The sequence below is a fragment of the Carettochelys insculpta genome, chromosome 13, assembly GCF_033958435.1.
Source record: "Carettochelys insculpta isolate YL-2023 chromosome 13, ASM3395843v1, whole genome shotgun sequence".
NCBI lineage: Eukaryota > Metazoa > Chordata > Testudines > Carettochelyidae > Carettochelys > Carettochelys insculpta.
In genome coordinates, this window is record NC_134149.1 from 44,714,452 (window position 1) to 44,999,478 (window position 285,027).

General features: G+C 53.1%; 1 protein-coding gene across 1 annotated transcript; it reads right to left on the minus strand.

Annotated features, from left to right (window-relative positions):
• Positions 1-11,988: 11,988 nt before the first annotated feature.
• MID2 (midline 2) lies at positions 11,989-217,692 on the minus strand. Its single transcript, XM_075007991.1, has 10 exons — positions 217,557-217,692; positions 187,239-187,954; positions 91,794-91,889; positions 73,266-73,373; positions 66,779-66,927; positions 65,685-65,812; positions 63,505-63,648; positions 55,431-55,592; positions 24,126-24,333; positions 11,989-16,633 (listed from the first exon to the last, which is right to left on the minus strand). Exons 2-10 carry the CDS (start codon positions 187,896-187,898, stop codon positions 16,231-16,233), a joined length of 2,058 nt encoding a protein of 685 aa, XP_074864092.1. The 5' UTR covers positions 187,899-187,954; positions 217,557-217,692; the 3' UTR covers positions 11,989-16,230.
• Positions 217,693-285,027: the final 67,335 nt, after the last annotated feature.

The window sequence follows — 285,027 nt, forward strand, 5'->3', positions numbered from 1 at the left end:
GCCCTCGCCTCCCACAGTGGGCTTTGGCGGTTCTCCTCTGACCTGGCTTTTAGGCAGGAGGCCCCGTTTTTCTTTGTGCCCTTTGCCCAGACGGGAGGTAGGGGGTCTCTGCTCTGCAACCAGAGCTCAGCTTTCCCTGTGGCACAGCTGCTCAGATGGGCTCAAGCCCCTGCAGCTTTCCCTGGCCGTTTTACGGCCAGCATGAACTTGCTCTGTAACAGACCTGTGCAAATAATCTTGAAGAAAGAGCGGGTCAGACATCTCTGGCCAGGCTGCAAACAGGCTAAACCCTGTAAGCCGCAGGCCTGCCTGGTTTCCAGTCCAGCCGCCTGCTCTCTGTCACTCCCGGGAGGAATCCTGTAACAGACAGTGTCCCAGAACTTCAAAGGTATTTACAACCCCCTGACTCACTCGGAGCCGGGTACCTAAATGCCATTGGGAATCTGTGTCACTCCCCTTTCACGTGCCTGTCAGTAACCACCTCCTCAGAGCAACTGCGCAACGCGCACTGGAGATGAATGTAACTAAAACAAAACAAGCCATTCTGAATGTTTCACGTCCAGATCCAAATGCCCAGAGCTGCTGGATAACCACCTCTGCACAAGTGCCTGTTCCCACAGGGTCCTTCTAAAGAATTACCCCACGGAACGATTGCTGGTCTCCATTCATGCCCTGTACACATGCCAGTCAATCACACCTGGCCCAGACCAGGGCTTCAAAACTTCTTACACGCTGCTTTGCTGTGTCTAGGGCTCAGGCCCTGCTGGTTATAGCAGCTTTACTTCACTATAGAATTAAAAATCCCAATAATAGTTCTAAGGAGGGATCAATACAGCCTGACTCAGAGCATAAAGCATCCGACAGAGCCCACCTAGCCCAGGCTCTGGATTGTAATTCTGTCCTCTGCTCTGGCTGTTTGTTGGGTTTTACCGGGGGCAAATTCACCAATTAAAGTAGTGTTCGTTTCCAGAGAAGGAAATTATACTACAGTGTACTGCTGGGTGAGATTATCCCAAAGCCTGTCTGGGAGCCTCATTGCTAATGGGTGGCTACAAATGGGATTATTTTTAAATAGTTTGTCACTGTCATTAAGGCAGCTTTCCTATTAATTCTGGCTCTGCTGCTGGTTCTGTACACTGACTTCGGGAGGGGCGGAGTGGAACCGGGTGAATTTATTTGGAGGACTAGTTGCTGCAGTTTTAAGCCAGCTGGGGCAGTCTGTGAACGTGATATGAATGTGCAGAATAATTTGAGACAAAAAAAAAAAAAAAGGGTCAGGCCTGAGTCCCAAAACAATGGACAACTGCCGGGACCCCCTTATGCCCAACAGCCTAGTGGTTAGTGTGACAACCTGGGCTGTGGGACTCCCCCAGGTTTGACTCCCTGCTTTAGAGCAGGGACTTGCCACAGCTTGTGCAGAGAAGAAAGCGAGCCAGCTCCTCCCCAGACTCTTGCCTGGTGTCCAGGACATGCTGGAGCACAGATTTGAATGTCAGCCTGGTTGCCACTTATGAGTTATGCTGACATAACTACGTGTGTGAGGACAGTGAAAACCAGCATGTCCCAAAGCCTCAGAGGGGCTGAGTTACCCCCAGTGTCGGCACCTCTAGGGCAAGGAGAGAATTTACCCATTGACCTAACTGCTGCCTCTCAGACCACTGAGCAAACCATGTCAACAAAAAGCCCCTTCTGCCGACGCTCTGGTGCCATATGGCTGCAGCCCCGCAGGTGTCCCATTGCAGCGTGGACATGCCTGCCCCCCCCCGCCCAGCCACCTTCCCTTCCAGGTGGGTGTCTTAACCCCTGGGCTCCCGGCCTTAAGGCACGCACTCTCCTTGCTGCTCGGGGCCACTCACCTGCATTTCCTTTGCTGTTATTCAAACTAAGGTTTAAAAGGTCCAGAAAAGACACGTTTTGTCTGACCCCAAATGAAATTTTTGTCAACTTCTTTTGACTCCAGAAAAATTCAGTTCCGGTTTGGCTCCAGCTGACTTGGGAGGGGCAGGGGGATGTGGCAGCCAACGGCCAAAGCAACGTTTTGCCCAGTTCTCATTCGGCTCCCTCTGCAGCCGCACTGGGCAGCTTTGGCAGCTCTGGCCATCAGTTTACAGTCACCTTTCGGGGGATTTAAAATAGACTTTTTTTGCTGCATTTAAACAGCCGATTCTGTACATTTCAGCCTCACGCTGGGTGCACATTCATAAATAAGAGGTTTTAATCTGCTCTGCATCCTGGATTCAACTGCTGCTGAGTTTAATACCCTGAATCTGTCAGCTGCTGTCACAAGACAGGAGTGGGATTGTATGACCATGTTGAGCTGCAGGGTGCCACTCAGGTAATCGCAGGCCTGCAATTACAGTGACCCCCACCCCCCCCCAGTACGCCGGGCCTGCAGTGGCCAACATTAGGGTGATGGCCAGTGTCTGGGCAGGACAGTCCTGGAACGCACACTTCAAGTCCCAGTCTGGGGCTGAATGACTAGGGGACAGAATTCGTCCTGGATCTCCTGCAAAGCTGCTCCACGCCTGCCCGAGGTGCACCGCTAGTGCCAGCTTCTTCCTCTGGGGAGTGGGAGGTCTTAGTACCGCCTTGCCAAAAGGCCCCACCCCCTAGCTCCGCCTCTTTCCCCCAGGCCAGGAAAGAAGCAGTAGTAGGAGCAACCCAGTGAGCCCAGGCTGCTGTGGGGAGTCCTGGAGTCCCTGGCCTTCTGCCTGGCCTGAGCAGCACACCCCCAGAGGCAGGGACACATGCCAGGTGCTGCTGTGAGGCACCAGAGGCCTCCCCATCCTGCTCAGGTGGAGGGTTGGGACTCCCCACAGGGTGGCCCAGGCTCCTAGGGTGGCTTTTACCACTGCCTGGTTCTGGCCTCCGGCATGGGTTGGGGAGAGAGCTGGGCTTCAGGGAGGAGGAGGAGGAGGAGGAGGAGCAACAGATGGGGCACAGAGGGATGGGCTTGGCCCAGTTTTGCATTTTGAAAAGATGATCAGCCTCCCCAGCCTGTGCCTCACCCTGCACTCCGGGCAGAGGGGTGCAGGACAGGACACAGCCGTGCACGCAGAGCAGACTTTCTCTGAGCGCTTCGAAGCATGTTAGTCAATTAACCCCCACAAATCCCCTCAGAGTGCGCAACGCTGTCCCCATTTCACAGGCTAAGAAGCTGAGGCAGTGAGAGGGAAACCGGCTGGCCCCGGCAGCTGCAGTATGCTGGGAATGCCGGCCCCAAAGGCCAGCCCTGCAGAGAAACTTCTCTTCCAGGCTCTGGCTGGGGCTGGCCACGTTCCCTCGGGCAAGGCCCTTCGGTGCTGAAATGGGGATAATGGATGGGATCGGCTTTGCTCCTTTGGCGCACACTGCAAAGTGCCCTGTTCATGCCGCCTGCAGCAGAGGCTGCGGGGAGGGCCTGAAGCTAGAGAGGAGCTCGGGGGGCGGGGGAGTCAGTTCTGCCGGCTGGGGACAAACTGCTGCTTCATTCAGTGTTGTGCCCCAGCTGCCTGACATGCTGCTGGGGGCTGTACTGGGAACACGGGGGGCTCCTGGGATGCAGGATGGGACCCTGCTTTGCGCAAAGCGCTTCCAGCCCTTTCTGGGAAAGCTGTCAGAGGAGCCAACATGCAGGCGCGCAGGGAAGGCTGATGGCTCCCGGCGCTGTGCTGGCCCCTGCGTGTTAATGCACGTACAGGGCTCCTGGCCCGGTTCGGCCCCTGAGCAGGTCCCAGCCCGCGTTCTGTCACTCCGCCAGCTGACGCTGTTAAACCAGTTCCCAGAAATGGTCCCTCCGAGCTGTGCTGGGTGTCTGGACGCCGCCCGCTGACAGTGTTGTGGGGGGACACTCGTGCCGTAGCTCTCCCACCCGCCCTCTCTGCTGCATGCAGGGCCCATGCACCCATGGGAGGAGGGGGTGTTTAAAAGCGTGACTGTCGGTACTAGCGAGCGTTCTTCCAAGCTAGGCCCAGCAGCCAGCTCCTCTGTTCGTGGGCCACGCTGTTCTGGGCGGCTGGATCTCTGTTAGCAAGCACGGTTCAAAGGCAGCGTTAGGCTAATGTCTCCCTCCCCGCTGGCTCCAGAGCAGCAGTTTCCAGTTCATTGGGTGCTCCTGTGACATTCTGCCTGGGATGTTTCCTGCGCTGTTGCTGCTCTCCAGAATTCAAGTTCCGTTTTCGCCTTTGCTCCGTAAAGTGCCTGCACTTTCCTATAGCAGCTTGTGAAGCGTGTGCACATTCTATCGAACAGCGATTGACTTTCCCGTGTGACTGTCAAACAATGGCTGATGTGCCCTGGAAACTGGAGCTGGGAGTTATTAGAGGAAAGCGCCAAATAACCAAGAGGAGAAAGATGCAAAGAAACCTAACTTGCCTGTCTGGGTAAATTTGGGAACGTGACAGACACCGAACAAACCCGACGACCAGCAATGCTCCAGCATCTTGGAGTGGTTCTTTTACATTGGCAGGCACTGAAGAAATGTAGCACTTGTCTGTGCTGAGTCTGGTGTGGGCACGTAGGAAGGGCAGGGGAGTGGAAGGAGTATTCTCATGCTGGGACTGGGTAGCAGGCTGAGATTGCCTGCAGAGTTATTAGCTCCCCAAAGCCAGAGGAAAGTGATGGTTAAAGGTGGGGCTACAGCTCTACTCTCTCCTTGCCAGCCAGGGAGTGGCCTTGTGCCTGCCTCAGCGAATGCCCTTCCAACTGAGTGCTCCGTCATATAGCAGGATGGTGCGTATTACACAGCTGCTGTGCTGGTGGGCCTTTGAGGGTGGCCATCCAAAGGTGCATGGCCAGAGATTCAGAATTAAGGCATCAGGGGGAAAGGAGATGAAAGCCTGAATCTGTGACTTTTCCCCAGCATTCACACAAGCAAAAGAGCCCCTGGCAGCTCCCTTTAGGCCTGAATAGTTGAAGGTGTCACATGATGGACTCATGGAATAATCAAATGCATCAACTTTGTGGCCAAGTCGTTTGTTCTTATGGCTACGGACTGGGTACCTATATCAGCGGGGGAGTTACAGGTAGGAGCAGTGGGGGTAACTGTTGCTGGTCCCTAGGCAGGTACTAAGCCTGGGAAATGGTCACCCCTCTGGGGTGGGACTGGCCCTGCACTCACTGGAAGCAGCACAGGGCTTCCAAAGGAAGAGGTGGGTGGGCAGACATGGGGAAGGGGCAGCGCAGGGGCAGATGGATGGTGCCCCCCCCGGAAAGTCCCCTCAACAGTTGCCACTGTGTGGGGGTTTGACCCAGAAACAGCACGCGTTTCGAACTCGAGCGACACCGACACACCTATAACTCCCCCTACGAAGGTGATGCAAACATACAAACAAGATCAGCTCACTTGGCAAATCGTGACGTTTTCGCAGACGCTGCACGCGGCCCAGCTGGCTGGGTGCCTTGCTGTTGCATAAGGAGTCCCCTGTATTCCGTGCACCGTCACAGAGGGGACGGGGCCAATAGGTTCTCAAAGTCTCCCAGGGACGCGACGCTAGCTGGTTCGGAGAGGGAAGAAATGGCCATTTCTCTGGGGAGGAAGCACAATGCACAAAGCCGCAGACGACTCAGCCCGAGCTTGTTGAGCAAAGCGTCTGAAACATTTATAAAGTGGAAAACATATGGTGCAAAGCAAGGCTGTAAAATTAAATATTTCTTACCTTTTTCCTTTGCTCGGGGCCTTTTCCCATTAAACATTAAAAGCCAGTACTTGGCGATGGGCCTCCAGACTGTGCAGCTGCATTTGTTATTGGGACAAATCTACCACGAGTGCAATAGCTCAAACCGCGGTTGCTGGTTCATGAGGGAGTTGATACATGCAACTGCAAAGATCATTTGCTGGGGCGCTACTAACGGCTCGTCAACGTTGCTACGCCCTAGCGAGGCCCAGTCGCTGCTGTTGCAGCATCTTACTGACCTGGGGCCGCACCGTTACCGACAGTCAAACGCTAGAGAGGCCAGGGCCACTTTTCCAAAGGAGCGTGTGACCTCAGGCAGCTGCGGGTTGAGGGTCCTGCTTTCCCAGCTCATTTTCAGACATGCCCAGAGCCCACAAAAGCAGCTGTGACAGCTGTAAGGGGGTGGGGGGTGCTTGAGCCTGTATAACACAGGCTTGCCCAAGCCCGTCCCCAGTGGAGAGCGGTAACCCATGAGGGGGTGGCGCAGCTGGAGAGGTCCCACTGCAGCGCAGATGAGGAGAGGCGGAGAAGGAGAAGGAGAAAAGTGTCAAAAACGGCCTCAGGCCCTCCACCAGCTACCACCACCTGCCCTGTCTGGGGCTGGGTCTGCAGCTCCAGAACTGGGCTGAGCAGTCGTCAATGGCCTCACCAATAGGAGAGTGAGATGAAGATGTCCTACTCGTTAGCGAGTGACCGGCAAGATCACACAGGAGGGCTGACTGCACGGTGACACTGGGCCTTTTCGGGCTGCTCTGAGCCATTCTCCCACCTGTTACCTGCCACCCAGCCTGCAGGTGGGGGCTTTCTGGGGCAGAGACGGTCTTTATGCAAAGCACCGTAGGCACACGCTGCACCATCAGGGTCCCTAGACAGCCCAGCCCACGCCACCTCCACACCAGGTCCAGCACGTTCGGTGCGGAGTACCGCGCGCCTGCAGCGAGGCCAGCGGGGACTCTGGGACCGGGTATGTCGTTCAGCCTCACGGACAAGTAACCAGACAAGCTGGGACCAGACCACCCCACCCGCCTCTCCCCCGAGGAGCCAGAGAGCGTGCGCCAGCCGGCGGGGGCCAAGGACCACTGTGGCGTGTGCGTGAGACAGCAGACGCTCTCCCACAGCCACTTGCGAAGGGCATGAAGCTTCTGGGTGCGTTGTGCCTGACCGTCCTGGGGAGGGGCTGTGCTTTGCGCCCGCACCCGCCCGGATTACAGCCAGCCAACAGCACACAGCCACCTCTCACGGCGGAGAGCCCCAGGGCCCTGTGGGAGACTCACCCCTGCCCCGTGGGACAGGAGAGGCTCGTGTGGCAGGGCCAGAGAGGACTACAGCCAGACCGCAGGGGCTCAAGTCCCAGTGCCCAGATTTCCGCACCAGCTGCCCCGAGCGTGCCTACGCAGACTGCAGCACATCAGAGCCCGTGCCAGGGGCTAGCCGGCAGCCACAGCAAGCAGGGCATTGGCCCTCGGGGCAGCAGAACATGGTCCCGTGTTACCCGGTGGTTTGGTTCAGCCTTTCCTCTCAGGAGGGCTTGTGAAGGCGAAGGCTGCCTGGGTCGGGACACAAGCGAGCTGGGCCAATTCACTGAAACGTGGGGCAGGCCGCGGAGGGCGGAGCTGTGGTGTTCACTGCTTCTAGGGACAGCCCCAGCCGCCCTCCCAGCCCCGATACCAGGCTGAGAACCTGCTCACCAGACAATGGTGCGGAGGTGCTCTCTCGCCTCAGACCCGGGGGTGGGCAGGGGAGGGCTGCTTGCTGCAGCTTTGCAGGTAGGGAGAGGCACTCACCCCCCCTCAGACCCAGCGGGGTTTCCTCTTCCTTGTGCACTACAGTAGAACAGTTCTGCATTAAAGATTCAGGCCGTGCAATCTGCTCAGGCGTTGCACGGGGACAGGAGTACTTGCACGCGCTGCCTCCGTGCCATCGTGGAGAGCTTAGACGAGTGATCAGCAGCTGTTGCACTGCCGAGGGGGCAGCTGGCCTCTGGTGGGCCTCTCCCATGGAGTCACACCAACCGAGCTGGCTTATGTCTTCCATCCAGACAGGAGCTTCAGAATCCGGCTGAGCCAGTTCTAGGTCAGACTCAAGCACGGCAACAAGCCGCCTACAGCAAAGTACCATTACGTGCTGGGCAGGGGCAGGAAGATGAGGAAGGGAAAATGAGGCTACTTACCTTGTGCAGTAACCGACCTTCTTCTGGGCATCTGTCGTGAGGGGCTCTCCACTTCATATCCGCACAGCCAGGAAAGAGCGAGGAAACAGCCTCATGCTGAAGACAAAGCTGCAGCAGCTAATCTAGATGCATGGACCAAAGCACCGTGGTTGGAGAGATTATGTAGCGAAAGTCCAGCCCTCAGCGCTGCAAACTTCAGCACCTGCAGCTTCTTGCGTCAGGCCCTGGAAGCAGACTGGGACCTCGTCAACGGGCTCAGTGCTCTAGTATGAAGTTTAATGTTGGCAGCACCAGAACCCCTTGAAATCTACCCTGTAAGCCTCTCAGTGGCAACCGTTTCCCTCGCAAACACACCCAAAGGTGCCACCAACTGTCTGGGAGGACTGCTGACGAGTTTGGGTCCATACCAACAGAAGGGGGATGCCCTTCAGACACCCCAGCTAGCACAGACCGCTTCCTGCCCAGGCTGAGGTGGTTTTGGGAAAGAAGTCTGGAGGCGCCTCGTGTGGCCTCTGCCTGAAGTGCAAGGTGGTGGTTGTGCTGGAGAAAAAAAAACGCTTGGCTTTGAGGGACAAGCGGCAGTGGTAATAAGGAGAGGAGCTGAGGAAGAATCCAAAACAGTGAGGTTTAGGACACACCTATGCATCAGGTTCAAGGAAGAAAGGAGCTGGCTCCAAAGAATTGGTGGGAGAGGAGCTCAGAGATGAGGCCTGGCAGTTCGTTGCTCCCAGGGGTTGCAGCTGGGCAGGCTGTGACCACTAACAGACCAAGGGGAACACCCTGGTCCTCTGCGTGGAAACTGTGGCAGGTACCTCTCAAGATCGAGCAGGTTCAAGGCAACAGAGAGGTGTACGGGCATGTGGGCGGATGGCAGTTCAGCCCAGCCCAGCCTATGGGACAGTCAAGCTTACCTGCGAGGAGTTTGCCAGCCATCCCACAAAGGCCTGGTTGGCGCTTTGCACCCGTCCCCGGAGCAGCACGAGTTAGGACGTTCAAGCTGCTCCGGGGCTGTGCAGCTCCAGGGCAGAAGCAGGCCCACCCTGCGCTCTTGAAGGGTCCCCAGCTGTAGAGTGACCCCTGGGCAGAAGCCAGGGGATGCACCTCGTGGCGTGGCAGGGCAGGGCAGCCGGGGGCACGCTGCTGGGCACAGAACTCTACAGCTTTTCATGCCACGTGCTGCCAAGCAAGGGTTTGGGTCGCAGGACGTACAAGCCGCACGGCAGAAGGACGCTAAAGGGCAGCTGCACCGTTTCCCCTTGGCCTTCAATCCTGCGCCGCCCCTCTGGCGCTGAGTTCCCTCAAAGCTGCACAGCCCCGTGGCTGCACAGCTGCCTGGTAAGCCCCCCTCAGTGGCTCATGCAGGGCTGCAGCGGGGAGAGAAGCCTGGCCCGGGAGCCGCACCCGTGAAATTGGCCTTCCTCAGCGGCACTCAGCCTGCTTCAGGCTGGCGTGGTTAAGGGCTCAGCTAGCGACGGACCCAGCCGGGAGAGTTGGCGATTTCAAAGGTATTCAGGCCAGACTTGTTTGCGGGGGGTAGGGGATGAGCAGGTGCACTCGGGCCCCAGGGAGGTGCCTGATGTCGTGTGTGGCACACGTAACATAGGCCTGGATTATGTGTGAGTCAATGTAGCTGGGAGAGGGGCCCTGCCCCATCCCTTCCAGCTCGAAACCAACTGGGTCTTACGGTCTCCTGGGGCGATGGCTTCTGTGAACCAATGCACCAAAGGCGGACCCAGGCCCCACTCCCAGGCCGACTTGTCTGGTGCTGCACTATTTCAGTTTCAGCCACAGCCCATCTGACCCCCCCCGCCCCGCCCGCTAACACAAGCCCGGGGGAGCACCAGGTGCGTTGTGCCCTGCCAGTTACCTGCACCGCCCAGCTGGTAGTTAGGCTCTCTCTTGCATGCTGAGCTCCAGGATCAGGTCACCTGGGCAGGGAGCTCTTGGCACAGGAGCTAAGTATGGTGGGCGTGTGGAGCTAGGCCCCTGCCTGGGTATAAGGGCTCAGCTTTGCTGGCTGTCAGAAGGCGTGGGCATGGCGATCCCCATGCGCCGGCTCTGCCCACGAGAGGCGGTGGCTGCAGCCCCGGTGGCCTGGCTGCACGCCAGTCTGGAGTTGAAACGCCACCATCTCGCTGTGCCTCACAGTTGGAGCCGGGGGGGGGGGGGCGGGGGGGCAGGGGCGGACAAACACCCCTGTGCTGCCCAGCTGTGCAGAGCCATCTGTGCATTCACTGGCTCCAGTCTGCCCTGGTCCATCCACATCACCCTGCTGGCTGCGGTGCAGGCGCAGGGCTGGAATTTGGGCTCTCTGCCCAGCTCACTGGGAGCCTTTGGGGCAAGGGGGCGCAGCCCTTTTCCTGACATGGCTGCAGAGGCACGATGGGGCTGTTTCCTGGAGCCCCCCCCACCGCCACCATCCCCTGGGTGTTCACAGCTGGGGTCTCCGGCCGGCACACAGCCCACACAGGTACATAACACCTGCACACATTTGAGTGTGACTGAACAGCTGGGCGAGTGAGCCAGCCTCGTGTGACCAGCCATCGCTCAACAGCCCCCGTCCCCCACAGCGGACCACCCGTCACAGCGTGAGACGCACTGCCTTAGGCTGGACGCGTTAGTTACCTACTCGTCTAGGTGTCTGTGCTCCTGTGTGCACACCCCCCCCCCCCCCCCCCCCGCGACACCCTAGGGGCCTCTCCCAGATGGTGGCACGGACTATTCCTCTGGAAAACTAATCACTCACTGCTCATTAATAGGCGTGGGTGGTGCATGTATAATTAGTCTGCTGACAGTGTTTACTCACCTGGAAACAGGTGAGTAAAATGTCAGGGGACTCTGAGAAACAGGTTTTCTTTAGGTGACCGTGACAGACCAACCCCTCAAACCGCTTGTGGCCACGTTCCGGGGGCTGGCCACGGAGGCTGGCTTGCAGGGTGCGACCACTTGCACTGCAAAAATCACCAGCCGGGTGTCTCCACCAGCCCACGTGACGTCCATCTGCAGCAAGCGAAAGTCGCTTTTGCCCTCCAGAATACACGTGTGAGGGTTTCCAGGCTCTATGGGGAGGGGGAGCCAGCACATACTTATCTGTCCCCTGAGAACAAAGAAACCAGCACGTTGGCTTGGACAGGGTGGACTCCAGCCATTCTCCCTGGAGACATTGCTGCAAGGAACTGCTCTTGAACAAGAACTGGAGCCGGGGGATGGGGGTGTTAAGGTTTGGTCTCCGAAGCGTTTTACTTTTGTTTGTAACCATTTTTATCTTTAGCCTTTCACTTAACCCACCACCCTTCGGGTAAGAGACTTCTCTGACTTTTATCGTAAGCCCGCTCGGCGCTGGTCGAGGGGTCACCAGCTCCTGTTAACAGGCAGCTATGTGCAGTCTGCTGCCAGGAGCAGCGAATCTGACACGGTTTGGTCCAGAGGCGGCAGAGTGCTGCAGAGATGCCTCCGAGGAACTGGGGTTTGCTGCTTGTTACCAGTGAGGGGAGGGCTGGCTGTCCGTCTGTCCATCCTGACATCGGCTGGCAAGCCAAGGAGCAGACCCCTGGTTTGGTAGCAGCACCATGCCCTCTGCCTGGGGCCGAGAGGGGTCACCCAGGGTCTCTTAGTTCTGGACACTCCAGCAGCTTGCCACACAGTTTGCAGGGGCACGGGTAGGTCTAACAAACAGCTCTCCTCCAAGAGCAGCTCACCCGCTTCCATTCAGCCCAGTCCACTCTCAGGGGCTGCAGATTGTAACGGGGCAGTGACACCGCTGTCACTCTTGCCCCCAGGAACAGGTCCTGGGAAAGGCACCTGGATGTTCATGAAGGATTGTAACAGGCCACCCCGGTCTCCCCTTGTCACACGATAGCTGTCCCCCCCCCGGCCCCAGAATCTCAGCTGTTTGCCCCATGCCCACTTCTGCGACTTTCTAATTTGCTGCCCTGATTTTGTCTGGCTCACTGCCACGAGGGACCTCTTTGGGACAGGGGCTTTGCACTGGAGAAGGCTGTTTGTTCACATCTCAGCACAACAGAATGCCCTGCTCCCCCCACGCCCTTCAACATGACACAGCCGGCCGTGGGGCTTGGGATTTCCACCAGATTTTGAGTCGAGAGCGCGAAGAGGAGTTTAAAGGACGGTGAAACCCACGAGGTGCGGAGCCCAGCTCTGGGAGCAAGCGGTGGCCTTTGGTTTTAATGATTGATTTCTGTGTCTTTGGCTCAAGTGCGAGGTTTCATACAATGTCCAACAATGAGATGACCAGAGTGAGTCCAATGTCAGGTGTGGTACGAGCTCCTCCATATGCAGACACAGCCAGTACATAGATATATATATATATATTATATTATATTTTTATATATATATATACACACATTAACAAAGAAGTTGCAAAAATAACCCAAAACAAACGGAGCCAAACCTAGTTATGTTACAGATGGAGAGGGAGTGTGACAGGTTGCACTGTAACCAGATTTTCACCATGTCCCAAGTCAGATACAATGGGTTTACAACGAGAAAAGCAGCCAGCAGCGGAGCCCTGCCAGAGGCAGGGATACAGATGACAAATGAACTTCCTGCGGTGACATGAACTGGCCCCTCTGACCCTGCCACCAACCTCCTGCAGGATGGCGGAAACAGGCAGAAAGTCAATTCCCACCATGGCCAGCAGGGGCTGTGTGGTCTCGGATTGGCTGGAACCGTTGCGGCGTCATACGACATCGGGTAGCGTCACCAATGGGGTGGCTCGCCAACGGGTAGGCGAGAGAGGCCACGAAGCAGCAGGGGAGCTTTGAAGATCTCTTGTGATCTGCAGGGCCCAGCTGGTGCCAGATCTGGACTGAGTTCAGCCAGGCAGGAGCCAGGCACGGCTCCTGGCCCTACTCAGCACAGGCCAGTGACCCCCCGCGCCCCACGGAGAGCAGAGCAGGTCACGTGTTTAAACAGCAGCGGAGAGGAACGCAGGTGACTAAGCCCAGGCTGTCGGCTCACGGCACTGAACGCCCCACGTGGTCTTGCCCCGATAAGGTCTCTGCTGTGCCCTCCTGCCCTGCGCTGGCAGGTTCTTCTGAACCTGAATTAGTGCAATTTCATCTGGTGCAACGGCCCACGAACGGCGCACGTGCTCCAAGCTAACGGATGCGGCAGACACCTCCCGCATCGACCCATCTAAACAGGACCAGGGCCCCTGGGTGTCCACATGCTACAATCCAGCCCCCGAGCGCAGGCACCTGTTTGAGGCAGATTCTGCCACAGGCAGGGCTCCCTCCAATTCTTTCCATGCACGGATGGAATAAACGTTGTTATATGCACCGAGGCACACGCAGCCATGCTCCACACGCTGCGGGAGCTCTGCTAACCGGCTGGGCAGCCACCCACGCCCTCAGCTTGCAGGGAACACGGGTGACAAATCACCCCCATTGCAAACGCTGCCTCAGCGCACCAGGGACGGCACTGAGCAGGAACCCCGTGTGGCTCTGACAAATGTCCACCTCAAAAGGGCAATTTATCTGCCTAAGACGCTTCTGGGGTTAGCTGCAGGGCCAGGCAGGACCGGGGCTGACACTCCCCCACACCACCAGCAGCGGCTCAGGCCTGCGGAAACAAAGAGAACCCTTTCCTTGGCTCTGAACTAACGTGCCACATGCTGCAGGGGAGCAGAAAGCAGCACTGGGGCAGGGAAAGCTGCCTACACCAGAGCCAGGGACCCAACACGCCTTTTGACTCCCAGCCTAGCTCAGTCACACACACCCTGCGTCTGCCAGAGGCGATCAGTCTGCCGCTGCTCCCGGTGGCTCTTGGGTGCTAATGAAGTTTCCCGTGGCACAGCTCGTCCAAGGCTCCGAGGCCACAGCTAACCTCTTCTCATTGGCCCGCCACGGCTCTCACCTGACAGCTTCAGGGGCCGCTTTCTGCCCTGACTCATCCCCAGCGTGACGGGATTCGGCAGAGTATCTGTGAGCTGGGGAGGCTGCTGCACGAACTACAGAGAAGAAAGGTGCCGGAGAGTTAACGGACAGGAGCGTGTCCGCTCGAGTGGGGCCCCTCGGCTTGCTGGGGGACGGTGGCATGATGCGAGGGTCACAAAGGGAAATCCTAGGAGGTTTGCAGAAAGGCTGGGGCTGGGTTTGGTCCACAGGCTGCCTAGCTCCAAAGCAGCATCCTCCAAGCTGGCAGCCTACCGTACAGTCATGCACCCTCATGCTTCCCCCTAAGTGCCCCTGCTGCCACTCCGCCCTCGTGCAGAGGGGCCACCTGCGAAGAATACCCCAGGGCCAGTCAATCCACCTGCTCCTGGGAGCCTGGGCTACGAGGTAGGTTTCCATCAGCAAGGTCCAGGGCACTCTCAGGTGGAAAGCCAGCCAAGTTCAGCAGAGTCTTAAACCACACAAGGCCCGTGCAACAAAACGGGGGTGGGACTCTCAGAAGGGATATGCCACAGAACACCTGGAACCAGGCGCGTGGATGGGAACTCACCGATGCTGCTGGCCTGGAACACGGTGCCGGTCACAGCAAGGAGCGAGGTGCTGGTACAGGACCAGCTCCAGGTGGGGGTGGCTGCAAACCCCCAGGCTGGACCCGCCCGCACCCGCCGGAGCAGCTGGAAGTGGGACACCGGAGGTCCCACTTGCTGGCGACGGCATTCGCTTTGCACCCAGGAAAGTCAAGACACTGTCTAGCCTCTGGGTGCGATCAGCAGTGCCCACCACTGCCACGGGCCCTGGGAACAGGATAGCAGGGGGCCTGGCTCTGTGCCCTGCAATGAGCGGGGCAAGAGCAGTCAGGACTCAGCACTGCCTGGACCCCTGTGCTGGCCAGCCCCCACTCCCTTACAGCTGTGGGCAGCCAGAGCAGCGCTGCTGTGGTGTTTCAGAGGGGCCAGGAGCTCGGGCTGCCCTGGCTATCAAAGTAGCAGTGGTGGCTGCTGAAGCTCCGGGCCCCTTGAAAACGCTGGGTCCCAGGGCAGCTGTCCCCTTTTCCCCCCTCCGTCAGCAGGCCTGAGTGTGATTAAAAACCCTCCCAAAGCAACGGAAGGCCCCAGGAGGCAGCTTTTGGTGTGCTCTGCTCCGGGCAGCGTCTCCCTCCCATGCATGCGGGTGCATTACCCCCCGTCCCTGCACTCCTGCTGTTATTCTCACCCACCCAGCGCACTCCCCTACCCGCCGTGAGAAGAACCTGCCCTAGCTCAGCCCTGGTTTCAGCAATGACAGGAGGTGCTCAGCCAGGCAGGGTCAGACCAGGTGGGACACACAGACATGGGGCAAAGCTCTGCATGGGAGGGGGCAGCTACCCATCCACAAGACAATCTCCGCCCCATGGGGGAAGGACGGGCTCCCATGTGGACCCCCCAGGGAAGGGGTGCAGAAGCGACCCCAGCCCCCAGCCAGCATGGGACAGAGAATGCTCCAGCCAGACTTTGCCAGGCCACGCTGTCTGGGCTCTGTGCAGCCTCCTGGTTTCCCAGTCCACCTCCCACCCCCACAGCGCCCGGAGGAGAAAGTGCATTCTGAGCAGAGCTGTGCGCTCATAAGCAACAGAGAATCCTTGTGCACAACAGCGGTCATGTAACTCCCCCCGGCTCCTGCCGGGCCAGGCTCCACTGCCCCCATGACATGGGGCTCTTCCCCACTCCCAGAAAACACACAGGGGTGGCCTGCGTCGAACCAGCCACATCACCACCATGGAGCACGACAGCTCAGTGTTAAGCAGCAGCGTTACATACGGGGCTGGGGGATTGTGGTCTCCCCTGGACAGACACCTCAGCTTGCTCCGTTTCACACTGATCTGCCACAGCCAGGCTTGCCCGGGGCCTCCCAAGGAAGACCGTTATAACGGCAGAAAAGAGAGCGCTGGGGAGAGTTGCTTGCAGGTCTGAGCTGCCCCCTGAGCGGGAGGAATCGAATGCCCCTCTTAGCAAAATGGACCAGGATGCACCTGAGCCCCACCTGGCTGTGGCTGGAGGGTGCACCCAAACCCCTGCAGGTTACGGGACAGATCTTTCCTGAGACGCAGCATGGCACAGCCCCGCCTCTGAATAGAGCCAGCTGGGGCTCAGGCTGGCTCTGCTCCCCTACCAGGCTGCACCTTGCCCCGCCTAGGAATCCTCCCCCCCACATTCCCAGGGGCTCTGGACCTAGCATAGCCCACTCCCCCACTCGCGGGCCAGTCCAGCCAGAGGAACGCCACTGCCACGAGCGTTTCACAAGCCCCATTCCCACACCCCCAGCACTCCGCCAGAGTTCGTTTCAATCACTTCTAGAGTTTCCTTTTCCTTTCCAAGAGGAGTTCCCTGTGGGAGGGTGGCGGGTTGCAGTGTGCTGTTTCTTGGTGGCAGGGCCTGCTCTCCAATCCGGCTGTTCAGCAGCCTCTCTGCCTTCCCAGGCTCTGCCAGGGAGCACGAGTGGGGCTGGCTGCCGCTCAGTGGCTGGCTTTCATCCCTGATACGTATGGGGACTCCTGCGGCCGGCAGTTACACTCCTGCTGCTCCGGGAAATCGATGAAGTCTGGGGCGGGCAGGCCCGAGAGGATCATCAGCGATTTGTTCCAGATGGTAAAGGTGGGACACACGGGCAGGACGAAGGAGACGTTGAAGGTGTGGAGGTGGAGGGAGTTGGCCGGGTCGTAGAAGGACAGGGCATTGTTGTCGTAATCCAGGAGGACGCCCAGGCGTTTCATCTGTGGGTGAACGTCCACCAGCAGCTCCTTGTTGTTGTGCCTCACCACAAAGTTGCTGTTGCAGCGGGAGAAGACCCAGGACGAGGAGTTCTTGCCAATCCACTCGTTCTTTGGGGCTGATTTATAGGCGATGCCGATGGCGTACCTAGAGGAGAGAGCAGCAGACTCGCGTTACTGTCTCAGACCCTGCTCAGTGCACAAACCACAGCCCGGCGGCAAGGGCTCAGCCAGCCACCCATTTAAAAGTTCTCCTAAAAGCTACATGGTTACCCCATGCCCCTTCAAACGGATGTGTCTTGTGGTGGGCCGCAGAGCTCGGTCACTCTCCCGAATCGGAGGACAGCTGGCTACAGATTCCCCGGGAAACAGCCCTTGGAAAACCTCCCCGATTGCTCAAAGTGCAGCGATCCAGGCTCGTTGTGCTCAAACAGGGCTCTGCTCTTTGCAGCAGGGTCCGAAGTGCTCGAGGACGCAGCGGCTGGCACCACTGCACTCACCTGGAGTGCACCGAGCACGTACGGCGCGAGAGGCTCCCCATCTCTGGCAAACCAGAACGACCTGGGCAGGCAGCTCCGAGGGCATTTTGGGCGTTCAGTCTGAGCCCCGCCCCAGGCTGACAGTTCAATACAACCCAGAGCACGGGGAAGGGAAGGGAGGCACGTTGCTCCTGTTTCTGATTCGGGGACCTGGAGTCGGAGCACAGCAGGAAGGTGCTGGGGCTATTGTTTGAGAAGTCTGCACACAACTCCTCAGCTGGGGAGAGGCAGGACAGTAGGTGGCGGGGGCGGGGGGCGGGGGAAGGAGGTTTAGGTTTGCAGCAAGGGACCGGATGCATTTCTTACAGGGAGGGGTGAATGGGTGAAGGGAGTGGACGTGGTTGCAGGGTTCAGATAAGTGGGGGAGGGATTGGGGGAGTGGGAGAGAAAAAGGCGGCGTTGGCAAATATGAGGGTAGCAGAGGAATATGAGGCTTTAGGATGGCACACATCAGCCCCTGATTCTCTCCTTGCCTGTGTGCTAGGCTCTCGGGGAGCCCGACCCCTGGGCAGGAGGACTGAGCCCCCGAGCTCTTATATGTTCTGGAATTTGGGGGACCCTGTTCCCCTGGGGATGGCCGGGCCCCTCTCCCTGCCCGGCCATGAGAGCTGCAATGCAGGGGTCGAGGGTAACAGCTTTCGGCACCTGCCACCCAGAAAATGATCAGGGAAGATACCACCCTGGTATCCAGCTGGGATGAAGGGATAACTCAGTGGTTTGAGCACTGGCCTGCTAAACCTGGGGCTGTGAGCTCACTCCTTGCGGGGTCGTTTAGGGATCGGGGATGGTGCTAGGTGCTGCCACGAGGGTGGGGACTGGACTTGCTGACCTCTCAAGGTCCCTTCCAGCTCTATGAGACAGGACAGCAATACAAAGGTTTCCATCTTCTCCGCTATCCCCTTCCTCACGGTTTGCGATTCGGTTTGCTTTTTTGCCTGCTGCTGCACGGTGAGCGCATGTTTTTGGAGAACTAACCCCAAGGACTCCGAGATCTGTGTCTTGAGTGGGACCCACAAATGTGGAGCTCATCCTTTTGTACGTCCAGTTGAGATTACGCTTTCCAGCGCGCACGACCCAACGCTGAATCTCATCTCTCATTTTGCTGCCCAGAAACCTGGATTGTGAGATCCGTTGGCAACTCCCTGCAGCCCCTTTGGATTTAATGATCTCGAGTAATTTTGTACCAGCTGCCAATTTGGTCACTTCACCGTTCCAGACCATTTCTGACTGTGCTGTGCAGGACTGCTCCCAGTACAGACCCGAAGGGTTCACCTCCTTCCTCCCTCCAGAAAACTGACCATTTATTCCTATCCTGTTTCCTGGCTCCTCACCGTAACTGACTCAGGACGAGACCTTCTCTCTGCCCCCTGGAGAATTCCCAGTGTTTTCAGGAAAGAAATCGTTAGGTTTGCGCTCTGCAGGCTACACAGACCCGCCGGCTGTTTCCCACTACTCTGCTGCTGCTGGCACACTGAATAGGCTGCTGCAGCCTTGCATGTGACAGAGTCTCAGGGCTCATTGTAGGAGCCGCACCAATCCAGCTCGACTCTTTAGAAAATGAATCCGCTGGAGCGCTGCGAAGAGCAGTATTGTTCCGTCCCTGTGCCATCTCCCCCTGCCAGGAAGGGAGCGAGCTGGCAGTGACACAGCCAGCCAGGCTCTTTCAGCAGGTGCCTTCCATTTCGGGCTCACTCAGACACAACAGCTTTAACAAATGGGTCAGCCCAAGGATGTTTCTGCTGTGGCTCACGGCGAACTCGTGCCGTGCAGGGGGATGCTGGGACACAGAGCAATCCGGGGCTTCCTTAGAGCTTAGCCTGTCCCGATTTTCCATAGCCACGCGCAGCACGGAGGGGCTCCCTGAGGAAACGGCGCTTTCTTCGTAACTCTGGGGAGCTTTGAGGGAGACCTCATCGCCGAGAAACACGTGACAGCAGCTTGGGGCCCTCACGCATCTGACGAAGTGGGTCTGTGCCCACGAAAGCTTATGCTCATACATTTCTGTTAGTCTATGAGGTGCCACAGGACCCCTCGTTGCTTTTGCAGATCCAGACTAACACGGCTACCCTTCTGATAGAGGAAAGGTGGCATCAGGGCACGGCAGGACTGGGCAAAATACAGCCCACCGGCTGGATCTGGCCCTCCAAGTCGCCAGATCTGGCCCGTGGCCCCAGGGGAGCCTCACCCAGGCTCCTTGCCTGCCCCGCTGCTGCACGCCGCCCAGAGCATTCTCTGAACGCTGCAGGTCTGCGAGTGGGCGGCTTCGTATAGCGCGCCGCCTTCAGCACAGTCCTGCAGCAAGCCCTGGCCACCTCCCAGCGCAGCGCACAAAGCACCCTGCTCTGAGCAGTGGGATGGGGGTGGGCAGGGAACGTGGAAGGCAGGGAGCCCCCTGGGGCGGCTGCTGGCCAGGAGCCCCCTAGGTAAGTGCCTCCTGGCCACAGCTGCCTCTGGCCCCCAGCCCCTCCACCCCCTCCCCCAGACCTTGCCCCTCCCCCACACCCCCCTTCCAGCTCAGAATTCTCTCCTGCTCCCAACCCCTCTCCCGGACTCTGCCCCAGGTCACAACCAAAGCCCCTGTCCCAGGTTACCCCCTCCCTCCAGACCTGGCACTCTCTTATGCCCCTCCAGGTCTCCTGCCCTAGGCCACAACTGCCTCCTTCATCCAAACCCCCTCCCAGCACCCCAACCCCTTACTCCAAGCTCCCTTCTGCGCCCAACCCCCAGCCCAGACCCTGCACCTCCTCCACCAATACCATGGGAGAACGTGGCTTTCTGGCTCACCCAATTCACCCTCAGACGTGGTTGCCCACCCCGGTTCAGGACCAAGGCGTTAGCCTGGGACTTGGCAGACCTGGGTCAGTTCCCTGCTCTGCCTCAGACGATCTGTGGGGTCCTGGGCAAGACCTCGGGCGCCTCTGTGCCTCAGTTCTCCGACCGTAAATCGGAGGGCGGCGGGGAGCGGTGACGGGCAGCAGCCTCCAGCAGTGCCAGTGGCTGACCGGCTGCGGCGCTGGAGACCAGAGAAGCACTTCGGAGGACAGTCCTTTGAGGGTTCAAGGCTTCTGTCACATCGCGATTAGGTTCTCTTCGATGCAACCCAACGCTGAGTCCATTACATGAGCTACTCTGCAGCGGAGGAGGCCGGGCAGGGGCAGGGGGTGGAGGAATAGGACGCAAGGGAAGCGAGACCAGCCAGATGCCCCCTCCTCAGGCTGGATCAGCTGGCAGCCGCTGCTCAAGAGGGCAGGTGTATTTCTCCACTGGCTGCAGGAGGCATTCGAGAGGGATGCGAGGCTGGCTCTGGCTATTCATGCACCCACCAAATCCCCCAAAGAGTGAGACGGGCACCCGAGCTGGGTGCTACTCCCCTCCCTGAAGGGGCACTTCTGTCTCCACTCCTCTCAGGGCAGAAGCAGCAGCAGCAGCACTTGGTTATTCTGGCCCCTCAGGAGGGCCTTGACCCTGAGGCACTCAAACAGCTGTTGGCTTCCTCATTACCGTCCCGCCGGGGAGTTCGCAGCTGGGCTGTACCAACCAGGAGCTTTGTCCAAGAAATGGCGCTGGAGCGAGCCCTGCGCCAGGGACATCACAGGCCGCGGGCATTTCACCCAGGCCGCCATTAGTGAACCCGCCAGTTGGCCCCCAAAGAGCCATTTCATTTCCTGCTCTTGCTCTTTGATTTACGCCTGTCGGTGCCTCGCGGATAGCGTGAGCCGCGTTCAGCCCTGCGCTGGGAGGGAGCTGGAGGAAGCTCTGCAAATCAGCTGGACTCATTTGCACCCCGTCTGTGCCTGCCCTTGGTGGCAATGAAGTGATGGGACAAGGGGACATACTTGCTGGGGGGAGGGCATCTGACTGGGTGTGTGGGTGGGGGGCTAGGTGGAGGGGCCTGGAGCATTTGCTGAAGGCTGCAGAAGCTGCAGGCCCGGCCTTTGATCAAGGCGCATTTCCCGTAAGCTTCTAGGAGACTCCAGACGCACTCTGAGCCACAGCCGCAGGCCACCCCACTCGGCTGCTTTCTCCTCCTTGCAGCATGCGGCTGCCTTTCGCGTACCTGCCTGCGCCTCCATCCACGGCCTGCGGACCTGCTGCACATTTGAAGTGAATTTCTTCGGCTCCAGGGACCGAGCAGCTCAGTTGCTGACAAACTAGGTCGTAGCAGAGGTACGTGTCCAAGGCAGGGCCCTAACCAGCCCCAGCTTCCCATGAAATAATGTCCACGCCAAAATGCCGAGCCTCCGTCCCATGCTGCGCTAGGGGCACCTCAGCCTCCGCTTCTCCCAAGAGAGGCTAAAAAGCGTGTTGGGGGCGCGGGGGCAGCACTGCCTTCTGCCTGCTGCGGTGCTGGTCTTCGGCCCCGACCTGGCTTTGTGGGTAGGTGCTGCGGCTGGTGTGTTCGAAGAATGGACTCAGTGCTAAAGCTGTTCCGTAGGGGGGGTTTATCGCCCTTAACCAGCTCTGCGCCAGCTGGGGGCTGGACTCAATGACCCAGCGAGGTCCCTTCCGGTCCTGCAGAGCGCTGGCGGGGGTAGTAATGTGAGTCCCGCCTGCTGGTGATAGGTGAATGGGGCAGGCCTCCCCCCAGCGCGGGTAAGGGGAGGCAGGGTAGCACCACACACCACATGGACAGGGTGCGACCAGCTGCGCAGCTCCCCAGCCAGCAGAGCGTGAGCTCGGGCAGCCCGGGGCAGCAGCAGAGTGGCCTGCCTTGCGCCAGCAGGAGCCCAAAGGGCACTGCTCTCAGAAAGGGAACAGCGCAAAGGCTGGGTACGACGGCTCCTGGGGGGCGAAGGAACCTCCAGGAGAAGCTGCCCAGAAGGAGCAGCTCCAAGCAGCTGGCACAGAGGATGAGGTCTCCGGGGGGCCTGCTTGACATTTCTTCCAAGGGTCCCATTTCACAGCCTGTACTGGAAGAGCCCTCAGAGACCAGCTCCAAGGCCATGGCCCAGTCGTTCCCAACCTGGCAGCCCTTTCTGGCCATGGACAGGGAGTGCGAGGCTGCTGTGCCTCAGAACAGCAGCTTTTTAAAACAGGCGTAAATGACTCCACAGGCTGCAGGGCAAAACAGAACCGATTCATGTGCCAACCCAGGCGTGAACACACCAAGCTCCGCCTCGGCCTCCAGCCTGCTCCCAGCCCTGCACAACACGGTGGGAGTTGCAACTGACTTAGGGAGCAGGGGGCACCTTGGTGCGGCTGGGCTACCCAGACGAGACCTCACTCCAAGTCCTGGGCAGAGCAAGCCGGGCTTCTGAGGCTAGTTCCCTGCACACTCAGGGCAGCAAGTGTCCTGTCCTGCTTAGCACCGCCCAGCCAGCTGCAGATCCTGGGAAGCCAAGCAAAGCAAGCACCCTTTTGCTGGGCTGCATGCATGTACGCGTCAGACCAAAGAACCTCCGGCAATTACCGCCTCCCGCTGTGCATCCCATGTTCTGAGCTTGGCCTTGGGATGCAGGGCTAGACCCTGGTCTCACCCTGCTGTGGCCACCGCGACTCAGTAGAGCAGCTGCTGCTTTCCCACAAAAGGGTGCTCTCGGATTCCTGCACTGAATGCACTTGGTGAGCTCCTGCAGCTCCATCAGGGCGGCTTTATGTCAGCCATGGCGGGATGCTCCTGCAGCAGGCAGGACCCTGCACGGGGGTTGGCTGGGTCATACGCTCTGGGGGGAAGCCAGTCTCCCCTCTCGCCCTGAACTGCTTCAGTGCAGGCAAGCAGCTCTCACGCTGGGCTCTCTGCCTTTACTCCAGCTGTTCTAACTGCACAGAGCCGTCAGCCTGTCCCAGGGCCGATCGACGGGGAAAAAAGACTCACTAACAGGATGATGCTGTCTAATTCTGCTCCCTGAAGCCTGCTGCTTGTCACAGTCATAGAGGCTTCTCCCAAAGCAGCGAAGAAGCATCCCTGCAGCATGTCCTTGTGGGCAATGCACCCCTAAAGAGAACCAGTGCCTGGGAGCGGGCCCCAGTTGTTAACCCCTTCAGTGCTGGCTTGCCAGCATCGGCAGCACTTTTGGAAGAAGGGCAGTGCGAAAGCCTGGGCGTGCACGGCTAGGTAGAAGCCCTCTGCCTGCAGCCCCATGCAGCACGCACGGTTACCAGCATGTATCACTCTGTCCAGCATACCCAGGGCAGGAGCAGAAGCAGAACGCCGTCATCCACGCTGCCCATCTTTTCTCCTGGAGGCTATATTTATACTGCAGAGCTATTTCGGGATACTGCGAGATCCCAGAACAGTAACTGCGTGTCCAGGAAATGCACCCAGTATTTCAAAGGATTGTCTGAAATACCAGGCGCACTATTTCGGCATCGCTCCACCCCTCGTAAATCTGTAGGAATGTTCCCTGGGAATTTACATGCACATAAGGACGTGCCAGAGCCAGCAAAATTTTCTGAGAGCCCCTGGAGACAGAGACAGGGCAGATGGCATGGCTGGGCTTGCCCTCACGTGGGGCTGCTCAAATGAGGAGCAAGGAGACATCAGTCCTCCAGGGGTCACACAGAGCGCTCAGCTCCTGTTACGGAACCCGTGAAAGGAAAAATCCATTGGCCGGACAAGTCGCGGCATGTCCCTGTTGACCTGAGCCAACACTGGCCACAGGTCCGTGGCTGGCCCAGCAGCTGAGCAGAGCCACAGGCTCCAGTAAGACTCAGGAGCCTCAGCCTGCGAGCCCCAAGGAGTCCGTGGCTGTGGCCCAGGAAGCTGGAGTCCAGCCTCATGCATCTTCTGTGCAATGGCCAGCGGAGATCTTATGGGAGGACCTCTGCAACGAGGGCTGCCGTCAGGCAGGACACACCACGCTGGGGTTCACAGCACCAGCCGTTTCTACGCTGCACAGGGAACCTGAGCAGATTGGACCTGGGAGTCCATGGGAGGCGGAGACCTATCGCCTGCATGGGGGTACTGCACCCCTCCATTTCACCCTCAGCCTGAGCAGTGAGAAAGCAGGAAGGCAAAGCAGCAGCACCAGCCCCCACCCGCCAGCCGTGACACAACCCTGCAAAGGGAGGGTATGTTCCTTGCACAGAAGACAGCACTGTCTCCCTGTCCATCTCAGGGCGGTGCAGAGACTCAGGCCCCATCCTGGAAGATCTACTCACCAGGTGGAGGATCCCACCATCACCTCCCAGTAATGGCACCCGCTGTCGATGAATATGTTGCCCACTGCGCCATAGCACCCGGTCCCGCTGAACCTCTCGGGCGTGTGGCTCTTCTTCAATGAGCTCTCATCCTTTTCCATCTGCAGCCCGTCATTGGAGAGCTTCAGCTTCTTGTGGGCCATCTTGGGATCCAACTTAAAGGGCTGACCTGGAGGGAGGGCGGAAACGCCAAGGGTTAGCTTCCTCCTTCCTTGCCGTGCAGGCGGAACCCTACCCTGCCTCTCTTTGGCCTGGAACACTGCGAGTCCGAGCGTCAGCCAGGTCCCTGCTCTTCCCAACCCCAACCTAAGCACTCAGAGCTCCTGCACATTCTTGGCACCCTCCAAACTGTGCCCTCCTGGCAGACACGGCTCCCCCAGATGGCTCACGAATCTATTGACTGGAGCAGATTCCAGTGCAAAGGGCCCCTCTGATGCAGAGGTTCTCAAGCTGCAGTCCGTGAACCACCTGTCATCCAGAAGCTCCATTCAGGTGGCCCACCAACAGCTACAAGGTGCACACCTGGCTGGCCACACACAAGAGGATGAAGGGCCATCACCTAAGCAGCGGCTTGCTGGGTGGGCTCCACTAATTAAATGCCTGGACCCTCACGTGTAAGGCGGGGAGGAACAGAAGGTACAGAGGTGGGTGAGAAGATGGGTGGGGAAAATATGGAATGTGCAGGCCTGTGGTGGCCAGAGAGAGAGGCGACTTTCCCCTGCTGTGGCGCTGCAGCTGCCGAGAAGAGACGGACCTCCTCCCCTGGCTCCACAATGTGACAACTGTGCTGGGGGAACGAGGAGGAATCCTCCTGATGTTAAAATATCATTTGCGTGCTTTGATGGGTAGAACAAAACTACTGCTCTAACGCTAACACAGCTCATGTGTCGCGTAAGCCCCAGGTAAATCCCCCCAACGGGCTGCAGGCAGGAGCTGGGGGGACCGCTGGCCTTGTGAATTTATTTCACCTTCGTCAGGCTAAGGCAGATATAGGAGGGTTAGCTCGGTGCTGAAATCAGAAAGGTTTGATGACTCTGTGCTAGAGAGAAATAATCTAATTACAGTTAGAACAAATGCAGTAATTAAAGAGAGCGAAAGCTCGGCCACAGAGCAGTGGAGTCAAACGTTACTCCAAACGACTGGTCTGGAGTGGAGGTGGGGAGGAGCATTTTGACATTTTCCTTAATGTCCGTAAATAGCTTCTCCTTAGCTGGGACAGGACATGGGACTGGGCCTGAAGAGAGCTAGGCCATAGCTCTGCTACCGGCTTCTTGTGTGACCTTGGACTCTCACTTAACTGTCCCATGCCTCAGTTTCCCCATCTATAAAAGGTAGGGAAGGATGCTGCCCCTCCTTTGTCACATACCCAGGAAGGGTGCTGGCAGCTGTTGTGCGCCATGATATTTTATAATCCTCCCAGCTGGGATGTTCACATAGGAAACTCAGTCCTGGGGCATGCCACCCCTCTACCTTAAAAGTAATAGGGAGCTGCTTCCAGATAAAGGCAGTGGGCCATAAGTCGGTGGTAACCAAATCTAAAGGTTTAGTCTGACTTCATTGAAGGGCCTGGTCCCCTCTTCAGGGTTTTCAACCTTTTTTCTCATTTGAGGACCCCTAAATTGTTCCAGTGGAGGTGTAGCTCCCCTGAAAAACAGACACAGTCGGTGGACCCCCAGGGGTCTGCAGACCACTGGCTGAAGACCACTACTCTATTAGCGTGAGTGGAAGTTGTACACATGTACTGTAAGGTGAACAGACCCTTGAGTTGGGGGAGAACAACGTGACTGAACCCCAGAAGGTGTACTCTGCCCATCTCCACACTCCCGCCTCCAGCCTGTGCTGTTCACATCCCTCCATCTATGTTCTGTTATTCAACACTGCGGGAAACGTACCCTTAGTTTCTTCTTACTTTTTCCATTGCCAGCAGAAAGTCAAAGCTCGGTGGGTTCTACTCACGGGCAGCGCCCAACACCCAGCTCGAGTCAGAGAAGCAAACCAGGGGCACACACTGTCATTTTGGGTTTGCACGGGCTGTGCTCAAAGCTTGATATATCCCTAACCCAGTAGCATCAACGAGCAGGTGCTGTGGCACAAGCCCTGGCAGACTAAGTACAGGCTCCAGCCCTTCATTCTCAATTAACAGATTTTTGAAGGACCCTCTGCAGCTCTTTTAATGCTGGCTTGAAACAGGGCTGAAATGCCTTTGTAACGTTACCGGCTGTCAAATGCTGAACGACTTCGTAACTGACATGCACTCGCCTGCCTGCTTGCATCGATAAAACCTTCTAAGGATTCATTAAAGCTAGGGAACATCTGGCCTTGTACTGCCGATAAACACATGGCCGTCCACAATTGTCTCTTCTGGGAACCAGCTAAAGCACAGATACAGCAACAAGGGCGAATGATTTTCTGAAAGCCACTGTTCTTTGACAGGCTGGTAAAGGCACGCTGCTCTGGCGATAAACCACTGGGATGGGATTCTGCCCCAGAGAAGAAAAGGAGTGACTCATCTGACTCTGCATTTCCTCGTGGCACGGCAAACTCTCCCCCCCGACAGCTCTGGAGCCCGGCTTTCATCTGTGCAGGAGGCAGGTGTCTTAGAAAGCACGTGCCCTTGACTCTGGTGGGCTGGGAAATTCTGTGCTATCAACCTTTGCAGCAGCTTCCCAAGGACATGACAGCTGCACAAGACTGCATAGGAAACCCCCCAAGAACAGCACGAATGAGTCCCTCACAGCCCTGGCTTGAGTCGGGTCTGGTGTGGGCAGATGCCCCATGCTTCCCCAGCAGGAGGCCCAGTGCAGCGTAGGAAGGCTCTGTGCCACCCACCAGGCCAGCATACCCCACCACAGACCTTCAGCATCTCCTGCTGTTCTAATCTGGCTCCCCACTTCCAATGCACAGAGACAGTGTGGCCAGAGCTGCCCTGGCCTGACCTGCAGCCCCCCAATTGGGCTACACATCCCCCCCTTGCCTGTCATGGTGCCCTCAGTCTCTCCCCCCCCCGCCCCGGTTCCAGCCTAGGTTGACATACGGCATTTCCAGGTCACTTGAGTCCGGCTTGTTAAGTCCTGAGGAGAGGCCTCCAGAGCAGAGGCCTCTGTGTTTCACAGAGCTGCGCGAGTCTGACTTTGCTCCTCAGCAAGTCACGAGACCCTTGGAAGCTCAGGTGGGTTCTCCGGATGCATTCGTCCCCTCCCATGTTTCCCTCCAGCTAGTCTGATTTTTGCTGTGCATTCTCCCTTTTATCTAACAGCTTGGCCCAGCCCTGGGACACTGTAGCAGGGGTGCCAGAATGGGGCGGGTGGGCCGGGGGGCTATGCCTACCCCCCCTGTGACAGCGAGTGAATGGGAGGGGCAGTCTTATGAAAAGGGGAGGTGCAGAAGCGGGGCCTTGGAGACAGAAAGCATGGTGGGGGGGGGGAGCCTTAAGAGACGGGGCTGGGCCAGGGGTGGGGCCACCGTTTGGGTGTTAGTGGCCCTCTCGTGCTCCGGTAGAGTAGCAATACTGCAGCATCTGGACTGCGATTGGCGGTGACATGCAAACCAAGATGCCACTAGATAGGGAGCGTGATTACCGCATGGCACTGGGACTGGCTCTGCCCCCGTTTGCTAGACAAGTTCTACGGCTGGGGACACTGAGGCACAGAGGGGAGAAGTGAGTGGCCCAGGCTTGCTCCACGTGACCAAGGAGGCAAGGGCAAATCAGTCGCCTGCAGGGTGTTCAGGTCCTGGCTGGCGGCTGCTGCGGGAGGCCAGGATTGCAAGGACAAGGGCGGCTTTCGGAGTCACAGAGAAATTGTTCCGAGGGACCGAGCGAAGGGTGTGCTGCCAGGGAGGCTGCAGAGTTTCATCGACACCCAGAATGGGGCTGAAAGAGGCAGAGGAGCTGGAGATCGACCCACAGGCTCGCTAATGAGTCTCATCACTGTTTAGGATGCAGCCTTGGCTGTGCTCTTGTGCTTCAAGCTTGAGCACAGATGACGAGGACAGAAGCTGGAGAAGGCACTAGCGAGAGCAGTGCAGGGCTGCGACAGCAGCAGAGAGATAGTTATTGTGCTTGCGAGGAACCGTACAGGCAGAAACACGAGCAGCTGATAAGGAGCCCTCCTTTCCCAGGACATAACCCAGTGCCACGAATCTCCTCTGCACAAACCACAGCAGGGAGGAGGCGCTGCAGCCTACCTGGCCATTCTGGACTGGGGCGTGCAGTGCACACCGCAAACAGCTGGCATCCCTTTGGGCCTGGCTCATGCTCCATCGCCTGAACATCTGTACTGCAATGAGGGAGCCCCGCAAGCCTGAGTCAGCAGGCACAGGCCAACCCCGGGTGTCTGACTGCCAGACAACCATTCCCAAAGGGAGCATCGCCCCTGCAGGAGACACATGAGCGCCGAACGCTGCCCTGTAGCTGGGGGTAGCTCAGGCAGTGGCCTGGACCAGGGGGCTGCGTCTGAATTCAGGGGGCCAGGCAAGTTAGTACGCAGATGGCTTTCCCAAGCTGCTGCCTGGGTACGCTGCTATTTCAGCACATGAGTTCAAGCAGAGCTAGCAAGTGTGTGTCTGTCTGTCCCAGCTGCACTGCAGACAACCCCAATGCCTGGTTAACCACACCCTAAATCGTGACAACTGTCAGGAATAGAGCTGACCCGGTGTTCCACCTCAGGGCAAATTCCATTGTTTCCATGTTTCCTTGTGTCCGGAATGGGGATGAAAAGCTGAAGTACCAAAACCTCGCGTGGTGCACAAAGTTCTGAAAATGCCGGAGCGCTTCAGAGGAGAGCGACAGTAATGTCAGTGGCCATGGCGGCTGTTGGCAGGCGTGGCTCCATGGGTTATGATCCCCGGCTGAACTACACTCCGAAAATGCATTGCAGTCACGGGTATGAATACCATCCATGCTGCTGCCAAACCAAGGGAGAAGAATGTGAACTTCTGAAATATTCTTGGCCCATCATAAACCATATAAACCTGTGGGAGAGAGGATTACCTGCATGAAAACATACGTTCCTCACACCGAGAGCTGAGAACCACGTCCCATTTGCAGAAGTAACCATCCCAGACTTTGATTTTTGGATGACGATGTTGAGCTGCTGAGGGACTAGAATGGGCCTCCACTCATCTTCTTTGGTGGAGACTCTGAAATTCCAGGAATAGAACTCTCCCCGGCTTGACACCAAGATGAGACATGCTCTACTGATCCTTGCTGTGGGAGGGAGTTTGCCTCTTGTTGAAGAAGCACCTCAGAAGAGTGGTTCCTCAAGGGAGACCGGGAAGGGGGCTTCTGCTGGGGAGGGAGAGAAACTCTGTGGCGTGTCCTCGATGGATAATTTCTGAGATCCAATGGTCTGTCGTGAGCAGTTCTCAATTGTGGCGATGAGTGTGAGACGGCCCTGGAAAATAAGGGGGGAAGAGATGGAGGGCACCCAGGGTGCTTGCTGGGTCCTAGCTGTGACATCAAAAGAAACCTTTTGCAGGTGACTGGAAGGCACAGTGATAGAAGGATCCAAGGCTTGTGGCAGACCACGAGAGGAGGACGGGGCCTTGGTTTATAGGTTTGTCTTTAGTGTTTCCTCCACGAGGATGGAACGTAGGGTCCAGGGAGCACAAAGTCAATCTCGAGTCCTGTGGTGAGTGTACAGCCTTGCCTGTCTTCTTGTTTAACAGATTTGACTCTTCAGTGGATGGTCCTGACTGGTGTCCTGGATCTCCTCAGAGAAACTTGATGATTCTAACTTAGAATCTTTCCTTGCAAATAGAGCAGCGGCCAGCACTCTGGTGGCGGTATTTGCTGCCTCTACTGCAGTTGGAAGTGACGTTCCTCTGCAGGCAATTCCATGTCGCTAACTATCAGGCCCTGTTAGCAAAATATGACTTGAAGAATTATTCCAGGCTGTCAAAACAAAAAGCAGTCAAGTAGCGCTTTAAAGACTAGCAAAATAGTTTATTAGGTGAGCTTTCGTGGGACAGACCCACTTCCCACAAAAGCTCACCTAATAAACTATTTTGCTAGTCTTTAAAGCGCTACTTGACTGCTTTTTGTTTTGATAGTGTATAGACTAGCATGGCTTCCTCTCTGTTACTATTCCAGGCCGGTGGACTTTGAGGACAAGCTGTCTCCCAGGGCCCCAGAGGACAGAGCCCAGATCCAGCCCTTCATAGAGGAGGGCCAGTTAGTGCTGAAAACAGACCTTTCTCCCCAGGAGCGCCAGTTTTTTTGAGCCCGTGTCTGTCAGGGTGGCCTTTGATGGTGTGACCATCAAAGCTTCTCCGTAGCTGCCTCTGCCTCCAGAGAGCTGGGAGATGGGTTGAGAGAACACAAGTTCAGCTCCCTTGGCGGGGACAGCATAGCATCTTTTGGCTCCCTTGAGCATGGGGGTACAGGATGCTGATATGAAAACATGCTGATCTAGCTGGTTCCATGACAGCACCGTGAATAGGTAGCACCGCTTTACTTCACCCTCTGGCTGCAAAATATCAAGGATCCACTGTTGTGGTTACTTGATTACTTAAGAATCCCTTATTACTTGGAGGACTGACAGGTTCTTGTCCCAAGATCAGACCCAGTATTATTTAAACTATTGCCAAGCTGGGAACCTCGCTGTGCACAGCTGCAAAATTCACACGATGGGAACTCTTCTCATATTCACAAATACAGGTTTCAAATACATTTAGCACAGTCACAAACACCCCAGCTCAGTGAGGCAGAGAGAGATACTACCGAAGGCCCATCTGAACAACCAGCTATTTACATCGTCTCTTGCAGAACAAGCCGAGGCGTTAGCCTTCATCTTCTTTATCACCAGTGTCCATTGGTCTGGCACCTCCCAAGGACTACATCTCCTAATGCTGGAGTTTCTTTTCTCTATAGGTTACTAGACCAATGATCTCAACTTATTATTATATACTCATTATCATGGCCCTCTTGCGCTTTGGTAGCACATTTCTTATTCCTGTCCTAACAATTTATTTTGGTTCTTTCCAAACTCCAAGTTGTGGTGTATCTGTTGAGCTTAAAAGGGTAGGAACTTGGGAAGTTCCTTATGCCAACCTCTGTGTTAAAGGTCACAGCCATTTATCAATCTTGTACTTAGCTCATCCTCATCTAACTAGGTGAAAGATCAAAAAGACTCAAAGAATCCCAGGGCTGGAAGAGACCTCAGGAGGTCATTTAGTCCAACCACCTGCCTAAAGCAGGACCAACCCCAAATAAATCATCCCAGCCAGGACTATGTCAAGCTGGAACTTACAAACCTCTAGGGATGGAGATTCCACCACCTCTCGGTAATGCATTCCAGTGCTTCACTACCTCCTGGGAAAATAGTTTTTCCTAATAGCCAACTTACTCCTCTCCTTCTGTAACTTCCGACCATTGCTCCTTGTTCTGCCGTCTGTCACCATTGAGAACAACCTCTCTCCATCCTCTTTAGAGCCTCCTCTTCAGGAACTTGAAGGTTGCTGTCAAATCGCCCCTCACTCCTCTCTTCTACAAACTAAATAAGCGCAAATCCCTCAGCCTCTCCTCATAGGTCATGTGCTCCAGCCCCCTACTCATTTTCGTTGCCCTCAGCTGGACATGCTCCAATGCACCTACATCCTTTCTATGCTGGGGGACCCAGAACTGGACACAATACTTCAGATGTACCCTCACCAGTGCTGAGTAGAGGGGAATAACAACTTCTCTAGGTCTGCTGGAAATGCTTCTCCTAATGCACCCCAATATGCCATTAGCTTTCTGGACTACTAGGGCACGCTGCTGACTCATATCCAGCCTCTCATCCACTGTAATCCCCAGGTCCTTTTCTGCTGCACCGCTACTTGGCCATTTGGTCCCCAGCCTGTAACAGTGCTTGGGATTCTTCCGTCCCAAGTGCAGGACTTTGCATTTCTCCTTGTTGAACCTTGTCAGATTTCTTTTGGCCCAATCCTCCAATTTGTGTAGGTCACTCTGGACCCTATCCCTACCCTCTAATATATCTACCTGTCCCTCCAGCTCAGTGTCATCCACTTTCCTGATTACCCCCTGGCATTCTCCAGCCATAGATTTATACTGCTCTTTCGTCATCTGTCCAAGGTCCCATACATATGCATCCAAACTATGCCCAACATACAGGATGTGGCTTGTAGATGCTTGTGTTACATCCAAAATAGACTAATACAAACCTATAATTAAACCCATAAGGAAATAAAAAACTTATAAGACAAGATATAGAGGCAAGAGAGAACACTAGCCTTAGCTGTATCTGATGCATGCATTATGTACATCAGTTCATTGTCAAGACACTTCTGTGGTTGATCATGTAAGAGTGGCCAGAACTTCTCCTCAAACTCATTTTTCATCACCTCAGATACCTGAGTTTTTGGTTAGGCCATTTATCTGTGCAAAGAACACAGGCCTCAACCCTCATACTAACGTGCAGAAGCAAATGTCTTACAAGGTGCAGATCTGTAGGATTCTTGCACTACTGCGAAATGCAATGTAAAGCAGAATACAATGCAAAGCAGGGAACGTGAGAAAGGCAGCTAGAGCGCTGGGCTACAGGGCAGGAGCCTGTGGCGATGTACTGCACGCAAGGGCCAATGGGTGCTACCTGTTAGAATTTCTGGACCAGGGTGCATGGCATGCCTTTGCACCCCGTGTGTGGCATACAGACAGGGCCCAGCACTCGGAGAACCCCAGGTTCTCTCTTTTACCATCATATGCCAGTAATGTCCCTGTGGATCCTCTCTGTGCCAAAGGATGGATGGATGTAAATTCAACACCAGGAATTGGCACACACATAACCCTATGGGGGGAGGGCGCGCTTTAACCTCCCTGGACTGTCAAAAAGGAATTGAAAAGGAGCCATTCTGCTACCAAAGGCGTTTTACTACAAGATTACAGAGCGAGACATTGGAAATGGAATTCAGTTGCAAATCTGACATTTAAATTAGGTCTTCACCAGGATCACAATTATCTGACGCCCTACAAGGGCAATTTCCCCACCTGTGATGTTCGCAACAACGGCACGCATCCCACTAATTTGCTTCTTCAACTAGTCCTATTTTTGATAGCTAACTCCCTGTTTTCTCCTCCCCGCTCCCCACCCCCCCCAACAATATACGCCCTGGATTCTAATTGTCTATTCCATATCTGAGGAAGTGGGTCTTACCCACGCAAGCTCATTGCCTAGTAAATAAATGGGGTAGACAAGAGAACACACACCTGAGGGGCGTGGGTGTGTACTTGAGGGGTAGCTACACACTGCTGTGCCAAAGTAACTTGCTTTTCACCAGGGCAGGTTGCAACATATTCCCTGCATGCCACTGCCAGGAGTGTGTAGTGTGGAGGTAGCCTTAGCTCACTCAAGTACACTCCCTCATTCTGTGGCCTGGTCCCATTCCTGACCACAGCAAAGTGTAATCATGCTGTGAGTCTCACTGCGTCACTTTGCGAACATGGGTGTTGCTGTCCTAGTCTTCAGAGGGGGAAACTGAGGCTCAAAGAGGCGACATGACCTGGGCCAGGGATGCTCAGCAAGTCAGTTGCAGAGCCAGGAAGAGGGAGCACTGGAGATACTGGGGTAGCATTAGCGAAGGACCACTCTGGAAAGCTAAGTGTGCCCTATGTAACGAAAGCCTGTGCGATCGGGTGCCACTGAGTGTTTACGTTTCACAGTGCCCCATTTGCAAGATAACTGAGGTGAGAGGCCCGGAAATAAAGTGCTAATTGGGAAAGGCCTAGCCTCAGCTTCCCACCTCTGGTTATTTGACTATTTCTGTGCTTGTCTCTTTCCTGCAGTAATGGAAAGAGACAGGCTCTTTGCAAGTTAGAGCTGAAATTCTTCACTCTGTCAGGAAAGAGACAGGCGCTTTTGTCCTGGTGGTAAAGATGACCCAAGTGGGAGGTGAGCGCAAACAAATGGTGCCAAACCTTGGCTTCAGATTTGCCAGCGTGCCTCTTCCCCCCCAGGCTCCGAGCACCAGCCACACAACAAGGTGTGACACTGCAGATCCCAGTGACTGAACAGAGAGCCTGGGATTGTAAGGGTATTTCAAAGGGAACTGCAGGGCAGCTGAGCTCCAAAACGTGACCTACTTTAAAAAAAAAAATACCTCCCCGGCGCTAGAACATTAAGCAAATGAACAGGCTGTCAGTCGCCTGCCACCTCACATCCACTGCCCTGTGACCACTCCCAGCATTCACCCAGCTTACAGCGGTTGCTGCGGCACACTACGCCCTTTAACAGGGGAGGGGCAACAGGCGATTGCTATGGCAGGCTTTGGAGAATAAAACAAGGACAGGAACATCCCGAGATTTCGCCCTGCTTAGGAGAATCAAGGTTTGGCGACTGGGGGTTTGGCTGATGATGTTTGCCTGGCACCTCTCCAGAGATCTCCAATGATCTCATACCAACAAGGAAGTAAATACCCAGAGCCATCGGAGTCTGACACGTCTCTGAAACAGCCTTGTCCCTGTCTCCGCGGGGGCACAGAGTAGCCGGCAGAGAGAAAAGATGAGACATCAGCCACTTCAAAAGGGCAGCTACAAAGCCAGGGACTAAAACCATCAGTGCCAAAGGGCTGCAGAAATCGGGAACGGGATAAGATTACTGAGTATTGTGAAAAATGGTTGGAAGCCGTCAGTCACTCCCCCAGGGCAAAGGGCAGGACTGGTTTCTGTAGCGCTCTCTAGCATGGGCTTTTCCCTGCACAAAGGAGAATACAGGCAGAGCAGAATCTCTGTTCCAAAGCCTCCAACGCCTCCCCCGCTGCTCCTAAGTTAGCGCACAGTGCCTCATTCCTGATGACATCTCTTCAGAGCAGCACTGCCTGTCGGGAAGCTGGGAGTTATGACAGCTTCTGCTGTCAGATTTGATTAACATCTGTTCCAGTCCTGTCAGTCAGGTAGCTTTGATCTCACAAATTCGTTTCATCTGACTATTCCCCTTAGCCCTTAAGTTCTTCTTTCACCCACCGCTCCTGCGCCCGGGCTTACAGCTACGCAGGAGGCCAGCCAAGTCCAAGGGCAGACACTACCAGGATGCACCCTCGGGGCTGTTTATTGTTTTAATTTTCCCTTCTTTCCCTGGAGAGTTTCAGGAATTGCAGAAATGCAGCTGAAGTCAGAGGAGGAAATCCTGGCTGGGTTTATGGGTGTGCTGGCTTACAGAGGAAAGAGGGAGCCTGTTTTTTTCCTAAAGAGTTGCTGGTGCCTCAAGGAAAACTTTGAAAGTTAATGGGAGGGTCAACAACACAGAAACACTGACGGATGTGGAGGGCAGAGGAGAGTTTGGTGTCTATGCCAGGGCAGATGGAGGATTCCTGCGCATGGGTAACTGCATGACCATTGATAGCAATGGTAGCTATGCCTCGTAAAACAATGATAGAGGTAGCAAAGGGGTGTGTGTGCAGATTTCTCCTCCCTCTGAAACTTCCAGTATTGTCATCTGCTGGCACACAGGCTACCTGGCTCAAATGGTACAGCTGGTGTTTCAAAAATTTACATCGACTTGATAACAGCTGTGAAACTTCCCAATGCAGAAGAAGAATGTCTCTCTCCCCCGGTTCTTTGGGCAGTTTATGGTTAGTACAGCCCTGTGCTGTATTCTTCGTTTGTTTGGGCTCTGCTGCTGCCAGATTAGGTACTTCTGGTTCCAGTTGTGGTGGGTGGCTAACTGGTCAACGTGCAACCTTGGGGTTTGCGACTCCAAGCAGCTACTGTCCCACAACCCTGGGCCATGTAACTGGAGGAATGTTGAGTATTGGAAGATGTCTCAGCGGTGTGACCACTGATGGACTCTGTGTTGCGTTTGGGTGCCCACGACTCAGGAAGGACATTGATGAATGGGAAAGGCTTCAGAGGAGAGGCACAAGAAGGGTTAGAAGATGAGAAAACCGGTCTCCGTGACTGACTCAGGGGCCCATCTAGCTTAAGAAAGAGAAGGTTAAGGGATGACTTGATTTCTTCAACCAACATCCACCAGGAGAACAAATACCAGGCTCCACAGTCTCGCAGAGAAAGACCTAACACAGGCCAATGGCTGGAAGTTGGAGCTAGACAAATTCAGGCTCAAAACGAGGTGCTCATTTAGAACCCTGAGCACCACTGGACCAGCTCAGCAAGGGCTGCGGTGGAGTCGCCGTCAGATGGATGGAGTTTCTAAAAGCTCTGCCCTGTGCATTAGTGGGGGGCAGGGCTCTGGGCCATACTGCTCGGAAAGGCCAAGTAAGGAGCACAATGGCCCCTTCTGGGCATGGAATTGAGGAAGCGAATCCTCACTCACACCGGCGTGTGCGGCACTGAGTGCTCACCCTTGAGAACCAGAGACACTTTACAAACGTTCCCACGCGGAGGTGGAAAGCCCGGGGCTGCGTTCCCTCTGGGGCCGACCTCTTGCCCAGGCTGAAGCTGGGCCTCTTCCTGAGGACAAGAGAGGCCCTGTGGATCATTCATTCTGCTCCCAGTCGCAGCTACGCCCCCCCAAAGCCTGAGCATCAAAGGTCGCTCACCGCCGGGGCTGTCCCTATGGAATCTCTCCGGCTCCGAGAGCTACTCCAACCCCTCATATATCTAGACTGTATCTGACTTTAGCGTGTCCTGGAGGCCGAGCGCTCAGGCAGCTGCCCGGGAGAGATTCAGGTGCTGCCCAGCTGATTAGCAGCGTGCCCACAGCCGGCAGCCTGTGTCTCTATGGGTGGTGCACCTCCACACATGCTGCGGTGCATATAACAAAAGGCATTCCCTGAGCGAATGGAAGAAATTAGTGGGAACCCTGCTACACGTCCCTGACTTCACCTTAGGCTGGTCTTAGAACTACCCTCTGCATCCCAACATTGAGCTTGCGAGCTCTGCATCTCAACAGAAGAGCCCCGTGTCCCTAGGCGTGGGCTGTGACTACCCCGTGCTAACGCAGGAGAGTGCTCCCTCCACACCTGCAATGCTTTGGCGATGCTGGGGGTAGAAGCCGTAGGCAGGATAGTTTTAAGGCCTCTCTCCCAGCACCTAAAAGGGTCTTTGTTTCTGCACACGTCCGGCTACAGCAGCCTGCCCTGTCACTTCCCGGTCTCACCCGTCACGCGGGCAGATGGCCGTCACTTGTCAAGCTAACCCGGTGTCTCAGAGAGCACAAGGCTGCGGCAGTGCAGGGCTCACCGATTACTGGGCCAGCACTTTGCCGAGACTGAGTGCAGTGCTCTACGGCTGCAAGCACAGAAGGGCTGGAGCAAATTCCCTTCAAACCCCCTGCTCGTTCCCCGGGGGACAGTGCTGCACACACCAGCCGGGGTTTTCATTTGTTCTCGCAGCCACAACTGGAAAGATTTCCCTGCTCAGCTTGCCTTCGGCTCGGCTGGTTTTTCCTTCCCCTTTGAGTCCATTTCTAACCTGTCTCTTTCACTGGACATCTCAACTGGAAAGCTCTGGGCTTTGTCGCTAGCAATTTCCCTGAGATGTGCCCTTGGTTCGAGTCTCTGCCACTCCCACGCACTGGCCCCTTCACATTCCATGTCACTACCTCCATCGAAAACACCTTGGAAGTACGACAGTTTGAAACGGCTTTTGAGTTTTGCAGAAGTATTTCTTTGTCAGTGTCTCCAGGTAATTTCTCACTCTGCTTCACCCCCCTGCAGTTTAATGGCAAGTGTATCAGTCCCCCTGACGCTAGACCTCAGTATTTTCAACCAGGAGAGGTATTTTCCCATTTACCTAAACAGTACTTTGTCTGCGAGAGACAGAGCGAAGGGGCCAAACAGTGCTGCAGGTTGTCCTTGTCTTCTCTGCCAGGGGAGTAATTTATAAGGCTGCTCAGCTGGATCTGCTCACTCAATTGTCAGGCTAGCAGAGCTGAGCCCTGACGCCACCCACCTCCTGGGCTGTACGATCAACACTGCATCATGCCAACGTGCCATAGGCACACACTCCGCAGGGTGCTGGAGCTCAGGTTACCCAAGATGTTTAGCTATGCCCCGCCATCCACGTTAACAGGGACTGCACGCTGTCTCTGTCAGGGCTGCCTCCCCACTCTGACACTTTGCAGAAAGTGGGGACCCACCAAACCTTAAAAATATCTGGCCTGGAAAAGACTTTGCTTAAAAAGGTCTTCAAGGGCACAGATTCCCTGACCCTGGGGGGTAGTGGCCGCCGCCACCCAAGTGAAAAAAAAAAATCCCAACCTTTAACCCAGGAAGACACACTTGGGATGTCTCCTCATGGGGGTAGCCCAAGCTCTTAAGAGCTTACAAATAAAGAGCTGTAATCTGATAGCTGACTTTTCAGTCTAAGGCATGAATATACACAGACTCTTCTCAGGACACAGGAATCAGATCATTTGCTTAAAAAAAAAAAAAAAAGTAATTTATTCACAAAGCAAGAGAAAATACCCACCATACTGGTTGCAGCACAGAGAATTACTCTCTGGGATTCAGCTTAAAAAAGTTACAATGTCCAGGGGAAAGAATCACGTCATTAACCAGAGCAACTGAAAAAAACGGTCCACACCAATTTCAAAATAACCTTAACGTGATCACGTCTAACTACACATTTCCCTTTACTTACATATCTATGGCTGATTTTGAGATGGCCAGGGGATTTACTGGATTCATTCCAGCTGCTTAGGAGCAATCATTTTTCTCTGTCACCTCTGCATGAGCCACACAGACAAAGACCCCTCTGACAGTAATTGTTCTTAGTTGAAAAGAGTTTCTCTTTCTCCCATTGGCTTACCTGATCGACCCCAGCTGAGAGCCCTGTTAACTCTTTACAGCCTCTCTAGGCCAACTTGTAGCAGGTTGTTAACCCTTTCCTACTTCCAGAAATGTATACTACTTCATCTCTAGCAGGAATCTCTCTTATGCATCAGTTCTTTGTACAAAGACTATCATGATTCCAACAGCAAAGGAGTGAATGGCGACTCTCTTCATTAAGCCTCTGCCATCTTATTGGGAAGAGGCATTGCGTCAGGGTTTATGGCTCCGTCACTCTCCTCCCTAGCTATCCGCACAGAAACAAAGCTGGAATCGCTCTGAAGGCACAGAGCTGCAGTGAGCAGAATTTGGGACTGGGACAGAAACCCTCCTGAGGTCACCTGGCTTTATGTCTTGGGGATGGTGAGAAACACAATCCCTGATCTGGCCTTGGCTTTCAGTACGTCGCCTGAGGGGGATCTGTGACTCCCACACCTGGGAAGGATGCAATCTCTGGCTGGAGGACACACCCTTTGCGGTCTGCCTGGTGGAAGTGCAAACCACGCAAATAATCCCCGGCAACACGCCACAAGCTGTGTGCACCTAAGGCCTTTCTTTGCTTTTTCTCGCCTGCTCCAGCTGGAGAGCAGACTCAGCCATGCTCTAGGCCTGGCCAGCCAGCTAGCTAAGCTTTGCGACCGGGTGCTGGCAAACAGGGTGTGTGCTAACAGGAGGGAGTTTGGAGAGGCTCTCCTGGAGGAGGAGAAGGAAGGAGCAAACTAAAGCACCTTGGGGTAAGTGGCTGCTTATATTTGGAGGTTTTGGGCTTGTGTGTTTGTTTGGAGTTTGGAGTTTGTTTGTTTGGAGTGCTGAGCTGAGTGTGTGTGTTTGTTTGTTTGAAAGGCTGTGTGCTCAGGCAGGCAGGCAGGCAGTTGGAAGCTGATTAGGTTTGAATTGAAACACCGTGTGCTGATTGGCTGAGCTGTAGGCAGAGGGAGGAGCTATCAGGGAGGCCGAGCACTTAAACCCTGCTAGTAAGCGACCAGGGAGCTTTGCGACCGGGTGCTGGCAAACAGGGTGTGTGCTAACAGGAGGGAGTTTGGAGAGGCTCTCCTGGAGGAGGAGAAGGAAGGAGCAAACTAAAGCACCTTGGGGTAAGTGGCTGCTTATATTTGGAGGTTTTGGGCTTGTGTGTTTGTTTGGAGTTTGGAGTTTGTTTGTTTGGAGTGCTGAGCTGAGTGTGTGTGTTTGTTTGTTTGAAAGGCCGTGTGCTCAGGCAGGCAGGCAGGCAGGCAGTTGGAAGCTGATTAGGTTTGAATTGAAACACCGTGTGCTGATTGGCTGAGCTGTAGGCAGAGGGAGGAGCTATCAGGGAGGCCGAGCACTTAAACCCTGCTAGTAAGCGACCAGGGAGCTTTGCGACCGGGTGCTGGCAAACAGGGTGCGTGCTAACAGGAGGGAGTTTGGAGAGGGGAGTTTGGAGGGAGCCAGTGACTTCTGTTGCCCTTAAACTAAATCCTTTATAACAACCTCTATCTGAAACATTTAATTAACCCTCATATATAACTAGAGTAGGAAATGGAGGCAGAAGCCCAGCAGCAGAGTGGGGGCTATCCTGTTTATTGTGTCGAGTGCAGTATGTATGACTACCTACCCTGTGGGCGGGTGGCGTATGTGTGCGCTCGATGCAAGGAGCTCCTGGCCCTCAGAGACCGAGTGCGTGCTTTGGAGGCCAGGGTGGCTGAACTGGAGGAGCTAAGGAAGGCAGAGGTGTTTGTGGATGAGACTTTCCGGGACATAGTAGGGCTGTCCCACCTCCAATCTGACAGTCCTGAGGCTGTTACGGAGGATGAAAGGCTCAGGGAAGGAGAGCAGTCAAGGGGAGCAGAGGGAAACCATCCCGTAGTTGGGACCCTCCTTCCAGAGGGTGATGTTGTATCCTCTCGTGCCGAGGATACTTCTCCGGGGGAGGGAGCGCCAGCTGTTAGGAAGAAGCAGGTTTTAGTAGTGGGGGATTCGATCATTAGAAATATAGATAGTTGGGTTTGTGATGACCGGGAGAACCGTATGGTGACTTGCCTGCCTGGTGCGAAGGTTGCGGATCTCTCGAGGCATCTAGACAGACTTATGGGCAGTGCTGGGGAGGAGCCGGTCGTCGTGGTACATGTTGGTACCAATGACATAGGGAAGGGTAGAAGAGATGTTCTGGAGGCCAAATTTAGGTTACTAGGAAAGAGACTGAAATCCAGAACATCTTTGGTGGCATTCTCTGAAATGCTTCCAGTTCCACGCGCAGGGCCAGATAGACAGGCAGAACTTCAGAGTCTCAATGCGTGGATGAGACGATGGTGTAGGGAGGAGGGGTTTAGATTTATTAGGAACTGGGGACACTTTTGGGGTAGGGGGAGCCTATACAGGAAGGATGGGCTCCACCTAAATCAAGGTGGATCCAGACTGCTGGCATTAAACATTAAAAAGGACATAGAGCAGTTTTTAAACTAAGAGGTGGGGGAAAGCCGATTGGTGCGGGGGAGCACCTGGATCGGACGGAGACTTCTCTTACACGAGGCTCCATAGACAGGGATTCCCTAGAAGTTAGTCAGATAGGGAACGTGGGAAATAATATATGGGCAAGATCAGATGTAAAACAATCATGCATAAAAAAATCCACCGTGTCTGTGAAAGGCGGACATATAAATAGTGGTAGTTTTCTAACATGCTTTTACACTAATGCTAGGAGTCTGTCTAATAAGATGGGTGAACTGGAGTACCTCATATCAAAGGAGGAAGTTGACATAATAGGCATCTCAGAAACATGGTGGAATGAGGACAATCAGTGGGACACTATCATACCGGGATATAAATTATATCGGAAAGACAGAACAGGTCGTGCGGGTGGCGGAGTGGTACTATATGTGAAGGATAATATAGAATCAAATGAAGTAAAAATCCTAAAGGAATCAAAATGTTCCATAGAATCATTATGGATAACAATTCATTTCTCTAATATGAATATGGCATTAGGAATATATTACCGACCACCTAACCAGGACAGTGATAGTGATGCTGAAATGTTAAGGGAGATTAGAGAGGCTATCAAAATAAAAAACACAGTAATAATAGGAGATTTCAATTATCCCCATATTGATTGGGTGCATGTCACCTCAGGACGGGATTCAGAGATTAAATTTCTTGATGCCTTAAATGACTGCTTCTTGGAGCAGCTAGTACAGGAACCCACAAGGGGAGAGTCGGTTCTCGATCTAGTCTTAACTGGAACGCAGGATCTGGTCCAAGAGGTAACTGTTACTGGACCGCTTGGAAATAGTGACCACAATATAATAACTTTTAATATTCCTGTGTTGGGAAGAACACCGCAGCGGTCAAACACTCTGGCATTTAATTTCAAAAAGGGGAATTACACTAAAATGAGGAAGCTAGTTAAACAGAAACTAAAAGGTAGAGTAATTAAACTAAAATCCCTGGAAGCTGCATGGAAACTGTTTAAAGACACCATACTAGAGGCCCAACTTAAATGTATACCCCAAATAAAAAAACACAGTAAGAGACCTAACAAAGAACCACCATGGCTAAACAGCCATGTTAAAAAGGCAGTGAGAGAGAAAAGGGCAGCTTTTAAAAAGTGGAAGTCAAATCCTAGTGAGGAAAATAGAAAGGAACATAAACACTCCCAAATTAACTGTCATAATGTAGTAAGAAAAGCCAAAAAAGAGTTTGAGGAACAGCTAGCCAAAAATTCAAAAAACAATAGTAAAATGTTTTTTAAATACATTAGAAGCAGGAAGCCTGCTAAAAAAGCAGTGGGGCCCTTGGATGATAAAGATATAAAAGGAGCGATCAAGGAAGACAGTGCCATTGCGGAGCGATTAAATGATTTCTTTGCTTCAGTCTTCACGGCTGAAGATGTTACAGAGGTTCCTAAATCTGAGCCAGCCTTTTTAGGCGACAAATCTGAGGAACTCACTCAGATTGAAGTGACATTAGAGGAGGTTTTGGAATTAATTGATAAGCTGAATAGTAACAAGTCTCCAGGACCAGATGGCATTCACCCAAGGGTTCTGAAAGAACTCAAATGTGAAATTGCGGAGTTATTAACAGTGGTTTGTAACCTATCCTTTAAATCCACTTTGGTACCAAATGACTGGAAGACGGCCAATATAACACCAATATTTAAAAAAGGCTCTAGAGGAGATCCTGGCAATTATAGACCGATAAGTTTAACATCAGTACCAGGTAAATTAGTAGAAACACTAGTAAAGAGTAAAATTGCAAGGCACATAGAAGAGCACGAATTGTTGGGCAAAAGTCAGCATGGTTTCTGCAGAGGGAAGTCGTGTCTGTCTAATCTATTAGAATTCTTTGAAGGGGTTAATAAACATGCGGACAAGGGGCACCCAGTGGACATAATATACCTAGATTTCCAGAAAGCCTTTGACACGGTCCCACACCAAAGGCTTTTATGTAAATTAGGTGGTCATGGGATAGGAGGAAAGGTCCTTTCATGGATCGGAAATTGGTTAAAAGACAGAAAACAAAGGGTTGGAATAAATGGTAAATTTTCACAATGGAGGGGGGTAACTAGTGGTGTTCCCCAGGGCTCAGTCCTGGGACCGATCCTGTTCAACTTGTTCATCAATGATCTAGAAAATGAGGTAAGCAGTGAGGTGGCAAAGTTTGCAGATGACACCAAGTTGTTCAGGACAGTCAAAAGCAAAAGGGATTGTGAAGAACTACAAGGAGATCTCAGCAAACTGAGTGATTGGGCAGCAAAATGGCAAATGAAATTTAATGTGGGTAAGTGTAAGGTAATGCATGTTGGAAAAAATAACCCAAATTACACGTACTACATGATGGGGTCAAATTTAGCTACGACAGATCAGGAAAGGGATCTTGGAGTTATAGTGGATAGTTCTCTGAAGACATCCACGCAGTGTGCAGCGGCAGTTAGTAAGGCAAATAGGATGTTAGGAATTATTAAAAAAGGGATCGATAATAAGACAAAAGATATCATACTTCCCCTATATAAAACTATGGTACGCCCACATCTCGAGTACTGCGTGCAGATGTGGTCTCCTCACCTCAAAAAAGATATATTGGCATTAGAAAAGGTTCAGAAAAGGGCGACTAAGATGATTAGGGGCTTGGAAAGGGTCCCATATGGGGAGAGGCTAGAGAGACTGGGACTTTTCAGTTTGGAAAAGAGGCGATTGAGGGGCGATATGATAGAGGTATATAAAATCATGAATGGTGTGGAGAAAGTGAATATAGAAAAATTATTTACCTTTTCCCATAATACAAGAACTAGGGGACACCAAATGAAATTGATGGGTAGTAGGTTCAAAACTAATAAAAGGAAATTTTTCTTCACACAGCGCACAGTCAACCTGTGGAACTCCTTGCCCGAGGAGGCTGTGAAGGCCAGGACTCTATTAGGGTTTAAAAAAGAGCTTGATAAATTTTTGCAGGTCAGGTCCATAAATGGCTATTAGCCAGGGATAAAGTATGGTGCCCTAGCCTTCATAACAAGGGCAGGAGATGGATGGCAGGAGATAAATCACTTGTCTTCTGTTCTCCTTCTCTGGGGCACCTCGCATTGGCCACCGTCGGCAGATGGGATGCTGGGCTTGATGGACCTTTGGTCTGACCCAGTATGGCCATTCTTATGTTCTTATGTTCTTATGACATCAACGATTCTGATCACACCGAAGTAACCAGGACACCAAGGCAGACTGGTAATGCCTCTGTCAACTTATGGCCTCAGGCCAGGCCTACACTAGGCATTAAAGTTGCCTGTAGACATGCAATTCTAGCTACAGAAATTATGTAGCTAATATCAACTTATCTGCAATCAACTTACCTGGCTGTCTTCAGAGAGAGAGAGAGAGAGGTCAATGGAAGAAACTCTCCCATTGAGCTCTCTCACGCCTCACGATACTGAGGAGTGCAGCGGTTCACTGCCAACCCCCAAGAGTTCGATTCTGCACGTTCCCACTAGGTGTGCAGAATCGAACCCCAGAAGATCGACTGCGTAGTGAAGACACATCCTTACACCTGGCCCAGAGAAAGATGCTAAATCTCCTGGCATGACACTCAGAGCCCTGAACAGATCAGCAGAAGACCAAAAGCAACAGGTTGAACCTCTCTAGTCCAGCACCCTGAGGACCTGCCCAGCGCTGAACCAGCGAATGTGCCAAACCAAGGGAGGTCTATATTGTCTAGTCCAGGGGCCTGCAACCGAAATCACGAGAAGAGCCATTTTTTCAAATTCCATTACAAAATCAATCCTGCAAGAGCTGCAATGCACGTGACTAGGAGACGGTCCTTAATAAATAACGTCAAGCCATGCATTCTATCACCCCTATTTTAGCAGCAACGCAGGTGCACCCTCAATTATTTGCACCAGTTTAGAAAGGAAAGTTACCCCCATTTCCAGGCTTTACCTGCCTCAGCCCCCAAATCTGCCCCCAAGCCCCAGGCTTTACCCCATCCCACAAACCCCACCCCCACACTTAGCCCCTCTGAGCCCCAACCTCCTCCTCTGCTCCCAGGATTAACTCACCTCAGTGCATAGTTCCACCGCAGCCTCCCCGCTGCTGCTCCCTGCCACCGCCGTCACCTCCTCCTCGGCGGGCTGCAAGGCTGCATGGCTCTGGCAGGGGCAGGTTTAGCCACCAGCTCTCCTGCCAGCTGACTGCCGCCCACATGGGGCAGCCACCCGCCCGGCCAGCTTTCACTTTTGGGCTCCCTGCCCGGCCGCCCCTGACTGCTCCACAGCTCTCACTGCTTAAGCGGAATTTTATTTTTAAATAAACTAACTCCGTTTAAGCGGCGTCCGCTTCCAGAGCTGCAAGAGGAGCCAGCGGCAGCGGCTCTTGGAGCTGCAAGTAGCTCCTTAAAGAGCCACATGCGGCTCTGGAGCTGCAGGTTGCCGACCCCCGGTCTAGCAGCATTACCTACGCTCCCACTGCCTACTGGGCTTTTAGAAGACACTTAGGGGCAAACTAGAGCTAAATAACAGCACAGAACACTGCAAGCCAGGGCTGGTGGCTGGAAACAAACTTTCAGGGACCGTGGGAAACGTACTCAGCTGTCCACTCATCATGGGGGTGCCAGACTGGAGAGGTTCAAGAGGGAGTTGAAAAGCTTGGGTGCCCTACGGCTCTGAGGGCGCAGGAGGAGAAAGCAAGGAAGATCAGCTCTGCCAGCATGGTATGCAAGCCCCCAGCTGTCTGCTGTACAGTCAGAAAACAAACCACTCCACGAATACTGCAAAGCAGACAACAGGCTTAGAGTGGGCATGGAACTTGCCATTACCTTCCTCTTCTCGTCAACTGTCTTGAAGGAGGAAAAAGCAACTAGGTTGCATTGGAGCCACTGAATAACAAAAACACAATAAACCGATCAAAACAGGCAAATCTCCAGACTCCCTGTGGCTTTGCTTGTTTAGGGACTGCTTGGTACACAGCATCCGGCTCCTCAGAACATATTTGGGTTAACACGTGACTGGTGTTACCAGAAAGCTCTCAGACAGCCGGTGCTCACCCAGCAGAGCCGCAGACACCACGGCAAACCCGCTCCCCCCGGAGGAGGAGATCAAACCGCCAGATGTTCCCAGCTTCAATTTCAAACCGGTTTTAAAAACGATTGAATAATACACGACAGCAGCCACGTGGCTGTTACAGCAACGATCAGCCGGTTTGCCGAGAGTACGGTGGCTGGAGAAAGGTGGCACTAATGGTGGGTTGGGTGACTAGATACAGCCTTGGTGTGTATTGCATGTCCGTGTGTAGAGAGAAATCCTCACGGAAGATCCAGGGGCCCTGTCTTAGCATTTTGCTCATGTTTTATTGTTAAGTTAGAATCACTTCTTGGAGGCTGAAAACTGGAGCAGCCAATGCCCTGATTCCAAGTCCTGTTACATCCCAGCCAGACATTAACGTTAATGTTACATTAACGTTAACATCAGAGGTTAATGTGAATCCACCCCCACAGCCTGGCCAGATACTCAGACTAGCCCCTTTCTGATCCGCCGCCAATATAAACCCCAAGTGGAGCCGCTGTCGCAGACGGTGTGCAGGGTATACAGTTCCAGCTGCTCCTCGAGTCAGCAGGTAACCGGAGGGGCCCACATGCCAAATGTACCAATGACCTTAGAATCACCTGGCATTTCTTTTCCGGAGTGAGGCATGTCTCTGCGTGCGCCATCCTGATGAGGCACTACAGGACAAAAACAATGGAAACAGGCTCTCTTTCGTTCAGCTCCTAGTCAGAGGTCAGCCTCCGTACTCGGTTACACCAGTGTAGACTCAGAACACTGCTGTCAAAGAGGTTAGGGCTTGTCCACCCAGGGATGTTGACTGCAATAGTTATTCTTTGACAGCTCCTTGCGTGGACACGCTTATTCTGCCAAAGCAACACAGGCTGAACCTCTCTGGTCCAGCATCCACAGGAGCTGAGCGGTACTGAACCAAAGAATTTGCCAGACCACGGGGAGGTCAATATTGTCTAGTACTTTACCAACACTTCCACTGCTTACTGGGCTCTGAGAAGACACTTAGGGTTAAATTGCAGCTAAATAACAGCACAGAACACTGAGAGCCAGGACTGGTGGCCGTAAAACTTTCTGGGACTGCAGGAAACTTGGCCATATCCAAGACAAGTGGTTGCCCAGCTAACTAAAATCATGCCAGATTACAGATTTTGCTTGACCAGACTGTGCTGGACTAGAGAGGTTCAACCTGGAGGAATTTAAATTTATAATTTGTCTTATTCAGGAATCACCCTCCCCAGCAAGACCAATCCTTAATCTGGACTAAGAGCAGAATCTGGGGTCTTACTGGCTCTACTCTTCATTTCCATTTGCCTAATGATGTTCTGATAATTTCCACTTCTTACGTCTGACAGGAAACCAGCCCATGGGGCCCATGTTACCATGGCCAGAGATGATCAGACGTTACCAAGCGATGCACAAATGTCAACACATGAAAACATATCATCGGCCTGGCCCAGAGGGCCGAGCTTTTAAAGCACTGGACAAAGCTCCGCCAGTAAAAGCCATCTTCCCTCTATTTCCTTCAGGAGAGGAGCCAAAGTTTTCTCTGCATTCTGTGAGAAGCCCAGTGCACTTCAGGGCATGGAACGAGGCCCAGGGGGATCATCAGTTTTCCATCCTGACTTAAAACCGAAGTATATCTTCCAAGCAGTGTTTGTGCTAAGTTTTTCCACCACGCGTGGAATAAATTTTGTTCTGTGCACCAAGGCATAAGCAGATGCGTACCATCCATAGAAACACAGGTTGATGGCTGTGGATAGCGGTGGGTGTGCTGCTAATCAGCTGGGCAGCATCTGAGTCTCTCCAGGATGGCTGCCCAAGCACACAGCTTGCAGAGAACACCATCCGCAAGCTAGTTTATTTCACATTCTGACCCGTTAAGCAACATGGACTCAAAGGGAGCCCTGAGACTGATGCATTCCGGGAGTTAATATCTGTCTTGCCGCAGATCTGCACTCCACGGTGGAATGTCTCCAAACACCACCTTGGAAGCAGTGAGCAGAATCTGAAATAGGTAAACTCATGTTTCTCTTTTCCGGCTGCTGACGTTCTCCAAAGTGACATCACTGGTGAGGTATGTGCTCTCTTATAAATTGCTGCACGTGGGGTTTTACACTGACAAATACAGGAAAGAGAAACGGCCGAGAGTGAGCGACTACAAACCCAACATAAAGTGGCAGGATCCTCCCACACGACAAACAATACCGTACATTTGTTTGCAGAATGCAGCAAATAGGCTTATTCATACACCCAGGAGAACGTTAGAGAGACACGTTCCTTCTTGGGCGTTGCTCAAGAAACAGTAGTCATGCTGCAACACAGCGAAATGTACTTGAGTTGATTTATCTATAACTACGTACTGGACTATAAAAATAGAGACGCAGACAAACACTGTTAAAAGATTGCAAAGTCACTGAGTGAAAACTTGGGAAACGCCAGTTAAGGATGCCTGTACCAGCTTAATTCAGCCCCTTGTGTTTGTGCATTTTAACTGTCCTACGTGATCACGTGCTGCTTGTCCCACAAGACTCTTGCTTCATTCACCTAATGAGCGGCTTTTCAGCATTTTGTTTTCTCCCCATCATTCAGCCCTATCTACTGCACGGTATTCAAACCCCGTTCTGAGGGCAGAATCAGTTAATTTCCTCATGGGCTGCAGTGTGCATCGTGACACTGAGTGCTTCGCCGACATTGATTTACTTTCCTAGCAGCCCTGTAAAATCCCAGGTTACACATGAGGGATTGAGGCAGAACGCTGAACGCACTCATTCTGGGGAGCCAACTGGAGATATCTCGGCGCCGACCTTCCCTTCGCATGTAAAATGGGGTATGTTCAAAGCACGGCTCCCCTTGAGTTCCGCCCCAGCGGTGAGCACTCAGCCCTAGCACAGTCAGATGCCAGGGTTGAGTTCCCAGCACTTTAAAAACAGAGACCAGCGTAAGTGACTCACCCAGCACCACACAGGAGCTCGGTGCCACAGGCCAGGATAAAATCCCATTCTCCACGGCTACATTCAGTTGATTTAACCATGAGGCCAGAGCATCAACCTCCTCCCGCCCCTGTACTCAGCCTCCAAACCCAGTCACAGTCTCTCCTCCCCATGCCTTCAGTTCCAATTCCATCAGACCCCCTCGCCCCAAACTCCCCCTTTCTCTGCCCTCATCCAGCTTCTGCCTTATCCACTGGGCACTCGCTTCCAGTTGTTTCCTGCTGGCCTCCAATAGGATGGCCCCCGGCAGCACAGGAGAGAGGCTCCCACCTCTTTAGTTCCAGTCCAGCTGCACCCTGGCCCCAGGCAGCTGAGAGCAGCTATGCCAGGGAAGGTCCAGCATTGCTCCTGTAGCCCGGGGCTGCAACATGGGCATGGCGTAGGTGCACTCTGGCCAGCCCTGGAACCTGCGAGGGGCCCTGACGTGCCCAGCGTGGATGCAATCTTTGGAGATTTTACCTCCTAAAACTGAAGAGATCTCTACTGAGCAGGTACGGACGGGGATTTTTCTAAGGCTTAAAGTGTGGTCACGTTTGGGTGGGTCTTCACAGCGAACACCAAAAAGCACAGCCCTGCCACAAAAGCCACCCTGGTAAAAGGGTGAGTCGCTGCTCCAATGCCTGGGGCACCAGGGCATCTCCCGGAAAAGGCTGCCAGAATAGTTTCATATGGGGCAAAGCAACTTATTTCCCTCCAGCCTCTGTCTTGAAAACCCTGGGCTTTTGGTGAACTATTTCATCCAAGGAAAAACTAATTCAGCCTGAGCCAGACGCACGGCCTGAGAAAATTTCAGCCCACGGGGTCAAAGCAGCTGAAGAGAGGGTCTGACCATGAGAGGTGTTGAGCAACCTCTATGACAGGTCGTGCTCCCAGCCCTGCTTAATGTTCCCCTTGGTTTGCAAGGCTCCTCCTCAGCCTTGGTGGGGCTCAGAGCAGGCCTGGGATTAGCCACTTTCTCTAGGGCACAGCTCGCTGTGTTGAGCTACTCTCATCACAGGCCAGCCTGGGGAAAAGAGGGGACACCAAATCCTTGGGGCTCTGTGGCCCCTCCAAGTGGTACAGGCCAGGACAGACGCCTTTGTCTGTCACCAAGCCAAGTCTCCATTCCACCCAGGCCTGAAATATGCTCCTTTGCCAAGACCCCCTCCGCTTGCCCATTCACAGGAGCTGTCAGCATCCTAACTTCCCGTAGGCAGCTTCTAGCGGCAGTGGCCAGCTTGTCGTCCGTGCACGGCATGCATCCCATTCGGGGTTCTACATACGGCCAGCACACCCCCCTCTGCCCACTCCTCCCCGACGCTCCCTTGTACTTCTAGAGGGCTAATTCGCACCCTCTCCCCACTCCTCCCCTTGTCCTCCCAGAGCTTGGATGCTGCAAATCAACTGATTCCCAGCGCTCCAGAAATGCTGGGAGGGAGAGATGGGGGGAGAAGGGGCAGGACATGCTTGGGAAGGAGGCTGGGAAGGGTTTGAGGGGAGGGGTGGAGCAGGACCGGGGCCTGTGGCACAGGAGAGGGTTGAGCAGCCCCTGGCAAAATAAGAAGTGACCAACCTTTAAAGCAAGGCCAGGTGTGAGGTGCATGCTGATGGCACACAACATTGTGAGAGCAGCGTGCTCCTGCTCCTCTTTCTGACTGTTGCCAGCAGTGTAATTTGCTCCAATGACGGATCACTCTGGGTTGGAAAGGTGGGATACAGACAGAGAACCAAGTGCAACGTACGCAATGCTATTCTGGGGGTCACGGTCAGCGCACGTGGCCAATTTCAAGCTTGCAGCCCACTGAGATGGAGGAGGCCATGTGCGCGGCCCACTCGCTAGCCTGGGTGGCCCTTTGCCGATCTCGAGGGTTTACGCTCTCGGCTCCCCTTTCTGCCAAGGACTTACAGGGCGAGTCCTGAGCTGGAGGCTGCGACTACCAGGTTCACATTAACCAGCAGCCTCCCTGCAGCTGTTTCGCCCACCTGAGCCTTAGAAGGAGCTGTGGGATCTCAGGAGGTGCAAACCCTTGCCTGGCACGCGTGGCTGCAAGTCACGTTCTGCCCGGGGCAGCCTGGCACTCGCACGAGGAGGCCAGTGCCTACTGTCGTCCTGCTCTCGAGGTGCTGAGTACGTGGGGGGGAGGGTGGTGCACAGACTGCCTGAGACGACAGTGCGGTCCACACTGCGCTAAAGAGAGGCTTAGCTCCTTGCGCCTCTCTTGCCTCTGGCTCACAAGCATCAGCGCTTTCTTTAACATCGCTGTCCTGCACTTACTCACAATGGGCAGCAGACGCCGTGTGCTCAAACGTCCCTGCAGTCTGGGCTGACAGATCGTGTTCCCACTAACTTTTCCATCTGTGGACAGAATACATTTTGTGCTTGTCCTGTGCACCCCAGGCATGTGTGGATCTGCACCACCAATAGAAACACAGGCTGCCCACTGCCATTAACAGCTGAGAGGCATCTGCGTCTGTCCTGGGTCACTGCCCCGCAGCTCAGCTTACAGGGAACACAGCTGACGGACACCACACACAGAGCACTTTCAGCCAACGGGAGATGTTCGAGCTTTGAACATGTAGAACCAGGTAGTTACTGTAGACATCTCAAGGTGACCCTGATGATGAGGTTGGCTCCAGACAGATATTGTAACAGCAGATGCAAAAAAATGTGTTGATGTTAATTTAGTGGTTCTCTTATCCTTCCGCTGGGCTGGGGAAGCTGCGACCATTTAGATCAGGCGTGTCCAACCCATGGACCCGCGGGCCACATGAGGCCCTGGACAGCTAGTAATGCGGCCCCACAAGATCGTAAACTTTTAACATTATTATGTGATTTATATACATTAACTATATTATGTATTTTATATGTGGCCCAAGACAATTCCTCTTCACTCAATGCGGCCCAGGCAAGCCAAAAGGTTGGACACCCATGGTTTAGATGGTCCTGCCAGCGTTAGAGGTTCACTTTGTAATATGCATGACAGTAACGCTGAGCTCTTCTTATTGCTCTGTGTGCAATTCCTGCTTTGCAGTTTGACAAATGCAGAAAGCTGCTACAGACAGCAAACAAAAAATAAAAAATTGATCCTGTATATATTACAGTAAATCAGGTTTGTCTTGAAAGCAACGTGCTAATATCCCTGATAACTGACACTGAAAAAATAACGAGCGCGCAGCCTCGTCAGGAAGCGATGGAAATTAACCTGTTTTCCTTTCTTCTGAGGAGGTTTGTCATATCAGCTCTTGGCCTGCCAAGTCACCAATTCCTTATTTCCACCCTGAGCATATTTAAAAGCTGGGAGCTGGCTTTCCACAGCTCTGGAGGGAGGGAATCATTTTTAATAAACAAAAGGGAATCAGATTGGATTTTATTTTTCGTCAGCTTCCATCCATCCTCTCCAAAGCATGCACTTCATTTAATTCCACTGGATGGAAAGCTGCCATGAAATGACTGAGACGGCAGAAGCAATAAATCATTTCAAAAGCCTCCTCAAGCGCAGGACGCAGACAGGATGGGAACATCAAGGCAAGGGAACACAAAGACCTCTGGGCACATTGGGGCCAGACACAGGACTTTAAAAATCATCAACCTGAGGTGGCCACGGACCAGGCAGCGCTGGACAAAAGCCAAGTGACAAGCCACGTGCAACTAACCTGGAGACTGACCGCTCACTCTGATATTTGTGCCTTTTCTTTTGGATAGTACAAATCATCCTTAGGAGGGAAATCATCATCCCAAGGTTTCAACTCTCCCCCTCTTAAGTTCCACTCTGGCCAGAGTGGGTCCAATCCTGTTTGCCTAGAGGCTGATCCTGCTCCCTTTAACCCTTTCCCTCCCTTCTGAGGGAAGTCCGGTTGGAAGACCCAGAGCCTGAACTGACTTTTCATTTGCGTTGGTTTGCAGAGCCCAGGGCATTGTCCACAGAGAGGCTTTTCAGGCGTCTTTTCCTAATAACCCTATGACAACAAATCAACACACACCATACAGTTCTCCCAAAACCCCCCACCAGTGAGCAGGCTCGTCCACACGCACGACCCTCTCTTAACAAACCAGCAGGCACCTGGCTCAGGGCTTGGAAGTCCCAAGAGGCCAACTGCAGAAGATCTGACCTTATTCCATACCAAAAATATGCGGTGCTCGCCCGCTCACGAAGAACAAGTTGTGCAACCCGATTTCTTACCTACATGCCTCCACCTTCCATCCAGGCGCTGAGAGACAACGGCATTTGCTCCAATCCCTCAGACAGACACAAACACCTACAAGACCTTCACCAAGCTTTCCTGAAACAATGATACCCAAACAAGGAAGAGAAGAAACAGATTGACAGAGCCAGACCTGGACCCAGAAGCCACCTGCTACAAGACAGGTGCAACAAAGAAAAACAACAGAACACCACTGGCCATCACATACAGCCCCCTCATCGCCCCCCCAAAAAACCAACCAACCAAACAAACAAAAAAGAAACCTCTCCAGCGCATCATCAGGGATCTACAACCCATCCTGGACAACAAACCTTCACTCTCACAGACCTTGGGAGACAGGCCAGCCCTCACCTACAGACAGCCCCAACCTGAAACAAATCGTCACCAGCTATTCTACACCACGCCACATTAACTAACTCAGGAACCACTCCCTGCAACAAACCTCGGTGCCAACTCTGCTCACATATCTACACCAGTGACACCATCCCAGAGGACCTAACCACATCAACCACACCATCAGGGGCTCATTCACCTGCACATCTGCTAATGTAATGTACGCCATCATGTGCCAGCAAAGCCCCACTGCCACATACATTGGCCAAACTGGACAGTCTCTACGTAAAAGAATAAATGGACACAAATCAGATATCAGGAACAGTAATGTACAAAAACCCGCAGGAGAACGCTTCCATCTCCCTGGACACTCAGTGACAGATTTAACAGTAGCCATCCTGCAACAAAACACTTCAAAACAGACTCCAAAGAGGAACCGCAGAGCTGCAATTCATTTGCAAATTTGACACCATCAACCAAGGATTGAACAGAGACTGGGAGTGGCTGGCCAGCTACAAAACCAGTTTCTCCTCTCAGTGTTCACATCAACTGCTGGAAGTTGGACACATCCTAACTGAACTGACCTTGTCAGCTCTGGCCCTCCTCTTGATTGAGACTCCCTCCTTTTCATGAGTCTGTATAGTTAGACCTGCCTCTGGTATTTCCATTACATGCATCTGACGAAGCGGGTCTTCGCCCACGCAAGCTCATACTCCACAATATCTATTATTCTACAAGGTGCCACAGGACTTCTGGCTGCTTTTGCAGATACAGACTAACTCGGCTCCCCCTCTGAGACCAGATTTCTGCTCCTTTCGCTCCTTGGCCAAGCCAGGATGCTGGATAGATTGTGGAGATGTGGCAACGAACCGACCTGAATGCTTGCCCAAACGAGCCAAGGATTTAGACAATGTGCAACAGCCAGGCCCAATGGGGGTGAGTGGGCAAAGGGGGCAGCTGCCCCAGGGCCTGCCATTTCAAAGGGGCCCAGAGCGCCGGCTGCCCCACTGCTACTTCAGCAGTGGTGGCAGCACAACCTTCAGGCCCCTTTGAAATGCCACAGCAGCGGGGCTGTGCTGCTCTGCACGGTGCTGAAGAAATGGGGGCTGGTGCCAAGATCCAAGTGGCACAAACGGCTGTTGGCCCCACCGGCAACACCTGAATGGAGGGGAAGGGACCGGGAAAGAGCAGAGGCAGACAGGTTTGCATAAACATAACCCCACAATAACAAATCCTACCCAACAAGCAACATGAACACAGCTTAGCATTCCGGGGCAACCTGGGAGACCCCAGCTAGCTTGCACTTGTCTGGCCTCCTGTGCAATCTGGCCTCGGTGCTCGTGCACAGGATAGGAGGAAAAAGCAAGTCCAGCGAGGAAACAACCAACAACCCTTCCAAGTTCCCAAAGGGTGGTCCTAAGCCACGGTGATTAAAGAGTTAACAAAAATCTCAGCAACTCCCGGTTTAATCAGGCGGCTTCTCTGCTCCCTACCCACCCTGCCCGAAGGAGCCCTGGCACCTACTGTTTGTCTTGAGCCTGGCAGGTTCGCTGTTCCGGCTGCCAGCCTGATTTATGGCCTTCACCAGGAAGATGTATCTGGTGCCGCTCTGGAGCCCATGCACGGTGTAATGGTTCTGTTTGATGTTGGGGACAATCATCCAGCTGTCCATGGAGTTGTACAGACCTGCAGCACAGGAGCAAGGCGGGGAGAGGAGATAAATTACTGAGGAATGGAATCAGAGGACAAGATTCAATGCAAAGACAACACTGGCTGGGGAAGTGGAGCTCATGGGCCACGCCTCCATCAGACTGATCTGCTGTCTGCCCAGGAGTTAACAATAGCAACTTGCCAAGGAGGCTGAAGCAAAATGTCTATAAACGATAGCAAACGGTTGCTGGGGGAATCCTTTTTATCATCACATAAAAGCACAGTGTGGGGAGTCAGTGCTGGCCAGGCCAGGGAGGGGACGCAGGCTTGCCGTCAGCCTGGCATGTTAACTGGGGAACGGACGGGGCGAGGGCCAGAGGAAGCTTTGAAGAGATTCATCCAGGCACAGGCCAGCTGGGAGATAAAACAGCCAGCAAAGGACACCTGCAAGAAGACCAGGTAAGCCAAATTCCAGGAGCTGCTGCTGAGACCTCAGTGTGTGGGTAGCTCCATCGCTGGCTCGTCTCTGGGTAACGACTCGCATTCATTAGAGCTGCAGGAAAGAGCTGCTAATGAGCTCCAGGTGTAAGTGCTCCAATTAATTGTGCGAGAGCTGCACTAGCGGCCACCCTGGGAGGAGACTGCAGCTGTGGCCCTGGCCTTGCCAACTGGGCTCAGTGACCAGCTAGCTCTTGCAATTTGCATCTTAAGGCAGAGAGATTTGCAGGTCAGACGAAACATCTCTGCCTGAGCTGGTTTCTATGAACCAGCATCTATTAACTAAGCCCACCCTCGCTCTCTCTGTCTGGAGCCAACAGGGCCCCAGCAATGCTGCGAGTCAGCTGCAGGCTCACCCAGTCCCTTGTTCCAGGTGCCATATAAAGTACATTTAAAGTGCTGGTGAGCTCAGATCACAGGCAGGTGAGGACGGGCTCCACGTGGCCAAACACACTTTGTGGGAAATGTTTGTTTAAAGCACTGGAGGGTCAGGGCATCATTATTTTAAGCGCCAGGAGAAATAGCTCCGGTAAAGTGACACGAACCCCACTACACTCTCGTAGTCCCTCTTTCCCACGGAGGAACTCTGGCTGCTCTTGCACGCACTTGCTCCCGTCCGACTGCACCCTTTGAGCAACGCAGCGTCTGGGAACTCAGGCTGCGGTTGTACCGGAGCCACACAACTCCTCTCGAACACCTCTCTCCCGCATGACAGGGAGCAGCTCCTCTGCCTTTGGGCTGACATTGCTCCTTGTCAACTCTCCAGACGAGCCATCGTCTCTCTCAGTCTTTCCCATGTGCCCTCTCTACCACAAACCATTCCAATGTTTTCCAGTTCTCTTCATGGGAGAACTTTTCCAGACCTCTGACACTCGCCATTGGGCTCTGAAGAGGTTACTCCGGGGAAGGGAGAATATTGATTCTGTGTCTGAAATTTTCATTGACCTGCTGTTTACTCCCTTTTCTGAAGCGTAAAAGAAACGAGTCTTAATGTTAATGTCTCTGGTGCCCATTAGGTACCTTCTGTCACCCTGCTCTTGTCTGCACCGGCCTTCACAGCTTCTTACCCACATGTCAATGCTCACATAGGATCAGAGAACCCTAGAAGTGGACGGGACCTCGGGAGGTCATTGAGTCCAGTCCCCTGACCTCATGGCAGGACCAAGCACCGTCTAGATCATCCCCGACAGATGCATATCCAACCAGCTCTTCAATATCTCCAGCGATGGAGATTCCACAACTTCCCCAGGCAATTTATTCCAGTGTTTAACCACCCTGACAGTTAGGAAGTTTTTCCTAATGTCCAACCTAAACTTCCCTTACTGCAGCTCAAGCCCGTTGCTTTGTCCTGTCATTAGAGTTTGAGGAAAATAATTTTTCTTCCTCCTCCTTAATAATACCCTTTTAGGTACTTGAAAGCTGCTATCAAGTCCCCTCTTGATCGGCCCTTTTCCAAACGAAACAAACCCAGTTCTTTCAGTCTCCCCTCCTAGGGCGTTTTCTAGACCTCTGCTCTGCTCTGGGCCCTCTCCCATTCCTCCACACCCATGCCAGTGCTTCAGAGGGCTGCGTAGGGATACGGCTCAAAGTTAGAGGAAAACCGCCACACTCTAGTTGAAGGATGAAGGGTAAGGCAGGACCCCCAGGCTATGTTTAGGGAAGGTATAAACACAAAGAGCCCAGTACGGAAGTCCAAGAGAACTGTCATTGTCATCGCACTGTCCAGGGCAGGGGTTGGCAACCTGCAGCTCCAGAGCCGCCACTGCTGACTCCCCGTGAGGCTCCACCGCTGAGCCACCTGAATTTAGTTTTGTTATTTAAGCGGCGGCAGCTGGAGCCACTCAGCAGTCAGCTGCAGCAGGGAGCCCGGAAGGGAAAGCCGGCTGGGCAGGGAGCTGCCCCACACGGGCAGGAGTCGAAGCCGGCAGGAGAGCTGGGGAGAGGAACGGCTGAGTCTGCCCCGCTGGAGCTGTGCAGCCGCACAGAGGAGACGGCAAGGAGCAGCAGGGGGGAGCCAGCAGCTGCGGCTGATGCAGAACTGCATGTGGTGAGGCGAGTTAAGCCTGTGGGTGGGGGAGGGAGGTTGGGATTCAGGGAGTTAATCCTGGGGATGGGGGACAGATTTGGGGGCTGAGGCAGGTAAAGCCCGGAGACGGGGGTAACAACTTTCCAACTGGTGCAAATCATCGTGTGTGCTCTGATCCTAAAGCGGGTGATAAAAAGCGCAGTTTGGCGTTATTTATTAAGGAGTGTCTCCTCGTCACGTGCATTGCAGCTCTTGGAGGGTTGGTTTTGTAACAGTATTGGATTAAAAAAAAAAAAAAAGAAGTCTCTTCTCGCTGTTTGGGTTGCAGACCCCCGGTCCGGGGAAAAGATGTGAAGTCCTGTTAACATCAGGGAGCGCGGGGCTGAAAGTCCCAGGCCAGATACTGAAAAGATGCTGCTAGAGTAGCTACTATGGGCCACAGATGGCTATGAAAAAATCTCGACTGCAGCTCCCCGCTTCATATGGGGGGAGCGTACAAGGCGGTAAGAGCGTAGCACCAAATATCCAATGTGACTGTACAAACAGAATATCAGCACGTTGAGATTCTTGCTGGTTGCTGCCCAACAGCTGGAGCACAGTGGGAGGAAGAGGCAAAGTTTGCTAATTGCCAGCTGATGTCTGACTACAAAGGGGAAAGCTTCATGGGATTTTCCCCTTTTAATGAAAGCACAAAGGAGCCAGAGAGGGCTGGAGAGGCAGGTTATATCAGCTTTGAAGATTTCTTTCTACAGTTCTCATTGGAAACCAGCTGCATATTTAAGGTGCACTTAATAAGCTCCTTTAGAAATCTCCCTCTGTTGTGACACTGCATTCTCCTTTTTCGCACTGACTAGCACTTCTTTATCTGCAGCCGGAGCTGGACGCCGAACAGCAGGTAGGCTGCGGTGGTGTTTAGGGCAGTAATTGAGGCGGAGGGTTCAAAGCTGCAGATGTTCCACGTAATAAACTCATCCAAGAGGACCGACTGCCTGGGAAACAAAAATCACTGCAAAAGCCATGAAATGAGGTCGCAGTCAGAGTTAAATGTATCACGTCTGCCTGAAGAGCAGCACCCTTCCGCGGGAACCACACACTCATTCAGGAACTAGCGGAGAAACCTCACGCCCCAGCTAGACCACTGGAACCCTGATTTCTCTGGGTAATCTGCCACGTGTCCTCTTCTCCCACGCGGTGCAGGCAGGACGCTCCTCCTACTCCGAGTCCCTTCAGAAGCTAAAGTCCGCACTGGCTCCTGAGACACACTGCACTCTGGGGTTGAGTGGATGTCATCACTTGAAAGTCCACCAAGTACCCTCTGCCCTGCAGATCATCAACTGGCCAATGAAGTGAATTGGGAGCTTTGCCCCCAGACATACAAAGTAAGAGAGCTGATTCCCTGGGTTATACACTGAACAACAGTATGTGAGGAGCGGAAAGGGAGCTCAGTTAAAATCAAGGCAGGTACACAAACTGCGACATGTAATACCACTACTGCCTTCCTCCATCTGCACTTGCTACAGTTGGCTTCCCGAAGTTGGAGTTCCTCAGAAAGTTTCCATCGACACTATTTTTATAGAGAATTGGATTTTTGACCAAATAAAATGTTTTCACGTCAAGTGGTTGCACTCCGTAGCAAACTGCAATTTTCACCGAAACCCCACCCCGAACCCAGAACGTTTTGCTTCGGAAAGTCAGCTGAAGCCCCTCATGCCCTGTGGATGAATCTGACTGCTGAAGAACCGAATCAATGGGTCTGACGGCAAAATCAACAGCCCTGGGCTACAAAGACTCAACGCCTTTGCCACTTACCCTGAACTTCTGTAAAAATCCACAGACGGAGGTTTTCTGTGTTTACAATCGAGTTTTTATGAGCTTCAATGACGAATGACAATCCACGGAGAGACAAGTCACCTCAGCTACAGGTCTGAATCTCCGGTCTCCTCGCTCTGTACTGAGTCTCTAATGGTGCTAGTGAAGGGCAGGAGATAACCTTCTTTGGGATTCTCCACGCGGAGTGGGGAAATCAAGTGGCTGTGTAGCGTGTTTGTTAAATTTTAATCCCCAGGCAATTTGCATATTGCTTTACCTCCAAGAAATTCTGGCTAGCGGTTGGAGTTTTGCTCTAATATGAGCCGATGTCAGAGGTACAACTTTGAAATGGTAAACATGATTCTTTGAACTAACAGAATCACTGGACCTGGAGCCTGATCAGAACAGCCAGCCCAGACTGGCCTTTCCTGATGCTCTTGTGTCCTGTCTGAGTTGTTTGACCCAGGCTGGCACTGTGCTGTGAGCTGCTGGGGAAAAAACGACAACTGCTGCCTTGCGCCTAGGCATAGACGGTTCCCCAAGAGACAGAGATGAACCGTAACAGACCAGCCCTCGTGCACACCCCACCCTGCCGGGGAGCGAGCTACTCCAAGATCTGAGGCCACCGCCCCAGACCAGAGGGTAAAATCAGCGAGAGCAGAGCACACGCGGAATGATGTGACTGCAATGCTGGGCGAAGGGGCTGGGCTGCCAACCCGAGAGGACAGTCTGTCAGAGCAGGGCCCACAGCCGCCACACCTCCAGGGCTCTTCTTCACAGGCATCTTCACGAGGCTGCCAACGAGGCGCTTGGTGCCAGGTGCAATGGCGGGTTTTGTGCTGTGGGGAGTGACCACTAGGGGGCTCCTTCCTGCTCCCCGACTCCCGCTGCAGCGTGACTGGGCGGTACCGAGTGGCACCTGCAGTCCTTACAGCCGGGCCGCTGGACAGCGGTCGGACGACGACCACACGACGGCGTGTCACCGCACGCACCACGGGCACGGCTGCAGCGTCCACGCAGTAGAACCACACCCCTGCCTCCAGGAATTCAGGGAGGACAGGTCCATTCAACGGCTATTGGCCAGGATGGGCAGGGAGGCTGTCCCTAGCCTCTGCGTGACGCAAGCTGGGGATGGGCAGCAGGGCAGGGATCGCCGGATGCCAGGTGCCCCAGAGGGAATGCTGCCGACTGCTGGTGGGAGACAGGACTTTGGGCTGGCTGGACCATTGGTCTGACTCGGTGTGACTGTTTGTATGCTCCTGTGACTCGCTGTGTACTAATGTCCCATCTAGACAAGCTCTGGGTCACTGGCTCTTCAAGCAGGAGTTGATCCCTCCCCTTGCCCCCATAAACCTCCAATTCAGCGCTAATATAACATGAACTACAGTGTATACCCCCTAATTCAGGGCAGCAGTAACCGATGAAATACTCTGAACAAATCAGCACACACGATCTATTGTCTCTACAAAACAATGGAGTCGCGCCCCCTTCCCAGAACGTAGGGTGTGGTTCTTTTCCTCCCTTCTTCTGCAGCTGTGTCCTCCCTGTTGGTCCTTTTCAAACACTCCTCTTCCCTAGCTTGTCTTCTCGCCCGCTGTGCGTTCCAACAGACCCACGCCCATCTATTGTGCCATGCAAATACAGAACACCAAATCCCGGAGCCAGGGGAGCCTTTTGTTAAACACACCGAAAACGTACGTCAGCTTAAAAATCCCCAAACCCTCCTGATTAACTGTTATCTAGGCACAGCGTGTCTAGCCTGTGCAGAGGGGACCGGCAGTTTCGTTTCCACCACTGGGGGTTAACAAAAGGGTACGTAGGATAAAGATGAAAAGTTTGGGCAAATTACTCTGCAGGTGTCAACAAACCCAGGAGCACAGAGCATCTGGGTAGGACACAATCAAGCCTGTGCGCTCAAAGCGATCCCAGCCACGCTGGGACCCCAGAACAGACAGTGAGGGCCCAGGTACAAGTTAAAATAGTTGTCAGTCCCTCTGCACTTGTAGCAAAGATGCTGCAGCATTGAGCGTATGGCCGAGGCAGAGCCAGCACCCCTGCTTACTGGCCAGCTCCTGCTGTGTAGTCGGAACTGAAGCGCACACGGATGAATCCCCACCACAGCCTGTTTACTAAACAATTAGGTGCTGACAGGGTTCAGTCACTCAGAGCCCCTCATGCTCCTTTAACCCTGTCCCTTGCCAAGCTAACGCACACCAGGGCTGAGGAGTAATTAGATAAGACAGGCATCTTCCAAAGGAATTGCCTAGAGACATCTCTTGGAGCGAGGGGTAAGTAACACAAATTTCATGTGTGGTCTGCAGCTCACTGAGCTTTGTCCCTTTGCTATGATGCTAGGGAATCCTGCACGTGTGTTGCTATGCACTGGTCTCCCGGTAGCTCCCCAGATGGCCGGCCACCAGATGGATTAAATTTGCAATGCTGAGGGAGCTTCAGGGAAGTGCAGGCTGATGGACACAGAGCGTAGCACAGAACAGCTCCATTCTGGATCTCCAAACACAAAGGGAACAAACGGCACCTCGAAGTTCCTTCCGGCACCTCGAGCTCTTCGGTTACTGCCCTGGGACATGTCCTCGGGAACCTCTTCTCCCAGAACCCCCCGCGACTCCTGGGCAGGCCAGCTCGCTCACTGCCCAACCCCCGGGCTTCCGCCATCTCTCATTGCCAGCCCAGCAGAGAAGGGGCAGAGGAAGAATTGGAAGTGAACAGGCCCCAGTGCAATGGAACGTAAACGTCCTGGCTCCTTAAAATAGCACTGAGGGAAGAGGGAATCCTGTTCTCTCGCCGTGCTGTGATTAAATTCGGACTACTTCACCCCACCTCCCACCAACACCGGCTACCCCCACGGAGCCCACTTCTGATCGGGGTGCAGAGAGACAGCCAAGCTCGACTTCCTGGTAAGAAAATGTGCTGACAACGCTTGCCCGGATTGTTAACCCCCCCGCAGTGTCGTGTGCAATCCCCAGGGGGAAGCTCACTACTTGTGTTAACGCTGCTTGGTTGCTTCGGCCGTTTTGCTGAGCTTGGAGACAGACGACTGTCTGGATGGTTACCTAGGTTGGCATGCACGCACTAGCCTTTGTGGCTAGGCTGGGTGGGGCATGTCCCGGGGGGGTGGGAGCCATTACTACCACACTGGACTTCCAAAAATATCCTGGGAAACAAAGCAAAAACGTTTCTGGTGCAGCATTCCCTGTGAGCTGAGTGCTCGGGCAGCTGCCCAGGAGAGATTCAGGGGCTGCCCAGCTAATTGGCAGAGCCCCCGGAGCCTGTTTTTCTATGGGTGGTGCACCTACACGTGCCTCAGTGCACAGAACAAAATTCATTCTGCCCATGAATGCAACATTTAGAGGGAACCCTGGTCTGCAAAAATTTAGTGTCTAACCAAACTTAATTTGGGGGAGGGGTTAAACACCCTTCCAAGCTCCCATCAATTTGACATGAGACCGGCACTGCTGCTGTGGCCTTTGAACCCTGCCTGACACTGACCAATAGCACCCTTTGCACCAAACTGGACTGTGGTTCCTAGTGGTGCCCCCATCCCTCTTACCTCCTCCACTGCAACACTGCATTCCCTGCAAGCAAAGGGCTACTTACTGATGAAGTTGGCCTGGCCGGTGAAGATGGTGTACTGGAGCTCATATGAGCTGACGCTGAACTCATCCTCCGAAATCCAGTGGACTGTAATGGTGTCGTGGGAAGCTGTACAGAGCTCCTCCCGGACAGACGGTGGATTGGGAGCTGCAGGGGCGAGAGATGGCATAGCACAGTCAGGGCTTTTCACATCTGCTGGGGTGACACCGCACGAAGGAGGCAGTCTGTATACACAGCGAGCACAGACACTGCACAGAGGAGTCATTGAGCTACCACTGGAGCAAAATGGAGGCTCCTGGGAGGGCCAGAGATCAACCAAGAGGAACACAGCCAGGAGAGCTGTAACTGATGTGGTCACATTGAGGGCTGGTTCGCACTGGGTTTTTTTAATCCACCCTTTTCTGATAAATGGCCTGGACACAGACGATATTCCTCCTCTTGTATCATCTCGGAAACTGGCTGGATGGCCTCACAGGCCAGCTGGTTTCGCTGCCACTGCCTGGCTCTCCGCAGCAGCTTCAAGTAGCCTTGTAAAGAAACGCAGGGATGTCTGCACAGCTGCTGGGAGAGGGAATTCCCAGCCCACGGGGATGCACCCAGGGCAGTTTGAGCCAAGCCAGCACGTTCAGCAGAGCAGCATGGCTATGGCAGAACTGCCCTCTGCAGATCCCATCCGCTCCAGGGCAGCTTCTCCCCTCCCCACGATGTCTTCAAATGTCGACGAAACCCCTGTCTGAAAGGACTGCAGCTCACCAGGACAGGAGTAGCCCTTCACTGCCGTTTACTTGCTTTATTCCTATGTGTATTACTGTTGCACCCGGATCAGAGCCCCAACATGCTGGATACTGTCTGAACACAAAGGTAGACCTGACCCCCAGCCAAACGAGCAACTGAAAGTCTTGGGACACATACAAAGGGCAGCTAAGAGCAAACACTAAGCACTCAAATACATTATACATTAAATGCTTTTTTTTTTTCATATCTGCTAAGAACAGACTTGTTTCCTTGCTGCCTCGGGCTGCTCCTTGCTGGTGCGCACTTGAAGAAGGCGGTCCCAGAGGGGTGGGGGAAGGAAAGGCCCTCACAGCATTCAGCGAGGTGGGGACATCAGCCCCACCAGTGGAGCAGAGGTGCTGGGAAAGGGGACGCAGGGAAGAGCTGCCAGTGTGGGGGGAGAGGAGAGCCAATGCAAAGGCACAGAGCTGTGAAGGTCCTTAGAAGTGAGACACTTCACTTGGATGGGGTGGACACTGAGGAGCCCTGGGAAGGATTTAAGTGGGCTGAGGCAGTCACTTGGCACGAAGAGGTGGGGATTTTATTCCCCTGCTTATACTGCATGTGTTACCTACTGCCCTGCAGCAAGTCCATGTGTGTATGCGCCTCAGTTTCGCTGGGCACTGCCCCAGTCCCTAGGTGGTGATGGAGTTTTGGGTATGACCGCTTCTCGGAGGTACACACACAATGGCTGTGCCCTTCGTGACGGAGCTGGGGAGGGGGTGCAGGTAGGTGACTCCTTTTGCCCGGGAAGCAAGACAAAAACCAGAGGAGAGGCCTGGCTGGTTTGAGTTGGAACAGGGCTGCTGGGAGTGAGGTAGTCTTGGTTGGCTTGGGGGCAGGGAGGCTGGCCAAGGCCCTCGCTCTGGTCCCCTCTAGGGTCCCTCTCACCCAGGTGGATTGTACTGACTGCCTCTGGGTTCTCTGCTGACAGGTCTGTTCTACGCTGTGTCCTTGTCGACCGATACTCCTTCTGTTCTCCCTGATGAGCGAGAGTACCAGCTGACTGAGGATGCGGGTGTAGAGCCTGGTGGCGCCCCCCCCCCGGGTGATGCTCGGTCAGAAGGGAGGTGGGTCATAGCTGCTGACTGGACAGAAGGGATGCAAGCGAAGGGGAAGACGTGGGGAGAAAGTGGATGCTGCACACAAGCCAGGGGATGACAGCATGAGCCTTTGCAGTAAGGACAGAGAACTGGAACAGATTTCTGAAACAGTCACCCTGAGAATGTGCCCGACCACCACCAGCCCCAGGACAGAAGCTGGCCTGCTCCATTGCTATGCCCAGCTGCAGCGAGAAGCAGCAGTTTAAAAGATGAGAACAACATCATTTATAGTAAGATACTCTCCCGCGCCTCTCAGAGGAGCGCAAAGGTTACAGCGCCTGTCAGGTGAGCAAGGCGGGAACACACCTGTTAGATAATCCAGCCCCTCCAGCAGCTTCTTTTCTCTGGAAAAATCTAAAGCAAAGTTTTCAAAGGCATCATTAAAATTGATGTCTGGTATCAGCACTTGAGAGGATGCAGTTGCCATGGCGACCCTGAAAGAAAGAAGAGAGCATCAATATACATTAGGGGGGTTGGACAACCCGGCTGGCAGTCACACCGCTGGTTAAAATGGTGCAAACCAGGAGGAACTACGCCACCCAAAGCCACAATCCCCGGGGGAGGGACCGGTGGCTTTGTTTGCTTTTGTTGTTGGGCATGACAGAAGCAGCCCCCTTTTGTTGACTGAAACAGCCACAAACGTTACACTGGGCTGGACGAGGCTACCTAAGCAACAGCTCTACCTGTTCTTCCAAGGAACACCAGGCTCCTGCTCGCACTCCCTGGGTGTCTCCCATTGTCCCAGCTGGACAATCACAGGAGTGGCATCCCAAGGGGTTCTCATGGGCCTGGCCTGCACTAGGACATTTCTTCTATCACCCCCCACTGCTGAATACCTGCTGATGCCCTTAACGGTGTGACTCAGACAGGACGTCCTCACCCCTTAGTACTTTCTGCAGGTCAGCTCTGTACAGGTTGGACTGGCCTGGAGCCTACACCCACGGGTGAGTGCATGTTACAGGTTCCCCTCGGTGGCCAGTCCATAGATGGTACAAGTTGTATTACAGCCCCACTTGGTGACCCTGACTCTTTTAGCTCACGCACTAGTGGCTGGTACCTTTGGGCTCTGGGGGTCCTCAGGTCAGTCCCTGGTGTTTCAGCCCATAGGATGGTTGACTCCACCAGCCCCAGGGGAACTGAAAGGCAGGTATTTGTGACCAGCAAAGGAACCCTAGTGCCACGGTTCTTTCAACGTTACACTGCTGCGGCTGGAGGGCTTAGTAAGTTCGGCGATCCAGAGAACGGGCAGGGATGAGGAGGGGAAAAAAAAAAATCTCACAAGATACACGAGCATCCAAGGGATAAGGGTCCCTGCTCAGAACTGCTGAGGCAGCTATTTTTTCTACCATTCAAACATCCCGTGCACTGAGTTGCAGGCAGGGAGCGCCTGGTGAGCCCACCTCTCGGCCACGTTCCTGGCGGTCTGCAGGAACCGCGCGTGGTCGTTCTCTTTCAGAATATGCTCTGCTTGATTGATGAGGACAGTGGAGCGCTCCAGACACTGCCGGCAGTTGGCTACCTGCTGGGCCAGCTTCCTCAGCTTCATGACCTTGGAGAGAGGCGCCGAGAGGAAACAGAAAACAGTCAGGAAACAGCCCTCAAAGAAGAATTGCAAGGAGCCCTGGGAACTGGGTGTATTAATCAAGCGGTTGAAGTGGCCTTGTTCAGGCTGCCATGACGGCTCACCCTCTCTAGTGCCCCGTGAGCACATCAAACCTTTGCTTTAAAAGCCAAAGGAGAAAGCACCTCGCTAGCACAAGCGGCTTCTCAATGAACATCAGCAGGAGCAAACCTCTGCAGAGGGGGAGGAGGGGACTCACCCTGGACTCACCGAAAGTCTGCTCTGGCCCCTCCCAGGCAAACAGCTTGTGCGAGAGCCAGAGGTAAGAAGCAGTGCAAGGTGTTTGTTTAGATTACAGGCCAGAGACTGAAGCCCTGGGGAGAAGGCTCCTGGCTGCTCTGTCTCGTGCGATCAAAGGTGATTCAGCTGCTCTTCTCATTTCATGTTGCAAGTGGCAAGTGCTTCAGTCTCTGTGCCCTCCCTTTACTTTAGCACAAAACAACCAGACCCTCTTGTGACCCTGATTTGGGGCCCTCTTCGGGAGCAGGGCAGCGCAGGCCAAGGAAACTTCACACTTCTGTAGCACGGCTCAGTCTTGGATTTGGAAACCAGCAGAGTTTCTGTGACAAATAGTTTTGTAGCTGAACCGGGGGTCAGCGGGGGCAATCAGATGGGACGGAGACATAAGCTGTGACACCTCTAACCAGATGCAAATTCTACCCACTGTAAACACATCAAACACATTCATGCACAAATGACAGGCATCTCAAAAGCAGTCAGCCACTCTGTGCTCCAAGCTGCATTCTGGTATCAGGAAGCCCATTTCTAAGTGTCAGGATAACAATTAACTTGTCACCATTCCCTGCCTTACAGTTCTTGCTGCATTTTGGATGTCATATTCCAAGCTGAAATGAGAGGAAATTTAGCACCGTCAGGGAAAACAATTTCCAACTACCAGCTTTGGCTGTTTCAGGTAACACGTGATAAACCAAAACACCGCTGCACTGAGGTCTGAGATTCTCTGGGCTAAATTGTGCTGATCTTCCTTCAGCACAGCCTGGGAACAGAACAAAGGGCACCCCCGGCAGCACGGTTAGCAAGGAAACCAGAATGAGCATTTTGCTTTTATGGGGCCACACCCAAGAGCCCACAGTGAGGGAAATGTCAGGTTGAAGTTCTCTGAGGCACTTCCGCGTTCCCGCTAATTTCTTCCATCCACAGGCAGAATAAATTTTGTTCTGTGTGCCAAGGCCTGTGCAGATGAGCACCACCCCGTGAACACACGCTGCCAAATGTGGGTGCGTGTAGACGCTCTGCTAAACAGCTGGGCGGCACCTGAATCTCTCCTATGCAGCCCCCCATGTGCTCAGCTTACAGGGGACGCTGAACACAGTTCACCTTGTCGCCCTGATATCCTGGGACTGACAGAGCTACACAACACCGCATGCTGCGAGCGAGACACAGTCGCACACACGCCCAGCCGCAATACTTCACCACCACCTGCTCAAGAGAAAAGCCTCACGCCGACGTATTTTCAATAAAGCAAATCAATGGCGCCGCATGGGGACAGTGAGGGGAGCGACAGCGTCTCTTTAGCTCCCCGGCGATCTCTCTGGCTGACCCTCAGCTTGTGAAACCACAGCCAAGGCGGGTGATGTCCTCTCGCGGCTCGGCGTCTGACGTGTGCGCCCGCACAAGGCACACCCCCCCTTTGCGCACACCCCCTGATCGAACCCAGGCCCGTGTGCGCACACGCACCCCCTGCACTGAATGGCAGATGGACTCGCAGAGGGCCCCTGGCCTCCCTTTCACAGCAGCGTGTGCGTGAGCCTGCATTGGTACACACAGTTCTGCACGCACACAGCAGAGACGCAGCTGAGCGCGGCACACGCCCATCCCTGCACAGCTCTAGTCCCCGGCCTCGTCCTACAATGAGTTTGTTTCACTTTTTTTTTTTCCATTTTAACTGGAGAGATGCGAATTTGGCAGAACGCTCTCCCTCCTCCCACCGCCCCACCCCGCCCACATGACAGCAGCTCGCAGAGCTCTTCACTTGTCAACTCCTAAGTCAGAGCCACCGCCCTGGAGCACCCTGTCAGTCTGAAAGCCCAGGCTGCGCTTCAGAAATCTGACAAGAAACGAGAGCCAGAGCCTTCGGAGCTGACAGGGAGAATACTTGAGTTGCTGTCTCCGACTGTCAGTGCTGTCAGCGCTTTTACAATTAACCGGCACACGGATCCCCTTCCTGACACCACCGCCACGCTCGCAGGGCCACTTCGGCAAGCGACCAATGGAGACGGCACTTCTGTCACTCGGCATCACTTTACAGCTCCGACCCCAACCAGCCCCGCGCGCTTGCCTACAAAGAGTTTGTTATATGTCGCTGTTCCTTTTTATTCTTGTTGTTCCTGCAGCCAAAGAAAAGGTTGCCCTTTGCCAGGCACAGAGAAATCAGTGTCCCGGGGGCCAATGTCACCTGTGCACCTCAGGATCTAACACACACCCCCAATCTGTGAACCTGTGGGACAAGTGGCAGGTGCTGATATCACCTGGGTCCCCTTTCTGGTTGCTCCCCCTCCAGGAATACCAACAGCCCCCTCAGACTCCTCTTATCCAACCCCTGTACCCATCTCTTTCGGACAATGAGCAAGTCACCTGGCTTGCACTGACCACAGAAGACAAAGTGGGATCTGAGCTGAGCACCATCAGCACAGTGTAAGCACTGTCCCTCTCCAGCTGGCCAGAGCACTTCGTATGCACAGAGGCCAAGCGGGGCGAGAGTGTGAACACAGGTACCCATCCGAGAAAGCCCGCTGCCTCCTGCGCGGAGACGTTCCCAATTATCTGATTATTAGGGCAGGCAAAAGTCAGTTTTTATCTCTATATACACACAACGTCACACAGCTGAGAAAATTGAAATGGGTAAAAATCTTGAAAATCTTAAAAATCAACATGAAAACTATTTGTCAATGAGTATTCATATTGATTTTTAAGATCTATAAGATTTGTCTCAATTTCAGTTCTCGGTTGTGTGAAGTCATGGGATTTAAGCATCTTTTTAAATGTTATCCATTTCGGTTTTCACAGTTGCCAGACGTGAGCAGTGGGTCTGACAACAACTGAAGGAGGAAGTTCAGACTCAAAAAGTTAAAGCTTTGAAAACTGTCAAAACATCAACACCTCGGGTCAAAATACACAACCCTCAAATCAACCAATCAGACCTGTGTTTCCTGTTCATTTGCTAGACTGTTTGTAAGAACCAAATGACAAAGCTGATTCAAAAGACTAAGACACTGGATTTGGCCTCTTTAAATCTTCCGTTCCCACAGCTATGAGATTGTTTGAGCAAAAATAACAATTCCTTAAAACTCTCAGGACTTTTGTTACAGGTATTGGAATGGAACCCGCTGAGGAGCCCAGAGTTTGCAACCCTTCAGAATGTGACCTGGGCGTGTCTTTATTGGAGAAGAAAACGTTCCGCTGCCCCAGTTGGTCTCTGTAGAGGGGCAAGAAATCTTTGCCTTGCACTTTTTGGAAAGGACCGAGTGATCACTCCACAGGTACTGAAGGTAGTGGCACCGCAAGTGGATGTAATGCCACGCTAGACATGACAGCCAATGACCAGCTTTCACTTCTCCAGCATTCACGAGCAGCTGCGCTGGCATGACGGGACACTGCACGCTCCAGGCATAAGTCAAGAGTGATGCTTCCCCTCTTCTGCCTGTCAAGGAAAACACACACAGACCATTTCTTCCGTGGCTTCTAACACCGTGTAACATCTTTGCCCTGACAAATGGATCAAGAGATCTTGATCTACGGGATCCAATGGGCCATTGGGGACATTGCGGGATGCGGTGGCTTTCAGCTTGCTGTGAAAGTCTGATGGCAAAGTATACAGTTCAGAAGAATTGCCTTTTGGAGCCCAGCGACTTGAGGTCTATTCCTTTCAAGACATCAGGTACATCAGTGACAACCTGCAGGGAAGGATGAATTGATTTCCTTTTGAAAACGAACCCTCTGGATTTTCCCCACCGCACCCCCAAGGAAAGATAACGCGGAACAAGTTCTCGCTGGTTTCCATCCAGCACAGCTTCACTGTCTTCTCTGAAGTGCCTGCATCCTCTTCTGTAATAAGAGAGGATGTCACACTGTCCCAGGACACACGAAAGAATTTTGCTGCTGCCGCCTCGAGCCAGGAAATCCATCTTGCCAGTGCTTCTTTTGCCCCGTCCTCCAAAAAGTGGAGCTTCAGACAGTCAAACTCTCCTTCCAAAATAAGGGTTCCTGGGCAGGACGGGAGCTGCAGGCTCGAAGGCTGAGAAGTCCTGGCAGGGGCTATTATCAATTCACAGCAGCTGCGTGTCCTGCTGCCTCTGTGCCGTGCACTGCCTCTTCCTCCTCCTCCTCCTCGCACAGCTGATCTCTTGCTGCTCAGGGCGCTGTGACGGCCCATCACAAAGCACAATGACATGGCGACATTTCCACACTTCCCCCAGTCCAGCACTTCCATGGCAGGGGAGCTGGGAGAGAGCCGTGCCAGGGCTCTAGTACATCCGCTCCAGGAGGGGAAGTAGCAAACAGTGCTGGGAGCTTGTTCACACGAGCCCTGTACAACGCCATGACTTGCTGTGCTCAGGGTGGGGTGTTTTTCCACTCCCCGAGCCAGAAAGTTTCAAAGCAGCAGAATCTCTCTCCTGCCTGCAGGCTGGGCTGGGCTCTGGGGTCCTGGAGCTCACTGGGGGAGGAAGGGATGAATCCCAGCCCAGGCTGATTAATTCCATGTGTCGCACCACGGGCCATGCCTCTCGCCTGTCAATCAGGAACACACCCCTTCATTCAGCACGATGGGAATCCATCCAGCCGGGCCGGTGCGGAGCGAGACGCCCAGGCTGCTTCTGCCTCACAGCAGGGCGGTCAAGACTTCAAGTGGATATTTGCCCAAGGCTGTGACTCTCCTGCTGGGACTTAACAGGCTGATGGATGGTGCGTCTTGTGCCCAGACCCATCAGGAAAATCAAGAAAATGAGCCAAGGAGGAAGAAATGAGAGGACCGGCTGTGCCGAGAAAAGACCAGACAAGCAGTTGAGTAACAAGCAGCAGAGCTGAGCAAAGCCCCGGCCACCCCTGTAGGAGAGAGATGCCACCTTTGCAATGATTTGCTCCTAACAGGTGCGTGGTGCTGCTCAGAGGTTCCTTTGAGCACAATTTAGAAGCAACCAAAGCAAGACAAAAGCCATCCTGCAAATGAAGCTGGCCCCAGGTGCCTTTGCCAACGACCAGCACCCAGGCCCGGCAGCTGGGCTAGGAGACAGTGTAGCAGTGCCCAGCTGCACTCAACATGGGGCTCTCCAGGCTCCAGTCCCCAGGACACCCGCATAAGACCTAACCCAAAGGAGCACTGTCCCAAGGCTACCGGAAAGACAAGGTACAAATATCCTCGACAACGTCTTTAGCAGTAGCCGACCCCAGCCGTTCCCAGGGCAATGCATGAGATGTAACCTGCCTGTGCTCTCAGCTTAGCCACCTTTGTGCTGGGGCTGCTGCTGGCTTCCTACCCATGCCTTGCCTCTGTTCTCGAGCCTTCCAGGCCCAGCTACCAGGCCACTCTGCTCTGCTCTGGCTGCTGCACCTCCTCCCGCCTGATCTTGGTGCCCCTGACCTCAGGCAGCACTTGCCTTTGGAGGCATCTTGCTGCTCAGCAAGCAGCCAGCTGGCTTGTTACTATAGTGCTGCGGTTTTCAACTGGTGCGCCACGACACCCTGATTTGCCGTGAGACCCACCCAAGTGTGCTGTGAAATTTCGTCCATTTCCCCTCCCCGTGGCTCTTTGCAGAGCCACCTGAGGTGTGGGAGAGGGCAGGAACTGATGACCCTGCACCAGCTGGGGCTCAGGCGGCAAGGCTGCCGAAGACGGGGCATTCTGTGGTGGATCTGAAATATTAATGCATTTGATCCTTGTTTAGCTTGCTGTGGGCACTGCGGTGCTGCGATCCTCTCTCAGACTGTAACCAGAATCAATGTCAGGAGGCGTGATGTTTATGAGGAACCAAGTCAGCTGAAAAAAAAAGTGGGTGTGCTGTGGAACTGCTCGTCTCGTTGAAGGGGGCCATTGCATCCTCCCCCAGGCGGAGTCGAACCTGGGACCTCTGGAGCTCCATGCAGGGGCCTGGTCTGCAGCTAAAGGCTATTGAGAAGACTTGTTCTAAGGGCCCCCACGCGGGAGAGCGAAGCGCCCCCAGGAGGGGTGTGGGTTTCACCGTGCTGGGAAACACTGCGCGAACACGCCCCACGGCTGCCTGTCGGTTCTGAATCCGACAGAGACTCACCTTGGTCTCTTTGATCTTGACGGCGATCACCTGCTTGCGCTGTCGGATGATGTCCATGAGCTCGTCACACTCCTCCATCAGCTTGGCCTCGTGCATGGACGTGTTCACCTGGGCAGGAAGAGCAGAAATCCCCAAGCCGTTAGAATGCAACACGCGGACTCCGAGCCGGGCACCCCCCACGGCTCTGACTTCTCTGACAGAGATAAGCAACAGCTTCCCATCCCCGTCCCCCCGCCTGTCAGCCAAGGTCTGGGCATCGCCTGTGCCAGCTGCCAGGGACCCGGGGACGGAAGTGGGCAGGACATAATCCTGTTTAGCAGCTGCCGCTGTGCAGGCAACAAAAATAGAAGCAGGCTGCCATGTCCTGCATTCATTCCCAAACAGATGATGGTGGGGGAAGGGCACCAAAGCAAGGCCAGGAATTAACCTCTTCAGGGCTGGGGTCTTGGCTTTGGTCAAACGACGGGCTGTGAGAGACACGGGAGGCAGCCATTCCTGGGGGCGTGCAGCTGCGACAAGCAGGAGCAAGAGACGCATTCTCCAATATAAAAACGCTCCCTCATCACTTCATGGGGCACCGTCTCAGGTCTCGGGTACCAATGGCCACAGGCCGGCACAGACAGCTCACCTGCCAGAGCCTTGCTAGTGCCAGTGAGGGGCAGGGTCCCCAGAGGTGGAATCACAGAAATATAAGGCTGGAGGGGACCCCAGCAAATCAGCTAGTCCAGCCCTCTGCCCCAGCACTCCCGCTAATTTCTTCCCTGCCTGGGTGGAATAAGTTTTGGTTTGCACACTCAGGCACGTGCAGACACGCACCACCAATAGAAACACCTGCTGCCAGCTGTGGGCGCTCTGCTAGCTGCTGGGCAGCACCTGCATCTCTCCTGGGCGGCCACCCAAGTGCTCAGCTTACAGGGAACGCTGCCCTGCACTGAGGCAGGACCAAGCAGACTCGGACCATCCCTGCCAGGGGTTTGTTCAACCTGTTCTTTAAAAGCGCCAGTGACCGAGGTTCCACAGCCTCCCTTAATGGCCCAGAACGCTGGGTCCCTTCTGGCTGACTGTGACAAAGGAACAGCTCGGTGGCTTATCAAGCCACGTACGCATGCAGAGCAGGAGTCACCAAGCTGTCCCCGTCAGAGGCCGTGGAGATGGAATGTAACGGCAGAGGGAATTAGGCTTCTAATGGGAGAGCAGGAGCAGCTGGAAGGGAGCTCGACCATGTTACATTACAAGAACCAACCCACAGCTTCGGCAGAGGCACCCGCAGCTCAAAGGATGCAGTGCTCAGGCAGCAGGGACAGAGGCCGCATTTGATTTTAAAATGCGCCAAAGCCCCTGGCTGGGTGCAGGAAGGTCAGTGCAACGGCACTAGCTCACCTCCAGCCTCAGCCCTGCAGCGCAGCTGTGGGATTAGCTGGCGCTGCTGTGCACGTGCGATCCAAAGCCAGCCACGCTGGTGGGACTGAGGCCGGCCCCAAGGGCCGCAGAGAGGAGATCGGGCAGGAAGAGAATTGCAGGGGATTAAAGACGGGGATGCAGCACATTGCCACGCACGGCTAAAGGGAGGAACGAAGGAGGAGCTGTGTGGGGGGAACAGGCCGGCCGCCGACTCTCCATTGTTACACCACACTGCTCTCGCCGGGGATTTGTAAACCTGGTGCCCGGCACAGAACGGCCTGAGCGCTGGTACGAGGGCTCTGGCGAGCAACCGCCTGGGGGAGCCACCCCCCGGTGCTCAGGACAGATCACACACAGCTAGCTGGATGGAGGGGACTGAGCACGGAGCTCCGGCTCACAGGATGGGGGCGGTCTGGGCAGCAGTTGGCCCACTGCAGCCAGCTCAGCCCTGCTCTGCGGGGGAGAGGGAAGGGCAATCTCTGCAGCACGGTCAGTCACTGCCCTCTCTGCGGACACGGGAGCCAGCGGCAGGTGGGGTTTGCTTTAACACAGGTAATCAGCAACTAGGTACAGGGCCGGCAGTGCAGCCAGCAGCTCCCTGGGCCCAACGGCCATTTGGGTCAGTGGGAAACGAAAGGTTCCACGACCCGATTCCTCCGCCCTTTCCAGCGTTGTGTGAACACCACCAGAGCCTGTTCCAAACCCAAACCTCCCCGTGAAACAAACCCCCAAACGCTTAACGTGAAACGTGCCCCATTTTCCATTTCCTTTCTGCAGGTTTGTTTGGCTCACACAATCAGTCGATTGAGCTGGATTGTAAAACGTTCCCCTCTGCCTGAATCCGCCTTTGCCGGGGGCAATAAGGCTTGTCCCCAAAATGTCGCTCGGCTCCAGATAAGATCAAGGCCTGATCTGCCAAGTGCCTTGCTTGTAGTCTCTGCATCTTTACGCTCTGCCACGCGGCAAACGGCCTCTGCCCCCCCGCAGGCTGCGAAGTTCCAGATCTGGGCCCTCGCCCCCAACACCTCTCTGATCTGGCCTCATGCGTGGGGACGTGCAGCCGTAGTTTTTAAAGGCACACGCTGGTCTCTCCTGCCCCCCTCTCCCCACTGCACTGCAATGGAGACTCCTATACTTCCCAGGGATGGGGTGCCCTGGTCCCCAGTGTCAGTAGCACTGAACGCAGCTGTGGAATGGACCACCAAAAGTGGCAAAATCCATTCGGCTTCCAGGCCCTCGAGTGCCATTCCCAGCTCTCCCCCAGCCTCACGGCTGGTGTTTGTGGCACAGTGACAAAGGAACAAGTCTGAGCTCCTCTTTCCTGGGGCACAGGCCACAAGAGGGTCTGGCACCAATCCTCCCTCAATCTTTCCCACCCAGGCGCAGATTTTTTTCCCATGCAGGTGTGGAATACATTTTCTTATGTGCACCGAGTCGTGAGAGCATGCGCACCACCAGAGGAGCACAAACCTAGCTGGGAGCACCCTGGTAATCAGCCGGCCGGCATGGGACTCACAAGCGCCCAGCTTGCAGGGAATGGTGCCCACCTCCAGATTTGCTCCCCAGAAAGCCTCGCAGAGGTCAGCAATAGGGTCTGGAGAGGAGAACACAGTCCAGCTCTGGCCACTCCCCCCACAGCCCCCTGGGGGACGTGCAGTCCAGCTGGAGGAGCCTTTCCAAAACCAGCTCATCAGCTGGCCAGAGGTTACCGACCCACGGGCAGTGATCTTGAGACGCATCTTCTGGCCTGTGCGACGCAAGGCACCAGATCAGACCCTAGCACACCCTGTTGGCCATCAGCATCCCCGGAGGTGTCGCTGTGCCTGAGAGTAGACGGTTTTCACTCTCTCCCCCTCTCCAGCCCATGTAGCTTCTGGTTAGCAACACACCGCGGGGGAACACATCCCCCCATAGGCAAGCAGCCATTCCCACCCCACTCCCCCACCCTCACTGCCCTTTGAGTGCTATCAGCAACGGGCAGGGAATCAGGACGCCTCAGTCCACGTCCCGCCACTGTGTCATCCTGCACAGGCCCTTGTCCCCCTCCATGCCTCCATCTCCCTCTCTGTGACAAGATGCTAAGGAGGCTGACCCACCTTGCAGGGGCGTTGTTCTGAGGGGTAATTCAGTAACCCCTCACTCTGCAGTTAATGCCAGAGTGTTTAAGCACAGCGCTGCTCAGAAGCGAGATCTGGAGGCCTTTGGGAGGCGCTATGGGGCTCCCTCTGTCCTTGTCCAGAAGCCGCCCCAACTGGCCCCTCTGCCAGGAACCCAGCCCGCTCTCCTGCTGGGTGCTGGGCTCCGTCCAGTGACAGGCAGCTGGCACTCAGCGGACCAAGCACGGAACCCGGAGCAGTTCTCTCTCTACGTGCGAGAGGCGAGTGGGAGCATCAGGTGGGACACAGACATCTTCTCCAAAGTTCTGGGTCCTCAGACCTCAGAGGCTCATTCTTGAGCTGAGCCAGGCCAGAAGTGGCGCAGGGAAACGGGGGCCAGAGGAGAAAGACACAGCGGAAGAATTCGCTCACGGTGTCACTGAGAATCAGACCTTAAGGGGCAGCACAATTGTGGCTGTTACTGTAGAAAGCACCTTGAGCACCGTGGGTCCTATGGGACTGGCGCCACCTCTGTGCCGTTACCATCACTGGAGTGGCACAAAGGGAAGGGACTCGTGCTGCAGTCTGGCGAAGCCAGGCCTAGACAAGTGTGTGTATTGAGTGACTTTCCTGCACACACCCGGTACCATCCGTGGTGAAAGGTACAACACGCCCTGGGCCTAGGTTTACCAGGGTGGGGTCACTTGGAAGCGACGCCGGCTTCCGTCTCTACTAGCCACGCCAGGAACCATCGGACAGCCGCTGCCGGCGAATAAACGCTGCATGGAACGCTCATTTATAACCGCGCAGGATACCACGTGCTACCTGCATAATTAGTGTCAAAAAGGCTTGTTAGCTGCCTTCAAGGGCTGCTTCATGCAGCTTCCATGACTTTATTGACCTCATTTACTACAAATCAATCCCAGTTGGTACTCCGGGAGGAGGCAGAGCTGAATACAGATGCAAAAGGCCGTCATTTGCACTGGTTCGATTTCTGTTTAACAAGCGTCTTCACGTTAGAACACTGTGCGAGAAATAATAGACACCCTGCACCGCTCCTGCTGGCCGTGGCCCTCTTCTGGCTCAGGGCCACAGCTGTGGGCAGGGAATGTGTCTCTCTCTGCAGAAAGAGGGGAGATGGGAGAAGTCTGGCCCAGTAACAGAGCAGCTTCTGAGCTGGAAAAACGAAGGGCACAGATGCTCCGGGAATACACGGACTAGTGAAAAACCCCTTGTTCTCAAGAGAAGCAAGAAGGAAAGAAGACGCAGAGCTGCATGCCAGTCAACATTTGTATTACTGCACGTCTCAGACTTAACCTAGAAGGATCTCAGTGTATCACAGGGACTGGGTCCTGCTGGATTGAGAAGAAATGAGATTCTTCACCAGCTATCAGGAGAGAGCAGGACGTTGGAGTGAGGCTGGCTGGCCGCATGGGGCAGAACCTGTGGAGGGCTGTGATTTTTTATAGTCAGAAAAGCTGGAAGATTCTTGTTCACCAGCCTAGACGGCCTGGGTACTGGAGTAAAGCTTTACCAGATGGAGGCGGAGAACCTGGCTGGAGACATTCCTTCTGCTTGCTAAGATGGTCGGAAAGCAAAGGGCCGGTGACATTACGCAGGGCAGCTGCAGGTGAGTGAGCCAGAAGGGGCAGTGGCTCACATGACATTGACACAGGACTGAAGAAATGGAGAGAGAAATGCACACACTCATTATGCACCTAACTGTCCCTCCTCCTCCGGCATCCAGCAGTTGGGCAACTCCCGACTCGACCCCCAGTTTGCCCGCAGCCAGGACTGACAGCTTGAGAAGACAAGGAAGGAGTGACCTACACCCAGCCAGGCTGCTGAACCGCATGCTCAAGAGTGGTGGCTGCTCCTGCCTGAGGATGTAGTCCGTCTACGCTGCAAGCTGACCTGACACAAGCCCCTCTCCATTTTGCCAAGACACCCAGAGATGAGAACCCAGGACCTCCCAGACTAGACCCACCAAGAGCCCCAATGGGAACTCGTCACGGGCACTTACTTTGCAAAAGAATTCATTGTGGAGCTCACAGGCAGTCCCCTCTCCAGGGGAATCCAGTTAAGGGAAAGATGGAGGATAAAACTCTCTTAGCAGCCCCTAGTAGGTAGCGACTGGCTGGCTTTATGGCTTGCAAATCCATGACACGTCTCGCCAAGATGACAGGGCATCTATCGTCAGCTGGATAAGCTACATGACAGGCAGGCCTCCTGTCCCTCATCCCTCTGGTCCCTTCTGAACAGAATGATACCCACAGGAAGGATCCGCTTGGGCTCGATCCAAGAACGTGAAGGGTCACGAGCGTTGCAGAAAAAGGCACCGGATCCGGTGGGCGTCTATTAAAATTTGACAGGTTCCTAGGGACCCAGCCCCCTCCCCCTGAAGACTTAACAGCTTCACAAGGCTGTGATGGAGTTGGGAGAAGTGACCCAGGTCAAGCCAAGCTAAGCCCTGGAAAGACCCACTCTCTTTGCCTGAAGAATTCTTCCATTGACCTAACTCCTGCTGCTTGGGGAGGTGGATTACCCACATCAACAGAAAAATCCCCCCCAAAAACTCAAGCAGCCCTGTAGCACCTTAAAGAGTAACCATTTTATTTATTAGGGAATGAGCTTTCATGACCGTAGGTCTTAAGACCCACGAAAGCTCATTCCCTAATAAATAAAATGGTTAGTCTTTAAGGTGCTACAGGGCTGCTTGAGTTGTGAAGCTACAGACTAACATGGTGACCCACCCCTCTGAGAAAAAAGCCCTTCCAGCGATGTAGGAAGTGTCTGTGCTGTGGTGCTACAGCAGCAGCCTTCTGCAAGGGGAAGGGGGAAAGGAATGAGATGCGAAAGGTTGGGAAAGCAACAGTGGGGCTGACTGGGAAGCAGAAGAAAAAGAGCTGCAGACTTGAAACAAGCTAGTGGTAAGATCAGTGCTGTGTGGTAGAGTTTCCATCGCGGATAATTTTAAAAACAAGAGTGGATGTTTTTCTAAAAGACCTGCCCATGGGGTTATTGTGGGGGCAGTTCTTGTCAGACTGGACGATCAGATGGGCCGGCCTGGCCCTGGAATCTATGAACTACAGTGGAAGTTTAGGAATTCACTTACCAAGTGCATCCAGCTGAAGCCAAGCAAGTCAGGACAAAACACAAAGCACTAACTCATTGTTCACTGGGAAGGGTGAGTGAAAAACAGCTTAGGTCATCAGAATCCCAGGAGCAGGGTTTATGATCCCTGAGCTTGGGAAACCAGGGAATCTAGGGCTGTTCTGCTATACATGATGAAGCAGGAATGAACGCAGGAGAGAGAAGACAGGAGCTGGCTTGTCCCTATAAAAAGCTGCCCGTGTTCCATTTAACTCAGGCTCATTAATCCCTGCTGGGCCCTCTTCTCTCCTCAGGTGTCAAATGCCTGAAGGAGCCACAGGAAGAGGCTATCCCATGACTGGGGTGAAAGTCGGAGGCCATGAAAGGGTTACAATGTGTCCCTCTCTAGGAAGGGGTGGCATACCCGGGGAGTCGTACAAATTACAGCGGAGAAGCAGGGCTCGTCTCTAGTAAACACTCTACCAGTCGCCAGGAATAAAATGGAGCCCACGGTTATCGAAACTGCAAAACGATCAATTATAGAGCAGTCCCAGTGTTAAGCAGAGCATCTTACCAACCCACCCCGGACCAGCTGATTAAACAGAGCTAAACAGGAAACAATTAATGAAGATCTGCTAGAGTTAATTCTAGAGAAGCAAACAGCGGATAATCTCTGTAACCTACTGCGCGCTTTCGAGGAACCTAAGGACAATTTAGAGCCAATGTCATCGCTGGTGTCAGCTGGTTTTGCCAGGGGTGAAGAGCAAGGTCTGTAACGCAGCCTAACCAGTTGGTATAGCGCCAGAGGTTTCCAAACAGCACGTGAGTACAGAGATTTTACCTCCTGGCGTGAGCAAGAGTTTGGGATCAAACTCTTTGTTACCAAGGAAGCACTAAACTGGGCACCCCTTTATTAGTAGGGATACTTGCACCAGCTTTAGAACCCATAGGGATCACCAACACTGATGTGATGTTTGCCAGAGAGGTGCTAGAGGCACACTGTGAGAGGCCAGACACCTGCTATGGTGATGCAAAAGATTTTCCAATCATTGAAGAAGAATGGGTTGGAGGAAGACTTCTTCCAGTGTCCACACTGGGCTCAGGTCAGCTTACCTACACCTCTCAGGCACTGGAGTAACGTAGACAGGTCGAGCTGTGCTTTGGGCATAGACCAGACCTCAGATAAGTATTTCAATCTTTTTGGCAGCACCTACTGGTCTGCGCTAGAAAATTAGGTTGGCCTGGTTAATCTGACTTAAACCCTCCTGTAGATAGTGCCTGGTCAGCAGAAGAGACCCATGTTCCTGTGCTGTGCCACTGTTGTGTTTTAAGTGTAAACAAGCCCTAGGCAGCAGCTCAATGTATAACCCAGAGGCTGAGGTTGAAAAAACTACCCGTGAACAAGCAAATTTTCACAATTGTTCAGCCTGGGGATGATCAAGCTGTAGTGCACAGTGCCTACGTGGCTTTGCGCGCACTTTTCAGATCAATCACTCAGAGTGATGCTGTTTGCTTGGAGCACACAGACTAGGACAGCGACGAAGGGTCCTGTGGCACCTTACAGACTAACAGAAAAGTTTTGAGCATGAGCTTTCGTGAGCACAGACTCACTTCATCAGATGCTGGTCTTCTGAGGAATCTGATGAAGTGAGTCTGTGCTCACGAAAGCTCATGCTCAAAACTTTTCTGTTAGTCTATAAGGTGCCACAGGACCCTTCGTCGCTGTTACAGATCCAGACTAACACGGCTACCCCTCCGATACTTGACAGACTAGGACAGGATCCCATCACTAGACGCAGCAGGGCAGAATTAAGGTTGCACGCCCAGCATTAATGTTGTCAACTTCTGACATTTTAATGCATAATTGGGCTACCTTACCACTGAGGTAACTCTGCTTTCTGAGCAGAATTTAGGAATTAAGCTGAGCGTGGGACTGAACATTATAATTAGGGGCCAATGGAACCTAATTATCATATGACAAAAAAGCCTTTCAAAGGTAGAATCCCTGGAACCCAAGCCTGTAGGGTAGATTGGGAATAGCAAAGATGGTTTCTGCTCCATGTTTTTACGTTCTCTCTCAAACACTGCCTCTGGAGGGTAGGGAGGCATAGTTTGTTAAGACAGAAATTTATTTCAACTTTGACATCATGAGGAATGACTGGCAAAGCTTGAAACTTCTGGATGAAGTGGAAATCTACAGCCTAGAGTTCTAGGATCTAGCAAAATATCAAACCACTTTATTCGCCACAGAAAATGTGTTACAGATCCCAGGAGTTAACTCAAAGCCATGGGCCAAGCTGACAGCTCCAAGGCGTGCAGGGATCCACAGCAGTTGCCCTGACAAGGGCTCCAGAGCAGAATCCTGGTCTCAGGCAGACCGGGAACCTGTGGACCAGAGCGCACAGGATGTGTTGTGAATGGGAGTCGAAGGACTGACGTATTTCAAAGATTCTGTTGAGTTGTGTATCTAGGCTCTGAGGCCCATCTGAGTGGAAAGAGCACAGAACGCTGCTGCCCTGTTTGACACAGACAAATATCAAGAGCATCTTCCCAACGTCAAAAGGAAAACATGAGTCACTGAGTCCTCAGCGGGTCGAACCCCGCTCCTGTCCAACAAATCTGACTTACATGCAGCCGCGTCCTTTGCTTGCTGCACGGGCCAAGAGCTGGATTTCAGCTTGACAAAGCCCTGGCTGGGATGATTTAGTTGAGATTGGTCCTGCTTTGAGCAAGGGGTTGGACTCGATGCCTCTCTGAGGTCTGTTTCAGCCCTAGGATTTCAGGATATGATGATCTTCGTTCCCTGCAGGACAATCATGTCTTTAAAATAGGCCTCTAACATTTAAACCTCCATCTCTCCTCCCTGTCACTGGATGAGGCTTGGCCATGTAGTCCGCTCGACCTTAGGACCAGACGACTGCCTTTCACAGATGGGACTGACGCAGACGTTCTTGAAGGCGACTGCTAAAATGTGAGCAGCTGCTAATGCTGCAGCAGCTCTCACTTGGGACCTAATATAAGGTCAAAAAGCCTTGTCATTTACTCATTCCACAGTTCAGAAAGCTGAACACACAGAGCCTACCAGCAACTCTCTGTATAAATCCCCTAGATGACCACCTTTCACAAATGGAAGGCACTGACATATCCAGATGTGTCCCTCTTCCATCCCCGGCAGGGCCTTTGAGTCATAACCTGACCTATAAACACTCTGAATGTTCATCCCTTTCATTTTGCTTGGTGAAATTGCAGTTCTCGCTCTGAATATTATGCTTGCAAAAATCCACTCACTCTTCATCTCCCTTTACTAATGTTCTCTGGCACGAGCAGGAGCGAGAGGCATGGGCAGAAGGGAGAGAAGGAACCTGAGGAACATGGCTAGAGCAATGCCCGTTAGCGGAAAGGACTTCCCTTGGGTGGACCATCCTCCACCAGCCATTTGGGAGCAAAGAGGGACAAGCCACACCTCTTGGATGACTGCCAAGTCCCTTCTCTGAGATTCAGGTGCCAAACTGCTGAATTGTATCTCCATAAAACTGGACCGGAGGATGAACAAAGCTCCAAGCATCACGCAAAAGCCCCCAGACTGCTCACCAACTCACTCAGACTTGCAGCAGTCACAGGTCAATTACATCGGCATGGGGAGGGCCTGGTCGCATTTGCTTCTCGTCTCCCCTTCCCAACTGAGCGTGGAGCTGGTTAAAAGACGGGGCCATGATTTAGCCCAACCCTGCAGCGTTTCAGAGCTGCCTGTGGGATAGCTGAGTTTGTTGGTCGCACCGTGTTAGCGCCAATCACAGTGGTCTTGGACAGTGAGGTCCATGCAGGACTCCAAGTTATCCATCATGATTGGAGCCACTGTAGTTGCATGTCACCTGCTCAAGCGTGTGCCTGAGCAGTTTTGTGGTCAGCAGATGCGTCAAAGGTTGCAGCACGAGGCCGCGAAGTGTGAGCATTCTGGCCAGGGCAGGTCTGAGCAGGGGAAATGTGACTCAACCAGCTCAAATCACCTTCCTAACAAATTTGATGAAGAATTGACAAAAGAAAGCTAAATCCGTTTCCGAGATCCCTGCCGTAGATCAGTGCCTTTATTCTTTGTAAAGGAACTCGTCTGAGGGATTGCTGCTTAATTTAGTAACTGAAAAATCAATAGCCCATTAAGAAGAAACTAATTGCAATAGCCTCTCTCCATCCATCAGCTGAGCAAACAAAATAGCAAACTAATTTACTATTAATTGTTGTGCACTTTGAAAGAACAATAAGGCATTAACCACTTTCCTCCTTTCAGTTGTTATCTGCAAGGCCTCCTTATTTATGAGCTCCTGGTCCATGCACTAATAGCCAAGGGGAAGCATTAATCTGTTGGCATACACTTGCTACGGGGTGTGCATGATACAGGTTTCCCTTGGAAATGCAAACAAAGGACGTCTGATTGCTAATCAGTAAAAGAAAGAATTTTATAGATCAAATGGCTGGAGAAGGGAGGTCCCTTTCTTCAGCAGGATTAAAGGTGACCTTCTGTTTTCCTCTGATCCTTTCCTGTAACCCTCCACACAAAACATTTTCTAATTGCAGCTGGCCTGCCTGCACAAGCTGCTACTCCGCTAGAGAATTCAGCCAATGGAAACTCAAATCTGGGTTTCTGATAGCAGAAAGGATGATGTTTCATAAATCGGTCTTTTGGAGGGGAGGAAGCAAAGAGGAAGGAAACAGTTTAGGCACAATGGGAAAAAAAAAATCGGTGTGTTTAAACTTTAGAGAATGCCGAGGGGGGAGAAGACAGTTTAGCTTGTCCCATTGTTTTTTTCTTGGAAATGTCTGTACCCTGTGACCTTGACAATGGGTCTGCCTGACACTCAGCAGCCGCCTGGCCTGGTGTCTTTCAGATTCGAAAGAGCAGAGAGGGTTCAGGTTAGCGTGGTTCAGCTGGAGAAGAGCGAGCCGGGGGAACAAGGAAGCTGAGTCACCCGACCCCTCTCTGCCCAGGCTCTGCCCTCTGGTGCTGGACAACAGCAACTAGCGAGCTAGAGAGGGGCCCACAGTGTCCCACAGCAAGTCTGTGTCTTCCCTTTCTCCCTAACATGCCCCACAATGATGTCTGCCCTCGGGGACGGGCGCCAGAGGGCACAGGGTGGGCAACACCCACTTTGTGCCGGGCTCTTTGGATGGTGCAGGCCATGCTACCACTGTCCTTCAAACAACTCTTTCAAAAGCTTGATCTGGGGGGTGCCCACTCCGGGCACTGACGGGCTGAAAAGGGGGCTTTGCCCCAGTGTACGAGGCAGGTTTGGTGCCTTGGCACGGCAGTCAGTGGCTTCCACACACAGTGCCAGGGGCGTGTGCACAGTGCACAGGAATGGCCAGGTGACCCGTACGCTCTGGAGCCCGGCAGGCTGGGCTTGTACTCATGCCACAGGTCAAAGGCTCTGCTGGGATGCACTAGGACAGGCCGATGGTCTGGGATGCCGTAAGCAGAGACTAGCCCTTGCACTGGTCTTATTGACAGGCTGGAGTGGCTTCTTGCTCATCCCTGCATTGTTGGCATGAGCAGCTGCTTCTCCTGCAAGGTCTCAGTAGTTTTGCAAAGGGGCAAGGCACATTTGCCCCCCAGTGTCAAATATTTTCCCCTATTGTGGCAAGCGGCCAGCCTCTCAAAGGGTGAACCTCAGCCGCTGAATTAAAACAGCTGCAGAAATGCAGAAGAGATGGCTTGTTGGAAAGGCCTCTCTTGAGCCAGGGAACCGTCTCCTTCACTAGGGACGCAGATTCACGTCCGCTTCTTTTGCAAGGATTCTTGCTACTCTGCATTCTGACACCTCCCACACTTGTGCCTCCATTGCATCTACATCCCTCAGGAAATGCTGTCTGACCTCCCTCCTGCAATAGGACTGACTCCAATCGAAACCCACCTTGCTTTAATTCCAGGCCACTGGTCCTGCCTACCCTCCACCCACTGCACCAGCTTCAACCTCCACCCCTGGGTGTCATCCCCGTTTCAGTTATCATCATTCACCCACTGTCCCTGCCTCGCCAAGGTGCACATATTCATTTGCTTTCATCTCTCTCGTGTTTCGCCCTGCGCGCTGTCTTCCACCATCTTTAACACCCCGCGTACGCCCTAGTGTCCCGACGTAGTAAGAGCACAGCAAGAGAACACTACCTAGGTTGCAAAGTGCAGCGTGCAGAAGCGGAGGCATGCCAGCATGAAGGGTTCCTGTGCAGCTGTGATCCAGCTCCCTCGTGCATACGTAGGATCACACAGCCTTTGACTACATGACCACTTTTTTTCCCCACCTGACTCTGACTCCTGCCTCGTCCAGTGCACACAATATCCGATGCTCCCTCCACAGACAGCCATGCGATAGCTCACAGGATCCACACTCTTCAAGGGGTTGCTTGTGCTTTATTTTTTGCATGCTCTTCAAACTGCACCCTGGAGACAAAATTATTAATTTCTGACGGCCCTCGTCATTACCTTATCCAAGGGATTCACAACTATTTACTAACTCTGCTCCTTGCAGATGGCGGACTGAACCACTGACTAAAAGTCTCCATTCAAGGCCGGGGACACACAGGAATCTAGGGCTGGATTTTTAAGCTCATCTAGCATTATGCAGGACATTGTATGCTCAAAGCTCCAGCTCACGCCGACTTCAGCCAGAGCTGCGAACACGCGGTGCTTCTGCAAAGCAGGCCCCAGGGTCTCAAGTCAGGCATGAGGAACACACTCGTAGGGACCCCTTGGGAGACGTTTGGCTGACGTGACTGGCACAGAATTGCACAGGAACTCGGTGGCAAAGACAGGGATAGAATCCAGTTGCCTTCACCACCAGACATTCCCTCTCTTCCTGCAACCTCCTGCCTCATTCGCTACGCGCTAGCCAACTTCTGCGACAAACGACAAAAGCCGCCTTCACTGCACACCCCGATTCATCCCTAGGACAGGGACATCCCAGGCACTAAATGACGCTGCCAACCTGTGGAGAAAGCAGCGCCTGACCGTGTAAATAAAGATGGCATCGTGATTCCCATGCAAAGGGAGCAGAGTTAAGGTTGCCCTAGCTCTGACACTTCCTAACTTGGGAGTACGTCACTTTGCAACTACAAAAAACGACCTGTTAAGGTAGATGGGAGTATAAATTTCTCAGGCTGTTTTTAAAAGAGCCATGAAAAAAACCACACCCCTGGGGTTCATCAGCAGGGTTGGAACCTTTAGATCCACAGCACAAAAGTCCGCCACTTGAACTAGAACTAACCGATACCCATACAGGTTGAACCTCTCCAGTCCGCCACCCTCGGGAACTGACCAACACAGAACAAGAGAATCTGCCAGACCACGGGAAGTCAACATTGTCTGGCAGCATTACCAACACTCCCACAGCTCATTGGGCTCCTAGAAGACATTGAGGGGTAAGTTACAGCTAAATAACAGCACAGAACACTGAGAGCCAGGACTCGTGGCTGGAAACAAACTTTACAGGACTGCAGGAAACTTGGCCACGCCCAGGATAAATGGTTGTCCAGCTAACTCAAATCATGCTCAATTACGCATGTTGCTGAATGGGAGAGGTTGTGATTCTCTATGTGCGCCAACCACTAGAGCGGGGTGAGCCAGAAGCTCTGCTGGAGGGTTGCACAGGTATTGTGGACAGGAATGTGAAGACTTAGGAATCTTGGATTCCATGTCAGGTTTGCATGGAAACGGTTTAGTGCACTAAAACTCTGCCCCTTTCCCCCAGGCTTGGACCCTTCTGTCCCTTCTCCCCCAGGCTGTCCCTGGACTAGTCCTGTCTTTTCCATGCTTCTGGGCCACCACCATTCTCCTTGCCTACCACGTCAAAGGCTGATCTCTGTCCCAGCCTGTCCTAGTTCCGGCCTTCCTCCATTCCAGCCACTTTGCCCAGCAATTCCCCATTTGACCCCACTGCCAAATTCCTAAGTTCCTTGTGCGACCCTGAGGCCAGCTGTCACCAGCTGGGAAAGGATTCACTGCTCTGTCAACAACTCCTCGCAGCCCAACAAACTCCCTGCTCCCAGCATACCTCTTTCCACATCTTTGTCCATAAAAAACTACAATGTAAGGTTCTAGAGCTTACATCTTCCTGATCTGCACAGCATTTCAAGAGGTATGCACAGATGATATTCCATATTGTCCTCTATGCAGTTTAACATATACAAGAAGCTACTGGGAGAAGTCGTAAGGCGTTTTGGAGGATGGTGCCGCTAATATGCAGACGATAACCAATTTTATGTCCCTGTGACACCAGAACCAGGTATGGTGGTAACTGATCTAAACCCATGTCTGGAAGCAGTGATGGACTGGATGAAGTCTAAGAAGCTGAAGCTGACTCCAGATAGGACTGAGGTCATGTGGCATGGTACCCGTTTTAGACGGGTTACTCTTCCCCTGAAAGAACAGGTACATAGCTTGGGAGTCCTCTTGGACCTTTTTCAACATTTGAAAATCAAATTTCTTCAGTGGCTCTGAGTGCTTTTGGGCAGCTCCGTCTGATCCACCAGCTGTGACCCTTCCTGAACACGCACGACATGGCCACAGCGATCCACGCTCTTGTCACATCTCAACTGGATTATTTCAGTGCACACTATATGGGACTGCCTTTGAAGAGTCTTTGGAAACTTCGGCTGGTCCAGAATGCAGCTGCCCAAGTTTTAACTAACACTCGTCATGCAGAGCACGTTATGCCAACGCCCCGGCAGCTGCACTGGCTTCCGGTGTGTCTCCAGGCACAATTTAAGATACTGGTCATGACTCAAAGCCCTCAGTGGGTTGGGTCCACAGTATGTAAAGGACCGTCTTTTCCCATTGAGCCCGCCTGGGGATTGAGGTGAGCTGGGGAGGCTCTGCTCGCTGTTCCCCCACTTAGGGAGATAAAGTTATCAACACAGAGCCTTTGCCCCCAGGCCGTGGAATTCTCTTCCCCGGGATATCTGCATGGCACCAACATTAGCATTGTTTCGGCACCAGGTTAAAGCCTCCCTTTTTACTTGACCGGCATCTGACGAAGTGGGTCTTTGCCCACGAAAGCTTATGCTCATACATTTCTGTTAGTCTCTATGATGCCACAGGACCCCTCGTTCCTTTTTACTTGGGCTTTAACTGGTGTTGGAGTTTGTGTGTGAGATCCTCCTTTTGACATGTTTTAGTTGGTTTTATGTCCTTTTAGAGTTCTGTGTTTTAAGATCTTTTTACATGTGCTTATATTTTTAAAAAATTTTGTAAGCCACCTCTAATATTTGAAATAGAGAGGCGGGATAAAAGTATTTTAACTAACTAACTAACTAAACAAACAAACACATAAGTAGTTGTGCACAATGTTCCCTCTCAACTTTTTCCATCTAAGCACAGAATGAATTTTGTTAGGTGCACCAAGGTAAAGAGTGGATGTGCACCACCCATAGGAACTAACAGTCTGGGTGGTTAAGCACTGGAATCAAATGCTTAAGGAGGCTGTGGTATCTCCCTCATTGGAGATGTGAAAGAGCAGGTCAGACACACACCTGTCAGTGCTGGGCTAGGTGGGGTTGGCCCTGCCATGAGGGCGGGGGATTGCACTAGATAACCACCTGCCCAACTGGTCCAATCTTCCCCAAAGCCCAAGTCCCAGCCCCAGTTTAACACCCCTTCCTCCTCATCACTGGGAAAACCCTCCTCAGCCCCTGCATCCCTGGAACGGCACAAGCAGCGGGCAGAATTAGTTTAAATCTCTGGGGGAATTAAGCTAAGAGGTCCTTGCAAGTTTCAACTGAGCCTATGAGAATTGAGATTTCTTTCCCCCAAAGGCTTCTAATTTGGTCAAATTTGGGCAGATTTTCCTGGGACCAGCAGAAAGCACATCCCTGACACAAAGGTCACCAAATGTCAAGTTCCTGCTCCAAAGCATGGGGGATTACAAGTGCTCAAAGTTAAAACCATAGGATATTTTTTTAACAAAGCCTACTGCTCCCTTACCCGCTTCTCAGAGACGGGCCAATTACACTGGCTGAAATTTTCCAAAAAAACCCAGCAGACGCTCGTCATGGAAAATTTCAGCCTGAATGGTTCAGAGGTAACGTCTGAGCAGCCGGAAAGAGTCATTCTAATGGGAAGTGGCAGATGACTTTCAGAATGGCAAGTGGTCCCAGCCTGGCCTACAAAGAGGAGACTCAAACCGCGTCCATGGTTCAGGCCAAGTGGGTCCTTCTCAAGGCCACGGGAAGGCAAGGCAATACCCTAATTTGGTCTTTCCTAAACAGGGAGTTGTGGGGAGGCTCCAGATGAGTTGCCACATCCAAAGCCAGTTAATCCTGCGCCGGACCCCAGCCTGACCGAGACAAACATACCCTTCACCCAGCTAGCGTGAGCGGTTACCAGGCCGAACCTGAGTGGTGCTCAGACCCCATGAGCCGGGGATGGGGCATTGGGCTGCGCACTGTGGTACAGGAGCTGCCAGTGCCGGATGAGTACAGATGGGGATGCCCCTCTATCCCCGCCAGCCTTGTCCCTCTGCTGGGGCACAGACAGAGACAAAAGGCAGCGAAGGGGGGTCAGTTGGGTAAAAGTTTGGGACCCACTTCCAAAGTGATCTATCCCAATACAGCACCGGCTTGAGTCTGCCAGAGCTTCCCCCAAGAGATCACCTCCTGCTGGTCACCCTGCGGCCCTCAGCAGCAGCCTCCGGAGGCCCATTACCAGGGTTCACTCACCAGTTAGCAGCACAGCCACCACAACCACCCCCATGCAGCGCAGGCCAGGCTGCGTCCACGCCGCAGCATCTGAATTCCAAACATGACACCCAGAGCGCTCAGGCTGCACAGGCCCAGTTCGGTTAGACGGAACACAGCCGTTCACTTTGCTCATCGTACCCTCGCACAGAGCTTCCCAAACCGTGTTCTGTGCAGCACTGGTGTTTCGTGCAATGTGAAAGGGTGTTCCGTGAAAAAATTCTGATGCTAGTGATATTTTTCCTTCTAAAATATCAGATACAAAATTGTGTGTGTATCAAAAATACTACGATATCTGAATAGCGTTTAGATTGGAGGTATGTTAATATTCGTAACAGCATAGTTATTATGTGACTCGTGCCGAAACAGAGATGCATAAACATTCTTCTCATTTAAAAAAACAAACAAACAAAAAAACCTGTCAGATGGTACTTATTTTTATTTTCCAGTAGTTTTTGGAAAAATTACAAATTTATACAACCACAAAATTTAAAAATATTTTTCCATACCTAATTTGTTTTGCATTTTTTTTTTTTCATAAAAATGTTTTTCAAGCTTTATGGAAGGATAGTCCTTTCTGAACAATATTGTCCTTTCTATTTTTGTACAAAAGACTGACACTAACCATCCTTCTTTTGGCTGCTAGATTGATGTTTTGTTTTGAGGTTGTACTTAACTTTTAATATTTATACTTATATACTTAATTATAGGGTTGCTAATTGTCCTCCTGTCAGAAAGACAGTTGTTCACTCAGATGATGGTCTCTCGTTATTTTTTGTTCTTTGTAAATAAAAAGCATCAAAAAAACTAACTCTAAACACAACTTTTGAACATTACATCTGGCACTTTTCAGGTCTGAAACCCCTGCACCAGCATGTCTGTGTTCCACCAATATATTCCAAGCCCAGAAGTGTTCTATGGCCAAATTACTTTGGGAAACACTGACCTAGTGTATTCACCAGCAGTCTGTCCAGCCTACAGTTAAATGAGTCAGGCAATGGGGTTCCACCATGGATATGGTTCTGCCGCCTCATCTATCTCACTGCCAGGGCTTTTCCCTGTGTGATCTCCTTCCAAATGTCACCCCGCTGCCCTCGCATCAGCAGCTCACATTACCCCTCTGCACCATTCAGGGTTCTGCCATCACGCCTTTCCCATCCCCACACGCACGTCTCAGCCAGCACAGACCCGCGCTCTCGGAAGCATCCTTCCCACGTACCTCCACCTGTTGGCAGATCTGGATCAGCTTGGCCATCTGGTTTTCTAGCTCACTGTTGCGCTTCACCAGGTTGGTGAGGTTCGTCTCTAGCGTTTGCTGCCAGCACAGAAAAAGGAAGGGGTGGGGGGGAGGAGAAAGTGTAAGTAAGCATCAGCAGAACACGAGAGCCAATGCTGCAGAATAAGAACATATCAGAACATTTGTCATCAGGCACAATCACTGGGTAAACATACACACAGCAACTGCTTTGGGCAACACTGCTTGGTTGCATTGGCCGTTTCCACTGGACGCTGCAGCTAGCTTGGACTGCGGCTTCATGCACAAGACAGAGGCACAAAAACCTGCTTTGAAGCCAGAGCTAATGTTTCATTATCCCTGATTGACAGCTACAGTAACTTGCTCGGCTAGCTAGTGGGCAGCACTGGGCAAATGGCCCACAGGCTCTGGCAATTAAAGGTCACTAAAGCAGGAAGAATTGACTCCTTGGAAAATTCTGTGCAGAAGCCTGCCGATTGGGGGGGGGCGGGGGGGAAGAGAGAGAGAGATAGAGAGAGTGTGTGTGGCGTCCTAGCTCCCTTTGAATTGCTGCTGGAGAACCGAAGCTGTAGTATAGGCGGCACTGAGGGCTGGCTGCCCTGGCCCTTCCAGGGCACAGAGCTGCCCTCCCCGCCACACACCCCTTGCCCCAGGGAATGCAGTGGCTGTTGGCCCCACTGTCTGTGCACGCCAGAGAACAAGCAGGATTATGCCAATTCTTGCAACTTTCCCGAGATACTCGGGGCACTTTCAAAAACCAGGAGTCACATTTTTTCTTTACGCACAGAAATTGCTAATCCTGCAGTTGCAAAACAAATAAAGAAACAGGACCTTGATAGATTCAAAACCCAGAAGGCAGATTAAAAAACTCCACCACTTCAAAACAACCTTGTGCTTTTCTGGGATTTGGCTCCTGATTTGAGATAACTGTTTTGGGCAGCTCTGTAATGACGTGAAAAGATGTGGAGCTTGGGAAAAGGGATGGAGAGGAAAGACACTTCAGACACTGCAGTAAAGCGAATAACTACGACGCACAGCTCCAATGTCCTACACGCATCTGGAAGAAACGTTCTTGTTCATGAGACAAGCCTCTATTTTTTCTCCCTTCCAACTGCAGGCAGAGGAATCTCACATTGTTACCTTCAACAAAATCAGGGCAGACCAGAACTGACGTTCCTCATATTTCTAAAGGACAAATCAAACGGGTCGGATATTTTTTTGGTTGTTAAATACATTCAGGCTCCTTTGCAAATTATAAAGAAGCAAAATTAAAACCTATAAAAGCAGCACGCCTATTTTCCCACCTGTAGCAGAGTCCTACCTGCAGATAAATTTGGCAGAACGTGATTTTCGGTTTTTTATAATTTTGGCAGATATGTTTATTTTTCATCATTTTTTCTATTTTTATTGCTTTATATTTTCACAGTTGTGGGAAGTTATGGCAGTATCAGAGAAAAGGGTGACAGATATTTATCATTTAATGACTTCAGGTTGTTGAGATTGAAAAAAATTGAAGCTTCATAACTATTAAAATGCAAATTGCCAACATCGTGACAAAATAGACAAAGGAAATAATCTTCAAACAAACACTAAGTAGCATTTTTCTTACTTTGCCTTCCTGTACATTTTGGTTATTAGTGAGGAAAACATTTCTCACTCAGCCATCAGCTGTGTAGGTACAGTGAAACTGACATTTACTGATAAAACTCTAATCATTCCAAGCCTACATCTAGACTAGGGTCTGTATTGGAAATGAAACTGATCTGAAGAAGGGGGTCTGTCCCGCAAAAGCTCACCACTGAATAAATCATTTTGTTAGCCTGTAAAGTGCTACATTTCTGCTGCTTTGTTCTGTTGGAGTACAGACTAACACAGGGACCCCTCTGTTAATATTGTACATTTAGACTAGTTACATAAAAAGACAGATCACTGCAGGCTGGGATTTATAGTCTTCAGGGTTTGTAGTTTTCAGGGATGACTGTGATCTGCTCTAACGGCGGAAAAAGCAATTTATTCCCTGGGGCTCCCAACAAGTGGCCAATGTGCCCTTAGCTGGGCACTGTTCAGCCAACTCTTCTTTTAGCAGCACAAGATGCAATTCTGTGCCCAGCTCTCAGCCACGAAGCCTGTCTGACATGAATAAATATCTTTATTTTCCATCCATTCTCTCTTCTCCTTACCCTGTGCCTGCTACCGAGATAAAAGGCTCAGGGGAGAAAAGTTGTGGTCTCAGCAACATCACTACAAGCTGCCTTCATTTCTGTTCCCAACTCCCTAACCAGACTAGCACTTTGTTCTCGGTAAAGAGAGTTTAATAGCAGAAAGCAGGGCTCTCATCAAAGCAGATGCAGATTCCCAAGAGATTGTTTATTTGGATGGTTTTGCTGACATTTTGAAGGATTGCTGTGGATTCTCTGGACATCCCACTGTAAGCTCCTTCACACCCTTTAATCCTCTTGCATTTATAAAGAGCTGGAGTTGAACATTTTCAGAGCACGCATACAAGAACAGGAGTGTTCGATTCCTGTCCAGCGCTTTGACAGCCTTTCACTAGAGCTGCTGTTCCGAGGTGTGATGTTACTGGATTTCTTAAAATAATTATGAAGCCATTTCTGTGATCACTGTAATCAGTGTGCACTAAATCTTGTGCCAAGTGAGGTGTCTAACGGAAGCTCGTAATGCCCCCAGACTGTTTATGTTACTTGTATGTGTGTACCATCTTTGTATATAGATACTGGCTTCATACCTGAACTAGGAACGTTTCAGTGTTGAGATTCACAATGGGAAGTGACATGGGCTAAACTAAGGGAGAGGTGCCCAGACGGCGATGCCACACTTTATGGAAATGGACTGGGACGTGCTGGCTAGCCCAGTGACCAATGGCAGAGTGCCAGCAGCTCACCTGGCCAAGTGACCCTCCAGTGCTGATGGAAGAAGAAAAGAATTTTTCCCTCCACATGGCAAGCTGTAAGATGGCCCTGGCCGTGACCATCTTTGTTCCCCATCCTCATGAACTAAGCCTGTGCAGACTGGGGCCCATCCCTCCTGGGGGGTGTTTTCAGAGACCTTCCAGAAATCAGCAAACACCACTGCTGGCCTGTATCAATAGCTTCATTTGACGTATGTAACTTACCACTAACAGTTTTCCTCTCTGACCCTATTCTTTCCTCCTCCCTTGCTTCCTTTCTCAATAAACCTTTAGATTTTAGATTCTAAAGGATTGGTCCAGCATACTGTTTTGGGTAAGATCCAAGTGTACATTGACCTGGGGATGTGGCTGGACCCTCTGGGGTCTGGAAGAATGTGTGGATTTAGTGAAATAGGTTTTAATAACCTCTCACTTGAGTAAAAGGGGGTTGCTGATCTGGGCTTTTGAAGCAGCTAGAGAATCTGTGGGTTTGCTTGTACAGCCTGTGGCTGGCCAGTGAGGCTGGCAGAGGTATTTCTGGGGCTGGCTTGCCTTGCCTTGCCTCAGTCAGAAACAAATCACCAGCCTGGGCGGTAAACGGCCCAGGTTTAAGCAATGTGCGCCCAGGATTGGTTCTTTCAGCCGTGTCCAGAACCGCCTCCCCCTCCCCCTGCCATAATGTTTACACAAGGCATGGATTAAGGGGTGGAGGGGGGGATACTAGAAACCTCAAAATTGGCCTTCCTTGCGACAAACTGAAAGGGTGTCCCCAAAAGCCCCGGCGACCCCTTTTTAACAGAGGGCCAATGAACAGGCGGCGGAGAGAGACTTTTTACTAAGCAAGTGTGAGGAAGCGTAAAGCAGCCAAGCAGTGTGCTGAAGGACAAACCTCACTCCCAAACTAGGAGAGAGCAAACTCAGGTTGGCAGACGGGTAAATACAGCAAACTGTGATCTTAACATGCTCTGAAGTGTGATGCTGCTCCCACACAAGTGCTGCAGAAGCTGTAGCACTCGTAACCAGAGAGTGCACCGAGGTCAAGCTCCCTCTCTCTCCCTGACTAGCCACCATCACGAAGCTTGGAAAGACAAAGCCAACCCCGCACTGCCACTGCCACGCCCCCTGAAGCACTGAAATGAAAGACTGCAGAACTCCTGTGCAAACTCCGCTCACACCTGTGTTTCTATCACAGTAGCAGCCAGGAGCCCATTGCGCAAGGCGCTGGACAACTGCAGAACAAAAAGAAAGAGGTATAAAGCAAGAGAAGCTCCATTGGTTGTGGATTTACCCTAATGAAGAGCAAATGCCAGCCCACAATCTGTCTCCTGACTCACTAGGGTTCATGCCCACTCTCTTCACTAGATGAGCTTTTAGCTAAATGTCTGAAGGAGGACTGTCAACCTCACGGAAAAAGCAGTAAGTCACTTGTGGCTAAGCACACCTAGAAGGCTGTGTGTGGAAGGCTGGGTCACTGAGATGAATGAGGGCCGTTCGCAAGAATGCTTCCCCTTGCTGCCTATTACGTTAAATGCTGGTTTGCTGCCACATCAGCCCTGTGTGTCGGTTGATGTAATATTTATGGAGAAGACTGCAATTTAACAGACAGAGGAGCAGCTAGAGGAGAGCCCATTTGAAATGATTTCTGTATCTGTGGACACACAGTGGACTTGTGCTTTTGGATATCAATAATTTAAAGGACATCGCATTTCCATTAAAAAAATATATGATTCCACTAAGAGAAAACGTTTTATAACAAAGTGCTCGCAACCTGTTGCACTACTTGTCTTGCAAATGATACCTTATTAATATTTGAAACTTCAGAGCCAGCAAAGAACCCCTGTGGTGTTTTAGTCGTACTTGGCTCAGAACAACGGTCCGTAATGTCCCACAAGATTGGAACAGTCCCATAAACAAGGGCGCGTTTGGGAGACGCATGTAATGCCGGGCCTCGTTAGCCAACAACTTGAATCGCAGTCATAAAATACAGGAAAATCATTCATTCCTAAAAGCCACCGGCTCCTAAAATAGTCACAGCATGTTTGCAATCCTGCCAGTTGCTAGCCAATGGCGGATAAAGCATAACGCAGACATAGGACTGAAAAGTGACACGAAACTTGCGCTGGTTTTGTGCAGCTGACAAGGCTATGTAAAACAAACCTACACCAAGAATGAAAACGTAGTTAACTGTTTTTGCCACTGTTTCCTTATAGCTTGATATTATTAAACATAATTTGACTAAAGCACAGAGCATTTAACATGCTAATTATCTTCCTCAGCACTGACTTGGCTGCACTGGAGTTTCAGTGCGGACGAGGGAGTCGATCCTATTTAATGTTCTAAGGCTGCTGATGTTATGCTTACAAGCAGCATGCGGGATCTTTTTCAGGGGAAAAGGTAATGCATCACATTTACTGAACATACAACATGAACAGCAGCGAGTGCATTCGCACATAGGTCCTGCAGACGGCTTACTGTTACCAGTCCTTCCAATTCATACTTATCTTACTCATCTCACGTCAGGTTGACTGAAATCAAAAGAAGTTGAAAACCTGCAACTCTGAATTTGCTCTGGCCATGTTAGCTCAGCACTCTGGAAAACACGCAGTATTTTCAATTCATTTCTCTCGTACTAAATGAAACCTTTGGTAGAATCCTTTATGTTTGTAGAGAACACCAGAACCTAAAAACGTGGGTGTGAAATGTGGCCAAATCAGCCTTCTCAGGGTAGTCTTAATAACTGGAGTCTCCTGAATGTTGACCTCACCCTTCTCCCCAGACAAACTAAAATATTCCACATGAATGTCTAATTACCCCTTTCAAAAGTGAACAGTAACCTCCAAATTAATCCAGAAAACTCACCTGGGAGACACAAGTCTGGAGCTTTTTCCGTCTGATCACTGCTTCAAATCCAGACCAGTGCACCCTGGGCATGACCATGAGTTAGTACTGTGGCATGGACTCTTGAATGACTGTCTCAGAAAGAGTCAGTGACTCCGAGATCGGCTTACAGTATCACTCGCTAGATTCCCATACTGCACCCATCACTGCGGTGTGCATCCCACCAACCCAAGCATACTCACCTGTGCTTGGCACTAGCCCTGACTGAGCACCTCTGGAGAGCAGCTACGCTTGAAGAATCTTCAAGTCCCAGGTTTCTGAGTCAGGAGAATCTGAGCTTTCATCAAAGGCCAGTGTCTATCTAGACCCAGACACAGGAATCACTTATTGCTCGATGCATGTCCATCGGTTCCATTCCTAGCTGGGTATCAAACATTCCTTAGCTGCAAACTGAACGGCTAAGAACCCCTCTTGCCCTGAACCTGGAGGGACGGAATTCACGAGAATGCTGCACTCGGTTCATTTTTTTAAAATTGTGATTTTAAACACAAATCTGTTAAACTGATGCAAAAGGTCACATGAACCCTCCTCCATTTGCTTTGGCTGAAGCCAAGTAGGCATGTAATGAGCTAAACTGAACTGCGCCATTGTTAAACCAAACCAAATTATTCATGTGGGCATTTGAAACAGTTAACTAAATAGGTTCAAAAAGAGATTGGTGTTAAACTGGTGTGGCTTTCCTGTGCAGACCAGGCCTTCTCTGTTTTCCAAAAGTTTGTCGAAGTACATTCTCCGAATGCCCGCTGGAGGCAGGACGGCCATTCACCACTGGCGTTTTCCTTCCAGCTGTTGCCTGAAAGTGGCTCTCTCTCTTCCCACGGAAGGGCATATCTCAATCCTCTCTTCTTGGGAAGGAAAAGGTACCACATGGGTGCAGCGGAGTGCTGGGAAGGCCTTGCTGGCACACGATGGTGCTCGGAAGTCTCACTGCCTGTCACCAACAAAGAGCTACTTCATAGGTGAAGCAGATGGAACATGACAATGTACCAGGCTGGAATCACCGGCTAGGTGCAGGGGCACAGAAAAGCAGCCTTTTCGGTCACTGGAAACCCTCACATCCATAGAGGGGAGGACACGACCCTGGGCCTTGCAGCTGCCCTCTGTCTCTCAAGGGCAGGCCCCAGGTGCTCATTTCACTATCATTTCTAACACTAATGCGGCAACTCCGTTTTAACCAAAGCTATGATAGCCTCGTTCTCTTCACAGACTCATGGCAGAGCGACTGGACTCCCCAACACCCCGATTCCTACAACCACCACCCCTTTCTTAAGGGTCAGCAGCTTCAACACTGACCATGACTCACATGAAAAACAAACAACGAGAAGTCCCGTGGCACCTGATAGACTAACAGATTTGCTGAAGCATAAGCTTTTGTGGGAAAAGACCCCCCGTCTTAGATGCATGCATAATCTTTGCCCACGAAAGCTTATGCTCCAACAAATCTGTTAGTCTATAAAGTGCCATGGAACTTCTCGTTGTTTTTGCAGACAGACTAACACGGTTACCCCTCTGATACACAAAGACACACACGTTTTTTCTGCCATGGCAACACACTTGTTTAAAACAACTTAATTGTTCCCGGTCAGATGGAAGACGTGACCTATAGCCAATAAACTTCCCATCGGACTTATGACTGTGCAAACAAGATAGATAAAAAAAAATTAGAGGAACGTAAAATAAGACTCGCCTTTCAATTCATAAAAAAGGTTGGGAAACACTGAGTGAATGTGCCCTCTGGAAGAGTTCTGTGCACATGTACCCATGGCTGAGAGCCACCATGGTAGCCTACACCCTCTGCAATGTGAAACAGGCACACGCTTTCCCAGTGACCTGGGAAAATAATTAAATTACTCACAAACAGCCAACAACTGTTCACAAACAGGCAACGCCCCAAGCCCCGACCAGACACCACCACCAGGAGGATAAAACCCAGACCTCTTCCTACACTGCATGGCACCCCAGTGCAGGCAGAGACCTAGATAAACACAAGGCCCTTGCAGCCTGCATAGAAGGTGAAGAATTATTTTAACACAACTCTGCAGGAGCAACCAGAACGTAACTAACCTGGGCCCCACCACGCCTGGCACTGGGCAAACATATCCCAGAGAGTGTAGAAACTAAAAGACAAGCTGAAACAGGTGGATGAGTCAAACACATGGGTGGAGTGGAAGGGAGCGTGTGTGGTGACCACAGAACGTGAGCAATTCGTAGCCAACTGGGGCAGTGCTCACAACCCCCTACTGAAAACACGGGCTCTGGCCCAGTAACGAGACAAGGCTGCTAGTATTTAGTCGCTCCCTCCATGGAAAATCCCAGAGACAGAGAGTCTCAAATCTCGAAGCTGTTAACAGAAGTGCTTTGGCTGACCTCAGCTATTCAAGAGAGCACATTGGAAAAAAGGCCCCAGGAGTATTGGTGGAGGTGCTCATTAGCTGCCCTCGTTGTGTCCATCCCTGAGGCAGCGTTTAAAAAAATCAACCCCCTCTCCCTCCCCGGCTGTTTGAGCAAAAGTTGGCAAAAAATCTATTGAAGAGGAGTTCAGTTTATTCAGTTGTTGTATCTTAATGGAAAAATTGGAATTGCTACTAGACCAAGGGAAGGAACGGCACAATTCAGTGCGCCGAACAACTCGGGGCCGCTCCCAGGCTATGACGCTAATGCCTTCTCAGTCATTCTGAAGCAAAATAATGCTGGTAAAAGCTGAAATAAAATACCAGCTTTCATGAATGATGTCCCCCTAAACAGCAGATCTGACCTCGCAAATCAAAAACTGCCTGATGGCCAAGTTAGGACAGTGTTTATAATTGGGCTCGATATACTCTGGAAACGAAGCTTTGAGCCAAGCGAAGGCAGAGTCTGATAATTATCCCATCCGTTAGAGGAAGGCCCTGGCCATGACAAGGTCGCGTGTTTATCATGTCATCTTTTATTGCTCTGCCAGGGCGCGAGGAGGTCACACACTAAACTGCAGCACTGAGCAGGGCATTCATAGGCTCAGGTCACATTGGAGTTACTGCCATTAATGAAATCATTGTGTCCTGGGCGCTGTCTGGATGCATGCGTGGTCCCAGATTGACGACTGCGCCTTCGTGGTGCTGGCAAGAAAAGCACTGGATCATGCTGGGTCTTCGTCCCTCTGCTGATCCTCCGGTCCTAAATTGTGGAGGCTCCTCAAAGCCCAACAAGACGGCATTGTTCCGTTTCTGCCCCGCCTCTCAAGCCAGCGGGAAACCGCACCCAGCTGAAAGAGCAGCAGACGATTAACCCTTTCAACGTCCAACAGGACAATGCCGACCTCCATGGTCAAGGGGAGAAATTCCCAACACGGATCTTTCTTTTTCAGCAGGCCACCGAGTCACATTTCTCCTGCACCAGTAGAAAGAGAGCCACAAAGCAGTGGAGATTGCAAAGAGATATTCTATATTACAGCCAGTCTGAGCCTGTCTGCTCTGCCAGCGCTTCAAAGCTCGGGTAAAGTCCAGCCTCCACCAGCTGCCCCTTTCCATGCTGACCCCCCCACCCCCACGCCTCCATTTGCCCATGCAGAGCAGGTAACGGACAGGTTCTTTGCTACAGGGGGATAGCTTTGAACCCAGTAGTCAGGTTGGAAAGACTGAGCTGGTTCAGCTCCCGACTTGGCGATTGCTCTCAGGTCTTCTGCTACAGGGGAGTGGTGGGCACCACTCAGAGAAGCAAAGTCTTCCTGTCCATTCAGTACTGAAGAGGCTGACACTGGCCATCTTCATAAAACTGGCCTTGCCTGGCGTCCTTGGCCAAGAAGCCTTCATCCACCCATCAGTCCGGGCTTGCTCTTGTGCCTGCTACCCTCCTCCCCAGAGGCAGCTGCATTTCAGCAGCCCTGTGTGTAGGCACAGCATGGCGGAGACCCTTCTGGCTGCAAAGGCTTTCCTGTCATGCTATCGGGGTTTTCACAGCACTTTTGCTTTCTCTCTCATTTCCCACCAAAACTGACCACCCACAATGGGTCAAACTTGACGATTCTGCCCTACGTCTCTCAGGCATTCAGTCCCGAAGCCATTTCTCCCCTGTCCCCCATGGTGGGAAGCCAGAGGGTTCTAAGTCCCTCCCCTCTCTCTCCATCTCTCTTTCCCTCCCTGCCCTGGAGACACCAAGTGATGCTGTTCACTAGGAAGCTCTGCTTACAAGGAGAAATCATCATGAACTCAGAGTCAGGAAGCCACAGGCCTGGCTGGCTCATGAGACCACCTGGGAAAGAGCACCTGGGGGTAGGGGCAGGAGGACACACATGGCTAGGTATGTCTAGAAGCCATTTCACCCAGGCGGCACACACCAACACCCACCCAAAGGCAGCACTCTAGGAGCCAGAGGCCTGTGACGTACCTCTGTAGCGAAGAGCAGGTTGCAGCCAAGGCTGATCTCCTGAGCAGGATGCGTTGGACTTGGCTTTGGGACGGTTGCCACCGTGGCAGAGAAGGAAGAGGACAGCATCTGTAGGATGCACCACAGAACCCCATGTGGCCCACCCTGTTCTGCATCCTGCTAGTGGCTTCTCCCACAGAGATGAAGACCAGCAGGTCCGCAGCCCAGTGAAGCTCAATGGCGATTAACTCATCAGAATGGCTGCACTGGGCTGGGCAAAGGTCCACCCAGCCCAGTGTCCCGTCTGCTGACGGAGGCCAATGCCAGGTGCCCCACAGGGTGCGAACAGAACAGGGAATCAAGTGATCCCTCTCCCGTCATCCCTTTCCAGCCTCTGACAAACAGAGGCCAGGGACACCATTCCTACCCAGCCTGGCTAATGTCCATTGATGGGTCTGTCCACTACCAATTTATCTGGTTCTTTAATGAACCCTGTTAAAGTCCTCATCTTCACAACTCTGCAAGGCCTGGACCCAGGAGCGCCAGAACAAGGGGGCCAGGCCATCCCACTTTGTATTGGCCATACGGGCGCGTGATGGGGGGAGGGAGGGTCATGAGAAGAGGCAGTAGGAGTTGGGGCCAGAGTTTGGGCACCAGTGGCCTCCCCTCTATAAGGGATCCTCCCCTGCTCCTGCTGGGACCCGCTTGCCCTCTCACATCCACCCACCCCACAGCATGACTCCCTAGTGACACTGCCGTGAGAGAAGAATCAGGCTCCTGGGCTCCATATCCACCAGTCTTCAGATACCAGAACAGAAAACTCGCCGGGGATGGGTCCGCAGGAAGGAGCGGAATAAGTACTTTTAGATTCAGCATTTCAAAGCGGGGTGAATTAGCATATGCTGTAGCTAATGCCTGACTGGAAATGTAAATAAAAAACCCCAGCAACAAACACCAACTAGCAAGCAGGGCTCGTTTAATGCAAAAAAGCAGCTGAGTTTGTTGCGCCACTGCGTAATTAGTCCATATTAGATTTCAGTCCTAGAGCTTTTCAGACATCTTCGCTTGGACAGAACAAAAAAGCAGTCATGTAGCAGCTTAAAGGCTAACAAAAGAATTCACTAGGTGAGCGCTTTTGTGGGCTTGTCCCATGGAAGCTCTCATCTAATAAATTATTCTGTTAGCCTTTAAAGTGCTACATGACTGCTTTTTTGTTCTGATAGATTACAGACTAACACGGCTGCCTCTCTGGTATTATTGTCTTTGACAGAGCTAATCACCTTTTCCATCACTCAGTTTTGCCACACCTGATTATTGCAAATCAACATTTTGTCACACGAAAGATAATCAAACGGACATTGTAATGCAAATCTCCCCCACCCTGCCCTGGGGAAGGCAAAAAAAAACCAGCCACAGTGCCACCTGACAGATGTGTGGGGTTCACCACCAGGACCATTACGTAATTAACCAAATGCATCCAGAAGCGGCCTAATGAGATCAGATGGGTCTGTGTGGAAGTTCACTTAACCAACCAAACTGAGATGCATTATTTTCTCCTTTCTTCCGCCAGAGCTGTGCACTGAATGCCACACACACACACCCACTCACACCAGTGCATCCCCACGCACACAAACACCGGTGCATCCTCATGCGTGCACACACACAGCGGTGCATCCCCTTGCTCGTTCCCATTTCATACCCGAGTAATTCTCACCCCCGCTGCCTCCAGCAGTGCAAATTAGCCAGGGGAGAAAATGACAAATTGATCTTGGATCCAATCTGAGCTTGGCAGACACAGGGTTAGTCTGACCCGGGCGCATTTCTTAGTCAGACTTCCAGCATCTTGGCAAACTGCCATCCGCTGATACACTGCCACTTCAGGACTGCCTTTCCAGTTGTGACTAATTCTAGGCAGTATTTTGTTGCGCTGTTTTATGACTAGCTGCAGCAAAGTGCATTAGCATGAAGGTGTCAAAGAAAATACCTGGCTGGAGGAATCCACTTGCTATAGCATCCAAAAGCTGATCACTATTAACAGCTGTGCTGTTTTGGCTGCTGACAGTGGCACAGGGGAAATGAAGCTCAAATGTCCACTGTTGCCAGAGAATCACAATGACTAGGGCAGGTCCGCGCCCGGAGTTTGACAAGGGGTTAGGGATTTGCTGTCTAGTTTTGTTTTTGAGAGAGGTTTCCCCTTGGGAAGGAAGTGGAAGGCAGGCATCCGGGTGTTTCCAGAACAGCCTAGACTGTCAGTGAAAGAAGGCTAATTTGACAAAACTGACTAGATTGGTGAATTCTCCCCACTCGGCCCTGGTAATTGCTTGAGGTCATCAGCTTATCACCTTCTGAAGAGCCACGACATTAACAACCCCTGGCCGGCTGCAACACGCACACTGGACAGAGGGCTCTGCATTTCCAGGGAGTTCTGCACAAAGCCTATTCTTTGCATTGAACTATCTGGTTTTCTCTGCGCCATCCTGTGCTGCCAGCCTTCTTACACAGTTCTTTTTCCTGATGGGGTGTCTGCCCCTTGGGAGACAGTCAGGCAGCTGAAACACCTTCCAGTCCCCTCCTCCGAGGAAACTACTCTTGTCCACCATATGAACTGCTGCCATCTTTATCGCTTGGGATACCTGTTGATTCAGGTAATTTTCTCAGGGATTCTCAAAGGCCTTGGCTTGACATGAAAGCGGAACTTTTCATCAGAGCCAAAGAGATGCTCGGTCATGGTAGAAAAGGAAGTGCACTTTGCATGGATCCGGGCTACCAACCGGGGTCGGAAGCTTTGGAAACTTTCCTTCCAAGTTACAGTGAACAACTGTGGGTCCACAGGGAGGCACAAAGAGGATTCTGAGGCTGTCTGCCCCCTACAACCAGGGGGTGGAATGGGATTGCTGCTTCCAGACTAAGACGACCGCATGCACACAAACATTCTCATCCAACAAGCATGCCCTGCAAACTGCTTCAGAGCTCACCTCTGGTGGACAAGGCAGTAAAATGAAGCCGTCGGTTTTTTATGACTAAACCAAACCAATCAGCTGTACAGCCATAGAAGTATGAACCCAACCCCGGACTAGTTTAGGGGCAGGTGGCCCTGCCACCTGCCTTGGGTGCCAGTTTTGGGGGGTGCCAGGCTCAGGGTGCTGTTTTGGTTTGAACGTTTGAAGTAAAAAGTTTCCTGTATTCCCTTGGAGGATTTATTTGTCATTAACCTGCCCTAAGTTTGTCACCTGCAGTAGCACTATCTAATAGTGGTTCAACCAATATTGGTACCCTGTTCAATTTCTTGATGTTGACACCTTTTAGTTACTCTTAAAAAAGTTTCTATAAGATCAGAAGAAATGGTTTTTATTTGTTTAGATATGGCTTGAATAAATACAGATGTTCAGACCCTAGTGTGCAAATATATCATCTTACATGACAGGGATAAATCACTCAGGGAAACTGTGCATCTAAGTCATGAAATGATCTACAAATATAATGAAAAATAAGGTATTCGGTGGAGCCGGTGGACACCAGGCCTGAAACCCACCCCAGAACAGGATCCAGAGCAGCTTGAAGTGTGACACGTACCACAGAATCATTGAACACTAGACCGGAAGAGCCCTTGAGAGGTCATTGAGTCCAGTCCCCGGCCCTCATGGCAGGACCAAGAGCCATCTACACCATCCCCAACAGATGTCTATCTAATCTGCACATACCTCCAGGGATGGAAATTCCACAACCTCCTGAGGCAATTTATTCTAGTGTTTAGCCACCCTGACGGTTAGGAAGTTTTTCCTAATGTCCAACCTAAAACTCGCTTGCTGCAGTTTAAGCCCATTGCTCCTTGTCCTGTCCTCAGAGGCCTAGGAGAACAATTTTCTTCCTCCTCCTTTTAACTTTCTTCTAGGTACTCCAAACCACTATCACGTTCCCTTTAAGTCTTCCCTTTTCCAAACTAAACAAGCCGAGTTCTTTCAGTCTTCCCTCATAGCTCCTGTTCTCTAGACCTTTCATCATTCTTGCTGCTCTTCTCTGGACCTTCTCCAGTTTCTTCACATTTCTTCAAATGTGGTGCCCAGAACTGGACACAACACTCCAACTGAGGCCTAGTGAGCACTGAGTAGAGCGGAAGAATGACATTCCGTGCCCTGCTCTCAACACTCCTGTTAATGCAACCCAGAAAGAGTCGTGCTTGGTTTTTTTGCAACAGCACCACACTTTTGACTCTCATTTAGCTTGTGGTCCACTCTGACTCCTAGGTCCCTTTCCGCAGGACTCCCTCCTTGAGAGTCACTTCCCATTTTGTACATATGAAGCTGATTGTTCCTTCCTAAGTGGAGCACTTTGCATTTGTCCTAATTAAACGTCATCCTGTTTACTTCAGACCATTTCGAATTCTGACCCTATCCTCCAAAGCAGTTGCAACCACTCCCAGTTGGGGATCATCTGCAAACTTAGTAAGTGCACTCTCTATGCAAATACCTAAATCGTTGATGAAGCTATTGAATAGAACCAGTCCCAAAACAGACCCTGTGGAACCCCAGTTGTTATGGCCTTCCAGCGTGCCCGTGAACCATTAACAACTCCTCTCTGAGAACGGTTATCCAGCCATTTATGCACCCATCTAAGTTGTATTTGCCTAGTTTATTGATAAGAAGATCATGCAAGACCGTATCAAATGCCTTACTAAAGTCTCGGTATTGTGGGAATTGCAAGTCACAGTCCCTGCAAAACCACACCAGGGTCTGGGTGGAGCCATCCCTGGTCAGGAGGTCTGTCTGATTACAGGCACAGGAGGAGAAGACAGGAGCAGTGGTGGGACAGGTGTCACGGGTCTTCATACCCAGAGTGGAACCCCTCTCTATCAAATTCTCTCTTAAAACTTCCCTGTCTGGAGCCCCCTGCCCACTTAGCTCTGGTGGTCATAAAAAGAGCAATTTCATCAATGGCTTGCCAGGGTGACTGTCTAAATCAGCGGTTTTCAGTCTCTGGTCCTCATACTCTTGAGGGTCTGAAGATCACACCGAAAGGGTCTGCAAAAGGCTGTCATTCCTGTACACCAGCGGTTTGCAGTCTGCGATCTGTGGGCCCTTAGAGATCTGCAGACCGAGTGGAAGATTTCCAAAGGGGTCTGCACATCCACTAGAAATCTATCAATGAGGTGTAATTTATGGAATTGCACACAGCTGTACAAAGCTGGGCCACAGTGACTGACGCCACACAGCTGGGAGAGGGCTGCCAAACACAGCTGCTGGCGAGAGGATGGGACTCTGCACAGAGATGACATGGTCCTTGGGGCGGAAAGTCTTTTTTTTATGTTTGTGGAGTGCCAGGCGCAGTGGGGCCCTGATCCTGACTGTGAGGCCTGTGTGCAAACATACAGGTAATATTCCTCCAAGAGCCACAGCGTGGCCACCCCTCATCTATACCTCTGCTAAGACTCTACACTAAACACTGATTGACTAGGGAGAGTGGATGAATCCTCAGCCTCTGCCATTGTGACCAAGCCAAAAGAAGCCGCCAAGAACTGTTGGGATCCGGGCCCTGGGCACCCCACAAGCCGCACCTCCACGTGACACAGGAGGCTGCTTGCCTTGTGCTCTAGGGGCTGTGCTTTGGCCGAACATGCATTTCTACCAACACTGCCTTTCCCTCGTGGCTGATCCAGGCAGCCTGACACAGCTGTTCCCACTGCACCCTGAAACCCAGCAGTGTTCTGCTTTCTTGCAGCCTCAGCTCTCCCCCGCCCCGAGACATCTCACAATCCTCCACTGATCGCGCAGTAAATGACAGGTCCATTAACTCAGCCATGGCTGGCTGAGTGACAAAGGAGCGTCCCTGAAGCCCACACCTTCAGTCGGGTCGTTCCAATGAGTCAGCCAGCACTGAAGACAGCAAACGAGTTAATAATGAAGCGCCTGTTCCAGTGGCCTCCCTTCCTCTGGAATGAGGAAAGGACGAGAGATTGAGAACCCCTGACTGAGCGGCCAGGTTCACGCTGCGCTTTGCCAAGGCGTTTCTGTCCCAGCCTCACCATGCAATAGTATCAGCAAGCAACCATTTACTGTGCAGGACCATTTAGCAGTAACAAGAACTCCTCGACACCGGCGTGGCTGAGAATCATTTGTAGCAACAAAAATGTGGGCACGAGACCGTGGTGGTGTCTTGCTTTCAGGAAATTCCATTATTCCCGCGGTCTCGCATGAGCTGTGTTTTCTGGCAGGCCGGGGGTGATGGAAACTATAAAGGCATCAGCGTTCTGAATGAGAAATACAGTTATCCTGGTTCATCTGCACAGATGTGGTTCTTAACCACCAAGGCCACTGGAAAAAAAAAAAACTCTCACAATCACAACAAAGCATCGCTTAAAATGAAGGACACGCTCACCCAGGTTCACAGTGCTGTCAGCTCTGCCTGGGGAGATTCAGTCACGCTTCTGAAGTACACGTGCTTGCAAGGCAGGTTTACATCACAAAGAGCATGAACTACACAGGGCAGCCTGCATCCCACAAACTCAGGATGAAGCCTTGTCTCTCCGAAGGTTTGTATGTTTCTTGACCCTTTTTATGGAAAGTTTCTCCACTTAAAACCAGCACATTTCATTCTCGCAGCTACAGTGAGCTAGGATCTGGCCAGACAGTCGCACAGAAGCTTGTCTTCAGGCAGCAGGAACTGCAGGGTTACAGCAGGTGTCAGCATGCACTTGGATGTGCAAAAGCAATGCAAGGTTTGGGTACTAAGCATTGCCCTGTGGCTAGCTCGCATAAGCCCTGCTGGGAGCTGATCACCTGGGCCCCAGTGTGGAGTATGGTGTAATATGATGGGGTTTGCGGGCACAGCTAAGGAAATTAATCCAGGGTCTTTGATTAAATTCAGGCCACCTACAGCCCCAGGCTGGGATTTCCTTCTCACCAAGGCAAGTCCAATCAGCCACAGAAAGTACCTCTGCCAGCCCCGTTGGCCAGCCAGAAGCCACACAAGCAAACCCACAGACTTCTCAGCTGCTCTACCAGCCCAGGCCAACAACCCCCAGCGAGGGTGAGAGGTTTTCAAAATCTATTTCACCAACTCCACACAGATTCTCCCAGGCCCCAAAGGGTCCAGCCATAGTCCCCAGTCAATATATACACTCGGATCTTATCCAAATCACCACGCCTGCCAAATCCTTTAGACTCTAAAATCTAAAGGTTTATTAACAAGAAAGAAAGAAAGGGTCAGAGAGAAAAATTGTTCGGGCGATACTTTACATACATCAATCACAGCTACTGATGCAAGCCAGCGACGTTCTATGCTGATTCTTGAACGTCTTTGCAAGCATCCTTTTGAGGGATGGGCCCCCAGTCCAGACAGGCTCAAATGAGGACCAAAGGACAAAGATGATCCCTACCAGGGCCCACCTTACAGGTTTTTCCGTATGGAGGAAAATCCCTTTCTTCTCCCGTAGGTCTTGGCTTACCATCTGAGCAGGTTACTGTGCTGCGTTGCCATTCGCTGCAGCCCCAGAGGAAAGATTACATCCCCAACGTGTGTATTGGCTGTCTGGGCCTTTGCTCAGCCCATCGTCCGGGCTGGGTCGGAGATCCGCCACCCATTGAGAATCTTAGCACTGAAACATTTCTAATGCAGATACAGGGCGAAAATCTATACATGTACATACAGACATGGCAAGGACATGTGAGTAGCGCACACAGACTCAGGCCATACTCAACCTTCCTTAGACCCTTCACTTGGCCCCGGCACAATATTTGGTGCCAACAGATACAATGGACATGTGAAATGGCCTCCATATCCATATAACAATCCATTCACGTGACAGGGGCTTTATTTACATACGGCCGGGCTGGGTAACCTCCAAACCTCAGGGACTGAAGGAGAGCAAACTTCAGTCCAACCCTGGGCATGTGACCAGGACACACCCACTCCCACAGCCCACTGGTGTCTAAGCCAGGGAGGGGTTGGGTAGGGCAGGCAGGGACAGGACTCCTGTCATACCTAGGTTTCTGCCCACCTGCTGAGAGAAGAGTTGCTGGTCTGACTGTTACAACCCAGACCAACACTACGGTGTGGGGCTGGCTCTGTTGTGCTGAAACTGCCAGAATCTCTCAGCTCATTCTCATGCCGCCAGCTGCTTCCTCGAAGAGTCCTAGCAGCCTCTCTCTTCTCACGCATGACCAGGGCCTGCTCCTTAGTGGGTATAAGCTGTCCTGCTTCCATTGACATCAAAGGACTGACCCTCGCTGATACCCATTGAGAATGTGACCCTGAGGAGGAGGGCAGGATACCTGTGTGGGCACACAGGATCCTGTACCACGCCCACAATACTAGGGCAAAGCAGGCAGGGGACTTCTCCTACCGTGATGTCTTTATCTCCTCCCTTCATGCCCTGCTGTGTCTTATTCCAATGCCTGGAGCTCCCCTCCCGCACTGCAGAAGGCCAACGTCATTCCAATCCCACCTCAGAACCAATCTCTCATGTGAAACTCACTGGCACAAACCTCCCAAACAGGTGCCAAGAAAGGCCAGCACAGCACGTGGAGGGGCAGCGTTTCGCTAGGACAACCAGCGTGCCTCACATCTCTTCAGACTGCCTGCTCCTGAGCCACGCCAGAGGCCTCCCTGTCAGACTGAGCAGGCTGTCCACTCCTAGTGAATGAATCCAGAACGACCCCATACTTCATAGGGGTGCTCAGTCCCCACCTCTGGCACACCCCTGCCATTCAGGAGCGCACAGAACACTGTCCTTCTCAGGCCTCTCTTCCCGTTGGCAATGAGGTAACATCCCCCTGGCAGTCGCTTCCCTGGAAAAGTCCCCCAGGAAAGCATTTAATAGCTTCTTCCATTTATAGCTCCTTTCAATAAACTGAGGACCAAGAAGAGAGCCAGACTCATGTGAACAGCCACCTTTTCCCAGACGCTCAGCAATACGCCACTGTTCAAGACCCACTCTGGTCCCAGTGTCGACCCACCTCCACGCCAGCATCATCAGAGAAACCCAGGCATGGCGCATCTACACAGACATAGTATCATAGAGTCCCAGGGCTGGGAGGGACCTCAGGAGGTCATCTAGTCCAGACCCCTACCAACAGCAGGATCAACCCCAACTAAATCATCTCAGCCAGGACTATGTCAAGCCAGGACTTAAAAACCTCTAGGGATGGAGATTCCACCACCTTTCACAGTAACGCATTCCAGTGCTTCACCACCCTCCTGGGGAAATAGTTTTCCTAATATCCAACCTAGACATTAACTTCAGACCTTTGCTCCTTGTTCTGCCATCTGTCACCACTGAGAACAGTTTCTTTCCATCCTCCTTGGAGCTCCCTTTCAGGAAGTTGAAGGCTGCTATTAAATCACCCCTCACTTTTCTCTGCTGCAAACTAAAGAAGCCCAAATCCCTCAGCCCAAATTCCCTCAGGGGAATAATAACTTCTCTGGATCTGCTGGAAATGCTTCTCCTAACACACCCCAATATGCCATTTCTTAATGGAGAAAGTGGGGGTGGGCACAGGATCTCCCCAGAATTGCCCAAGTGCTCCAGACATGAGTGAACCTCTGTCCTGCTAGTGGGGAGACTGGTTATACTTCTAACATGCCTCGGAACGGTCCACGCTCCCCACCACCCCCCCATACACACTTCACTGTCTTTCTTCATAGTTCCAGCGCATGCTTTGGAAAATGACAGAGATCTCTCACCTGCCAGACAGACTTGTGCCTCGGCTGTACTCGCGCTTTCAGCTTTACCGCCAGTTTTGGCAGCGGAATCACTCACTTTTTTGTAAGTTTAGAAACAAGACAAGAAAGAACAGGGGTAAAACTAACAGCATGCGGATGTACCGGGATTGCAACAGCTCCCAGGCTGCTCGTACATACATCTCAACAGAAATCCACGCAGCAGCCCACTGCTCCTGAGAGCATCATGAAATGGTCCACTCAGGCACAAAGGCAGCCAGGGGCTGGGGCTGTTCATTCATTTATAAATCAAGAGTTGTCAGCACAGGAAGAAAAACATGAAATCTTTTAATGGTGTCATCTCTCCAGAAGCCACCAATTAGCTGCACTCTTGGTCTGGATCACCTGTCTGGTAAGTCTCACCAGCTGGCTGTTGACAGGGCTGACTTTCGTCTGGTTTGCTTTGCACTGTGCCGGGCGTATAGCGAGCAGCGGAGATTTCAGTTCTGAACTCTCTCTTTAGGCCAGGTATGGTCCCGACGCCTGCAAGTTCTGGGCACAGGCTGTTCCATTAACCCAGTGAAAAGCAGGAGCAGCTCCGTGCGGGCAGCAGAGATGGACAGGCTCTCGCTGTTGGTGTTATTCCGCACAAGGACATAACCCACGAAACATGCCACCCCCAGAACATAATCAACTTCCCCCCTCTCTCCTAGCTGAAAGGAAGGTCAAAGCAGGAGCAAACCTGTTGGAGCCTGTTCCCATCACTGTGGAGACCAGAACAACTTTCATAGTTCCACAAGACACTATCAGCCAGACGCTGCGATGGAACTCCGTGGGGCAGGTGCTGTCCATTGTTTGCTTACCGACATGCAATGGATTGGACTGACCCATTAAATTCCACTGCATCTTTGATCTTGTGTAACTATGCACATGAAAATCACGGGATGATAGAACCATAGAATCCTAGGGCTCGAAGGGACCTCAGGTGGTCATCTAGTCCAGCCCCCTGCTTCAAGCAGGATCAACCCCCACACCCGAATAACCCAGATCTAAAGCACACGCCTGGGAAACACAGCGACACTGCACAGAGATGCAATGATTCCATTGCATCGGTTGTCACTGCTGAGGGTGCTGCAGAGATGCCTACCAGGGACCTGGTCTTTGCTGGGAACATGGGTGAGAGGACGGAAGAAGAGATAGCACAGCACTCTGATCATTTAAAGTGCACGAAGTCACCAGGCCCAGGTGGTCCACTGAAGGGCTCTCTCTAACGCAATGTGCAATAACAAGGCCGCTAGCAATGCATGTAGTTATTAAAAACATGCCACTGTCCCAGAGACCTGGCAGGGAGCAAATATAGACCCCTTATTTAAACAGGCTTGGTCGTGCTCCCTGTAATGATGGGCCCAGGATCCCTTCTCCAAAGCTGAACCGACCTGTCCAGGCACGTGACACTTTCGGCCTATGCTTTGGGAGGGCAGCGGCCAGGGAACGAGGCCGCCCCCAGTCTATAGCGTGGGGAGTGCGAGGTGTCCTTCTGCTGTTCCTGTGGTGCTCCTGAGGTGGGCCGGTGACAGCGGGTTCCACCAGTTCAAAGCCCTCCTACTTCCGGATATCATCCCTGTTTGCGGCGCCCCTACAGTGCTGCTGAAAGGGGTTTAAATGGTTTATTTGTCTCCCCCAGACCAAAGCCATCGCATGATTTTTAAGATGGGACTCTGGCCTTACAGCTTTGACGCTTCCCTCCTGAGTGTAGACCGTGTGCTTTTTAACCCACAGAACGCGGGCGGGAGGCAGCGGACCGTCTTTGGATGTTCTGGTTTACAGAACCCCCTGGCTGGGGAGTGTGGTCACCCTTCTACCGTCTGGGTGTTTAAAGGAAACGCTTCCCCCATAAGCAAACACTTCCTCATCACAATCCTGCTTTTCCCAGGAGGTTTTGGAAAGTAAATATTCTCCAGTGACTGGATTTCCCAGAGTCCCACCATCACTCCCTCGCTCCACACACACACACAGAGACACACACACACAGCAGCATAGTGCCATTAATGACTCAGTGATATTCTAATCTGGAATGCTTCTCCCAAATTTTGCTCACTCTGTCTCAGAAGAGACCTGGTTGGAACACCTGTTGCACTTTGTATTGAGCTGTGATACTCTCGGAGGCAGTTTCCCAGACCAGAAGAACTCCCTACGAGCTTGAAAGTTGTCTCTCTCACCAAGAGAAGCCAGTCTAATAAAAGATAGTACCTCATCCGCTTTGTTTCTCTAATAGCAGATACAGACAGGATTCAGAGAGGGTGGTTGAAAATGTCAGTTTTTGTCTACACAGAAAAGTTTCACCAGCATAGAAATGCAATCGTACAGACATAATTATTCCGACATAGCCCCCACTTCCTATTTTAAAATGAGTGGGGGTTTTTTTTTAAAGTTTTGTTTAAAACCTTTCCCAAGTGACATAAGTTAAAATGAGAAATGGATGTTCTGATACTGGAATACAAATGCCTACATGGGGGAACATACCAGGGTAAGTATCCATTTAAACCGACACTAAGTTATATGGAGAAAAAAACGTTTCCACGTAGACGAGGCCTTGGAGGTCAGGAGAGGATCACTATAAAGGCAGGAATGAAAAGATTGATTGTTTAAAGAGGAGACATAAATAAATGGGGACGTGAGTTCATCGATAGTATTGAAATATTTAAAAGACATATAAATCTTCATGCTTCAAGACACTAACTCCCTGAGGTCAGGAAGGAACATCCCCCAGTGAGCAACTGATTCTGTAACTAAGACTTCTTACCGCGTCTTTACTCCTGGCTGTTTATGGATCCAGGAGGCTTAGCTGGGTGGACCATTTGTCTCATCCAGTCTGGCATTTCTTAGACTCCTATGTTTAATTTTCTCTGTATCTGGAAATAAACTAATGTTTAATTCTCCAAAGATGATCTATTATATATCTGTTGCAGCTTTCATGGCAGCAATGTTCAACAACAACTATATCCTAAGACACATGCACAAGGAGGCATGTGACAGTTTAACTCCTTGACCTTTGAGTTGTTAACCAGGCAACCATAACGATCTGGCAAACCATTTACAAGGGTTGCTCCTCTCCTCCCTTGCTCCATCTTGGGGCTGCCATATTTTCCCACTTGGAGGACAAGGGGAAATAAATTGGCCAGTTTGCTAGAAATGCTGATTCATTGAACTAGAAAACCAGCAAACTGATTATCTTTCCTGGCCTCCAGCTGGAAGTTGCAAGAGAACAAGCAAATTTCACCCCTACAAAACAATTCTGCTGCTTCCCAGACTGGAGATACAGGATCTTGTATGGTGGGGGCAATGCACATTCCTTCCCAAGGTACTGCTGAGCATTCTACAGACATCCAAGGTGGCCAAGTGGTTCCTGTAGAGCCTCTGAACTTCCAACAGCGATCAACATGAAAGAAAATCAGACCAGAACCATTTCCTCCCACAACAACCGCCCCAGGAAGTAAAAGAACCGGAGAATCAGATTTTAAAAGATATTTAGATGCCCTAGTAGTAGACATAAGATCCCATTCAATGACTATCCACACTATCATAGAAATTTTCTTCTGGCCTACGATCTCCTAACCTGGCAAGTATAATTGCTCCAAAGCTTTTTTATATTGCTCTCTTGAAACTGGAAAACGGAATGATGCAGGAAGGAATATTATCAGCATACGTTTTTTTTGGTTTCATGATTAAGTGCCTGGCCCTTGTGACTCCTCCTTCAGTAAAAGTTGTAACATGTAAAAATATAAATCCATGCTGGCTTATAGAGGTTTTTTTCAGCATTTTAAACAGAGTTTGACAGATGAGGAGACTGCCTCATGCATCTTAAGAAAATATGAAATCATTCAGTGGACCATATGCAAGATAAAATCTCAGAGCATGGTTGAAATATTTGACAGCTTCTCCAGTCCAATGATATCATCCAAAAGAACTCAATTCTGGAAACTAAGAAGGAAATTTGGAATTCGGCTGATAGTTTATTGGAAATCACCTTTGCACTTAATAACAACGTTCTTTCAAAAGCTAAAATTCAGTGCATACTCCTGCCATAGGAAACTCACAAAAGTGCTAGAGTTAAATTCTGTAGAGACTTGTGTGTGCTGTGACCGCACATCTGGTCTCCATTACAAGATCCTTCAAGACTACCGCCCGATCAAGAAGGGTTTTACCAGAGACTTATTGTCTCACTCAGCCCCTAAATGCTGCACCTACAAGCGTAACTAGCTGATGGAAAAAAAATCAGAGATGAGAATGTAATGAAATGTATCAAGATGGATCCGCGCAATATCCATGTCTCATCTCTCTCTGGTCCGCCTGGCGTACCCAGAGAGAGCTTTTCAAAAACTGAACAGGAAATGAATAAAATTAATTAGAAGCAGAATCCTCTCCTAAACAATGGGGAGGTGTTTTGAATTATAAACTTACAATTAGCATGGGGGCAAGTTAAAGCTCATGCATTTTAAATTATTGCACAGAATACTCTGGTCTGAGCAGTAGCTGGAAAGATGCAGCTTTGACGCTGGATGATAGATACTGGGAGAGTGGTAAGTTGAGCAGGAACTGCACTCCTGTTACAACTTTGCCTCCGAGTTTACATTTACTGGGTAAAAATATTGCAGAGCACCAATTTAATCCAAAATATTAATTTGCAGCAAAACACACAATTTATCTTCCTGTATCCTATGTTTATCCTATGTTTAAATCACCCATTATTTGGAAACTGAAAGGCTGGTTGGGCACAGCCTGATGTTGTGCAGATAGATTTATTATTGCACAGTCAGAGCCCTGACAACAGCCCAAGAATTCAAGACAACCACAATAACGTGGCAGAAGCTGTATCATCTGGGAGATGAATTTATAAACTGAACTACCAGAGCACAATGTGGGCTACAGAAAGTTCTTGGACCATGTTAAAAGTAAGTAGAATATGGATTTTCTTTCAAGAATCCCGGCTCATCTGAGAGCACAAAGGAGAAAGGACCCTCTGTTTTCTGCGACAAATTATAATGGGTGCAGCCTCACAGATTTGATTTTATTGTAGTAGGTGCTGGTATTGTGTCCGTCATTACGTCATGTCTGATCAGAAGCTGAGTTGTGATTTATGGGGCACACATGAAAGCTTCCCTGTCTTTGGCGTTGTTATTATCCAGTCACAGCAGCACCCACCACATGCCAGGCACCTTCCAAACAAACACTCACAGGAAGCCCCAGAAAAGGCTCCGGAAGGCATCGTGTGAGATTCTAGCAAATGGACAGACAAGGCTGGGAGGACTGGCGGAGCAGAAGGGATGGGGACAGGGAGCTGAGTGCTTGGGTGGCCTCCCTGGAGAGACACAGGTGCTGCCCAGCTGATTAGCAGAACGCCTGCAGTGTGTGTTTCTACTGGAGATGCACACCCGCATGGAAGGGAAAAATTAGAGGGAGCCCTGGGTGGCGGGGGCGGGCACCACAAAACTTGACCAGGGAGGATCAGCAGGGAGGGACAAAGAGCTGCAGCGCTCGGAGGATGACAGCATAAAGTTTAAATATGTTAAAGTGTTGGATGGGAAACCAGCAACAAGACTTCACGAGGGGAGTGACGTGCTCAGGCTGACAGGCAAGGAAGAGGCGTTTAACTGCAGAAGCAGTGGGACTAACAGATGTGTCAGGCCCCTGGGCAAGTTGGGGTGGGAGGGAGCAGCTCTGTGCACCCAAAAAGGGTGGGGACTGGGGGGGGGGGAAGAAGCGGGCTGCAGCCAGACACTGCCAGGTGGCCTGAGGTGTACCACATGGGGTTCCAGCAGCGATTTAAAGGTGCCAGGGTGGTTTTCCCCATTGCCTCTCCCTTCGGCACAGAAGGCAGGACATAACAAGGGCCTGACCCAGAGACCTGGCCTGCTCTTGGCCACAGGGAAGGGGAAGCAGTTGCAGGATGAAGAAAGGAAGACGAAGGAGTGGAAATGAACCCTGCAACAAAAGAGCAGGGTGACGGGGCAGAGGCTGGGGGGGAGAGACGAACAGTTCAGCTCTGGCTGCGTTCAGTTTATGAGCATCGGGATAGGCCAGGGAAGATGCCAGAGAGCAGCTGAGGCACAAGACCACATGGAAGGACAGGCACTAGCGATGGAGGGGTGGCTCTGTGAGCCATTTGCATGGAGACGAACAACTGCGGAAGTCAGGTGAGCTAACAACCCAACCACCTTGTGAGCTTCCCGGGCTCTGTTTACTGCACATGTGAATTTCTGTTGTTTGACACAGACTTTAACACACAACATCAGCTGACACCCATAACTCCACAAGCAGCAGAGTGAGACATGTTCCACTCAGAGCTTACTGATCAGCGTGGATCATTTTCAGGGATCCCACACGGCACAGCTGGCAGCAGGAATCACTGCAGAAGTTTGCGAGGTCTGAATACACAGATGCCAAGGCTCACAGCTCTTGGAAAACTCCCTAAGTAGCTCCCCACATCTTCACTGGCAACTACCTTTGCAAATCTGCCCCCACGTCCTTCACGTTTCCTGAATTAGCAGAGCGCATCTCCTCCCGCCTGGCGCTTTATTCACAGCCTATGGGAGGAAAATAAGTTCTCTTACTTCTTGAACTCGTTACAAGAAAACATCCCACTGCATCTGCTTTTCTGCAGCGCAGGAACTGCACACACGTCTCTAAAGATGCAAATACTAGAATTCACTCCATCGGGATGAGCGACAACGACAGAGACACAATGAATCACATGACACAGACAATATTTTAAAGCCTGAGTTGCACAAGCCACAAAAGAGGTGGTCCCTGAGCATGTAATTAAAAGCCAGCACTGCAATCGAAGGGAGGCTCACTGATGCAGCACTTTTAAGTCTTTACTTTCACTAGATTAGGGTTACTTTAGCCTTAACGCAGGTTGTCAGAGTATCCAAGCTGATTTTTCAACTTTCCCAAAGAATGTATTTTAAATCACATTTCAAAAATGCCCATTTTTAATTAAAAAAAAAATCCTCAGCGTTTCCCCACTGCACCCCGGACTGGGAGAAGCCTCCTGCTGCAGCCTCTGCCCAGCCGCCTTCAGCTGGAACGAGGCACCTTGCACTCCAAGGATGTCGAGATAAGCCCTTATACTGTGCCCCACAGCTGAAGGGGTGGCGTGTAAGGACCCAGGGTGATGCCAACAGAAACAGGCTGAGCCTGTGCCACTAATTGGCTGGAGCAGCTCTAACCAATCAGCTCTGTCAGCACAAGCCAGGTGACTGGGGACTATAAACAAACTTTCTGGGACTGCAGGAAACTTGGCCACACTCGCGATAAGCGGTCGTCCGGCCAACTCAAATCAGGCCGGATTACGGGTGTTGCCAACCTGGAGAGGTTCAATCTGTACCAAGAAGGGTAAAACAATCATGCTACAGTTTTGTCTCTGAGCTGCTGCTCCTGCTGCACGTCCTCACTCCAGCTTCACTCTCCTGCACTGGCGCTACCACACAGTCCTGACCTCTGGCAGCAGGAAAGCAGCCCACACCTCACCCGCTTCCCCTCCAGAGGCAGCAAACACCCAGCCACCAGAAGGCACCGTGAGAAATGCAACCGCTTCTCTCCCTTGTCGCCCGTACCCGAGGATCTCTGTTAAAAACCCACTGCCTGGCACGGAGAGGAGGTGTAACCACGCTGCTGTGCTCAGTCGCTGCCTTTTGTGCATGACTATTTGGGAGCCGAATTCAGGATTCAAGAAAACTTTGCTAAGATTTGTAATGAATTTCGGTCGTATTCTAAGTCTAGGGATGGAGCTTCAATTCTGAAAAAAATCCAAAGCAGTGAGAAACATGAATAATTTGGGTGAATTAATCGTTTCAAAACAGTTTTTCTTTTACATTTTCTAAATGCCCCACATAAGCACTCTGAAACCGATGCCAAAACATGAGAGGCCTGTTCGCTTTCAAAGCTGCTGAGCCTCCATGGCGCCAGCGGGATTTGAAAAGACACTGAAAATCAAGTCACTGATCTAAGGCCCGAACCACTGATTTACGAGCCAAAACACTAACATCCAGGTTCGGACACGCTAGCTGTAAGGATTAGCAATGGGATTGTTGGAAAGTGAGAGCAGACTATGAGTCAAGCAGCATGACAGGGTGTATGCTGAAGATGAAACTAAGCCTCCCAGTTCACGTGCCCAAAAAGGGTATTTACTTGCTTTAGCTCCTTCTGCACCTCATGAAACCGAACCCAACATGCAGTGGCCCCCTTCCACCCCCAGAGTTAGCGTCATTGCAACAGGGGAGGCCTTGCAGATCACTGCCATCACGTCAGGTGTGCTGGTGCCAGCCAAAGGGAGGTTTTCGTATGGGGAAGCTGGTTAAATTGGGGCCTCCGTGGCACAGCTGTACATCTCTCCAGAAACGAGCAGCCTTCCAAAAGGCCTCCTAAGGAAAACGAGCTCTAGCGTCAGACAAGTGCCGAAGGCTTGGGACCAGCCGGGTTTCGTGACCCTGCTAACCGTACCTCTGGAAAGGGTCAGCTGGACAAAGGGCGTAGAACAGGGGCGGGCTCCCTGCCCGCCACACCCCCGCACACCTCCCAGACTGTGGGGGCCATATGCACCTCTGTGCCACGCACACCCGGGGAGGGGGTGCTTCCTGTGCTGCCCCATCCCGAGCACAATTTCACAGCTCCAGCCAATGGGAGCTGCCCAGGCTGCGCTTGTGGCGCAGGCAGCATGCAGAGCTCCACAGCCCTGCAAAGGGGAGCCCCGCATGCAGAAACACACATGGACCCCGCAGCCGGCCGCCTTGCACAGCAACAGGGGTGCAGCGGGTAGGGAGCCTGCCTGGGATCCCACTGGGCTGCTGGCTGAAAACCGCCTAAGAGACGCACCTCCCCACTACAGCCTGGGTCTGGCGCCCCAGCCCCTCACAGCCCTTTGCCCTCTAGCCCCCACCCCCGCACTCCTGCCCCAGGTCAGAACACAAGCCCCTCTGCACCCCGGCTCCTGCATCCAGACCCCCTTCCAGGTCCTCCATCCCATCCTCTGCCCCAGGTCACACCCCTCCCAGATCCAACACTCCTGCCCCAGGCCACAACCCTCTCCCTCCCAGACCCCACAAACCCTCCCACACCCAAACCCCTACCCCAAGCTCCCTTCTGAACCAAACCTCCACCCCAGATCCCCACCTCCTCCCCCTAGCATCGCGGAAGAGAACAGCCCAAACGTCAGTGTCCGGAGCCATCCTGCAAACCTTGCAAGTGGTGCTGGCATGGGCGCCGGGGAGAGAAACCGCCAACTGCTCTCCAGGGCCTGGCTCAGGCTGCGGCCTGGCTCTGCTTAGCAGTCAGTGACTCGCCAGCGGTGCCTCGTCCGAGCAACGGAAAGCCCTGATGCAGCTGGTTTGCGCTCAATGATTTATTCATGCAGCTCCAGCCGGGGTTGGGGGCCTGGCTGTGCTTGGGCTCTCTCACCCCACGCTCCGACACAGCCTCTCTGCTCCGCTGGGGAGCGGTAACGAAGTAGATCGTGACATGATGTGTTCTGAAACTAATGGACACTAGCGCTCTGCCTGGAGCAGGCACGCAGGGCAGGGGAGGGCGCTTGCTACCCGGAGTCGGAGGCTCTGATTTATTCATTGCCGGAGAACTCTCCGGTTCCCCTTGCAGGGCTGCAGTGGGGCCAACCGCTCCCCCGACAGTCACCCAAAAGAGGGGCCTATCAACTGGGCTGGGGAGGGAGGGCAGCTCAACAAGTGCCTGGGCAAGACGACAGGCGGCTCCCCTCCAGCAGGAAGGAGCCAACTGGCTGGAGCGCTCGTCTGCACGGGGAGCTGCAGCTGCTCCCAGCCCTGCCCCCCGGCTCTCCTCCAGGCGGTGGTGCCACGCGGCAAGCAGCCACGCAGGTGAAAGGGGTTAGCTGGGGGTGCGCCCCACGCGGGTCCTGGACTGCCTCCGCCCGGACGATAGGAGCCGGGGAAAGGGTTACACCCTGCGCTGCTCTGCACCCTGGGGCTAGGGATTAGGGGGGCGGTTTCCTTTTAGGACACAAAGGACATTCGAGTTCCAATTAATTAAGCCAGCAGGATGCTCCCTTGCGGCTCAGTCCCACCGCCCGCCGGAGTCACTCTGCCACTGACCCCGACCGGAGAGTCTATAGCCAGGCCTGGATGCTACAGGCCTGAATCAACCCTATCCCTGAGTTACTCGCCACTATGCCAGTAGGAAGATGAGCAGACTCGGACCCTGGATTGGCCACAGTTCAGAGGGGAGGCAGGGCTCCGGCTGGCTTTATGGGCCATCTGAACAGGGCAGGCTGAGAGAACAGAGACGCAGGGAAGCTGAATGTGGCTGGGGAAGGGTGGGGAGTGCTGCAAACACAGCTAAGGACTAAGCACATGCTTGAGCACCCGCAAGATGGCCTCGATATTCCGGGATCCTCTGACTGCGTTCAGCCCCTGCAGCCATTTGTGCTAGATTTGCATCGCTCTATTGAGTAGCTGATTTGAAGGAAATAAAGCCAAGTGCTTCTCCCGTTGATAACCTGGAGACGTGTTCCGGGCGGTTACCAGAAAATGCTCTGGCTTATTACGATCTCTAAATGCCACCCGTTTTTGCTCTGCAAACAGCAAGTGCCTCTTTATCCAACGCTGCCCTCCGCTCGGCACCTCGGGGAGAAAACCAGCGACCCAAAAACACAACAAAAAGCCACGTTCAAATTGGGGAGGGGGGAGAGGGGAGGTGCTGCTCCTGATTCACGGCAGCTGAAAAGGGCCCCGAGGTGGCTTTCAAAATCTGGATTCTAGTGAGTGCCACGGAAAGGTAAGACGGTGACAAATGGGGACGATTAAGCATAAAATACACTTGTGCCCTTTGGGTGGTGAAGCTCGCATCTGCACTTGTCTCTGACACCGATGCCGCTTTGTTAAGCTAAAGGACTCAGGTGTCCCTCCGGCCAACAGCCACCGCAGACCTCGGGGCCCCTCTGAAACGACAAGCCCCAGGGCAACGGCGCCCTTCGCCCCTTCTCCCCCTGAGTCGGTGGGCCTGTGCCGCTCCTCAGCTCTGAAGAAGACACCATGTTTTGGAAAATGCAACAAGAGGCCCTCTCAGGCCGGGACCTAAGCCAGCGAAAATGGAAGTTGCTCCAGTCAGTAAGAGCAGAAGGGGTGTAACTCAGTCTGCAGCGCATGCTGGGTTGCAGAGCCAGGAGAGCTGTCCCCAGTCTCAACCAGGTCGGGCACTTTGTTCTCTTGTTTGCTTTCGCAAGTGCAAAGGAACACGCTGTGGCCTTGCTGGATGGTGGCCCACAAGAGGAAGCAGGCTGACATCCTGAGAAGCATCGGCCACACGTCCTGGGGCTTGTTGTCAAATCCCCGTTCTCCTTTGCATCAGCGAAGTTTGCCACGTGAGCGAGTCTGTAGCGAGCTGCTACACTTTCGTTTATTTGGCAGCATTTATAGGCAACAGCCTCTCAGCGAGTTACCTATACAAGTATTTAGAAGTGGGATCAAACAGGCAACTGATCCATGTAAAAATGATGTCCACCCCAAGCTCTGTCACTTGGGGTTTGAGGCTCAGGTTCTGTGCTTCTCTCCTGTTGCTTCCTCGGTATTTCTGACTACAGGATTCTCTCTGTGGGGGCCTCGCAAGAACTTTACAGACTAATCATGCAGCTGAAGCACCTGGGCACCAGGAGGGAAACTGAGGACAGAGACAAAGCCTGAATGAAATTCATTGTCTAATTCCCTCACACCCAGTTCGTTTCCTTCTGTGATGCTTTGCCACCACACCAAGCACATGCCCGGGGTGCAGCTGACTTCAGCCGCCCATGTTGCTTATGTTGAGCAGCAACGTCTCTCCCACGAAAGCCCATCACCTAATAAATTACTTTGTTCATCTTTCAAGTGCTACTGGAATGCATTTTTGTTTTTATATTTAAGACCAGATCCAGATCCAGAGAAACACACACAAGGCATAAACTCCATCCTGCAGTAGCTGCATTGACTTCTGTGGCTTACACCAAGGAAAGGTTTAGCCCTTTGGGAAGAAATGGTTGTAAAAGGAAGGGCCTTCCCCCTTCTCTCCCTTCCAGTTCCTATTTTTGTCCTGGAAATGAACAAACAGAAAAAAGCCTAGAAATTAGGAAGAAGAAAGAATTATAAATGCAGACGTCACTGCTACGCATTAGCTCCGCTGCACCCAGAGCGATTGCTAAGCTAGCATATTTCCTCTGGCTCAGCAGCTGAAGCAAATGCCACCCACAGAGTCAAACTACTTCTGTCACATAGGCACATATAATGCACCCACTTCCTTCAGGTAAGCACACCCGCTTCTCTGCCCCTGGGAGCTTCTCACAGCACAGGTACCCAAACTCTTCCTGACATGGCCTGTGCTGTAACTGCCACCAATAACTGTCCCCTATTTCTGCTGCATCACCTATGAAGATCTGTGCATTAGCTTAAAAAAAAAAACCCAAACAATATTTAATCCATGAGGAATACACACCTAACCCAGGCAGGGTTCCCTCTAATTTTTTTTCCATCCATGCGTGGAATAAATTTTGCTATGTGCACCAAGGCATGCGTGATGTGCACCACAACAGAAACATGCTACCGGCTGCAGGCACTCTAGTAATAAGCTGGGCACCTGACTCTCCCCTGGGTGAGCCACCGAAGTGCTCAGCTTCCAGGGAACACTGAACCAAGTGAGAATGTGCAGTGACTGTGTTATGCGATCGCTACTCATCTGTCAAACCCATCAGCTGTTGGCTCCTCTAAGCAGGGTCCCATCTGACCTGGTCTTTCCGGGCACGCTTGTGTGAGTTAAAACAATAGCTGCCAAAACAAACCCCACTCATCATCCGGCCACAGAGATCCTCTTCGCCAACTCAAGAGCAGGTCTCAGCTAGCACTGGGCTTGTGTTCCAACCGGCTCCTTCAGGGAAAGCACAACGCCACAGTAACTGGCGGACTAGATAAGCACATGGATTTGACACGGCAGTGAGTGCTCCCGGGTTTGACGCTTGCTCAGAGGGTGCAGACACCACACAGGACAGCCTCTGCTGTCCCCAGCCTCGTCATTCAAACCCCACCAGTCAAAGCAAGGGGATGGGACTCTGCATCCGTAGCTGCCTCAACGTGTTCCTTGACCACCTGAGCTTTCTCCAGCACCACGCCTGGCCCTCGGAGAGCCCGGGCTGCAGCACCAAGCAAACACACGAGAAGTCTCCATTGGTTAGGGATGAGCCTTCGTAAGTCGACTGCAAGGAACCCTCCAAGGCGGGTTCTTCCCCATCCACGTACAGAATACGCTTTGCTGCGTGCACCACCCACAGAAACACCCGCCGCTGGCTCTGGGCTCTCTGCTGACCAGCCGGGCGGCACCTGACTCTCTCCCGGGCGGCCGCCCGAGCGCTCGGCTGACGGGGTTCGCTGCTCACCTGGGGGTTCGCTTTGCCTCTGGTGAGTTGTGACAGGCTGCCTCTCGCTGGGGGAAACCAGCACTCCGACACTCTCACCTGCCCCCCGCTGCGTTACCGGACAGCAGCACCGATGCAGCCAATTCCTGCACCGCCGCGCACTCCCCCACCGCCCCACCACGCCGAGCGGCTCAGAAATTTCTTGTGGTCTGAAGTTTTCCAACCTGGGCCTCAGCTGGAAGGGGAGTAAGTCTGCACCGTTTAAGGAGGGTGACCAGGTTTACTAATAAACTGGGGGTGCCGAGCAGATCCCCACTGATTTCCCCGTAAGCATGACCATGTCCCACTGGGCACATCCAAACGCTGCAGTGCTGCCAGACAGCTGCTCTGTGCTGTTAGGCTGAGCCCAGAGCATTTCGGCTGGATGCCTGCAGGCAGCTGCTCTCCACGTTACTCATCCCAGCTAGTCATCCAAAGGGCACAAAACCTGGGGCTGCAGCAGCACTGGCCCTGGTAGAAAGAGAAAGGTCTTTGGGGAAGTTGCGGGGGGGGAAAAAAAAAAACAAAAAAACGGGAAGAAAATGTGTTTTTCCCCAACGCTCCAAACCAGCTGCAGGATTTTGTTCCTTGGACTAAGAACAAGCCTGGGAAATTTCAGCATTTTCAGCATTTTCCAGAAACTTACATCCCTCTGAAAAGAGCGGGGAGTGAGCACTAGGGCACATCCTAAAACAATTTCAACGTGCAGGGTGATGGCATTGCAGAGAAGCAGGGCCCCCAGCAGCTAGCACTGCCCAACACTTCTACTGCCAGACCCCACTCGCAAGTGGTAACAACTTTTCCCAACCTGAGCCATCTGGGCTGAAATCTCCCACCCAGGGAATATATCTCCTTCACACGGACTCTTTTTGGAAGGTTTCAGCAAAACGGCTCAGCCATGCCCAAGAGTGAGACTAAAGAAAATACCGCTTGTTTCCCATGTTAAAAACCCTCCTACAGCCATGTCACTGACCAGCCCTACTGCTCTTAGCATTCGGAGGAAGACCTCAAAATCTGGCAGAGGAGAGGCCCCCCCGAGGTCAGGGATATACCTTTTGCTGCTTTTGTGACAAACCACCCCAGCGTGGCCACATCATGAAAAATCTCAGCTGGCACATGCTCAGTGGTGATTTGTCAGCCTTTGGCTGCTCAACTCACCGATCAACTCGACTGCGCAGAGCGTTCTCTGGCTACTTACAGCCAGGGCCGTCCTGAGACGTAAGCAGCCGCCTAGGGCGACCCTCAGCACGCGAGAGCAGGGTGGAGGCCTTTGGAGGAGTTGGGGGTGGCTGGAGGTAAGCGGCAATTTCTGCTTCATAGTGCTGCTTCTCTCCACAGGTGGTCCATGCCGCTCGCCACCAGCCACGCCTCCCACTTTCTATCAGATTTTGCTGCAAATAGCATGTGAGCTGGGAGAGCTGCAGCCTCCTCCCTAGCAGTCCCCAGTGCAGAGCAGCTGCTCTGCCCAGGGTGCGGGCGTCAGCGCTGGGCTGAGGAAAACACCAGCACGCATGGCTCCGGATGGAGGACTCTGCAGGCACCGTCCTGCCCAGAGCAATTGGGGCTGCAGGGGTGGAGCAGGACTGTCTTACCACTTGCTGGCTGTTGTGGGCTACTTCGACACCAGCCACGAGGACCTGAGGGCTGGGCAGCTGCAGGGAGAGATGGGACAGTGGCTGGAACATCAGCACCCAGAACCTTGTGCCTTTCAATTGCTGCTGGCACCCTGTGCAGCCTGGTCTGGGAGGCACCGAGGGCTGGCTGGGGGAGGCTGGCAGCTAGCTATGCCCGCTCTGGGAGACCACCACTCCCACACACACACTGCCCAGGGCCCAGCGAAGTCTATCAGCAGGCCCCAATACAGAAATAAACTCTGCAGCCACCGAAGCTGCAGAGATTAGTGGCATATTAACTGGGGTGGGGTGGGGGGGCAGAGTCATCCTCGATCACCATGGCAGATTTTATAGGGACATAAATGTCTTGCGGGCAGGGTGCCACCCAGGTGGAAGTCTACATTGACCTATTAACTGGGGAATGGTTGAACAGAAACAGGAAGCATAGGGAGGGTGTTTATAGTGGGAGTGTTGGAATCCAGAATAAACATCAACAGAATCCTCTGTTTTGGTGCCGCCGCCAGTGGTCCATAACACATTTGCGGTAGCGCGTCTGAATAGGTTTTTGATCGGTGCATGATAAAAGCATTATGAAAAGCACTTTGTACGTACAGGCGCCACTTTGCAACCCACAAAGTCTCTGCTAGCTTGGAATTAAAACCAGCAGAAATTCATTTGCAGAAAGACAACTCTAAAAGAATAAATAAGTAATAAACCAGAGGCAACGGATTCATCCCCCACAATCCAGAAGCTACCCCTGATTCTCTCCTTCCTTTTAGTCCTAGCTAGAGCCTCACAGATTTTGCTGTACTAATGAAAACCACTTTCCACTGCATTTGATGGAGCATTACTTCTCTTAATTGCACACTGGCAACTCACCATTATAGTACTGCCAACTCCAAGCATCCAAAGAGCAGTCAGACCTCTCCAAAGTCATGTGATGTAAAAAAAAAAAATAATAGAGAGGGAGAGGTATTTTTATTTGCTTTCTGGCTTCTGATCATAAGGAGGCAAATATTCCAGCTTTTTTCTGCAACCATGAAGGCTAGAAACGTGAACGAATACAAGCCAGCTGAGATTCTCAGGGAACTCTGTCTCCAAGAGCTGGGACTCAAAGGACTACATTGGATATTGTGAAAGCTGGTAACTCAGACCAAAGGTCGCTGTTCCCACTGCATCCCCTATAGCGCCAGGAGAGCGCCAATCCATGGCTGCTTGCAGAAGGCCCCCATGTTGCTGTCACTAGGCTAAAGTTGGGTGAGCTACAAGAAACGGTGTGCAGGTGGTCCAGGGATGCTATGTTTGCACTGCTGAGCCCAGAACACATTTGCTAATCAGGGCCTGCAGCGCAGCCAGCCTAACAACTGCAGGTGGCCTGTCACAGGCTGCTCACTTGGCTATGCCATATGCTTGGATGGTTACAACTGGCTCTTAAGCCCAGTAGCAGTTCCTTGGCTCCTCAAAAGCATGGCACAGATAGGTGCTACCTTCAGCCCAGCCATTCCTCACTCCAGGAAAAAAACAGCTCTAACCTGCTGGCTACAATTCCCAACTCTTGCTCCAACCACCAGGCACGGCTCCCCATATCTTGGTCACAGACAGGTCGGATGCAGGAGGCTATTCGTCCCCCGAGTAGCTGAGCTGGTAGAGCACATGCGACCCCTTTTTAGGCACCAGGATTCACATGCATCACAGGAAACATAACTAAGCTCGTGATGCAGGACAACCAGTACGTGGTCTTGCCGTCCATCGAGCTAGATTCGGAACTCCCCACCGATTTCAGTGGGAAATCACCACGCCAGCCAATGGTCACCTGTAGCAGCGCAGGCTATGACAGGACACGTGACTGCAGGAAGGTCTGTGGCTGCCCAGCTCTGGCCGTGAGAGACCACAAGGTCACGGCGCTCTGCCTGACGCAACGGTGACAACGACCGCATGTGCCGCCCCTGGAGCGCACAGTCCCCCCCTCTCAAAGGCAGTTACGCACCTTGGCGGACATGGCCCAGACATACTGCCCATGCACAGAGGAGCAGCCACCGCTCCCACTGACTTCAGCAGTGCCTCGCAGGATCACGCCACTAAACTCTCATCGGAGAAGCTTCGCCGCCCATCCACTCTCTCCAGTGCATCTGAGTTGACAAAAGCAGCACAGGCAACCCCAGGGGCTCAGCACGCCCACGTGCGCCGTGAAGCCCTCCGCCATGCACTAGGCCAGGGACTCCGTGTAATACAAAGCGACTTGGCATACACTGAATCCCATCTCCCACCACTGGTTTAGAGAAGGTTTATATAACATCACTACACCCACCTCAAGAGCAATCAGCCCAGCTGCATGGAAGGCCCAGGCTGCTAAGGGAGCTGCATTTTTCTCTCGCTACCAGAAAAAATAAATAAGTAAATCACACTCGTCCCGCTGAAGACGGTAACTGTGCAATCCACTATTTTTATTGCCTAATGAGCTGCTGGCTTGTCAGGCTAGTTCTTTCCCAGCCTAGGTTGGACGCCTGTCATTTCAATGGAAAGCAGGCCTCGGTGGAAATGAATCCAACAGGAGGCAAAGCAGTTGCGCCTTTCACTGTTGTTGTTGCACTGACATGCACAGGCAGTTCACATTCTTCAAACCGCTGCTCAGCCAGCAGGAGGGGGAGAGAAGACTCACTTATCTTGTTGCTATATTTACGTTCCCGTGTTTATCTGAAGCTTGGCAGCCGCTGTAAGTAGACCCTGCTGCAAGCTAGTACACCCACAGCGCTTTTCATCCCTAACGAGGAGTGCAGCGAACCCACTTTTTTGCGGGGAGGGGGCATTTTAAGACAGGGTTCCCATGACTGAAATGGTCAGATAAACGGAGGTTCACCGTTTTGCTTTGAGGCACAGGTGGGGTCACTAACAAACAAACAAACAATCAGTGCCACATTTTCTAAAGCACCCACTGGTGGTGGTGCTGTAATTTCTGGGGTCTCAATCGGCGTGCACTTTGGCCTAGCTTTCAAAGCCGTTGGCTGTGGTTGGAGCCGGGCCTCCCAGCACCTCGGCCAATCAGAGCCTAGCGCCTAGGTTTGGATATGCAAAATGAGTTGCCTGCGTGCCTTGCCTCTCAGGGCCAACAAGCTGGGCCAGTACAATGTTCCCTCTAATTTTTCCATCCATGTGCAGAATAAATTTTCTGTGCCTGGAGGTGTGTGGATGTGCATCACCTGCAGAAACACAAGCTGCCAGCTGTGGGCGGCTGAGGGCACTCTGCTAATCAGCTGGCGGCACCTGGCTCTCTCTTGCACGGCTGCCCAAGCGCTCAGCTTAGAGAGACCACTGGTCCAGTAACACAGCACGCTGCTCACACTCACCTGACACAAGGCTTTGGATCCGAGCTCCAGCTTTTCTGCAGACTGGAAACACAACTCTCCAAAGCAACTTTTTTTTCAAAAAAGGGGACCTCTGACTTGAGATGCTCCAGCGAGCTGCGGGTAACTGCTAGTCAGACAAACATCCACCTACAGCTCAAACACCCTCCCAGGAACTGGCTTACTTAGCGGCTGAGACATTTGGCATTCATTACAGACAGTTTTCTCCAGGTCACATAACGCTCCAAAATGCCTAGATTTTGGTAAGCTCCGATAGGCGAGTGGGCCTTGGGGAAAGAGGTTCTGGACTTTTCTTGGCTCGCTCTCTCTCTCTCTCTCTCTCTCTCTCAACTACAGGGGTGACACATGGGGGCCACATGCACCCCCAACACTCTCCCTCAGCTCCAAACACACACGTTTTGATAGCAGCCATTTTTATTAGATGTGGCTGTGATCACGCTTACCGGGTAGGAGACACTATCCCGGCAAGCAGTGAATCTGGGACTTAGGTGGGGGGCAGGGAGGGGGCGTGGGTCAAGGTAGATCAAAGAATCATAGACCACTAGAAATGGAAGAGACCTCGAGAGGTCGTGAAGTCCAATCCAATCCCCTGCCCTCGTGGCAGGAGCAAGCACCGTCTCCATATCAAATGCCTTACTAAAGTCTAGGTATACCACATCCACCACTTCTCCCTTACCCACAAGGCTCATTATCCTGTCAAAGCAAAGCTATCAGATTGGTCTGCCACCTTCCACCTTCTGAAATAACAAAATGTCGTCAGCGCAGTCCAAGAACTTTCTGGATAGTCTGTAACTGGCTGTGTTAGTTTCCCAACATAGGTCTCGATAGTTGAAGTCCCTCATCACCATCAAATCCTGCATTTTGGATGATTTTGTTAGTTGCTTAGGAAAAGCCTCCTCCACCTCTTCTACCTGAGTAGGTGGTCTGTAGTAGACCCCTAGCATACCATCACCCTTGCTTCCTACCCCTTTTAACCTAACCCAGAGACTTGCAATGCATCAGTTGTCTGCATCCATCTCCACCTCAGTCCAGGTGTGCACATTTTTAATACGTAAGGCAGCACGTCCTCCCTGTTTACCCAGCCTATCCTTCCTGAGTAAGCTGTACCCTTCTGTACCAATATTCTAATTGTGTGCATTATCATCCCACCAAGTCTCTGTGATATGAGTTATGTCATAATTGTATTTATTTATTAGGGTTTCAAGTTCTTTCTGCTTATTACCCATACTTCTTGCATTTGTATTTAGGCATCCAAGATATTGATTTGCTTTTGCCTCTCAGTTCTGCCTAGTCCCTCTTTCTTCTCTGCTGTTATAGCCCATGATCCTTCTCATTTCCAACCCAACTGCCAGGTCTCCAGGCTTTTTACTTACCTGTGGGCTTTGGTCACCTGTCCCCACTGAACCTACTTTAAAGCCCTCCTCGCTAGGTTAGCCAGTCTGGATCCAACTACATCCTCCCCATTCCTGGGGAGGTGAATTCCGTCCCTGCTTAGCAGTCCTTCTTGGAACAACATCCTGTGATCGAGGAAGCCAAAGTGCTCCTGGCGACACCATCCTCGCAGCCAGGCCTTCGCCTCCAGCATGCACCTATCTCTGAGTGGGCCCTTACCCTGGACAGGAAGGATTGAGAACACCCCCTGTGCCCCCAGCTCCTTTACCCGTACTCCCCAAGCCCTGTAGTCACGCTTGATCAGCTCCAGGTTACACCTTGCGGTCTCATTCATGCCCACATGGATGAGTATGTTGGGGTGGTAGTCAGTAGGCCAGATAATCCTCGACAATGCCTCCGTAACGTCTTGGGTAAGGGCTCCTGGCAGGCAGCACACCTCCTGAGAGGACATGTCAGGGCAACAGATGGATGCCTCCGTCCCCCTCAGAACAGAGTCTCTGACCACCACTACCCTATGTTTCCTCCTCACAGTGCTGGCAGCAGAGTTCCCAGCCTTGGGGGTACAAGGATTTTCTGCTTCTGCTGTAGGGGGTGATTCCTTACCTCCTGTATCTCCCGTATCCAGAATGGCATAACGGTTTCCCAGTACCACAGTGGGAGGATTGGGAGCAGGAGTGGAGCGCCGCCTGCTGCCGGAAGTGACCAGCTGCCAGTGTCCCCCCGAGCCATCTCCACCTCCACCGACGGTGCGTTGACACTCTTTTGCAGCGCACAGCTACCTTAACCTCAGCTGGCTGCAGTGAATAGTGTCCAAGAATTGCTCATGGATACGGATACTCCTTAGCCTGGCCACACCCTCCTGTAGCTCTCCCACCTGCTTCCTGAGCGATTCCACCAGAAGACACCTTCCACAAGGGATGGTTTCCCCAGCCTGGACTTCAGTAGGTGGGAATCGCAAGTCACAGTCCCTGCAAAACCACACCAGGGTCTGGGTGGAGGCATCCCCAGTCAGGAGGTCTGTCTGACTACAGGCGCAGGTGGAGGAGACGGGAACAGTGCTGGCACAGGTGTTGAGGGTCTTCCTAACCATTGTGGAACCCCTTCATCACACCCCCTCGATCAAACTCCCTCGGCTGCAGCCCCTTCTCTGCTTCGCTCCCCTGGTCGCTCTGACTCTGGCTTTTTAACGCCTGCAAACCTAGGTCAGGCCTTCCCCTCGTTAGCTGCACAGGGGAAGGCTGATCCTGAGGCTGATCAGGCACCATCAAGGGAACAAAGGATCTATCCCTCCCAGACCCACAATCCCAACTGCCACAGTAACAAACTGAAATCACCTGCAATCAGAATGCCAAGTGTAAACAGCCAAGCAAACACACGCTCACCAAACACTAGTGCAGCAGCCCTTCGAGTTATGCGAGGGTCCCGGCCCCACGCACCCTCACATAACTCCAATTCTGCGCGAGTCGGGGGCGGCTTTGTCCCCGGCAGAACGCACGTTCTGCAGCTGGGGAAGCTGCAGGACCACCTGTCGCTACTTTCGAAAGGTAAGTCCTGGGGTTTGGGACAGCTGGGGAGGGTTATGCCTGGCGGTGGATCAGGACCATGGGGCGGGGGCTGCAGGGGGGATGGGGCTGGAGTTGAGCCAAGCCATGCTTGGGGGGTGGGGTTTGAACCGGGGCCAGTGGGGTTGAGCTGGAGCCGTGCACGGGGGTTGAACCAGGGCCGAGGAGGGCAGGATTCTGAGTTGCACTTGACTCGCTTTAACGCGAGCTAAGCGCAACTCGAAATCGCGCATGTGGAGGGTTTACTGTACGCTCGCCGGCCAGCCTCCTCAGCGGTGCGACCTCTCTCTCCCCTTCTTAAAACTCTCCCGTCTGCAGCCCGTCCACTTTGCTGTCCATCTCCACCACCTCTGCGGCCTCCATTACCTGCTTGCCTGAGGCCCTCCGTTTTTTCCTGTGTTTCTCCTCACAGCAGAGCTACTGTCCCCATGTTGGGCGCAGGGAAGCAGAGCAGCTTCCCCCACCCCTCACAGGCACTCTCTGGCACGGCAAGAACGGACTCCGTCTCCCTGGCATCCTCAGCTAACATCCGACCCACTGGCCCACGCTTCCTCTCTACGGCTAGGCACTTGTGGGGCAGGGACTGGAGGGAGAACAAACACCCGCTCTAACTCCTCTGAAATACACTGGACTAGGAGAGCTTTTTGGAGGTACAATGTAGAGAAATGACCAACACGATGTTAAATCAGGCTGGGTCCCTTCCTTGGCAGAGCTTCTTGCAGGCTGAAGAAATAAGATGTGCTGTGCTCACCCTTAGAAATACCTTAGCTAACACTCCTTCCGCTCTCCCCACACTGAGGAAGGCAGAAGGACTTTATTCCATTAGCTAAGACACCTGAAAAGCTTTTTAAGCTGGCCCATGCATTACAATCAAACACGACCACAAGAGTAAGCACAGCTCCCGCCGCCACACCATATCCCCATGTCCCTCTCGAGTGCTTTCTCTCTAGCATATTAACAAGTAGTTCCAAAGAGACACTCATAATTTAGCAGCAAGGAAGGGTTGCTAGATAATTTAGCAGTGTCACAGAGCAACAATAATAAAAAAGTCACACTGATCTTCTTGGCACAGAGCTCTTCAGAGGTTATTCAGAAAACCTTTATCGAGGACTTTTCCCCCTCTTTTGTCATTAAACACTAATCTTTACTAATGGCAACTTTTTGTTCCATTTGACACCACTAATTTATGTGCTGGCAAGCAGGGCTGCAATGTATATCTTCTCTGAGAGGTGTTGTCCAAGGCTTTGGAACCAGACCAATTAGCATTTTATTTTTATTTTTTCCAAATGAACTGTTTAAAATATGTTCAAAGCCGATATTGCCGGGCTAACTAAATATCTTGGGCACGGATATTATCAAAAGTGCCAAGGGAGCCCTCGGATTACCCAGAAAATTATCCATGTTTAAACAAAATTCAGCAGCAGATAACTTGGGAGACAAACCGTTTGGTTCCGCATGACTGGGATTTCGACAATTTCAAAAGCCTGTCACTTTTATTACTCTGTATTTTCCTCACTTTTTCTATCTTCTTTGTGCCTCAGTCTGAGGCCGGCACAGTCAGCCTGTGGGCCTCCGAGACAGGGCTGTCGACCTTCCTATAACCACAGACTTTATTCCAACCCGGAACAAGTCTTCATTATTTGTAATTCCATGTTAGCATCTCTTACCATTTCAAAGAGTAACCCCACCGCATCCTCTGTCAAGACCCCACCCAGCACCTCCCCCAGTTAACAGGATTCTCTCCTCCCAACTAGCTGCACAAAGCTCACCACACATTCCTCCATGCTTTTCATTCAGACATCTCGTATGTGTTTAGCCTGGGAAAGGCAAGCCCAAAAATTCGACCACCACTGCAGAAGATGCTGGGGAGTTAGAATACATTGTCACTGAATCATGCTTAAAATAATTAAGTCCTTTAAAAGCCAGGAGCTCTGGAGAGATTTTTTTCTTTGCTTCCGGTCCCAAATGGGGTCATAGCCATGCTGTGCACTGTTCATTATCTGAAACGTTCCACCCAGAGGGGGCTGCATTTTAGCAGTGGATCATGCAATCATGTGAAGGTAATACTCTTTAATCTGAGATAGCAGATGCTCTATAACAGTGCAGGCAAGCGTCCTCAATATGTAAACATGCTTCTGATTCCTGTTACACACCTGACATAGAGGCACACACCTAGGGTATGTCTACACTGCATTAAAACATCCACAGTTGCCCCTTCCCAAAGGCCATGGTCTGTGGGGTAATATAAAACTGCAGCATAGATGCTTGGACTCAGCTCAGAGCCTGGGCATCCTGGGGTACCCAAGTCTAGGCTCCAACAAGAGCTGGAATGTCTACACCACAATTTTATAGCCCCGCTGCCTGAGCCAGCTGTTACAGGCCAGCCAGGGTGTTCTACTGAAGCACAGACCGTACCCTCCACGTATGGAAGAATTTTATGGGTTTCTCAGCTGCGACCCATAAAAGCAAAACATTACCGAGTATTTGGGAAAAAAGAGCCCTTGGGCCCAAAGAGCGGGCCTTCTTCCTCCACGTTCCCTGAAGCCACAGCACAAGCATTCAGCAGAATGCACACAGCTGGAACTCTGCGAAAAGGGCTTTTAAAAACTGCTGGGAAGCAGGACTTGAGCTTGCCAAAAATAATCCCTGCCCCCAACCACACACATAAGAACTCTTTCATTGGCAGATACATGCCCAGAAGGGGCAGAAGGATTGTCCCAGAAATGGGGGCTGGAGCCTGGGGCCCTTTAATTGGTGCCCACCGTACACAGAACAGCACAGATGCCTCCAGGCGTCCAGATGTGCTGGGCCTAACAGACAGCACCTTTCCTCGCTGCAAACTGACAGACGAGCACGCGGCTACTCTAACCTCCAGCACTTACGCAGCAAGGAGAGCCCGGAAATGTGCCCCAACCTACTTAAAACACGAGTCAACCTGCAGAGGAGCATAACAGACAGGAGCAAAAGGGCTCCTCAGACCCACTCCCAGCCTCTTCAGCGTCACCTGGGCGGCAGAGCACTTCCCCTCTCAGCACCCACTTCTCACTCTAGCTGACAAGTAAGTACCTTGTGAGTGTGCAATGGGAGCTAACAAGGCAGCGAGACTTTGAGAGGAAGAAGAAAGGGCCATATATTATTGATGATCAGTATGAGTATTAATGGCGACATGCACCCTGCATATTAAACCCAGCAGTGCTGGGAGCTACAAACCAAGACACGTGCGGCATCCTTTGTAAACCTTGCAGCCGTTGCCCAGAAGTAGCCCTACACTGTTCTTCTGATGCCCAGACATGGCCTAAGGCCCCAGCAGAACCCCATCACCCTGGAGATTTCAGGAGCACTGCCCATACCCCTGTCTTCATTTCCCTGGTACCTGCTGGGACTTCCCAACCTTTTTCTGCACCACCCGGGGGTCGCCAATTCACACATGCAGTCAATGACCGGATGGCAGAGAAGCGGTGGTAGGACAGAATTCTCTGGCAACACTCTGAAAATGCTCTCTCCTCACGGGTATGTTCTGAAATGGTCCCCCCTATACAATGAAGCCTGCCCTGTTCTCAGCCGCACAGCTGCCCTGGGTGGAATGAGATGCCTTCTCCTCCCTGCAGATCTACACCCTACGAAGGCATTGTACTGAGGAAAAAATCCACACAGCACTTCCAAAAGTAGAGCAGCTTCTGGGTTGCGCTCCGGCTTGACGAGTGCGTAATTGGGCAGTAGAGATGCAGTCAGGGTATTCCCTGTTTTTATCTTTCAAGAGGAAAAACTCAGGACATTTAGGGCCCATTTGGCACGGGGGGAGAGAAAGGCGTAAGTCACAGCCCACAAGGGTCAAAAGGCAACAGAGCCTCTGACGGGTTCTGCGCGATTGTTTCAGAAGGGCACCGTGAGCACGTTCACAAAAACCTCGGATTATCTAAACAGGCAGGTCCCAACCCTGCCACAGACCCCACCGGGCCTGCAGCAAGCCATTTCCTCCCTCTCTGCCCCACCTGTACAATGGGCACGACAACCTTTGCCTGCGTCATAGGGCCATCTGGGAACCATGGTGTGAGACGCATACACACTACTACATTTCAGAAGGAAAAACCAATGCACAGCTACACAGTGGGAAGTAACGTCCGGCCTGTAGCACTGCAGAAAAGGATTGAGGGTTAGAGTGGACCACAAACTGAATAGGAGACAACAGCGTGAGGTGGTTGTGAAGAAGACAAACCTCGCGGTGAGGTGTATTAACAGGAACATGGTATATAGGACACAAAGCTACTTGGTCCACTCTGCTGGACACCGGGGAGCTCTCAGCTGCAGTACTGAGTCTGGTTTTAGGCACCTTCAGGAATTAATGCAGGTATGTTGGAGAGAGTCCGGAGGAGGGTAACACAAATGAGAACCAGATCTATCAGCAGTGCTCCCTCTAAGTTGTGCACACATTCAGAAGGGATTCAGATGCTGGCAAGCTGATCGGCAGAGGGCCCACAGCTAGGTTTTGTGTTTCTACTGGCGGTACACGTGGCTTGGTGCATACAGAAAAAAAATTATTCTGCACACGGATGGAAAAACATCCACATTTGGATGGAAAAGAGAGGGAATATTGCCTATGAAGCAAGGTTACACAAGCACTGAGGGGTCGGGGAGGGGAGGTTCCTGGTGCACTAGAACCTGGGAGCTGCAAACACCAGCTATAAACTGGCCAGTTAACCACACACCTTTGGAATGGGAAATACGCAATCAGGAAGAGGAAGAAATCAAAAGAATCCCCCAAAATAAAGGGAACGGAGCACGTTCCTTCTGCACAGTAAAGTTTCAAAGCTGCATTAAGTCATTGTTCAGCTGTGAACTCTTGAAAGAGCAGCCATACCATTTTGCTCGGCTATGAAGATTTCAGTGTTACAAACAGCCTCCATTCCCCAGGTGTGTGTAACTCTGAGGAGTCTAGTGTAATGGTTGGCAAATCTGCAGAAGCTCTTCTAAACAGATCTGGTATCAACTCTTCTCCAAGCTTGCCGAAGGTATGACAAAACGTAACATGTTTAATCTGCAGCAAGGAAGACTGACGTTAGAGATTAGTAAATATTTCTAACCGTCAGAACAGTTAATCTCTGGAAGGGGCTTCCAGGAGAGGTTGTCAAATCCCCATCACCGGAGGTTTTTAAGAACAAATTGGATCAACGCCTGTCAGGGCTGCTCTAGGTTTATCCAGTCCTGCCTCAGCACCGGGTGGCTTCTCAAAGCCCCTTTCTGCCCTACGTTTCTATGACCTATTATGTGCATCGAGGGCTGTACACAAATCTCGACAGCGCAAATCTGTACTGTATGAGTGGCTCCAACAGAGATGATTCATTTTCATGTCACTTACTGGCCTCCGTGACCTCTTTGAAAAATTCAGCGCAAGGCTTCCTGGCTATTTCCCTTTAAAGCCAAGGTGAGAAGACCCAGGTGCACCACAGAAATACTGGCTAGCAAGCGGCATAGCTTTGATACCGTATGGGTACAGAGAGAAATAATTCACACACTCAGCATATGCCCCCCAGTCTGCTGCATGAATATAAAATATTTCAAGAAGGTTTGAGAGAGTTTTTCCAGACATTTAACTGGGATTGTTGCTTGCATCCTATCAGTAATACCATGTGCCTGACTTGCCCTGGGTTCCAACAATGTAAGATTAAAAGGGTGCCCTCAAACCCGATCAACCGGCCAAGAAGAGGGACCATGTTGCTTTTCTGTACCAAAAATAAGATCTTCAAAACTCAGTGCAGGCTGAACCTCTCTAGTCCAACACCCTTGGAACCTAACAGGTGCTGAACCAGACAATTTGACAAACCATGCAAGGTCAATATTGTCTAGCAGTATTACCAACACCTGCACTGCTTACTGGGCTCTTAGAAGATATCTAAGAGTAAATCAGACCCAAGTACAGCAGAGAACACTGAAAGCCAGGACTGGTGGCTATAAACACACTTTATGGGACCGCAAGAAACTTGGCCACACCCATGAGAAGTAGATATCTGACTAAAATCATGCCAGACCACAGACGTCGCCGGACCAGAGAGTGATGAACTAGAGAGGTTCAACCTGTATTTGTGGTCCTTCCAGGACTAAACCAGTGTTGTCTCCCCAGCTGGGAAGATCCTCTGGTCGCTGAGGAGAAGATCTCATTCCTAGTGCCATATGACAGACATGGCTTTTAAACATGGCACCAAGCCAGCAAGGAAGTTTTCCCAACCTGAACCTCTATCAATACAGAGTCATAAACTATGAGAAAAAACAAAACAAAAAAGAGCTATTTGGAACATTAGTAAACCCTGCAGTGAAATCCTGATCCTAGTTAAGTCATCAGGAGTTGTGTGATGAACTTGATGGGGCTAGGACTTTGCCCTACGGTCTCAGACATACAGAATCTAGACACGGCAAACAACCAGCCCCAACGAGCAGCAAGAGATGACTTATGCACCTGGAATCTGTTTGGGGTGGACATTTTGTAGACATTTTAAACAGCACGTTAGCCATGGGAAAAAGATGCACCCGGTGCTCCTGCACCCTTGTCGGGGTGCCAGATTCCTCCTGTGCAGGTTCCTCCTGCTCCAAGAACCTAGCAGGGGAAAACTGTAATTTGCAAAACCATTTTTTCCCCAAGGTACCAGAACCCCCGAGGAGACAAGACAAAGTGAGTGTCACTCGTCTGTGTGTCCACTTCTGCCTCTGCTGCTTTGTTCATCTGCCATTTTGGAAATGAAGTTGGAAACTGGCCCAACCAGCTAGTCCCCTTGGGTGTTCTGTAAATCGTCTGTCGTTCCATGATACTTTCCTGGTTCCTTGTGGAAGGGCTGTGCTGGAGCCCAAGCCAGCAGACAAGAGAAAATACAAGTATCTGGGCAAACCCAATCTGTATTTTAAACCGCCTTGGCCAAAGGGATATACCTGTCTCACAGAGCTGGAAGGGACCTTCAGAGGTCATTGAGTCCAGTCCCCTGCCCTCTTGGCAGGACCTGTCACGATCCCTGACTGATTTTTTTAGTCTATTTGCCCCAGATCTCTAAATGGCCCCCTCAAGGACTGAACTCACAACCGTGGGCTTAGCAGGCCAACGCTCAAACTACTGCTCTTGAGCTCTATGTTTTTCGACCTGTTTTCCCCAGACACGAGCTGAAAATAAAAAAAGCAGGATACTGAAAATGGCTTCCCTTCTGAAGCTGCCGTACTGAAACGCGCTTGGCAGTCGTGCCTGGGACACCGCTGAGCTGCGTGAGAAGGAAGGGGCTGGTTTCGTTGATAATTTATGACACAATTCATTCCAAGGATGCGCTTGGCTGCCACACTTCATGGGGGGGTGGGGGGGGTGCCAAGTCTCCTGGCTGAAGCTGTGGCCAAAGACACCATACGTGAACAAGGCCACGGCGTGGATGGACACACCGGGAAGGCACATGGAAGGCCACACTGGAAGGTTCTTGTGGGTCCCCTTTCTCTCAGGTGGTTGGAGCCTTTGCACATTAACTTTGAGAGGGAACATTTATCTTCAGAGGACGTGGCTAGTGAGCACCAGGTGGGTTTTCTGACCCGCCTAGTGGCGCTTGGGTTCTCTTCTTCCCTAATCGACACGTTGGCTGTAACAACCTTTCCACCAGGAAGGACCACACAAACCCTTCGGTGCACACAGGGCAGTTCAGCTCCTCTGAGGAGCACAGGCCCCGTCGAGCTCACAAGACGGTAATGTGCTGAGTTCATGCACTAGACCAAGGCAGTCTTACAGCACCGAGCCACTTTGCTCAATGGAAATTTCCTCCCAAAAGCAAGTTAATACAGATGCAGACCAATTGTCAGTGCAGCAGGAGAACTCCATGGGCTGGGAAAAACCTCTGCCATCTGGCCCATGAGTTTCCTCCTGTGCTGTCCTTGGCAGGGGGCTGTTATGAACGACAAAACTCCATTTTCAAAGGGCAGACCAGCCACAGTTACAGTATTTCTGCTGGCTAGATGAACGCCTCCATTTCTTCAGCGCTCGCATCCGGGGCAATGACAGCTAGAGCGGTGGTTCCCAACCTTTTTGAGGCCGGGACCCATTCTGACAATTAAGAAAAACTTTGTGTCCCAAGACAATTCAAAACCAGGGCCTCCCTGGCTTAAACCCCTCTCACCCCCAAACCTCCCCACCCTACCCCCAGGCTTAAACCCCTCTCAGCCCCAAAGTGCCCCCCCCCGACTCCTCGGCTTAAACCCCTCTGAGCACCTCAGGATCCCGGGCAAGGGGGCTCTGCAGTCCCATGGCTGGAAGCTAGCTGGGGCATGCAGCCCTGGCCGGCAGTGCCAGCTGCAGGATCCCCAGTGGGAGGGGTGGGGGGAAGAACCAAACAGCCCCATGGCTGGGGCATGGAGCCCTGTCTGGCTCCCAGCACCCATCCTCTGCCTCCTGTCTTAACGCCCCCCAAGCCCCTCCATCTACCTCGTGTGAATTCCAGGCTGGCCCATCACTGCCTCCTCCTCCTCCTCTGTCTGGTCCCCCACAGTCCCCCAGTCTCTTTCCCCACCTGCAGTACAGGCATTTCCCTGCCCTGCCGTGCTGAAATGGGACTGAATTTACTTGGTTTAATGGCCAGATCCTTTTAACTGGGAGCCAGAGGAGTGAGCAGCAGGAGCTGCAAATGGTTCCTTTAAGAGCCACATATTGCTCCGAGCCACCAGCTGGTGACCTTTCCAAATCTGATCACAACCCATGTTCAGGTTGCAACCCACAGCTTGGGAATCCCTGAGCAAGAGAAATGATGGGCGACCTGTGGCTGGGGTTCTGTGTGTGACCCAAGAGACATTTTGTCTATGGTTGCCCAAGCACAGGGCTGGCATAGTCTGCTGATTTTCGTCCAAATAGGTTTTTCCCCTACCAGCATTATAAAAACGACATGCATGTGAAGTGAGGTGCGTGCTAATCGCATACAATGCTGTCAAAGCTGCCAACTCTCTCTACACACAGTGGATGTGCTGCTATGGTTCATCTGCCCACCGAACAAATTCCAGGTACACGCAAGCTGTTAGCAAACCTACCCTATCCCCGGAGACCATCTTGGTTACAACAGTCTTCTGGCCCCTCTGAGATGAAGGAGGCCCACTCCTCCAGCACGTTTACTAGCCAAGGGTGCGCTCTCTCTCTCTCTCTCTCTCTAATCAGCATTTCTGTCCCAAGTATCAGAGGAGTAGCCATGTTAGTTTATATCCACCAACAAATGGTAGTTTGCTCACGAAAGCTTATGCACCAATAAATCTGTTCGTCTATAAGGTGCCACAGGTCCTCTTGTCACTTCTGTCCCAGTGGCTCTTGCATCTGGATTCACCCAGCACGCCACACTGAAAACCGCCCTTCATGCACAATCCTCGTGCAAAGGAAAAGCGAGAGTCACACTCGGCTCACCTGTGACGCACTCTATGAGGAGGAAAGTGGACAGCATCACCAGGTAGAGGTTAGCTGTCACAAGCACACAGCTGGCCTGAGGGAGGGCAGAAGAAAAACTGAAACAGACCAGCCATGTAGATACTTAATTGTAATTCATCACAAACGATTCAAGGGAATGAGGCTTGAGGGTATGTGCTTCTCTGTTGCTTACCGCACGGACATCCCCGAGAAGATGACGGCTCCAGTCATTTGTTATTCATGAGAGCAGTCATCCTTGATGATAGGAGGAAAAAAAAAAAAAAAAACCAAAAACAAAGCAGCACTCGCCCACAGACATACAGCTAAGATCTGAGCACTTCATGGCTGCTTCTTGCTCTGAACATGCATCACAATGGCACAGGAGTAGAGGGGTTAACGTCCAAGTACGCCCCTTAACTGTGCACCCATCTCCCTGCTTTGGCTATTACTTAGTTAGCAAACCTGCAAGCTGGGACAGACACTGAGCCTGGCAGGACAGAAATCCTGTATGTGCAGCGTCACGGCAGATAAACAGCCTGCAGCCTGACACTCACCTGACTGAAAAGCCGATCTGAACACCTTTCGGTTGCTGCAAACAGCAAACCACAGGGACAGCAATGAAATCTGCGCTGTCAACATCTCCACAGGTTGTTTTGTGCGTGGCGGGGAAGAGCAGGTATATAACATGGCGTCCATGTGCCAAACCTACTGTTCTGCCACTGGAGCCCCCTTGGCTGTAACACTATTTTATTTTTGCTGCCACTGGCCAAGCGGTAGGAAGCCAGCTAGTGTCTCACTTCTGCAGTCAGCGTTACGTATGCAAGGCCCAGGAAGTAGGCAGAGCCCAGCCGGCACACCTGTCTCCAAGCAGAGCCGAGCGCTGCAAGGAGAGGCCCACCCAAACACATTCTGTTAGATCACCGTCCACGCCGGCAGCTCTTCTTGGCAAAGTGAAACCAATGGCACTGCTGAGTGGTGTGAGAGAGGCAGCAAGTTCTGGTGGGGGCAGGCCAGCGAGAAAGAGGCCGTCAGTTTTTCTTTTTGAATTTTTTAACACCTTCCTCGTTTCCCCTGACCCTCTCCACGCACCAGAACCAAACGCCAGTGTGGCAAATGGACTTTCTCCCCCTGGGCACCAAAGGGACTTATTACCCCTTAGCCTAGCAAGGCGCAAAGTCAGTATCCATCCAACGGCAGCAGCAAAGGGTTTAATTTAGGCCCTGGGTGCGCAAGATATGCCCCCCAGGCTGGATTCAGCCGGCCCAGCCTTTTAATCCAGCCCACGGCCCGTCCCAGCAGGCAGAAAAGCTTCATGTGCTCTCCCGGCTCCAGCAAAATCTCTCCGTTCCTTTTTGCTAGAAACCAGCCAGTGGGAGCTGACCGATTTTTCTGGGGACAGGGCCAATGCAGCACCATTGCTCAGCTCACATTGGCTGCTTTCCAGCCAATAGGAACTAAGAGGTTTTGCCGGGGGGGGGGGGGGGGGGCAAAGGGCAGTGCACAAACCCTCCCCCCCAACGCTTCCAGCGGTCTGGGGCTGCTGGCAGGTAGGGAAGCCATCCTGAGAGGGTTGCTCTCTAGGAGTTGCTGGAGTAAGCACCTCCTGGACAAAGCCCATCCCTGGCATCCCACTGCCTCCTACCCCTTCCATTTCCCCCCGACCCTGCTCCCCACTCCCCTGCCCCAGGCCACAGCCTGCTCCAGCACCCAAACCCCCTCTCAGACCCTCCCCTTAATCCCAGTCCCCTACCCTGGCCTGCCTCTTGCACCCCCCATATGAAAGTGCAGCCCTAACCCCTTACCAAAATCTTGGAGTGCCCACCGCCCATCAAAAATTATTGTCCACCCGAGTTCGGCTCCGTCTGGCATGGGCAGATGGTCGTTCAGAAAGGGGAGATTTGGGAGACTGAGAACACAGCCTATTGTGCGCTGTGCTCCGGGGAAGCCAGGCCCAGACAGAACTGTGGGAAGACGGCAGCGCACTTAGAGAGAAGAGCACATTTGTGTTCTTGGGAGAACTCAGGAAGGCTGGCGGGTGAGGGCCACTCCCAGCACAGCCAGAAAGAGACATAGCGTAACAGCACCGCTCGTCACCTTTCCTACTGTGATCCAAGGGATCATCCTTGCATTGTGCGTCAGAGGCGTTCCCGATCCAGGCCCCTATGCGCTACCACAACATGAACAACCCTCCTCCATGGAAGCCCCCTGTGCTCTGAGGGAAGGAGCGCTCACGTGCGTTTTCTCTATGAGCAACTTTTTAATCCACCCAAGTTCAAGTCCCCCTCCGCGCATGCTTAACCCAAAAGGAGCCATACGGCTTGCAGGCTGGATGCTGCCCTCAGACTGCCATGGGAACGCACGCACATCCGAGGCCACCACTTGGCCCTGGGCTGTCAATTCCCATCACAGCTCTGAGCGCTGCAGAGTGCAAGTAGATTTGCTCTAGAAGCTTATTCTGTACCTAAGTGTGCGTTCAAGTCACTTTCCCTGTAGCAAAAGATAAATAAAACAACAGAGGCAGTGAGCTCTGAAGGGAGGCGCCAGCAGGGAAATCTGCATCTTTCCCTTCTCCTGTCCTCTGCTGACGCGAAGGCAGAGGAAGAGGTTCTGAAAGCATCCGCTTGACCAGAGACAGCAAAGCCCCAGAAATCTTAGGGTGCAGCCTACATCACTGAGAGAATTTCACAGCCTTTGCCAGTTTGGCCTCTATACTCTGGCTGGTTTGGAGTGAAAGAAGTTTGGACCAATAAACACCATTTATCTGATTCAAATACTCCTATAAAACCCAGACTTATATATATATTTCCTATCCCTAGAATTCTCAGACCAACAGCTTTTAAGACTCATTGTTTTGACTGTTCAAAAGCTTTACAGGGAAACTCTTTCCTAGGTATACTTTTAAGTCAGAGTAGCTACAGCTTAATAATATACACAGCTCAGTGGAGAATGATATTGCACCAAAGATATGCATCAGAGAGGCAGGTAGGCTGTAGAAAGTTCCTTGGGGAAGTCTGCATATTGGTATCTCATATTGTATAAGATCTTTAATTTCTGAGATCAAAGGGAGAACTTACAAAAAGGTAGTATGTAAAAGTTAGCCTGGAGTCAGAGCACAAGCAGAAAAGTCAGACAACTCCAATAGCCCTCAACAGAGGAGGCCGGCAACAGAGTTCATTTCAGCAAACAGCATCGCGGCTTATCAGCACAGGTACGCGTCCCTCACAACAGAGCCACCATCGATTTACAGTCTTATAGCACATAATTTTGCAACTCTTTTGTGGGGATGAATTTTGTAATCCAGATAACTACGGAATTTGCCAGTCAGGGTTGCCTCTAATTTTTTCTGTCCATGGGAGGAATAAATTTTGTTACGTGCACCATGGCACATGTGGACGTAAACCACCAGCGGAAACACAGGCTGCTGGCTGTGGGTACTCTCCTAATCTGCTGGGTAGCACCTGACTCTCTCCCAGGCAGCTGCCCAACTGCTCAGCTGAAAGGAAGCACTGTTGCCAACCAGGCAGGTCCACCAGGTCTGACCATCTAAGCAGTCATGCAGCAGACAGTCGGAACACAGAAGTCTATTTTCCCAACAGGATTTCTGACCCTGCTCCTTCGCTCATTCCCAGCTTATCTTGGAGAAGCGCCCGCTTTTACAAATGCGCTCCTTCTCCGCATATTTCTACTCTGACTGTAACATCATCACATGTTAACGTATGCCATTAGTTAAGCCTGACCAGACTATGAAACAGGATCTGACTGATGTGGATTCACCCAACTTACTTACCGTCAGATGAGGATTTAAAGACAGAATGAAAAAGGATCTATATTTGGTTAAACTCCAGAGTTCAGTTTAATTGCAGGTGTGAGCTCAGGATTATTCTTTTTCAAGATTTTGATCAGTATAGCCAGTGTCGTCCTCTAGTACCAAGAGAGCAGCAAACAGATTGCAGGAGACTAACTGTGCTCTCTCATGAGCTGTGTGAAAAATAGATCAAAGTCATGAAAACCTTTTGGTGTGTTTTTTTTTCCCCCTTGGCAGTTTCTCAGCTGGTCCCAAAACCAGCTCCGGGTACAATTTAAAGGGGGCACTGCCCAATTAAAAATCATGGGTTTAGGCACTAAATGGCCTCACATCAAATTTGACGGGAAAGAATGTTTAAAATATAGGACCGGATGCTGCAAGATGTCGAGTCCTGCCACCCAGATGTTCGGTGCTCTCACCCCGGACTGGAGCTGGTGATGTACGGGCACTACGCGTTCATCTGCCGCTTGTTTCCTTTTTGCAGGTCATCCCATCTGGAATTTGCTAGTCCAGGAAGCGCTCTCCAATGGGTAAAGCATGACTGAAGAACATGAGAGCCCCATTCTCAGCTCTGCCACTGACTCCCCAACTGACCTTGGGTAACTCACTTCACCACTCTGTGTCACACTCTCCCTTGTCAGGTATGATGATAATACAATGACAGTTGTCCCACAAGAGGGTGTGAGGTATCGCTCTAGTGTCGCCAACTCCCGCCATTTCATGGCAAGTTTCATGACACTCGTGGGTTTTCTTAAAGCTCAGCTCTGGGAGTCAGATGACCGGGGAAGGATGCGTTTTAAAACTAAGTTTCTAGCCTTCGTGATTGCGGGGGAAAAATAGGAAAATGAATCCAGGTTTTGCCCTAAGGGCTCAAAAACCCTAAGGCCAAAGAAAAGTACATTTAAAAAACACACTTCATTTTTAGACAAATACGATTTTTATGGAGACTGACCAGTATTCCCTCTAATTTGCGATATCTACATACGGAATCACTTTTGTTATGTGCACCAATATGGAGGGGCCGTCTCACAGAACAGAAGTCATTCTGCTCACGGACCGCATGTGGTAGGCCTGGGGCCAGGGGTTGGGATGCGGACACGGTCTGGAGGCTGGGGCAGAGGGTTGCGGTGCAGGGTGAGAGCTCTGGCTGGGGGGTCTGAAAGGACAAGAGGTACGGTCTGCAGGCTGCCCTGGGGAAACAGGACTAAGCCCAGCCCTCTTTCACTGCAGCAGCTGGGGGCCAGGTGAGACGCACCACTCCATGGCCACCACAACTCCAGCAGGCACAGCTGGGGAAGGAGCACCTGTTTGCCAGGTGAGGCAGGGTCAGACTGTGTGTGGGGGCAGCCAAAGAAGGGATACCAGTCCTCTGGCAGGCGCAACCATGGGGCTGCTCCAGACTGGGGCCATGACGGGAGAGGCGCACCCCTCCTCTGGTCCCAGCATGGGGGGTGAAGGGTGCAGCTCTCCCTACTGGTTCCACCTTCCCAGAGATGCCCAAATGGAGCTGCGGCAGCAGTTCTCTACTGGGGCCTGCAGAAAGAGGCTGCTCCGTCCTGGCCAAGGGAGCTCTGCGCTGGGGCCAGCAGGCAGAGGTAGCACTCTGTGCAGCCACCCTGAGCTCCTGAATGGGGCTGATTAGCTGGAATTTCGAAACCGAGTGATGATTTTCCATCACTTGGGCTTGCCAGACTGCAAAGCAGGGGAATGGGAGTGGTGAGTGTCTATACAGAGGGCTCTGCATTGGGACTTTGTTTCTAGTCACACAGAGAGGGAGCCGTGCTAGTCTATACACTATCAAAACAAAAAGCAGTCAAGTAGCACTTTAAGGACTAGCAAAATAGTTTATTAGGTGAGTTTCCGTGGGACAGACCCACTTCTTCAGACTGGCTATGGGCTGAAGAAGTGGGTCTGTCCCACGAAAGCTCACCTAATAAATTATTTTGCTAGTCCTTAAAGTGCTACTTGACTGCTTTTTGTTTCTAGTCAGTTTCACTTCTTGGTTCTTCCACATTAGCCCCAGCTGCCATACTTCTGTTGCAACAGCTTTGGGGGAATGATTAAGTCCAAGCAATTTTCACTACAAATATTTCAATCCAGATCAGACTTTTTTTTTTTAAAAGTAATAAAATTGCAGTAACAGGATCTCTCGGCTCTCTCTAGTCGTCTCTCTCACCGGTGTGCCCTGCCATGTGGCCGCAGAGGACCAAATGTCGGTGAGTATTTCAGCAGACTGCAGGACAGGGCTGTGGGAGGGTGCTAGAAAAATGTTTGGTGAGAATTTGAATCACGCCGACCTACCCTGTCTGCGCGGGCCAGGGTAAGCTGTGTTAATGCCTTGTACCAAGAAGAGCCTGAAGTGCTAGCAGAAAAAAAAAAAAGTAAATATCTTGAAACAGAAAAGGACAGTGCCATGTTTCAGGGAGGCTCCAGCTGTTTGCCTTCAGAGCCGTATCCTATGACAAGGATGCATCCAACCAGGAAAGAACAGCTCAGGTGGGAAATGCATTTCCTTACATGTTAGCTCAACCCAACCCTACCTAGCACATCACGGACCCAGTGGTCCGAGCAACAAGCGAAGCCTCGGTTTCAGTGAGAATGCTGCCTCTGAAATCTCAAGGCCCCTTGCTTGCTGGGTATGAGCTGTGAGTAGGCTGAACAGACTGACTGACTGACTTCCCATCAAGGATAATGGGAGCGAAAGCACAAGGGGATGGGGAACTTTTATGCACACTGACAAATCTCCTGGGTACATGTCTCATTTCACATTTCACCTGAAAGGATGCAAATGAGGGGAACAAGTGAAAACAATGAGCATTTTTTCCCTCCTAGGAAGTGACAGCTCTATTCCTGTGATGCTCAGCACCTTGGAGAGTCATTAACAAAACGGTAAAGAAGGAGTGAGACAACCAGACAACCACCGGCCCCAGGGAAGGCACCTCATACAAAAGAGGAAAGCTGTTATGTTAATTTAACTTACACCAACCAGATCTGTCCTCTCCCTGGCAAACCCCAGGGATTTGTCAACCACACTGCTGAGGCTTTACAACTTTTTACACTTAACACAACAGATTGCTTTGTTGTGTGCGCACACCATAGGAAAACGCAAACTAAAACAAACAGCCCTGTTATAATGGCCCTTTCCCACCACAACAGGAAGAAGAAATAAGCAGCTACTCCATTCTGGCCACAACACCAGGTACAGGGAGATAACACGGACATTTTCTTCAAGCGCCTACATCCCAACTGAGTTTTGAGCCCCATATAAAAAAAAAAAATGCACCTTTGCGTTGCCGCCCAAACACCACACTTCGCATCCCGCTGTGTGTAACAGCCCTCCTGTACGTGCACGCTAACGCATGCAAACGTGCGCACTCACTTTGGAGAAATCCATGCGCTCGGTTGGGGAGGCCCATGCACTATTTCCCTGGAGACAGGACATCCAAGTAGCGATAAGACGCTGACCTCCTTCGCATGCCAGGCCCAACAAGACCATAGGGAGTGGTGGGTTGGCAGAGGGGCCACAGTCAGTATTCTAACATTTCCCACCCTGGGGCAGAATAAATTTTGTTACATGCACTAAGGTATGTATAGATGTGCACCACCAACGCTGCTGGCTGTGGGTGTTCTGCTTGGAGTGCTGCCCAAGTGCTCAGCTTACAGAGAACAGTCTACAGTGCAGGTGCAGTAACGAGCTGGGGGTGAGGGAAAGAGAGCTCTCTTCTGGGCACTATAAATAGCTGTCACTGCTCAGCACCCCCAAGGAAGACAAAGGCATCTCTGCCCCAGCACCGCCCTCTGTCGTCCGCCACTTCTGACTGCAAATGGGCTTTTCGCTTCCCGATCAGTCCCGCAGCCATGCTGATGCTGTCCGACTGCACTGTCACAGGTCTGTTTTCTCCGGCTTTTGTTCTTACGACTTTCGTCTCAAGGGAGACAGCAAAGGAACTCAGAGCTGCAGCAATGAGGGAACAGCAGCAGCTGCAGCACGAGCCTACTGGCATTCGAAAGATAATTATAAGGGATGTGAATTCTTGTATTCTGATGTACTATAAACATCTGACATTTAGAGTACGCCAGGAGCCTGCATGCATCCAAAGAGTAATTTGCCATCGGAATGCATCAAAGGCGCAACTTGCCAAGGGATTCGCTGGCTGGAAAGTTGGTGGAGGAGCAGCCACAGAGCATGAACGCATGTTCCAGCCCCAGAGGACTACGGATCAGACCTCTGTCTCTCTCCCAGACTTCAGCTCAGAAGAAACGGAAAATTTTGGGCTCTCTGTTCCAAGGGCCCTGGGGAGGCAGCCAAGTTCATGCACTTCCCATGTCATCTGCGTAAAACAGACTCCCAGGTTTGTCAATCTGAAGCAGGGTGGTTAGCAGCTGGCGTGACCCTTTGTTTTTCCAGACAGCTCAACAGTCTGTACAACCTCAAAGTCAGCCTGTCTTGAGATGCTTCTCAGCTGCCCTTTTTCATAAGTTTCCTCAGCAATCAAGGCCCAGCAGCTGAGACACAAACAGGCCAGCAGGGCAGTGGCTGGTTCCACCCCAGCAGAAGCAAAGTTCAGGCTGCCTGTGGATAGAGGCACTGCACAGTCTTTACCCAGCTTGGAAAGAGCAGCCCCCTTTCTGCCCTGGAAGGAAGCAATGTGGTTTCTCCAAAGATCAGAGAGCAGAGTGAAGAAATCAGCAGCCTGCATGCACATCCTGGCCAGAGGGGCACTTTAAACTCTCTGCTGACCAAACAGTGGCTTACCAAGGAAGAGGCACTTCCTGGACTTCCTACCTACCTTCTCTCCAGGAGCATGGTGAAAAACTGATGTGAGGAGCCCAGGAATAATAAGGAACACAGAGGCGATCAGACAGTGGGAATACAGGGCTGTCAAGCACCTGAGCCCTACTGGAGCACACAGAAGGCAGGGTAACAGGCCACGAGCTCTTACACACCTTGTTAGTCACGAGCACTTTTGTTACCAATTCCCGCAACACTCAGCTGCTCCCTTGCACCCCAGTTATGGCGTGCAGACACACAGCCACCTCTGCTGACCCTTCAGGAGAGGGCTGAAAGACTTGGGTTCTTTCATCTGGGAAAGAGAAAGCTGAGAGGAGACGTGACAGCGGTTTTCAAGTACCTAAAAAAGTGCGAGACAGAGAAGGGAGAAAAATTGTTTTCCTTAACCTCTGATGACAGGACAAGAAACAATGGGCTTAAAACTGCAGCAAAGGAGATTTAGGTTGGACATCTAAAGAAGCTTCTGTCAGGGTGGTTAAGCACTAGAATAAATTGCCCAGAGAGGCTGCGAAATCTCCATCATTGGAGATATTTAAGAACAGGTTAGACAGACACCTGCCCTGATCCTGCTGAGCCTGGGTGCAGGGGACTGGACTTGCTGGTCCTTCGAGGTCCCTGCTAGTTCTAGTATTGTGATTTGGAGAGCTAGTAACACCACACTCTTGCTGCTAGAGACAGACTCCAGTTTGGGATTGTACTCCAAGCACAAAGAAAGCAAGTAATGCCATGGCACTATGGGCGGGAGTGCACCTGGGCACCGCCCCTCACCCCCCACACTATATATACTCGTTTTCTATGCACCTGTGATTCCTTACAGGAGGGGAAAAGCCCCCAACTGTCTCCCCTCCTGCTGCCCCATCTGCGCGACCGGGATTTGCAGAAGATGCAGAGAGAGTGATGCAACAATATGCAACTGCCAGAGGAGTGGCCAATTCCAACCGACTTACATGACGATTTCATGTGTACCTGCACTGCTACTGCGGTCAGACTAGAGAGAGGCGGCCACAAAGAGCTCAGCTCCCAACACTTGCAGGAGCATGTTCCCACGCATCACTGTTTACCTTCCCAAAGAGAGCTCTCAAATGAGCCACTCACCTTTTAGCCAGGCGGTTGCCACTGGCAGCGCTTATGGCATATGGAAGGAACGCTGAACGGGACCTTCTAAAGTTTGAACGTCAAGTGAAATAACTTTATGGCCTTATCCAGACACCAGGAAAGCTATGATGGACACTTGGAAGTGTTCTGTGAAAGGACGGCTTGAACCATGGGAGTTTGTGCCGTTGCAGGATTTCACAGCACCTGTCGTAAAGGACACCTGGGCCCTTGTCACCACTTGCCTCAGCTCAAGACCCCTAATCTTTGCGAGCACCATGAAAGAGTCTCAAATCTCTGGATGCTGTGGCTACGGGCTCTCTCAGCATAGATCAGACTGAAGATATTAGAAGAACCCAACTGTTCCTAAAGCTCTTAATAAATAAATAAATAAATAAAAGTCTACAGACCTAATCAACCACATCTGTTGGGTTTTCGAGGGAGAATGTTGGGGAGCAAAACTATTCTTTTTCTGTTTTCTGTTACAAGGAATTTCCTTGGGTTCAATATTACATCCAACCAGATGCTGTGTTCTTCTCCCTGGACTGTTGTTTCCACTCAGACGGGCATTGTGGACAATCCAGTCTTCCAAAAATGTGTGCAAAACTACAGCAAAAGCTCTGAAAAGTTGTCATAACGTGCTATTTTCCAGGTTCCCATGAAATGACTGGGAAAATGGCAATGCCTCAAAACATTGCAAAGAAAGAGGATCAGTAACAGCAAAGCTTTCAGCAAGTCAGAACAGTACTGGAGACAGACACTGGGATCACCTTACAGAGGTTCGTGATATTGGCAAGTTACTTTCAAAGCTTGGTTTATCATTTTAAGGACACGATGAGGGAAAGGAATCCAAACTGGAACTTGAATTTGGTAACTTCTTTTCAAAGTACAATGATGCTTTCAAGGAAACGCAGGCAAATTCTTTTAACTGTGTAAGCCTTCACTTTTAAAACAAAGGTCAAGAGATTTGGGCAGATACCAGATTGCAAAGAAATTGTAGGGGGAGTGAATGAGACAAGTTTCTTTGCTGTAATGTCAGATGAAGCCAGATCTTTTAAGACACCATTTCAGTTTGCATCTGATAGGAAGATCTAGAGCAGCAGCTATCAAACTGCGGGTTGGGACCCCATTTTAACAGCGTTGCTGGGGCACAGGGCCAAAGCCCAAGCCCTACCACTCAGTTGGATGTATTCCTAGAGATTTCATCACATGACATGATCTTAATTAAAGATTTAATCTTTGCATTCCTGGAGACTTCTGGACAGTCCTGGAGGGGTGGCAACCCTACCACTGCCCAGGGCTGCAGGGCTTAGGTTTCAGGTCCCCTGCCTGCGGGTGAAGCCCTTTGGGCTGCTTGGGTGGACTCAGGCTTTGGTCCCCCGTCCTGGAGTTATGTAGTAATTTGCTGTACAAAGGGGGCCCAGGATGCAACAAGTTTGCAGTAAAAACACAATGCGCTGACATCACACAGTGTCACAACACAATTAACAAGACAAAAACTGGTCCATAGAAGCAAGCAGCCTTTATCACATGTTGCAGCGTTTTCTTCATTGCATGCTTGATTATCTTGTAGTGTATCATGAAAGCTGTTCAGTTCTCTCACAAAAACTTCCAGGCATCACACCTGTGAATGCTTCACCTATTGTAGGAAAAATGGAAGTGGACTTTGAAAAATGCAAAAGTGAATGGCGGCAGGGGAACAAAACACGGAAAGAAATTTCAGAGTTTGGGTCAAAGATAGCAAGTAGAAGAGGCACTCAATGCTCACCAAACACGCAACACTACAATTGTTCCTGAGGAAAAAAAGGGTGGAATCTGCAGTTACGCATTTCCTGCTTCAGGGGAGGGACAGCTTGGTGGTTTGAGTGTCAGCCTGCTAAGCCCAGGGTCGTGAGCTCAATCCTTGAGGGGGCCCTTTAAGGATCTGGGGCAAATACATTTAAAAACCAAAAATCTATAAGGGATGGTGATAGGTCCTGCTGTGAGTGCAGAGGGAGAGGGCTCAATGACCTCTAAAATTACAGAGACAAGTCTCTAAAGAATCAGTGGAAATTGCTGAAGTTTGTGATTCAGAGTTAAGGTGTGACAAAAATGGCATTCAGCCACTCTCACAGAAATATACATTCTCAATCCTTGTAAATCCTCACCTTGCAGCTGGAGAAATAGACCTTTTTGCCAGGACTGAATCTCTCGTTCCCTTTCAAGGAATTAAAAAGGAATACCTCACATTATGCACCCAAATTATTACAAAACCATTCAGGTAGCGCTCACGCTGCCAGCTGGCACAGCCACAAAGCCAGAAGTGAAATCTTCTCCAAGACAGACTAGAAACTGGTTGCATTCAAAGATGAGAAAAACAAAGATTTTCTTAGTGGCTCTTCTTCACTTGGAACCTGGTTGAAATGCATGACTGAGTCTCAAGAACACTCTGGGTGTTTATGCTAACGGAAGGGAAAAAGGGCTGCATTAAAATAAGGGAAATACAGTATTTCTATGTTAAGACAATGTTTATGCATCTCAGACAGTAGGGAGACATGAGTGATAGTTACAGGAAAGAGCATGACTCTGTTCAGTGCCAGCTGGTAAACATACCAGATAATTAAATTAAAACAAGAAATCAAGGGTGAAGAAATAATAAACTCAAACTGCATTTGTGATTTCAAGTACATTGTAATTTAAATACCACTAACAACAGTGACATTCAAAAGGCAGACCTATATCTATTAAGCCCTTCCACTGCTCCCCCACGCACACCTCTCCCCAATACGGAAGTCAAACTCTGCCAATGCACAGCACAATGGGGGAGATTTAACTCCCTGTACTTAATGACTAGACTAGACTTTTTTTGGCAAATATTTCATCTCATCAATGCAAACTGATAAAATATTTCCACTGATAACAACTGAAATTTACAGATAGGTAAAAGGAGAAAAACTCTAATCTCAGTTAAGACAAGTTAAGACCATTTATTTTTTTTTTCAATGGGTATAAAAACACTCACTTTTTGATTCTCAGTCCCGACTGTCATCACATAACAGTCTGCCTACCCCTCAGACAACATCTCACACAACTAACGTTTTAAACCAACAAACATCTAATTTTTTAAAAAACACTGACACTGTCAAAATTATTTACAAAAATCAAATTCTGCCAAGCCGATTGATGAATGATGAATTTCCCACACCAGGAAAGAAGAGCTTGGGCTTTGCTGATTGTCAGGTTACACAGTCTCTGGGTACTTGGTATAGAAGAGCTCACGGAAGCAACAAAATTCTCCAACTCTCTGAAGCAACACAAAAATCTTTGCTCTGACAACGTTACCGTTCCAGGCACATGCCCGGATGTTGAGTGGCCATCACCTTTAATTCTCTTAAGAGTCACAAGAAAAAAAAAAAAAACACCCTCACATGCTCCGGGAAACACAGAGCTGAGTGCTTGTCAAATACACCAGGCTGCTAAGAAGCTGCAGTTTACCAGTGACCACCAAAATGAGAATGTATTAGTCATCTTCATACCACAGTGGTTATTCTGCTGAATGACATGAACAGCACACAGATAAGAGTAGCTTAGGTTCTTAATTAGAAGGCAACCCAGAATCAAAAGCATGCAGCGTTATGACAGTACGGACGGAGAAAACAAAGCTTTTGGCAGGGATATAAACGCTCCTGCTTGCGGGTTTAAACTTTCCTCTGACTCATGGGACTGGGAAGAACCACCCCCTGAGTAGGGCCCTACCAAATTCACAGCCATGAAAAAGGAGTCGTGGACCGTGGAACCTGGTCTTTGTGCTTTTGCCCAGCGGTGTACAGATTTCATGATGGGAGGCTGGTATTTCTCAAATGTGTGTGGGGGGGGGGGTTAACCCAAAAGGGAATTGTAGGGGGCACAAGACTATTTTATGGGGGCCGGAGTATTGTCACCCTTACTTCTGCACTGAGCTAGGAAGCTGAACAGTCGTGGCTGTTGGCTGGGCATCACCTCTGAAGGCCACATCATGCCAGCAGCGGCACAGAAGGAAGGGTGGCAATACCAGTGTGTCATCCTTACTTCTGCCCTGCTAATGGCAGCAGCTCTGCCTTCCGAGCTGGGCTCCTGGCCAGCAGCAGCTGCTGTCTAGCTGTCCAGCTCTAAAGGCAGTGCTGCCACGAAGTCGTAGCTTGACAAAGTCCTAACTAGGATGATTTAGTTGAGGTAGATCCTGCTTTAGGCAGGGGGCTGGACTCAACCTTCTGAGGTCCCTTCCAGCCCTAGGATCCTATGATTCTAAGTAAGGATTGCAGTACCATAAGTTTCCTGCCCCCCAAATAAACTTATGCTCCCCACCCGCCCTCCCCCCCACTGGTCCTTTTTTTGGTTGGGATCCCTGCAATGACAACACTGCGAAATTTCAGATTTAAGTCATGAAGTTTACAATTTTTAAAACCCTATGACCATGGTACTGGCTAGAATGGACCACGAATTTGGTAGGCCCCTACCTGTGATCAAAGTTTTGAACTTACTCCATGACTGCCCAGTGCAGGGTTCTTACACCTACCTTTGAAAGATCTTTCGGAGGAGGACAGAGACTGACTTGACCTGCTTCTGTGGAGCCTGCATCCAAGATGTGAAAGAAAAGTTGCCAAGGCCCTTCCATCCGTTTGACCAACATCTTCTGCTGCTCGTCCACATAGGTGCTAATGACACTGGCAGTATGACCCTGAGCAGATTAGCAGTGACTACGGGATCTGGGAGCAGGAGTCCGGGAGCAGAAGCCCAGCGTGCAGGTGTATTAAATGCAATGGTTATGTATTATGGTGGCTTTGGATGATCAAAGGACTAGATTGAACAAGATGGCAGACCAATATGGTCTTTGGAAAAACATGTGCAAAGTGAGAAATGCAAATGCCCACCAGTGATTATGCAAAACTCCACCCTTTTGAAGCTGGATCCTTTCGAAACTGTCTGCTGATTACCTATTCCTGAGATTTGGTGAGTGTAGGCCCATGTTATACAAGGAAACAGGCACAGCCTATGTGCTTGGTCTGAGCAGAGGCACTTTTGAACTCAAACACAGTTTGAAGGACCGACCCCTTGTAGCAGCTAGGAGAGATCTCTGGTGATTTTTTTAGTAGGCACCTAGGTTCTTTTAGTGCTTTTAACAGATTTTTCTCAGTAACGTTTGCACCTTAAGAATAAATGTGTTTGTTTCTAAATAGCTATGCTGTAACTCATACCTGCTGGTAATTATGTTGGTCATTGCCTTTGAAGAGTAAGCAAAGAGCCGATGCTGGTCTGTTTAGGGGATCTGGTTTGCTGGGTATAACACAAGGAGCTGTGTGCTCCAGAAACCCCTCATGGGGAAGGAGAGAGACATGGGGCTCCGTCCAAAAAGGGTGATGGCTAAGGAGCCAGGAGCCTAAAGAGATGTCCTCACTGGACTACAGGAAGAGAAGGAGAAGGATGTGGTCTGCTATAGCCCACCAAATCAGGAGGAGGAAGATGTGTATGAGGCATTTCTAGAACAAACAGAAAAAAGGCCAACACACAAGACCTGGTAGGAATGAGGGACTTGCCCTAACCAGACATCTGTTGGAAAAAGAACATGGCAAAGCACAAAATGCCTGATGAGTGCGTTGGAGACAATTTCTTGTTTCAGCAGGTGGAGGAGGTAACCATGGAGACAACCATTTTAGATTTGATCCCAAAAGAGAGAGAAATTGGTTGCAAAAATCTGATGGTGGAAGGTAATTTGAGTGAAAGGGAACACAAAATGACGGATTTCATGACTCTAAGAAAAGGACGGAGAGACAGCGGGGTTTAGAAAAAGCAGACTGCTTCAAACTCAAGGAAGTTGGAGGTAAGGTCCCAAGAGAAGAAAATCTGAGGGGAAAAGATGTGTAGGAGAGTTAATTGCTCAGAAAAAATCGTTAAAGACACAACCAAAACGATAGGAAGAGTAAGAGGAGGCCAATATGGCTCCGCCAAGAGCTCTTTCCTGACCTGAAAATTCAAGGAAGTTTGCTACTGAGACCAGTAGATCCTGGACTTCAGCCTGCCCCTGACGCAAGTGGCTGGGCGGAGGGAGGAGAGAACTGAGGAGGGCACAGCCAGAGGACGCCACGGCCCAGAGAGCGCCAAAGGTCCTCATGACGAGAGTGATGGTGGTGAGATGCCACCAGATGAAGTAGCAGCAATGAAGGGTCCTGTGGCACCTTACAGACTAACAGAAAAGTTTTGAGCATGAGCTTTCGTGTGCACAGACTCACTTCATCAGATGCTGGTCTTGGAAATCTGCAGGGCTGGGTATAAATAAAATGAAAAAATAAAAAGTTTTTATTTATACCTGGCCCTGCAGATTTCCAAGACCAGCATCTGATGAAGTGAGTCTGTGCTCACGAAAGCTCATGCTCAAAACTTTTCTGTTAGTCTATAAGGTGCCACAGGACCCTTCGTTGCTGTTACAGACCCAGACTGACACGGCTACCCCTCCGATACTTGACAGATGAAGTAGATGCACCGACAAAGTAGAGAGACTTCCCAGGATGGCCAGCAGGAGGTGCCACAGTGCTGAGCGATGCCCCGCTACGCGTGGGGGAGCATGGGGGCGTGCAGTCAGGCGGATGATAGAGTCAGGGGAAGAGAGAGTACTAGGGGGACTACTGCCTGGTATGGATGTCTGAGAGACTAAGGGGCACGTAAGGTGGTGACAATGGCGTAAACAGAGACTTCTTTAGGGAAGTTTCTGGGGCTTCCCCAAACTGGACCCCAACGTCCGTGTTCATACAAAGAGGGGCTAGCAAGCACGAGGGGAAGCTTCAGACCCTCTCACAGTAGGTACTCACAGCCCAGCAGAGACAATGGGAGGTACCCCAGTTCCTGCAGGTCAGCACAGCCAGACTGGCAAAACGGCTGCAGTACCCAGAGCTGTCCTGTCTGTAAGATGAGCTAGGGCAGCCCTGTTAGCTCTAACTTCCTTCGCAGGGAGGCATGAGGGATTGACTACCTGGAGAGTCTGGAGCTAGCAGCAGGGGTTGGTCCCCCCTGAATCACTGCAGCGGTGGTAGCCTGGGAAGTGAAGGGCTGCAGCAGCCTGATCCACACTCTGCCATCTCCTAGACCGGTCTCCCTGCTTCAACACAGAGGCAGAAAGCGGAGCAACCCAGCTGCAGCCTACTGCACCGTCCGGAGTGATCCAGGCTCAGTGGAGTGAGCAGAGCAGGTTGGCACCGGGACGCCGAGGTGGCACAACCCAGCTGGGAGATTGTTTAACAAACGTGTTCTACAAGCTCTTGACACATCAGTGTACAATGAAGACTTCAGATTTGTCACCCCAACAGAGTAGCTCCAACACAGGTATCTCCCCCACCGCCTCTGCAGCAAAGAGCAAGGCCAAAACAATATTTAACTTTGCTGCACCCGCCTTGTCTTCCTGACTGCTCATTTAGCACCTCTGTCATCTAAGTGGCTGCACTGTGTGATTGGCAGGTGTCTTGTTTCTGACCTGCTTAAAAACATGTTAAAACAAAAAGCAGTCAAGCAGCACTTTAAAGACTAGCAAAATAATTTACTAGGTGAGCTTTCGTGGGACAGACCCACTTCTTCAGACCATAGCCAGACCAGAACAGACTCAATATTTAAGGCACTGCTTTTTGTTTTGATAGTATATAGACTAGCACAGCTCCCTCTCTGTTACTATTAAAAAATGTTGTTAGTTTCTGGGGTTAGGTTTCAGGCCCGCAAGCAGGATAGGAAGGAGTTCAAAATTGTGATGCAATGAGTGTGCATAGGAGTTTAAAGAAAAATTTGAGTGGAAACAGTGATTGGTAAAATGATTTTGTTACAACATATTACAAAATTATACAGTACTAAAGTTTTTATAGAAAGTACTTTCTGGGATCTTGCTATATCATCTTAAGCGAAAAATTATATTCCAAAATAGTCCAGTCTCCTTCTTCAAAGTTTTTCAGTTAAGTCCATATATAGGCTAGTAGTAATGAAACACATTTTAGGTAACATCAAACTTTTCTTCATGACAGTAACTTCACAGCAGTGTCTAAGACATGTTCATAGCTTCCTTTTGCTGGCAGTCAAGAGCATACTGGGAAATGTAGTCCCTTCCCTATTCCATGGCCTGCTCTCTAGCAGGGAGCTGGCCAAAGAACCACACCTCCCAGGGTGCCTTGGGTTTCCCCTACCCTGCTCTGCAAGCTCCCCCTGCACAGCACAGCAGGGAGGAAGAGAGAAACTGGACATATGGGATGGGGGCAGGGTAAGAGATGTGTTTGCATCCTTTGTACATGCACGCACGCACGCACGCACGCACGCACGCACGCACGCACGCACGCACACAGAGTGTATGGGCCTAGGTCTAAACTACTGATTTCTATCAGCATAACTAAATTGCTCAGAAGAGTGAGAAATCCACACCCCTGCATGACGTAGTTAGAAGGACCTGAATCACCCCATAGATGGTGCTAGGTTGGAGAGAGGTCTTGTTTTGTGGACATAGTTACTACCTGTCCATGAGATGGCTTAACTGTGCTGACGGGGCAGCTCTCACCTGTCAGCATAGAAACATCATTAAAGCACCACACGGGTGCAGCTGCACCAAGCCAGCGTTGCAAGCACAGACCTGCCCCGGGCTTCAGCAAGGTGCTTCTTAAATTCTCTTTCCTGGACTGCCTCACATTTTCACTCTTAGCCTGACTGAGTTTGTACTCCTTCCTACTAACCTCTCGAGTAGTGACCTCCACATCATAAAGGGTAACTTTCTGCTGCTAACAGGTTCCCTGACTCTCCTGCTTAGGCATAACAGCATTCTTCTCCTCCTTGTCTTGTCTTTTCCAATCATGGATATACATTTGGTCTGGGCCACTACCATGCCGTTCTACACTTAGCCCACACACCGCTTGTTGGCATTCAACCCTTGAGACGGCCCCTTTTAATGTTCATCAAACTGATCTCTTCATTTGAGAGTGAGATGTCACTGTGGGGGTGGAGTGAGGGGTTGATTTTTGGGTTGTGTGTTGTACTCTTTCCCTGGCAAGGATGTTTACATTGATATTGCTGCTAGGGGCTTTACAAGCTGAGTTCCCAGACACGATTAATGCCATGAATCCTCGCGCGTGCTCTCTCCCAGGGCATATGTCAGAATCATCCCCTGGCCTTTGGCAATCGGCAGTACTCTCTCTCACAGACATTGCATTCTCCGCTGGCTGTGCAGCAGCATCTGTACACGTTGACAGCCAGGCACATCCAAACAACGTAGATGCTTGCCAAATCATTCGGACTCCCAGAAGCCTTTGGGTGGTACTTATAGCATCTGTAGGCCTTCACATGGCTCCCAGACAGGTAGTACCTCCAAGCATACACACATTCCCCGACCTAGTTTAGCAGAAGAGTGCGCTGTGTAGTAGTTCTTCCCCCTGAAGATTGGTGTACGGAAAACCACTGGAAGTCTTCAGGCTTCAGAATTACAAGTCACTGAAACACAGAATTCTTTGCCTAGACTGTAAAACCCACCGTATCCCCTCTACACCTTATTTCTCTACACTAGCTCATTCGTTTAGCCTCAAACATCCCCGGAACAACTCTCTTCCGGTGGGGAAGCCAAGTATGAGAAATCACAGGCAAAAGCAGCTTTTGTTGCAAAGTCAGACCCGGGTAAGGAGTAAATTCAGCTTATAATGAAAAAAGCTCTCGCCGTGTTACCCAAGCCGTTCACCTCGCCAAATTTAACACTCCCCAGGCACTCTCACTTTGCTTAAAACTTCGTCAAGATGCTTTAGCTGCTTTGTATCCACAGACACCTCCTTGGGGCTCCCAGAGATTTAAAGTTTTGCACCTAATGCTGCTAAGATTTTCCAGGCAACCTCAGTAACGACAGTTCTAGGCACGGGCTGAGACTAAGCAACACTATTTAAAAAGCACTGTGACATTTTCAGAGCAAGCTATTTCTAAGCAAAGCTTCTACAAACACATTAGGAGACTTCAAATGTGTCTCAAATATACCAACTACTCCAATCAAAACCACCTCTTGCTGCCCAGAAGAAAGCGCCAGGAGAAAATCAGCTCTCCTCCAGTGAGGCGAAGGATGGGAGTAAAACATTTGGTTTCATATGGACATTCTTCCACAAATGTAAATGTGGAACAATCACTGGAACTCTAAACTTAACCACATCAGTAACTAAAAGAAGCTCTCATCCACCGTGAAATTTATTTTCAAACCTCAGTCTAAAAATATCCAAACATTTTCTCGCAGTGATCACCAGAACTCTTGTTCTCAAGAGTCCACTGAAGAAGCAAGTTCCCTCTCTGAAATATCCCACAAGACTAGACTGCGCATGCTTGATTTCTGGAATTATGCTGTCGGCCACAGAGACACAAAGAGGGATGGAAGAGATCTATTGACTGGACACTGCAGGAGACTGACAAACCTAAGGAGCCAGTAAAGCCAATTAGACTAATTTTAAGTCAATTAAATTCTCTTGCAACTAGATTTGAGATGTGAAACCCTTCCAGCCTTTCCTACAGTTCCCTGGGTATGCAATTAGCATACACCATGGTGAACACAAGTCGGTTGAAAGTCAAACAGGCTCAACTTCATGCTTCCGAGAGTCAGGGGGAGTTTGCGCCTAGTAAGTTGGACAACAGCAGCATTCAGACTGAAAACCCTGTTCCTTTAGTCAAAGGAAACACGACTACTGTACAGGAAAGGAATGCTGTGATCTGGCTCAGCTGAACTTGAGAAAGACTTGCAAGCACCCTCCTCCCATATGGCCAGCTGGCCCAAGGTGCAAACGAACCAAGTCAGAAGAACTCTGTTTCCTTTCATAAATGGAGTTACTTGTGCCCTTTTAAGGTAAATTTTTTGTAAGGACATGGAGAGTCACCTGAAATGCTAATTCTCTGCAATATAAATTTTCCAAATTCAAGCCCCAATGAGGCCTTTGAGCTGTGCCCAATAAAAATAACCTGCCAAATGATCTCTGGACACATCTCCTTCCTCCCATTCAGCGCACACAGATGGACTTGGACTTAATTGCTCTACTTGCAGTGCACAGCCGGATGCAACTGATTAATCTGATTACTTTCCACAGACGGAAAGCAACATCTGACTCTGCAACGTTCAGAAAGCAAAAGCAGGGACGGGGGGGGGAGGGGAAGAGTCTCTGCCATCTGGGCCAACGCTGCTATCCTCAGTCAGCCCCCACCGGCCTCTGCCCCCACATTGCTTGGAAGGACTGATGGCCAATGAAGAGGGAAGACACATGGCGCATCCCCACTCTGAAGACAGCGCAGTCTTCACTGCGCTCAACCACTATAGCAGAAAGACACGGTCTTCAAGTTGAGTGCTCTCGAGTCCTGTACACGGCTGATGTGAATTACAGTCCTGTTGCCAGGAGAGGAGAAGGAAGAGGATGAAAGTCAGAACCACAGAGATTTGCCCAGAATATCTGTGGCCAGGACCTGTACAAACTGTCAATGGTGTGTTCTCCAGGTATCGCTGCATTGCAGGCATTTGTGGGCTCTCTTCCGGGACTGATTAACAGAGAGCTGCTTGGGCAAGGCTAGCAAGATAGACAGGCAGTCAGTCAGACCTTATCACATCTTGGCCCCAAACAATGTACTAAACACTGCTGCAACTTTCTCCCCGAGAACATTTGTCACCCAGCGCCCCAGGCCGAGCGCGTGAAATTCCGAGCGCCAGGCTGACAGGCAGACAAAAGGAACGCAACAGGCAGGAGCAGAAATGAGACACCCGGCCGGGCGCATTCCTGGAGATAGTGCTTCTTAAAACGGAATCTTTCCCATTCATCACCAGCCAGGAGCGCTTTGCGGAAAGCAGCAGAGACCGGTAGGAACACAGAGCTTTATTCCGGAAAATCGCCGGTGCCCTCGCCCACCGCTCGCCCAGTCTGGGGCGGGGAGGTCACATGACTCAGACTGATGCTTCGGGCTTCTGTAACCAGTGTTCTCCACTGCCCTTGCAAGGGGGATTCCTCCCCTCAGCCCTAACACTCTGTCACCTGCAGTCAGTGGCATCGACAGCCACTGCAGGCCCTGGGGCAAGGAGCGTGGCCTAGGGCAGAAGAGGCATGGCCTAGGACAGACAGCCCTTACTCTGTGTATGTGTGCGCGCGCGCGCACGCCTGTCCATCTGTCCGTCTGTCTGCCCGCCCGCAACAGGCCGGCCTGCAGTCTGCTTCCCTCGTGCAAGAACCTAATCACAACAGTGTGAAGCAGCCTGTGACTCACTGCAGACCAGACTGGTGGGCGGTAAGCACAGGATGGCATTGAGAACGGTGCAACTTTCAAACTCACACAGGGCTCCTCTTCAGAAGCCTAAGTTCCACTGGCTTTCAGTAAGACGGGCAGAGCCCTACCCCATTCATGTCCACGAAAAATGCACCACGGAGCACAAAACCTGGTCACAGCCCATGAAATCAGGTCCTGTACTATACACAGCTCATGGAGGAGACCAGCGTTTCACATGCTGGGGGACTGGATCCACAAGGGAATGCAGTTGGCGGGGGTGTCACAAAGTTATTCTGGTGGGTTGTGGTATCACCACCCTTACTTCTGCATTGTCCCCTTCAGAACTGGGCAGCCAGGGAGTGTCAACTGTTGGCCAGATGGCCAGCTCGGAAGGCAGCACCCCAAAGCAGCAGTACAGAAGTAAGGCTGGCAAGACCGTACCATTTCCTCCTCGACTTCTGCACTGCCGCCTTCAGCCCTGGGTGACCTGAGTGTGGGGGCTGCAGGAAGGGGCCCAGCCTTGCGGGCAGAAACTCCACCTTCAAAGCTGGGCTCTTGGCTATCAGCAGCCACCATGCAGACGCCCAGCTCCGAAGACAGCGTGCCGCAAACCTCAGCAACACAGAAATAAGGGCAGCAGCACCAAGTCTCCCCTAAAATAACCCGGTGACCCCCTCCTACGACTCCTCCTTGGGGCCAGCGCCCCTACAACAAGACCACTGGGAAATTTCAGATTCGAATAGCTGAAATAACAGCATTACAATCCGACGACCGTGAACTTGACCAGAACGAACCATGTCCAAATACCTTTGTAATCTGGCTCTTCAGCCCCAAGGTGCTTTGGTTACTTCCGTCCTTTCCAAAATTTTACCAAATATCTTAATCTGCAAACTGGTAAACACTGCTCCCAAAGGTCAGGCCCCATCTGCCCATTCCCAGAGGTCAAAGCCCTTGGAACAGCAGAGCGAATCTCCGCACAGGACCTGCTGGTAAACACAATCAGATTGAATGAAGCCACATTCCAGGGAGCACTCAGATAGAGGCCTGTAACTCCCATCAGTATTATCGGAAGCTGCACCAGGGGATTTACATGGCTATTGCTAAAACAAACCCTAAGGGAAGCCTAGGTCAGGCTGTTGGCTAATTACTTCAAATCAGCCTGTGCAGCCACCTGTGTCGACTGCATTGGCCAGGCTGATGTTTTCTTAAGCCTTTGTACTCTGTCACAGTATCTCCCCAGGCCTGAGCACTCTGCCTGCTGCAGACATATGGGCCCAGCCCCTGAGTATTATTCAGCGAACAGCTGGCAAAATATTCCATGAGTTAACCCCTGCCTCACCCTGCAGCCTGCTCCTTTGAGCTAGCAAAACCACTCACAGTGTTTGCGGAAGAGGGCTCCTCTCTCCTCACTGCTGGGAAGTGAGTCCCAGGACACACAGTATTTAAGGCCAGAAAGGAGTATTAGAACTAGCCTGACCTTCCTGTACAGCAATGACCAAGGCTGATTTCCTCCCCATCAGTCCTAAGGCTAGGAAAGAAAGGCTTTACCCAGGGCCGAGTGCCTACAGAACTCACTGCCCAAGGCCTTCACAAGCGCTCAGAAGCATGTGATAGACACCTGTAGCCAGGGGAGCAATTCACACTGGGCAGAAAACCTAGTGTGCTTCAGGACATGTGCCAGTGGCTGGCCGGCCTTACAAAGGAGCTTGTTCTGGTATCCTCCCTCCCCGCCACTGGGTGGAGAGGGGACAGATGACCATGCTTCTGCTATGCCAACAGAGTGCATTACAGGCCCAAAATACCAGTGCTTTTTGACTGGAGCACAGAGCCTGTCCTCCCATGCAGCCCTGCTCCTCCCAGCGCTTCCACCTCCCACTCGCCCCTGAAACATCTCCAGGTCCCAATCCTGCAACCCTGAGCCCAACAGACTCCCAAAGGGCAGCCCCAGAATTCAGAATGTAGATTCAGTTACTATCAACAGCTAAACTTGCTGAATTCAATACAGGCCCGCTGGGCAAGCCGCTCACCCCACACAGAACCTCATCAGCTGCAAAGCTGCTCACCTTCCCGCCCCGCAGTTACTCGCAAACGCCCACCTCCCTGCCACTTCTGAGAGTTACGTCAAAGCTCTCCAGACTGCAGAACCCCACTGCATGCCATTCCCCACGGGATCAGCGCCTGCCCATTAGACAGAAGCTACAGTTTGCATCTCTGTGTGGTTTTTAAACTTGTTCACCCCCTCTCCTGCGCGTGTTCTGATGCGGTGAATCTACACTGGCTGTGAGTGCCTAGTGCACATCAGGGCAAGGACCCTGGTGGCTGGATAGACTGGGGAGAGATCTGGATTCGATTCCCATCTCAGACACAATTTCCGGGGTGATCTTGCACACGCCCCCTATTTTACAGTGGCACAGGAGGGCAAATCCATCACTGATTGCAAACAGATTGGAGATGCCAGTACGGAGAGTCCAATGAGCACTCGGCGAGAAATCCAAGCTCTCCTAGGAGAGGTGCTTCTCTTTCCCACTTGACTCCCAGCCACCAAGCAGGGAGACAATCTACACAGCTCGAGGGAGACCTGGGGCACAGATGCTTGGTTTTTGTCTTTCCCCATTGCCTGTTCCAATCTACCTACAGGTAGATGCACTCTTCCTGCACAGTAATTTCTAAAATAGCTCTACATCCCTTACACACTGCTGTGCTATTCAAATTAAACTAAGACAAGCCTGTCATCTGTCATGGTAAAAAATCACTTAATGACACTTGTAAACCTATTTAAGGGGCTAATTTGATAATAGTAATATTCAGCATCTCAGAGTATGACTTCCACCTTGTAAGAATTCCACATTACCCTCACTAAAGACAATGTAGATGATTCTTTAAATTACCTAATGATGCTGCACATTTCTCAGGTCCATCTTCCCAGTGGCAGTTTGCAGGGTGAATAAGTGAACCCTACCATCAGAAAAGCAGTGCATTCCATATGGCCCATAGATCAGAATCAGCTCCACTAATTCGCTCTCTGAATATTCATTATACGAGTGAGGTAAGGCAGACTGAATATTAAACAGCATTGAGTTACAGCTGGAATCTCAATCTTTTGGTATAGCAGCTAATTGTTTGAATGGTGGAGTGAAGAAGGATGCAGAGGAGGAGCTCACTTAAATCCCTGGCACGAATCTGCCACCTGATGGATGCTGAACGATCTCTAGGGCACGAGCTGGGGGTGCTAGCTAGGTCTGTTTGGCTGCATGTGAGAGCAAGTCACAGAAAGCCATTGAGCATGGAAGCTGGTGCCCTAGCAGACAAGCTGCGGGCTGCTGAAGACAACAACTTGTCCCCTCTCCACTTAAGGGCAAGGGTCCATTTCAGGGGGACAGCAGCTTGCTTTTCTTCTCGCTCCCCTGATTAGCAGGGAGCGAGGGGAAAGCACACAGCTTGTGTGCATGCCCTGCACCCTTGGCTGCTGAGGGGGGAGGGCAGAGGAGTGATTCACGCAAGCTGTGTACTTTCTCCTCACTCCCTGACAGTCAGAGGCATGGGGAGAAGGTCAACCAGCATCCTGGTACACATGGATGCTGACCCCTGAAACAGCACCATTACTTACAGGTGGTCGCCACTGGGCACAGCGGGGAAGTCTGTGCCCCCCCAGGAACTGTCTGTTCTATGGATAAACACAGTTAGAGCCATCAGGGCAGAGCCTTTTCCCAGCATTTGGAAAAGCGTACTTGACAGGCTTTTCCTCTCGACTGCGTGTGTTTAAAAGGCCCCCGCGGCGGAGGCCGAGAGCCGTAGGACCGACACCCCATTTAGAAGAATGTTCCAGCCATGGCCCATGTAGACAGTGACATCAACCAGAAACACGAGTTCTGAGATCTACAGAACACGCGCACGCACGCCCTTCCATCTCAACGCCCTGTTGACACTGTAGCCATTTCCCTATGGGGGAGCACACCACAAAAACCACCTGCACAACAGGCCAGGGCGAGCTAGTGTCACAGTGTGGGTAAAAGAGGGATGCGCACAGTACGACGAAGGAGGAAAAACGGGAAGGGTAATTAGACATCTGCAGCCAATGCTCATTTCACTCTGTGTGTTCGTTCTCTGCTTTGGGAGGTTGCGGCCAAACCCCAGCTGAAGCAATGGAATCTCGAGAGTTTCTCTTTTAACGAGCAAATCATTTTCCTGGCACGCACCAGCGGCAGCTGGCCCAGCAACATCTGAAATGCGAGAGAGAAAACGTTCACAAAGATACACAACGACAAAGCTGTGCCAACTGAAAATATAGCTAGACTGAAGACGAAATAGGCTTCCTGATTCCCCCGGCAGGGAGACAAACCGCGCTGCAGAGATAACGAATTCTTTCCCTTGTTTTACAGCCCATTTCTTCTGCAAGCCCTTTGGAGCAGGAAATTATTTACTTCCAGCGTCTAAGGCATCTCTCCTTCCCAAGAATCACGAGGGCTGCCTGCCTCAGCCAGTGCCAAGAGTTTACAGCTCCAACAGGGGAGATGCAAGGAACAGTCCCACCAAACTAATCACTGAATAAAAGTCAATCATCATAAGGTGTAAAGTTAACCAGGAATTTAATAGCTAATGATCTGGAGCTGCTGCAGTTGTACAATTTAACCTCCTCATAACAATTTTCATTTCTAATTTACCAGCGCAGCAACTTCTGCCAAAACTTTTCCTCCCCGCTCGGTAATTTGGATGTGTTTGTTTCTTGTTCCTTTGCTAATGAAACAGTTGCATGCATTCCTGAAGACTGTTCTTATCCCTGACGCAAAAAAAAAAAAAGCTCTTGTTTCAAGCCTCACGCCCCCACGGCCGGTAGAAAACTCACACTCTACTTGACCTGGAAGCCTCAATCTTAAATGCCACTGTAGAATAATCCTCTCCCTGTAGACCTGAGATATTAGCCCTGCTGGCCTCAGAACCTATTTGAAGTAACAAAAAAGACTTTCAACAGAGAGCTATGAAAGGTAGTGCTGGGAATGTTTGACACCAGCACGCGCACACACAAAGAGGAAATAAGCCATCGCTGTTCAGGAAGGACCCTGAAAGCAGGATGCTGGAATGTTGGAGTATCTCTGTTGCAGCCCCAGGGCAGAAGAGGCACTCTGAGGATAAGGAGCAAGGGGACCCAACGGCCGGAGGCAGTGGCAGCTTGCCAGATGGCAGCACCTACTTCCCGTCAGAGAGAGAGAGAGAGAGAGATGGACCATCTCCGCCTGCCCACACAGGCTGCTGGTTCCCGCACAAAAGTTTCCGCTTGATCCTGGCAGCCAACGGGCAGCCTGGAGGGGCCTGAAGTTTTTTTTTTAAAACACGGTATGGAGGCTTCCCTCCCTCCACCCAGGCTCCGAAGGGTCTCATCAGCCAGGAAAGGCCAGTGACGTTGACATTGAGCAAAGCGGTGGCGAATGCACTGAGGAAAGCAATGGATAAAACCTACACCACGTCTCCGCTAAGGGCACTCCAGTAACATGGCTAATGCACGGTAACTCTGCCACCACACATGGCACACGGCAGCAGTAAAAGGCGTTTTCTGTGGCTGGGGTAACTCCCCCTGGGAAAAGGGCAGCCTCCGGACCAACAGCAGCATTCCTCAGTCAATCTGGCTGTGCCTACTCCTGCAGATTAGGCTGGGCGGATTCTCACACCCCTGCACACCACAGCTGTGTTGAACTTTTAACTCTGGACCAGGCCAGAGAGAAGACTGTGGCTTGCCACTCTCAGGGCTGACAATCACAACAGCCTCTTGTAAGGAGTGTCCCAGAGCAGAGCTGTGTTTCTGGAATCCCTAGGAGACGGGGGGCTGCAGAGCTCCCCCGGAAACAGCAACACATGCAAACGCAGCAGGTGCCGGGCGCAAACAAGAAGGTCCCCACCCTCCCCAAATTCACCAAACCAAACCATCAACATAGCAGAAAACCTTTGGATCCCATAGCCCTGCCTTTCCCTTGCGAATGGCAGCTGGTTGGTTGCGCATGCCAGAAAGCTACCTTCCATCTCCCTGCAGCTGACGCCTGTTCTCCGGGAGCACCTGGGCTAACATTCCTGCATGGTCGAGCTGCTTCTATCACACGAGTTCACTCGAGTTGGAAAACTTTCGGGAGAGCACACTCATGGGCTACTAGCAAAGCCCACGCCTGCCTGCCCAGGATGTACAGATGTTCCCAAGGCTGCTCTGAATGGGGCTAACCCTCCAAAACAATCCGTCCCTCCACAACGACGTCACCAGACACAGACAAACACAACTTTTCTTTCCCAGCTGGCACGCTGCACACACGTTACGACAACTTCCTTTTGTGCGACTGCACGCATCAACGGCGAAAAACGCAGGAGAAATCTCCCCCCTCGACTTCCTTTAATTCCCTGTGTCTCCTGCACGGGACAGCAAAGCTCTCTGGGAATTGCTCCAAAAACCACATCTGTTTTCTGATCCTTCTTTACAGCTCCGTTCACACACAGCAAAGGGCACAGTGCTAACCGCATGGCTGCACCCGATGCTCCCTTGCTTTTGTGCAGTTGATTTTCCTTCAGAGGTTTGGAGGCCCTGAATTCTATTGCCCGGCGCTTACTAAGCTCTAAGAGCAAAGCGAAGGGGAAGCAGGTTTTGAGGATAAGCCAAAGGAGCCATCTTTATGCAGCCAGGTGATGCACCTGCTGTCCTTGCCCAAAAGCACCGCAACCTGCGCAGCACAGGAGTCCTGGGGCCTGGAAAGTGAATTTCAGCCTGCTGAAAAGGTGGCACAGTGTCTGCTCCACAAACCGAGTTCCTCGGAGCACAAAGCAGGGACGGTCGGTTTGTCAGCCTGCGGGGAGGCTCTTGAGTGGCTCAGGCTGAACAAGGTAAGGAATGTCTCCTAGAAGGGGCAATTTCCAGCCTTCTACCCCATGCAGGGGCTGGTTTCTCCCAAGCCGGACACAGCTGATCCCACTCAACAGTCGTCCAGGTCACTGGTGCGAACAATTTCAAGCATCCAGCTGCACTCTTTCTACTCCCTGCCCTCCATTCCTGCCTGTTCCCTACACGCAGGCGTGGTGTGGGTTGGACTCCGAAGTTAAATGCAGCCAGCACCACAGATGACGCTTTCCACATCTCCCGTAACTCACCAAGTGGCCGCAGGCCATTTACTCAAACTGAAACCCATAAAAAACAAGCCCTCCACCACTGTCAGGCAGAGCCCAAGGATGGAAAATTTCTACCCAAACCACAAACGCTTTGCAAAGTTACGAGCACACCACCAGCGTGGGAGCATGAACAAAGGGCGCGGGGCGGAGACCTCTTGTGCTGCTCCAGTGTTGGTGGGTGTGATTAGCTTCCCAGAGTGATTAAAGACTACGACCAATTTCATAGAGTCCCAGGGTTGGGAGGGACCTCAGGGGTCATCGAGTGCAGCCCCCTGCCCAAAGCAGGATCAACCCCCACTAAAGCATCCCAGCCAGGGCCTTGCCCAGCCAGGACCCATTCCACCACCCCTCGGTAACACATTCCAGTGCTTCACCACCCTCCTGGGGAAACAGTTTTTCCTAATATCCAACCTACACCTCCCCCTCTGTAACTTCAGACCATTTATAAATTATACTTTTGCATTTCTCCTCTATTCTGATTGGCTGAATCTTTTCGGTCATCCCACGTGATCTGCCACTGCTTTTTTTTTTTTTTTACTGCGGTCTGACACGACGCCACAGCTCCCTGCGCCTGCTCAGGCACATTGGATTTAAAGTGTTTCCCACCTCCCCGCAGCGCCCGTGAATCAGTGCGCCTTGCAGAAGCACCCTGCAGGCTATTTCGGCCCCAAGGAGAGAACTAGTTACGGAGCTGAGGACACCTGAACAGGCAGCGCTCTGCTGCTGGCCCTTTGTCTTTGAAATCGGAGGCACTCTGGCCCAGGGCGGTGGGAGTCGAAGCCATAGCCAGGTACCAAGGATTTAAAAAACTGACGACACCTTCGTCTCTGCCTGGACACTGATGTGCAGGATGTGCAGTCAGGTGTACAAGTGCAACGTCCCACTGACAGAACGTGCTGGCACAGCCATCGGGATGGACTCCAGGGGCAACCCTGGGGAGGGCAGGCTGCAGGGAAGACAGCCCAGGAGAAACAAAACAAGAGCAACTATCCCAACAGCCTGGCCAGGCCCAGAGGGGGAAGAACTCCCTGCATGACAGCAGCTGGGGATCCAAGCAGATCCTGGGAGGGCCAACCATGAGTGACAAATGTCCAGCACCCCCCAGTCAGTCTCTCCTAGCACGTCCTCCAGCCCCGCAGTGGCCCCTCAGCCCTACCCAGACCCACCCATGCCCTTTCTCCCAGCTAAGAAGTGTTTGGCAACACTGGCTGGCCAGGCCGGGTCACTGCCTGGAGCTGCCAACATTCACAATTCCACCGGGATAACTGGGAGCTGCGAGTGCTCCGCATGTTGGGAATCAGCCCACTGCGCCAAGCACCTCGTGGCAGATGGATGCTCTCAGCTTTCTGTCTTAGAGCTCCAACCGGAGCCCAGCACAACCTGCACTTATCTCCACACCTACCTGTGTGGCAGGCCAGTGCTATTTAGGGATGTAAAATACCTTTTGATTAGTCAACTGATTAAATGGGGGGACCACAGGCGTTGCTCCAGGTGGCCTGGAGACCCCGCCCCACCTGCCGCTACACTGGAGCGCCCCTGCACACACAGGTCCATACCCATAACCAGCAATCCTCCTCTATTTCGGGTGAGGCTTACCAGTTAACTGGTTAATCGGTAATGTCCCTGGCACTATTATCCACATCTCATAGACAGGAAACCGAGGCACAGAGAGTCTAAAGGTACGTCTGCGCTGCAGGTAGTAACCCACAGCTGGCCCAGGTCAGCTGACTTTGGCTCATGGGGCTCAGGACCTGGCCTGTAATATTGCAGTACAGTATAGTGCTGTAGTCTTGGAGAAGCAAGAGTCCCAGAGCCCTGTCTCCAGCCAAGGTGTGCAAGCACTTCTGCTCTGGCCTGGAAAGCTAGAGATCAGTGCTGTGCAGTGCCTGAAAGACAAACATCTCTGCGAGCCTTTCTGGCGCACCACGTTGGCCCTCTCCAACTCTAAAAGCTCACGACACAGTGACACCCGAGTCAGGTGGGAAATTAAGTGGAGCAGAAAAGATGCAAGTTCATCCATTTTAGGTCTCAAATCTCACAGCCTGCCCTGGATTAAAACCAAAGGCGATATGCACCTCGGAAGCTAGGTAAGCCGAACAGCCCCAGGGCAAATCCCCCTCCACCAGCCCCCCATCTGTTGGCCTGAAAACAGTCACTGATCTTTAGGGTCACCACCACTTTGGGTTTTTTGTTTGGGGGATTTTTTTTTTTCCTGGCACCAGTTCACAAGAACTTAATCAGTTAGATCCTGCACAAAAGACCAGTGCAAATTTGAATCACTCTCCAATATCTGGGCAAAAGGCCAGGAAAATTCACACCTGAGTATGACTCATGATGCTTGAATAAATGTTATGGCTGACACAGTCCCTTACTGACACACGCCTAGTTTCTGTTGCTTGATGTCAGAATTTAAAAACAAATCCTAAGTACTATTAATTACACCTGGGCTGTGTCTACACTACAAAACTAACTTTGAAGTTGCTTACTTTGAAGTACAACTTCGAAGCTGAGCGTCTACACTCACCCGACTTTGAAGTTAAACTTCGAAGTCGGACACTACTCCATTCCCGGGAACAGAGTAAGCACTTTGAAGTTGGGCTCCCTTCGAAGCAAGAGAAAATGTGTTTAGACACTCAGCAGGCTACTTTGGAGTACTGCCTAACTTCAAAAGTTAGTTCCTAGTGTAGACATACCCCTGGTGTTTTACCGCATTAACCTATTAAGTTGTAGCCATTGATGTGCATGGGATACAGGCATGAGCAAGTGCAAACGGGGTCAGAGAACACAGCGAAGTTCCACTACTGGGAATTAGGACAGATCTCCCTGCTAGCCTTGGCCTGTGTCCAGGACTCCCTCCGCCTCCAGGGCCATTAGCACCACAACTTCTTAAACACATTACCCTGACAGGAAAACCAACCCATGATGCCAGCACAGGAGCATCTCCCTCTGCAGAGCAGCCATCGCATTGGGTGGGGAGTGATTTTTGCAGAGAAGCCACTCCACAAATTGTGGTGCTGGTCGCGGGCCAGCTCTGGGCACCCCCCAAAGGGACAGGGCCTTGGGTAGCATGGGGTAGGGCTGGGGGCTACAGTGAGAAAAAGAGAGTGCGAGTATGAAAGAGAAACGCTGTGTGCGCGAGACAGGCTCTGTGGCACAGACTGAGCGTGTGCTGCAGTGTGTATGTGACAGTGACTGTGTGTGGCACAGAATGGGGGAGTGTGACAGTGACAGTGTGTGTTGGCTGCTGCTGGGCAAGTTTCTGAGAGAAGCTGCCCTCTGCCTCTAAGGGAAATCTGTCCGTCTCTGTAGCTCCCCCGTCCCCTGTTCTGCACCCGAGTCACTCGCCATCCCTGCTTCAGACTGGAGCAGCTCCCTCCACCCCCTGTCCTTCTGCACAGCTCGCAGGAGAGTCCCAGGAGCAGCTCGGCTGCAGACGGAACAAGGGCGGGAGGGACAGCTGAGCACGTGCCGCCGGCTGTCAGCACCTACGCTCTGCTAATCCGCTGGGCGGGCCGAAGGGAAACGCTTTGTGGATCTGGTCCCCAGGGCTGATTTTGCCCACTCCTCTATTACATACGGAAGAGCAAGTCTAACACCACAGCCAGCCTCCAGGCAAGCGGCACGAGATGTGGGCCACAGACAATTTTCACCCTATTTTTTCCATCCCTGTGCAAAATACATGTTGTTATCTGCACCCAGGCATGTGCTTATGTGCACCACAAGCGGGAACAGAGGCTGCCAGCTCTGGGCACTCTGCCAATCAGCTGGGTGGCATCTGAATCTCTCCTGCGAGGCCACCCACCTGCTTAGCTTACAGGGAATGCTGCCCACAGACCAATAGCCAAACCTAGAAAACAAAGTGATCTGACTTCCTAACATGGCAACAAGGCCCATAAAGAACATAAGTCCCAGCCTGCAATGCTCCAGCCGGGTCTGTGCAGTCTCAGCTTGGATTGGCAGACAGCACACCTCTTCTCACGGGCCATTCCGCCTCATTAACTTTGAGCAGAAATTAGGTGCAATTCTTGTCCGGTTGGCAAGTTACCAGCACAGTCCTCAGATGGCTAAATTTCTGACAGCCTTACCCTTAAACCAAATTACCATCACTGTCTTGACTCCCCTGGTAAGAAATCGAAGTCATTTGGATGTGACGGGCAAACCGTACCACTGTGTTGTGACTTGGCCAATCACCGGAGCTGGGATTCTGGCAAAGGACCAAGGGCTTGCATCTGCGCAAAGGACAACACAAGATGTGCTTTTATGTGCATACAATATCAATTAAGTCCTTACTGGTTTATGAGGCATTAGCCTTGCTGGAAACAAACCGAGGGAAATGCTCTGCCGAGGACCTATTTTGAGTCACTCCCCGGCACACAGAGCTTTCTAGCAACGCCCGCTGCTGACAGGCTCGACCCTGAGGTAACTAAATAGACTTAAGCTGTGCTGGTTGTCTCGTGTTCATTTCACGACCTTCAAGCAGTAAAAAATGACCTGTGAGCTGCAGGAGCTCGGCAGGGAATTGTGGTCTGCACAGGCGAGGAAGAAAAAGCAAAAGATTACAAATCCCAGATCCCGTTAAGGATCAGGTGCTGGAAAGGAAGGGGGGGTGGGGGGGGGGGGCTGCTCTGCCTGTAATGAAACATCTGTCAGTAGTCACAACGGCTTTGACTTCAAATGAAGGAAATGACATTAGCCTGTAATTCCAAAGAGGCTGCAGCCAGCCAGAAACAGCAAGCTGTGGGAGAGGGGGGAGGCGAAAACAGCCTCTCCCCCAGAGGGAGAGCAACAGAGAGGCACCTGTCTGCACTAGCCTGACAGGAATTTCAGCCGTTTGAGCTCGACTGGGGCAGACGGGGTTCTCATCTAATTTGCGGACGGGACCATGCACCACAGCATAACCGGCTTCCACACCAGCTGTGAATCTAGGCTGGCGCGTGGTTTTGATTTCTCTGCAGTCCCAGTGCCAAATGGCTCATCGGTGGTGCATACGCTGAGTTGGCAGGGGCCGCTGTGGGGTCACAACTCAGGTGGGATTTGGAATAGGCAGGATGGTGACCCAGGGGTCCCTCTACTTTTCCCCCCACACTGGTGTAGAATGAATTTTGCTACGTGCACCAATATGGTGGAGATGCATGACAATGCCTCCGTATTGGCGGACATAAAATTCACGGGGTGAGGGGTGGAGCCAAGATTTTTAGGCCTGCAGGTGAGAGTCTGGGGTACAGGCTGCCCTGGGGCTAAGGCAGGGAGAGAGATGACTCCCCCAGCTCTCTCTCCTTTCAGCAGCATCTGGGCTGGGGCACAGGTGCATCTCCCCCTGGTCATGGTAGATCTGGGCCTGGGGGAGAGGTGTCTCTCTGCTGCAGTCCTCACTGCCTGTGTGGTGCTTAACAGGCCACGGAACAGCTTAGAGGGAAGCTAGCTGTGGTCCCCCAAATTTTTATGGTCATGCCTTCCCCATCAGTGCCCTATACCCAGGTGCTAGGAGTCTCGAGGGCTGCGGAACAGACAGGCGTAAGGGGGCTGCAGACAGGGGCAGGTCTGGGGCACAGGTGCTGGTACAATTTTTATAGTGCGGCAGCTGAAAGCCACTGAACTTAAAACCCTGGATATGTTGGAAACTGCTTCAAAGGAGGGGGTGTAGCACCTACGGCTTGCAGACAGGAACAGAGCCCCTGCTGGGCTGCAGTGGGGGGCCACGGCTGAGGAAGAGCTGGGATGGCGGGGGCTGCTTCATGGTTCTTCCCCTGCCTTCTGTGGAGGCTGCCCCCCGCGGGGGGACACCCTACCATTTGAGGGTCTTTGGGATAGGAGGCGCTTCGAGAGCAAATGCTGTCATTAAGCAAACATCTGACCCATTAGGGTCACGGAACAGTCATATAACATCACCTTTATTCTCATTTCCTTCCTTCCTGTCCAGCTTAGCTATTTTTAAAATGGTAATAAACTTGTTACATACCTAGTAAAAGGGTCATATAACCACAGCTGCATCCTTAACAAGTGTCTCGCTCGTTTGCGTACGGGCGGTTGGGAAAGAAGAGACATGGAAAGAGATTGCGGGTTAGTCTCAGAGTCAAGTAGACATTAAACTGCGATTTTCTTGATAACTGTCACAGTGGAAGGGCAAAAACTTTCAACTGTCGATCAGTAAATAAGTCCCTGTTTCACGGAAGTTACTCGTAATTCATTTTACCATTCCCGGAAGAACAGGCCCGCAGACAGCAGCTCCGCAGTGTCAAAAAAATACCCCATGCTGGCCCCGTTCCAGCTTCGTTCACACAATCGCGTGAGCAGGCTTAAGGCTGTGGACCTCTCCAAATGTAACTGAGCACGGAATGTGGCCCGTCCGCGCTATGTGCTTAGCAAACCGCCAGTAGAAAAGGTTGCAAAATGAACACGTCTCTCTGGTATTTAGGGAATGCCAGTCACCAGAATCTCTAGGCACTGGCAAAGGAAAACATTGTGCTAAGCTGGATGCTCTCTGATCTCTGCGAGAGGAGACACAGAACAGATGGGGGACTGGTGTGATTAATGCAAGGGGAAACAAAGAAACCGTCCCTCCGAAAACACTTCTCTCTGTCAATGGGAGCATTCTGGAAGACCTCTGAACCAATTACCCTGCCCAATACCAGCACTCACACACCACGACTTTGCAAAATAACCTCGGTGCTCCTCTCCTCTGGCGCAGAGTGTTCTACGGCAGGGGTTCGCAACCTCCACCAGTTGCAAAGTTTCACATGGTGGTACAGACCCTCTTGGAAATGCTTGTTTGCAAATTTCCAGGGGACAACAGGTTGCAAACCACTGACCTTTGCTGTGCCTGCAGAGCCTCATGGTGTTGAAAACCGCTGTTCTAGGGGTACCAATGTAGCAATCAACACCAAACAGCTGGCGCACACAGCATGGAAGAGCGCGGCATGAAAGGGCAGGGTTCTGTACGCTGTTAAAGACTCAGCGGTGAGAGTTTCAAAGTCCATCAGCTTTTTTAGCTGGCAGAAATTTCATTCAGTTGATGGTGCGCTGCTATCCCCGGCATTTGCTTTATCTAGGTCAAGCCATAAATTCCATTCTTAATTGGCATTAATTTTTAATTTGATCTGGAATGCTAATTTTTAGGACGTGACTAATTTAGGTTATTTTCCATACCTGCTACCGCAAACCAGACTGTACTCAACTTTCCGTCTAGGACCACAAAGAACACAGTGAAAAGATCAGCAATAAAAATCAAACTCCCTTTTCCCCCTTAAATAGAAGCCAGGGGCTTGGAAACAATGCATCCTCACCCTCTCACCTCTGGAGACACTGGCTAGCTCTGTAACAAACAGCCAAGCAGCTGTTCATAAATTATCCATGCCTTCCTTCCCCAAGCAGCAAACGCATTACAGAACCAAAGAGGCAAACTCAGGCTGGACTGTGCTGTTTCACACGGCTAGCAGCACACCCCTCTGAGCAGCACGAACCCTCAGATGAGTACACCCGCAGTGCTTTCACCCAGACACACACTGCTTTATATCCAGTCCGCCTCCCAGGCCACCACACAGATCTCTTCACGCTGTCCAATTGCCAGTGGATACACAGAGGGCCACTGCTCCAAACACACACAATCAGCAGGCCGTGTGAACTCTAAACTAGCAGCATCCCTGCCACAAGCCCCTGTATGACCCTGTAGCGCACAATCACTCCGAGCTCTGGGTTAGCAGGCAAGTTTGGAACAGACACACGCAATCCCGGAAGGGTAACTATGATGCAAGTTTCATTGAGAAAGAGAAAGGAGAGGCACCTTCCCCTCCACCCATCACTGTTTTAGATGCATACACAAGGAAGACAAAAATACCCACTCTTCATGGCTGAAGTGCTGTGCCTTGTCGCAGGCAAATCACACATAAATATTTCAGTGACTCTCTCACCATTTAAGGTCACTCAGCAACAGAATGCTCTGAAACTGACCACTCTTAGAAACCTGTAACAAACCAAACAGGCGAGGCCCAAAAGGGGCCACTGCAAAATGTAGTGACTTGAGAATTAGATTGTTCTCATTGTAATTAAGATACAATGCGGCTCTAACCTGGGTGAAGGCTAACTTGTCAAACCCAAACACTACCTTTGCCAAACTGCAGTGTCCTAAGGAGGCATGTACAGCTGAACACACGGCTAGACTTACTGCAGCTCATTTTCATAGAAAGTGCCCTAGTTACACATCGCCTATGGTATTAAGGAGGCTTAGGGTGCTAGGAAAATATCCTCGCTCACTATTTAATTTCAGGCCAGTTTCCAACCCTCCTCTCTGACATATACGATCTGAAATGCTGGCGGGGGACGGAGGGAGTGTTCACAAATTCACAGAAATCAAAAAGGAGAGAGGCCCTCATCAAGAAGAGCTACAGCCAAATTCTGCAGTGCAAAATGCCCTGGAGTGAAAAGGAATCAGTTATTTTTTGGGGTTGTGCACGTACGTATGCGAGAGAAGGACCGTGTTTGAGAGAGAGAAAAAAAAAAAACCTCCTGTTTGCAGCTGGGGGGCATGTACTCTGCCTGGTCAGGCAGCGTGGCCTGGATGGCACACAACCCCCGGCTGCCATACTTTCCTGAACAGTCAAGTTCACAAAGAAAAATGCTTCTTCCAGCTGGTTCCATGTGCATGGTCTCCTTGCTGGGGAGGGGGATGACATGCGACAGCCGCTTTTAAATACAAAGGAGCACAAAATTGTCATGTAATGAGTGTGCATGAGAGGTTAATGAAAAATTTGAGTGGAAACCAATGATTTTGTCGTAACATACTGAAAATGTATATGGTAATAAGGGTTTTCTAGAAATCACCTTCTGGGATCTTGCTGGAATATCACAAGCGAAAAAGAATATTCCAAAATATTCATCCCCCCTCCCTTTGGGTTGCTAGCAGCCAAGAGCATGCTGGGAAACGTAGTCCCTTCCATGCTCCAGGGCCAGTTCTCTAGGCAGGAAGCTGCTCAAGGAACTACAGCTCCCAGGGTGCCCTGAGTTCCCCCCCTCATGCCCCGCACGCAGCGCAGCAGGGAGGAAGGGAGTGGAAGTGGACGTGGGGGATGGGGGCAGCGTTTGCACCTTTCGCACACACCCACATACAGGCCTGTTGAGTAACTCCTATGTGGAGTGACAAGGGGTGGGGGAGATAATATTTTTTCTTGGGCCAACTTCTGTTGGTGAGCGAGACAAGCTGTTGAGTTGCACAAAGTTCCTGTTCAGAGCCAGGGTCTTTTTCACACGTGGACTGGCATTACTGGCAGTCGCTTTGTCACTGATCTCCTGAAAAGTGGCCAAGGTGTCATGTATTTTAACAAAGATTGATTCTCTAACCCCACCGTACAACTTATTCCGTATCTGCAGCTAAGTGATATTTCAGGGTCTACCCACATTGCTGCTCACTCAGTATTTGGCCATTGTCCCATGTCCATTGTTTCCAGCTGTATCAGGAGCTGTACAGGCAGCTGCGTTAGCAGGACACTTGCATGGCCCATGCTTGATTACATAGTTCCTTTCCCCACAAGCAGCGGTTCCCGAGTGTCTCATCCCTGGCCAGTTTGTCACTGCACTTCGCCAGCCTGCTGGCGTGTTTTGGAACACTTTCCTCAGACCACCGCACTGTCTTCGACGGGCCTTATAACAACGTTCAGTGTGCTTCTGAAATCTAAATCCCCCATCAAGGCAGTAATACTGGGAAGGCCGCAACTGACCCTGAATTCTAGAGGTGATCTAACCAGTGATACAGACTGCCTAGTCCTCTCTCTGCCTTCTTTAATCACAGCCCCATGCAAGCCGGATGGGCAAGGATTTCTGAGGTGCCGGTGTAAGTGCCACATCTCCTTCCAGGCCCACATGCTGCCAGCCTATTACTTTAAGCACGTTTTGTGTTTATGCTCACACCCCATTCAATCTGGTTGCAAAGACCCTCATTTACTGTCCCTCCAATTTTCCTACAAGCAGCAAATTCTAGCACCATCCCCTCCCGTATTGCCAGCCACTCAGCAAACCACTACCACGGCCTGCGGGGCCTTCCACCTCTCACAGCTGCAAATCTGAGAGCACCTCCACAAGGGGCATTTTTTACTCCTCATCTCTACCCCTCAGCAGAGTCCCTCATGGAGAGCCTATCCCAAAGTCCCTGTGTGATGGGGTTCAGGGGTCCCCCTGCACTGCACCCCATCCGCTGGCAGGAGTGACTCTCACTCAGCAGGTACAACAGGAGGTTTATTAGGCAACAGATGCCCAGTTTCTCACAGAAGCAACAGTACAGCAGTCAGAGACAGTCCTTCCAACCCGTCCTGGGGAGAAGGCCCCGAGGGGTGCCCCTCTGGGGTGTAGCTTTCCCCCTCCTCAGGCTGGCTGCCTTCCAGCTCCTCTTCCCCTAGCCTCTGACTGCCGCCCACCGATTCAAAAACCCAGCTTGGCTCCTCCCTCCTCTTTGTTCAGGGCAGAGGTGTTACCTGCCAGTTGTAGCCCCAGGGTCACCCTTAGCCGCTGGGAGCTGCTCTCCTTGCCTCTCACATCCAGCCTGACTCACACATGCACTCCCTCCACTCCATCACACCCTGAAAACATGGAAGCATATGGACCTCCCTTGCACTTCCCTGGGCTACCTTGGCGGCGACTGCCTGGGAGAGCAGAACTCCACGCTGAACACAGTGCTGTGCACAACAGCTGTTCCACAAAGCTCACCAAGCCCCTAGCTTTCCTCTGCACAGCTCAAGGCTTATTGGTTTCTTTGGAAAGCGAGATGGGTCGCCCCCCGAGCCGAGCTCTCCCGCTCGTTTTTTCCATCCATGGGCAGAACACATTTTACACCACCAACAGCCACACATGCTGGCAGCGGCAGGCGCTCTGCTCACCAGCTGGGCAGCACCTGAATCTCTCCTGGGCGGCCGTCCGAGCCTCAGCTTACAGGGAACACTGTCCCAGACCCTGTGTAAACACAGACTGTGTTTAACAGGAAGAGAAGGGAGAGAAACATCTGCGCTGCTGGGAGAGGGTAAAAGCGACAGCATAGACCAGAGGGCAGCTTTGTTCAAACTCGGATGCCTTGAAGGGGCAGGTCCCTTCCGCTAGCACGCTATTGTTTAAATCAGAAGCAGCAACATGAAACAGTAAAGCCAGCAAGGGATATATTTCAAAGCATCTGAACACAGCAAGGCTGCCTAGCTCTGAATGTATTTATTCTCACACAGGTGCATGGAATTACGTGTAAATCCCTAGGCACCAAACACCAGGCTCACCTAAGAACAACAGTGACTAACCAATTGTTTTGTTATGTTTGGCGCAGACACTGTTGATGCCACTTGCTGCTTCAGCAGCGGAATTCGCCTCCTGTCCTGGATAGCACATAGACGGAGCAGCCCATGGCGCAACGTGGCAGTAAAAAGAAAACATCCCAGGTCAACCTCCCAAGGGTGCTGATGTGTGAACAGTGTGAAAACTCCTCCGGGCCAAGCAAAGCAGCACAGCTGTCAGACAGGCTGCATTTTCCTTGTGGATTGCACCAAATACCAGGTGGCAGGTTCAGAAATACCAAGCAGTGGTATGACATTTTCCATGTGAACAAAGGGGAAGAACTATTCAGCCTCAAAAGGAAGCCTCTGACACAGGAGCCCAGCTGATTATAGGGTCTAAAAACAGCACAGCCACACAGCTGCTCCTTGGGACAGCAGCATTGAGTTTGAAATTGTTCAGTCTCTGAGGAAAAGCCCGGGGAGGTTCCTGAGCCGAGTTTATAAAAGTTCAGGAAAACTGCTTGCGCTTAGGCCTCATCACCACTACCAAATTTTGTCAACAAAACAAAGCTTGCCTGAGGGTGCTCACACTTCCTCTGCCAAAAGATAACGTTCACGCTGGGGGCCTCAGCATCAACGGTGTGAGCGGTGCATTGAGGGGACGTATCTCACAGTGCAGGGTTGTGGGAAGGCAGAGCTGCTCCCACACATCTTGGGATTCCTGCCGATTTCTCCCACAGCCTCCTGAGCTGCCGGGCACAGCATCCTGAGTAGCTCTGACAAATGTCAAAGGACCACAGCAGCGGTGTGCCTGCTGCTGTGTACCTAGCACAGGGCAGAACAAGAGCAGTCCAACGATTTCTCAAAGGGAGCAACACACACAGCTGAGAGTTCGGTACTTCCTGGAGCTTTGAAAGGGGAGGGTTCCAGGCTTGCAGGGCAGCAGAGATCAAAACACTGAGCGCAGTGACTAGGGCAGGCATTGTGGGAGAAAGCCAACTCTGTCCACAAAACCAACAGCAGTGCCTGCACTGGCTCTTTGGTGACAATCAAGGGAGGGGAAAGGGAAAAAAAAAGAGTCTCTTGGAGGGGTGGAAGCCTTTTCTCGCCAAAAGGGGGCATTTTTCCTGGCAAGATTTGCATTGCCGTGTGTACAACCTCCCTATTTTGTTGCCAAAAAAGCAGTTTTTGCTGCCAAAATTTGGTAGTGCAGCTATGCCCTTAACGTAACTGATTCCACCCTGCATATATCTTAAATGGAGTTAATGATGCACGTCCAGACAAGGGACACATCATCTCCAAAAGGATCAGAGATGGCTCTAAGCCCAGCTGAGCAGGGCTTGATTGGGACAGAGCTGCACAGCTTCTCTTCGGGTACGTCTACACTACGCAACTGTTAGTGACAAGGCCTTGTTTTCACCCTGCCAGTGCCCCCAGCTCCTCATTAAAAACCGAGACAAAAAACTACTTTAGGTGCCTACATCTCCCCCTGTCCTCAGTGCCTAGTCGTCCCACTACTTCTTTCCTTGTTTTCTTTACCTGGCCAAAGGACCAGTTACTATCAATTTCAATTTCCTTCATAAACCCTACTCTGCTCAGGTTTTGGGGGGCCTCGCAGTTTTCCTGTGCTTTCTGACCCCCATAAGGCAGGCAGCCTTCCTGAGCCAGCCCGTCTGCTAGTCCTTGCCTTACCATAAACACCCATTGAGGTGCCTGTTCGCCAGTTTGGTCTGCAATCCTGCCTTACGGATGTTCTCCCCTGGGATGGGATGCAGGCTCCGAATAATTTCCGCAACGTTGTGTTCAAGTAATCCCATGCCCCCTTCACAGTCAGACCCTCTCGCTCTTCAGTGCGGTCCATTTCCAATTGCCTTCAGTTTTCAAAGTGTGACCTTTTGAAATCGAGGATCTTAGCTGCAGACGCATTGGCGTTTCTCCTTCCATTCACCTTAAACTGAATCAGATCATGCCCACTTGAAATGACGCCATCCTCTACAATCCGCTCTTCTCTGGGGCTCTCACTACTCACCAATACTAACTTTCAACGGCATCCCTCCCTTGTTGATTTGGGGATTATTTGGTGAAGAAATACATCAGCTCTCAACGTCCAGGAAGGCTTCGGATGCGAGCACTCGCCTCCCATCTGTGCTTTGGAAATTAAAGTCTCCCACGATCCGGCAGTTCCCAATAGCATTTATTCCATTTAAAACATTAATGAGGTCTCTATCCATCGCCACGTAGAGATCCTGGGGACCTGCAGCAGAACCCAGGTAAGGTTCCAGCGAAGCCTCCATTGCCTTTCTTCCCCAAGGTGATTGGGGCATCGACAGAAGCACCCACACAAAGAACATTTACAGAACTAGGACCCGACCGCCCTAGAGAGCGCAGGCACTGACTGCTTTTTGCCAGGGGATGTTCCACTCCTGCTCCAGCCCAAGGACCTGCCCCTAACTCCATCTCTTCCTCCCAGGCTCTGCCCTTGCTCTGCCTCTTCTGGCACCAGCCGCGGTCCCTTCCCTTAGGCCTCCTGCTATCCGTTTCCCCCGAGCGCCTCCCGACAGACCTCACACCGATGATCAGCAGCCCCGCCGCACAGCTGTAGCTGGTGGGGAGCGCTGAGCACCCCCTTTTTTCCCCCCCTGGATGCCTGAGCCCTGGATAACTCCTGGAGTCACTGGCTGCGTTGGAGAGGTCACCACTAAACCCCGTGAGTTATCACACAGTGGTCTCTGAGACAGCATCATCAATGCCGGCTAGCTGCTTCTAAGGCTGCCCCGCACTGCTACCTTTCCAGTTATTTCTCTTCCCCTGTAGTCCTCAGATGGTATTTTCAAACTAGTAAATGCACAGAAGTAGCCATTTAAACCATTTGTGGTTGGTGCTTGTGGGTGCAAATTAGTCTGGAGAATACCCCTAAGTGAGGCCAAGACACCCGGAAAGTTTCACTGACCAATCATCAACACCTTTATTTTGAAATCTAACCTGTGCACAAAGAGGTGCCTGGTGGCTTTGCTGGAGTAAGGAAAGTATTTCTTCCACCCTCCCATAACAAAAGCAGGGGAACTGATTTTGCTCAAATGCCTTTTAAAAAAAAAAAAAAAAAAATCACCTCTGGGCTGAGAATAAGCCTGGAAAATTTCAGCTAGAAAGAGAACTGATGAAAAAGTGAAATCAGGTTAATAATGGAAATCTGACTGCAACCTCCACTAGAATCTTACTAGCAGAACTTGCAATAAGCTGTGTGTATTTTTAATTTTGTTTGAAAAGAAAACGAACTACAATTATTTTGCCGATTGACCACAGAACGCTTCAGGGCAGGGAAGAGGTGTGAGCCTCGTTTTATATCTGGTATGTAGGTCAAGCATCAACTGGTGCGGTTCACATTAGATTCGGTGGAGCCCACTACCACTGCTTTTAAAAACACCGAGCTTCAAAGTGCCCCTCAGGGAGCGTGGGAAGTATTGCAGAAAGAGTTTGATCTCTCCAGCTCGGAGAGGGCATAACAGTAATTCAGTTCAGATCAAAGACGTGCTATGGACCTGCGATGGGAGGATGAGCTCCCATTTCTGCTGCTTCACTGTGGGAGATACTTCAGATGGAGAATGTGGGAGAGGGAAGGTTGCCGAGCCACAGAGAGCCAGGTGTGTGCACGCAGGGAGGCTGGCGGGGAGTAGGGGGATGCAGGAGGAGGAGGGAAGGACAGCTGTACTTTTACGGCAGAGACACATTCCAGACAGTCGCCAGGAAGAGGGGATTACACTGCCCGCTTGCACCAGGGAGGGGACATGTGTGTCCCCAAATCACTTCCACGGCAGGGGGTTGCTTGGGGAGAGAACACCTCTGGCTCCAGTGACTGATCAGTGTTTTATAGACACAAGTGCACCCCACTTCTCCCTTCACTGTGGAAATTACAGCCAGCCAAGAGACACAGCAAGGCGCTGCGCCCAAGACCCTTTGAGGGGCAGGGACAGCAGCAGCTCGGAAGATGCAGGACCTGGGAAACCTGCAGGGACGTGCCCGGAAGATTTTTCGGTGCAAGACTCTGCACTGTAAATACAAGGCCAATCCCGGAGACTCTGCTCGCCACAGCCAGCGCCAGAGCTCACGAGTCCCTGAACCCAGTGCCCAGCTCCAGGACTGGCTTCTCCATTACCCTGAAGTTCCCCCCACCGCCTCTCCCCACATCGGCCCTGCATCCTTGGTACTGCTGTCCAGAACCCAGTCCATACAGCGGCTCCGTCTAATCGGGGGCCCGGGGAGGCATGCTCTGTCCTTGTGGGCTCCAAGGTTTTGTTGGCATGCCCGAGGACCGAACTCCTGACAGGCAGATTAGCAGAGAAGGAACAACTGTTCTGCAGTCTCATGCGGTTCGCGTAAGCCCCCAGCTGCCAATGGTCTGGAGAGCTCACCACTAAAGGACGGTGCTGCTTGCCTTAGCCTAGGGACCTCCTCGAGCTTGTCCACTCCTGGGTCAGGGGGAGCCCAGCGAGCTAGGAGGACCCCTCCCCAGCTCACAGCGGAAGGACAGCGACTCTTACCTTAAGCTTCTCGAATCGATCACTCAGCGATGCCACCTGGTGGTCCCGGTGGCGCCCCACCAGTTTGCATAAGGCACAGATCAGCTGGTCGTCAGCCACACAGTACATGTTCACTTTCTCGTTCTCGTGCTCCAAGCACGTGAGTCCGCGGAAGTGCGTGTCCGGCACGGGCTCCACCAGGCGGTGGCTGGTGAAGGGCTTCTTGTTGGGGTGCGTGGCCCGGAGACAGCGGTCACAGTAGGACACCTCGCAGGTGATGCAGGTCTTCACAGCGTCCCGCGGCGGATCCTGCTCGCAGAACTGACACGCGATCCTTTCGCTGGACATGGCAGGGCTCTTGCGGAACGTTCGCTCTCTGCGGCTCTCGCTGGGGGAGTTGGGGCCACTCAGAGAGGCCTTCTGGAAGCGATCGATGATGTTCTGCAGGGTCACATTCCGCTTGAGGCCCTCCAGGCCGCGGTGGTTCAGGGAGATGACATACCTGCAGGTGGGGCACTGGAAGGCGGTGATGGGCTCGATGGACTCACTGGAGGAGCAGCTGGACACCAGGATGCGATGGGCGCAGCTGAAGCACAGGCTGTGAGCGCACGGCAGCAACAGAGGGTCTTCAAATAACTCCAAGCAGATTGGGCAGGTCAATTCCGACTCCAGTGTTTCCATCTTTAATTAAAGCAATGCTGCCTCAGCATCCAAAACCAGGGAAGCTGGTCAGGTACCTGCAAGGGAGAACAGAAGAAAGGGGCAGCATGAGAGCAGGCTACTCAGCCACCCCTGGAACCACACTGCCACCATCCACAGGGAAGACAGCAATGGCTCCTGTCTGCCAGGAACTCAGACCAGACTCCCTCCTGGGGAGGCAAGAAAGACAAATCAGAGCCACGCAGCCAACATGGATCTGACATTCCCTGCGTTCACACGAGCACAGCAAGGGATGCTTCTGCCACATCCTCAGCTTCATCCTCATACAAAGCCAAGACGCTGACGCAGAGTTTGCAGGAATATTTTCAGACAGGAAACATGAGGGGGGGAGGTTTTCCCCTCATTCAAACCTGGGGCATCAGTGCAAAAAGCTAAGGCAAGGCAAACGTCATCATTGGGCACTGTGTCACAATCACTGCAGAAGGTGACAGGAGAGCATGCCAGTCTCGTGTGCACCTCAAAGGGGGCAAAACAAGCAGGAGGGATAAAAACCTAAACGTTTCCTCTGACGAGCTGAAGGCACCAACTTCTGTGCAGCGAAGGGTGCCAGGGAACGCCTGGGGAGGGAGAGACTGAGGTCTTGGAATTGTTCTGACCAAGCGGAAGAGTCAGGGAACTCAGCACATTGTTCTTTTGCTGCGTTGGGCCCTGATCCTTGGTCCTTTAAGTTGGGGGTGGGGAAGGGAAAAAAGCAAGAGGATGGCAGGGTTAGAGACTCTCCAATGTCTCCAAAACACGTCAAGGAAGAATGGAGGAGAGCGGAAGTCATCCCCAGCTGGAGGACAACAGTTTTAGACGGCTGCCTCCTCTGCAGGAGGCTTGAAAGGGGCTCTGTTCAGACGCCCAGCTTTCCGATGCAGCACAAACTGCGTTTCTGCATGCAGAACAATAAACGGCTCTGATTTCACAGTGCATGAACTCCAACCGCTCCCGGCTGCCCCCCTGTAAAACCGGCTGCTCCCTTTCATTCCTGGCTGAGCGAGTAGCAACTCGCCCTTACTCCCTCCCCCCCAAGCCCCACCAAACTTCCCCCACCCCTCCACCCCAGCCAGCTGGCATCAGCAAAAGGAACCCCGCTTTAAAAGATGCAGTCAGGGGAGTCTGGATGGCAATTCCTTCTCAGGCGGCTGACGGAGAGCAGAAGCGACACCCGGACACCAACACGCTCTGCATTAACAACAGGCCTGGCACACATGTGTGCCATGTGGCCGTTCGGCCAGATAACGCCAATGTTTATTTTCAATCCATTTTGTAAATGTTTTTCACAGCTGCCCAACGCTACGGGGAGAGTCACACACACACCCGGGGGGAGCGGTGGGCGGGGGCAACAACGACCAAACGCAGGAGCCTTTTGAACGTCAAAAAGTAAAAGCTGTGGCCCATTCAAAACACAAACCACCATGATCACGTGTCAAAATGCACAACGCTAACAGCCCAAAACACTCACACATTCTCAAGCAGCATTCTTCTCACTTTGCCGTGGTACGCTGTCGTTACTGCCACCGGAAATATTTTTTCCTCGCAGAGAGCACGCGCACGTGTGTGTGTGTGTGTGTACACACAGTGGAAATGATGCGTACCAGAGTTCACCATTGCAAATCTAACCCCTTCAAGTGTACAGGCCGGGCAATGGCCATCTCTGGCGGAGGCTGCCTGCTAAAACGGCTTCCAGACCTCACACCAGCTTTCTTTCCAGGTGGAAATTTTCACTCCCGAAATGTGCAGCTAGAATAATGGACTGCAGGCACGAGGGAGAGGGAAAAATGGGCTCACGCACGTGCTCTGGATGCTGGGCACAGGCTGACCAGCCAGCAGGGGCACGTGGGCTGGCTGCGGGACAGGGTGGCTGTGTTTGTCTGGCAGCGGGCCTGTTCTCTGTCACGTGGGATGGAGCCAATAACTGGCAGCTCCCCTGCTGGGTGCTGAAGCTGTTTGAAGGGTAGGCACACAGAGCACAGCCTCAGTGAAAACTTACATGCCGCTCTTCTGGGTCGACTGGCGGGACCCAGCTGCCCCAAGGGAGAGGGAGCACTTGCCAGTCTGGGAAGGGGGGGAGGTACAGCCCCGGCGATGCAAACTGCTTGGAGCTGGCTATGGAAGAGAACAGCTGGCAGGAGCTGGTTACACACCACGCACTTGTGGCCCCACCAGTGACGCTGACCCACGTCTCAGGAGGGACAGGCAGGACAGGACCATGGCCAAGCTGGGGCTCTACCCCGCTGGGGATATGGGGGACACTTCCCCAGGTCCTGCCCCTCCCTCCCTCCCCCTGACTTCTCCCTCCAAGAGGGCAAAGAGAAACTGCCTGTGGGTAGCTGGGTGCTGGCTCGCCCTGGGGAGGGAGCGGAAGTCAGCCACTCAGAGGGGGGCTCAGCAGAAACCCACCCGTAAAAGGGGGCAGTTATCTAGCTTGACCTTTGCCTTGCAAATGAGGAGGAAATCAGCCCCAGACGCAGACCAGCCTTACCAGACTGGCACCAGCCGTTCCCTGCGTCGGTCACAGCCCCGAGACTTGCAAACAGCCTCCTGCGAGCTACTGCAAGCGCCACGTTTCTAACGCCGGGCGGTGCCTGTTTGTTTACTCCTCTGTCTGCAGCAGCAGCGCCATCGCCGAGAGAGACGCGCCACCGTGGGAACGGAGGGAGCTCGTTCCTTGCGGCTAGAGCGCGGCTGGGGCGTTCGTGCGCAGCTCTGTCATATTCCCCCCTAAAGCACCACTCTCCAATACTCACGTTGCAGCTCAGCAGCCAAAGTGAGTTTAAAGTCGATTTAGATGGAGGCAGGCACGGTCCTTCGCACTGACGCACAACGACCCGGCGGCCTCGCACGTTCCAGAGAGGCGGGTCAGGAGGAGTTATTTTAGGGAAGGGGAAACCGAGGCACCGAGGGGGTCAGGGAGCGGGGGCTGGAATAAATTTTCAAGTGGAAGTGCTGAGAGCTGGTGAACCAAACCGTCAACCCGGTACGTAATGGAAACACTTCAAAGCAGGGGGTGCTGCAGCAGCCCCCAGACCTCCCGATCCGGCACTTCGACGCTCGCTCAGAGAGCAAAGCGGCGTCACAAATGGGAGCAGGACTCAGAGCCCTGGATCCCAGCCCCATGTTCCACCCATTAGCGGACAGCACCTTTCGTCGGCCCCCCGCCCACTCCCCCGAGACCGTACAGCGCGTTCTAGGTAAAACCTGTTCCCCAGCCAGCGCTCTCCGGCTGGGACAGAAGGAACAGGCTCAGTCAGGGGCTTTCAGCCCATTTCCATTTGCAGTCACCTGCGAATGCCAACCGGAGGTGCCACCTGCTGTGGAAGTCTCAGGCCTACTCTGCAGACCCCCAGGGCCCATAGGTTGAAACCACCAAGTCCTGTGTCCCAAACAGGTCGCCGGTCTGAAGGGTCCCAGTTGGCTCCAGGTACCAGCCGCCCAGAAGCAGCACAAGCTCCCCTAGCATTTACAGCCAGCCTCAGATGGACAAGACCCATCCACCACTCCAAAGCATCTGCTCTCCCTTCAACTAAGGGACCTCCAATCCAGCTGACCAGACCTGCTCCTCCCCAAGCACCGCACCACAGCAGCTCCCTCCGGCGCAGCTAGGCACCGGCTGAGCTGATGCCACGTCCTTCATGTCGCTGGGTGGTGGAAACAATCAGCCTCAGCAGATCCGACGGCCGAGCACGTGCCAGCCGCACGCAGACCAGCCGGCTGCAACCCCTGCTGCACAGCAGCCCCGCGCGAGGCCAGCCCTCGGAATCAAACGTTGCACGAGACTTTTCTGTAGTTCCTGCAGGCCTGGGGCCAGGCTGGTCTCTGGCTGGTGTAAGTCAAGAGTAATTCGAATGAATTCCATGGGAATGCAGCTGGGAGCAGAGCGCTGGCTGCAGGCCCCATTGCCAGGCACTCGTTAACTCCCCCCTGTTCTCTGGGCAGGGCACAGTGCATCCCCCTGTCTGGGGGAGGGTGGGGTGCGTAGCTTCGGCCATAAAGGAGGCCGATCCACTTACCCACCCCAGACCTGGCTGCTGGCACGGGAAGAGGTGGGGTAAAGCGCACTGGCAGCTGGAGAAGGGAGTCAGAGCAGCGAGGCGCTTCACTGGAGGGAGTGGTGAGGAGGGTGCAAGAGTGGGGCTGGTGCTCAGGGCAGGCCCGGAGGGTTTGCAGGCAGGAGAAAGAGTGGGGGACGCTGGGCAGGTCACAAGTCAGTCCTAGGGCCAGCAGCCCCTCGCACTACATTACCCAGGCCAGCCCCTCCTCCTGCAGCTGCAGGGTCCCATCTCCAACTCCTGCCACAGCAATGCGCTGAAACGGGTCCCAAGCCCAGAGCAATTCCTAAGCTCGCAGGGACACGACGGGCTCCCATGCGACACAGGGGTGGCCCCAGCAGCTGCTCCCCAATACAAGGGCACTGAGAGCAGCCGGGCGCGGGGCCCCAGCCTCCCTGGCTGGCTTCAGGCAGCTGCAAGCATTCAGTAACGCAGGCAGCTCATTGAAACATGCCTGAGCCAGTCCCCACCTATCAGACGATCTCTCCCAAACTGCGCCTGGAGCAGACTTTCATCCCTGCCCATGCCAGCTCGCAGAGCTTATAAAATTAAGTAATTGGAAATGGAACGCTTGCGACTGCCGCAGTGACCTTTACAAAAGTGCCCAAGGACTCGGAACATGGAAATCAGCTGTGCCCAAGAACATCTGGAGAAAGGGAACCAACCCCAGCAAATGCCACTTCCCTATCCTGAGCGGTCTCCGCCAGACCTCTTTGTGACAGCCAGGCCTGGGCAGATGGCAGGCAGCGGTCCCCGTCAGCTAAGTGCTTGGGCAGCTGCCCAGGAGAGATTTCGATGCTGCCCAGCTGAGCAGCAGAATGCCCACAGCCGGCAGCAGCGTGTGATTCTACTGGTGGTGCACATCCCCACATGACTTGGCGCACCTAACAAAATGTATTCTGCCCCGGATGGAAAAATTTAGAGGCACCCCTGGTGGGCACTAGGTATTTGGTGGTGCACATCCAGGCACGCCTTGGTGCACATAACAAAATTTATTCCACCATCGGATGGGAAAAATTAGAGGGACCTCTGATGGTAGAATTGGGCTCAATATCCATTTTACCCGCATGGTGGCTGTTCCACCCTGCTGGTAGTAACATCGTGTTTCCTTTGGTTTGTTCAGAGCGTTGGGACCTCATGACGTAGTACAAACTAGCTTGGATTCAGCATTTGTCACTTGCTGAGTTGAGAGGCTCCAATCGCCTGGTTTAACAGCCCAGCCCTTCTCAGTAGAAGTCAGCAGTCTGGACGGAGAGCGGCCGTTTACAATCAGGAGTGATCGCATTCAGATCAGTGGCAATACAAGAGCTGCAGAAAGGAGCCCTAAATAAGCACTTTCTCCTCTAACCTGGAGCAAGGGAAGAGGAATAAATGGGTTTGTTTACCTTCCTAAGAACAATACCAAAGGGTTTGCAAGCAAGGATAATAAAGGGAAGATCCCAGCAACCTTCTTTAGGGAGTCACTGGTGTAACTGGTTTATAAGAAGAGCTGCCACCGCAGCTATAACATCTAGAATACTCCCGAGGGAACTGACCTCTCTTGCTTCACAGCATCAGCTCCCAAACTGCAGGTCATGACCCACGCCCATTTCTGAGTGGGGGAGGCAGGTACTGGTTTTTGTAAATGTGGACCGCAATTTTTTTTTTTTTTAAATATAAAGGGGTTCAAAAGAGTCGAGCAATGAGTGTGCATAAGAGAAGCTGATGAAAAATTTGAGTGAAAACCATGACTGGTAAAATGATTTTGTTATAACACACTAAAACCATCCACAGTCATAAGAGGTTTTACAGAAATTATCTTCTGGGATCTTGCTGTAATATTGCAAGCGAAAAATAATATCCCCTCGGCCCCCTCGCTTTCCTATTGCTAGCAACCACGGGCATTCCTCTGCTCCAGGGCCAGCTCTCTCTGCAGGGAGCTGGCCAATCAACAACAGTTCCCAGGATGCCCTACACGCTCCCCCTGCACAGCACAGCGGGGAGAAAGGGAGTAAAACCGGACGGGGGTGTACATTCACAACCCTCTTGCATCTGGGCCTGTGCTCCCAAATACGGACATTCCTTCAGCAGATTGGGTCGTGGCAACCCTGGCGTGTGGTGTTCTCTACGCGGTGTCATCTTGCATGGATGGTGCACATGAGGTCATGCTCCAGGAAGGACGCCACTCTGTCCAGCACCCAGGAAACATTGCATCTAAAAATGAGATTATGAAGGGGAAAGTTTGGGAACCACTGCTTCAAGCACAAGTTGCTCCCCATCCGAGTCAGTCCCCACAACGGCACCCCCTAAGTAGATGTGCCACACAGATTTTACACCGTCCTTCAAAGCACTAGGATGCAAAAAAGTAGGCTACCCGAACCACTCTTTGGTTCTCATACAAAACAAGCAGTCCTGTAGCACCTTAAAGACTAGCAATATTATTACAGGGGGTCCTCAGTCTAAGTCCAGGTTATGTTCCTAAATAATGAAGCTTATAGTGAAACGACGTATAAAGGGGAATTTTTTTCTCCTCCAGTCCCCACCGGCACCCTGCCAACCCCCACTGGTTTCCCACCAGCCTCCACCTACTCCCCTTACTTTCCCGCTGGTCCACCGCTGGCTCCCTGCCTGTCCACACACCTTCCCACCAGTTCCCTACGCTCCCCCACCACTCCCATGGCTACCTGCCAGCTCCCCACTGACTCCTCCTGGCTCCCCGCAGGTCCCTCACGACTTCAGAGCTCGCTTCCAGGGCCCCTGCACTACCACGCCAGCCACCTGGCCACCACAAAGCTCCACTATGTTCCTGGCTTTGGGCCCCTTGGCCCCAAAACAACCTAAGCGCAGAGCAGTGAGACTTATAATGAATCTGCTTTCCTGGATTAATTAGTGACAGATACGCAAAATGACTTATAGCAAAGCAACTTACAACGAGGACCCCCTGTATTAGGTGATGAACTTTCCTGGGACAGACCCACTTCTCCAGATCTGAAGAATCCTGACTGTTCTCATCCAGCCACTTTTATGGTAATCTCCTCTGCCACCACTGCATTCTCTATTAGGTGTGGGACAACTGAGAGGAGCCTCGAAATAGGTCTGGAGCAAACCAAGAAAGGACAGGGACTGGGAAGCTAATGCAGACACACCGGGGTGAATCAGTTGGCTCTGCTTTCAAAGTGCTTTTCTTCTTCTCTCTTTGATGTTCACTTTGATGTCTGGGATTGATGCAGCCTATGGAACAGCTGATGAGATTAAAATCTGCTTCGTTTACCGTAATTAACGCCCTAAATATATTAAAAAAAACCAAACCCTATATGCTCCTAACAAGGCACAGGAGGCAGCAGAACGTGTCATAACGCTGAGGCTCTGCAGGAGGGTCTGAACTCAGCGAATCCAAACCACAGCACAAATCACCCTCTGGGGAAACGGCAGGAAAGCAGCTGTTGGACAGGGCTACGGTTACCGGAATCAGTGTTTTAGTAAAGTTCAACAGAAAAGCAAAGATTTTTGCCATGGAAACGCTTGGGTGGGATGACTTGCATGTTGTTTGGTAAACCATCGGTACACACATCACTTTCCCAGCTTACAAGCCCAGGGCCTTGGCTTGTCAAAATGTTGGTGTTGCAAGCGGCTTCGCAGTGATCCCAATTTATATTTAAGCCGCAACCCTGCTAAAGGATCATTCTGTGCAGCAGCCAACTTTCCCCCCGCTCAGCAGAGGGTTTCACCAGCTATTTCTAGCATTCTTTCTGCTCAGTTAGACTCATCTGCGGTGCTAATGCAGCAAGAAATTGGTCAATATTCAACCGCCAGGAGCAATTTTAAATGCAAAGCAAATTTTACAAGTCTCATTCTGCTCTAACTTTCCAGCCCAGGGGCGGGCGAAGGGGGAGGAATAGAATGCAGCCCACACCACCTCCCCTCCATGCTGAGCGACGTGGCCTGCAGAAACGATGGAGCGTTACACGCTGGAACCTACAGCTCCATGCTGAAGACAAGGTTCTGCAATCCAGAACCCCGCTCTCGGAGCGTGAGCCACACTCTGCGTCCCTGAACAGAGAGGTGGGATTAGTGGGCAGAGTGCAAGGGAGATGGTCAAAGGCACCTGAACAACCAGGTTTAAAAGAGGAAAGACTTCAGCAACACCATGCACAGAAGCCGCTTAGAAATCCTGTCACACCTCCCCAGAGGCAGGCTGCTGAACCCAGGAGCAGCCCAGGTCAGAAACAAAGCCCATTGCCAGCATGACTGAGTAGATCCTCTGCAGCTCAGCCCCAATGCGGAAAAAGACACCAGCTCTCCTCCTACAGTAAACCATCAGCTCCAGACCTGCCCCTCCCTGCCGTGCCCTGGGATAGAGGGAAAGGCGATTATCCAGGAAAGTGATTAACACCACTGCTTTATCCCAATTACGGAGCAGTCCCAGGGAGCAGCACTGCCAGCAGGTAACCTCAATAGTCCTCTAGGAGGCTTTGCAAAAATCAAAGAGAAGAAAATACAGGTTGAACCTCTCTCCTCTGGCAACATCCATAATCCGGCCTGGTTTTAGCTGGCTGAACAACTTATCACGAGTGTGGTCAAGTTTCCCACGATCCCAGAAAGTTTCCTTCCAGCCACCAGTCCTGGCTCTCCGTGTTCTGTGGTGTTATTTACCCATAATTGACCCCTAACTGTCTGCTAAGAGCCCAGTGAGCAGTGGAACAGTTGTCCAGCTCGTTACCAACACGTCAGGTACTGAGGGTGCTCGACTAGAAAGGTTCAACCTGCACTCTCTGGGATCAGCAGGTGCCTTTGCAGTGCAGAGCACCTGCCAGGGCAGTCACTGGCTAGATTTTCATTCACTGCAGTGAACGGGTCCTGGTTCTGACCTCACGGGTCCGGTTCAAATCCCAGTTGCCAGGACCTGTTCCAGCCTGGTAGAACCCTTCACCTCTGAAGCAACAACCCTCTCTCTGGAGCTCCTTGTCGGCAGGTCGGTGTGAACCAAGACCTCTCCTTACCCACTTCCCCCCTCTCGTAACCCATTTTCTCCCAAGGGAAGAGGCCGATTCTGCTCTTCTGAGCAGTGCCCGGATGCAGACGGAGCAGTTTCTGCTCACCGGCACGCTGGCCCACCAGCGCCACGACAAAGCAGCCGGGGCAGGACAAAAACAACACTGATGGCAAGGAGTTGTTCATGCTGAGGCACAAAAGCAGCTGTGTTAATTTCAGCTCCATTCAAACCGCAAGGGAGGGGGGGAAACTCAAAGGGTGCCAAATAAAGGAGGACAAAGACAGCAGAAACGTGGCTGAATGCGACACTGACACACTACAGATGGGAGAGCAGCTTTTACAGTGGTGCCCCGGCTCCACTTGAGTCAGACTGAGCAAGACTGGCTGTTTAAAGGGCGACTCTTCTACAGGCTCTGTGTTCTGGCGGCCTAGTCTCAGAATTCGCCACGCTTCGCTGGGTAGCGGGAGTCATTGGCCGAGGGGTGGGGGTGCTACCAGCCCTGCCTTCAATTAGCTACAAAAAGAGCTGAGTTGCGGGCAGGGAAAACTTGCAACAAACGCACAATTATTTTGACTTCTCACCCACTTCTACCCTTTTGGAACCCTCCCAGACACACCCCACTTCAGAACACCTCCCCCGGCTCCTACCGGGTCTTGCCCACACGAGCCTGCTGACTTGGTGTTAATTTCTGCCCCGAAGCACGAAGGTAGTCAACATTCGATAAAGATCCTGCCTAGCACAGATGTGGGTGATCTCTTTACCCACACACAAATGTAATCTTCCTAAGTGCTTGGCTTCAGTGCTATCCTGTGGTAGTGAGTTCCGCAGGTTAATGATGCCTTTTGCATACTGAGCAGCAGTTTTATTGACCAGTGTACTCTTGCATGCCTAAGTGGTTACGGTTAATTGAGAACCCTCCTAGGTGCATAAACTGATCACTCTCCCTGCCAGCGCACATTCTCTCTTGCATTTGTCCATGCAGCATTTCACTTGCTACTGGCTTGCCACTCACTGTAAGTTTCCTCTGCAATTCCCCAATCTTCTCTAGAGCTGAGTAATAAAAATAATCGTGTGTTCCGCAAGTTTTGCAATCTCACTAGTCAAATTGTTTTGCAGATAATTAAAGGCAGGTCCGGAAGAACCACCTATCGTTAAGGTGACATGGCAGTTTCCAACTGCTTATAACTTTGCCACTTGTAACTTTTACCGCTTGGGCCCAAATTCTCTAAACTGGATGTCTGCCTCAAGCGCATAGATTTTAATTTAAGCCAAAATAGGTCAGCTATCCCCAAGAACAAGGCTGAGCAAAACTATGTTTTGCCTGTGTTAAAAATCTGAGACGCTCAAGTCCCCCGGCCTTGGGGCAGGAGAGATACAGTCCATTTCTCCAGGAGACTGCCTCTCTCTTCCTGCAGTCCCCTGCCTCTTTCTCTGCACACCTTCCAGCTTCTAAAACAAAGGCAGCACAGCTCCTACAGACAACAGCCTCGTTCATTGCCCAACCCTGATGCATTCCCAGAGCAGATCCATCCTGTGCACTGACTGAGGCAGAGGGCCTGGGACGCAAATAGCAGGGGAGCACAATTAAAATCTGTCACAAAGCACACACACAAGAAAGCCAAATTAATGTTAGACAAGCCACCTTAACGATGGCATTTCATAACTCTGGCGTGAGTGACTTTGCACCTTAGTGATGTCCTTTTAGCATGTGTGCTGGCATAAGCGTGTGTGATTACTACACCCATGCCACCACGCTCAGAATGGAAACCTAGAAGGGAAAAAACCCACGGCAGTGTTGAAAAGGGTATGCGCCCGTCTGCACCTGCGTGTGAGCACACCACCTCTGTTTTCTGACGCATCATTCATTTCTAACTCATGATAAAACTTTACTTTCCACCCCAGGACTCCAAGTCTCCTTAATAGCCTGTGGACTCGGATGAAGAGTTTAAAAACCCCAAGAAGTTGCCTCAGTCCCTTCCCCACTGCCATTCCACTGAAATGCTCAGGAGGATCATACACTAGACAGGCCTAGGTTTCCTCCTGCTTAGACATCCCTACTCAGTGAGCTACTCTCCACCTCTAGTTTTAATTATTTTCGCTACTAATTTTCTTGGCACCAGAAAAAAAAAAAAAAACTTAATTCCCACAATCCCTTTCTCGATCTCTCTCTCTCTTTTTTTTTTTTTAAATTAAAGATAAAGTCAATGAGGTTTTGCTCCCGGGAGCAGCTGAATTTAATGAGAGATTATGTGATCTTTTGGCAGCTCAGAAAATTCAGTTCTGAATTCCTCCAGAATGGCTGACAGCAGTCACAGGACCCTGATCATCCGCTGCTGTTTAATTTATCCATTTGATCCAGCACCTTGCTGTCTGCCATAGCTCAACTTTAGGTAACATCCTCTTGACTGATGGAAAAAAAAAATCATTTAGCTTCTACACAACATCCTTCTCCTCCTTAATTTTGCCCTTTACTCTGGTGACCCACCCATTCTCTCATGGCCTTGATTCTGCTAAGCTCCCCAAAGGGTCTCTTGACCTTGGGCTGCTGCTCGTGCTATTCTGGGTGGTTTTAATTGTGTCTCTGGAGAGCTGTCTTCAGATAGCCTCTCTCCTTTGTGCTGTAAAACCAGCCCAGTGCAGGAAGCAATTGCTCCAGTTCTCAAGCAATTGCTTCTCTAAATTACGCGTGATCATGACATCTGGCCACTTAACACTCGAACTGCCACCCATGATTACTGTTTTATTAGACTTAGTTGCCTCTTTGAACTCTGACAGCACTAGGCACTCTGGATTGAGAGAGAGATCGGCAATATAACTTGGGTAGCATCTTCGTATGTAGATGACCTATGCTCCACCTGGAGTGCTGGGGTTCAAGTCAAGTCAAGTCCCTTTGTATTCGAGTGAGTTTGGATACCAGTTATTCTCAATTTCTCAGCATGGCTCTCTCCACTTAGAAGTTCTAGTTCATTAGAGACTAGGACGTCTTCCAAGTCAATGATGCTCTCCCACTTCCAGGATCTCACACGCTGTCTCTGGGTCAGAGAGAGACAGACTTAGCACATTAACCGGCTTTCAAAGAATATGGGAAGATGAGGATTGGAAGAGCCCTGATGAGGTCCTCTAGTCCAGCCCCCCTGCTCAAAGCAGGGCCAACATCAACTCCATCATCCCAGGCAGGGCTTTGTCACGCTGGGCCTTAAAAACCTCTAGGGATGGAGATCCCACCTCCTCCCCAGCATTCCAGTGCTCCACCACCCTCCTAGGGAAAACATCCAACCTCAATCTCCTGCACCGCAGCCTGAGACCATTCCTCCTTGCTCTGTCATCTGCCACCCGGGTGTCCTCACCATCCCATGGATCTTTGTCATTCCACCCTGTCATCTCAGGCCCCCTTGCCCTTGCTCAGCATTCGAGTTTGCCCCATTGAGTCACTATCTTCTTGTGCTGGTCTACAGACCTCTACAGTTACATTTTTGGCCAGGGGTATTTTCCAGTTAGCTCCAGTGACATCCACGCAGCAAAATACCAATTGCGTTGGTGCCCCTGACAAAATTTATTCTGCGCATGGATGGAAAAAAAAGATTACAGGGAACATTGCTGGGCACCTCAGCTGCCCGGCTCAGCGTTTGTTGTGTAGGTAACCCACCCGCTTCTGTAGAGACTCTCCCTTCCCCCACCAGAGATCCCCAGTACCTGCGGTGAACCCCGCCCATCCACCACCCTAGCCTGGACTCCTACACCTGCCACAGAACCCTCTCTTCCCTAGCAACCTAAAGGCAGGTTCCAGGACCCGTCTCCCACACCTCCCTATCCAGGCTTTCTGCGACTGGCACAGTCCATGTACCTCTACTCCAAGACCTGGAGATGGCCCCTCCAAACTCCAGGAGGGTCTGTGCTCCCCCTCTTCCAACACAAGGCCCCAGCCTAGCAGAGTGCCTCGCCTCCGCCCTCCCCCCGACCAGCTATGGTAGCCCAGTTTCCTCAAGGGGGCAGAACCAGGCCATTCTGATGCCATATGTCCTAACAGTCCCATCTCTGCTGTGGCCTCTCGTGGCTGCCTCTGGAGCCAGCACACCAAGGGCCACTGGCCTCAGCGTGCCTGCCTGCCTCTCGCCCCAGGCAGTCTGCACTCTGTCGCAGATTGCTCGTTTTCACGCTGCGGGCGGAAAGCAGAGAATACTCTAGCTTCCCACGATGACTGACAGACCAGGACAAGTGACTTGTTTTGTTTAGTTCCTTCTGGAGAACACCTCTGCATTTGTTGAGCAGCTCTGCCTGCGTCCCTGCCCTCGAGAAACACCTCAACCTTTTCAGGCTTCTCCATATGCAAAATACCTGTGCCGCATGAAAGGTCACAACCTCTCCGGTAGTCGCTCCATATTTCTGCCTTGCCCAGAATTCTCTCTGTCCATGATGCTCCACGCTCACTTCCCCTCCCTTTGCCCTGGGGTTAAGCATTTCCCATCCTTCTAAACAGCTACTCATATTTAATCTATCGATTAAGGTATTTGTTCTGACAATGACATGAAACCTTTCCCTCTGCAGCTGTCTCCTATTCACCCACTGTGAAATGAAGAGTCATAGCCTTCTGGGTTGGAAAATTTGCAGTGGCAAAGGATCACGTCAATAAAAAAAAAAACGTTGCCTAATATTTAACCATCTGCTGCTACTCCTATTTGCGCAGTCTGATTACATTAGGCCATACTGGGGAGAGAAGTATATTTTTATGATGTATAGGTTTTAAAGGAGGATCCCTAGTGCACCGTACACCAGGGCTGATGCTTAGAACACAGATGAAGTGGAAAACCACAGTCTAGGGTTTATATGGGGAGGGGGAGGAAGGGTTGCTGGTCACTAGTAGGACCAGTTGATGAAGCAAATTAAAGAGGATGTGTCCCATTCCTCTGACTATCAAAGGTCGGGGAATCGCCCTCGTAATGCATAAGAGAGAGGAGATCCCTCCTCAGGCCCAGGTTAAACATATCTAGTTTGTAAATGCATTCCAATTCTGATGTCCCCTCTGCAAACTTGCAGAAGAATAGCTCCTTGTAAATCCTTTATGGAACATCCACAGCACCCAAACAGCCAGGACCCCAGAGGGCGAGCAGCCGGCCAGGAACTGCTGGAGTCCAAGGGTGCTGTGATGTCACAACCAGGCCTCCTCCACCCAGCACCAGACCCCGCCTGACCTCTTTGCTGGGACTCAGAGAGGAAAGCGGGGTTGCTGTACAGGGCTCTGCTTGGGAGCACCTCTGGCACCCTCCAATCGAGGCCGTCCTGGCCCTGCTCAAATCCTGGTGGCTCCAGCTCAGGCACTTCTGACGGATGCCTCACGGTGGAATGACGCACAGAGCTGACAGTCGCACACGTTCTTGTCCTCAGCCCCTTTAGGGCATCAGCAAGTTTCCATCCATGTGCAGAATAAATGTTGTGACATTCACCGAAGAAGGTGCAAATGTGCACCACTGGTGCAATCTTGGGGCCACGTGCTGCCAGCTGTGGGCACTCAGGGTGCGCTGCTAATCAGCTGCACAGCATTTGTAGCTCTCCTGGGTGGCCACCCAAGTGCTCAGCTTACAGGGACCGCTGGTTGCAAGACCTTGGCTCTGGCCTCTGATCTCCAGCACAGAGCACAAGTATCACTCGGTTGCATCAGGACAAGCCATTTCCCCAAATATTTAAGCGAAACACCTCTTCCCTTCCCTATCAGCCCCAGCACCTCTTCCCCATGTCGGTCCCCGGGAACAGATACCCCTCCCTCATTGCTGCCCCGAAGGATTTTATGCAGCCCCATGGCCCAGCCGGAGCGATTGCCAGCCACAGCCCAGGCTCCAGCACGCAGTATGAAAAGCAGCACTCAGCCCTTCCCAGGGCTGAAACCAGCTTGTTTGCTGCCTGGCAGGTTTGGCTGGTTGAGGGGCACTCTACCGGAGACAGCACTCGGAGTCCAAGAATTAAGCCTCTCTTCCACGGTCGCAGCAGTCACTGGGATCCAGATCTGTTTACACGAACTCGGAAAGGGGGAAGAGGGAGCAGCCACCAATGGGAAACCAAGAGCCACATTTATTGTTCTGTAATTACAGTACAGTAACAATCAGGTCTTAGGTAGTGTTCTTAATCGCAGACTCACAGGACTAGAAGGGATAAGGCAAAGCTTTTGATACAGTGTCTCACAACGTTTTTGCCCATAAGTTAAGGGAGCAGGGACTGGACACATGGACTGTAGGATGGATAGAAAGCTGGCTTGACAGGCCACAGACAGGCCACACAGGTATTGCCCCATGGCTCAATGTTTTGTTGGTGGGAGGTTTCAAGTGGCTCGCCCCAAGGATCGGTTCTAGGGCCGGTATTGTTCAATATCTTTGCTAATGATCTGGATGAGGGATGGATTGCACACTCAGCCAATCTGCAGATGATGCTAAGCTAGGGGGTCAGGTAGATACGCTGGAGGGTAGGGATGGGGTCCAAGGTGATCGAGACAAATTGGAGGATTGGGCCAAAAGAAATCTGATGCGGTTCAACAAGAAGAAGTGCAGAGTCCTGCACTTGGGAAGGAAGAATCCCAAGCACTGTTACAGGCTGGGGACCAACTGGCTAAGTAGCAGTGCAGCAGAAAAGGACCTGGGGATTACAGTGGATGAGAGGCTGGATACGAGTCAAGTGCGCCCTTGTAGCCAAGAAGGCTAACAGCATAGTGGGGTGCGTTGGGGAAAAGCATTTCCAGCAGATCTAGAGAAGTTGTTATTCCCCTCTACTCGGCACTGGTGAGACCCCCTCTGGAGTACTGGGTCCAGTTCTGGGCCCCCCACTACAGAAAGGATGTGGATGCACTGGAGTGGGGTCAGCAGAGGGCAACAAAAACGATGACTGAGCTGGAGCACATGGCCTCCGAGGAGAAGCTGAGAGATTTGAGCTTATTTAGTTTGCAGAAGAGAAGACTGAGGGGGATTTGATAGCAGCCTTCAGCTTCCTGAAGGGGGCTCTAAAGAGGATGGAGAGAGACTGTTCCCAGTGGTGTCAGACAGCAGAACAAGGAGCAATGGTCTGAAGTTACAGAGGTAGAGGTGTAGGTTGGATATTAGGAAAAGTTACTTCATCGGAGGGTGGTGAGGCACTTGAATGCATTACCTAGAGAGGCGGTGGAATCTCCATCCCTAGAGGTTTGTAAATTCCAGCTTGTCATAGTCCTGGGTGGGATGATTTAGTCGGGGCTGATCCTGCTTTGGGCCGGGGGCTGGACTCAATGACCTCCTGAGGTCCCTTCCAGCCCGAGAATTCTATAATTCTATGACAGGGCACCAGGGGCCAGAAGGAACCTGGGACCTGCAGGTAAACTCAGGACTAGACACCTGTCCCCAGGGGGCACCCCAAGGCTGGAAGGGCTAATTCCTGGCGTAACCCCTTAGATCCCAGCACTTCCCTCTGGCCTCACAAGGTAGTCGCCCATTACGCATCCCAGGCCAGATAATCCAGCCACAGGCCACTTTTCGCTGCCCCTTACATTGCTCCACTCGTAGCCCTTTGCTACTGCTCTTGCTCAGCGGCCCCTCTGCCCGGATGGCTGACACAATCAGAAATCATTTTCTTCCAAGGCCTGGGTCGGAAGAGTATTGGCAGCAGACAGAGGCTACAGCATCTCTCTTTTTCCAGCAGCAGCCCAGCCTTCCTTCTGCGCAGTTCCAGACATGCGGCAGTTAATTATAACGGTAATTTATCTACACACGAGGCAGCTTTCCCCTGCGACCTAACAGAGCAGGAGGGACAGCTCTCACTGATTGGCCATCTCTCTGCTGAGGCGTACCGTGGAAGAACGCTTCGTCTATTACACTGGGGTCTTCCTTTAATGAGCAGAAAGAAAAATAAATGCTTTCCCTCTTGCATTTTGAGTGCGTTGCACCGAACAGCGGAAGATCACTGGAATAATCACAGGGCCTAGCACCAGCTCACAAGAGGGGAAAAAAGCAGTGTATACACAGGCATAGTCTCCCCTTGAGAGACACTGTGTCTCTATTTGCTACACAAAGCATGGGGGCATGTTTCTCACACTGCAATAGGAGAATCTGCCAGCAGCAAAGGGCTGAATGAAATATTTGCCAAAGAGCAGGAGCTGAAATCAGTTCAGTCGCCTGCCATCCAGCATACACTACAGAGCTCCCTTCGCAGCCCAGCACTGTCAGAGCGCTTGGTGCTTGGCTGTGCCCAGGGGAGGAAATGCCCAGCAGCCCCTCAGTGGCATGGTGCAGAACAGTTTGTATGTGTTGTAACAGGATCAGGTCAGCAGGCCCCAAGCGCAAAGCAGCTCAGGACCCAGCCTGGGCTAGGGAGAGGAGCAGAAAGAGCTAGTTAACCTCTCCTGCGGAGGCAACAGGGTGTGGCAGCAGGTAATCAATTAAGGGGAGCCAGCTGATCTGACTGTGGCAGGCTTAAAAGCAGCCCAGGCAAACGGAGCCAGGAGAGGCCGTGGAGGAGCTGACACACACACGGTGAGGGACAGAAGGAAGAAGCCAAAAGCTGATCAGGGGTCGGGAGAGCGCCCATAAGACAGCTGGGGAGGGAGGAGTGGCGGTGCTCCCCTCCACCAGCCAGACCCACAGCCCTGGAAGTCAGAGAGGAGGGAAGACAACCAGCCACAGCAGGGGTAGCCACAGCCCAGACCCTACAGTCCTGGGGCAGAAGCGAGGGACCCAAACCAAGTCAGGAGTGACTCTCACTCAGCAGGAAAACAGCAGGTTTATTAGCCAACAGGTCACAGCGTCTTACAGAGGAGGCAGTAAGCAGGCAGGGACAGCCAGTCCCATCCATGTGGGGGAGAGGAGAACCCAAGGGGACCCCCAAGCCAGGGCCTTGCCCCCTCCTTTGTCTCTCCCTCCCCTAGCCCAGACTAACTGCTTCCCAACTCCCAGTTCCCATTCAAACCCCTCAGGCTCCACCTCCCCCTTTGTCTGCAGTCCAGAGGTGTCACCTGGTCACCCTCAGCAGGAGACCCACACCCCCTGTGAGCACCCCCCCACACACACACCCATCCTCCACTACGTCACACCTAGCCACAGTACATAATGCCTCTCATCTGAGGATCGCAAAGCACTGTACGGACCTATACGACTGACACAGCCTCAATTCCTCCGGGGGCTAGTTTGCTTGCTACAGTGACTGGGCCTCATAGGCCTCATGAAAAAACCGAGCAACAGAAAATTAAGTGACATGCCCACGGCCACAAACGGCTGGGCACACACCAAACCAGAACCAGGGTTACTGACTCAAGGTGCCATGGTTACCACTCCCACTCCAGAGAGGCGACGGGGGATGAGAGGAAGAAAAGAGGCAGAAAAAAATGAGATTGAAACAGGAAGCCGCAAGAGACAGAATCTGCACACAGGCAACAAATATGAGTCCCCAAACCTGTATAAACTAGGGCTGGGATTCTCTCTGTGTGGTTTGGTGACCTTAACAAACCACGCTGGCTTTCCTCCTGAGGTCTGCCACGTCATCACAGCCCCACAAGGGCATGCCAGCCACGGGGCTCCCATCAGCCCTCGTGTCGGCTTCAGGAACCTGCAGAACCGCAGCTGATGGGAGCATGCAAACGGCTGAGCATTACCTTACCTCTAATCACCCAGCTACAGAGACTTGTTATAATCACCTCCTAATGACTGAAAGGATAATGTTGATTGATAATTATTCATTAGCTCAAGTGCTGATTAAATGACTTGGACTCACAGGAGCTAAGGGGAATTAAAGGAGGAGGTGTTATTTCCTTCACCACACCAGGACGTGGGGCAGTAAAGGTGAGGCCGGGCGGGAGCACAGGATCTCCACCGCAGTGGCAGCAGCTCCTCACACTGACGCAGCTCTTTCCAGGGAGGGTTACAAAGATCTCAGTTCTCCCAGGTGTCCCTGCTGGTGTTCAGCACGGCTCAGGCAGCCCTGGGAAGTGGCAGTGAGGCACCTGCGGTCTCCGGCCACGCTGAATGCAGCGGTGTGGGGCGGGACTGGGTTGCCACACTTGTTCTGTCCCTGCACAGCTGGCCCAGGCTAAGGACACTGGCTGTGGGCATCCAGCCATGGCCAGTCGGCTGGGACCCCTTTGAAGAGGCAGGACCCCCAACCTGCAGGGCAGCTGCTGTGCCAAACACACACAGGCTCCTATGCAGCCTATTTCCCAGCACGTGAGCAAAGGGAGGGCTGCTCCGCCGTCCTGCCCAGCCTTCGGTGCTGCATTCGTGCCGAGGGGCGCCATGCTGGGAGAGCAGGTGAGGGGGTGCAGCACCTACCCCCGGGAGCTCAGAACATGGCCGGCACTGCCCCTAGGAATGGCAGACCATTTCCCAGAGAGCCCGGCTGAAGGGACTGCAGGAAGTGTCCTGCGAGGATGGGCTTGCACCGGGGAGCTGAGGGTGAGCAGGGGACACCAAGGGAGCAGCAAGCCGTGGGGGCTGCATAGAGCAAAGGGAACGAGAAGGAAGACCAAAGACATGGGCTGGGCCTGAGGAGCTGCTGGATGGATCTGAAGTGGGGTGTGAGGCCCCCTGAGGATGCGACTTGAGCAGCAGCGCTGGGGATGGGACGGGAGGAAGGAGGTGAGATGAGGTGAGCAGAGCAGCAGGGTGGCCTGGAAGAGGTGTTTGCGCCAGTGGAGGTGAGCAGCAGCCAAGCCATTTGGGTTGGGGTAGATCACAGTTAGCAATGGTGCCAGAAGGCGGCAGCCCCTGGCACAGACAACGCATCAGAGGTGGCCAGAGAGCACAAGCGAGAAATCACAAGAGGGCTGAGGGCAAGAGGTGCCGACACAAAACCAGCTCCGGAAATCGGGGCGCGTGGTCATGCAAGGAGTCAGGACAGGACACAGAGCCGATGCACCGGGCTGCAGGAGGACAAGGGCTGGGAGGGTGGTTTGGGTCTGCACAGGAGAGGAGAGGGAGACAGGGCTGGCAACTGACTGGAGGCGGCAGACCCAGAGATGCTGACAAAGGAGCTCCAAGGAACAGCTGAGGCTCAGAGCGCAGAGCAGGGAGGGACCCATGGACACAGCCAGTCCCCAGGAGGTGACCGTGGGAGGGTATTTTCAGGGAAAGTGAAGGCTGAAGAGCAGAGCAGCAGCAGCGGGCGCCTTATTCAGATGGCTGAAAGGCACTGGGGAGGAGGCAGCAGCTGGAGAGCCAGGGGGTCAAGGACGGGGACTTGGGGATGTGAGCACATTTGCGGGGCTCAGAGAAGTCAGGCACGAGTGGAGTTAGGGGGCAGGAGCCGAAAAGCCCCACCTGGGGATCCAGCAGAGGGTGTCTTGCTGGAGGAGACGAGAGGTGCTGCGGGGGCAGAAATCAGGATGCTCATGACGAAACGGCCAAGCTCTGCGGGGAGGGGGAGGAGGAAGAAAGCAAGTTTGGGATGCAGAGCTAGAACCACCGTCTCAGGAGACAGCTTGGGCAAGGCCTGGCTCCCAGCTGGCTAAACACAAATCGACCCGGAACAGTAACGCTGCCTGCAAAGGAGCAGGAGGTAGAGTGGGACAGAGCAGGATCCTCCCCACATGTCTGCAAGATGACACACACAATCCCAGACGGTCCCTTCCTACGTGTGTGCTAAAGCCCCCAGCACGTGGGAGCGAGACTGGACCATCAGCAGCCAGGGAAAACCTCCCAGGAAAGCCAGAGCACACTTCTGGAGGCATCTCTGATGGGAGCAAAATCATGTCTTGGAGCACTTGCTCCCCACCCATCATAACACCAAGCCCACACCCGGAGAAATCAGGGCCAGTTTGCTAAGGAAACGGAATCGTTTCTGGCTTGTCCCCAGCCCGCTCCTGAAGGACAGGGTCTTGCAAGAGAAAAACGAAGCTGGAGAGCGAATTGCAGATTGAGGCGTCAGCATGCAGCACAAGCAGGCCCACGTTCACACACAGCAGTGTTCAAATCCCTGGAGAAAGGGTTCCACTCTGGCTTCCAATCCATCAGACTCTGGATTCAATTTGCAAAGGCACGGGAAGACGAGAGCACGATGCGCCGGCACTAATGCACCCAGAGAAGTCCTCCTCCGCCGCCGCAGGCACGTCCTCCAAATGAGCTCTCGGTGTTTACACCGAACGTTCAGGAGACAGCCAACGTGTGGGAACGCTACGCCGGCCGAATTCCAGAGACAGTCAAGTGCCAGTTTTAAGTCCGTGTCAGATGCTTTCGGATAAATAAAAGGCTTTTACGCCAATAAATCTCAGCAACATCTCAGTTTCTGGATTTCTTCTGCGGCAACATCTCACGCATCCTGGGCTGCATTATAAACGCCATCAACACACACCCAAGTGCAAGGACCTGGTTCCGCCACTGCTTGCTGCTTCCAGACGTGGCAGCCCAGTACCCACGCTGCAGGAACCTTTGCTGTGGCTGGCCCGGACTGGCCCTCTCCTATGCAGCTGCCAAGAGGCACAAGCATAACCGGCCCCCGGGGAGGGACTCTGGAGCCCAGGGGTCGGTGCGGGAGAGAGTCTTGCAGCAGCCTAGGTGGTATTGTGCTGAGGGTGAAGGGAGGATCCCAGGATCCCAGCCTCTCCATTCCCACTGTAACCTCGCTGGACAGGGGGCTTTCCAGCTCGGGGGCCTAGCGTGTCGGGTAACTTGGCCGTTGCTCATTCACTAGCTGGTTGGCTTTGCACAATAAAGACGTTGGATTTGTAGCCCCATGTCAGCGTGAGCCGCTGAGTGTGGTTATTCTAAGCAGTCCCTGCACGTGACTTGCAGCTGGCATCCCCACCTGGCAGAAGGAACACAGGAGAGGACAGGATTGCTCCCCCAGGCCCTGCACCTCCGGGATCCACTCCCCAGCATTTGCAGGAGCGGAGCAGCAGCAGCGTTAGGGTCTCTCCCCCAGGGATCCCTCTAATTTTTTTCCATCCCTGGGTGGAATAAATGTTGTTAACATGCACAAAGGCATGTGCGGCTGTGCACCACCAGTAGAAACACAGGCTGCCTGTGGCTGTGGGAGCTCTGCTAATCAGCTGGGCAGCACCTGAATCTCTCCTGGGGGCCGCCCAAGCGCTCAGCTCACAGGGAACACTGGCAGGTACTCTGGGCACTGGGCTCCATAGACCCCTGCTTTGGGGGCTCCCGTTAGTGCTCACGTCCTGCAGGGAACAGAGGATGCTTTTCTAGGCTGCAGAAATAGCAGGTGCAGAGACTCTCAGGTCCACAGTGCGAGAGAAACCAGCCGTCCCTAGCCCAGCCCTAGAGGCAGCACGGAGGTGCAAGGGGACCTCCCCCCAGTTGCTAGCCATGCTCGTGCAACAAGCACCCAGCTGTTTCCCTGCTTGTCCTGGCCCTCCAGCTACTGAGAGTTCAGCTTTCCCTGCACCTCCCAGCGCCAGGCTGCGCTCCAAGCCTCTGGCGTCCTCCTGCTCCTGGGCAGTGGACGGTTTAGAGCACCTTCTGCCGGCTGGGAGCAGCCTGCTGGCCCAGAAGGGTGCCCCAGTCAGACCCATTCCCTTCTGCGCCCTGCAGTGCCTAGTGCTGCTTCAGCTCCTTGGCGCTGCCTCGCACCCAGCGCCAGGCAGCAGGACAGTAACCACAAGGCACCGGCTCTCCGGGGAGGAGACAGTTCAGAGGCCATCAGTGCAACTCAGCTCCTACGACCTCCAATGGCACTGCTCAAAGGGAGCTGAGGCCAACCCCTTTGGAAACAGCCAGCTTGTCCCTCCCGGCGCTGGCTAACCTGCATTCTAATGCAATGCAATGCAATGCAGCAGCAAGCCGAGGTCCTCAAGCCTGTCCCTCCCCCCCGGACACAGCCAACACCACAGCCAGGTTCGTAACAGAGCACCCACCTCAGTCCCGGCTCCAAGGGCCCTTCTGCCACAAGGCAGGTTAATTGCTTCATGCCAACAGGTGCTAACGTCACAGCTCAAGTCGCACTCTGCACAGCCTCCGAAGCACCCCGTGTTTCGGGTCCTTGAGCATAATTAACCCGCCCGCCGCTGCCTACTCATCTTAATCAGCCCAGGTCCGCAACCAGATCTACTGGGGGACACAGTTCACACACACTGCTTCTCCCCAAATAACAGACACCAACCGAGTCCCCGGTGCCTCGGACCTGCTGTTGAAAGAGGCTGCACGCACCCGGCAGCTTTTCTGTTTACTTCCACACAGCTTCTCTCCCAGCACTGAATGTATTACGCTGGTGCTGACACTTGGCATTACAACAGCCCCTGCTTGCTACCAGGAGCAAAGACTCTGGCGTTTGGTTTGCGCAACTCACTCAAAACTAGATTCAAATGAAATTTTCTTAGGCCTCTACCCCGAGGTGGTGTAGTTAGTGGGGCTGTAAAATGAGGGAAAAAAATGAAACAGACCTCCCGATTCAGCTGACTATTCAGCATGAGTCCTACTGGGGTAGCCCCGTCAGACGAGCATCTCAAGCCACACTGGCAATCGCTTTCGCCCTGGTCTCACTGATAAGAAACTTACAGCCCACTGGGCTCCTGACTTCCGCTCTCAGCTGCTGAGCCATTTTCACGCCCAGCGCTCATGCTTCCCATAGAGGCACGTGTGCTCTGAGCAGCTTCAGCAGACTCCTTAAGAGCTGCCAGATAGTACCACTTCCTCGCACCACTTGGAGGTTTTGGGGGGAAGATGGGGTGTTTGGCCATTCGCTTCCCCAACGAGTGTAAGAGTCCCAGTTCAACACTAGGAGCTTTGTCTGAGAAAACTGCCAGAACAGGCCCAAAACCGGCACAATGCTGGGCCGAGCACGCACACCCCCTCCGCCGGCCAGGCTTCCAGTGCGTGCCTTCCCTATGCCTCAAGCAGAGCCCGGCTTTATGTCCCTTCTAGCGCTTGGCAGCAGTTTATGGTGCCAGACACCAGAACGGCAGCTGCTGGGGAGAGAAGCGACACCCGGTTATTAAGCCGGGTTGCTCGCAATGGTATGCGGGGCACGTCTTTCCCTCCGGCCATCTCCTAGTTAGCGCGGTTTTAAATAATAAATACTCTCCAGCTCCCTTAAGTAACATCCGCTGCCTATTCAGAGGTTCCTCCTGGCTCGGCACTACAGCCGGCCGTGCCGGATGCTCGCAGTCCCGGGGAACGGGGTGCAGACGGAGGCACGCTAACGGCTGGCACCAGGACGCAGCTGCCGCCTTTGCTCGCGTACACCTCTTCCACACCCATAAATAGCCACACAGGGAAGCGACAAGCAGCAGCACTGACATGCTGCTCGGCACGTCCAGCGCCCTGCTCTGGCAGCCAGGCTCCCTCGGGTGCCACGGCGCACACCATTGCCAGAGAGGGAGCAGCCTGGCTACAAACAATCCTCCAGATTGCCTGGCCGCTTGGCCGACAAGCCAGATGCAGCCGGAGCCTCTGCATGCCCAGCTTACAGATCGATCATCGGCCTCAACATCTTCCCCTCTGCATTGGCCATTACCATCAGCTCTCCTTGGGCCCTGCCTTATCAGCGGAGGCCCCCTGCCCTGCAGAGCATGCCCTGGGCGTGACACTCGGGGGGTGGGAAACAGGCAGAGCTCCTTGCCCGCCCCCCCCGCAAGCAAAAGCAGCCTTGAGCAGAAAGAGGAGCTTGCCACAAAAGGGGGCCTGCAAAGGGGGAAATCGCTGGCCTCCTGCCCTCACTAATTCTTTGAGATGGTGAAGTCTGAAAGTCGTTTAAACCCAGAGGCCCGGCTGCTCGGCCCTGCCCCTGGAGACGCTCAGCCAGGGAGCACAGACAGCGTGGCATGAAGGGCAGCATGAGGAGAGGGAAGATGCCGCCCACCCGCCATGCTCCCTTCACATTGCTCATCCCTGGGGGTCAGTGGCAGGTCTTGTCCCGCCCCTCCACAAGAGCGCACGCGCGTCTGGGCAGGGTCGGAGCCGCAGCCTGCGCCCACTGCCGGATGGGGTCGCTGGGCCATGCCTCCGACCAGCAGCGCTAGGAAGGACGGACCCATGGGAGGGACTGGACCCCAGCCACATCCGAGACCCACAAGGCATCCTCCAGCACAAGCAAGAACGGGCTGGCTTGGGGGGACCTGGAGCAAAGCCACTCGCCAAACCCGTCACCTCCTGCACCACAGAGAAGGGCACCGCCCCATTGCGAAACGCCCGCTGCAGGTCCCCGCCGAGGGGCAGGACTGGAACGCCAGGGTTCAATTCCCGGCTCTGTGACCTGGCCGCAGCCCCTCCCCTTTTCACCCCAGCGAACGCAGACAGCTGGGCGTCGGGGGGTGGGGGGGGCTGCAGCTCAGCAGAGTACTGCGTGCCAGGCAGGATGCAGCCCCAACACTGTGCACTCGGGGTGGGGGGCTCTTTTCTCCTGCTCCAACCCGCTGTCCAAGCACTCTCCTGGGAGCTTACGGGGCAGGCCTCCTCCTTGCCCACAGAGCGCTCCTCACGAGCCTCTGCTTCTGTTTCCCCTGCACTCTGCAGCAGCACTAGCTGCTCCTCCTGGCAGCATGCCCCGAAATTCCCCAGGGTTGGGCAGGTTGCAGGCCCCCAGGCTGGGGCCGGGGGGGGGGGGGGGGGGGGCTGTGCTCCCCCAGGGACCATAGCCCCTTCCTCTCCCTAGGGAGTGCTCACCCTGAGCACGGCTGCAGTTCAGAATGGCGCCCCCGAATAGAAGGGATTGCTGGGCGTGCTCTGTGCGAGGCCACGAAGCATCAGCTGTGAGCCATCCCCCCTCCGCCCCAGGGACGGGGCTGCCTCCCATGCTGCGGAGGGAGATAAAAAACAGGGACGTGGGCAGCAACGAGGAGCTTCGAGCAGCTGCAGTGCAAGCAGGCGACCCTTGCGATAGGCCGGCCGAGCGCATGCAGCACCCCCCAGCCCGGTACGGCGCTGGGACAAGCGAGCCAGGATTAGACACAGACCATTTTAACACACACAGAGACCAGCTGCCCTGGGGATTTGGGAACTGGTCACTTTGGGGCAGGGCTGCATCACTGGGGGCAGCAGGAGGACCCCAGCCTGGGACCCAAGGGACAAGCAGCCCCGTATGCGATTAGCTTGCCCTGCTTTTGCATGGGGCCCAGGGACGGCGTCTCCCTGCACAAGCATTGTGGTACGTGCCTGTTTCAGCACAAAGATCTGCAGTGCTCAGGGCAGCAGGCCAGGCTGGGGAGACAGATGGGGGGGGGGGCCCCCAAGGAGGGTTGCAGGGCCCCATGACCAGTCTCCCCCACCAGGCTTGCAGGTAAAGCCAGTGGTTCTGCCACATACTCCATACTGCCAGCCTCACAGAGCCCCCCCAGATCCAATCCTCTGGCGTTCAGGGTGCGAGCAGCAAACACGCCGGAAGGAGCCAGGCCAGAAAAGAGGTAGGAGAGAAGCTGGGGCAGGACACAAGGGGCACCAGACTGGGGGTGGCCACCCCCACCCAGCAGGAGGAAACGGAGTTGGGAGGCCCGTGCCCAGCAGTGGTGTTCAGCTGGGTCTCTCTCTGGTCTCCTTCCTAAGAGGAGCTGGTACGGAGAGCTGGGCTGCTCTCCCCAGCCCGCCTCTCGCGCCTCAGGGAGGGACCCAGGAGCCCAGCAGCGGTGGACAATGCCAGAGCTGCCCCAGCGCAGGCAGGGCTGCAGTGCTCCAGTCCTATTGCTGTCCTGGATGCAACGCACATCAGCTCCAGCCTTGTTCTGCTTCCTCCTCCGCAGCCAGAGAGGGACAGAAACCCACTCTTGGCCGCTGGCAGAGGAGTTCCTTTTCTCCGCGGCTAACAGCCGCACTTGGGAAAACAGGAAGCTGGTATCAGATTAAAGAGCCGAGACATTCCATTCCTGAGTCCCGGCCAGCCAGGGGAACTCTGCTTTGCGAGGCTGCTGCTTTGCCGGACGACCGTGGCCCTGCACGCAGCACAAGACGGAGATTTCAGATTCACACAAGTGCTAGAGTTTTTCCTCCAGTAACCAGTCCTCCCCAGCATCCCTGGGAACACAACACAGCCCTGTCACTACACACACGATGCAGCAGCCACGTAAACACCACAAACAAAAGGCCCAATAAGGTCACTTGTTTCCTTCCCTGCTGTGTACTCTGCTCATTAATCAGTGCGACTAACAGAGTTGCTCATTTATAATAGATGACACTAAACCCGAGTTCTCATTAAGCCGTGACGTACAACTGCTCTCGGGGAAGAACACCACCACACAGCCAACTTCACACCATTGGCTGGGAAGCAGGATGCGCCACACACCCAGCCACCCGCCACCCACCCCCCGCAGCCGAGCTGCAGCAATGATCAGAATCCTGGGAGACTCCAAACTCAAGCCAGGGAGCTCCTAGGGCCACGCACGCGGCTGTGTTCTTGGCAGGTAGCCCCGCAGCACCGAAAGCACCAGCGCGGTGCAGCTGACAACCATTCCGCTCAGACAGCTGCTGGGAGCTTGGCGAGCGACATGAGCAGCAATGGGCTCGAGTCGCAGCTCAGCAACCCAACTGAAGCCCTGGATCCAGACAACTCAGGCCTTGCTATGCAGAGCCAAAGCAACCCGGGGTTGGTTTGGGGGTTTTAAATATCACAGAAGGCAGCTCCGACAGCCACCTGGCCCCTAGGCTTGCAGTGTGGGCCATCCCCCGGAGCCAGGAGTTCAGTGACATGAGTACAATATGCAGACCTAAGCCTGTATCACTGAACAACAATGAGCAGAGCTCTGCCTTAAATGGCTGCTCTTCCAAACAGCCCCTTCCTTCCTTGCCTTAGTGCTAGTCCCTGGCTTGGCCCCCAAAGGGGAAGGTACAGTCTTTTTAAGAACAGCTTCAGGTGCCCGGCTGCAGACACCCCCCCTCCCCACAGGGGCTGGTCCCCCATCCCGGCCATCGCTTGGAACTCAGCATTACGGAATACCATGGCATTCAAACTCAGCAGCCCCGGCCCCCTCTGAGAATGCCCATCCTGGGAAATACACCACAGACACACTTCTCTCTCCCCCCGCCCCCGTCACCCAAGACAGGCCAGGTCAAGTCAGGCAAAGTCATCTCAGAAGTGACCGAGGACCACCAGGCAGGGAGCAGAAACATCAGCCGCAACAAACCTAAAGATCAGCCAGCCTCAAGGGGTAAAAGCACCTCTGTCTGGGGACATGATTCACTCCCCCCCCCCCCCCCCCCCGCCCCAAAGGATTTCAAGTGACAGTCAATTTATGTTTGAACAGTCAGAAGCCAAACACAGTCACCCTCAGAAATTGTTCCTCCCGTCTTCAGACACACACACACACTGTCTGCAAACACAACACTTAGCAGTCGCTTAACATGTTGCACCTCTGACAGGGATGCCGCTGGGTCCCATTATTAAGGTGAGCGACTGATTTCAGTGCAGGGAATTTAGCAGCTGCAGCAGCAGCAACTTCAGAAGAGCAGTGTTTACAGATCAGGCAGGGTAACTTTTAGCAGCTCCCGCAGCTTTCCCTTAGCACTAACTAAGGCTCCTCTGGGCACAGACTGGCCTGTAATTGTCTGTAAATATCAGGCGCATCCCAGGCTCTGAGGGCAACCACTGCACCCAGCCAGAACTCCAGGCAACCCTCCTCCTGCAGCTGTCCCCTGCTGGTTCTTTTCCCCGCAGCTCCCTGGTACGCTGAGTTCCAGTCACTTGTGCGCTTGGTACTCGCCCATTAAGGCAAGTTGTCGCCTTTCTTCCTTCTGAGGAGCCTTTATTATTTATGCATGAAAAGGAAAAGAGGAGGGGAAAGCAACACAAGCAGATTCTTACCAAGATAGGGGCAGCAGTGGCTGGCGCAGCTAAAAAACTGCCCATAGGAAACAGAGGCAGCTGGCCACTACCGCCTGTCCGCCTCTCTACCAGGCGACCTTCTCGCCTGAGCAGGACACCAGCCGACTTGGCGCACGTTAAAGGAGCCGGGAGGGGGTGTTCGATCTCGTTCAGCGGCTGAGGCAGCAGCTCACGCGGGTGCCCAGGCCGGCTCAGCAGGGGGCGCTGCGCTCCCGACTCCCCGCAAGCTGCCCCCCGGGAGCTGGCTGCGCGCGTGGAGGACCACCACCCCCGCGCCCGGCGCTGCACGCGTACCCGGCCCGGGCAAAGCTCCGCGTCCCCGCCGCGCCACCACCGCGCCCAAGGGCAGCGCTGCCGCGGCGCGGGGCGGAGGCGTCACGCCCAGCACCGCGGGGAACAGGCAGCAGCCCGCGGCCGGGGAGAGCTGGGAGGCGCCCCGGCAGGTCTCCGGCCCCGACCCGGGCCGGGCCGCGCCGTTCGGCAGCGGCCGGACAGGGGACTCGGTGCGCGGAGGGGCCCTGCCCGGGGCTGCGGGAGTAGCGGGCACCCCTCACGCCGCGGCGCTAAACTTCCCGGCCACGGGCAGCGGCCCCGCGCTGGGGCCGGCTCCCGCCAGGGGCCCGTGGCCCCACTCCCGGGCCGGGGCGCCCAGAGCAGCCCGCGGGCGTGGGGGGAGCGCTGGTCCCGGCCGGGGCCCGCCGGCAGGAGCGGGGCAGCTCTGGCAGAGACGCTGGGAAGCCGAAAGCCTGGATCTGCGGGGGGCCGTGACCTCCCGAGCCGAGCCGAGCCGGACGCGCCCGCGCCGCAGCGCAGCGCGACTCGGGTTGGGCAGCAGCTGGCGATGTGCGCAGGGGTTCGGTTCACACGCTCCCGCCCGCAGCCCGCCCGGCCCGGCCCGGCCCGGCCCCCGCCTACCAGCGCGCTCCGGCAGCCGCCCCGCCGCTGCCCGCTCATCTTGGAGGCGCAGGAGAGACAGCGCCGGCCGGGGAGCGAGCGGCGGCGAGCGGGGAGGCAGGGCACAGCCGCGCCGCCCCCGCCCCCAGCCCCGCCTCCCGCCCGCGCCCCGCAGGTGAGGCCGCGCCGCGCCGCTCGGGGCTGGAGGCGGGGAAGCCCGTCCGCGCAGCCGCCCGGCCACGTGCTCCGAAAGGCCCGGAGCCCGGCCCGGCGCCCCACGCCGCTGCAGGAGCGCGCCGCCGGGGCGAGTTCCCACCCCGAGCTGGGGCTCCAGGCTCGCCGCAAACGCAGGAGGCCGGTGGTGCCTCACCGACAAGCCCGGCTGCAGGAGAAGGAGCAGAGTCAGACTCACCCACACCTCCGCGCCCCGTGAGCCTTCACCCTCGGGCTTCGGCGGGGCTCCTGGTCCTAGTGACAAGGTGGAGAAGTTTGGAACCGGAGCCCTGCCCGGCCCCTGGAGTTATTGATGGTCTTGCTCCATGAGTGTGGGGTTTCGAGATGCAGCGGGAGGGCCCATCCGGCTGGCTGATCCACCGAGATAAACCCTTCGACCCAAGCAGGGCATCACGGGCCAAGATCTTCCTCTGCACACCAGTTTAGAGAATCGGGGCCAAAGTCTGTGGCACCCTGCAGGGCTGAGGGAGCCACTGAGGAGCATTTTTCACAAGAGAGTAAAAATGTCAAAGGTTGCCTCACGCACATGTCAGGCCAAGGCCTTAAAGGAGACCTATGGAGTGTTTTATTATTCCTTATTCCAGCAGAGGAAGCACTTTAAGCTGAGATTCAATTTCTTTGCAGTAACACTTTTAATGTGTTTGCTTTTCCCCTGACAGACACAGCTGAGAAAGAGATTAGGATTTTTTTTAATATATTTCTTGAGTTCAGAAAAGTGTTGAAGGGTGTTTTATACATCGGAAAGACTTGGGCAAGTTTGAATTGTTATTGCTGTCTATCCAATGGGCTTGTATACAGTAGTAACATCCCAAAAAAAAGCAAGAAAGGGGAAAATTAGTCTTTAGAAACAGTGATAACAGGTCTGCAACCTGTGGCTCCAGAGCCGCATGTGGTCCTTTAATTTGTGGCTCCCAATGCTATCATTGCAAAGCAAAAGAGCCTTTCCAGATTACTTTTGAACATCTAAAAGCTGAATGATGACCCACTCGTATCAAAATAGCAAACGATATGTGATCTCACAATGTCGGATAAGTCTCCCTTTAATATGTAGCAGTAACAGAGAAGGAGCCGTGTTAGTCTATATAGTATCAAAACAAAAAAGCAGTCAAGAAGCACTTTAAAGACTAACAAAATAATTTATTAGGTGACCTTCCGTGGGACAGACCCACTTCTTCGGACCATAGCCAGAACAGAACAGAACAGAACAGCTGTTCTGGTATGGCTATGATCCGAAGAAGGGGGCCTGTCCCACGAAAGCTCACTTAATAAATTATTTTGTTAGTCTTTAAAGTGCTACTTGACTGCTTTTTTATTTTAATGTGTACAGTGCATTGTGGGATAGGATACTGTATCTGTGTTTTGATCACATTGCTAATAAAGTCTTGATTTTGAAAAGGAAGCTTTCAGCTTTCCCGCTGTGAAACACAACACGCATTTTGAGAAAGAAAACAAACAGGAAGTAAAACTGGCAAAATGAAAGTGGGCTTGGGAGTGAAAGTCAGAAAGACAGTGGTACAAACACACACACCTGAAGTGGGAGGAAATAGAATATGTAAAATGTTTGTGAACGTCCTGCAGTAAACACATATCCCGTTACAAATCATGGTGTGCGCTGTTCTTAAACTGGGGGCTACCAAAAGGGCAGTGTGACGTTATTTATTAAAGCCTGTCTCGTTTTCACATGCATTGCAGCCATTGAGTTACTGAGTTTTTTACCGAATTAAAAAAAAATGGCTCTTCTTGCTCGCCGACCCCTGTCCCGCCACATAGGAAGACACCAAACTGGTTATTTAGACCTGTCTAGGATGTTAACGTTAGCTACCTCTTTCCTCGCTTTTTTATTTTAGCAGTTCCTGAACTTTGGATCGGAGCCCCCTGTAAAATCTCTCCAGCGGTGGAGTGGGTCTTGACACTCCCAAGGACGTGGCAGATGCTATTTTACAATCTGATGTGTCCAGCACGTCCCCCTTGCTGCCAGACTGGCACCTCTTCAGCTGCCACCTCACTGCATCTGCTGTTTGAACCTGCAGCCTCGGGAACAGCAGCATCTAATTCATGGCTCAGCCCGCCAGCCACGTCGCTGTCCGTGTTCCCCGTTCCCAGGGGGAGGGTCAGCCCACTACCCCTCTCACTCATAGTCTCTGTGCCACTCATCCAGAGGCTGGAAGCGGGGTCCAGACCCACCCTGCACTCAGGGTTCCAGTGCAGGGACCCTCAGTTCAGCAGACTGAGCCTTCTCTCTCTGGCCTTTCTGCTCTAACCTGGGGCTCCTTTCTGCTACGGGGTCCCTTTTTCTTCCCAGTTTTCCATATCCTCTTTCTCCAAAGCCTCATGCAAGGGAGTGACCACAACTTCCTCCTTCCTTTCGCCCAGGATTCTCTGCCTTTTCCCTGCTGCTGCTTTTCCTGCCCAGCTGAGCCTCTTTAATCAGCTGCCTAATGCATTAATTGGCCCGCCTGCCCTGCATTCAGCCCTGCGCCCCACTTCATTGCACATACAGTGCATGTGAGGTCAGGGTGCAAGGAGGAGGCCATTTGGAAATGCTGTCTTCCCTTCTGTCAGGGCCGTGGGAGACAAGTCTCTGAAAACAGGGTCGTGCATGGCCATGGTGGGAATTGCTGGGTGACCTGCTTTTTAATGGGTGTGAGGGTTTGCTGTAGGACGGAGAATTCAAAGAGCCGAGTTCTAGTCCCAGCTGCACTCATAGTGCATTGCAGCTGTGTTCGCACTGCCAGAAGAGGTGGGTTTTGACAATACATTTGTTACGCTGCTGTAAAATTTCCCACGTGACAAGGCACCTGCAGCGTTTCTTTGCCCAGAGTGGACACCACCTAATTTATCTCACGTCTCCACTAGGATTTCACAACACGGTCACTCACACTTGTCAGTCAGCTTGCAGCAAACCCACACTTTTCTCCACAGTGCAGATAAAGCCAGTAGTACCTGGGGGTCACTAACCAAGAAGCTCTCTCGGCCTGAGTCTTAAGCAAAGTGACGGTGAGGCACAGCTAGCTCGGAAGTACAGCGCCAGATTCTCATCTTGTTAGCATCGGTGCAAGTCACGCGTCACACTGTGGAATTCGGTGTTGCACAGGAATTCTATCGCACGGGGGATCAGAATCAGGCCCATTGAGCTCTGGGCCCCTCTGTTGTCTTGGCCAGGTGTAAATGATCACACAACGTGCCAGGCAGCGAGCAAGGTGGCTGTGTCCTTGTTTCGCCATCTGAGTCTGGCTGTGTGAACGCATGGCAAGCTTGGGTTGCTGGGGAGCCAGGAGCCAGGAAGATGCAGGACACAGCATGGTCTAAACCTTAATGCAAAGCCAGGAGCGGGAGAAACATCCTTTGTGATCACAACCCGAGCGGTGGAGCAGAGCCAGGGCCCAGCCCAGTGTGCGGGGACATAAAATGGAGCCCTGGCAGTGGCAGAGCAGCCAGGCACGCAGCATCCTTCTCTGCCAGCCAAGCTCCAGCACCGACGCCGCACCTCAGTCATGCAGGAAGGTAAACAAGCTGCCAGGTGCTGAGTGCAAGGGAGGGGAGCCAGCGGCACAGCTCCGGCGGGAGGTGACGCGGAGGGAGATAGCGTCAACAGTTCTTGCTTCTCTCGCTCTCGGAAATCTGCCGGCAACCTCACAATTACCAGTGCAGCGCCAGGGAATGATGCGCACAGTTGTGCCACGGCGGCTGCAGGAAAGCCCTCTGCCGAGTGCGTCAGCTGTTCCAGTGCTGATGGGTCCTGAGCCATTCGGCTGGAACTACACTGCATGGTTCTGATCAATGCGGTTTTTTGCATCCTCCCAGCTCTCCTTTGATGGCCTCCCTTTCTGTGCTTTCTGAAGTGGGAAGATTTGGCTGCCCCAGTTTCTGTTCATTGCTCCTTGGTCTTTCATTCAGCACTTCCTGGGCCTGGCAATGCAGCTGGCGGATTTCTCTTTAGACCCCAGCTTGCTCACCTGGCAGATTTTCCTAAGCTCTCCTGACTCTGAATGCAGAGAGGCATTTCCAGCTCACAAGCACCTTCCTAAGAGATGGACAAGGAGAGAGGACCCTGTCATCAAAACACATCCTCCTCTGTCGGAAAAGGTGTTCCTAGCTCAGCTGGACGAATGCAGCAGTTGGAGCTGGAAATGCCAGAAGTGATGTTTGGCAAATGTTTACGAATAGCTGTCTGTTCACTTTAGTACAGGGAAACAGGCGGCCAAATGAGGGGTGAATGGTGCAAGCCGGCACTAACCAAGGCCAGCTCTTTGCACTAACATGGTTACTCTGTGGAAATGAATCACGTGTTTTAGAACCCTGGAGGCCTGAAGTGCAGAGGCCAGGGAGACCTGGGACATCCTTGCAGAGTTGAAGGTGCGCAGCCCCCCGAAAACTAGCCCCAGCGCTTTTTGAACTTTTGGCCACATGCCGAGCACATTGTATGGACAAATCACCTTCCCCTCTACATCTGGCAGCACCGGGCCTCACACACACACACTCTGGGAGCTCAAAAACCCAAAGACAGCCCAAGAGAGAATATCCTCGTTTGAAAGGCATGAATTCTGGGTGCATTTCCTGGTGGGCTTGGCTCGGCGTCTAGCTTTTTGAACTGGCAGTTTTCATCAGTAAGATTCTCCAAAGAGTCCACCTGCCCTGAACCACCTTCAGACCCACAGAGCTTCTGTGTGCAAACTGGCCTGGCCAGCACCATCCCTGGGGAGCAAGAGATCCGAGCGGGAATCTCCCTGCAATTGCCACTTCCCACTGCCAAGCCCCTGTGACACTGGGCCCAAGGCCTAAGAGCTCCAAGACTGTCTCTTCCGTGTTCTCGCTGCTCCCCCTGCTGGTGCCTACAAGAGGGAGAAAAGCGCCTGGCAGGAGCGCAGAGGGGAGAGGCAGGAGGGGGTCCCCCCATCCCCAGTCTCGCGTCGCCGAAAGACGACCTGCTGACAAATCAGCCCTCAACACACAAAAATGTCACATCCCAGAATGACGGACGCGTTCCTGCCGTTCTCATTTGTACTGCGTAATTATACAATAAATCAGCGGGACTATAAATCTGGTGCTTCCCTTTCCAGGTGTCGGCTGTACAACCATGTAAACATGAAATGTTACTTTGTACTGACTTCACTAGTGCGTTTTATGGAGCCTGTTGGCAGACTAGACAAGCAGCCAGGTGAGTCAATGTGCCCCCAGATGACCTCTGCGAACCCCCAGAGGTGTGTATCGCTGGATGAGAATCACTGGGCCAGGGACAGACGGGGGCGTTAGCAGTCCCCTGAGCCACCCACTCATTCCTCTGGGGAGATGTCTCTTTCATTGCAGTGTTACATTAGATTAAACCCAGGAGACTGGGGTTTTGCTCCCCATGCACATGCTACAGGATCAGACATTTCTCTGTGCGGCAGGTTGCCCCATGTACAGCAGCCCAGTCCACTCGAAATACAGCCACTGGTGTCCTGGGTAGCAGCACATCTGGGAAGCTGGGCTGTTTCATCGGGCCAGTGAGAGAGCTGCAGTGGAAAATGGATGAACCGGGGCAGTTTGCAAGCAAGCCCGCTCGATAAGATAGAGGACACATTTAATCTACATAACAGGCTTTCTTCCGTTCCCCCCACAACAGGCATCCCAAGCCATTGACAGCAAAAGCCCATTCTTGGCCACACACTGGGGATCGCAGATCTGGCCTATCACTCTCTGTGCATGGGGAGGAGCAGCCTCTCAGCTGTGGGGTCTGAGTCTCCTTTGCCCTTTGTCTTGGGTAGCCATTACCCTGATGCCAAGTGGTACAAACCATCCCCAGGCTGAGCCGGTCGCATTTTACGCTCGTGCTGCCCACAGCGCAGACTGTGCGAGGGGCAGGGCACTGGCACAGCAAGCCTGAGATCAGCCATGCAGCACAGAGAGCAGAACCTTCCCGGCGGGAGAGCCATGGCACGTGCTTGTGCCTGAGTCTGCTGACACCTTCCTGAGAGAGGAGGAGATCTGCTCCCACGTCACATTTCCACTAATCACCTGGGGAAGGGAGTGAAGTAAAACAAATTCACTGCATTAGGGACCGCAGAGTTAGAGGAGCCCTAAACGTTTCTTGGGCCAGGGACCTCGTACAAGACCCCACTGGGATCCCGACATAGATCGACATCGGTCAAAGCCGCACCGCAAGCGAGCGTAGCTTGAGAACCAATTGGACGCACCCCTGCTGCCCTGCTGGGGGAAGCGGGAGATGGTGATGCTGAAGGAAATGGGGGCAGAACAGAGGAGTTTGCAATGCAAGAGGGCAGCGCAGGTCACGAATGCCGTTTGGGGTTCTGTTCACTCAGTGGCATGGAACCCCGCAGAGAGGCCGTCGCCTGTCCCCGGACAGCCCTGCTATGCCTGCATGTGGGACTGTCCTTTACCTCCTTAGCAGAAAGTGAATGACAAGCTGGAGGTGCTATTAGTAACAGGTAACCCCTTTTTTTCCCCTCTTTCCTTCCCACCCCCCAGACCCTAACAAATATAAACCCTGGATTCTAATTGTCTGCTCCAATCCTCTGAAGAAGTAGGTCTTACCCACGAAAGCTAATAAATGTGTTAGTCTTTAAGGTGCTACAGGACTTCTTGTGATTTGTGAGGCTACAGACTAACGTGGCTACCCCTCTGACACTGGAGGGTGTTCAAGAAACAGCAGGTCGATTGAGTTAGGGGCTGTGAGGCATTGCACTAGCAGGAAAGGGTTAAAAAAGTGGTAACCCGAGAGTTAAATGCTGGCAGCTTGGCTAAGCTTGTCTATCTTAGGGCTTCTGCAGAGTGAAGCTATCTTGGTTCTGGCTTACATAAGGCAGAACAGTGAGGAGCTCAGGGACAGCGTTAAGACAAAGACATTAAGGAACACAGCTTGACAGAACGAGACAAGCACGTTTAAAATTATACTAGAAAATGGGGCCTGGGCAGAGCCTCTCAGGGCCTGGAGGACAGACTGATGCCTCCTCCTGCACGACCAGCAAGTTTGCATTCCACAGTACTAACCTCTGGGCTGGTACATTGTCCGGCACCACACGCGTGTCTGGAGATGATGAGAGCACTGACGAGTCTTGTGCTTTTATCACAAGGATGGTGGTAATCGGACTAGATCCACCTCTGGCCCCTCTCTGGTCTCTCAGGGTCGGATCTCAACCTCTGACCCCTCCTGACGGGAAATCAGGTGAGTCTCCTGATCTGGGACTGGGCCTCGAGTGACGGCTAGGCAGGAGGTTCCCCCGGGGTGCAGCAACTTTCCTGTGGGAGCTGTGACCAGTGGTGATGAGTGACCAGGCAGTTTTTAAAGACTAACAGCAGGGGGAAAGATTTCAGTGCTCATGCATCTATCTCATCCAAAGCCCCAGCCAGGGAGGCAGTGGGCCCTGGGAGTCACACTGACAGCTCCCAGCCTCTGGACAGAGAGCATCTTTTCAGCTTGTTTTTCCTATCTCCCCTGCACCTCTCTTGCTTCAGATTAAGCCCATTGCTGCTTGTCCTGCCTTCAGTGGACACGGGGGACAACTGATCTTCCTCATAACAGCTCCTTCCCATGTTGGAAGACTGCAGTCAGGTCTCCTCTCAATCTTCTTTTCTTAGCACTAAATAGCTACGTCTACACGTGTATGCTACCGCGAAATAGCTTACTTCAATGTAGCGAAATCGAAATAAGCTATTTCGATGAATAGCGTCTACACGTCCTCCAGGGCTGGTACCGTCGATGTTCAACGTCAACATTGGGCAGCACCACATCGAAGTAGGCGCTGCAGGGGAGCGTCTACACGCCAAAGCGGCCCACGTCGAAATAAGGGTTCCAGGAACAGCTGCAGACAGGGTCACAGGGCGGACTAGCACTTCCCGGGCAACAGCTAGCCGCTCCCTTAAAGGGCCCCTCCCAGACACACTTGCACTAAACAACACAAGATCCACAGAGCCGACAACTGGCTGCAGACCCTGTGCATGCAGCATGGATCCCCAGCTGCAGCAGCAGCAGCCAGAAGCCCTGGGCTAAGGGCTGCTGCACACAGTGACCATAGAGCCCCGCAGGGGCTGGAGAGAGCGTCTCTCAACCCCTCAGCTGATGGCCGCCATGGTGGACCCTGCTATTTCGATGTTGCGGGATGTGGATAGTCTACATGTGCCCTACTTCGACGTTCAACATCGAAGTAGGGCGCTATTCCCATCTCCTGTTGGGTTTAGCGACTTCGACGTCTCGCCGCCTTACATCGATTTCAACTTCGAAATAGAGCTCGCCATGTGTAGATGTGGCGGGCGCTATTTCGAAGTTGGCGCGGCTACTTCGAAGTGGCTGGCACACGTAGACGCAGCTAATATGTCCAGGTTTTTTCAACCTTTCCCTGCAGGTTAGCTTTTCATCTTTGTTGCCCTCCACTGGAATCTTTCTACTATGTCCCCATCCTTCCCAAAGGATGGTACCCACAACCGGACACAGTATTCCAGCTGGAACCTCACCAGTGCTAGGTAGAATGGGACAATTACCTCTCACCTCTTACTAACACTCCAGCAGACAGCCTTCTCCTGGCCCGCCTTTTGTGTTCCAATTGTTTCCATCCATGGGTGGAATAAATTTTATGTGCACCCAGGCATGTGCAGATGTGAACCACCAGTAGAAACACACGCTTCTGGCTGCAGGTGCTCTGCTAGCAGGTGGGCAGCCCCTGAATCTCTCCTGGGCAGCCGCTTAAGCACTAAACTTACAGGGGACACTGTCCACCTTTCCAATGAAACTGCCCAAAACTGACTGAAAAACCTAAACCTCACTGTTTCTACTACAGGCTGTACAAAGCCAGGAGCCAGGAAAGAGCCACCACGCACCAGGGAAATCAATTTATCTAATAGCATTAGAATAATTATGCTTCTCTCCGCCTCCGCCTCTGCTCCCGTCGCCTACGGAAAGGCTTTGCTAAGCATTGGTGGCCTGGCAGGAGCCTGGCTGGTACTAGTCACTTCAGGTCAAAACCCTGCAAACACTCTGCTGTGAAATCATCCCTGCGATCCCATCCGGCTCCGGGTCCCAAGCGGTTAACGATCAGAGGAAAGGAATTAGTGGTGGCGTTCTGATTAAACACTGACCTTTTCCATTCCCTTGTACCGTGGAGCTCGTGTGTGTGCTTTGCTGCTCGGACGACCTGCGCTCTTAAATGGGTTTATTCCTGAGCAACTTGTTATTGTAATTTTGCCTCACAGGGTGCAGAGAAATGAGCTTTTTAACAGCTACATTCATTTTAATGCATTCCACTTTTACTGCAGAGAGACAAGCACGAGTCTTGGTTTGCCAGGAGCCTTCCAAAACCCCTCTGGTGCATATGCTGTTTTCAGAGGGTCAAGGAATAAGAGTTTTATAATGCCTGCGAGCTGGGGCATGCGCAGGCTAATAGAGGCAGGGAAAAGCCACTTTATTTGTAATTTGTTTTCTTATCAGACATAATGTTTTTAACCACTTCACACACCCATCTGCCCTCGAGGGCAGCTATCATGTCGGCCTTGGTGAATGATGCAGTGGTCTGGGTGGGGCATTCCACTTTATATGTGTGGGGGATGGATTGGACAAGCACAGCAGAGGCAGAGAAGGTGAGATTGCTTAGCAGTTTGTGACCCTGCTCTCCGGGCAGGTGGGTGTGGGAAGATTCCTTTCCACCTCCCCCAAGCAGGGAAGGGCTGGAAGCTGCCAAGAACGTGGCCCTGCAAGGTGCTGAGCACGCGGGTGCTGACTGACACACTTCCAGGTAAGCACGTGTAAGGGCTTGACTGGATTGGGGCCCTCCGGCTGCCGTCTCAGCAGGCACAGCTCCGGCTGGCGAAAAGGAGTGGAGGGTGGCGGGGCTGGGCTGTGCATGCAGGGATGCAAGGAGGCTCAGAAGCAGCATTATATGGAGACCTGAAGGGTGCAGGCAGAAAAGACTGGGGAGTCGGGTGGGGATGGAGGGGACCAGCACAGGGGAGAGCTCCTTTCGCCCAGGGACGTGGGGAGAACAGCAGCTGACGTGTAGCTCAGGCCCTCGGAGCCAGGGGAGCACAAGTCACAGCCTCAATTCCTGCCCCGCCGAATGCAGGAGAGGGGCAGGCACAGTCTGGCTGGGCAGCTGCAACAGCCCTTTGGAGGGAACCTGCTGTGGCTGCACTGGGCAGTCCCCACACCCAGAAGCCCCAGTCCCCCGCTGCAGGGAGGTGACGCCTCTGTCTGGGGAAGCCCAGCCACGGCCTCTACAGTCAAAGGGGCGGCCACCGCTTTCCCGCCCCTGTGCAACACCTGCTGGGAGGAGGCAGCCCCTCCCTTCTGCTGCGGGGAACCCAGTTTCCCTGGGCTCCCGGTGAGCCTCACCTGTCCCACACCCAGGGCTCCAAGGTAGGGGAGGAGAAGAAGGCTGCCTGCTGGTCTCCTCTCCTCGCACAGAAGCACAATGTAGCCCTGTGAATTAGATCGGTGACCCATTAGCCCCTCAGCAGGCACCCGGCCCTGCGTGAACAATCCCTGGCCACCCTCCCCGCAGCACAGGGGCTAGACGCCGATTTCCCCATCCACCTGCCTTGTGCTGCTGAAGTGGCTGCAGCACAGCAGAGCTGCCCAGTGTAGTAAACGTCCCCTAGAGAACAGGGGTACCGCAGGGGAGGGAGGACCTAGATTGCCCAGCCGTTCCGTTTGCGCAGCTGACTGTACCCCGCGTCTGACACAGCTGCTCTGCGCCTTTTGTATTTCCAGCAACTGGAGCTGCGTAATTCACTGTGTTCACCTATGGCACCGGAGCAGGGCCTCAGTTCCAGAGCTCATTTACCAGCAAACCTCTGCAGCACCTCTGCCTCAATCGCCCCACTCCTGCCTGGCTTTTACTCCTGTTTCCTCTGGGTCCTGAGCTTGGGGCCAGCTACGGCTGCACTTCCCTGGGAGAGAGGCCGTTTTCTCAGCACCATCGGTGCCTTTGTTTTTCTCCCTGTGTTTCTTTCAGGAAGCTCCTGATGCAGCCCCCACCGAACCACACAAGAGTCTTGAGTGGGAACTGAGTCAGGCCCTGATTGCCCCTCTCTGGAGGACCTGCCTACCAAAGCTCAGCTCATGGGACGTCTTTCGACATGTAATTCAGCAGCTGTGTACAGTACCGTGAACCTGTCCTAGGCAGACTGAACTGTTGTTGCCTGAATCTCTGATGCTCAAGGTGCCTCAAGGCCAGATTATAGAATTTACCGCTGGAGAGGCATTATCCCGGCAGGTATTTGTCTGTGTAACAGGAGGACGCAGCAGGCAGAGGGATCTGAGCACATCTCAACAGGGAGACCAGATACAGATGAACATGGAATTAAATGTGGACATGACAGATACAGAGAGAAGAGAGTAGCCCACCCCTCACTCCATACAGTTGGTGTCTATGGGCGTGATGCCATGCTCAGCCTCAGACATGGGCGATCGTGGCAGTCTGAGGGTGTTCCAGAAAAAAGAGGGCACCATCAACGCCGCATCTCTTCACCAGCTCATCTGCTCCCATGCTGGTCTCTCAGCAGGGCTCTGAGCTTCCAGTCTGCCCTTTTCAACAGGAACTGCAAACGTCTGGCTGCCTACTGCCCGGCAACTTGAGTCTGATCCGCATCAGAGCAGCCACTGCTCCAGCAGCGAGGAGCTAAGGATGCACAGCACCTCTGAAAGTCGCGGCCAAGCTGCTGTGAGACAGCCCCCAAAACCTGAGCCGCTCCAGCTGCTGCTTTTGTAGCAGTCGGTACAAAGCTGGGAAAAGCACATTCAGACCGTCTCTCCCCTGCACTGAATGACAGGAGTCAGGGCAGGGGCCTGTGCTCTCTTTCAGAAGCTCTGATGGCCCTCCTGAAAGAAACTCTGGACTGAGCTGGTAGCCAGTTGCAGGGCGCTGTGGAATGACTCAAACTCCTGGAGCATCCTTGCTTCTTGCCCTTCTTACGCCTCTGTGGGTGGGTCTAGCCTGCCACAACTTTCACCACCCACCGAGGATGGGGACTCCAGGGATAACAGCCCAGAAAATCAATCGCACAGATACTGTACATGTGAAAGGAAACAACAAATAAAATCCAGAGGCCTCTCCATATGGAGGAACCTCTTCTCGGTGCACAAGGGTTTGCAAACCTTACGGGAACAGACAGGGCCCCGATTTCTTTTTTTTTTTTCATTTTTTCAGTTTAAATGTACATGAAAACAATTGTCTCTCTGCAATTCAAACACTCCTACAGGGTTTGCAATCCAAACACCGCAGCCTGGCACTGCTGCAGGACAACCAGGAAGTGAAAGTGACTAGCGAGATCATGCAGTGCAGAAAATGAACATTGTTCATGGAGACAATGTTTTCACAACTCCTGTCATTTTACTAATCAAAGGTGCAGAGCTTGGCTTTCCCAATGAGTCATTCCTTCAGTGAACTCCCACTTCTGTTGTTCTTCAGGAGATCACGAGTCCTTTCCCAGTTAGTTGCCGGTTGCGTTAATTTTTTTCTTTGGAACTATTCATTCAATATGTTCTGCAAAGAACACCTGGCTCACAGCTTGCTCATGAGTAGCTGCTTGCAATTATTCCATATTTGAAATTAGATCTGGTTTGACTGCTCTCATTTATCACACGGTATTGCTTCTATGCCCCAGTTGGACGAGGGTAATGCTTAGGAATCATGTTTCCCATGTGAATATTCATAATTATATATTTAAAATTAATATCTCAGGGCCAAGCGGCTGTCAAACTGCAGTGCTGGCAACAGTTTGCTGTTTGCAAAGCGAGCACAGGGAAAGTGAACTTGGTGGAAAATGTTTTCCATATTTTTGCACAGTTGCAGCTAGGGAAACGCAGATGGAGACGTGTGTTTTCAGAAACTACACAGTATTGAAGCTGACAAGGTCCCTGCACATCAATGTGAGTGTTCAGCTGTGCAACTGGTGTGTGTTCCTTTAAACAGCACTTGGCTTCTTGACCAGCATATTTAGTATAAATAGTCGAGTGACCAGACTTCTCATCCTGCTCCAGTGCACTGGCCCTGTGGCTACAACAGCTCCACCAGTATCTCCTGGTGGGTTTGCTTTGTTTGTTTGGTTTGGTTTGGTTTTTATAGCCCATGGCCTCATTGTGTGGTGGAGTGGAACCTGGATCCCTGTGCCTCAATAAAACAACAGAACCGTGTTGGTTTTGCGCTGGCAGAGACGATCTGTCACAGCTGTAGTGTGGGGCGGGGCACAATTTAAAGGTTCAGCAGCCCCCTGAACAGCTCAAGGAATCATGTCCCCACCCTCAGGTTGGCTCCCTCTTAATCCTCAGCCTCCCCGTAGGGTTGGCAACTTTCTGAGTGCAGGAGAGAGAACACTCTGGCCCTGGCCCTCACCCCTGCCCCAAACTTCCTGAGGCCCAGCCCTTACCCTGCCCCTTCTCCAAGGTCCTGCCCCCTGCTCGTTCCAGCCCCCCCTCCCACGTTCAGGGTGCTGGGCAGAGTGGGGCTGTGGAGGGCTGAGGGCTCGACTGCAGGAGTGGAATCTGGGGTGGGGCTGGAAATGAGGGGCTTGGGGTGCAGGAAGGGGCTCTGAGCTGGAACAGGAGGCTTGTTGCAAGGCAGGGCTGAAAGCTCTGGGAGGGGGCTGGGGACAGGCCCAGCAGTGTGGGGGTGGGGGGTAACAGGGCAGACATCCCCGGGCCCAGAGCTCCAGCCATCACTGCTGCTACTTTGCCAGTGGCAGTGCCAGAGCTCCAGGCTGCTTCCAAGTGTTGCAGCAGCACTGCTGAGCCGCTGCATGAGGGAGTGGGGGGCCCCTAGCGCCACAATCGGAGGGATGAAAGCCCGAGGCCCTACCCCTTGTCCTTGGCCCCGCCCCCTGTCATTGGCCCCACCCTTTCCATCCTTGGCCCCTCCCCTCCCCGGCGCAGAGCTGGGCTTCCCTCCCGCCTTGCCCTGGGGCCTGTGGCGGCTGTTGGCTTCCCTGGCTGGGGATGAGGGGGTCTAGAGTGTGGGAGAAGCATGGCCTCTGGGAGGGAGTTTGGGTGTGGCGGGGAGGCGGTGTGGCTCCTTGCCTGGATCTGGCACACAAGGCTCAGGGCTCCCACCCAGCACATCAGGGGGCTGTGAGCTGGTTCTGGCCCACGGGCTCTGCCTGATGGGGGAGGGAAGCAGCTGTGTGCAGGGAATCGCTCACCTGGAGGCTTTTTCCCTCCTGCTTCCATTGGGCAAAACTGCAGCCACTGGGGGCACTGGGGGTGGTGCCTGGAAGCAGTGGCAGGAGGTCACAGAACCGTGCGCGTCCCTGGAGAGCTGCTCCCGGTACACACCCTCCCACCTCGACCCCACTCCCAACCTACTTCTGCACCCCACCTACCACTCAGATCCTGAACCCCTACCCCCCAGCCTGCTCCTGCACCATACCTCTTCTTTGCCCAGACCCCCGCCCCAGCCTGCTCCTGCACCATACCTCTTCTTCACCCACACCCCCACCCCAGCCGGCTCCTGCACCATACCTCTTCTTCACCCAGACCCCCACCCCAGCCTGCTCCTGCACCATACCTCTTCTTTGCCCAGACCCCCACCCCAGCTGCTCCTGCACCATACCTCTTCTTCGCCCAGACCCCCGCCCCAGCCTGCTCCTGCACCATACCTCTTCTTCACCCAGACCCCCACCCCAGCCGGCTCCTGCACCATACCTCTTCTTTGCCCAGACCCCCGCCCCAGCCTGCTCCTGCACCATACCTCTTCTTCACCCACACCCCCACCCCAGCCGGCTCCTGCACCATACCTCTTCTTCACCCAGACCCCCGCCCCAGCCTGCTCCTGAAAGCTCCCTCCCACCCAGACCCTGCATTCCCACCCCACTTCCCAGCAGCCCCTCACTCAGTCTCAACCCCTTATTTTGGCTCCACCCCAGCGGCTAGGGGCTCCACAAAATCTTCTAGCTCTGGGCCCCCGGAAGGGTTCATCTGGACTGGGGGGAAGCCCTAAACCTTGTCCTCTTTCCTCCGTGGGGCTAGAGTGCGAGGGGAGAGTCTTTTCTCCTGTTTCACAGACAGGTCCAGCTCAGTGAGGAGCTTTGGGGGGGCTTTTTTTGTTTTATTTCTCACTTTTGTGTGACCCCCCAGCTGATTTTTCTGTGGCTCAGTGGCCCCCCAACTCTAAAAATGTTCCCCACCCTTGTAGAAAGACCCTTATGTGCCTTTTCAGCTATAACCAGCCACAAGAGGGCAACAGGAGTACATATGCATTATAACCATTAATTTGTGACCTATGTGTTTGCGTACATATGTTATACCTTCTTCATATACAGCGAGGCGCTAGTTGTCGAGCAGGTTGTAGTACCTGGAAGATTTGATGGGATAGCGGCAAGCCATTTTTCTGCTGGGAGGCACCAACAATGGTTAGACTCCATCAAAAAAAGTTAAATTAGTGTAATATTTCAGAGAACAACAAGAAGTCTTGTGGCACCTTATAGACTTGCAATATTTTAGTTGCCTGTACCTCCAAAACAATGAAACCAACTGCCTTCCAGCTTTGCAGGAAAGTTCACCCATTCCCTTTAGAGTAAATCTGGCAACTTTTAGGTCAAACAAGTTTTCTTAACCAAAGGCACCGAATTAATTAATCTGGTTGAAATTGTGAGGCTCTTGTTCAAACGGCTTTGTCCACTGCTCACCATTGTCTGCGCTGATTGGTAATAGACTGTCTTCAAATGGCTATTGGCCTGGGGGATGACATGCGAAGGACCAACAAGTCCTTTTTATTCCAACTCTTGCAGGATGTGAGTGTGTTTTAGAAGCCTCTGCAATCCACCGATTTAAACATCTTAGTTAGCAAGAGGGATTATAGATTAGTTTGGGCTGGAGTGATTACTTTTTTAATCCCCAGTCAAATCCCTGTCCAGTTTAGTCCACTGCTATAAATATAGGATTGCACAAGTCAGTGCTAATGTCATTAAAAAGGAAACGTTAACCAATCCTAGTGAGCAGCTCGAGAGACTGGAAAAAATGGATGATTGCAGAAGGATTCCAGTCTCTGGCTTTGGCACATGCTGCATCTCGGTAGATTTCTGGCAACACCTTACTGGCTCCTCCTGCTGGTGAATGGCAGCCTTTTAGTGTCGAAATACGGAGAGGTCTGACGTGAGGGCTCACTCAGAGCCCAGCCTGTCTAGAAATAAACCGTGAAGAATTGCCAGCTCTCTGGGTTGCCTCAGGGAATCCTCTGTGAGCAGCTTTGAGGGACATGCATCAGAGGGGTAGCTGTGTTAGTCTGGATCTGTAACAGCAACGAAGGGTCCTGTGGCACCTTAGAGACTAACAGAAAAGTTTTGAGCATGAGCTTTCGTGAGCATCTGATGAAGTGAGTCTGTGCTCACGAAAGCTCATGCTCAAAACTTTTCTGTTTGAGGGACATGTGTCTCCTTTTCTTCCCCCCGGCCTTGGAACTTCTCTCTCGGAAAGATCTGATACTCCTGGGGATTAAAACACTACTAAAATCACATTGCCACGCCTTTGCTTTGTGCTTAAAGATTGAGTCTGTTCTGGTCTGGCTATGGTCTGAAGAAGTGGGTCTGTCCCACGAAAGCTCACCTAATAAACTATTTTGCTAGTCTTTAATGTGCTACTTGACTGCTTTTTGTTTTGATAGTGTATAGACTAGCACGGCTTCCTCTCTGTTACTTTTGCTTTGTGTGTTCTTCTGTCAATGCAAATGCCCCTACGGCCCCATTACACACAGAGCCTAGCCTATGATATTTATCCTCATTAGGGAAAGGTCCATTTTAGAGAAGAAAAGCCAGATTCAAAATCAAAGCAACCCGATAGCCTCGAATGGCTTCACTGAGCATGGTTGCCTCCGGCGGAACCTTCCCGTCGATCCCTTTTAACAATCGCTGGGTGCAGCTTCTCCTTACAGCTGGACCCTTTTGAACTGGGTCTAGGAACATGAACAGATTAACAGTTTTTTTTACTGCAAAAGACAGATTTTCTATTTGAGGAGGTCTTTTGGGAAGCGCGTTGGTGGCTAAGCTTATGGTACCCCCTCTGACAGGAGAACAGGCCATGTAATGCCAACCCGGAGTGACCGGACGCCTCCACCTCAGGAACGCCAGGCAGTTTTCATGCTTGGTGCCTAGATTGGGTTTTTATAGGACCCGCACAATGGCAAACCTGAGACCTTGCTAAGCCTCTGTGACGTGTGGGTGATACATGGGCGTATAAAAATGTTCCCTGCAAGTTCTCAGGGCTCTGAGCCTTGCAGCTGTGGAACCTGCTTGGGGCATAACAAAAGAAACTCTGCCCCACTCCCAGACCCCACAACCAGGGGTCCAGTGGCCAGGCCAGACCTTCCCTGGTGTGTTATATCTGCTGCCTTTTGTACGCACCATAAGGATAACGGTTCGTCACCCCTGCATTTGAGTACCAAAGCGATCTGTCACCCACGCCGATCGTTTCAGTGCAGCAGCCCCATCGTGCTGCGCACTTAGAGTAGCTATGGTATGAAAACACGATCTGCTCCTGCCATCTTTCTTCCCAGTGTGTCATTAGATATCCTAGATTCCTAGGGCAGGAAGAGATCTCAGGAGTCCAGCCCCCTGCTCAAAGCAGGACCAACCCCAGCTCAGTCATCCCAGCCTGGGCTTTGTCAAGCCGAGCCTTAAAAACCTCTAGGGATGGAGATTCCACCACCTCTCCCGGTAACGCATTCCAGTGCTTCACCTCCCTCCTGGGGAAGTCCAATCTCGGGAACAGCGCAGGTGCTACAGGAGGAGAAGTGGCACAGACTGATTCTGAACATCGATAAAACAAAAACAATGGTAATAGGAAGGTCACTGTAGACAGGACTGAACTGGAGAAGTTCTCGTATCTGGAGAGCAACATGACGTGTGTTATACAGACCTCATAGAGCTTGAAGAGACCTTAAAAGGTCAACACGTCCAGCCTCCTGCACTCACAGCAGGACCTAGCACACTCCCGGACATTTTTTTAGTTGTTTGCCTGAGGCCCCTAAATGGCCCTCTCGAGGACTGCGCTCACAGCCCTGGGCTTAACAGGCCAATGCGCCAGCCACTGAGCTATTCCCTTCTTCCAAGCCTGTAGACTGAAAGAAAGAAATAGTGACTAGGATGGTGAAAGCAAGAGCGAATTTGAAGGCAATGGATAAGATATGGAAAAGCAAAGTGATTAGCCGCAGAACAACGCTGAGTGCTTTGAAAACGTCTGTATTCAGCAGCAGGTTGTACGGATACGAGAGATGGGCGAGACTCTGGCCTTCTCGGAGTACCCCCTCTCCCAGCGCCATCCCAGTGCTTAGCTCCGGCTGTTTAGGCCTTTCTTTCTGCTGCATATGCCTTGAAATCCTCCCGTGTACCACATCCTGGGAAACACTCATCTAAAACATCTGCCCTAGGGATTATTTGGTGCATGGGGTGGGGGCAGTTCCCTGGCCTGCTTGTAAGGGAGTCAGCTGAGATGATCACCTCTGGGCCTTGGAACGTCTGAATCAATTGCTTCTCAGTTTCAGAAGTGAGCTGAGCCAGTGGTGTGATTGTTGTGGTGTTCTGTTCTCGAGGTGCCTCTCTGGCCCCACCACTGCAGAAACAGAGCCCATCGTCACAAATACAACGCACTGTATCATCACGGCACCCCCGCCAGGGAGGGGAAGTATCATTACTGTGGCTGGTCAGGAGCTCAGCCCTATGTTCTTGTCTGAATCTGCAACTTCTGCTCAGATGCAGTAGGAGAGAACAGCTCGCCGAGGCACTCACGTGCTCTGTGACAGCACATTTCTCTTACTGCTTCAGCCCATATCAACATAAAATTTGCAACATCTGCTACAAGCCAGTACACAGCCCGGAGGTGTGGAACAGCCAATGAAACCATGATCTATTGCACTCTTGTTTGTTAACTACATTAAGTAATCTTGCTGCATTTCACAGTTTACAACCATGTCAGTTTCAGGAGGCTCAGCAAATCTCCACTCACAAATATCCCTCACCAGAGCTCTTCCACTCATTCGTTAGATTCATAAGTACTTAATAACATAGCAGGGACATGTGCACACAGGGCTTCTGGCTACTTCAGAGCAATCATTGTAGCTTGTAAAAGGCACTTTTTGAATTGGTTATATCAAAATGCATAAATCCTTGTTGTGTCCTAATTGACCTTAGGAGCGAGTTTGTTCTCTGCGTAGGCAATTCAGAGACAACGGTGCTGAGCCTGCAGATTCAGGACCCCTTGCTGGGAGGTGCTGAGCTCCATCAGAGCAGACTGGCTGGATCAGGGCGATGGACCATGTCGTCTCATCGCTAAGAGGCATGTGGAAGGCGCAGATTAAACCAGTTTCAGACAGCACCAGTGGAGGGGTTTTGGGGTTTTTTTGTACCAGGCTTGCTTGATTTTTGTGTGGTTCAGACCATCCTTTTGGCTGCATAGAATGGGCCAGGCGGGCCCAAGGTGCACATCCCAAGCGTCTTACAACATCTTAGCTGCAGAGGTGAGAGGCATGTTAGGAACAGCCAATGCGGAGCAGATCTGACTGCCCCGAAAGAGACTCTTCCTCCTTTCACTGAAGACCCCAGTTCACTGCACCTGCCTCTTGGACAGACCTTCCCTTTGCACATGGTGCATCCACAGCCCAGCAGCTGTCTCTGCCAGCCACCCCCAGCTCTTTGCTCTTGTGCTGCTGATGTTCCCTAATGGGGAAATGCTGCTGGATCAGAAGAGAGATTTTATGCTCATTGGCCCGACTGCAAATGGCACCCCACAGTGCCTTGGAGGCAAGACCAGGCCCAAGCTCCGGCTGTAATGACAAAGGGCACGGGGAGATGCTGGGAAAAGCACTCATAAGAGAGACACAAGCACCTGTCCTTCCCGAGGGCAGCTGATCGTCTGCAGAAACAGACACCTGACTTTGGACAGAGTTAAAGGCACTGCACAGCGGCAGGCGCTGAGGTGGGATTGGAGCAGGTGGCAGGTCACGCGATAATTGCTGATCCCTGGGGACGGCACAGAAAGGCTGCGTGCAGCTGACAGTGGGTAGTAGAGTATGTCCAGAAGGCCATGGTGCCAATACATTGCAGGTGGCAGCAGGGTCTCCCTCTCCATTCCTGCGTAAAGCCCAGAGGAGAGAAAAACACAGGTCAGCTCACAGCCTTCCCACCCACTCGGCTTCATTTCAGACTCCGGTGAGAGCCTTACAGGTAAAAAGCACCTGCTCTTTCAGCTGGGCCCCAGACGGCACCGGAGCTTCTCAAGTGTTCACTGGCCCCATTTCCCAGCCTAGATCTTCAGATTCCTGCACAGCAGTTCTGCACTCGAAAGCAGCACAGGCCTTTCTGGGGGCACAGGGGCTGGAAACCAGAAAACACTATTTTTTCTCTCCACCAAGTCACTCCCACCCCAGTTTCTCTGCTACCACAGCCCCCTCTCGCCTCGCTCTTTTCCTCCGCTCTCAAGCAAGCATCTGATGCCCAAACCCCAAAGGCTTCCCAACCTGCTCTGCTCACTTGACTTCACATGGCACTGTGCAGCTCTTTCACAGAGCTCTGCATGCCGCAGGCCGGCTGGCCACATGACTATGCCTCGCCCTTCCTCTTTCAACGGGGACGCGGGGAGAAAGGGGCCACCAGGAATCTTTAGTTAGCAAAGGAGAGAGACAGGGAGGTGATGCAAAGGCTGGAAGCCAGAGAAAACTAAGTGCTAAGGACTTGGTGATGGGGGGAGGGCAGGTGACTGGCAGCCTGTGTGCCCCTGAGTTTAACCAGCTGAGCCTGCCCACTGCTGGGAGGGCAGGAGAACCAGCAGAGATGGGCCTTTAGAGGTGATCCTTTGTGATTCTCATCAGCTCTCTGCTGGGCTTGGAGCCGGCTGGGGAACAGCTTCCGGAGCCAGGTTTAAAAGAGGCTCCATCAGACAGCTCTCCAGCACAGCGCAAAGGCAACGCATCCTTACAGACACTCACTACAGTGCGGGAGGGGTCTCCCGTGCTGTAGCCGGGGTAAGCAAACCTTTTACACGGGACCCCACTTTTCATCCTTGCAGTTAGCAGCCCCCGGCTCCACCTGTCTAACGCAGTCCAAACCCGCAGCAGTTTTGGCTGTGCTCAGATGAAAAAACCCCAAACCTTGTGGCCCATGTGAGAAAATCTTCCCCCTCCCACCCCTGGACATGTTCATTTCAGAGCGCTGGCGTACAAGGTTTTGGTCACAGTTCCAGGATCTTGTGCAAAGCAGCAGCACCACTCACTATGCTATGCCTCCCCGGCTCTGCAGAGACACTGTGAGCGTCAGGAAATGAGGGGATTAAGGGATGGTCACCGCTGCCTTGCAAACAGAAGCTCCTTTGCCATGCCACACTGTGCTGATTACACGGTAGTGACAGAGCACAGTGTGCAGCCGTTAGCAAGCTCCCCCCATGGGGAGCTGTGAGCAAACCCATGTAATTACCCCATCAATGTAATTACGCACCCGCGGCCCATGTCTGTAACCCACAAGCCCACTGCTGTGCCATGCAGCCCTGATAAACCTGCCCTCCAGAGGCACGCGTGTGCACATGATTTGCACAGCTGATTGCAGCCAGTGTCACCCCAAACAAGTCCCTGGATGCTGTGGTTGACCTAGCCCCGAGCAGCCCATACACATCATGGCCTCAAGTCCTACTCCGTCATCTCTGGCCAGGCTGTTCCTGGAGAAACAGCTGGCTGCCAACGTGCAAGCATCCGAAAGGGGGCAGCGTGGACAGCCGAGCAGCCTGCCGGCACTCCTCTGCTCGAGGAACCCAAGGCGAGCCCTAGTTGCTCATTGCCCCATCAGCAGAGCAGCTTGGGGCTGAGCTGGCTGCTTCGTTCAGCAGCTCAGCAGTTCTGCTGTACTCGGCTACCTGGCCAACCTGGCTGCCTAGCCGGTGTCTCCAGGGCCGAGTGCATCAGCCTGGGCGGTTTGGGCAGGGGAGCTGGGAGCTGTTGCCAAGACCAGCTGTAGGGTCCACAGGTTTGTACGAGGGCCTGCAAATCCACTCCGGGCCCTTTGTCTGGGGGCTGGGGCTTCCTTGCGGTCAGCTCTGCAAGCATTCCTCCGAGAGGCCCTTCCTGCAGCGGCCAGCCATGCAGCTGCAGGTGCTCTGCGGGGCAGGGCGAGCGTGCAAATGATCTGGAGAAATGGGCTGAAGGAGATGGATTGAAGCTCAGAAAGAAGCAGGAACAATCAGTTTCACACACGTCCAATGCGCGCCCAACGTCTGCCCAGGAAGCGCTACTGCAGAAAGGGATCTGGGCGGGTCAGAATGGCTCACAAGCTAAATAGGGGTCAACAGCATCACCATGTTGCAAAGATAGGCTATTGCAGTCTGGGCTGTACTAGCGGGAGTGCTGTAAGCAGGACGCAACAAGTAATTCTTCTGCTCTACGGCTGGGCTGCTAAGGCCTCAGCTGGAGGATTGTGTCCAGTTCTGGGCACCGCAGTTCAGGAAAGATGTGAACAAATTGGACGAGATCCGGAGGAGGCAAAGAATGATGAAAGGTCCAGAAAACGTGACCTATGAGAGAAGACTGAAAGAAGTGAGTTTGTTTAGTCTGGACAAGAGAAGGCTGGGAGGGGATGTGTCGCAGCTTTCAAGTACCTGAAAGGTTACTCCAGGAAGGACAGAGAACAATTGGTTTTGTTCACCTCTGAGGGTAGGACAAGCAGCAACCGGCTTAAGCTGCAGCAAGGGAGCTGTAGGTCAGACATTAGGAAGAACCGGCTAAAGGGCAGGGTCGTTAAGCACTGGAATAACTTGCCCAGGGCGGCTGCGGAATGCCCATGGCTGGAGACAGTTCAGAGCAGGTTAGACGTACTGTCTGGGTGTGGGGGGATGAACTAGATGATTTCTCGGGGTCTCCTCAGTCCCTGTGGTTAGCGCAGTGCAGAGGGCAGTGAGCCTGGGAGAGGAAGAGGGGGCGGGCAGAGGCCTGCTCCATGTGCTCCAAAGGGCAGATGTCTGCCTGGCTGGCTCCTGTCAGGTCCGGTTCTCTCCTTTAATGCCGCCTTTCAAAGCCTGTTAGCTCCTAGCTGGGCTCAGGAGGGCTCGTCCGGGAGGAAATCACTCCATTTATTCGGACGTGGGGTGGCTTTGCTGCCCTTTGGTTTGGGTTCGGAGTCTGTACCCTGGGGCAGGAGCAGAGCAGGGTGCGACGGGAAAACACACAGCTCAGCAGCATCACTCGGCTGCTCTGCTCCTGCTTCCCTGGCCAGCTGCCCTGCTAAGGGAGGCCCAGCAGTGCACAGGGGCTCTCCCAGCCAGAGCCTCCCAATCGTGCAGCCCAGATGCCTTCTTGCCCCTCCGTGGAGTAATTCCCTCCCAGCTGCATGGGCCGGGGGCACGGACTAGCCCGGGGAGGGAGCCTGTCCTGCCTCGGTGTCTCTCCACCACCAAACCCAGAGCCTGCACAGTGGTTTTCACACTCTACTATTGACCCTTTATCCCTCTGTCCCTCCCCTGGGCTTTGGCCACAGCCCTCTTCTGCATTACAACATCCATCCATCCACCTTCTTCGGCCCCCCCCCCTGCGCACAGCCACTTGATGCTTCCCTCTGGCTTCACCCAGCTGGTCCCTTCAGCCACCAGCGGCCCGTCTCAGACTGCGCTTGCACTGTCTGAGCCAGGAGGCCCCCGCCCTTCTTCCTGAAACTGTGACCCAGACAGTCCCTTCTCTCTCTGCAGGAGCCAGCCTGGCTGCCTGCTGCACTCAGCTGCCACTGCTTCCTCAAGGCTGCCGTGGTTTCTCAGGGTGCTCTCTTGCCTGGCTGGCACCCCTGGGCCCTTAGTGTTACTGGTTCCCACTTTGCTCCTGCTTCTTCTTTATAGGCCTGGCCTGAGTTAGTCACGTGACAGTCCTGGCATGCAGCCCGACTCATTTTCCCACCTGGGGAGGTGAACTGACCTTGCTGGGGTGGGGCCGTGACACCCCCCCGCCCCGCCAGCGACAGAGTGTTAGTTATTCAGTCATGGAGGATGAGCCATGTGACTTAGGTGCCCAGAGACGCGTACCCGCAATAGCACAGAGCAGACAGCCAGCGCAGACTGATTGCCAGCCCTTCGTCAGCGGCACTGTTTGTGTACTGGGCAAGCGTTTCTGAGCAAAGTAGAATAATCAGCACATTGACAAAACTCCCCACCTCTCCGGCACAGTGTGCAAACCAGACTAATCGGCTGAATTCACGGGCCAAGAATAGCTCCCTCCGCCTTAATCCTCTTAGAGACTCTGAATCCAACCCGGGTGAAAGCAGCTTTCCCTTTCTCCTTTCCAGGAGCACTGCTGGAATGCTGCAGCCCTGCTCCGGTTTCATAGGGCGCCTTTCCCCTCCTCACATACACCTCTCCCCATTGTACATGCCCCCCCGGAAACGTGGCTTCGCACGGCTGAGCAGAGAGGCTGCTCTTGGCCTGACGATTTGCAACCTTAACAGCCTATTTTCCTTGCCAGCCTTGTCGAGAGGCTGCTGTCACTTAGACCAATTTAAAGTCTGACGTTTTCTTCAAAAATTAGGTGCCTCTCCGCTCTTCTGAGATAAAGTGGCAATTGTGCTGCATTTGGCTTGATTTATTCCCCATTGGGAGACAGCCATAATGGAGTGTGTCGCTCTAGGAAGCGGTGGCTTGAGAGGCTTTCGAAAGCAGCCCGGGAATTTCCAGGTTTTTGAGTTACATAAACCCTGAGCACGTTGCTGTGGGCAGCCCAGGTGAAAATGTGGAAGGAAATCTTCTAAGACCCTCTGAAAGTCTTGCTCTAGTGTTAACAGTAATGTTCTGATGCTGGAAATGTTCAGAGCAATCTCATTAAATCAGGAGCTTCTTCTGAATAGAACCGTTTCATGAAGATTCAGCTAGTGTTATGAATCTTTGGTCTAGCTCCCGCTTTGATTTAAAATCATGCCACAGTGTTCTCATTCTGGTACCTGCATTGTGGTTACAGTGTTTTGGTAACACTGGCACTGACAATGTTCTGGTTGCAAAATTCTGGTGTCTCTGACTGTGTGTTCCAGTTACAGTGTTCCTGTATCTCTGACTGTGTGTTCTGGTTGCAGTGTTCCCATATCTCTCTGTGTCCTGGTTTCAACATGCTGGCGACTCTGACTGTGTATTCCAGTTATATTCGGTGTCTGTCGTTCTGCACGCAGTCTGGGATCATGGCCCACCACTCACCCGGAGGGAGTCCTCGTGCTGGGGAGGTGGTGTGAGAGGGAGACAGCAAGTAGGAATGGGGCCAGTTTGGAGAACAGTGGGGAGCAGAGTATCAGAGATGGCACAGTAGGGTCTCTCTAGGGTGGGCTTCCTGGGTGCTACTAAACTATACATATTGAAGGAGAAAGAGGAAGGGGATGACTGTAATTTGGAACATCAAGGGACAGCCGACAAACTCCCGGTCAGTGTTTACTAGACAAGAACATCTGTATGGATTCCAGCAGAGCGAGTTAACTCCCAGGGATTCTCCATTAACAGTTTTGCCTCCCCTGGGACATTTCATCTTTTCAGCTGAGGCCTGCCAGAAGACAGCCCACAAGTACTGTGCATTTCCGTGTTGGGATCTCCCAGCGCTTACAACTTAGCCCCTGTTACTGATGGAGAAACTGAGGCACAGGGTGGCGATTTGCCTGAGGTCACAGAGTGAGCCTGTGTCAGACCCTGCTCCATTCCAAGCAGTGTGGGAAGGGGTTGCAGTCAGGCTGATTTGGCTGTGAGGGGACAAGACTCTGCTAGGAAGCTGCAGCCAGAGTCGTGGGCATAAATCCATTCATAAAAGCGGCAGCACTGTGCGTGCTCCTGGCCCCGTTGGAGGATGGGCTGAAGGTTCAAGCCATGAACAGTGAGTCTCACTGAATGCTGGGAACCGGTTTGCGCTAATTCTCTGCTCATTCTGCTGTGCTGCACCAACTCACCCTGCTTGGGGCTTTGCTATTTAACAAGCAACTCTTATTAAGCTGCCACTAGGCTTACTAGCTAATTGCTACAGAAACCATTGCCAATTAGGCAGGGCGGTGACTTCGGAAGTCTTCTCCACATCTTCCTAATGACTGTGCTGCTCACAGACCACTCCACGCGCTGGCCAGACAGAAGCCCCGAGGCTGGGCGTGCCAGCCAGCAACCCTGTCAGAGTTGGCGGCACTGAAAGGCCGGACAGTTTGCGCCAGGTTCCCTGGACTGTCGGTGTCAGACCAATAACGAGTAGAAATGTTTTGATTTGCTAGTTCTGAAATGAAGTGTCTGGATTTGGGGAGTGGGGGTTCAAAGTGCCCCACGCAAGGACATTGCCACAGCAGTTTACCGCATGGGATTTGGCTTTGGGGTGCTCAGCCGGAGATGGCTGACGGGCACTGGCAGCGCTCCCCACAGCCTGTCAGTCATACGGGGCCAAGGATGACTCCCTGCCTGCGAGGGGGCTGGGGTGACAAGAGGGACACTGGTGAGCTGCCTGGACCCTATGGAGATGAAAGACAAGCAGACCCTGGCCTTTGTGTACCCACCGGGGGCAGAGACGTGTCTAAAACACACGCCGGCTCTGGCGGACGTATTTTGCAACAGTTCCCCCGACGGAATGGGACTTGAGTGGGCCCTGCAGTAGCAGGGGCGTCATTTCTTGTGGTGCGTGCACAACAGGAGGGGCTGTGCGAGGAGGGGGTTAAACCACAGCATTGGGGTGGGACCAGAAGGCACTTGCCTGGCAGACACCACCTAGCAGCTCCTCCCAGAGACTAGCTGGCTGATAGGGTTTTCCAGACACGTTTTTACACCCAGGGCCAGATCCAGCCCTGGCGTGAGCAGGTGCAAGCAGTGTGGACGGACAGGGCAGCCTGCTGCTGGGGTGTGTGTGTGGAGCACGGGAGGCCGGGGCCGGTCCTCTGCACACACCCCACTCGCCTCTGCATTACAGAATGGATGGGACCTGAAGAGGTCAGTTAATCCAGCCCCCTGCCAGCTGAGGGGATGGGGCTGCGCTGGAGAATCTGGCTGGCCACGCTCCAGGCCTGCTCCCCAGGGCCGTTTCACAAGGGGCCCTGTACGGAGGTGCAGCAGAGATGGTGCAGCAGCATCACACGGCCTGGGCTGCGGCCGTGTGCGTGTGGCATTCGGAGGGCCGAGGTCCAGAGGCCATGGCACAGAGCCACTCTGCAGGCGGGGGAGGCCCCTGAGAGCTCAGGGAAGGACGGGATTCCTCTGAAGTGTTGACAAGGTCTCCAGCCCAGCCACTGATCTGACTCTGTGCCGGGGAGGTAGGACAGGCTGCAGCAGTGTGATGGAGGAGGCAGCCAGAACATCATCAGGTCCTGGAGGACAGGCCTCGTGGAGCAGGGACCTTTAATTGCAGGGGAAGTTATGTAGCTGTAGGAGGGGAGAGGCCAGGTTCCGAACTGTGCCCAGCACAGGGGGGTCACCCAGTCCCCTCTCTGGAGGACTCCCTTGTGCTGGGCACAGCCCAGAACCTCGTATCCCCAAGCTGCAGCCCAGCCCCCAAGCACCTGAGAAGCTTAAACCCTGCTGGTGAAAGCAGCCGGATGAATGGCTGATAAACTGACGGATGCACTGATGGGTTGGAGGGGTGCAGAGCAGAACCGTGGGAGCAGTTACAGGCCTGGGAAACTGGGCTGGCAGTGATAGAGCTCAGCAGTGCAGACTGTGGAGCTTCACAAAGAGAAAGTGAGGGTGGGTCTTGACCACAGTCTATCAGCACCAGTGCGCGGAACCAAGACTTGGGAATGGGCCCATCAGCCCAGCAGAAGCGGAGCACGTAGGATCGAATGGATGTAAATGGAAGCTAACAAATTCAGAGGGGAAATAAGGTGCACATTTCTAACTGTGGGGAAAATTAACCTCGGGACAATTTTCCCAGGACTGTGGTGAATTAATGACGCTTGTCCAGACCAAGATAGGATGTTTTTCTGGGAGAAATCCTCTCGTCAAGTAGCTCTCAGCCCTTCCAGACACCTGTACCCCTCTCAGGACGATTTGTCTTCAGTACATCCAAGTTTCACCTCACTTAAAACCCCCGTGCTTACAAAGTCAGATACAAAAGTGTCACTGCGCGCTGCTGCTGAATGATTGCCGACCTGCTCACATTTCCTAGGCAATGATAAAATAGATCAACCGGCATATAAATCTTGTACTGACATTTCAGTGCGGGGTCTGTAGAGCAGGATAAACAAGTCTTTGTACGAAAGGTTAGCTTGTACTGACTGTGCTGGGCTTTTTAATGTCACCTATTTTAAGAGTAGGCAAATACCTGGATGAGCTGATGTATCCCTGCCAGACCTTTGTTTCCGCCAGGGTGTGCGTACTTCTGGCTGAGACCCACTGCCCTGAGTCAGACAGGGATTCATTCAGGGGAGACCTTTGGCCCACGCTGGGCAGGAGGTCAGACGTGAGATCACACAGCTCCCTTCAGACCTTGGAGCCAATGCTCCCAGCAGCTATACTCTGATTTAGCTGGTGGCTTGCTCTCCACTTACAGCATGGCAGGTGGAGGTGCGCCAGACCCAGGCCAGTGGGCAGCAGTAATCTGGCAATTGAATGGACAATTTTCCATTCCGTAAGGAATCCAGAACCAACAGGAACTGGCCAGGATCAGTCAGGGCAGTCTGGCCAGTTAAGACACTTGGAGTTAATTAGGAGGTTTTCCAGCATCAATTAAGGCAGGCTAATCAGGACACCTGGAGCCAACAAAGAACCAGCGAAGACCGGTTAAAAAGGATTCCCCTTCTGTTAGGTGACTATGCGAGGAGTAGGGCGGTGCGCTGTGGCAGAGAGGGAGTGGCCAGGTACCAGGAGGAAAGTACCCAGGGCACGGCTATAGCTCACGTAGTGGAGGAAAAAGGACTTGTTACCACTACCCTTAGGGACCCTGGGCTGGACCCTGGAGCAGAGGGTGAGCTGGGTTCCCCCCAGCCCTCTCCACGCCACCACAGAGAGGGAGGTCCAGGACTGATGAGGTTTCTCCCACAAACCCATTGGCTGGCCTGGGATGAAGCTGGCTCAGTTGGCTGTCATCCTCATTTCCTGGAGGGAAAGTGGCTACACTGATAGTCACAGTGAACCTCTGAGGCAGCCACAACCACCTAGCACAGCAGGAGCCCCGAGGCAAAGCTGGAGCTCTGTCACACAGGGTGAGCAAACAGCTGTGGTCTTTTGAGGTCATTAGACCACCTCTATCCATGGCTAGGGCTTGAGGGAGCGCTGGTGGGTGCATTGGAGGTGCTGGATTGGGACACACCAATACAGGGCAGCCTGCCTGCACGTTTCTCCCTCCCGACTCAGCTGGGAGATGAACACGGCCACGCATCTACCATGGAAAGCTCCAGCTGTGCATTCGGGAGCTCCGGCTGCAGTCCAAACACACGCAGCCTCACACCTCACACTCCCACACCTGGGGCTATTCCCTCTGCCTTGCCCATGCCTACCAACTGGAGAGGTCTTTTCCTTCCCCCAGGGTAAGCCCACTGAACCCCACATATTCCCCCATTGCTTTCTACCAGCTTCCCAGGATCTGCCCTTTGCCTGCGCCTGTCCCTGCACCCTTCCCCTCCGCTGCACAGAAAGGCCATGCAATGGGCCTACCGGGGAGCTAAGGAACTCAGGCAAATCCCACGCAGTGGGAGGATAATGTTAATTTCACTCCCTAGCACCCTCTAGACAAGGCTCCTTCTGTGATTCATAGGCACGAATTCAGTCTCATGACAGCCCTGTGGCTTACCAGTGGGATCAGCACAACTCACTTCTCATGGTGCACATGGTATCTGGGACAATGGGGGAAGATGTCTTCAGCTCAGCTCCCATCCAGCCAGAGCAGAGCTGGAAACAGAGGGCACCTGGCGGAAATACCAAGCACTGCTCTGTATTTGGGACTAGCTTCTGCCACCTTGTCTGATACTAAGTGGCCCTTTGCTCCACGAAGAGCCCGGCTCACGTCAGTGTGATTGTTCACACAGTGCCCGCTGCCGAGAGCGGGGCTGTGAGGTTCCTGATTTCACAGTCGGGGCCAGGCTCCCTTTTCTGATTAATGCGGAGGAGCGCGAGGCGCGCTGCCACCGGAGGACAGCAGCGGTGACGAACGGTCCCTTTAATTTACACTCGCCCAATTAAGAGAGCTGTGTGTCACTCCAGCTTTTGCGCAGGCTCAGTCAGCTCTCTCTGCGTAGGCCACCAATGGCAGCTGCTTCCCTTCTGCCAGGGCTGCAGGACAATAAGGCGCTTAATTCCCCAAAGCCAGGCCTGGGCTCAGCGCAGCCCCGGTAGCTCCAGTCCCAGCTTGGGGAGAGTTGCCTTGTTTCCCTTTGTAGCCAGCTGGACCCTGCACAAGCCTTCAGTGTAACTGGGGAGGATCTAGATGCTGCTGCTAATTGTCTTTATCGCCCTGCCTATCCAAAGGCCCTCAGACCTGAGCCATCCTAGGTCGCCCGTAAGCCCCAGGCCTGTGATCCCACCTGTGACCTGAGCAGTCTGAAACCAGAAAGTGGCTGCAAACTCCCTCTCTGCAGCCCCCTGCAAGCCCCAGCTGTTCCCTCTCAGCTGGGCTCCATCATCAGTCTGGGGCTATTTAGGCCACAGCAGGGAATTAAGTGGCCTCTCTGATTAACTGGCCCTGTCTCAGCCTTGCTAACCCCTTTTTAAGCCGGGGGCCACTGTTTGAGCCAGGGTGAGGCGAGGGTTAAGGTGAGGTGGAAACACGGACCCTTGCTGCAGAGAAGCTAACCATTTAACCTGGCATCGGGCCCTGCCACCAAGCGCATCACGGCACAGGAGAACACTGAGGCACGGGCAGGCGCCAGGTGTGGTTCTGACCTTCTGTGCCTGGCAATTCTGTGCAAACAGGGGCAAAATTCTCAAACCCAGCAAGTGGGACTTGGCACTTTGGGCACCTCCTCCCTGCCTCAGGAGCCTGGCGGGGGCGCGGCCAGGCCCTCACCGATGGTCCAGGACTCTGCTCATCGTCCACGACACCAGGAGCTTCTCTGCCTCCTGACCTCACTGTGCTGTAAAGTCTTTGCGGCAGCCTCAGAGCAGCCCCCAGGCAGCCCACGGCACTTGCTGAGTTCCAAGACAGCCAGAGTGACGCGGCTGGGGGGCAGCGCTCAAAGGAGCACAGCCAGAGGGCCTCCCGGCTGGCTCTGCAGCGTTCCCAGGGTGATTTCTGGGCACTCTATTGTCTCCTTTGCTGGGGCTCATGGAGAGTCATGATGGGAGGAGCCTCCTGGCGAGGCCCCATGTGCCACCGACTGGGGCAGGATCTCTCGTGCTGCAGGGTGGATGCCAGTCACCACATGGGCTGGGATTCTCCAGGCTCCGCCCAGCACCATTGGCCATCTGTATCAGGAGAAATTAGGCACCGGCCAGGCTTAGCTCCATTGCCTACTGACCATGCTCTGGTCTGCGACAACCCTGCGGGCTGCTCACCAGCGCTGCCCGGCCGCTCACCAGGCCGAAATGGAGGCTGTCTTGATACTACTACTTTGTGGCTTATTTCTTCTCTCTTACACCTTTGCCTTTAATCAGCCTGGCTCCTCAACCTGCAAATGCGCAGGCTTACCAAAGAGCAGAGGAGGTGAGCCTAGCAGGCAGACTGAGCCCTGCGCTCAAATCTCCCTAAGCCCAGGACACCGGACAGCACATCGCCCAGGGCAATTAGCAGGACTGTTTCCTCTGCCTGGGGCTTTTATTTTAGTCCAGATGGGTGGACAATAAATATAAGTCAAAGCTGGCTCGCGATGTTCCTGGCTCTGTCTGTGCACTGGCTTTTCTCTGTCAGCTTAATTGGTGCCTCGCACAGAGATGGTGAGATGCAAAGCTCCTGTGTCAAGCTCCAAATCACAGGCTCCGGTACAAAAGCACCCAGGAACACAGGCCGGATTATAAGGGCACCTTGCTGGGAAGATAATCAGCAAGACCAGTTATGCTTCTCCCAAGGAGAGTGATGATTCCTGCCCCGTGCCTCTGCCAGTGGGATGCTCACCAATTAAAATCTAATTTATTTTCAGATCCCTGAGTTACTAGTAACAACTGAGATGAATACAAGGAAGATTGTAAATCTAATTTCCTCTTCACCAGTCATATTGTTTATTCCTTTATGCTGCACTCAGCTTGCGCTGTGGTTGATCAGTTTCTCTTTCCATGTGAGTAGAAATGCTGTCAGAAATGGGTTCTCTGCACACAACCGCCACCTCCAGGCATTACAACTCATAAAATGTTTAAAAACCACATAAATATTGGCTTCTTTTAATGTCCATTCTGGTGCTGGAGGCTTCAGGCGGCGCGCGGGTCCTGTTTCCAGCTTTACCTCTGCAGCCACAAGGGCCGAGATCACTTAGGTGGGCTTTTTGAGCTTGTTTTCACTGAAGTCAGGAATAGAAATCAATTGGTCGCTCTGGGGGCCAGTCAGGAGTTTCTTCCCCCAATGGGACCATTTACAAAAACCTGAAATAGACGTGAGCGTTTTGCAGGGCCGCGAGGCCTCCAGCAGCAGGGCCTCCGTACCTAGTCCAAAATGGCACAGGGCCTGCGATGACGCCACCCGCCCCAGCTTTGGTTGCATCCCAAACGCCATCTGAGATGTGAACCTTGCCAGGTCTCGGAGAGCTGATCAGACCCTGGCCGGGGCCCATGTTCCTCCAGCATTGGGGTTGCCGCTGAGAGTCCACACCAGAGGCAGAAGCCGCATGTTCTCCCTTTGGTGCTCTCTCCTCTCCCCGGTTGGGCGGTTTTGTCTTGTTTGTTTTCTAGGTGTCAGACTTTAACACGGCAACAACAGCATCTCCGGCCCATCTCAATGAGCTTGTTCCCATTTTCAGTCTAAAGGGCTCACAGACGGCTGTGCCTTATGGGTCTCAAACCCAGGCCCTTCAGAGGGATGGCCGCAGCCCTGCACCAACCCTCCATCTGCCAGCAAGTTGGGGATCACTTACCTGGTCCCCGATGAGGCCCCACCCTTGAATTCCAATTGGGAGAGTCCAACTGCGGCTGATGAGCGCGCTGGCCCTACTTAAGCCAGTGGCAGGTGCAGGAAGATGTCTGAATAACAAGGAGTCCTCTGCTCTGGACTATGTGCCTTTCATGGCCTGCCCCAGGCCTTCTGGCTTGCCCTCCTGGCATCTGACTTGTAAGTTCTGACCTCCAGCTGCCTCCTGCCTCTGCGCCCCTGGTGTCCTGGCCTGGCCCTGACTCTGGCTCCGGCTGCATGACTCTGATCTGCCCTTGGTCTCCTGCCTCCGGCTTCCTGGCATCCTGACCAGCTGCTTCTTGATGCCTAAATGAAGCCTGTGAACGCTCGCTCTGGCCAGACGCAATGCACACAGGGAGTTTGTCTCCCTCTGGCTAAAGGGACCATGGGACATTGTTAAACGGAGGCCTCATGTAATACTTTACACTCCTAAAGCTGTACGTATTTTTTTCTTTATTGCGACAAGCAGGGTAAAGGGCTTTTAATGGGTGTTTGCTTACCCAGGTGTTGAGCAGCCCGAAATCTCTGTACTCCAGAGTAGCACACCTTTCCCCGAACTGTGGTAAGAGGGACAGTGACGCAGTCATCTCTCGTCTTTAACTCTCTGGGCCACCACACTGAACCTGACCCACCCTTGCCCCCTTGCATGTGAGGAAGGCTCTGAGGGGGATTGCACGGTGTGTCTCCAGAAGGCAGCAATAGCAGCTCCTTGCTCAGATGCTCCTTCTGGTGGGTGCCTGCCTCTCTCACCTATGAAGCTGCTGCCCAGGTGCCATGACTCCCGACCGTGCCTTGCCTGTGAAGGCCTACAGCTGGCATGGGACGCATTGCCCAGAATCGAGCTGCGTCAGGGAAACGGTGACTCTAGCACAGCCTTTCTGAACGTCCCTGGTGGAAAACAGAGGCGCCTCCCCCAGATATAAGGCCATTTGTGCCTGCGCCTGCTGTGTGCAGCTACAAGAGAAACCGACACAAGGGCTTTGCTGTTACTTTTCCACACCTTTACGTTTGTCAGGCATCTGCCTGTCCTGGGGCCGCAGTGTGAGACATGCCTGCTAAAGGAGCTGCCCTGGCTTTATACATTCTGTTTGACTCCATTTAGAAACTGCCTCCCGGGAATGCTCTCTGCTGCAGACAGATTGTCTGTCTCATAAACATGTGGCTCATCCTCTCTTGAGATACTGCAGCTGCTTGTTCTCTCGGCGTGGGGAGCAGCTCTGCCTTACCTCCCGCCATCGCTCATCACTGTCTCCTGCTCAGCTAGGCTGCCTGGCTGCAGTTAAGCCGCCTTTTCCCTGTGGCTGTCCCAGGTGGATGCTGAGCGACAGGGGTGAGTCTGGCAGTGTTGCTCTGTCTCCCTCCCTTTGCAGATGGGTGGGACTGGGAGAGAGTCCTGCCCCAGGGTTGGAAGGCGGGATGCCCAGGGAAAGCTGTCATCTGATGTCCTGCTACCTTAGCTTTTCTCCACAACCTTACTCTGCTGGATCTGGCTGGCCCCTCTCCAGCCCCACGTGTTCACCTCTGAGTTCACTGCTTGGCCAATGCTTCGCTGCAGTCTCCAGTCTCACGGCTTGTTTTCTGTGGTGTGTAACTTCCTGGCACGGTGCTTGTCATTTCTGGGCTTTTGTGTTACAGGGTTTTGGAAGGTTTTCACAGTAAGAGTGCAGCTGCCTTTGAGCATGACGGTGGAGAAGAGGGATTATACAGGGGTCCTGTAGTACCACCCATCCAAGCACTCCAAAATCATGAGCGTCTGAAGAAAAAGCTGTAGTTTGCATTGTCTCTGCACGTCTTTGTTTTTCTTAGCCACCGTGTCACAGCCAGGCCAGGAGCAGTGGGCACTCCCTAAAAGCGTGTGTGTATGGCGGGGAGGGGAGGGTTCAGGTCCCTGGATGACAGCCCCGCCTTCCACACCGGCCCTTCTCCCCAACCCCCCTTCTGCCTCTTTCTTCCCAAGACCCCCACTTACTCCGCTTTGTTCCCTCCTCCCGCCCATCATTCACATTTCTGGCTGGTGGAAAGTGATGGGGGCTGAGCTCTCCCTGTTCTGATATGCCTAACTCCATGCACACGTTCAAATGCAAGCAGAGAGCCTCCCGTGCTCAGGTGACTCCCGGAACCGGGGGGCGGGAAAACGGCCAGATATCACGTGACTTTTGATCTCCCTGGGAACGGGCTGCCCTGTAATTGTACGGAACGTCGGAAAGTTGCCAGCTGTGTTTGGACAGCGTAGCCCGGACAGGGGCATGCTGCAACGGTCACGTTTCGGTGGAAATCCTGGTGAGTGAGGAGAAAAGCTCTGGACGTTCGCAAGTGTCGGGGCATGTGGGGGGCACCAGGTCCTGCACCCCCATCCGCAGGCAGAAGAGAAGGGTTATTAGGAGACAGGACACAGCGTAGAACAGACTTGTCAGCACAGGAACCAGAGGCTCTGCAAGGTTTGTGGTTCACCCAGGCCTGGAGGTGGCTTGGTCAGCATCTGCCTGGCTTGTGAAGTTTTGGGCCAGAGCTCTGATGCCAGCAGCCCACAAGCCTCCCCCGGCTTAGCCCACCTGATTACAGCTGGCAGGCAGAGCTTGGCACTCCTCCAGCCCCCAGAGCACCCTCCTGCAGGGGCCAGGCCCTCTCATGACCCTTCCACCCTGGAGAAAGTGCCAGGGTCAATGCCTCTGCAGAGACCAGCCAATGCTCCAACCTGTCAGCTGGCTAGACGGCCACGCTTCACTCACTTTACCCGGCACCACTGACTTATAATGCCAGTGAAACAAGCTTAACGAAAGCATAGGGACTGAACGGAGGATGAAGACAGAGAAGCGAGCGAAAGGGAAAACATCCATCAAACAGCTGAAAACGGAATTAGCAAGCTCCTGTCTCTGTCCAGCATGGCTTCTCTCAGCCCATACACCTCCCTTCCAGCCTTTCACTGGCTAGCCGAGCCTGGGTCCATCACACAGCACAGAGTCCCTGCTTCCTTTGTCTCCCACGGTGATGGACAAAGCTGCAATCTATGTCTGTCCCATAGATCCCCAAAGAGAGGCTTTTGTCTTATCAGTCCAGAAGGCCTCCAGGGGAGGCAGTGACCCAGGTGAATTCTGTCTCTCAAGGGCAGGCCCAGGCTAATCCCTGCTAGTTCAGCTCCATGGCTTCGTTTGCCACTGATCCAACCTGTAACGTCTAGGCCAGGCCTAGTTATCACCTTTTTCCTCAGCTAAGTTGTCAGGTCTTCGGCATGTTTTACTGACAGCCCACAGGGGGAATTCAGAACTTGACATACAGCGTTAACACCTGCATGGTAGAACGGTGTTAATAACCCGCCTGTTGTTAGCTTCTGTATGGGAGCTCACAAGGCTGGAAGATATGGGCTGCCAGTACAGGGGTGCCTAGCTCACCGTCTGTTGCCCTGTCAGAGGCTGGCTGGCCATGGGAAGGGAGAGGGGTCTCATCCCCATGCGTGACACAGCCACTGTCCTTCCCAGGTGAGGAGGGGAAGGAGATGGTGTGACTCATTCGGGCCTCGGGGCTAGCTAAGCGAGAGGCCTGGGGTGTGAGCCGGGTGGATGTGGGGAGGGAAGCACGGACGCTGTGTCGGTTGGTGGATAGATTAGATGCTCCTGCAGAGGCTGAGGGCTGCAGAGAACAGAAAAGTCCTCGCAGGAGCCCTCAGACTACAGAGGTGGGAAGACTGGAGCTGGGGCAGGCTGCGAGTGGCTGCCAAAGCAGGGGAAGCCTCTGGCAGGAGCCTGGGAGGGGCAGGACGAAGAGCGGGAAGGGAGGAATAGCTGAGCTTTGGGTGCTTTATTTCAAGCTGTCCCGGGTGTTCAGAGCTGGGATGAAAGTCTCTGTGGTGTTTAGTGAGGAGCTCTGGAGGCTGCAGGGCCACCACCGGCCAGGGCAGGGGGCGGAGAGGAGGGCTGTAGGGTTTGCCCCTCTAGCGTGGAATCCCACCTGCTCTTTTATCAGATAAGCCAACAGCCCCTTGACTCTGCCTACGCTGTGGGCTGACCGCTGCGGCTCACCAATCCCTTGCACCCTGCCATCTGCTGTGCTGCTGGGAGCTCCCGCCCGAACCCCGCAGAACAGCCGTGTGCGGGCCGAGAGCCGCGCTCTCACTGCAGAAGTAGGTCCGGTAAACGAGATCACCTCCCCGGCCTTGTCTCGCTCGGTGCCTGGAAATGGCGGCTCTCTCTGCCTTGTACTGTGAGAGCAGCCGATGGTGTGTCCAGCCCCGCTCCTTCAGGGACTGTTCCTCACTCAGCTTGGAGCAGCAACGGGCTGGTCGATTGGATTCAGCACCGCTGTCCCAGCGCTCTCCTGCCTCCTGGACCTGCGCTGGCGCTGAGGCGGGTGGTGCGTCTGCTGTGGGGCAGGGGAGAGGGGGTCAAGCTGCCTTCATTAAAAAATCCCCCTGAATGCCTGAAAGACTTTCCTTCTCCAGACTGGCAGCAACACGGTTCCGCCCCTGTCATCCAGCCACGCTGGAGCGCGCACACCTGGGGGGCGGATGGCTGAGGGGTGATGGTGCTGGATCAGCCTAAACAATGAGGTGCCTCTCTGCCTGCCTCCAGAGCTATCAGCCCGTCTGTCTGTCTGTCTGTCTGCCTGTGTTCCAGTGTCTCATGCGCCCATCACTGTAGCCTTTGGAGACCAGTTTCCTTGTCAATGTCCCAGCCAGAGCCTGAGAGGAGCATTGGAGACACCTGCAGCAGCCAAATGCCAGCCCAGGGCTAGGCAGTGAGCCTGGGCTCAGGTTAGGCCCTTTCCCCTGAACCGTGGCACAGATTTAGTCAAGGTGTGTTTGCGGGAGAACTGCCAGCTGGGTGCAGGGCTGGGAGTGACTGCTGGGGCTAAAGGGGTGTCCCCAGGGGAGCCCAGAACAGTTGGGAACCAGCCGAGCATCACTGCACATTCGACAGATTGCAGCCAAGCAGGTGGCAGATAGAGGTGGGGGTGCAGTCGCCCTGCATTGCTGAGCCAGGGGAGCGAGCGTCCAGCGCCCGGGGCTGCATGCCGGCCTGCCCAGAGAGCAGAGAGCGACTGCACGCTCAGTCGCCTCTGGCCTGGCATGTTGCAGCCTTCCCCTCCCTCCTGGCCTTTTGCCACACAGGCAGCGAATGATTTTATTTGTGAGTTTCTTCAGGGAGAGCCCATTGCTGTGTTGACGGTTACTTAATCACCCAGCATCTGTCCGAGGAGCCTGCTGCAGCCTCCCTGAGCAGGGTGCTCGGCTGTGCCCAACAGCTAGCACTCCACACATCGGAGTGCAAGGTCCCCCAGGTCGCGGCACAGGAGGGCATCTGAGATGGGCAGGCTCCTTTCAGCCAGTCAGCACGGGGGATCCAGTCTCCCTGGCCCGAGAGATGGGCTTTGTGTTTGTTCAGCTACAGAAAAGGGAATCGGCAACGGCAGGGCCTGGGGACACCCAGAACAAGGTCCCAAATCCCGCAGGTGAGCTGCCCGGGTGCTCTCCCTTGAAATGGCTTCCTAGGGAGCAGTCTGTGCTCTGCATCAGGGACCATATTCTCTTGCCCAGAGAGGGCCAGATTCTCAGCTGGTGTAAACAGGTGTTGCACACACTGAGGTTCTAAGTCTAGTTTACGCCCACATCTTCATCTGCCCTCCTCAGCTGCCGCATCTCCCCGCCCTTCACTCCCACCCACATCACGGTGCGGTATCATTCGGACGGCCCCACCCCGGAGCATTGCTCAGCATCCAGGCTGCAGCCACTTCCAGCCTGCCACGGCTGTGCTGGCCCCTGCACAGAGCTGGTTGCAGGGCTCTCAACCTAGCGTGCCTCCCATTGGCCCAGCACAGAACCGGCTCTGCTGGGACTAATTGGAGCACCCCCACGTAGGCCTGGTGCTGAGCCAGAGCTGGGCGGAGGCATGATGCTGAGACACCGGCGAGAGACACGTGCTAGGTAACCAGCCATAGGCCAGACCCTTTTCATTCCTCTTTCATTAACGCGGTGATAAAAGTTAAAGGTCCCTTTCCCGGGATGGCTCCCGAGTGGTGGAATTAATCCAAGTGCCTTTCAGAGAAGGCGGGGGGGAAGAGGACCCGTCTGTCTTTGTGAGTTAATGACCTGTGAGGCTCTAATCTCGTGCTACTGGGACGAGATCATCACTCCATCTGGCTAAATTCTGACACTCACTCGCCCTCCCAGAGCAGGCGCCCTGCCTTGGACCCGGCCCCGGCTGCTGCCGGCTGCTACTGGCAGGAGAGTTACACATGGGACGCGCTTTTTGTGCAGATGATGAACTCTAGTGCCTGAAGGAGAACGCCGCCCACGTCCCAGCCAGGAGACTACAGACATAGCACGGTGTGCCGGCCCTTATCTTTCCACATAATGTTCCAATATTTTCCATGTCGGGTTTTTAATAATGGGTTTTCTTTGTTGCCCTTCTTTTATTTGCGCCTGTAAATTTGTTTGAGTGAAATTATGGTAAAAAGATATTAAATCCCATGATGCGTAACCATCAGCACTCCCAGCGTGTAACCTAATCGCAGTATTGTGAGCCAAGCTTGGGTCTTTGTGCTGGGAGCAGAACACAGGAGAATTGCTCATCACAGCAAAGAGTCATGCTAGGTTACTCACGGCTCCTCTGTGGCCCCAGATTAAGGGCAGAACACCTCCCCATGTGACCACATTTGAACTCTGGTGTTGGTGCCGGGGTTTGGCTGCAGACCCACATTCTGATGGGGTTTTGTTCTTGTGACCATTTGGGGAAGGGCTGGTCTTGGTCCAAGCACCCATCATTTGTCTGTGCAGGTGGGTTACTGTGCGTGTAGAAGTATGTGCACTTTTCACAGGGAGCTCGCACTTCCCAAAGAGAAAACGAAACGCTTCCAAACTCTTACCAGAGCCCTACCGCTCCCCATCCCACGGCTGAGACCCCGACAGCTGATAGGTTAGCTGCACTGCTGGCAGAGGCAGCCAACAGCAGAGCTTCAGCAGGAGAGGTTCGGTTCTACATGAGAATTTCAAGATGGCTCCAAAGAACAGCGGTGGCCACCTGCCCTGGATGGGCCATGTGCTCTTTCCTGCCTGAGGCCAGTAGCAATTCCCTGTCCAGGCAGTGCAGGTCCTTAGCTCTGCTGGAGGTGCTCGGGTAGGAAGGGCAAGTTGAGGAACTGCAAAGAATCAGAGTAGCTGAGAAATTCCTCACCAGCCCCTTCAGGAAACACCGGTACCTGCTGCTCGAGGAAGAAAGAAGCAGGCCACGCAGGAATCCCTGTGAGAGGAAGTCAGAGAAGAGGCCTGGCAGTTCATATCCACCACAGGCAAACAGTCATGGCAGCATGGCTGGAGACGGCCTGTGATAATGAGAGAGGGAAAAACAGGAGGAACTCCGTATACCTAGAAGCTGCCAATCGACGCAAGGTCCAGACTGTGTAAGCTACGGAAGGTAACTCTCAGCATCCAGCAGGTTGAAGGAAAGGAGAGATTTACGGGACACATTTGTGGATGGCAACTTTGCCCAATCAGTAAGAGAAGTAAGCTTGCCCGTAAAGAGTTCTCCAACCAGACCAGGAAGATTCTTGTTGGAGATTCAATAGAAGAATTGAAAGGGCCTGGTACAAGGCAGCAGGACAGCATAGCGCCATCTCAGAGCCATGACATGAGATGCTGCTCTAAGACTAGATAGACTTCTGGAGTCAACAGACAAGGCTCCTTTGACAATGTTTCCTACTGACGCTAACCACCATGCTCAGCAGGGTATCATGCAGATAGCAGATGCTTCAGGGAACTCTAAAACAAGATGAGGAAGAAGAATGCGTCAGCAATCTTCTCTGAGACCTTCCTTCCCATGAACAAAGAAACTCGAGGCTGGAGATTCTGGAAATGAATTGCAGTGTAGAATTTGGGGATTTGGTTTTGTGGGATGCTGATCCACTTTCTGTGGGGAGAAAGGGCTATTTTGTTGTATGGCTTCACCTCAGTGGAAAAGAGAGCAAACTTTTCGGTGATGAACTGCCTAGAATGGTGAGGAGGGATTAAACTAATAGCAAAAGGGGAAGGCAAAAAAAAGGGAAGATGTGAACACTCAGCATAAAATCAAGATGTTGAGAACAAAACCGATGAAGGAGCCAAAAAGCCACAAGAAGTTTCTGAATTGCTTGTACACTGATGCTGGAAGCCTGGGTGTGACCGGGAGTATCAGTCCCACACTAGTGTGGCAGGAATTAACTCTTTTCTCTTGGCCGAGGAGGCCACGCCCGCACCTGGGCTGGGCATGTTCCATCTGGATACAGGCTATAAAATGCCGCAGAGCAGCTCAGTCTGGGCTGACCGCTGGCGAGGAAGGTGCACCGCTGACTCCTGGAGCAGGGAGGAAGGAATGCCTGCAGTCCAGGGCGTGGGGGCCGGCCAGAGATGGACCCCAACACACAGACTCAGAAGACCTCAGAGAGGAAAAAGAGCATGGAAGCCCAGAGATGGCCAACTGCAGAGAATCAGGGAAGAAGTGACCCAGGGAAACTTAGCAGGGCAGTGGCTGTAGGACCAGAGACAGGCTCGGCGTGTTCTGGCTGGATCCCTGCTGAGCTGGTGGTGGACAACCCCACCAACAACAGGGCTCTGGGTCAAGACCTCATGGAGAGGGCCGGCATGTGTCCCACTATCCTGGCTACTGACCACCCCGGGCTGGGGGACCACTTCACCTGCACTATTGCCTCTGGCCTCTAGGTCATATAACCCTGAGAGCAAGGGTGGTACTGCTGTCTCTAGCCACTAGGCCACGCTGCCCTGTGCTACAGACTAAGGTCACAGGGCCACGCAGTCCCAAGACCCAGGAAGCCATATAGACTTAACTGCAGGGCTGTAACATGCCTCTCCCCTGGCCCAAAAGGTGACAGGATGTACTAGCTCTGCAACGTTGGGTAACAAACCAACAATAATGAGAATTGCTCAATCACCAGCATAAATTTAATTGAGTGGGTGCAACTGAGACCTGGCGGGAAGATGCAGATCAGGGACATTACGGTCAGTGGTTACAACCTTGTTGGAAGGACTGAGTGGACAGAAGAGGAGGGGGAAGGGCACTTTCAGTCACCAACGGCATTACCTGTTTCTGAATTACTGATAATTTGGAAGAAAATGACGCCTAATGCTTATGGATCCGTATTCTAACAGATTGGGTCTAGTCGACATTGTGCACAGGATGACCGTCTCCTCACACACATCACTAGAATGTCTAGGGAGAAAAACGTGTGTGAGCATGAGGCTTTCAGGTTGAGTGACAGGTGCTGGAGGTCTCATGGTTCCAAAGCTAAATCATCCTGGGGATTTCTAAGCATGATGGATGACCATTTTTTAACTCCTAAAGTGTTGCAGCCAATGTGGGGAAATTCTGTATTTGCACTTGTCCTAACAGATACAGAAGAACCGAAGACAGAACCAGAAGTTAATTGTGGTTTAAATACAAGTTACCATAACTTAATCACATCTATGATGTGCAAGCAAAATAAATTCAAGACCGGTAATATCTATACTTGGTGCTTTAATAAGGCTGATTTCTCAAAGCTGAAAGCAATTAAGAGCCAAATCAGCTGGGAGGGAAAATTTAATCAGAAACTTATGAATTATAATTGTGATAAGAACACCTTACCAGAAGCCCAAAGCCACAGTCCCACAAAGGAGGAAGAAGACTGTACTAATTAAAAAACAACCTGCTTTAGTGGGCGAGGGAAGGCTTGTGTGTGTTCTGTGTGTGTGTGTGTGTATACATATATATACACAAGTGGGGAAAGGGGAAGCTGAAAGTAATGAATATAAACCATAAATTAGGAATTGTAGGAAATTGATAAGGGAAGCCAAGGCACACAAAGCAGATTCTACTGGCAGCAGAGTTAAGGAGAACAGGAAAGGTTTGTTTAACCATACTGGGGAAAAAATAATCCTGACAATGATGTTGGACCATTACAGGGTGAAAATGTTAGAATTATCAATAATAATGCAGAAAAGGGAGAGGTTTCAGTAAACATTTCTGTTCTGTGTTTGGGGAAAAATCAGATGATGCAGTCTCATCATATGATGATGATAACACACTTTCCGTTCCGCTCGTGTCGCTGGAGAATGATAATCAGAAGCTACTAAGGTGATATGCTTTTGAATCAGCGGGTACAGATAACTGGCATCCAAGAGTTTTAATAGAGCTGACTGAGGAGCTCAATAAGTCTTGAAGCCCAGGAGAAGTTCCAGAGGACTGGGAGAAAGCCAAGGTTGTGCCAGTTTTTAACAATGGTAAACAGGATGACCCATATAATCATCATCTCGTCAGCCTGACATCCACCTAGGGCAAGACAGTGGAGCAGCTGATATGGGACTCAATGAACTAAAGAACAGTAATGTAATTAATGCAAATCAATGTATGTTTATGGAAAACAGATCCTGTCAAATTAATGTGAGAGCTTTTTGACAAGATTTAGCTGATAAAGCTCATAGCGTTAACATAATCTACTTCAACTTCTGTAAGGTGTTTGACATGGTACTGGAGGACATTTTGATTGACAAACTAGAACAGGGATCAGCAACCCCCGGCACACGTGCCAAGAATGGCACGTGTGCTGATTTTCATTGGCACATGAGGCGGGAGCCGAGCCCTGCCCCTCCTCACCCACACAGCTCGGAGCTGGCTCAAAGCTAGGCCGCCTGTGGATTAACAAATGACCAGCCAATACTACCAACCACCACCTAAACGGTAAAGCTCCACATCTTAATTTGTTTGTTAGTGAAGCTGTTGCGTGTAGGACCATGAGTGACTTGAAAAAGTGTCACCAGCACTTGGGCCGTACATAGAGATCCAAAGGTCAAATTTCGGCACTCCGCCTTGGACAGGTTGCTGACCCCTCAGCAAGAATGGCACAAGAATGAACAAGGGAAGCCTGAAATGGATTGAAAGCCGGCTCACTGACAAATCTCAAAGTGTAACTGTAGATGGGGAATCCTTATCGAGAGGGTCTGGTTCCCGTGAGGTCCTGCAGGGATCAGATCTTGGCTCTCTGCTATTTAACATCCTGCTCAAGGACCTGAGAGAAAACCTAAAATCATCACGGATCAAACTTTGCAGGTGACACAAATACTGGCGGGGAGGGTAGTAAATCATGAGGAGGTCACTCATTAAGGGCAAAGTGGTTGACGTGGTGAATGGGGCACAACCAACAATCTGCATTTTAATGCAGCAAAATGTGAATGGGCACCTGTGGGGACAAAGAATGGAAGGGGTGGGTGGAGCCCAGGCTCCAAGCACCTACGTGGGGAAGGAATACTTAGGTGCGGGCTCCTCAGCCTCGCCGAGGCGGCTCTCACCCGATCCAGCGGCCGGCAGCTGACGTTAGATTGGCACTGGAAATGCGGGGTACGTGTTTAACAGTGAGGGTGATGCATGGTGGAGTTTTCCATCGCTGGATGTTTTTTGAAAAGACCTTGTCGAGGAACTACCTTGGGGCAAGTCTAAGCCTGTGCCCCGCAGGAGGTCAGACTACATGATCACAGTGGTTCCTTCTGGCCTTGGAATCTCTGAGTCTGTGCATTTCCTGGGGCAGCCTGAGCAGAAGCAACCCTTTCCGCCCCCAGGCTTCCTCCCGGGCTGCCTGCCTGAGCTCACCCCCTGCTCTGTGCCCCTGCCAGGAGCTCGGGAACATGATGACCTTGGAGGGCTGACTGACAGCGGGGTGCGAGCGGAGTCAGAAGTGAAGACAGACATCAGAGAGAAGTCATCAAGCAGCCAATCAGCGCAACAGCAGAGCTGCAATCAGGACTTGTCTCTCCAACCCCCCAGGGCGCCTCACTGTGCATTTTAAAGCTGAAATAACGTCTCCTGACAGGAGCAGCATCCCCGAGGCAGAGTCTGCAGCCCTGTCACGTACCGCCTCCTCCCACGCATGGGCCCCCTGCTCCCCCACACTCCCTCCCGGCTTTTGTTTTACAAAGGCAGACGCATTAGAAAGTTGCCTCACCCCAAGAAGTTCAATGCACAACAGGGTCTCCTTCTGGGGAGCCCTTGGGCCGCTCTGCCAAGCTCTTGTACATGCCCCAGTCCTCGGACACCGGCATGGCTGGAACTGATGCTAATTAGAGCTAGGGTGGGACGCAGGGCTGCTGACAGGGCTTGGGAGCAACTGTCCTGAGACCTGAATGGTTCAAAAGAGCCCGGAGCACCCCGTCACCTCTGCCACTCCCGTGGCAGCGACAGTGGCCAAAGCCCTGGGGCTTTTAATCGCCACCGGAGCACCCACGGCACGCTCTGGGCAGCTCGGAGGGCTAGCTGCCCATGTCCCCGCCCCTCCTTCTTGAGGCCCCGCCCCTTCTGGGAGCATGGAGCCAGCCCCCCCTCGCCTAGCCGTGGGTGCCGGTGCGTCTGTCAGCCCCCCCGCAGCAGGAGGTACTGCAAAAAGTACCCAGCAGCTCGCCTCAGAACCTGCCCCGCCCCGGCCTTGGCTTTATTACTACTCCTGATGCTGCTCAGGCCACAACCCCTCCACCACCACATCCATGCCTCCGCCTGCTTGCTTGCACGGGGGGGGCTCGTTGTCTAGGCTGCACTGCAAGCCTGGATCTGTGACACCCAGCCTTGCGGAGCTGCGTGCACCCCAGCCCGCGCTGGAGCAGTCACGCTGCATTGGCAATCTGGGGTGCGGGTCTCGCTGCTGTGCTAACACGTCCACGCTGCACGACACAGACCTTCTGACTGGGGTCTGTGCCTGGAGCGATGGCTGCGTCGTAAAGTGGCGGGGCTTAGCCGGAGTCACAGCAGAACCTGGGCACTGAGCACGACCCAGATCCTGAGTGCTTCCTGGCCAGTCCAGAGCGACTCGTGCGCAGACAGCAGTGGGCTTTGGTTCAAACCTCAGCGTCACACGAGTCCCTTTGTGTTCACTGCAATAGTCTGAAAGCCTCCGGTAGGGAGCGAGGCTGCAGAACCTCAGCCCAGCTGGCTTGTGTGAGAACATTCACAAGGGCGCTGAGGATCCGGAAGGACCTGCGCAGGAGAACCTTCCTGCCAGCGGAGACTCCCCGTTCACTCTGGTGGCCAAAGGCAGAGCAAGATGCAGCCCCAGATCTTGCAAACGGTGCCTAACCTGCTCTTCCCACTGAGGGCTGCTCACCTCCTGCCCATATGGTACTGCCCCGTGCAGCAGGCTGGGAGTCGACCTTGTCTGTGCAGGCTGAGCACTTCAGCCTTTTCCACCTCATCTGTCCCTAGGTTCCCTCCCTCATTCAGTAAAGGTCTCAGGCTTTCCCTGACCACCTTCCGGTTGTTGTGGAAGCCCTTCTTGATGCCCCTCACTTCCCTTGGTTTCTGAACACCTTCTGATTTGCCCACATCCCCTCTGAAGAGGGAGCACCAGAACCGCACAGAACATTTGCTGAAGGGTTCCCACAGCCATACACAGTGTAGCAGAGCCTCTCACGCTCCTGGGCCCAGGCCCCTGTTCTGTCCACAACTGAAGTGGAGACCACCCCAGTTCCTGGCCCTCAGGCTTTTATGACAGGTGAAAGTCCCCCACCTCCTACATACAGTCAACCACCAAAACCCCTCTGGTTCCCCAGCTACAGAGGAGCAGAGCCCTACACACCCAGGCTCCTCCTCCCCTTTCCTCTGTCTCTCTTTGCTGCTTGCCCAGCTGCCTTTTATCACCCCTCTGCTCCTGGGCTCACAGCTGCCAGCCCTCAGGCCTGAGCTTGCTGTGCCGGCTCCCGTTACCTTCTTGGGGCGGGGCTGCCAGGACAGAGCTCTGGCTCATGCTCTCTGGCCAGTCGTGTGTCACGACAGTTAGCTCAGGACTGTGTTCTGTTGTTCAGTCCCAGAAAGTCTTAGTTACCCGCTAGGTACTTGTGTCATTTGCTGGCACTTCTCTTCAAAACTCACTCCCTCATCCGCTAAGTGGGACCTACATTCTTGATTCCAAGCCATTCGACCTGGCATTTAGCTATATTAAAACACAGTGTTCAAATAATCCCAATTTGCCAGGCAACCTAGATCACTGTAAAACTGACTTGTCCTTATCCTGTTCACCACAACACACGTCATCTGCAAACTTCACTGGCAGTTCGTTCCCTTATTCTTCCAGCTCACCGGTGAAGACATTAACTTGTATTGAACCAAGAACATGCCCCTGGGGGACTCCCGTAGAAAACCCCCCTTGGACATGGACTCCACACTTACAATTAAGCTTTGCGATCCATCAGTTCGACAGCAGTAATCCATTCGGCCTGTGCGGCATCGATTGCGAATGGAGCCAATGTGTTATTCAGGGTGCTAGGCAAGGCTAAGTTGAACACCTTGCCAAAGTCTAAGTAGGTTAAATCAGCACAGCTGCCTCTATTGGCCCAACTTGTCATCTCATCAAAAAACGACCTAAGTTGGTCTGACAAGACCTGTTCTCTATAAAACCTTCCTGGCTGGTACTTATTAGGCTTCCATCCTTTAATCCTTTGCTGGTTTCATGCATCTCACACCATGTGCACCCTGCCAGAGTCACAAAGCTCTGTGTCCAAGAAGTGCTTGGGTCGGGGGTAGGTTCATGGTATCCTGGGGTTTCTGCTGCCAGGCCAGGCAAGAGCCTGAAGGTAGACGGACAGCGAAATGAACCCAGCCTCCTCCGAGACCTGGGTGTGAGATGACTCGGTTTGTGGGTTGCCTGGCCTGACTCTGGGGACAGAGGCCTTACAGATGAAGTTGCTCTTCCTCTGCAAAACTCAAGTCTCCTAAAGAGAGAAGGGGAAGGCCCCTCCACTCCTTCATGAACGTGACCGCCGGACAGGCAGCTCTGCTGAAAGGGAGAGCAGGTGCGCTCTCCCTGTCTGGGCCAGACCCAGAAACGCCATGCAGAACGGGCCAGGCCTGCTCTCGTGGGCCCAGCAGTGCTGCTTTTTGAGGGTCAGTCGCTGGCAAACTGGGCCACAAAAACCCAAAGGAAGGTGCCAAACCACCAGCTGTTTGCTTCAGCAGAGAGACCCAGGACTGAGGGGGGCTGTAGAGACAGGGCTTGGCTCCCACACACGAAGAATCCCCCCAAAGCTGGGAGGAGACACAAGGGCACTGGACGTTCTAGGATAAAGGAAGGAATTTGGTCTCTGGCACATTCTGGCACCTTCCCCCAGCATAACTACACTGAGAAATGCAGCTCGGGTCTTCACGCCAGCCGAGTCCCAGTGTGCTGCCACTGAGGTGTCCTGCTCGGTCACTGCACCCATCGGCGTGACTGCCTGCAGACCAGGCGTACGTACTCCAGCTACCAGCCTGACTGGCTGTGCTCTGGGCCCCTGCAGAGAACTGGCCACAACACTCAAGTTCTGTCCCCTGGGGAACTCTCAGATTTCAGCGTTTGCCTTCCCACCAAACCAGGACACCAACCTGAGCTCTGGGACCTGTTTGCAAAACAAAATATTCCATAGTAGTTCCCGGCGACGTCTTCCTGCTGCCTCGTGGATTTTATCTGGCATAAAAGTCAAAACGGTAAAGCCCAAAAGAAATATTTTGACAACTTTCCACTGCAAATTTCAAGGATCTCAAAACTTCCCACAAAACAGTTCCTTTGGGTGGAATCACCATTTTGCAACAGGAAAACGCTTCTCTTGGAAAATGTTGACCCGCTGTAGTTTTGCAGCCCTCTCTGCAATGCAGCATGTGTCTTGGGTTGCGCTGGAAACCCAGCACCCCACCCGCCAGCTCCTTCGCTTTTCGGAGACCTGGGCAGTTTGAGAGAGTTTCTGTTTCAATAAAATGAATGCGAGCCATTTGATTCATGCTGCTGCTGCTGCTGTGAACTGAGCTTTAAAGCTTTTCTCAGGCAAAATAATGGCTCAGGCAGCTCTAAAGAGACAGGGCTTTCAGCCCACTCTGGTGTTTGCATGAGCTTGGGGAGAGTACCAGTGACGTGGGAAGACACAGGCGGAGTGCATCGACACAGAACGTTGAAGTGGAAATGGCCCAGCAGATGGGGAAGAATATATAACTTTGGGCATGGTAAACAGTGAGCATCCATTAGCACATGCAGAGCTGGGTTTGCACATTAGGGTTGTGCGGTTGCATCAGATACGATCAATTCCTTGCACTCGCAGGGGCCAGGCAGTAGGGACCTGCCATTTCCCATGCGGCCATTAACTTTCAGAGGCGCTCACCCGTGCTGAGGTTTTGTGGCTGTGGATATCCTGGGCCGCTGGAGCAGAGCTGGGAGGCAGGGTGCTCGAAGGAAAGGGACTAGGCTGAGCGCCATGACAGCTGGCTCCCATCTCTGCCTTGCTACAGTGACCTCGGACAAGACCTTCACCTCTGCCAGCCTCGGTTTTCCTGCCTGAGAAATGGGGCTGGAGTCCCTTTTCTGCCTTTAGACGGTGCTTTGAGGTTCTCGGTGCGGAGCGATGCTTTTACGGTAACTCCTCCCTGTGACCCTGCAGCGAACCCCCGAATGCTCTTGCTCATAACAGAATGGGAGGGACAGGGAAGACCAAACTCCCCTTTGCTGGCTGCGAAGCCCCTGTTTTGGGCCCAGATCCTGCTGCCAGGACTCCCTCGGCCACGTGCCTCTCCCCTTCCCTGTTCCTGGGTTCTAGGCTCTTCTCTGCCCACGCAACGTCGCCTGCTCCCCCCCACTCCTACCGCTGCTCAGCCACTCCTCTGTGAGCCTAGAGGGGCGAGCGTCGGCTGTTTATGGGTGTGAGCACGTGTGCGTGGGGGGGGGTGAGTGTGCACACGTGCAGGGCAGCTGCACGCTCCTCGAACCCACTGGGGAGCGGAGAAGGGACAGCTCACTGGTCTTCCTGCCTCCGTGCTGCACCTGGGTCTGGTCTGTGCACCATGCAGCAGCCGTTCCGCCCCGCCGGCGCCACCGAGGCAAGCAAATGCTCCAGCCCAGCTCCATTGCGCCTGGGGGTGCCGCTGGGGAGCCCGCTTACGCACGAGGATGAGTACGGGAGAGGAGGTGCCGTCGGCTTTGAAGCAATCTGGATTGGGGGCTCCTCGGGGCGAGCGCGCAGCAGACTCCACAGAGCCGCCGCACCATGCTTGAGTGCTGCAGGCGCCAGCTGAGCCCCACGGCGTGTCCTGGGCACATCTGCCATAGAGACATGTGGGGCTTGCTAGCGGGGTGGCAGCTGGCGCGAGGGCATGAGGGGGCTTCCAAGCAGCAGAGTCCCTCCCTGCCAGCCTCAGGCAGTAGCCACCTGCCCTAGGGAGCTGTCAGTCTGTTGCCGTGGGTCTTTGTTTCACAGGCAGGGCTCTGGAATGGGGCCTGCCTGGGCGCCCTAGAGCAGAATTGAGGAAGGCTCCTGGGGTTTCAAAGAGGAGCTTGCGAAGCAAGGGAAGCAGAACACCTCCCACTAGCGACAAGCCCCTCCCAGGGCGATCGCCCACAGGGTACACAGGTCCCCATGCACCACCCGGTCGGGTCACAAGCACCTGGTTCCCTAAGCAGCCGGCTCTTTTCTCCTGGAAACACACAGACTGAAGTGGTAGGGGCGCGTCCTCTAGTGGGGACCCTGTGTTCATACTCCTGCAGGCATGTGTGGTCTCAGTTACCCCACCAGGGCAATCCCACTGAGCTCAGTGGGGCAACTACTGCCTTGGGGCAGCCTGCCTGGAAGCAGCCCGGGGCCCTTAGCCCGGACACTGCGCCCAGTTTGGGTCTCACACCTTATGGCTTGTGAATGTGGCACAGCCTCCAGCCCCGCACACGTGAGCTCTGCCCCACGCTGCTGGGGGCGCTTGCCTTGGGGCGCTGTTTGTAGTCACATTGCCAGGGGAGCTGTCACGTGGCTGGGTCTCCCCACACGGCCAGACCTCGCCGCTAAGCGAACAGGGGCTGCGGCATGCGGGAAGATCACAGATGTGTCATTGGGCCTGGACAAAGTCCAGTTATCTTCTCCTCCCTCGTCTTTATCCCAAAGCTGCTCCTGGCCCACTCAGCCAGCTCCACATCTGGATGGCCCTGCAGTAAGCAGGAGAACAGTGCGGGGAGGCAGAGAGCCGCTCCCCAAGTTAATTGCAATGGTCTTCATTGGCCCTCTTGCAGAGACACAGTGCAGTGGGGGATGGGGGACCCAGAGAGCCTTCCCCATCCAAACCTCTTGTGCTGAACAAAGCCAGCGGTGCCCACAGTGCCAATGAGAAAGTAGCTGCCTCTCGAGTGAGCCCTGGACAGAGAATGGGGGGCCTGAGCCAGGACCAAGGGAGCTCCCCCTCACCCTGGACATGAGCCAGGGCCCCAGCATAGCACCGGCAGGGGGTGACACAGAGTAGGAACAGCACTTACAACCTGCCTGGGACATCAGCTGCCAGGGTCCGGGGAGACGTGCCCTTGACCTACGTGCAGCTTCTCCGCTGGCTGGGGAGCACGGCAGCAGCTGGGGCTGAGTCTGGCCGTGCGTGTCCAGCCTCTGACGCTGTCGGCACTGACAGCCAAGCCAGCTGCTACCATGCCAGGCACTGGTTCCCCAAGAGCCCAGGGGGAGGCTGTGCTCACGGGGAAACACAGCTCAGGCCCCGTGAACCTTCGTCCCAATGACCTGAGCTCTCAGCTCAGCACTGGGCTTGCTGCTGGCCTGCACCTGGCAGCCCAGCGGGATCTGGGGTCCAGCAGGGCCATGGAACGAGCGGGCCGTATTCTGCAGCGCTCTGCTCCCCCCACGTGGGAGAGGGAGTCAGACCGGGTGTCACTGCTGGGCTGGGCGGCTTGGCCCTGGAGCAGGCAGGCCGGCTGGCTCAGGAGAGCGTGGAGTGTGGGGGGGTGTGGGGGTATTGGTGGTTCCTGTGCTGTCGAAATAGAGCAGGTGTTCTCTGCGAGCAAACCCCGCGGTGCCGTAGTTTGGGCTGGCCCAGCCTGGGAGCCAGGCAGCAGCGCACGGCTCAGAGGAGAACCTCCCTCATCTCCAGCATGTGCACAAACACGCCACGCTACGGCCAAGACCTCCAGGGCCCTTCCACCACGGGCCAATGCACCTGTGACACGCTGGGAGCGGCAGGCTGCTCTAGACACGTCTACAGCCCTGCCCCCCGCCCTGGAGTTACGCGGGGCTAGACTTGACCCAGACAGGCCGGAGGGATGGTTCCTGCATGGGCCTGACCTCCGCAGGCCAGCAAGGGCAGGAAGCACGGGGAGACCCCCTCCCCCCTCAATCTGCACTGATGTTCCTGGCTCCAGCGGTGCTGGGGGTGCGGGGGAACATTTAGCTCCATCTTCAGCCAGCCCCAGAGCTTCTGTGCACTCTCCCCCCATCCTCCAATGTCAGTGATAACAGGGTTTTGCCCTCTCCTTTGCCTGGACCGCACACCAGGAGGTGACGTGATGTGGGGCATTCAGCCAGCGGGCCCAGCCGTCGGGCGGGTACCCGACACTTCCACATCGGCTGCAGGCCTGACCCAGCCGAGCAGCATTCGCTGGGCACAGGTCGAAGGGTGGTGATGTACACAACAGACTGGGCCCAGACCCCGTGATGCACATGGGCTGGGCAGTGAGTGTGCATGGCAGGGTAATCTGCTCTGCAGCAGCATTATGTGCTGGCCCCAGGGAGAGACAGATCCAGAGGCTGTTTCCAGGGGCTTTGCTGAAACAAGTGGCAGGGCGGCTGAAAACCAATGTCCTTGTTTTGGGAAACTAATTAGCTTTTATTTAAATTATAACATGTTTTGCTTTTGAGAAGTAGCCTGCTGATGGTGAACTCTGAATTTGAACACACAACACGTTAAGGCCCAAACTTCTGATACAGAAATCTTAGAAAAACCCACATTTAAATCAAAAATAAATATAGTGATTCCGTGACCCTCTGTCAACAGCTTTGAACGAAAAGCTGCTAGTTAACATAGCTGGGGGGAAACACCCACTGTGGGAAGCCAGGCTGTTTACATATGGCCCAGCAGGCCCTGTGCCGTACAAGGGCTGGGTCTTGTGGGGAGCCAGGGGCCATGCTGCTGTGTGTGAAGACTGACAAACTCATCACAGGTGTTGGGACCCTGTCTCTGACTGCAGGAGATGCCTTGATGCAGCTTACTCAGCTCATCGTCCTACTCTAATAGCGTCTCCCTACCTGAGCTCTCATTGACTTGGGTCTCAAGTCATAAATATTCATGACTCCACCCACCATGGAAACTCATTTTCCAGCTCACAGAAAAAAAAACGATCTGCTCAGTAAGTGGCAGCCCTGGTTTCTGGGCCCCTCGCAGCGTGCACACACCCTGGGTTAGAGTGCAGGCCGAGCCTTCGCTTGTGTCGGAGAATTTATCAGTTACATTTTTACCGGTAACAAGGCATTTCTGAACCCATTTGTCACTATTCACTATAACCAAACACCCTGGGGAAGGGGTCCTGTTCCAGAATCAGCTGTTATTCGGAGGCATTTAGGAATTGTAACATTTTAAACGTGTTTTCACTGAGGTTACCTGGTCTGTTGCTGGAGATAAGGGTTTCAATAGCTTGAGAATCCTTATGATTTATTCATTGTTGTCCCTAGCAAGCCAGCATTGGAATAAATTCTCCTTAAACAGTGGGACGAACAGTTGCAGTCGGAGAAATCTGTCACTTAAGATCTCGTTTTTGAACGCGGCTGCAGCAGTGCAGGATGGTGAGTGACGGTGACTTCTGTTATCAGTGTGCGTCAGGAGCCTGTGTAGACATGAGGTTGAAACATCTGTCACGGGCAATGTCTACAGCTTCCCAGTTGTCCCCGGATCCCCCCAGCAGTGCTGCTCGCAATCAGACATCCGCCAGCACGTGACCCGTGCGTCCTGTGTGGAGTGGCTTGGGAACGTGGGCGCCAGACTCTGGGCACTCACAACCAGGGCACTGCTGAGTGCCTGTTCCGTAATTCGATTTCAACAGCCGAGAATCCAGTGGGAACTCCTTCAGCGCCGGAACAGCCTTCACATGGCAACACCTTGGCGAGCGCCCCCACCCCATGCGAGGGGGTAGCCAAGGGGTGCTGCCACCCCAGCGTGGTGAACCATGCCCAGCCCCTCGTGACTCCAGCACCCTCAACGGCCCTTCGGGTGACACAGAAATGGCTCCTCAACCCTTTTTTTTCTCCTGTCAGCCAGAGGAAGTCCCCAGCGTTGACCCGAATTCACGTAAGGCCCCAGTCAACGCACATCTGCATTTTTTTGGGGTGAAAAAAAATTGTGTCTGAAGAATTTTACTCCTCCCTAGCTCAGAACGGGCAGCCCTGCCCCAGCCTCCCGCACCCCAGGGCCAGGCATGGCCACAGATGGTGCTGCTCAGCCAGGGCTGGAGAAAGCCAAAGGGAGGGGCAGGGCATGAGGGATGCCCCCATCTAGGCCGACCAGCACCCTACTGACAGGGCTGATCATGTCAGGCCAGCAGCTGGGATACATTTGCAACACTGTGATGGTTTGCTGGCCCCATATCTCAGGGGTGCCAAGGCTGGAAATCAATGGGCAGATCAGGGCCCAGGTTTTGGAGGTACTTCTCTGGTCCTGTTACTAACATACCGGGCACGTCACCGTCCACAAAGCCCTGAGGGTGCAGGAAGTGCTACTAGCGAGCTCTAGTTCGGAGGGAGGAAACTGAGGCACGGCCTGCCCCTGATTGCCAGAACCTGGGAACGGGCAATAGGGGTGGATCACCTAATGACTGGTTGGTCTGTTCATTCCCCCTGGGGCACCTGGCCACTGTCAGCAGACAGGACACTGGGCTACATGGACCTTTGGTGTGGCTGTTCCTATGCCCTTGTGTGACACAAGAAGTCCGTGGTAAAGCCAGGAGCTGAACGTGGCTTGCCCAGCCCCAGCCGTGCTCTCCTGGCTTGGGCCTGCTCATGTCTAGGCTTGAGTCAGCCGAGTCATCACTGGCTGCAGAAAAGCCACGGGGGGGTAATCCCTTTACCTGCTGGCGCCCGAGCCCCTGCTGTGCCCACCACCCTGCAGGGGCTCTTTCCAGCCGTCCCGAGGCACACGCAAAAGGCTGTTCTTCCGTCTTGCCCTTTCACTCCAGCCCTTCCACCGGAGAGCGCTCTGCTGGGCACTCGCCCTCCCAAGGGAGCAGCCTCCAGGTCCCCCGGGGCATTAACCAACCCGCCCGGCTGCTGCTCCCTCCGCTTAATCTCCAGCATGGAGCAGGCAGCAGGTCAACCCCTCCGTTGTGCCCCCGCCTTCTCCAGCTAGGACAGGTCAGCCAGGGACCACCCCTGCTACTCTCCAGCTTGGCCCAGGAGCCAGCAGCAGCTGCCTGCAGCTCCCTGCTCCCAGCTGCTCACCCCGGCCTTGCCCCTGCGTGTGTGAACCCTGCACTGGTTCAGTCCCCTTCCCCTCTCGGGTCCCCCTCTAAGCTCATTTTGCTCTCCTCATTGTCCCTGGCTTTGCTGCCATCTCGTGGTTGCTATGAGCCATGAGGCTATTTAGACCTGGCTTCTCATGAGTTAGACCTGGCAGGCTCTGATCCCTCCTGGATTTCCCAGGTTTGCTCCCACCTGGGCCCCAAAATCCTGCTGGGGGCTGTGAAATGGCATTGCATTGCGACAGTGCAGCACAACCCGAGCTCTGTGATGTTGTGAGACAGGGGCGTGGTCTGTCATGAATTGAACATCAGAAGGCAGATGCGCTCGACCACGTGACGGCCCTGGAGTCCAGCGCTGCGACCAACCAGCGTAGCTCAGCCTGCAGCTCAGCACTCCGGCGAGATGCTCTTGCAACCATGCCCTTCACTCTGCAGCTCTCTCCTGCAGCGGCAGCAGCAGCCGTGGTCAGAGCTTGGCAGCGGGGTCAGCTGTCTGGCACACGGAGAGTCCACGCTGGCAAGTCCCTGCGTGTTTCCTCCAGACCTTGTCTCCAGGAGGGGGGTTGGCTGGGTGAGCTCCTGCCTGGCCAGGAAGCCAGGGACGGTTAAAGACACACACGCGCCCCCGACCCCAGCCTCCTGTGAGAGACAGAAAGATGGTTCCTCAGGGCTCTAGCGATCCCCACGTGATGTCATCATTGGGATCTCCTTTACCCCAGGTGATGTCACAATGGGTCATGTCTGTTACGCAAGGTGATGTCATCATCGTGAGTTTCCTTTGCCCTGGGTGATGTCATTATCAGGTTCAGCTGCTCTCAGCCTTCCTATGCACTGTGGCCCAGCTGTGGATACTCGTTATTCACAGCCGATTTGGGGGAAATGGTTAAAACCAGCCTGCCTGGCTACAGAACCCATCCACTGTCCAGTCTGCACTGCTCGGTGCAACCACTTTTGTTGGTGGGCCAGGGAACATCTGAGCCACAAAACTGGACTGAGACAAGTCACCAGTGAGTGGGACTCTAACCCCCCTGGTGCTCCGCTGAGCGAGCTCCAAGCCAGGGCCCCACCCAAAGGCAGAGGATGGCACGGGCATAGTTGCGAGCAGGACAGACATCACAAAAGCTTCATTTGTGGTTATGACCCAACCTGGCTATCAGATTCCTCAGCCATGGCCAGCGAGGACCTGGGTAGACAGGCCGACAGACGGACGGACGGGCAGATCCCAGGAACACCTCAAGAGCTACGTCTACACGTGAAGCCTACATCGAAATAGGCTATTTTGATGAATAACATCTACACGTCCTCCAGGGCTGGCAACGTCGACGTTCAACATCGACGTTGCGCAGCACCACATCGAAATAGGCGCTGCGAGGGAACGTCTACACGCCACAGTAGCACACATCGAAATAAGAGTGCCAGGCACAGCCGCAGACAGGGTCACAGGGCGGACTCAACAGCAAGCCGCTCCCTTAAAGGGCCCCTCCCAGACACAGTTGCACTAAACACCACAAGATCCACAGAGCCGACAACTGGTTGCAGACCCTGTGCATGCAGCATGGATCCCCAGCTGCAGCAGCAGCAGCCAGAAGCCCTGGGCTAAGGTGACCATAGAGCCCCGCAGGGGCTGGAGAGAGAGCGTCTCTCAACCCCTCAGCTGATGGCCACCATGGCGGACCCCGCTATTTCGAAGGTGCGGGACGCGCAACGACTACACGGTCCGTACTTCGACGTTGAACGTCGAAGTAGGGCGCTATTCCCATCCCCTCATGGGGTTAGCGGCTTCGACGTCTCGCCACCTAACGTCGATGTTAACGTCGAAATAGCGCCCAACATGCGTAGCCGTGACGGGCGCTATTTCGAAGTTAGTGCCGCTGCGTCGAAGTAGCGTGCACGTGTAGACACGGCTAAGAGCTGCTCGTTAGAAATACAAACTGCACCTGCTTTGGTGAACGGAGCCCGTTTGGTCTGGATGCAGAAGGGCAGGAGAACCCTGGAGCCAGGGGCCTCACAAGGGTGACATATTGCAGGACTTTGCCTGAGCTGGCTGTGAGGGCACATGCTGCATTAGGCCATTGATTGCGCCCAAGCTGGGAGCTGTTCTCCCATTACTGTGCTGAGTGTAATAGATCTACACGCCCAATTATCCCCATAAAAACAAGGGCTTTGGTTGTTTTTCAGGCTGCTTGCTTGGCTAGCATCTGTCTTGCCAGCTTGAGCTACGACCGCGCAGACATAGCCCTGTTCAGCTCTGATAGTAAGAGGTCCCTTCGTATCGATCTCAGCCTTAGGCTTCCGCTGCACCTCTGCAGCAAGGTGCAAGCCACGTTAACCCATAGTGCAGAGGGAGCTGCCGGGGCTCCAGGCTCTGTTAATCATTAAATAATTACAAGTGGCTGCAAACACGAAGCTTTCAGCCACTGCTGCACAGGGGGGTCTGTGACAGCCTCAGCACCCACCTCGCGCAGGCCCCCCCACATCCAAGCAATACAATCCTGCAACCTTTTGTCCACCTCCCTCTCCTGGGCATCCCCATTTCTAGTCGGGTGTGAGCCTCTTTTTCTTTCTCTTCTAACAACGGGGGGCTGCCCCCTCCCCCCGGTGTCCCTGGCTGATGATCGTTCGGCAGCTCTCCAGCAACTCAGTCCTTCGGCCGAGACACACACACTGCCCAGCTCCTGGGGAGTCAGTCCGTAGCTCTCACCCTCGTGCAGAACTGCAGCACCTTCCCAGAGGCACTGCCACCTTTAAGGGCATTACAGGGGCCCATCGCAGCACCCTCTGGGAGTGTCCTTTCAGCACCCCTCCCTGGGCTCGGTCTTCAGCCACACCAGCGAGGCCCATCCCCTGGGCCCTACCAAATGCTCAGCCACGGAAAACGCCTCACAGACCATGGAGGATGCCTATGGCCGGGGGAGAGGATTTCACAGAGTGGGGCGCTCAGGGAGCAGCAGCGTCTGGTCAGGAGCCCAGCTCGGAAGGCAGCGCTGTGGCCAGAGGGAGTGTAGAAGTGAGGGTGGCACGGTATGGTATTACCACCCTGACTGTTGTGCTGCTGCTGGCAGAGCTGGGCGCCAGCCCGCAGCTGCCCTTTAGTTGTCCAGCTCTGAAGGCAGCACAGGGCAGTTGGCGCTAGTGCTGACCCTGCCATCCCACACTGCCAATACCATGGGATTTCGGATCTGAACATCGCACACCGCGACATGTACTGATTTTAAAATCCCATGACTGTATAATTGACCGTGCACTTCCTGCTACCCTTCCCTGGTCCAGCCAGGTTCTGGACACGTTCCCCAGGGCTCAGCCACTCACACTGGCCTGTCTGTGGTTCGGCTGCTCTGCTCTGCTCTGCCTTCCAGCCTCTTCCTCCTCCTGCTTTGAGCTCCCGACAACAACTGCCTGCTCAGCCTCTGCCACTTTCTTTTTATGTGGCCTTTTGGCCCCTAATTGGTCAGTCCAGGAGCCCCTGTGATTGGCTGCTCGCCTACAGCCAGTGTAGGGCGCCTGGAGGACTTGCCTCTCCTCTGCTCCGTTTTGAGGCCAGGTGAGTCAGGCCCATGAGGTCTCCAGCAGGGGGGTGGGCTCCAGCCCTCACCCACCCCATAACAGGCTCTCGTCGGTGACGGCTCTCCAGCTAATGCCATCATTTCGAGGGTAGGTGGTGAGATTAACGACAGCCGGGAAGCGCCAGATTCTTTCCAGGCCCAAAGCAATGTTACAGGCCTTGAGAAAGGGTCCTCCCCGTTATGCTTCGAAAAAACAACCCCCAGGTTCTTCCTGCCCAGAACACGAGGCCCGTGGGAGTCCCTGGCATTGTGCACCCTGCGCTGGGCACCCTCGCCCCGCAGGCGCGCGTGCCGAGCAGTGCAGTGTGACCGGCACTGGCGTGGCTACCACTGCTCTTTGCGCTCTTGCTGCTCTGACCAGTAATGTGATGACGCTGCGTCACTTCAAATGAGCCTGGGAAACAGACAGTAGCCCCAGCACACGCGCTAGATCTGACCTGGTGACCTCTTCCAGCTTCCATGCTGCGGGATTCCCCTACCGGGTCGAGTGCAGCGGGGGCCAGGGCCCATCGCCAGGGACGGAGATAGAGTTTGATCTGCATGATCATCACTGAGCAGAGTCTGATTCTGATCACGCCAGGATTCAAGTGGAGCTGATCCATGCGAATGGCTCCAGGCTGTCCCCCAGGCAGCTCTTTTCCATTCAGTTTGTGGTACAGACTGCCAATGAGCACCAGAAAGAAGCTACCACCCCACAGATAGGTATGGGCACAGGTCCCTGAGCCCTTGCGTGCTATGACAAGGCCAAAGCAGTGCCTAGGCCCCGCACAGGAAAATTGCACACCAGCATCTGGCTGCTTCTTCACACTAAACCCAGGTCCCTCATTTCTGCCTCAAGCCGGGCGGGGTGTACAGGCTCCTGTCAAGAGGAGGATGGCAACTGGCTCCCAAGGGATCAGCCGTTCCTTCCCTCCCAAATACGTGTCTCAATGGGACGCCCTCCTCCTAGGGTGGGAGATTCCAGGTTGTGGTCCAGGTTAGCTCCACAGCCCAAGTTCTGCTCCTAGCGGCTGGGATTCTTCTGGGAAAACTTGGCAAAACTCAGCTGTATCCGTTAATCTTTGGTACTGCTTGGAAGAGCGTTCCATACAATTAGATTAGCTCCTGCACTCAATTTAACATACTGCGCCTTCATCCATATTAATAAAGCCCGAATCTCGATGGTCACCCAAGTGACTATATTAAGTGGAAATTCACGACGAAGTCTGCTCTCGGCAATGCGGGCCCTGGGCTGCCCATTGCTAACTCTAATTAAAGATGAAATTAAAAATAACTATGGGTCTGGTACTTCTGTCTTTCTGATAAATTATAATATTGTCCATAAATTAACGAGGGGAAGAGAGATGCAATCTGATGACTGGGGGCGGGGGGGCTTTCCAGGGAACTGAAATTGCTTTGTGCAGATCATCGTTTTTTGATCTCAGCTGTAATATTGCTCAGTGGTGTTTCCTCTCTGAGCATCGATGGGCAGAGAAGCCCCAGGGAGGCAGGCTGTAAATAACCCCTGTGCTGGTTGACCTTTGCTGAATATAATCTAATGGAAAGAGAGGAGTCACCAGCTCCTCCAGCCCAGACCAACAGGGAGAGGAAGAAAAGTCACCCAGGAGATGCAGAGCCCAGCAGCTGTGTTTCCCAGCATGCTTAGCAAGGCCTCCCTCTCACAGGAGGGGTTTGAAGAAAAGCCCCCAGGCGGGAAAGCCAGCCAGGAGCGGCAGCACACTCTGCCATGGGCTCAGCTTTGCAGCCAGGGGCCTGGGAGCGATTGAGTGCTCAGCTCTGGGCACCCCGGAAAGGGCGCCAGTTCGGGAGAGTGGGGGGGAGGGGCGGGGGCAGCAGCCGAATGCACTGGGGTGCCGCTTGCTCTTCCTCCCCATCCCCTGGCAGTCAGGGAGCGAGGGGAAAGGACACAGCTTGTGTGCATGCGCCTCACTCCTGGCCAATGAGGGGAGGGGGCAGAGGTGGGATTCACGGGCTCCGTGCAGGTTCCCCTCAGTCCCCGATCGTCAGGGGAACAGGAAGAAGAGCAGCAGCGCCCGGTAAGCAAGGCTGCTGCCCCCTCCTGCAGTGTTGCCCTAGCAGCCCAGCCCAAGAGGTGCAGGGCTAGCCTGGCGGCTAGCCAGCCGCGCACCCTCTGGGTTCTAGCTAGGCCAGTCCCTGGACTGCCCATTCGGAATGGGCAAGGTTGGGCCTGGGATCTCGGGGTGCATTTCCAAAGCCTTTTCACTGCTGCCAGTGGCGGCGGGTGAGACCCAGCCCCCACACACACACCAGCCAGGCACTTCCCGCTCCGGGAGGGCAAACCCCATGTTCTCTGGGCCTAGGTCCTTCAGTGGGACATCAGTTTATCCAGCCACCAGCCCTGTAGCATCTTAGCACTTTGCACCCCCCCAGTGTGTTTATCCTCACGGCCCCCTCAGGAGGCAGCGCACCTGGGGATCCCAGCAAGCAACGGCTGCTCTCAGGCTCAGTTCAATTCCCAGGCCCAAGCTCAGGGGATTTACTGCCTGCTCCTCCGAGCCATTCCTCTCATGGACAGCAGCTACCAGCTTTCTCCACCCGCACGGAGTTCCGCACCACCGCCCCAGGAAATCACAATCCATCACATCTTCCTGGTAGTAAAATCCCATCCAGTGCCCTGTCTGTTCTCGGCCCTACCTGCAGGGTGCTCAGAGCAGGCACCCAGCCAGCGCACAGGCTGCATTCTAATGCAACACCAGCACCCGCACTGGCCTGGGGTGGTGGCAGGGCTCTGCCTTTGCTTCAGATCCAAAGGATGTTTCCAGCCCTCCTGTTGCAGCCAAAAGCCTGGAAATGGGACTCCAGTGCCTTCCGTCCCGGCAGGTAGATCCACTCACCAGCCCAGAGCTGAGGTCCCCTCCATGCTCCGAGATTTAAGCCAGGCGCAGGGTTTCGGGGAGTGGACTCATGATGCTGGACTGCTTGGAGCTGGCAATGCTGTGCATGAACCAGGCTTGGCAAATCCCGGGGCCAGCCCCCAGCACTCTGTTCTACGCTAGCCCCTGAGCTCACCATGGCAGCTTTTGTCTTGACTCTGCCCCCTTCTCTCTCAGACTCAGAAACTGTGTGAGAGCTTGTGATGCTGTAACCGCCACACATGGACAGGGGTGTGAGCAAGGCAGGGAGTCTCCTGCCCTTGTGCTGTGTGTAGCCCGCTCCTCCCCAAGTCCAGGGAGCTTCCCAGGCTCACCAGCTGGGTTATAAACCACGCACGGCTCACCACCCTTAACAAGGAGCTATGTGAAACCATCATCACCTGCCTGCCTCCCAGGGGCCGCGCTCACTCTGCCCTGCACCAGGTGCTTCCCTTGGTTGCAGTGTGAATGGGGTGCCAGGCGGGAGTAAGATGCTTCCCACCCAGAGCACAGGGGCATTCGGTCCTGCCTTTGCACCGGCACCAGGGAGATGGGAGGTGCGTGGGGTGGAGAGCGCTCACGAGCCCGTGCGACGGGTGGTCGCCACTCCCTGCTGCTGGGGGAGGTGTGACGGCTGGAGTAGCAGGAGACCGCAGGCGAGGACCGGGGGCACCAACGGAAGTGGCATGCGAAGGGGTGCGCAGCACCTGTCCGTGCTCTAAGCTCTTCCTCGTGCTCTCAGTCGCTCTCCTCTCCCTTTTCTCAGCACCGCTGGCGCCCTGGCTCTTTCCCAGGGGCTGGTGGCGGCGCTAACCCCACAGCAGAGCAGCAAGCGCCGCCTCGGAGAAGGAAGCTGGTTTTGACCATGTTGCTGTTGCCCGTAGCAATGCCTTCCAGCTCGTCAGCTTGAGTCCCTGGTGGCAGCTGAGCTGACCAGGCAGCTTGTTGCTGTCAGTGGCTGCCAGGAGCTGATTGTGACATGCCCAGCAGGGAAGAGGGCCAGGAAAGCAGGACACGCCACGCTGTGCCTGGCACACGAGCAGGAAGGCTGCAGAGGACTCTGCCTGCTGTGGCCCACTGTGCCGCAGTCACACCCAGCACAAGTCACAGGCAGGGGGCTCAGACTCGTGCCAGGCAGTGGCCAGAGCGTGGGGACCCCGGTGCCTGTGCCAGAGCCAGACTGAGCTGCCACCACCCCAGCCAGAATGCCAAGAGACCAATGCAGTGATGGCACTGCCGGAGCCCCAGTACGCCAGTGCTGATGCTGCCCCAGCCAGAGCACTGAGACACCACTGCAAGGCAAGGGGAGAAGAGCAAAGCGCACACCACCACCAGTTCCTGAGAGGCCTCACCCTTCTTGCGGGATGCTCTGATGCTGCAGCCAGGGCACCGCAGCCCAGGGCCGAGTGCCATGCACGCGTGGGGAGTGCGCTCTGAGGCTTAGGCCCCTCTCTGTTCACAGCCCCACCATGCCGCACCCCCTGCCCTGAACAACATGCAGGAGCTCTGCACGGCCCAGGAGCTCTGACTGACAGAGCAAAGGGCAGAGGATGGAGATCGCACCTCTTGCTGTTCTTGGTGGGGCCCAGTATAACTTGGCCTCTACTACCTGGTGCTTAGCCCGTGGAGTTGCAGGGCTCAGCCCTGTCCATTGCCCAGGTGGCTTTGGGCACCAGGCTGCCTTGCTCTTCGCTCACTATCCAGCCTGATTTAATTGGGCCAGTGATTGTCCTTTCCAGCAAATGTCCTGTGGTGCTGGAGGCCAGATGCCAGCTCTTGCCCAGGCTTCAGGCATGAGCTAAAAACAAACAGACTCGGCGCTGGAGATCAGACCAGGTCACCTGTACTTTGGTTTTGCTCAAAATAGTCTAATACAGAAGCGTTCGAGTCCACAAGATGCCTGCAAGTCGCTGCAAGTGCGACGCTTGCTTGTCATGTTGGTATTCCCGGCTATAAGGGTACGTGCAAGATTTGCTTTGTCACTTTTAAACTGTAAACTCGAAAAGCCAGGCACCTGCTGCCCATCCAGAAGCCCGATCGAAATCACAGCCCACCAAGAACCACTGACATACAAGGACTGGTGAACGGCTGCATTGCACCTCGGAAATGCTGTGTGCAAGGCAGTGCAGGCTGCAGACTTGGAAGTTGAATAAAACGGTCACAGGAAAGCTTTCCCAGCTCCCTCTTCGTTGCTAGGTCTGGGCCAGGAGCTCTGAGCTCAGGCAGCGTGTCCTCCTCTGTATCCCGCTTGAACTGACAGATTGCTACAACCACTGGCACTCTCAGGTGTTCGATGGTAGTTCCCCTTTGCTTCTTTAACGTGTCAGTGACCCTCTGGTTTCCCTTTCCTGATCGATAGCGTACCAAAGGCTTGCCAGGACAGGGTCGTGACTGGTGCGGGATAAGCAACAGGTCTCTTGGGACTGGAAGCCGCCTGAACGCAGTGGGACTTGTGATGTACGTGACCGTTTTTCACTAAGCCCAGGTTGTCCGGGCGGCAAGAGAGCCTGGGAGGTCCACAGGAACGGTGGGGACTCCCTGGAGGGCTGTGGCTGCAGTGCACACAGGCGTCCACGTGCGTGACTGGCTGGGTGAAATCTAATTAGAGACCTCCCCACCAGCCTGGGGCCTCTGCCCTGTCTTCTGACAGTCTGCCCCGAGGTCACCCCTCACACTCACGCGCCTCTCCAGAGGGGTGACACAGCCTGCGCCTGTCCTGTAGCATGGCGAGTGCAACCGTCCGCCTGGTGAGCCCCGTGTCACTCCCCCAGCCATCTCCCTTTGGCCCCCTCTCCAGTGCCTGCTCTGGGCCCTGCCCGGCATGGACCACTCTGCTCCGGGGCTTGAGACAGGCTCCGAGCCACTGGGACTCCACCAGAGACTTGGGCCCCCGGGAGGGCTGGCCGAAGCCCCGTTCCCACTGCTGTGCTAGGCTCCCGGCTTTTCCTCCTCTCCGGTGTCTTGACGCACATCTTGCTGCCTCCCAGCACTGGACACGGCAATAGTTGGCTGGCTTTTCTGCAAGCCCCCTCCCATTCCCTCCCCATCCAGCGTGCTGGCCGTGGTCTCCTTCCTACCACCCCAGCCCACGCTCGCAGGCCAGGGCTCTCTTGGACTCCTCTTTGTCCTCACCCAGCCAAAGTGTTGCTCCTCTTTCTCCGACGCACTCCTGGATCCACCTCTGGCTCTCCACCGCCTCTGCTCAAACCCTTCTCCTTGCCTTGGGCCCCCCCACGCCATCCCTCCAGCCACCCTGACTCTGCCGGCCCCAAGCAGCAGTAGAGGGGATTCGTCCGCTGACACCCCCCGAGCCAGCCCTGCATGCCAGGTGCTCCGTGCTGCGTGACTGTCATCTGGACAGAAAGGACCTAAACTTGCCTGCTTCCGGCTCAGTGGGGCCGACAGCCTTGCCAGGCCCCCGGACAAGGCAGGGAGGTCGGGGCCTCAGGCAGAAGGGCTGGGGCTGGGACCTGCGGGACTTGCATAAAGCCAGTCATTGGCCATGCACGGGGAAGTGCCATGAGGAATGGCTGCCCTGGGGGTTGGCCCCCATGTCCCAATGGGCTGCTGCCCCTTTGGTGTCTGTGCCATGTCTGGCAGCACCGTGCAGCTCAGCACACTAGAGGTTCGTGTTTCTCCCCTGCACCTAAGTGGCAGCTCCTTTGCCGGTGTTAATCCCAGCACTGTCAAGTAGCTGCTGCTGAGCAGGTGTGCCAGTGAGCGCCTTCCTGGGAGACGCTTGGCCCCCTATCCAGAGGCAGCACCTGCTGCCAGATGGGCTTGAAAACAAGAGCCTTTGATTCCCCTCCTCAGACCCTTGCTACGCCTTGGCAGCTCCGAGCTGGGATTAGCACGCTCAGCATCCCATTCCCTGCTAGCCGAGACCCTGCCAGCCCTCGCAGGGCCCTCCCAGAGCGCGCCTGGGGCTCCTTGAGCTTCTGCTTTGGAGAGGGCCTACTCTCCTCTGTCTGTCCGCCTGAGATGGGCAGGGCTGGCCGCGATGCCCTGGCTCTGCCGTGCTCATGACGGAGGCAGCTGGGTAGCTCCTGTGGCCTGCTGGGCCTTCTCTTGCTGAACCCAGCGCTGGCTCGTTCTGTCCCAGCTACTGCCGCACAGCCAGGTTTTGCAGCCAGGGTTCAGGGGAAGGGTCACTGGTGGTCTCGTTCAGCAGAGGTGACTCCTTCCCTCTGGGCTGGCGCTGGCTCCTCACTCCCGGATGCACCAGGCTGGGGGCTAGTGCACCAGATCGAGTGGGACCCAGCCTGTCCCTGCTGGGAGAGCCCAAGAGCTCGGTCTCCCGCCCTCACATAAGCCTGAAGACGATGGGGGGAGTCCTGCCCCGCCCCAGCTGTTAGCTCTGCCCTCGCCCCGCCCCGTTATGCAACATGGGCAACCTCAGGTGGCAAAACTCTGTGAGATCTTTTTAACAAAGGCGCCGAGGCCCCCAGCCGGCTGTGCTGCAATCCCTGGGGTGGGGGGCAAGTCAGCACGGGAAATGGAAACTGAGCCCACCCCACTCACCCACCCCCCGGGAAGGGGCCCAACCCTGAGTCGCCCGAGGGGGAGGCCATCCGAGCGACCCCTGCTGGCCAGCAGGCGAGATGAGCATTTGCCATGCGCCAGGTGGGGAGCAGGCAGGCGCCCTGCTGGGCTGCGGACAGAGGCTCTGAGCCTGGCGACTAAGCCACACCCCAGCTCTAAACCCTGGGCAAGGTCCGAGCCGGGGCAAACAGCACGGCTCAGCCCCTTGGAGCTCCACGTTTGGGGTCCGGACGTTCCAGACACAGTCGGACTCCCGGCTGCCCTTTGGCACCCGTGGCAGTGAGTGGCATGGGTCAGGCTGGTTCAGCTGCAGTGATCTCCGCTCACGCCTCTCCCGCTGCCTCTGGGGGCGCTGGAGGGCTGAGCATGGCGCTGGCTCACGCAGTGGCCACGCTGCCAGCAAAGGCCAAGAGGAGACAAAAGGCTCCTCAGGTAGGTCACAGCATCTCCCCCCACCGCAGGACAGCCCAGGCTCTGAAGTGTTGCTGTGCCGGCGATGGGGGGGAAAGCGCCATGGGCCACTCGCCTAGTTCCCCTCCAGCAGCCGCCCCAAGGAAGGGCTAGTGAGTCACAGGCAGTCACCAGTGCACAGCTGCAGCTGGGTGCTGACGGGGAGCTCGGCATCGCCTGATGGTGCCGCTGACCTGGCTTTAGTCCTGCCACTGGGCCTTACACACTCAGAAATCATCTCCCTTGGGTGCTGCGGCACAGCAGGGTGGGGGGGGCGGCTTTTTCCCCACCAGGGGCCAGGCTCAGGCTTTCAGCCCTGGGGGACCGGATGTGCCAGGGCTCTGGTGGATGGGAAAACACCACCCAGAGGTCTGCTCTGGACGGCTCCTGCTGAGTGGAACCCTGCTGCCCACCCTTCCAAGGATCAGGCTGCAGACCTCGGGAATGCTTGGCCTCGCTTTGCTGTGCTCTCTCATTGCCTCACTGCATGCTGGGCTGGGAGGCTGCACGGCCAAGGTGGGGGCAGCTACGCACTCGTGGGAAGCTGTGGCATGTCAAGGAGACGGGGAACGGAGCACAGGACGCAGTGGAGATGTTACCCCGAGGGCCCACTTCCCCCCCTAAATGCACAGCACATGCTCCCTGGCTGCCAACAGAGCCCCACGGCTACTGGGGGCAGCTCAGTACCATGAGCGTGCACCAGCAG

Bases quoted from the DNA above. Each gene is read 5' to 3' on its own strand.
- MID2 (XM_075007991.1), bottom strand. From the start codon at position 187,898: ATGGAAACACTGGAGTCGGAATTGACCTGCCCAATCTGCTTGGAGTTA. The intron at 24,334-55,430 runs GTAGGTGCCAGG...CCCTCCCTCCAG, and splicing joins TGCCAGGCTCAAGACAAACA to GTCAGCCCTTTAAGTTGGAT. The intron at 16,634-24,125 runs GTGAGTAGATCT...TCTCTCCTCTAG, and splicing joins ATGGTGGGATCCTCCACCTG to GTACGCCATCGGCATCGCCT.